General features: G+C 25.7%; 35 protein-coding genes, 2 long non-coding RNA genes and 1 other non-coding gene across 97 annotated transcripts; 17 read left to right on the plus strand and 21 right to left on the minus strand.

Annotated features, from left to right (window-relative positions):
* The first annotated feature begins 17,168 nt into the window (after window positions 1-17,168).
* On the plus strand, window positions 17,169-39,568 carry Stg-1 (stargazin related protein STG-1). Of its 2 annotated transcripts, XM_086909224.1 has the most exons (8): window positions 17,169-17,634; window positions 30,392-30,484; window positions 31,918-32,061; window positions 32,459-32,547; window positions 32,937-33,092; window positions 36,650-36,865; window positions 37,759-37,934; window positions 38,645-39,568. In XM_086909224.1, the coding sequence occupies exons 1-7, from the start codon at window positions 17,301-17,303 to the stop codon at window positions 37,921-37,923; spliced, it is 1,197 nt and encodes a 398-aa protein (XP_086765350.1). In that variant the 5' UTR covers window positions 17,169-17,300; the 3' UTR covers window positions 37,924-37,934; window positions 38,645-39,568. The 2 variants fall into 2 exon arrangements, with proteins under 2 accessions (XP_086765350.1, XP_086765351.1); XM_086909225.1 differs by lacking the exon at window positions 30,392-30,484 and having other exon boundaries at window positions 38,645-38,760.
* Window positions 39,569-42,882: 3,314 nt separating this feature from the next.
* On the plus strand, window positions 42,883-46,094 carry alpha-Man-Ib (alpha-Mannosidase class I b). Its single transcript, XM_012488000.3, has 12 exons — window positions 42,883-43,025; window positions 43,147-43,301; window positions 43,385-43,552; window positions 43,641-43,797; window positions 43,883-44,068; window positions 44,151-44,299; window positions 44,384-44,572; window positions 44,651-44,838; window positions 44,942-45,068; window positions 45,158-45,322; window positions 45,399-45,548; window positions 45,711-46,094. The coding sequence occupies exons 2-12, from the start codon at window positions 43,203-43,205 to the stop codon at window positions 45,927-45,929; spliced, it is 1,797 nt and encodes a 598-aa protein (XP_012343454.1). The 5' UTR covers window positions 42,883-43,025; window positions 43,147-43,202; the 3' UTR covers window positions 45,930-46,094.
* A 3,046-nt stretch (window positions 46,095-49,140) lies between these two features.
* Window positions 49,141-55,839, minus strand: LOC100871875 (uncharacterized). 6 transcript variants are annotated; one of them, XM_086909217.1, is made up of 4 exons: window positions 52,138-52,178; window positions 51,442-51,487; window positions 50,499-50,708; window positions 49,141-49,663 (listed from the first exon to the last, which is right to left on the minus strand). In XM_086909217.1, exons 3-4 carry the CDS (start codon window positions 50,576-50,578, stop codon window positions 49,330-49,332), a joined length of 414 nt encoding a protein of 137 aa, XP_086765343.1. In that variant the 5' UTR covers window positions 50,579-50,708; window positions 51,442-51,487; window positions 52,138-52,178; the 3' UTR covers window positions 49,141-49,329. The 6 variants fall into 6 exon arrangements, with proteins under 6 accessions (XP_086765343.1, XP_012343459.1, XP_086765344.1 ...); XM_012488005.3 differs by lacking the exons at window positions 50,499-50,708; window positions 51,442-51,487; window positions 52,138-52,178 and adding exons at window positions 55,202-55,313; window positions 55,382-55,839; XM_086909218.1 differs by lacking the exons at window positions 51,442-51,487; window positions 52,138-52,178 and adding an exon at window positions 54,874-54,921.
* A 539-nt stretch (window positions 55,840-56,378) lies between these two features.
* On the plus strand, window positions 56,379-63,082 carry LOC100872237 (putative ATP-dependent RNA helicase DDX5). Of its 3 annotated transcripts, none has more exons than XM_012487985.3 (8): window positions 56,379-56,554; window positions 57,046-57,396; window positions 57,794-58,447; window positions 58,532-58,704; window positions 58,770-58,829; window positions 62,130-62,372; window positions 62,477-62,641; window positions 62,728-63,082. In XM_012487985.3, the coding sequence occupies exons 1-8, from the start codon at window positions 56,538-56,540 to the stop codon at window positions 62,754-62,756; spliced, it is 1,692 nt and encodes a 563-aa protein (XP_012343439.1). In that variant the 5' UTR covers window positions 56,379-56,537; the 3' UTR covers window positions 62,757-63,082. The 3 variants fall into 3 exon arrangements, with proteins under 3 accessions (XP_012343439.1, XP_003690078.1, XP_012343446.1); XM_003690030.4 differs by having other exon boundaries at window positions 62,744-63,082; XM_012487992.3 differs by lacking the exon at window positions 56,379-56,554 and adding an exon at window positions 57,508-57,613 and having other exon boundaries at window positions 57,260-57,396; window positions 62,744-63,082.
* Window positions 63,083-65,743: 2,661 nt separating this feature from the next.
* LOC116414595 (uncharacterized) lies at window positions 65,744-74,518 on the minus strand. Its single transcript, XR_004225128.2, has 3 exons — window positions 74,266-74,518; window positions 68,738-69,156; window positions 65,744-66,627 (listed from the first exon to the last, which is right to left on the minus strand). It is a non-coding gene; the product is annotated as an uncharacterized LOC116414595 (long non-coding RNA).
* On the plus strand, window positions 66,320-71,512 carry LOC100866440 (uncharacterized). 2 transcript variants are annotated; one of them, XM_003690061.4, is made up of 5 exons: window positions 66,320-66,373; window positions 68,795-69,098; window positions 69,860-70,128; window positions 70,570-70,758; window positions 71,096-71,512. In XM_003690061.4, exons 1-5 carry the CDS (start codon window positions 66,320-66,322, stop codon window positions 71,132-71,134), a joined length of 855 nt encoding a protein of 284 aa, XP_003690109.4. In that variant the 3' UTR covers window positions 71,135-71,512. The 2 variants fall into 2 exon arrangements, with proteins under 2 accessions (XP_003690109.4, XP_086764754.1); XM_086908628.1 differs by lacking the exon at window positions 66,320-66,373 and adding an exon at window positions 66,557-66,646.
* Window positions 74,519-74,533: 15 nt separating the features above from the next.
* Window positions 74,534-76,411, plus strand: LOC100872474 (rRNA methyltransferase 3, mitochondrial). Of its 4 annotated transcripts, XM_086908626.1 has the most exons (7): window positions 74,534-74,601; window positions 74,701-74,742; window positions 74,874-75,101; window positions 75,217-75,455; window positions 75,561-75,716; window positions 75,793-75,837; window positions 75,928-76,411. In XM_086908626.1, the coding sequence occupies exons 2-7, from the start codon at window positions 74,723-74,725 to the stop codon at window positions 76,338-76,340; spliced, it is 1,101 nt and encodes a 366-aa protein (XP_086764752.1). In that variant the 5' UTR covers window positions 74,534-74,601; window positions 74,701-74,722; the 3' UTR covers window positions 76,341-76,411. The 4 variants fall into 4 exon arrangements, with proteins under 4 accessions (XP_086764752.1, XP_086764750.1, XP_086764751.1 ...); XM_086908624.1 differs by having other exon boundaries at window positions 75,793-76,411; XM_086908625.1 differs by lacking the exons at window positions 74,534-74,601; window positions 74,701-74,742 and having other exon boundaries at window positions 74,749-75,101.
* LOC100866552 (MAM and LDL-receptor class A domain-containing protein 1) lies at window positions 76,400-80,395 on the minus strand. 3 transcript variants are annotated; one of them, XM_012488048.3, is made up of 10 exons: window positions 79,609-80,395; window positions 79,343-79,534; window positions 78,917-79,271; window positions 78,597-78,773; window positions 78,115-78,541; window positions 77,665-78,009; window positions 77,367-77,588; window positions 76,910-77,295; window positions 76,622-76,787; window positions 76,400-76,555 (listed from the first exon to the last, which is right to left on the minus strand). In XM_012488048.3, the coding sequence occupies exons 1-10, from the start codon at window positions 80,001-80,003 to the stop codon at window positions 76,518-76,520; spliced, it is 2,703 nt and encodes a 900-aa protein (XP_012343502.1). In that variant the 5' UTR covers window positions 80,004-80,395; the 3' UTR covers window positions 76,400-76,517. The 3 variants fall into 3 exon arrangements, with proteins under 3 accessions (XP_012343502.1, XP_086764744.1, XP_086764742.1); XM_086908618.1 differs by having other exon boundaries at window positions 76,628-76,787; window positions 79,609-80,331; XM_086908616.1 differs by having other exon boundaries at window positions 76,400-76,787; window positions 79,609-80,331.
* Window positions 80,396-80,525: 130 nt separating this feature from the next.
* On the minus strand, window positions 80,526-82,466 carry LOC105735801 (serine/threonine-protein kinase Nek5). Of its 2 annotated transcripts, none has more exons than XM_012488070.3 (6): window positions 82,018-82,466; window positions 81,867-81,957; window positions 81,537-81,704; window positions 81,279-81,439; window positions 81,032-81,188; window positions 80,526-80,955 (listed from the first exon to the last, which is right to left on the minus strand). In XM_012488070.3, the coding sequence occupies exons 1-6, from the start codon at window positions 82,074-82,076 to the stop codon at window positions 80,671-80,673; spliced, it is 921 nt and encodes a 306-aa protein (XP_012343524.3). In that variant the 5' UTR covers window positions 82,077-82,466; the 3' UTR covers window positions 80,526-80,670. The 2 variants fall into 2 exon arrangements, with proteins under 2 accessions (XP_012343524.3, XP_086764753.1); XM_086908627.1 differs by having other exon boundaries at window positions 81,267-81,439.
* Window positions 82,460-87,205, minus strand: Duba (Deubiquitinating enzyme A). Of its 3 annotated transcripts, none has more exons than XM_003690031.4 (12): window positions 86,686-87,205; window positions 86,495-86,587; window positions 86,143-86,234; window positions 85,752-85,885; window positions 85,487-85,635; window positions 85,258-85,413; window positions 85,015-85,171; window positions 84,718-84,929; window positions 84,508-84,627; window positions 84,283-84,438; window positions 84,022-84,208; window positions 82,460-83,906 (listed from the first exon to the last, which is right to left on the minus strand). In XM_003690031.4, the coding sequence occupies exons 1-12, from the start codon at window positions 86,821-86,823 to the stop codon at window positions 83,761-83,763; spliced, it is 1,740 nt and encodes a 579-aa protein (XP_003690079.1). In that variant the 5' UTR covers window positions 86,824-87,205; the 3' UTR covers window positions 82,460-83,760. The 3 variants fall into 3 exon arrangements, with proteins under 3 accessions (XP_003690079.1, XP_086764745.1, XP_086764746.1); XM_086908619.1 differs by having other exon boundaries at window positions 85,487-85,629; window positions 86,686-87,199; XM_086908620.1 differs by lacking the exon at window positions 84,283-84,438 and having other exon boundaries at window positions 83,536-83,906; window positions 86,686-87,199.
* A 215-nt stretch (window positions 87,206-87,420) lies between these two features.
* D12 (YEATS domain containing 2 homolog D12) lies at window positions 87,421-92,478 on the plus strand. Of its 3 annotated transcripts, none has more exons than XM_086908613.1 (5): window positions 87,421-87,671; window positions 87,828-88,153; window positions 88,379-91,044; window positions 91,123-91,196; window positions 91,654-92,478. In XM_086908613.1, the coding sequence occupies exons 2-5, from the start codon at window positions 88,069-88,071 to the stop codon at window positions 91,769-91,771; spliced, it is 2,943 nt and encodes a 980-aa protein (XP_086764739.1). In that variant the 5' UTR covers window positions 87,421-87,671; window positions 87,828-88,068; the 3' UTR covers window positions 91,772-92,478. The 3 variants fall into 3 exon arrangements, with proteins under 3 accessions (XP_086764739.1, XP_086764741.1, XP_086764740.1); XM_086908615.1 differs by having other exon boundaries at window positions 88,379-91,040; XM_086908614.1 differs by having other exon boundaries at window positions 87,613-87,721.
* Window positions 89,582-93,943, minus strand: LOC100872712 (uncharacterized). Of its 3 annotated transcripts, none has more exons than XM_086908621.1 (4): window positions 93,216-93,862; window positions 92,495-93,149; window positions 92,176-92,402; window positions 89,582-89,869 (listed from the first exon to the last, which is right to left on the minus strand). In XM_086908621.1, exons 1-3 carry the CDS (start codon window positions 93,709-93,711, stop codon window positions 92,198-92,200), a joined length of 1,356 nt encoding a protein of 451 aa, XP_086764747.1. In that variant the 5' UTR covers window positions 93,712-93,862; the 3' UTR covers window positions 89,582-89,869; window positions 92,176-92,197. The 3 variants fall into 3 exon arrangements, with proteins under 3 accessions (XP_086764747.1, XP_003690082.1, XP_086764748.1); XM_003690034.4 differs by lacking the exon at window positions 89,582-89,869 and adding an exon at window positions 93,880-93,943 and having other exon boundaries at window positions 91,582-92,402; window positions 93,216-93,695; XM_086908622.1 differs by lacking the exon at window positions 89,582-89,869 and having other exon boundaries at window positions 91,582-92,402; window positions 93,216-93,879.
* A 1,159-nt stretch (window positions 93,944-95,102) lies between these two features.
* Ir76b (Ionotropic receptor 76b) lies at window positions 95,103-98,980 on the minus strand. Its single transcript, XM_086908629.1, has 9 exons — window positions 98,752-98,980; window positions 98,301-98,374; window positions 97,338-97,514; window positions 97,025-97,251; window positions 96,761-96,870; window positions 96,497-96,690; window positions 96,298-96,403; window positions 95,987-96,176; window positions 95,103-95,797 (listed from the first exon to the last, which is right to left on the minus strand). Exons 1-9 carry the CDS (start codon window positions 98,903-98,905, stop codon window positions 95,311-95,313), a joined length of 1,719 nt encoding a protein of 572 aa, XP_086764755.1. The 5' UTR covers window positions 98,906-98,980; the 3' UTR covers window positions 95,103-95,310.
* Window positions 98,981-99,584: 604 nt separating this feature from the next.
* Window positions 99,585-103,614, plus strand: LOC100872589 (uncharacterized). 2 transcript variants are annotated; one of them, XM_003690033.4, is made up of 6 exons: window positions 99,585-99,761; window positions 99,826-100,027; window positions 100,324-100,424; window positions 100,557-101,534; window positions 102,063-102,188; window positions 102,393-103,614. In XM_003690033.4, the coding sequence occupies exons 2-6, from the start codon at window positions 99,926-99,928 to the stop codon at window positions 102,667-102,669; spliced, it is 1,584 nt and encodes a 527-aa protein (XP_003690081.1). In that variant the 5' UTR covers window positions 99,585-99,761; window positions 99,826-99,925; the 3' UTR covers window positions 102,670-103,614. The 2 variants fall into 2 exon arrangements, with proteins under 2 accessions (XP_003690081.1, XP_031773181.1); XM_031917321.2 differs by having other exon boundaries at window positions 99,608-99,761; window positions 99,869-100,027.
* Window positions 103,615-103,617: 3 nt separating this feature from the next.
* Ids (iduronate 2-sulfatase) lies at window positions 103,618-106,204 on the plus strand. The gene is made up of 8 exons (XM_012487771.3): window positions 103,618-104,063; window positions 104,165-104,342; window positions 104,420-104,547; window positions 104,640-104,805; window positions 104,896-105,045; window positions 105,119-105,256; window positions 105,339-105,640; window positions 105,761-106,204. Exons 1-8 carry the CDS (start codon window positions 103,878-103,880, stop codon window positions 106,109-106,111), a joined length of 1,599 nt encoding a protein of 532 aa, XP_012343225.3. The 5' UTR covers window positions 103,618-103,877; the 3' UTR covers window positions 106,112-106,204.
* LOC100866673 (uncharacterized) lies at window positions 106,102-115,588 on the minus strand. Of its 3 annotated transcripts, none has more exons than XM_086908631.1 (20): window positions 115,523-115,543; window positions 114,625-114,739; window positions 114,290-114,462; window positions 112,231-114,205; window positions 111,870-112,165; window positions 111,644-111,753; window positions 111,428-111,576; window positions 111,112-111,348; window positions 110,644-110,854; window positions 110,158-110,567; window positions 109,791-110,089; window positions 109,384-109,678; window positions 109,036-109,322; window positions 108,793-108,952; window positions 108,361-108,708; window positions 107,975-108,278; window positions 107,686-107,889; window positions 107,474-107,590; window positions 107,237-107,386; window positions 106,102-106,796 (listed from the first exon to the last, which is right to left on the minus strand). In XM_086908631.1, the coding sequence occupies exons 2-20, from the start codon at window positions 114,639-114,641 to the stop codon at window positions 106,749-106,751; spliced, it is 5,790 nt and encodes a 1,929-aa protein (XP_086764757.1). In that variant the 5' UTR covers window positions 114,642-114,739; window positions 115,523-115,543; the 3' UTR covers window positions 106,102-106,748. The 3 variants fall into 3 exon arrangements, with proteins under 3 accessions (XP_086764757.1, XP_086764758.1, XP_086764759.1); XM_086908632.1 differs by lacking the exon at window positions 115,523-115,543 and adding an exon at window positions 115,269-115,512; XM_086908633.1 differs by lacking the exon at window positions 114,625-114,739 and having other exon boundaries at window positions 115,523-115,588.
* A 93-nt stretch (window positions 115,589-115,681) lies between these two features.
* LOC100864623 (uncharacterized) lies at window positions 115,682-118,797 on the minus strand. Of its 6 annotated transcripts, XM_086908638.1 has the most exons (6): window positions 118,622-118,704; window positions 118,502-118,530; window positions 117,974-118,139; window positions 117,647-117,896; window positions 116,975-117,310; window positions 115,682-116,903 (listed from the first exon to the last, which is right to left on the minus strand). In XM_086908638.1, exons 3-6 carry the CDS (start codon window positions 118,091-118,093, stop codon window positions 115,840-115,842), a joined length of 1,770 nt encoding a protein of 589 aa, XP_086764764.1. In that variant the 5' UTR covers window positions 118,094-118,139; window positions 118,502-118,530; window positions 118,622-118,704; the 3' UTR covers window positions 115,682-115,839. The 6 variants fall into 6 exon arrangements, with proteins under 6 accessions (XP_086764764.1, XP_086764763.1, XP_086764762.1 ...); XM_086908637.1 differs by lacking the exon at window positions 118,502-118,530 and having other exon boundaries at window positions 118,622-118,709; XM_086908636.1 differs by having other exon boundaries at window positions 118,502-118,709.
* A 179-nt stretch (window positions 118,798-118,976) lies between these two features.
* Window positions 118,977-120,424, minus strand: ILP-2 (insulin-like peptide 2). Of its 2 annotated transcripts, none has more exons than XM_012487830.3 (3): window positions 120,251-120,424; window positions 119,617-119,833; window positions 118,977-119,406 (listed from the first exon to the last, which is right to left on the minus strand). In XM_012487830.3, exons 2-3 carry the CDS (start codon window positions 119,831-119,833, stop codon window positions 119,231-119,233), a joined length of 393 nt encoding a protein of 130 aa, XP_012343284.1. In that variant the 5' UTR covers window positions 120,251-120,424; the 3' UTR covers window positions 118,977-119,230. The 2 variants fall into 2 exon arrangements, with proteins under 2 accessions (XP_012343284.1, XP_003690101.1); XM_003690053.4 differs by having other exon boundaries at window positions 120,031-120,270.
* Window positions 120,425-123,109: 2,685 nt separating this feature from the next.
* RpL3 (ribosomal protein L3) lies at window positions 123,110-127,908 on the minus strand. Its single transcript, XM_003690044.4, has 8 exons — window positions 127,605-127,908; window positions 127,056-127,248; window positions 125,222-125,390; window positions 124,817-124,952; window positions 124,555-124,741; window positions 124,100-124,302; window positions 123,552-123,707; window positions 123,110-123,373 (listed from the first exon to the last, which is right to left on the minus strand). Exons 1-8 carry the CDS (start codon window positions 127,605-127,607, stop codon window positions 123,173-123,175), a joined length of 1,248 nt encoding a protein of 415 aa, XP_003690092.1. The 5' UTR covers window positions 127,608-127,908; the 3' UTR covers window positions 123,110-123,172.
* LOC116414614 (small nucleolar RNA U43) lies at window positions 127,316-127,392 on the minus strand. Its single transcript, XR_004225147.1, has one exon. It is a non-coding gene; the product is annotated as a small nucleolar RNA U43 (small nucleolar RNA).
* A 582-nt stretch (window positions 127,909-128,490) lies between the features above and the next one.
* On the plus strand, window positions 128,491-129,916 carry ND-PDSW (NADH dehydrogenase (ubiquinone) PDSW subunit). The gene is made up of 4 exons (XM_003690052.3): window positions 128,491-129,172; window positions 129,243-129,378; window positions 129,466-129,605; window positions 129,685-129,916. Exons 1-4 carry the CDS (start codon window positions 129,091-129,093, stop codon window positions 129,807-129,809), a joined length of 483 nt encoding a protein of 160 aa, XP_003690100.2. The 5' UTR covers window positions 128,491-129,090; the 3' UTR covers window positions 129,810-129,916.
* On the minus strand, window positions 128,775-142,405 carry Marf1 (meiosis regulator and mRNA stability factor 1-like protein). Of its 6 annotated transcripts, none has more exons than XM_086908640.1 (27): window positions 142,360-142,404; window positions 141,584-141,909; window positions 140,981-141,304; window positions 140,752-140,895; window positions 140,373-140,654; window positions 139,393-139,559; window positions 138,503-138,597; window positions 137,786-137,981; window positions 137,394-137,553; window positions 137,121-137,316; window positions 136,966-137,051; window positions 136,751-136,876; window positions 136,520-136,672; window positions 136,009-136,407; window positions 135,586-135,761; window positions 135,324-135,496; window positions 135,045-135,256; window positions 134,820-134,970; window positions 134,567-134,742; window positions 134,102-134,485; window positions 133,801-134,004; window positions 133,456-133,726; window positions 133,014-133,381; window positions 132,852-132,935; window positions 132,396-132,762; window positions 132,059-132,295; window positions 128,775-129,875 (listed from the first exon to the last, which is right to left on the minus strand). In XM_086908640.1, the coding sequence occupies exons 3-26, from the start codon at window positions 141,263-141,265 to the stop codon at window positions 132,240-132,242; spliced, it is 4,911 nt and encodes a 1,636-aa protein (XP_086764766.1). In that variant the 5' UTR covers window positions 141,266-141,304; window positions 141,584-141,909; window positions 142,360-142,404; the 3' UTR covers window positions 128,775-129,875; window positions 132,059-132,239. The 6 variants fall into 6 exon arrangements, with proteins under 6 accessions (XP_086764766.1, XP_086764769.1, XP_086764767.1 ...); XM_086908643.1 differs by lacking the exon at window positions 128,775-129,875 and adding an exon at window positions 130,048-131,965 and having other exon boundaries at window positions 141,826-141,909; XM_086908641.1 differs by lacking the exon at window positions 128,775-129,875 and adding an exon at window positions 130,048-130,142.
* A 6-nt stretch (window positions 142,406-142,411) lies between these two features.
* On the plus strand, window positions 142,412-145,015 carry LOC100864741 (dolichyldiphosphatase 1). The gene is made up of 5 exons (XM_003690051.4): window positions 142,412-142,544; window positions 142,930-143,030; window positions 143,100-143,272; window positions 143,391-143,618; window positions 143,702-145,015. The coding sequence occupies exons 1-5, from the start codon at window positions 142,433-142,435 to the stop codon at window positions 143,829-143,831; spliced, it is 744 nt and encodes a 247-aa protein (XP_003690099.1). The 5' UTR covers window positions 142,412-142,432; the 3' UTR covers window positions 143,832-145,015.
* A 180-nt stretch (window positions 145,016-145,195) lies between these two features.
* Window positions 145,196-164,173, plus strand: l(1)G0196 (inositol hexakisphosphate and diphosphoinositol-pentakisphosphate kinase). 15 transcript variants are annotated; one of them, XM_031917163.2, is made up of 31 exons: window positions 145,197-145,352; window positions 145,795-145,891; window positions 146,207-146,314; window positions 148,598-148,798; window positions 148,860-149,000; window positions 149,085-149,175; window positions 149,249-149,403; window positions 149,506-149,798; window positions 149,887-150,081; window positions 150,158-150,244; window positions 150,316-150,504; window positions 150,733-150,818; window positions 151,868-152,005; window positions 152,968-152,997; window positions 153,763-153,997; window positions 154,067-154,275; window positions 154,345-154,571; window positions 154,635-154,771; window positions 154,864-154,978; window positions 155,062-155,301; window positions 155,382-155,498; window positions 155,582-155,739; window positions 155,881-156,029; window positions 156,296-156,343; window positions 158,819-159,175; window positions 160,090-160,311; window positions 160,436-160,709; window positions 160,858-160,949; window positions 161,280-161,391; window positions 161,473-161,838; window positions 161,910-164,173. In XM_031917163.2, exons 2-31 carry the CDS (start codon window positions 145,859-145,861, stop codon window positions 162,385-162,387), a joined length of 5,283 nt encoding a protein of 1,760 aa, XP_031773023.2. In that variant the 5' UTR covers window positions 145,197-145,352; window positions 145,795-145,858; the 3' UTR covers window positions 162,388-164,173. The 15 variants fall into 15 exon arrangements, with proteins under 15 accessions (XP_086764771.1, XP_031773023.2, XP_086764773.1 ...); XM_086908647.1 differs by having other exon boundaries at window positions 160,436-160,679; XM_086908648.1 differs by having other exon boundaries at window positions 160,132-160,311.
* Window positions 164,174-169,434: 5,261 nt separating this feature from the next.
* Window positions 169,435-171,868, plus strand: LOC100866793 (protein Fer3). 2 transcript variants are annotated; one of them, XM_012487687.3, is made up of 4 exons: window positions 169,435-169,732; window positions 170,085-170,239; window positions 170,401-170,560; window positions 170,848-171,868. In XM_012487687.3, exons 1-4 carry the CDS (start codon window positions 169,685-169,687, stop codon window positions 170,998-171,000), a joined length of 516 nt encoding a protein of 171 aa, XP_012343141.1. In that variant the 5' UTR covers window positions 169,435-169,684; the 3' UTR covers window positions 171,001-171,868. The 2 variants fall into 2 exon arrangements, with proteins under 2 accessions (XP_012343141.1, XP_012343149.1); XM_012487695.3 differs by having other exon boundaries at window positions 169,457-169,732; window positions 170,095-170,239.
* Window positions 171,869-172,104: 236 nt separating this feature from the next.
* CUTA (cutA divalent cation tolerance homolog) lies at window positions 172,105-173,373 on the plus strand. Its single transcript, XM_003690064.4, has 6 exons — window positions 172,105-172,380; window positions 172,453-172,512; window positions 172,583-172,628; window positions 172,703-172,752; window positions 172,844-172,886; window positions 172,961-173,373. Exons 1-6 carry the CDS (start codon window positions 172,217-172,219, stop codon window positions 173,033-173,035), a joined length of 438 nt encoding a protein of 145 aa, XP_003690112.1. The 5' UTR covers window positions 172,105-172,216; the 3' UTR covers window positions 173,036-173,373.
* UHRF1 (ubiquitin-like with PHD and ring finger domains 1) lies at window positions 173,074-177,366 on the minus strand. Its single transcript, XM_086908660.1, has 8 exons — window positions 176,701-177,366; window positions 175,725-176,329; window positions 175,279-175,633; window positions 175,027-175,206; window positions 174,805-174,961; window positions 174,544-174,742; window positions 174,034-174,450; window positions 173,074-173,967 (listed from the first exon to the last, which is right to left on the minus strand). Exons 1-8 carry the CDS (start codon window positions 176,782-176,784, stop codon window positions 173,748-173,750), a joined length of 2,217 nt encoding a protein of 738 aa, XP_086764786.1. The 5' UTR covers window positions 176,785-177,366; the 3' UTR covers window positions 173,074-173,747.
* Window positions 177,367-178,628: 1,262 nt separating this feature from the next.
* Window positions 178,629-181,099, minus strand: Crk (Crk proto-oncogene, adaptor protein). 3 transcript variants are annotated; one of them, XM_086908663.1, is made up of 5 exons: window positions 180,978-181,099; window positions 180,671-180,753; window positions 180,177-180,238; window positions 179,883-180,069; window positions 178,629-179,735 (listed from the first exon to the last, which is right to left on the minus strand). In XM_086908663.1, exons 1-5 carry the CDS (start codon window positions 180,980-180,982, stop codon window positions 179,263-179,265), a joined length of 810 nt encoding a protein of 269 aa, XP_086764789.1. In that variant the 5' UTR covers window positions 180,983-181,099; the 3' UTR covers window positions 178,629-179,262. The 3 variants fall into 3 exon arrangements, with proteins under 3 accessions (XP_086764789.1, XP_086764787.1, XP_086764788.1); XM_086908661.1 differs by having other exon boundaries at window positions 179,883-180,238; window positions 180,978-181,091; XM_086908662.1 differs by lacking the exon at window positions 180,978-181,099 and having other exon boundaries at window positions 180,671-180,902.
* A 606-nt stretch (window positions 181,100-181,705) lies between these two features.
* On the minus strand, window positions 181,706-185,520 carry AMPKalpha (AMP-activated protein kinase alpha subunit). Of its 2 annotated transcripts, none has more exons than XM_031917135.2 (10): window positions 185,004-185,520; window positions 184,536-184,649; window positions 184,242-184,383; window positions 183,935-184,173; window positions 183,457-183,663; window positions 183,269-183,374; window positions 182,807-183,141; window positions 182,531-182,694; window positions 182,313-182,472; window positions 181,706-182,219 (listed from the first exon to the last, which is right to left on the minus strand). In XM_031917135.2, exons 2-10 carry the CDS (start codon window positions 184,636-184,638, stop codon window positions 182,128-182,130), a joined length of 1,548 nt encoding a protein of 515 aa, XP_031772995.2. In that variant the 5' UTR covers window positions 184,639-184,649; window positions 185,004-185,520; the 3' UTR covers window positions 181,706-182,127. The 2 variants fall into 2 exon arrangements, with proteins under 2 accessions (XP_031772995.2, XP_086764793.1); XM_086908667.1 differs by having other exon boundaries at window positions 184,745-185,008.
* On the plus strand, window positions 185,187-191,096 carry colt (carnitine/acylcarnitine carrier protein colt, mitochondrial). Of its 2 annotated transcripts, XM_012487683.3 has the most exons (6): window positions 185,187-185,725; window positions 186,187-186,279; window positions 186,718-186,832; window positions 186,970-187,281; window positions 190,278-190,451; window positions 190,571-191,096. In XM_012487683.3, exons 3-6 carry the CDS (start codon window positions 186,733-186,735, stop codon window positions 190,747-190,749), a joined length of 765 nt encoding a protein of 254 aa, XP_012343137.1. In that variant the 5' UTR covers window positions 185,187-185,725; window positions 186,187-186,279; window positions 186,718-186,732; the 3' UTR covers window positions 190,750-191,096. The 2 variants fall into 2 exon arrangements, with proteins under 2 accessions (XP_012343137.1, XP_003690097.1); XM_003690049.4 differs by lacking the exon at window positions 186,187-186,279 and having other exon boundaries at window positions 185,380-185,725.
* On the minus strand, window positions 187,357-191,888 carry LOC116414537 (uncharacterized). Of its 3 annotated transcripts, none has more exons than XM_086908666.1 (6): window positions 191,759-191,888; window positions 189,557-189,688; window positions 189,338-189,475; window positions 188,445-189,265; window positions 187,803-188,355; window positions 187,357-187,714 (listed from the first exon to the last, which is right to left on the minus strand). In XM_086908666.1, exons 3-6 carry the CDS (start codon window positions 189,422-189,424, stop codon window positions 187,541-187,543), a joined length of 1,635 nt encoding a protein of 544 aa, XP_086764792.1. In that variant the 5' UTR covers window positions 189,425-189,475; window positions 189,557-189,688; window positions 191,759-191,888; the 3' UTR covers window positions 187,357-187,540. The 3 variants fall into 3 exon arrangements, with proteins under 3 accessions (XP_086764792.1, XP_031772999.2, XP_031773000.2); XM_031917139.2 differs by lacking the exon at window positions 191,759-191,888 and adding an exon at window positions 189,849-190,030; XM_031917140.2 differs by lacking the exon at window positions 191,759-191,888 and adding an exon at window positions 189,813-189,970.
* On the plus strand, window positions 191,414-193,507 carry Gmppa (GDP-mannose pyrophosphorylase A). Its single transcript, XM_003690047.4, has 5 exons — window positions 191,414-191,601; window positions 191,768-192,344; window positions 192,416-192,692; window positions 192,773-193,037; window positions 193,145-193,507. The coding sequence occupies exons 1-5, from the start codon at window positions 191,559-191,561 to the stop codon at window positions 193,243-193,245; spliced, it is 1,263 nt and encodes a 420-aa protein (XP_003690095.1). The 5' UTR covers window positions 191,414-191,558; the 3' UTR covers window positions 193,246-193,507.
* On the minus strand, window positions 193,492-198,414 carry LOC100863362 (uncharacterized). Its single transcript, XM_003690039.4, has 10 exons — window positions 198,064-198,414; window positions 197,479-197,803; window positions 197,224-197,421; window positions 196,609-197,166; window positions 196,354-196,529; window positions 196,076-196,154; window positions 195,685-196,005; window positions 195,042-195,544; window positions 194,623-194,843; window positions 193,492-194,494 (listed from the first exon to the last, which is right to left on the minus strand). The coding sequence occupies exons 2-10, from the start codon at window positions 197,683-197,685 to the stop codon at window positions 194,232-194,234; spliced, it is 2,526 nt and encodes an 841-aa protein (XP_003690087.1). The 5' UTR covers window positions 197,686-197,803; window positions 198,064-198,414; the 3' UTR covers window positions 193,492-194,231.
* Window positions 198,415-198,993: 579 nt separating this feature from the next.
* On the minus strand, window positions 198,994-206,484 carry Nrt (Neurotactin). Of its 2 annotated transcripts, XM_086908665.1 has the most exons (8): window positions 206,260-206,480; window positions 204,948-205,052; window positions 204,346-204,571; window positions 203,459-203,653; window positions 202,823-203,036; window positions 202,057-202,552; window positions 201,234-201,902; window positions 198,994-201,085 (listed from the first exon to the last, which is right to left on the minus strand). In XM_086908665.1, the coding sequence occupies exons 3-8, from the start codon at window positions 204,556-204,558 to the stop codon at window positions 200,698-200,700; spliced, it is 2,175 nt and encodes a 724-aa protein (XP_086764791.1). In that variant the 5' UTR covers window positions 204,559-204,571; window positions 204,948-205,052; window positions 206,260-206,480; the 3' UTR covers window positions 198,994-200,697. The 2 variants fall into 2 exon arrangements, with proteins under 2 accessions (XP_086764791.1, XP_003690090.3); XM_003690042.4 differs by lacking the exon at window positions 204,948-205,052 and having other exon boundaries at window positions 206,260-206,484.
* Window positions 206,485-207,233: 749 nt separating this feature from the next.
* On the plus strand, window positions 207,234-212,788 carry LOC100863247 (protein O-mannosyl-transferase Tmtc3). Its single transcript, XM_003690038.3, has 13 exons — window positions 207,234-207,960; window positions 208,494-208,630; window positions 208,940-209,021; window positions 209,242-209,341; window positions 209,428-209,543; window positions 209,614-209,786; window positions 209,922-210,177; window positions 210,260-210,408; window positions 210,494-210,806; window positions 210,889-211,179; window positions 211,280-211,462; window positions 211,537-211,821; window positions 211,897-212,788. The coding sequence occupies exons 1-13, from the start codon at window positions 207,769-207,771 to the stop codon at window positions 212,611-212,613; spliced, it is 2,994 nt and encodes a 997-aa protein (XP_003690086.1). The 5' UTR covers window positions 207,234-207,768; the 3' UTR covers window positions 212,614-212,788.
* LOC116414558 (uncharacterized) lies at window positions 208,808-209,318 on the minus strand. Its single transcript, XR_004225104.2, has 2 exons — window positions 209,071-209,318; window positions 208,808-209,004 (listed from the first exon to the last, which is right to left on the minus strand). It is a non-coding gene; the product is annotated as an uncharacterized LOC116414558 (long non-coding RNA).
* Window positions 212,789-213,860: 1,072 nt separating the features above from the next.
* On the minus strand, window positions 213,861-216,695 carry sta (stubarista 40S ribosomal protein SA). Of its 3 annotated transcripts, XM_086908669.1 has the most exons (7): window positions 216,518-216,695; window positions 215,959-216,017; window positions 215,312-215,473; window positions 215,027-215,232; window positions 214,555-214,842; window positions 214,093-214,320; window positions 213,861-214,007 (listed from the first exon to the last, which is right to left on the minus strand). In XM_086908669.1, exons 3-7 carry the CDS (start codon window positions 215,442-215,444, stop codon window positions 213,930-213,932), a joined length of 933 nt encoding a protein of 310 aa, XP_086764795.1. In that variant the 5' UTR covers window positions 215,445-215,473; window positions 215,959-216,017; window positions 216,518-216,695; the 3' UTR covers window positions 213,861-213,929. The 3 variants fall into 3 exon arrangements, with proteins under 3 accessions (XP_086764795.1, XP_003690094.1, XP_086764796.1); XM_003690046.4 differs by lacking the exon at window positions 216,518-216,695 and having other exon boundaries at window positions 215,959-216,033; XM_086908670.1 differs by lacking the exon at window positions 216,518-216,695 and having other exon boundaries at window positions 215,551-216,015.
* On the plus strand, window positions 216,520-219,506 carry asun (integrator complex subunit 13 asun). The gene is made up of 9 exons (XM_003690040.4): window positions 216,520-216,845; window positions 216,949-217,023; window positions 217,107-217,393; window positions 217,466-217,556; window positions 217,639-217,846; window positions 217,924-218,303; window positions 218,383-218,544; window positions 218,621-218,952; window positions 219,032-219,506. Exons 1-9 carry the CDS (start codon window positions 216,594-216,596, stop codon window positions 219,315-219,317), a joined length of 2,073 nt encoding a protein of 690 aa, XP_003690088.1. The 5' UTR covers window positions 216,520-216,593; the 3' UTR covers window positions 219,318-219,506.
* Window positions 219,507-234,362: the final 14,856 nt, after the last annotated feature.

Genomic DNA, 234,362 nt, shown 5'->3' on the forward strand with positions numbered 1-234,362 from the left:
CTTTGAAAATAAAAATTTCGATTATATAGATATATATGATTTGTTTTTAACTTTTTTAAAAACCGATCGATGATCTTTTGCATTTGAATTGTGTTTCAAATTTACAAGCGAAAAATTTTTTCGTTTCAAAATTTTCACTGTGAGAAAATTTTATTATTCGCATATTCTGTTCAATTTCAAATGCACGACACTGTCAGTATTCACGGCGATATTACTTAAAATTAGACTAATAATTGTTCGAATAATTAAAAGGAAACAAACGAACAATTACGCCCCCGTGACGAATATTATTCACGCGTATCGTTTGCGCATTAAACGCGAAATCGCTATATGAATGAATAAAAAGAAAGAAATTTTTAATCATCAGAAACACGGTTTTGCTCCGTTGTTCTCGTTAACTCGGTCGCTTTAACATCGCATCGAAGGAGTTAAAATACCGTATCATACGAAATTAATTTAAATTAGAAATCATAAAGAACTACTTGTGATGGCAAAACGATCCTTTTCGATTTATATTTCGTTCGTATATCTGCTTTATCGTTGTAAAGTTCTTACTAACACTGGAATTAATCCAATAAGATACAGACATTTTTAAATTGTACCAAGAAACGTAATTACGCACTTCCTTCGCATGTTGCTCTTAAATTTGCAGGGAGATCCTTATCCGTATACCAGAGCATATTTCTGAGAAGAGATTCTGGATAACATTGTCCCCGAGTGTTTTTAAGTACGTATAACAAACTTTATATAGAAAAATGTGTCGAAGTGAATTGTTTCCAATTAATTTGTAATTTTGTAATAAGGATAAATTCATATCGTTTGAATATTAATTCTTGCGAATTTATTTTTATATGGATTTCGAGTTACAAAAAAGAAAAAAAAAAATAGTTCGAGAAATTTTTTAATAATTCGAAGAGTTACGAGGATTGTGAGAGAAACCGATTAAAAATATTCTATTCGAATCCAATTAATCGTATGTATAATGAAAAAATTAATTTGAAAATTCTTAACTTCTTAAAAAAAAAAAAAAAGAAAAAAAATATTCTTGCCCTACTTGTTGAAAAGTTTCTTCGAAAAGAAAATCTTCACGCTAGATAAATGTTGCGGCAGCTGTGAAATATTCCCATTATTCCCGCTGATAGTATTCTCCCTGCAACGTTCCACGTGAACAATTTTCCACACTACGATACTTAACGCGGATATCATTCTATGGGTCTGCATATTCTGCCACGTGTTTAATATCTATATTCTATGCGACATAGTTTGCATATCATAGTTCTTTTAATATTCATAGTATGTACACGTCTAATTTAGTATAATAACCAGGTTTCTCGCTAACTTTTCTGCAAACAAGATATGATATAAATTGTAAAATTATGAAATTTGTTACGATAATTCATTCAAGAATATATGAAAAGTAATATTTAATACAAATGTCGAATATTTTAAAAATTAATCAACATTTTATGGTAATTTTTATGATGTATCGTTGAATTAAAGATAGATATAAGTAAAATCACTATTTAATAATAAGCCATCAATGAATAGCTATTTTAAAAATTGATTATCAATTTTCTATTTTTAACGTTCTTGAATGGAGAATACACAATTATTTTCTAGAATCGATATTTCGGTCAGTGAATGATTCTTTTACAAAATTTCATCGAAATATCGCGCAAATAAAGAACTTTCAAAACCGAGAAAATTTCCTTAATTCGATCGATAAATGTATATCTACTTAATTAAATGGTTGAGTTGACGAATAACGATTAACGAGCAATCATAAATTAAGCGTATTAATAAATCATTTTTAATCTTGATTACTGTAACCACATGACACCGTAATTATATAAAATGTTTCGTCATTTCAAAAATAATCAGTTATCCTAATAGCCGCCTAATCAGTTATGAAATTTCTCGTAAAAGTTAATAGAAGCAAGGTGGAATAATATCACGTTTAATAAGATAGCGTGAAATAATGCGATTAGGATGTGACCGAAACATGGAAAATATCCTATGTATAGAATATATGTACCATGCGATTCACGGTATATTAATCTGTATTGTTATGCAGAATAATCTGACGAGAAGCGGATAATACGTCGTAAAACATTCTCCTCTTATATTTTTAATCTTTAACACCAAGGCTTTCGAATATTGCTTGGGGAAACATATTTTAATACGATATCCCATATTCTTCTTTTTCCTTCATCTCTTTCTTCGAAATTTACGAACGAGTTCACGATTTCTTTCTAAATCAATTATAAATTTTTAACAATATATATATATTTTTTTTACATAAATTTTCAGACAAATGTTCGATTGAAAGTGGATCGCGCGATGATCTGTAATTATTTTATGCCGTCCAATTAATTCAACTAGATATAAAGCCGATGTAACGTTAAAAAAAATTTTTTTTTAAACAAATCGAGCAGAATGAAGGTATTTTAATCCATATTCGTTATTATACAGCGCCCCCTTTCCACCTTCGTTTCGCAGTTGAATTTCCATTTATTAAAATGCCGGATCCCTCTTGAGCGGAGCTTTGGTGATCCTTTTTAACGTCGTCGCTTCGTTTCCCCCCTTTATATCGGTTTCCGGAAGCTGGCACGAAACGCCGTGGTCACGCCAACTCCAATGTCTGAATATAAACACCGACGCTTTACAATTCATGACCCATGAACAGAATCACGACTCTTCACGACGTTTCTACGACGTCTTATCAATAAAACACTGCCTCTTCTTACGCTCTTTTCGCATAAAAAAAAAAAGAAAAAGAAAAAAGAGAAAAAATACTACACAAACGATTATTCTTTCGCAATAATTTCACGATTTCCGAGATCCTTTAAGAAGATCTTTCATAGGAAGAATTTATTTTGCATGGTGCACGTATAATAATAGAATTACATTCTTCGCTCTTAGTATTTATAAATGAAACGACAAAGCTATTTGCGAGAGCTTGAATAATCTTACAACAGGCACATGTAGCAAGTTCCTCCGTTACTTTCTTTATTTTACCAGTTTTATTCTCTGAATTGTTCATAAGTGAACGATAACCTCAAACTAAAGCAGGATAAACAGTCGAACGGCATCGTTCTAGGCACTATATAGCCTGTTACATCGTTTGTTGCCCGATATTGGCCGAGATTGCCCGAACGTTACCTAAACTTTGCCCGATGTTGCCCGAGGCTACCCGAACCTTGCTCAAACTTTATCCGAATATTGTCCGCCGCTCTGTCGATACAGTCAATTGGTAAACAGCATTGTGCGTACGATCTTTATTAAATTTTTTTTCCTTCTTAATATTTTTCTTTAGAACGGAAAAACGTCGAAAAGAAAAGCGCTTTGCTCGGTATATTCCAAAAAAACATCCAGATCTTCGTTTCCCTTTTGATTAAATTAAAAGTCAATTACGATTGTTGAATATTGCACAGATTGTTTTTGCGAAAAAAGTAGATTATTAACCGAGAGAAGTTCGCGATATATATGTCGGTGGATCGCGCAATTGCTCTCGTTAAGTTCCATAGAACTGGCAGTTGTTATATTGTTTGGCAAAAGTCCTTCAGAATCGGGCCATTCAGAAAGTTTTTCGTTTCTTCACTCCCGTGTAGAACTCGGTACGTGCAGGGGCATGATTATCAGTGCTGAGAATGTTGGCCCTTAGAAACCAGCCTCAAACTCGAGAACCTTTCGACGACCAAACGAGCTACTTGAATGCAGACGCTATATCGAGGAATACAAACCTCGGCCTCGGCTCGAAGGGAAGCTTGATTTTTGAAATATTGCAATGGACATAGGAAATTTCCCGTATAATTTTATTTTCGACTCGACTTCTCTCTGTCGAATATCAATACATTTTGATTCTATTATCATGATAATAAACATTGTAATATGATATTAATGTAACGTGATATGACATTACGGTATAGCGTTACCTAATTTTATTTTGAATTAAATGTAATTTTATTTAAAAAATGTTTTTCTTTTTTTTTTTTCCATCATTATTAAACGAGATCATAATTTTGCTTCAAAAGATATCCTTTTTCATAGATAGATATCTTTTTAAGCCAACAAATTATTCGTTCCGTTATTTCAATAAATATTAACGATACTCGTATCCATAAATCATGTTTTTCATCAAATAAAAAGCTCTGCAATTCGAGAGAAAAAAGCAATTTGCGTTTACGATATTATTTTCCCTGTGCTTTAGATTTTTCATACGAGAAAGTGTACAATTATGGAAGGCAAAAATGTATTAGACCCTAGGGTGCTCTCTCATAATACATCACCAACTGTGTACCCACTCTTGTCAAGCGACGTCATATCGCTTTAAAGGACCTGCGATAAACTACACGAGAATGTTTGGATAATCGCACGAATACATTTCATAATTGTGCAAATATTATTATTGGATCGGGGATATTTATCCAATTTTATATTTTCGTTATTACAATTAAAAGAAATGAAGCATTAAAGTGAAAATTTAATAAGTATCTCAATTTAGACACATTATATTATATGCTAAGTGTATTCTAAATTTCTCATAAACCTTCCAGTCTAACTCATTATTCAAATTTCTTCTTGAAATCTTATGATCTTTGTCAATGATGAAAAGAAATGATCCAATTATCATATTAGTTAAATCCATGTTATACATGTTATACATACACATGATACATGTACATAAATTTTTATAAATTCATACAGGTATAAATTTTTCTTTTTTCTTTTTTTTTTTTTTTTTTTTTTGATTTCAAAGTCGCTTAAATTAAGACGTGGTATCTTTTTTTTATTTCCCTTTTGTACCATCTCCGTTCTTGAAAGAAGACGTATTTTCAACCTCTATAGTTTTTCCTAGTACTGTATTGCTTATGGAGTAACAAAAAAGAAGTTACCACGAGGGTAAAATAGTAAGACGGATGATTGCGTTTCCGTACGAGCCATTTGTCTCATCCTTTCCAACACATCTTGCGACAAAATTGTCTCACTTAGGACACAGTGAAATAGCGTTACCAGACAATTTTCCTAAAAACGAAGATTAAATTCATTCCAAGAAACTTACGTTTAAAGTAAATTATACGGATTTACATTTATCGATTCTTCCGTTTTCTTTTAATTCTTTCCGTTTAATCAAATACAAATATATTTTTCAGATATATTATTTGATTATAAAAAAAATCCAATTTCAAGATCCATCGCACTTTGATTATTAACGTTATTATTAGACAGGATTCCCAACATTTCTATAATAATGTGGATATATAGATATCTTGTTAAAAGAAAATTGTTTAATTTAAATCGAAGAAAGAAATCAATATACTTCAATTTTATTACACGTTGTAAAATTATTGTAAAAAATATCATTCACTATGAGAGGGAAAAAATGAAAAACGCGTTACTAAAAATTGCGAATCTTTTTCGTGTTTTTCTAAGATTAGTAAGTAAATGTTAGAAAATATTGTTCTACAATATTAATAATGGAGATTTCGTACCAGTGGAAGATTTTTAGAATAACGTTTCGACGAGAGAAAGTTTACTCGGGTCGTTTTACTTGTCTTGCAGAGATCTCGATAAATTCCCAACCTTTCCTCTTCACTGAAAATTCCCTATGTGGGGAACACACATGATTATAAATGGCAGGGACGCCAACCCCTGAGGGGTTTGACCTCAACGCCTGTCCGGGTCGCTTGCTGAATCTTTCGACGAGCAAAAATATCACTTGAATACAAAAGCCATCCCGAAAATATGGATCCATAAAAACGTTAGCCATCGTGAAATAATGAGGTCTAGAATTTTCCAATCCTTAATAAATACAAGTAGATCACCCGAAATAAATCACGAGCTGTGTAACATAACCTATAATTTACTTCGTATACATCGAGCTCTCCCGATATATTTTATTTATATCGTGTCTTTTAATTTATTCGAATATCGATCGGGATGAAAAATACGAGAGATTATTTTTAACACGCGTCAAATTTCAGATTACGTAATTCTCGATTCAAACAAAAAGAATTCGTTGCTTATTTAATTTAATTTATACGAGATGAATCGTGTATTTATAATAAATTAAATATATTGATCGAGATGGTTTCGTTATATGTTATTTACGATATGGTTAAAAAAGTATCAAATATCGCGTTATATCTTTAAATTTGTAAGGAAAATAACTTGTCTCTTTTCATCGTAACACCGATACCGATCTGGAAGCACATTGAGAAACATCTTTAAAATTATTTGAGAGGCACGTTGTATCTCAACTGTACGATCGAGCATGAAGCAAAAGTCTGGCATCGTGCCGTACCCTGCCGATATTTTTCATTAAAAAAGAGGAAGGAAAAGTAAAACGCAAAGCACTCGGCCAAATAGAAGTAAAATAGCGGGAAAAAAATGGGGTTTTCTTGTCAATTAAATCGTGGAAATAGAAGTGCATCGATGCTAAATACAAAAAGAAAAATAGTCGTTTCATTCGTCATAAATTCATAATCATAATTTCGAGTAAGAAAATAATTAATACAACAAAATTCCATTATCCATGAACTTTCGAAAAATATGTCTCATCTTCCGTTTACAAAGTGAAATATATTCTGAAAAATGGTTCTCAAAAAAAACCCCTATAAAATATATTATAATTCAAACGAGTTTCTAAAAAGAAATCCGGAAAAACAGTCTATTTATCCATTGTTTCCTTCCCAATGAGATTTTATTAACATCAACAAATATTCAAAGTTGAAGGAAAAAAAGGGAGGGAGGGAGAAATGAAAAGATCAGGCTGAATCGCTTTTTTTAGTCTTTGTAACTGTTCAGAGGAAAAATGGCTAAGTAGGTAGCAGTGAATGGCCCCCACCTCGTGGATAGGGATGGGTCGCTTTCAGCTTCTTTTAGCAAAAATCAATTTCGCTGACGCTACTTATAATCCGATTAATTAAAACCCAGCCGTAGTAGGATAGGAAAGCTCGGGTTCTGGAACCTAAAATACGAAATATTATACGGCGTATTATAAAAATAAAAGGGAAAAAGAGCGAATTACTCTCACTCACGAGTCTCGAGTTCTGGGGGGGAGGGCGGGGGAGGGAGGAGGGGAGGAAAGGCGTTTTTAATGGATATAAAATCCATCCACCGTTAGAACTTTTTCGCACCCCGTCAAGTTTTAAAGTATGGTAGGGAAAATTGCGTTTTAATTGCGTGTTCCTAGCCGGGGAGGGGGAGGGAAGGAAGGGTTTAAATGGATGCATATTTCACGTGAAATCGATACACGGTTCTTGTGATGCACTCATGTTGAAAAAACAGATCTCGTTTCCCTTTGTGATACCCTTTTATAATTTAGCATCGTTGCGTAAAAAAAATTAGATGCGTAAATACAATCGAGAATCGAACGAAGAATGAAACGAAAGAACTTTGAAATTATTTTTTCTCTTTTCTTTTTTTTTTTTTTTTGAACTTTTAAAAATGTTTCAGATTTCAAGAATTGCAAAAATGATTTGCAAAAATTCTTAAGTTTTTTTTTTTTTTTTTTTTTTTTTTAAGAAGAAACTCGTGCGATTTATTAAAATTTTCCGCCTCTCAAGATATTCGAATGTCAAACAAAATTCGCAAATCGTCTCGAACGGGGCAAGGTTAGATTCCTTCTCCCGGCATTCCTGCACCGAAGTCAAGATTCATTCCAATACTTCGCCCAAAGTATTTCGTTTCATCCATGCGTTACTTAATCCAACTACCACTTTCCACTCGCGACTATCTCTCTACGGAAATTTACGGAATGCGACCTCCATCTTCCTCCGTCCAAGCAAACTGGCGCGGGGAAATTTAATTTCGATGTTAAAGTCAAACTGTCGCGCTTCGACGGTGGAACATTCGTTTCAGTTTATCTTCGATTCCTGTTATCTACATTTCCTCTTCTTCATTATCCTCCCTTCTTCCTCTATCAATTCTTGTCGAAAAAACTTTTTCGTTCCATTCTTATTCATGAGCTAAATACGTATATTATTCGAAGATTCAAACGCTTTAGATTCATCGTATAAAATATTTTCGTACGTTTGGTATTCGATCTTGCAGACGTGTATACGATGATACTTGAATTAATTGATAATCAATCGATTGAAATAATTTTGATTGAAAAAGGAGAACAAATGCAAAAGTTGATCGCATTAATATATTTTTATACGTAAAGTACGTATATTATGATAAATATACGTGTGTATGTGTCTTTTTAATTAACAATTGATAAAAAAAAAAAGAAAGAAAGGAAAAGAATTTAATTGTGAAAGAGTTGATCGATATTAATTGAACGAAATGATATGACGTTACAATTTTCAATCGTCGATTCGGTTTTTCAGAATTACAGAAAATTATTTCTACGATATTACGTAGATATAAGCTCAATATAATCCCTGAGTTTCTCTTTTATCAGCTTAACGAATTCATTGATTTGGGCTCTCTTCGAGCTCTCATCCATCGTTGCTGTTCAAACTTCGAAGTTTATTTCGCGCTAATTAGCGTTACAATTTTTCTCTGCAATTGATTTTTTTTAAATATATCTCTGATTTGTGTAAATAGATTCAATCTTATTCATTTCGATCACGATTTCAATTTATGCTAGAATGAAGAGAAAAAAAAATCGTTCAAGCTATTTTATAATATAATGTAACATCAATTTAACAAATATAAAAATATAATAAATATATATTTAGAATATATTTAACTTCACATTAGACTTTTTTCCTTTTGATTCTTATTAAAATTTTAAATTCATGTAACTCATATATATATATATTTCTAAATTAACTTCATTCCTTTTCGTTAAATTTTAATTAATGACCAAAACTTAATTCCAAACTTAATTGAAATCACAATCTACAATATCAAACATGTTAAACGATCTAAAAATTAATCACCATTATTCGTTACAACATTACGAAATAACTGTAATTCAAATTTATAATTAACTTACAGAAAAATTCAAAGTAACGAAAGACGTCCCAGTTAACCACTCGAACGAAAATTCTGTTAAATTGAGAAAAAAAAAGAAGAATAGCAGGTTTTCCAGTGGAGACGTTAAAACATTCTCTCGATGGCCCTGTTTCAGTAACCGTAATGAGTAATGGTGGAACCAATTGCAATTAGATCCGAATGACGTGATTGCAATGATATCGGGGGGTGCACGATTACTCGTTCCCCAACCGCATGGCTCTGCATGCAGCTTGGCGCAGTTCCGCTTCATCGTTGCTTCATTATCCGTACTTAACGAAGCTTTTCTGCAAAGCGCTACGATCGATTCGTAGCCCGCTAGTGAAAGGGAAAAAAGACGATCGGACGGGCTGAAGGGAGGGAATATTTTCCATCTGTTTCGCGATAAATAAAATATGAGAGGGATACGTGAAATTATTTCTTGTCGCGGATGCAAAATTTATTTACGTGTGAAGAAATATCCCTGCGATAAATTTTAATTAATTGAGATTTAAAAATCTATCCTCTGTGAATGGAAAAATTGAAATAGTCGTGGATACTTATAGTTTACAGATCTTTGGAAAGTGTGCCCTCTATGAATGGAAAAATTGAAATAATCGTGGATACTTATAGTTTATAGATCTTTGGAAAATGCACCCTTTTTGAGTGGAAAAATTAAAATAGTCGTAGACACTTATAATTGATAGATCTTTGGAAAGTGTGCCCTCTGTGAATGGAAAAATTGAAATAATCCTAGATATTTAGAGTTTATAGATCTTTGGATAATTTTTAAATTTGGAATTTTTAGAGAATATTTACTATTATTATATGAATACTTAATTTTGTAATTTTGTAAACCGATAATTGTAAATTTTGAAAAAAATTTGCCAATAATTTTTAAATTTTTAGAGAATATGAAAAAATGTCCCTTCTTTTTTTTTTTTTTTTAATCGTGATAAATACGGATTAATAGTTTTCATCAAAGATAATTAGAAAGTACGAAGGAAATCTTTAGTCGTGGAGGAAAGTTGATTTCTCTTTTGTGAATCTTATCAAATTCGAACTGTGCGAGTGATCCTCTCCAAGAGAACAGATCGAGAAAGATCATTTTAAAGTACGTGACGAGGGGAAAGAAGATGCATTTGCATCTCAAACGGCCGAGATTAAGAAGTTGAATCATTCCCGTGATGCATTACGGTACAGAAGCGCCTTAAAGCGTGGTCAAATGTTCTTTTGCAAAGTAGGTTGCGCGAAACTCGCGCAAGGTACACTATTTGGTATGAAAGAACTTTGAAAAAGGAACAGATAAATTCTGGCAACGAGCTCTTTAAATATATATTTCATAAAAAAAGACAAATAATAATTCTCTGTAAATCGTTTTAGTTAATTTAATCGTATCCTCTTAATAGTAATTATGATAATTTTATTTCACCGAAATTACCATTCTTATTTAAATTTCTCTTTGGATTAGGAGGAATCTTTGTATTTTTAATATTTTAGATGAAAGCATATTTTGTACGTGTACACCGTGATATTCTCTCTCTCGTTTCCTGTATACATTCCATTGTTCGAGAGAGAATTCCACGATTCTCTTTTTCACAGAAACACGTAGGAAAAATAAAACAAGAGAACGTGATGTGAAGAGCATGTTCTTTGTAAATCCTTCAATATTTTAAACGTAAAATTTTTAAACTTTGTTTCGAATTCTCTCTTCGATATTTTCTTACCTTTGTTTATTTATTTATTTATTCATTTATTTATTTATTTATTTATTGTACCTTGTCGGAACTTTATCGAAAACGAAGAATTGTAAAACAATTCTAATTGAAATGAAAAATTGTTAAAAATTATTTCTGAATACTTTAATATTCTTATATAGTCGCGACGTATTGATTTCGTTTTTTCTTTTTTTTTTTTTTTGCAATTAAGACTACAAATTCAAATAAATATTTTAATCACCTGTTGAATCGACATTTCACTAATTTCGCTATTTCACTGAGCTCGATAACAATTTTATCAAATGATTCCCATATTTCATTATGCTATTTTTATATCACAATTAAACGATATTTTATTAAAAAGATCTTTAATTAATTCCAATGATTATCCGCTAAATTATACTAAAAACGAATTAATTTATATTTCAAACACTTTTTGTAAATATAATAATTATATCCAAGAATCAATCAAGAACACTCTTTATAAATACCCATTTATCTGTTAATTTTATCAGATTCTCTTTTTAAAGACCCTTTTTAAATCCCCTTTCATTAACAATTAACATTTATAAGAAACGCATTTTATCAAAAAAACGCATTCCCTGTTCAATTATACCATCGATTTAATCGATCAATATTTTAGACTCACCTTAAAAAAAGGGAGAGGAAGAAGGAGGAGGAAGAAAGCGATTAAACAAAACGATTAAACGTCGAAGACTCGAAGCACAATCAACATTAACGAATCGACGAGTGTCAGAATCGTGACAATCGTGAAGAGAGAGACTATCCAACTCCTCCTCTCGATACCCTTCCCCTCTTCCCTTCCCCCCCCTCCCCTACAATCAAGTTCTGCAACCGAGTCTTAGCAACAACCCTTTACAACTCGCGCGAGAGTCACTCAACTATCAAGCACCCACTCGAAAAGTAGAAACTGGAAGTCACATGTTGCGGCTGGTGCAGGAAATCGTGGAGCCACCGGTTGGACCAGAACTTCTATTAACCCTCTCCCCTCCGCACCTCCACTCGCCCCACCCGCATCGCGATACCACCTATAAAACCGCAACGTGCATTCGCACCCTGCGAGAGCAGACATCCGCCCGGAGCCACACCTGCGAACTGTTACTTTCCAAGTTTTCGCAGGACCGTATAATTTTCGGAAACGAAATTACAACGGTGGCGGGCCATTAAGCCCCTCGGTTTCCACATTCCGAATTTTCGTCGTCTACGAGTTACGGGGGTTGGATTTACATCATTCTCAATTATGGGTATTAAGCGTGACGCAGGAGGAGAAGAAGGAAATTGTAGTTCGATTTAAATTCGATTTTTAATTTGATTCTCGAATTTTTTTGAATTGATGATTTCGATTGGAAGTAGTTGAGGAAGCAGTTGAGGAAGGAGAGGACAAGAAAAATTGTGGTCTGATTTGTTGTTAATTTAATTTTGGGGGAAATTGTTAGGTTAATTGTTAATTGGAGAGAAGAAAAGATTGGTTATTTATCGAGTGGTTTATATTAAATATTTGGTGAAAGTTGTGATTCGATGTTTAATTTAATTTAATTTTTGAGAGAAGGATTAATGGGTTGGGAAATCGTGTAAATCGAAACGAAATTTCACGTTGTTTTGAATTATTTTCAATTGGAAATATTAATTGAATTATTTTCGATTGGAAAATTGTGGATAAATGGATTAATCAAGTTGTCTCGAGTCGAAATTGTTTGAATATCGAATAAGATAGATAGTTAGAACTTGTTGACGAAGAAATATATATAATTCATACTGATCGAAGTGTGTTTCTAGTAACGAGAAAAAGTATGGACGAATTGTTAAGAAGTTTTAAATTAAATAAGAAAGGAGACAAGAGGGAATCGCCTGTGCGCATCTGGAACTTTGCTAAACGAGTTAGCTGTGCGAGATAAAAAAGGAAAAATAAAGAAAGGAAGAAAGAAAAAAAGAGATATAAAAATCATCTCTGTAAATCATATCTGTTGAAGAAAAGTTTGATGACTTTCTCGAGCTTCGATTTCGACGCGAAGTTCGGGAAAAGTCGACTTGCTTAGGGAATCGATATCAGCAAGCATGAAACTGGAAATATCATTACGTTACCTTAGCAACCTTTCCTTCGTTTCAAGTCAATATTTGAAGGAATATCAAGTTCGCTCGAAACTTAAAATTCCAATTGTCAATAGAGTGGAAGAAAACAAGTGCGCGAGATTCCTCCTTTTCCTCTTTTTATTTTAATTTCGCAATACTTAAATTCAATAATTGATTGCCTCGAGAAGTATCGAAATTAAATCATCTACGTACTAATTGTCTTGTAACGTCATTGAAAATTTAACTTACTTATCCTTTTATTTATTCGATAAATAACTTCAAAATTTTTTAATTCAATCCTCTCAGGCCTCATTAAACCTAATTAGCTTAAAAAGTATCCGAACAATACCAATATTACATTATAATATTACCACGAGCAACATTTCCAACGCCGAATCCGCGATACAATGTTCAACGACCTACAAATTTCAAACAAAAGGAAAGAAAGTTATATTAAAATTATAAACATTACAGAACGAACTGGCAGTCGCGTTCGAAAGCCCGAACGATACGGACGTGCACGGCCGACTAAATTTTTAAATTATCGTTATAATAAGAAAAAAAATACAATATTAAATAAATATTTAATACAAAATTGATACAAAATTAAATACAAAATAAATCGCTTCAAGAAAAAAAGAAAAAACAACAAACGACGAATTCGTTTTTTTTTCTCGCAATATTATCGAAAATTCAAGGATATATATATACATATATAATAGAAATACAATATTAAATAAACATTTAATATAAAATTAATACAAAATTAAATACAAAATAAATCGCTTCAAGAAAAAAAGAAAAAACAACAAACGACGAATTCGTTTCTTTTTCTCGCAATATTATCGAAAATTCAAGGATATGTATATACATATATAATAGAAATACAATATTAAATAAACATTTAATATAAAATTAATACAAACTTAAATACAAAATAAATCACTTTAAAAAAAGAGAGAAAAACAACATACGACGAATTCGTTTTTTCTCTCGCAATATTATCGAAAATTCAAGGATATATACATATATAATAGAAATACAATATTAAATAAACATTTAATATAAAATTAATACAAACTTAAATACAAAATAAATCACTTTAAAAAAAGAGAGAAAAACAACAAACGACGAATTCGTTTTTTCTCTCGCAATATTATCGAAAATTCAAGGATATGTATATACATATATAATAGAAATACAATATTAAATAAACATTTAATATAAAATTAATACAAAATTAAATACAAAATAAATCGCTTCAAGAAAAAAAGAAAAAACAACATACGATGAATTCGTTTTTTCTCTCGCAATATTATCGAAAATTCAAGGATGTATATATATATATATATATTTTACCTCACGGTACCATCAATGGAGGATTAAATATCTTCCATCTTGAAAGACCCAAGAGACTCGAATGGAAAGACTTTAATGAGCCCGGATAGGATAGGTTTTCAATACACATCGATTCTCCTTCTTCTTCCTCCCTTCCCCCCTTTGTTTCGATCATTTTCCAGCCGCGATCGAATCGAGAAATCTCAGCTACACCTCGATAATCCTCGCGGGATAAAAGTTGGCGGGTTAAAAGTGGCTAATGCCCGATGAAAAGTCTGGGGGAGGGGGAGACCTTCGAGAAAGCGGCGAGTCCGTGGATTAAGCTAATAGGAACCCCGTGGAATTTATACCAGCCACGGCTTAAAAGTTCAATTTCTATTCGACTTGGGTAGAGAGAGATCGAAATTCGTCGATTCAATTACGATTAAGGGATTAAGCAAGATGCGTAAGACAGCCTTTTTATCTTTTTTTTTTTCTTCTTTTTTCTCCTCCCCTCTCCCCGTCTTCATCGTTTCTCTTTTACCCTCGGTGGTCGAAAGTTAAAATATGCCTCGTCGAGGATACTCGAGCACTGCCTAGTCGACTAAGTCAAGAGGGCATGATAATCCAACGAGGCTTTGACACTTGATTATCTCGCCGCTCCTTTTTCGCATCTTTCGTCGTGAATTCTCGTGGTCGTGCTTGATACTCTCCGCCTTTTTTCTTTCGAAATATTGAGAGATAAGGTTAAATTCTGAGGTGAGTTTAGAACTTAACAATAAGCCGTTCGAAAAAGTTTTTGGTTTATTATCATTGAGCTATGTGCAGTAGGAATCAATTTTCTCGTTGATATTTTAAACATGATTCTTTTTCCCAGTGTATGCTAAGATCTTTTTTTTTTTTTTTGGATCGATTTTTTGGAATGATTGTTGAAAGAAAAATTTCAACTCTTTCGATAAGTTCTTAAAACGAGTCTTGGAATAGAGAGTTAGCTCCTCTTTTCCCACTCGTACATCTTCTCTTCTTCTATTTTACTTCGTTCAGACAACCATTCCCAAAACATTCGATCACCCAATACCTTCGGTGGCCATATACCCTTTTTTCACCCTAATCTCGAGTGTCTTCTTCCACCTATCTCGAACACCTAAACATTCGCACCAACTTCTTGTTCCCACGGCTGTAATGTACGTCCCTTTGGAACTTTAACATTTTTCTAACTTAAACCACTTTTTTATTCTTTCTTTCTCGTAAATAGTGAAATATATATATATATATCAATTTAAAAAAGTCTCGTTCGTTAATTTACGTTCTTCTTGTTTATAATTTACAATATTAGAATTGTAATTTTACGAACCACGTATAATAAATATTCTGCGATTAATAGTTATATAAAAACTGCAATTTTCAAGACGAAAATTTTTCCATCGTGTTAATTCTCGTACGAACAAAGAGAAATCAGTGATGATAAATTGAAGATTCAAATATTCCGTCCTGTTATTTCTCGCATTTCCAAGATCTGTTCAACGTAATCCAATAAACCTGGTAAAGTTTAACTTGAATTCCAAGAATTCGGTTGGATGTCGCCATCCAACGAAGATTTATGAATTTCGGTAATTCGTCTTAAATTCGGGAAATGTTTCGTTCCCCGGGTTCACACGTGCCTCATAAATCTTTTAACCTCCGACCGATCCTTTCTGTTACAGAGTTGGAGGAAAGGGACGACTACTGGCTGGGACCACTTTGACGAACTTCCAGCTACAAACTCCGAAACGCCCAAGTTTCCAGAGGTTGAAGGGCCATCCACGGTCTCAAAGACTCGCTCGAACCTATCCACAGTGTTTGTGATAAATGAAGAATACTCTCAACACTCCTCCCCGTTACGCGATACCTCGAATTCGAACGCGTAACCGTTCATCACTATGCGTGGCGCGCAACGATGAAAAACTATCGTGTCGAGCGTTCGAATCGAGCGAATGAAAAATTACCAGCCCATAGTCTCGACGTTAAAGTGTTCATTCTGAAACTTTGGAAAAAAATATCGACTCTGTTCTTTTTTTTTTTTTTCTTTTTTTCTTCTCGTGAATAAATTTTTCGAAGACAAATCAACGCTGAATTACCGACCAAGAACGAGTCGATACTTCGCTTTCTGGTATTTTTAATTAAGAGATTAGGTTACCGTTCAAATGTGGCGATCTATTTCGTTAATTCGCGAAAACGATAGAGATCGGATTCTTGCGTATCTTTTCGAACAAAGGTGAGAGAAAAATTAAGAGATAAAGAAAAATTGAAAGAAGAAAAGTTGAGAAAATAAACTATCGACGTTACTACCGATGCATTATCGACGAACGGTAATAAAGAACGAGTTTCATTGCCGACCGGTTTTCCAATATCGGCCTCTTCAACTTTCGTTCATAATTTACGAAATAAAGATATAAAGGAGAGGGTAAAGAAAAGAATAATTTGTCTCTCCGTCAAGAGGGAGGATGAACTTTTCGGTTTACGAGTTCCTTTAAATCAATGATTAATACAGATCGTGAGATAACAAGTTTTCTTAAGAGACTTCTTTTTTTCTTTTTTCTTAAGGAAATATTTAACTTGAAAAAAATAGAATAGAGTGCCGGAGAAGAATTTTTCACATCGAGTTTTTAAGACGGAATACACTGTGATTGTAATACTTGTACATATTTTAAGTTGTAAAAACGTACGACTGAAATTCTAATCTTCAAGAATGTTTTCAAGTATTTAAACTAAACTACGGTTCGAAGGATTTTTAACCAAGTTTTGAACCATTAATAAAACGTTCTAAAACTTTAATAACGAAACAAAAATAAAAGAAAAAGGAAGAAAGAAAATTTAACGAGAGAAATCATCCTGAAAATAAACGTGTCGAGTTACATTAAATTTTGATCTAGATCGTTCAATTAAAAATTCAAAATCAAAAGAAAAATTGACATTAAAAAGAAAAAGCTAAAATTACTCGAAATTAATCAATAATTAATCCTCGAAAGAAATAATCAAAATCGTCGCGTTTAATTTAAAAAAAAAAAAAAAAAAAAAGAAAAAAGAAATCCCATAATTCCATAAAAATTGGAAAAAATTAAAAAGCTAAATGTCGAATTTTCGTCGCATCTCAATCTTGATCGAAAGGAATCGTTGAGCTGGATATTTGGAAAAGTATATAAAAAAAAGAAAAAAAAGAGATTAACCAACCAGTGCTGGGATGTCCCGATGACAAAAGGGAGGCACGTGGTGATGTCTTGTTGTTGTTGGTGCTGCGACAACCTCGGCGGACCCGGTTCTTCAAGTGCTGGGGGTGTTGTTACTGGTGCATCTGGTGGTAGTGTCGTAGTCGGTGCAAATAACGGTGGTGGTGGTGGTGGTGGCCTCGGTATTGCTTCCGGTCTTTCCGCAATGCTATCGCTGGTAGTCGTCACTGTCGCCATCAGTACGGGAGAGTGGCTCCTTACGGAGGAGAAACTGCCGAAAACTTCGTCGAACGCCTCTGTCGAACCCGACAGCAAAGTTACTTACAGTGGTCTGTGGAGGGTGTGTGTCGCCATAAGTGAGTAACCTTAATACTCGTCATGCCTCTTGCAATTATAATTATTTTTTTTTCCCCTCCCTTTTCTTTTTCTATTTTATACGACTTTTTCCGTGCGGGGAAAGAAAATTTTTTCCTTTCTTTCTTTCTTTTCTTTTAATATTAATGGTTATCGGATCTTCGATTGGATCGTTGATAGAATCTTTTGAGGATTAATTATAACGTGAGTAAAGAAATTTCATCTTAACGAATTTATAGAGAATAATCAATCGATCGAATCAAAAATGAATAACTTTTTCTTCTTTAATGAATATATTCGTGAAATTTTTGATGATGATATTTTACATTTCGCCAGAGTGTACATCGTGACAGGCGTGAAAGATGACGATAAATTTTGGATGGATAGATTTTGCAAAAAATTCGTTTCAGTAGCGATAATAGTAAAGAAAACGTCGACTCAGCAGTCGCCATTAGCCACCCTGAGTCTTGGAATAGGTCAAGTAGAGGCGTGAATGAAATCTTCAGTTACCTCTCAAAAAAAAAAAAAAAAAAAAAAAAAGAAGGAGATTTTAAACGTTTTAAAGAATCACCAGCCTGCAATTTTTCAAAAAAAAAAAAAATTTCCAACAAGATAAATACCGTCTAAAAATATAGATTACAAATGATAGCTTTCATCCATTCCATCGTGACACGATAAGAAGATAACAAATGTACTTTCTCTTCCGATTGCTTCTTACTTTTCAAAGCCTTTTTGAAATCAACCTCGATGCTATGAAAGGAAATCACTTTTCAAGAATTTATCATCTCGTAACAACCTTATACTTCTTATACTTCCTCTTATACTTCTCCTCTGCATTCTATTTGGAAAAGTGGCGTAGAAATAGATAAACGACATCGAGAAACGATAAACGGAAATTGAGAGAGAGAGAGAGAGAGAGAGAGAGAGAGAGAGAGAGAGAGAGAGAAAAAAATTTTAGCGAAGCATCCTAAAACCGGAAAATTGTTTGGGACCTTCTTTGAGGTTGATAGTAGAGGTTGGTACGCCTGCGAAATCGTATTTAGGGGAATCTAATTCGGCGCCGGTTCGAGCTTTTTCCTAAGCTCTGAACCGTATCAAAGGATAAAAGCCATAGTTACATAAATGCAGTAGTCGGTTATTAAGTAAAACGAGATACAATGGGGTAGATCATAACCTATCTTCGTTTACTCGTGGATGGAACAAAATTCTCTTTTTGTCGCAAATAATTTGTTTTATCGAGGATGCATAGAGTTATAATATTTCTCCATTTTTTTTTTTTAGCTCGATCGTTGATCTCTGAAGGGATTTACGTATGCAAAAAATCAGGTCTTTTTTTTTTTTATAAAATAAAGTCTTTTTTACAAAAGAAGAAGGAAATAAAATACGATTATTGCACGATGCACTAGATTTGTTAGAATTCGATTTAAACTTCTTCACTGGAAACTAATTTTCCTCAAACAAAGAGAATTAGCTTGCTTCTTCAGAAGAAAATTGAACCATTCTTGTAACACGAAGACCTAAAGTTTCTTGTACTTGTACAAACCTTGTTAACTTCTGTGAAAGGATTTTCTATTCGAGAAGCGATAATATCTTCTCTTCTCGCGAGATCTATTCCATGGTTTAAAAAGTTTACGAAGATTTTATTGAAGATGAACGAAATATTTTCAAAAATTTATCGATCGTTGATATTGCAGACCTTTTTTTTAATTAATTAAATGAATGCTTGAATAAAATGCTTCGAAACAATAATATAACGTGTTGAACGTTGAATCAATTAACGGAATACATATTTAATCTTCGAATGTCCACAATTCCTCGACGTGAGAACCAACTTCTAGATTCTATCCCTCTTGGGAGCCACATGTATTCGAAACTTTTCTCTTCCTGTCCACAAACACTCTCGGTGCCCTATGGGCTTTAACCTTACTCCACGTGACTGTTTACTATTCAGACCTCGCGTTAATAAAATAAAATTCCAATATTTCGAAAATAAAAGTGTAAAAGCACGTGGGATTAAATTGGATTAGAATTATTATTAAAAAATAAATATAAAAATTTAGATTGAATAAAATTGTATTAGTATCATTCAGTATCATTCAGATCCACGATTTAATTATATCATTCCGTACGATTGTATTTAAAAATTTCAAAATATATTTATATTTTTCGAATTGGACGTGTAAACATGATAAAAAAGAAAAATAAACTTTTCGCGTTATCTATTGGGACAGGCATTTAATTCAAATGAATTCTCGCTCGGCGGCCATTCCATTAGCTTATTTTTCATTTTCCGGTAATAATCTTCCGAATATACGATCGATCGACACCATTTCCACAGCTATAAATACCAATAAACCCTTCTGCCAGAATATTTCTTTTCAATCCAATTATTCCACCACGAATTTGTCTTCCAACCTGTGATGTATCGAGATACCGTTTATAAAAATAATTCTTTTAAAAATAAATATGTTTCCGTTCAATCAATTCGATTCTGTGCGAAAACAAAAATTGTTTTAGTCGAAAATAATACAATTTCTAAATTTTTTTTTTTTTTTCTATCATTTTTCACACCTGACTTTTAAAATCGACTCTCCGAGAATAAATTCCGAGGATCGTCCAAAAAGTAAATTTTTCATTTCGATAATTCGAGACGTATCGTCTTCCATTTCACAATTCCAATTACTTTGCATACCTTTTGTTCGTGAACTTTTTCCGAATATTTAACCAACAGAACTTACGAGATCCCTCGAGCGATGTTACCAGCCAAAATTTAAAACGTAACTACTTTTGCGACTGACAATTGGCCGATAACTGTCTGTTTCTACTTGGATTTATCTGTCCGCGTTTATCGTCAAATATTCATCGAATTTTCAATTATATTTCTTTATCAACCAAAAAATTAGGAATCACTTTTCAAACTTCGTCGAATTTCCCATTAATTTTTCCATTCGAAATTGAAATTAAACGCCACAAATTTAAATTAAACACGAGTTGGCGAAAATTGATCTGTGTTTTTTCTTTTTTTTTTATATATTGTTGAATTCTATGAAACACGTGTTTCGGTACACTGTCATCAAATAATACATCCAACTCCTTTTTTTTTTTTATACGAATTTTTAACACGTTCCATTTAGTTTTGCACAATTTTCCTTTTAACGCGTTTTCACACGCGTAGATTTTTTTTTTTTATTTATCTACGTTGTTTCGAACGCTATATAAAAAATACCATAAAAATTATTATCAAAGAAAACTGTATCAAAGCTTTTTATTTTTAATAAAATTATAAATTAAATCCAATTAAATTGTTGTTTAAGTAAAATCGAATTGATATTCAATTTTCAAGTAAACGCGAGAAAAAAGAATCTCACGATATTCTACGAAATGTGATAATTACTTTTAATAATTAAAAAAAAAAAATCTCGACAAATTCAGAGTGCCAATTTTTTGGAATTCGAACGTGAGGTACGAAATAATTTAAACAAAAAAAAATAATCGGAAAGAGTTACAATAAGATAACGAGCGATAACGATGGAAAATTGTAACGGTAGTAAGATTAAAATAAATTCTCTTTATCAGCTGAGATAAGGAATAACGAATTTCATTGTTCCATGGCGAGCGTAAAGTATACGCCTAGTTCTCGTTCGTATTGCGAGATAGGAAAAGTAGAAATGGCAAAGGCAAACCGTTTTGCAGGTATTATGAGTTAAATGCCGTTTCCGTTGTCTTTCTTCCTACGGAGGAAAATCTCTCTCCCAGCTGGGAGGAGAGGGATAGAGATCTTGAAAAGCTTGCAATCAGTTGCCAAAGGTATATCTCTGAATACCTCCATTCCCCTGAAATACCCTTCTGGTATTTGACTACGCTTAACGAGATTGTTAAGATCTTACGGATGGCGAAATATTTTTTATCCTTATGCTGCTTATTGTTGCGGAACAACAATTGTGACAGATTTAACTGTGATCAGCTAATCTTTTTCAATTTTTTTACAAATATTTTTCAATAGAAATTGAAATATAAATCGGTGTTGCTCCTCGAAATCGATGTATTGAGGGAAATGTTAAGAGATTACGATTGTTATTAATAATTAATAAGCTAAGTCAAATATTCGTCAAATTTTGCGATATATATCGGATACAGTTAGTCAGAGAGAGAGAGAGAGATGTGTTTGAAATTCCTTTATTCAGAAAGAAAAAAATCCTCGCCCTTTTGGCAAAAAGTCAAAGAGGTTAGATTGTAATTAACACAATTCCAGAACTTTTTGCACCGTTACCGTTATGTTTATAAAAAGAAAAAGTTATTATTATTCGACGAAATGAAAAAAATCTCTCGTGAAGTTTTTCTTTAACAAGAAATCATATTTACAGAGCGAATATCGATTATATCGAATTAATTGGCCAACAAAGGGGATTAGTATATTGGAGGAAATCGTAATACAGGAATATCCGGCCGGTATCACGAGTCCATTTAGACATTAATATTCAAAGGTTCAAGCACGTAGACCTACGTGTCCGGCAATGCTTGTCAATGGGTGGTGGTACGTGTACACCGTATCCGAGTCACAATGAAACCATGAAACTTAACAGAGGATAAAAAGATTTAGAATTTTCACGCGTAAGAAACGAATCATCGCGAAATCGAAGAATTAAAAAGTTGGTACTTTTAACTCTACTTAAATCACATTTCCAGTAGTAAAATTCGTCCCACCGTTCTCACCACCATTTAATAATCACCACCAAAATCCTTCCAAAAATTTTATAAACACTCGTTCCGATTCATCCTATTCGACAACCGTACCAGAATTTCCTTTCAATTTCATCCCCAATCGACAACGAAACAAAGATCAATCAACCGCAAACACTTCTTCTCTTATCCATCCCCTTCTTTATCCACCCGACCTCGAGGATTCCTCTCCTCTCCTGGAGATAGCATTTAACTGGTAATATTCGCGAATCGTTCTGTGATTCCGGTCCAATCTCTCCCCTCCTCTCTCTCTCTCTCTCTCTCTCTCTCTCTCTCTCTCTCTCTCTCTCTCTCTCTCTCTCTCGATAGGAACGACGGTATAGGGAATGGGCGAAGGTTCGAAGGAGACGAGTACAGTGGGTCGGAAATGACTCGTTACCGAGGGTACCGGAAACCGCCTTCTCCTTCTGCCGCCGCCATCGCTCGGTCTCGAGGCGGTTCCACGCCTATTCCACGCCAGGAACGATGCCCTCTGCCTGCAGATAAGGGGAGGAAAAAAAAAAAAAAAGAATAGGAGCAAGGAAAAGAGGAGCAAAAGAAATGAAAGTACCAATGGTATAGAGCTTCGTCCAATCACCGGATAACTTATCTCGGTCGAGGAGACTGGAATTTTTGAGGGTGTGGGACGAGGGACGAAGAAATGAAAATTGTGTGTAAAACGTGACCGATTTATCGGCGGAGGGGAGTATGATTGTTATCTGTTTTGTTTTCTTTTCTTTTTTCTTTATATTTTGAAAGATTTATAAAAAAATTTTTTTTCCTTTATTTCGTTATTCCGTTTGAATTCGAGGAGTTTGAAGATTGTGGGAATATTTTGTTTCATTTTGCTTGGTTTCTTTGTTGATTATGCGTTGCTGGTTTCTATTCTTTTTTCCTTTTTTTTTTTTTCGATTTGGATCGTCTATTTCGAAGGATTATTTAAGGATTAAGGTAGAGATTATTTTGTCGTACGGTTGGTTACGTTTTTGTTTCATACGTGTGTTGGCACCTATGCCGTTTCGATCCATTCTTTCAGTTTCAAGCAGATGATGGCTGTTTGCTTTTCTTTTTTTTTTTTTTTTTTTTTTTTTCATTTTGAATCATCGCAACGATTTCTGTTTTCATTCGTGTATTTTAAAGGATTTTTCGAGCATTGTAGAGAGAAGAATATTTTGTTATATGATTGGATATTCTTTTAAAAGGTTCACAAACGAATGTTATGCAATTATTTTTCTTTTTAAAATTTAAAATTGAAAAATACTATCTATTTTTTCTTAAATAAACAAGAATTACTTGTGCAAACACCCCGAGATTATCATTGAAATTGAACGAAACATTAATGCGCTTTTGATGCTTTTACGCTATGTTTAATACTGTAAGGAAACCGAGCTTTTCTTCAGAAACCTGTAGAGAGGATTTATGATGCATCTCATCCCGTAAATTCTGTTAATCTTGGAATCTTCGTTACGCTTCGGTACACAATTTTGCAACTTGTTGCGAAAGTCAGCCAAGCCTTTTTGTTTCCATCTACTTAAATGAGTTGCCAGCGCGTTTATCATTACCTCCTTGTTAAACCGATCAAACTTTTCAGGTGGTATCCGATATTAAAATATACTTTCGTGCTTCTATCGTCCAGTATTACACTTTCAATCATTAATTATTTATAACGATTTTAACGTAAACTAAAAAAGCAATGATACGTATAAGAAAAATATAATTTGTTATTATTTATTTTTTCCTGAAAATGAAAAGTATTCATTTCGAAATTACTATATCGCTAATGAAATAAAATAATGATAAAAACAAAAGTTATTCAATTTTACACAACAATCAATTGTGCATATTCAAAATCAAGATCTTTATATAACTCGAAACTATGACAGATAGGATTAGTTGGCGACACAATCAGATCAGTCAACCCGCAAAGATTGAAGATGATTAATTGTAAGAGGCACGATCCTCTGATGGATGAGTTTGTTTCACCACCTCCAAGCTTCAAATTAACGTCCAATAACGTTCCGTCCAACGTTCCAAAAACATGACAACATTTTTAAAAAATATACACCACGCCCAACGATATATAATTTCCATTCCACGTATTCGTTTCCAACATACGATTAAAAAAAATCTCGTAGATCGAAAATCTCTCGAACGAAAAAAAAAAAAAAAAAAAAAATCCCTAGAAAAGAAAATTTTTCCCAATCGGGGAGACATATGGTCGAGCATTTTAATTAAGAAAATTCTCGTTCCTCGAATCGATGGGGGAAAAAGAGAGGGATGAAAACGAAGCTTTCTTCCTTTCTTCCTTTTCCTTTTTTCCCATGGCTACTCGATTTTCCAATGGCCGTTTAAAGAAGGAAACGGGCATAGAGCGAGCCACACGAGAGCTCCGGCACGGAGATGAAGTTTACAACGAAATAGGATCATCCAATTTACAACTGCGATGGGAGTGGGACGCGAGGAGTACGACCGGTCTCCCCGGCGTGACATTATTTAACATCAGTGCGGCTAATTGGAACAAACGGGTCGGGCTACCTGGACACGTTACGAAGACACTGCCATGCCACGATTACTCTATTAAATACCCGGGGGCATTTATCACAGGGTTGGAAAGGCAAGTTTTCACGTCGCGGTCCGTATTTTATACGCGCCCTATTGGAGAGCTGTGCTCGCGACATGCATTGCTGAGTTTCGGGATCGTATTTTCGAAAATCTCTCTTTTAAAACCGACATTTGAAAAATCGATTCGTTCACAAAGATTACTCTTTCAACGATCGTTCTTTTTTTTTTTTTTTTTTTTTTTCTTAAGGGAATCGTTCATTCGGAGAATTTTTTTTTTTTTTTTGAATCGTTTTCGAAGATTGCTTGTTTCGATGATAACAGGTTTTCGAAAAATTAGTTCCATTGTTTATTCGAATTTTTGGGATCGTGATAATTTTTTGTATATGCGAATTTTCGTTAGTCTTGCGATAGCACGTATGTGTATTGAAAAAGAGGTAATGAAAATAGGAGACGTTCATTTTGCTGTATTGCAAAATTGTTGCAACGAAACTTTTGTGAATGAACGTCAAAGTTTAATTTTTTACTTTTGGTATTATAAAATAATTTCCTCGAATTTTTAAAATTTGGCTGAAATTACGCTTTCATCTTTTATCCTTGGCAGACGCGTACGATATGGTAATAACGAGTGATTATTGTGACAATTGCACAGAGAAAATTTAAACTAATTCTTTTATTATATTGGGTAGATTCAATTTAAGAAATTTTTAAAACACTTTACCTACAATAATATGTAAATATGATTATTACTCGGATATATTTCTTTAATTTTTAACAAATGGTTCGTATTAATGATTAATATCATCAAAATTTAATTACAAATAGTCGAATCCCTCGAATAAATTCCCTATTCCGCCAAAGATAATTACTGAATATGAAGAGAAATTCCCTCCAGCTGGAAAAATAGAATTCTCTGACGAACAACTCTTCATTATCAAAACTTCTTATTATCTTCGGAATATTTTCCTAAAATTACCTCGGTAAATCACGGAACAGCACGTGTTTTATTTCCGCTCCACTACTTCACGAACTGTCTACTCAAAAATATGTTTTCCATCGCGAAAAAAAGGATTTTCAAGAGAAGGGTTTACACGTATTCCTCGCATCTAGGGGAAAAGCGAAATTTACTAAAACGTAAAATTATTATTATCCTTCGCTCTTTGTTAAAGATTGTTTAATTTTCGGATGAAATTATGCAAAATATCTCGTAGAGTGATTAAAAGAAATATTTGCACACGCACAGATTGTTTTTATTATACAACATTTATTATACCAAGCGGGAAGATATACATTTTGCAAATAAACATCGTGAAAAATAATTAAACAACAACTTATTATTTCCAAAAATAATATATTTTATCTCCATTCTCTTCGATATTTTATCTCCATTTGCCGAAAATTACAAAAATACCAACCAAGTTAAAATATAAAAAGTTTGAAAATTTTCAATCTCTCGACTAAAAACAATTCGAACCCTTCTCTAAAATTCTCTCTAAAATCTCGCCTCGTCGCGCTAGTAACAACCGAATGTAAGCAACAATCGGTTGGCAAGGCGAATCGAAACCGAAGAAATCGACGAAGAATCGCGCGTTTCCGCATAAACCAGCCAAAATGTACCCAAAATGTGGTCGATCGTACATTAACAGCAGCCGAGTTATTATTCCCCTCTGTTACACAGAGTTTTAGCTATGTCAGTGGACAAGAACGGACCTGGAATATCGATTCTCGACTGTCGAAGGGAGGCAATACGGTTAACTTCCGGCACGAACCGGAAATGACTGTTCCACGCCTACCAACCCAATCCCTCCCCCAACAACCCATCATCCGCACAAACCCATCGCGCAACTCGTAAAAGGCCTCAAAGCCTTTGCGCTCCGTTCCGGATGATTTTGAGAAACGCTTTGATTCCGCGTGGATTCCGCCATTTAACCGTTCGTTCCTAAACACCGTAATCGAATTCACAATTTCCGGTCGGTAAGCGCGATCCCTTCCCTCTGATCGGTGGATAACTCCTCTCCCCTACTCTTTTATTACGCGGGGAGATAAGCGTGCGTAACAATTTCGGTTTAACGATAACCAGGATCGAAAGTAAATACGAAATGGAAACAGGGCCGCGTTTTCACCAAGCTTAGCTTCGACGAATCGGGAATGTTTGATCATTTGCATGCATAACGTAATTATTTAGATTAGCGGTTAATCCGTAATTTGTTTCCACTTCCGAGTTAAGGAGTTATTTATCCCGTTTCCGCGACGATTAACGAATTTCTTTTTTTTTTTTTTTTTATTTGAAACTCCTTCTCTTTTTTGTCTCTTTTCGTTTATCTTTGTTTTTTGGTTAATTAAGAGGTGAGTTTTTTTTTTCTTTTTTGAGCAAGAGAAATGTAATTTGCGTATACAGGTGCAAATTGTGTTTAATTTGTATTTTGTTTTTTGGAGTAGAAATGGTTGATTCTGTTCACTGAAAAGTGAAGAAGTTGGGTAAATAAACGTTTCTTTTTTTTTTTTTTTTTCTTTTTCTTGTTTAATAAAATCAACACAAAAGCAATAAATATTTGCTCGATAATTTTTATTTAAATTGTAGATTCTACAATTTCACGAGGTTCGAAAGAATCTTTCTATTGTATTTCTGTTGAAAACAAAACTTCAATCCTCCGTTTTTAATGAAATTTCAATGTTTGGTAATTCCAATTATTATACAAGTTTTATTCTCCGTTCTATTAAATTTCTATATATTTAATCTATTATTTTGTTCAAACTTGGTGCTAAAGTTTTAATTAATAAATCGTTTGATAGATTAAATTCGTACAAAACCGTTTGATTTTATTCGTTTTATATTTCGATTTCACGGGATCGATGTTGACACAGATTTTGACGTTTTACAATTCTATCCACCATTCTCTCCATTTTACGACGACAATTCCCACGAAATGCGTAATAACAATCCACCATTCAAAATTTTCCAAATTTTTCAACAACTTTTTAATCCGACGGTGGAAAAAAGATATTTCAAAATCTTTATCCAACTAATATTTTAAAACCTTCGAAATCTAATGAAATTGTTAATGAAATTACACTCGGGCCACAAAAATTTAACAACAGCGAATTCGATCCCCTTAATTTTTCCCAAGGGAAGATAGTTTAATACCTAAAATCTAAAAGTCAAAGAGTTTAAACGAAAAGTTACATAAAAAAGAAAAATTTAAGGGAAAGAAATCGATAAAGGTGAGTAAAGAAAAATTCTCATTTATAAATTTTTCCTTTGCATATAAATCACATTCGAAATTCGATTCGATGGAATGATTCGAGCACGTTTCCAAAAAAATCCTTTCCAAAATGTGATATTAAAACGGAAACACGCGTTTTCTCCCGTTGCAAGAAGATGGAAGATCCCGTTTCATCGAGAAAGGGATAGAACGAGATGGTATCGATCTCCCGTTAAATCATATCGTATAGAAGAGAAGCATTATGACGAACGGTGGTCTAATAACATCGAACGTGTTCGAACTCGGTCGTTCACGGGTCACGGGTCACCATTCTTTACCACCTTCGTTTCAATTAAATCTCGAAGCGGAGGAGGGCGAAAAATATGCTTGGGGAGGAAAAGGAGGGAGGGGGAGAAGGGATGATTTACCAGCCCATGGCATATAAATTACATTCATGCGCCGCTTCCTCCTTTGACTTTGAATTCGTCCAACATCTCTTCTCCCGCGAATCCTCCTTTGAATCTTTCTATTTTCACATAGACTTAGACGATCCAAGAGATAATTAAGTTCCTCGTGCCTCTTTCTATTTTCTCTTCTTTTTATTATTTTTTCTTTTCTTCTTCTTCTTCTTTTTCTTTGACGATGTAAATAAATAAATAAATAAATACGATATATTCATAAATAAATTGCATCATTCGTGAACACGTTTTAATTAAAATGTACGTATGTTAATAGACGGGATTAAAATTTGTTTATTTTATCAGGTTGTCGCATACGAAATCGGGTGAATTTTTAATAAGGCTGCCGTCGGTGTTTACAGCTTTATCGAAAAATAATAATTTAATCAAAATTTGACACGAAACATCCGATACGTTCATCGTCCATTTCGATATACGTAAGATTAATCACTATTTAATTTTTGATCGATTGTTATTAATAACTTCCTTGTTTATTCTTTTTATGGTTTTAAAGATTCGTAAAATCGATCATTTCATTTTTCAACGATAATTTAATAACGTTTTAATATACATATCGAGGATTATAATTTTATTCTTTCCCTTTTTCTTAATTTTTATCAATTTGAAATTAATGTTATAATAGATATTAATGGTATATATTAATTTTGCTCGAGATAGAGATTTTTGAGAAAAGAATTTTATATGAATAAGCAATGGAAATTTAATCTAATTTAATTGGCATTTATCTTTATTTTTCTTTAAAAAGGAGAAAAATTCGATACGATCTTTATACAAATTCAACCCTGAAATAATAATATACGAATGAAAACAGGCGGATAATGGAAATGATTGAACACCACCGATCCACGTCGAATTACGGTATTCATCCAATTGGACTTAGTTAGTTTAATTACGGTGGAAATAATATCTCATCCAGTGAAAGTTTTAATGAACGCCTATTCAAAAAGATCACGTTTCCCGCGTAAATCATTTCATACACGGGATAAAGATATTACCCGTTATTGTTCTCCGGGGATATAAATGGAATAAATAAAACCAGCAATAGTAATAGCAAAATGGAAACGATTTAAAATAACAAAATAATAATAATCGTTGCAATCTGTCAAAATATTCTCTCTATCACAAGAATCACAAGAACAAACGCACAGATTGCAACATTTATCATAGGTAGATCTATCTAAATGCAAAAAGTATTGCGCATATATATATAAAACGCTCAAAATTTAATCAAACATTTTAATAATTCGTTTTAAAAACGAATTTCTTTCTATCTCTGAATATCCAATTCACTTCGTTGTAAACGAGCGATAATAAATAAAAATCGGTCTAATCGGTGCAACACATTCGCAAGGCAAATATCGAAATATCGAAAAGCTTTAAGCGAACGTATGCAAATGGCCCGAGATTTCACGCGCGGAATAAGTCTAAGTCTAATTCGCGCGTTTTCCAACAGCGTGCGATAAGAAAAAAAAAAGAAAAGAAAGAAAAACCAATGTAACATTACTAACGACCACCTGTGTTCTCGCGACAATGAAACATAAAATACGAGAGCTATAAAGCTGGAACCCGGAACACGCCGTGTGCACACCGGACATGGAACGTTGAACGCGTAACTAAAAACGGAGAGCGAATTTACCTTGCCATCGAACAATTTCCCCCTCTTCCCACCACCGCCGCCACACACACACACACACACACACACACACACACACAGAAACAAACGCGCAACCTGCGAGTCACTTTCTTTTGTTTTTTTTTCTTCTTTTTTTTTCTTTTTCTTTTTTTTTTTTTTTTTCCAGGCTCCCGTATGGAATACGAGTGCTCGAGCATCGACTATTTTCCAAACGAGGAGTACAGCCCTGATCCGAGCGACTCGACGATGGCTATACCATGTGAGTAGAACGAGCGTCATGAGACAAATGATATTGGTGGGACGTGTGCCTTTGAAAAGGGGAGGAGGGTTGATTAGGTGTCCTCCGCCTGACACTGAATTGGAGCGTGACGGGGCTTCGTAAAATATTCGGCGGGGAAACGCTTTCACGCGGGGAGGATGTGCCATCCGTGATAAACTGGATCTGACAATTTGTCCATCCAGATTTTTCCCTCCCGTTTTTCCCCCTCCTTCCTTTTTCTTTTACAACGTGCGTCGGAGTGAAGGATCGTTTAATAAAAATGTGAGATTGGACGAAAATTCATGCTCGGATCGAAGGATTATCAAATCGATCTGTTTTAATCCGTTTCGTAAAATCGTTGGAAAGATCGTCATAAGCAATATATATTCTTTCTGGAAATAAACGTAATTCAGAAAGTTGGAAATTTCGAAAACTCTGTTAAAATTAGGAAAATTTTAAATCGCTACAACTTCGAGAATGATTGTTCTTAATCGATGAATGAAAGATCGTTGGAAGCGTGGAACCTTGCTCTTTAAAACGCGTTTTCATTTATTCCGATACGACTTCCGAGATATCGTCGTGTAAAGATAAGATAATATTTAATCGTTTATCCCGAACCGATTAAATTAAAATTAGGAAAAAGTTTTAATCGCTACAACTCCGAAGACGATGATTTTTGGTCAACGAATAGAAGATCATTAAAAAGGTGGAATTTTGCCCTTTAAAACGCTTTTTTGTTTATTTCGATACGACTTCTGGTTCTCGAGATATCGTCGTGCAAAAAAATTTAAAAGAAATCATCTCCATCCTTGCCACTTATTCGCATCTCTCGCTCGCGCTTCGTTTCATTGACCTATCAAATCTAATTCTTGAACAGAGTACGCATTTCCATTCGTAATCTTCGCGGTACCTTATTAAGTGCTTCAAATCTTTATATCTTAAGATATCGAGATAAAAGAAAAAAATAACTCAAATGGCATGGTTTTCTCTATTTTCCAACTGGGTTTTCATAAATATTAAATTAAAGATAAATTCAATCCGAATACTTTTTTACTTTTTTTCTCGTTGAAAATATAATAAAAATTGCGAGGATCTTTTAAAATTTTTTAAAAATTTCCGATGACTTTCAGAAATATTGTTTTACAAATTTCTTTTTTCCTGGAACAAAAATCTGAATTTATTCGAACACGCTTCAATTCCATTCGAAAATTCTTCCTTCCTCGCCCTGAACTGAAAAATATGAGAAAAAAAAAAAAAAAAAAAAAAAAAATGTGAAAAGTATTCTCGTCTCAAATCTCTCTCATCGGTATTTTCACATTTTCACATAGGTAATGACGTAATTCCGAAAATAGAAAAAAAAAGGAAAAAGAAAAATTTCGACGCGGAACTTTTCCCATTCGTCCAACCTTTCATACTCATATTTTTTTACGCAGATGCAGTTACCAAGTCGGCAATGTTCTTCTTCGCTGCAACATCGCTGCTGGTGGTAGCCGAAGTTTGTTACTTCACGGCTCACGTTACTCACCCGAGACACAGACTTTGCGTCTTTGTCGCTGGCGTGGTCTTCATAGTTTCCGGTGAGTAATAAAGTACACCAAGCTTATATTGCACCACGATACTTTGCTCGCTCTGCCTTTCTGAAAAAGTGGTTATGAATACAGAGGGCGTGAGAGAACCCATAACGTATACGTTGGCCCGTTAACGTTATAAATAAAAATTGTTCTCCTGAAGAGAAAAAGGAGGATTTTCAAATTTGAGAGTGAAATATCGCGAAATATTTATGCTCCATTTCTTCTCGATCGCGGTTTAGATTAATTATTTTATGCCCACACTCTTTTCACGTTTTGAACAAATCAAAGATCAAAGTTTAAATAATCGCGTCACGATGAGAGACGTGCAGACTTCGTGAAATTCGTCACGAGAACTGGTGCGCGGAGATAACGGTTCAAGTTATTAAATCAGTTTCTCTTTCAGGTTTGTTAATGCTGGTGGGAATGGTGATGTACATATCTGTATTCAAAGCCGAGGTTGGTAGTAAGCTTAGGCCAAGATCGTCGTTTCAGGTCAGTTTAAAATCCGATTTTCAATTAGCATCGATAAAAAAAAAAAATAAAAAAAAAGAAACGTTGGATATTTATCTTTTCAAATAAACATTTTCCCCGATATATTTTTTTTTTTTTAATCTAAAAATCCCCGGTTAAAATTTCGATACTTTTGATATTTTGCAAAAAAAAGAAAAAGACACTCGAATCCGAAATTTCAGTTGTCGTGCCATCAATTTTCCAGTAGATGAATTTTAATTTGTCGTAAATCGTGTATCGTCTAACTATCAAATATTACATAGGCTGATGAAATTCTCGGTTTCATATTTCTTTCGGTACGTTAAAATTACTTCTCATCTGTTACACGGCCCGTGTGAATGAATATCTTGGTCGCAATCTCGCGATTTCAGGGGCCGCCCTTCACCTACAGGTACGGATTCTCATTTTTGCTGTACGTGAGTGGCTTCATCACGACCGAGGTCGCTGGCACTTACGCCATCTTCTTGTACATCTCTTGGCACCAGAAGGAATTGGTACGGAGAGACTCGAGGCGAAAAAATTACGGGGTTGGTAGTATTAGCTTCTTTTATACGACCACAGCTTGGACCGAATTAACATCCGCTTAAAAAGTTTTTCGTTACGTAAATCGGAACTATTAGTCCCGATTTGGCAGAATATCGGCCCGATTTTCGTGAAAATTGTACGCTCGTTGTGTTTGTGTTTAATTTAGAAAAACTTTTAAATTTGTTTTAACGAGAAATAAAGCCAATCGATCATTGATTTCGATAATCGATCGAGTTGAATCAAGGATCAGAATTACGCAGAATATATTTTCAAAGATTCTGAAGAAAACCTAACCTATAAAATTCGTGCTTCTTATTTTTTTTGATTACTCGCAATCTGTGCATTCTTCTCTCGATTCACGCGCACGTTTTAAAGATTCTTATTGAAAACTTTTCAAAAGAGATAAATTATTCGTTTAAAAAATTTGTTTCACGAGAAAAGAAGGCAATCGATCATTGATTTCGATAATCGATCGAGTTGAATCAGAATTACGCAGAATATATTTTCAAAGATTCTGAAGAAAACCTAACCTATAATATTCTATAATATGCTTCTTATTTTTTTGATTACTCGCAATCTGTGCATTCTTCTCTCGATTCACGCTCCAGAGATTCTTGTTGAAAACTTTTTAAGGGAGATAAATTATTCGTTTAAAAAATTCAGCTACAAAGCTCCCCCTTGGCAAGGATGAAACGAAACTTCGGATATCCACTCGGGTGGATATACGGTCGAATCTCCAGCGAATCTCATCTTTCTTTTTTTACCCTCACCTAGTTACTTTTTCTCAAAAACAGCTCAAAACAATTAACAACCGTTTAATTCACAAATCGGCTTTTGCCAGTTGCGGGTGCCCAACTCGCGAAATGTTCGCTCCCAAGTTAAATTACTCGTTTAATAACTATAACGCGCAATACAATAGAGGGCGAGACGTACAGGATAAACCCCCATCTGCACACAATTTAACGACTGCTCGTGTAAAATTTTCGCGCGGTAGAGGGGGAGAGGGGGAGGGGGCACTCGCGAATGAATTACCACGGAATGAGTTTAATTTAAATTTAACGAACGTCGCACAGACTTGGAACAATGTTATGAGTAACGACTGACAACGGTGCGTTCACGCGATTATACAAACCGGGAGTAGCGAAATAGATCCAGGAATAGATCGGGGATCTTAACCTTTCCCTTCTCGACCCGGCTCGTTTCTCGCGCGATTATCTTTCTTTCGAACAACCCTCCCTCCCTCCTCCCTCGCCCCCCTCCTCCAAAACTGTAATCGAATTACCGACCCGGTTCGGCTTAATCCGAGCTTAAATTACGTTCAATTCCCTAGTAAACAGACGCCCTCGGATGAAAAGGAAGCGAGGCAGGGGCAAGGTGGTGTTTGGTCCAAACGATAGATCTCGTCCCGAGCAATGCGTTGTGTCGAGAAATGCTTCGACACAACGAGCGACACAATCGTTGTTGTCGTGAATCGGCACCGTCCCCCGGAAACTGGGGAGGGGGACAAAGAGGGAGAAAGATTTTAAAAGCGTCGGTCCCCCCCCCCCGCCTCCTCCCTCTCAAACGTGCCTTTCAAATTTTTCCACGCGGAGGAGGGGAGAGGGGAGCTGTGAATACGTGGACGGATTAAATCGAATCGAAAAATGGAAACAAATGGCGAGAAAAACAATAAAGAGGGAGGGAGAGGAAGATGTGGAGGAAATTTAACCCTTTTCATGCGTTCAAGACAGGTTTGAATACAGGTTTGAGAAAATTGTTTGGAATTAATAATGGATAATAATAAAGAAATCGAATAATGTTTGATGATTGTTGGTGTTATTAAGTGAATTTTATATGTTACAGTATAATAATTTGAAAAAAGAAATAAAAAATCTTTTTATAAATATTATGATAAAGTATTACGATTTCTTTTTTTTTTTTTTTTTTTTTTTTTACGAGTATCATATTACAGATAAAGAAAAATTAATTGTAACGTTGGAAGAGATTTGGCGGTTGATACTCTCGGATTCTTTTCTTCCATCGGAGAACTTTTTGCATTAATGTTCTCGTGAATTATTCGTCGATCGTTAATTTTTATCGATTGCGTGTAAATTTTAACGAGTGAATAACGTGTTGATAGATAATATGTAATTCTTTCCCATCATCGTAAAAAGAATACAGTAAAAAATTAACATTCCCATACGAAGCAGTAGTCCATGAATAATCGTAATTGCGATATATAAATTGATTACTTTAAAAATCTCTTTAAACATAATTTATGATTTATATTAAATAGAACAAGATATTCATTTTACTCTTTGTAGTAAGAACAAATCATTCGATAATTTAAAAGTTCTCCACGATCGATTTTTCCTTCCAAAGATCCAAATATTAAAAGTAAATATAATTCAATCAAGAAAGTTTAGAAGATTCATTTCTAATCGAGTGAAATAAAATCTGTTTCACATTTATTCTTGCGTCACAAAACAAAATAAGAACAATTAATCAAATATTCTTTTATTTTTTCTTTCTTAACAAATATAAAAATATTGGAAAAGAATACGTTTTCACCATGAATAATTGAAATATTTTTCCTTTATTTCCAAGAAGAAGAAAAAAAGAAGAAGAAGAAAAATTTAATTGTGAGAAAGATGAATAAAATAAATGAAGGGCGAGAGGACGGAGGAGGTAAACGCGGACGGGGCGTCAAAAAAGCAAGGAAAAAAAGAAGTCTTTCGATAGAGAGAAAGGAAAAGAACAATTCGTACAACCTACAGTGTAGCCTCTGTTAACGTCGAGCTTGATTCATCCTCTCGTGTCGGTAGAAGCGCAATGCCTTCCACACGGTGGAAGTGGAATAGGTCAGCCATATACCGTCCTTCTATAGACCATCAACCTTGTCCCTTACAGACTCGACGTACGTACTATGCACGCTATTGTACCGTAGACGTATCGTTTTATCTTTTCTTTCTCTCGTGAATTTTAAATTATTCCGCTTCTTTCCTCGATTCGTTATATCTGAATTCGCATTCAAAGTCAGATCTCAAATATCTATTTCTGACGGGAGATTGATGCAGAGATTTTTTTTTTTTTTTTAATTATTCCATTTATTTATTTCTCCTTTATATTTTAAATCTGAACGAATATCATCATTTTTAAATCACTATGACCAACTGTCAAAATAATAATCAGAGATTTTTCTTTGATTTGAAATTGTAAAGGAAAGAATACGAGAAGAATACGTTGGATGGAATAACAAGGAAGTGGTTCGAATTTTCTTTTCTTTTCGAACCAACCGTAGTGAGACAATTATGCAGATCGGGGTTTAACGTATCTTTTTATGCGTTTGGCCTTAATACCGTGCTGAAACGATCAACCTTAACGTCTCTTGGTATTAAACGAATAATTTTATGCGCAGAATCTATATACATATATATATATATGCACGATATAATTTTCTCCTTCATTTTTTTCTAATCTTCTTTCCTCGACCTGGTTTCATTATGAATTATAATTATTGTGCAATGCGTTGGCTGAATTTAAAGAATTTCGTCTCCCTTTTTATCGAATTTATTTTCAGGGAGTGTATCATTTAGACAATCACCACGTGCATCACGCGAATCATCACGCGATCTTGGGCCACAGTGGTTTCCTCTGCGAGAGGCATCAGAAAAGATACTTCTTCGGAAGGGATTCGGTGGACCACGTAGATTTCGACGAATTTTTACCACCGCCGCCCAATTTGGATTACCACGATTATTCCAGACAATTTCCTAGGGATCTTACCACGCAGACGGTAAAAAACAATTCTTTTTCTTTTGGATAAAACGTAATATACATTCGGATCTTTCCCAAATCCAAATTTCTTTTTCCACTGAGTGAAGGAGGATAATGTTTCTACCTTCGAGATAGACTTTAATCTCGTTGATGAACGATATCGACTTAAATCCAAATGCAGTGTAATCATCGACATGAATTGATGATTTTGATTTTGGTGAAATGAAAAATCAAAAAATGGATCGAGTCCACGATAATTTGGATCAATTTTAGATCTATTTTGAAATTAATAGTGATTTGTGTCTCGTGTCTGTACTGCAAATTTTTGTTTCTTTGCGATATCTTTTTTTTTATCTTAGAGAGAAAAAAAAATTGGAACAAAAAGAATTCGTACACGAGATTATGTGTTAAACCATTTTAAACATTCGTGTATTTGATTAATAAAATCTCGTTCGTGTGTATTTGTTTTATATTCTTTTGAAAATAGTTATATAAAAAAAAAATATATCACACTTTTTTATATTTTTTAAAATAGTCGTATCAATACTCTTTATTTATCACTTCTCTTTTTTTCAACATCTCAAACCCATAATCTTCTTCTTATCTCTCAAAAAATTTTGAAACAATTTCAACAAATATCATATATCAAACATATTCTTTTCCACAATTTTCAAAGAAGGATGAAAATTTGTAATTTGAATTGTTGAACATTCGTTCATTTCTCTTTTTCGTACAAAATATAACGAAACAACTGTGCTTTCAACTGTAAAAAAAAAAAAAGGAGGAGAGAAGAGGGATCAAATATTAAATTTCCTTAAATCGAATTCCATTCCAACTTGGCATTTTCCTCTAACACGTTTAGGAGGATTAAACGCTAATTACGATGGGGGAAAAAAAAAATTAATTTCACAGGTCAGCACGACAGCCGATGTCCTTCAAGAGGAGGAAGAGGAATACAGTCCTAGCGTGCAACACGAGTTCGTGACTTTCGATCTTGACGAGCCTTTGCCACCCCCACCACCGATCAGAGGTGGTGAATGGACCTTCGACACGTTGAGAAAAACTACCCCCGTCTGATATACCGTCAGGTATGCCCATTCGTTTTCATACCCCCTCCCTTTTCGTCGAATTTTTCTTTTTCTTTTCTTTTCTTTTTTTTTTTTTTTTTTTTTTTTTCATCGAGAATTTAATTACACCGTCACGCGTCAATCGTTCTTTTGTACACGTTCCTTTATCCGTCGTCAAATCAAAATAACATTTCTCGCGACACTCTGTAAATAATGAAAAAAATCATGTAACATTAGATTACAAAATTACCAATTGAATCTAATTGAAACCGTTCGAAACCAATTGATCTTAGATCTTCGTATCTCAAACAATTTTCGTAGGGAATTTCAATTGTTTGGTGATCCTGTTTAAAAAATGGATAAGTATTCGAATCAGATTGATTGGGTTCCATTGTTGTTACGAGAGGGATACGAATATTATTGAAATAATATTCGTTTAATCGATTAATCGTTGCTTTCATAACACGCCGCTTATTGATCCACTTGGACACGATTAACTTAACGATTTAACTTCTTTAAACGGCCACGATAAATAATTCTTCTTCATCGATCGCGCTTTTAAAATTGGAATTGTCAGGCAACGAAATTAAAATAATAATAAAATTTTCACGAAAACGAAAACAAAAAGTTGAATCAAAGAGAATCAGAATTCGACAAACAAAATCACAAAAGATCAAGTGTATGAAACGTGCGATATATATATATACATATATATGTTATTTCGTGCGCAGATACGCGAGGCTGGTGCAAAGCGTAGAAAGCGAGGAGGAGGAGGAGGAGGACGAAGCGGAGGACGAAGCGGAAACCGAGGAGGACCACGACATAGCCGGTGATTAAACAAATCGAGTCGCTTTTTAATGAGATACCTCGGCAACCGAGAGATGCTTTCATCGTTCAAACTTCATTGGGGGGGGGAGAGGGAAGAGGAGGGAGTGAAAAAAAGAAGAAAAAAGGAAAAAGGAATAAACGACCAGTCTCGAGAAGGGAAACTCGGAGGACTCGATCGACAAGTTTATCGAATTTCGGTTTTTTAATAACTCGTCAAACTTTCACGGATGTAATTCCGCCGTCGATCCGTGTAAAGGAGAAAAAGTGAATGACGTTTTCCAATCGATGAAAATAACTGACTGAGTGACACCGTTTCCATTTCGCGTAATTCGTTTCGTCGCGCGTGCATTTACATGTACATGCCCTTTTCTATCCAATAATCTTCCTTTCCATACTTTCGCCGAGAACTACGACGAAAACTACGACGAACAATTAAAAATGAATCAAGGGCGAGGGAGGGGGAAAAAAAGGATCGAACAAACTTGATCGAATTAATCTCGATTAACGAGTTTAATTAAGATCGCGATAACATCGATCAGCTAATCGACTGCCAGTTTCGATCTCGAATCGAAACAATTTTAGAGAGAAGTATGGTGATCTTTTTTTTTAAAAACCGAACCGTCCCGACGAGAGAAAGAGAGATGAGAAACGACGAGGAATTATAGGAAAAGAGCTTAACAAGAGACAAATTGATTTAAGTATCGTTGAATTTTTGTATTTGTATGAAAATCGTTGATATCGGTGAAAATCGTTTACGCGGTGTGTAGAAATTTAGAAGCAAATGTAGATTATATCGAATATGTATATAGAATAAATGGTGAAAAATTCGAACTTTCGTCGTTTTTAAATCCGCCGATTGTTAACGCGACGATAATTTTCTAGTGGATAGGATTATTTATCGTTCCCGTTTCTTTATATATATATATATATCCGAGGAAGAGGAAATGTTTTTTAAAAAGACTGTAACACACATCTGCCATTAATTGAAAGCAATCGAGACTGCGAATCGATTAATTTATAAATTCATAAGCATTAATTATATTTGTAGTGATCGAACGTATCCAAAAATTTTACCTTTAATACTGTGGGGACCAAAAGGGAATCGAAATTTGTTTTTTCTTTTCTTTTTTTCTTTTTTTTTTTTTTTTCATTTACCTTTTGAAATTTTTTGGAATTATTATCTTCTAATCATCCGTTTGATATTTGTTATTCATCGATGTTGCTTCGAAGAACGAAGAAATATTGAAAATGTTGTAAGAATTTTCAAAGTTCAAAGTTTTTATTATTGCATTTTAATTTTACCTCTTTTTTGATATTTTCGGAATAATCTGTTTCTTGTTGTAATATTTTTTTTTTTTATATTACAATATAAGGTCTTCGTGGTGTTAAAATGAACGTAAACTTTTACCAACGATTTGATATCAATGAAAATATTGATCGAAAATATTGATTAAATCGGGATTGATTAAAACGGGAAAAAGAGATTATTGGAAATGAAAAAAAATTTTAGAAACGTGATAAACTATACTTGTGAAAGGAATTTCTTCAAATGGAGAACAAGGAATTGGAAGAATTTTAAAAATGGAATAGTGATTCGTTAATTATATCACAAACTTTGTCTCATAAATTGAAGTGGTTAAGAGATATACTGTACAGAACATATGATATTGTTACATCATTATCATGTCTAAGAATTTTTAACACGATTAAATAGATAATAAGTTTTTTATACAATAATCAATTTTTCACCAGAATTTATATACTAACTTATTGAGATTAAACAAAGAAGAAAGTTATTATTATTATTAAGATTGTCTATTAATAGATAATCAATCAAAAATAAAGAAAATTTGATTAAAAGTCTGATGAGAAATATGTATAAATCATTAATTAAGTTGTATAAATTTTTTTTTGGTTTAAAAAAAATATTAATTTTCTTTTCTTTCGTATTTCGTATTAATCGTATTAAATATATATAAATTTTGATAAATAATTTTCTTAAAAATAATCATCTTTTACAATTTATTAATTTTTCCTTGACTCTATATTTTTAAGTAACTTTTTACACATAATATTCCAGTCACATAAAAATTAAAATTAAAATTCATATCTTATATATATATATATATGTTGTTATGAAAAAGAATGAAATGATATCGTAATGTAATATATCCAATTCAAATTTACAAAAATGAATTCTTAACAAATTTAATTAATTAAAAATATATATTTAAAAAACTTTATATATTTCCAAAACTAAATCATTTAATAAATAATTTTGACTTACAGCATAAATAAATTTTTATGTAACTGGAACGTGTAACGATATTATTGCAATATAAATGCTTTAAAGTTTTTTTCTTTATTTTACAAAAATTACTTGTAAATAAATTTAATATCTACAATGCAATATATATTGTAAAATGCGTTTGCAAAAAAAACTCATTTTATATTGTACATTTGTAATGCTCAAAGTCGAATCATTAAATGCGAGATTCAAAGATTTCTTAGTAGTTTTTAAGTAAAATAAAACTGGGCAAATAACATTTGATAAAATAAAAAAAAATTGATTAACTTATTAAATATAACATTTATCCTTAATAAAGAGAAAAGAAGAAAATTCTTCAAATTATCATTGTTTATAAAATAATCCATGTTCATTAATATATACTAAAAGTTCATCGTTTATGTATTCGATGGTAATAAGCTTATCTAAACTTTACAATTTGTACAATAAAGTTTCTTCAAATTAAATCTTGAATTATTATATATTAATTAAATATTTCAATATTTCATCATATCCCATTAAATGAATCCAAATCATTTAAATTAATAAATATATTTAATGCCTCTCTCAATGAATCTTTATTAATTTGAAATTTTTATTTGAAATTTATATAAAACATAAATAAGAAGAATAAATAATCAGAATAAAAAAAAAAGAAATAGTATAAGAATTGACCATTAGTGCTATCTCTTGAATGATAGAGACATTTCTTAGAAAACAAGATAAAGTAGATTAAGAATTAAGGAACAGCACCATCTCTCGAATGTTAAAGACATTTTTCTAAAAATACTCAAGAGATGGCGTTAATAGTGAATTTTTATTCTATCTATATCCTTTTCTTATTATTTGTTATCCTTGTCTATTTAGTTTCATTTGTGATACTCTAGAGATGACATTAATTCTAATCTCTGATTTTTTTCTATTTTTGTTTTTTTTCTCATTATTTGTTCTGCTTTTTTATATTTATTTCATCTTTGAAGATAATACGGATTCTTTAAATTATTTATCCTAATTTATTTATCTCTTTTCCGTTATTTCTTTTCCTTATCTATACTTGTTTATATTCCGTGATCACGACAAGATGGGAGAGATTAATTGAATATACTTTTATCATTTCTTTTTCAAATTTAATGTTTAATATTAAAATATTATATTCTCAATTTTATAATATATTTTTAGTATGTTTAGTATGTTTAAAAATATTTAATTGAAAAATATCATAAATAATTTTAATTTTGATAATTAATTTAAATTTTCTGAGATGAGAAACTCATAAAGATATTAAAAAAAAATTAAGAAAAAAGAATTTCTTAGAAAGAAAAGAAAAGAAAATAAAAACAAAAAGATATAAAAAAATATATTATATTTTTTTACATAATATAAAAATGCAAAAAATATAATATAAATATAAATATATATATATATATGCGATAAAAAAAATACAAAAATATACACATGAAATATATTATAAATATTTATAATTATAATATATAAAAATAATATATATATATATATACTTGGATAAAATTCATATATTAAAAATTACGATAATTAAAATTCTTTTTTATTTTTATACGTGTGTACGCGTATATATAGAAATAAAAATAAGCATGTAAATAAAAATCTTTAATATATATCTCATAAAATTAATCGAATAATGAGATTTCATTGGATATTTTTTATATTATTTAAAATTTTTTTCTATTTGTAACAGTACAAATTTATTTATTTTTAACAATTAAATAATGGTTACAAATAGTATATATTTATGATACTTTAATATTTAATCGTTTGATCGTCACTCTCATATAATTATGGTGTTAATCCATAAAACATATTTATTCAATTGATGACATTACATTATAATTTAATAAAATTTAATGAAATTATAATAAAATTAATAAAATTGGTAATGCTAAATTTATAAACTCAAATTATTAACTTTCATAGTATCAGAGTTTAACATCACGATATTGATGGTTCGTGACATTCATGCGGTATGAGTTTATTTTTCTAAATTTTATTAGTAGAAACTAAGTAGCAGCATGCTCGATACGAATTTTATAAATGAAGACTTTCATAATTGATAAACAATCATCGTATTATCATTTTTTAAAGAGTTCTGGCTCTTATTATCATTGCGTTCGCCAGAACAACTTAACCTTTGATGAAATATGTTTCCGCCGAAAGACTTGGAGAAATCAGATTATATTAGTTTAAATATCCAAGAAAGTGCAACATTTACACGAGGATCATCACGTAGTCTTTGGAGGGTAAGTCTATAAAATATTTTTCTCAGCAATGTAAATGTGTCTTTTTTAAAAAATTATTCGCAATTAAAAATCTTTTTTTTCAGCAATGGAATCAGTTGTCAAGGTTTCAAAGAAATATTCTTTATTTCTTAATTATTACAATCATATTAGTTATATTTTATCTTTTACCTGGTGATAATAAAAACGGAGTTTTAGACGAAAGTGACTATAATAATATAGAAGTAGTGCAAGATACCCTTAAATATGAGAAGGTACAATTAATTAGATATAAATGAGATTTATATAAAAAAAGAAACATCTTTTTACATTATATAGTTTCTCTAAAAAATAATTTTTTAGGCGGCAGAAGATATTGTAGTAGATAGTATAAATCAAGAACATAAAGGAGGTGGGGAGGTCATTGAGGAACCTGAATTCCAACCAGAAATAAACCAGGTGGACGATGATCAAATTGGAGAACCACCTCAACCTAAACCAAATACACTTAAATTTAATGGTAACTTTGTATTAAATATTACATCTTTGTAATTTAATTATTAAACTCTTTTATTTATTAATAATATTATATTTATTTATTTTAGGACCACAGAATAATAGACAAAAAGCTATAGTTGCAGCATTCAAACATTCATGGAATGGATATAAAGAATATGCTTGGGGTTATGATAATATAAAACCAATATCAAGAAAATATTATGAATGGTTTGGCTTAGGTCTTACTATAGTTGATTCTCTTGGTACTATGTATATAATGGGTTTAAATAATGGTATTAATTTATATTTAATATATATATTATTTATACAGTTATAAAGATTTACAAAATTAATAATATTTTTTATTATTTTTAGAATTTTTAGAAGCTAAAATGTGGGTTGAAAAAAATTTAGTATTTTCTTCAAATAGAGATGTTAATTTATTTGAAGTTACAATTAGGGTATTAGGAGGTCTATTATCAGCATATCATCTTTCAGGTGATAAGATTTTCTTAAATAAAGCTGTAAGTTTCTCTCATGTTTCAAAATTATAACTAAATTAAAAATTAATTTAAAAAAAATTAATTATAAATAATTCTGAATCATAGACAGAATTAGGAGACCGTTTAATGCCAGCATTTTCTACTTCATCTGGCGTTCCTTATTCCGACGTAAATCTTGGAACTAAAACTGCACATGGTCCTAAATGGGGTCCTGATAGCAGTACAAGTGAAGTTACTTCAATTCAATTAGAATTTCGTGATTTAAGTCGTAGTACAGGAGATCCTAAATTTGAGGTATATGTGAACATATTTCAATCGTAAATATTTTATTTGTATTCTATAAAAAAAAATATGCAAATTATTATTCTTCAGGAAGCAGTAGCAAAAGTGTCGGAACATGTACATCAATTAGAAAAATATGATGGTTTAGTACCCATTTTTATTAATGCTAATACTGGACAATTTAGAGATCATTCAACAATTACACTCGGTGCACGCGGTGATAGTTATTATGAATATTTACTGAAACAATGGCTTCAAACAGGAAAGACTATTAATTAGTTAGTATTTTTACCATAGTTATTATTATTACTATGGTTTATTTAAATTTTTTTTTCTTATGATATTATTTATAAATTTATGATAATCATTTAAATTTTTTAGCTTACGAGATGATTATCTATTAGGTATTGCTGGAACTCAAAAGCATTTGGTAAAACGTACAGCAATTAATAAATATCTTTTCATAGCAGAATTAGTTGGAGCAAACAAAGAAATAACACCAAAAATGGTAAATTTTAAAATAAAAATATTTATCATAATTTAATATTATCAATAATGTATTATTAATAATTATTATATATTGTATATACTTCATAGGATCATCTTACATGTTACTTAGGAGGTACTTTAGCTTTAGGAGTACATCATGGTTTACCATCTGATCATATGAATCTTGCTAATGAAATTGTTAAGACTTGTTATCAAACATATGCAATTCAACCCACATTCCTTGCTCCAGAAATTACTTATTTTAATATTCAGGTAATTATAATAATAATAATAATAATAAAGATAAAGATAATAATTATTAAAGTATACAGATATATTATATATTTAGAATACAGATGGAGAAAAATCAATGGATATGTATGTAAAGATGAATGATGCACATAATTTACTCAGACCAGAGTTCATTGAAAGTATTTTTTATATGTGGTATTTTACTGGGAATAAGACTTATCAAGATTGGGGATGGCAAATATTTCAAGTAAATATTTCAATAATTATATTTTCCTATGAAATATATATACTTTTATTGCTTATATATATTTATTGCTTATATATATTATATTTTTAATCACATACACATATACACACACATACATACATATATATATAAAATATATATATATATATATATAATTTGTAGGCTTTTGAAAATTATACGAAAGTAGAAAAAGGATACACCAGCATTGGAAACGTGAGAATTGTTTATAATACACCACAAAAGGATATGACAGAAAGTTTTTGGTTTGCTGAAACTTTAAAATATTTGTACTTGTTGTTTGATGATACAAGACAATTAATAGATTTAGATAGATGGGTATTTAATTCTGAAGGACATCCGCTACCTATATATGAATCGTAATTAAATCTGACCAGATAATTTCATATATGGCATAATTTGTATAAATTTGCACCTTTAGAGTCTTAAACATCTTTCGAGGCCAGTGAATAGATATCTTAACATCGTATGCAAATAAGAAATTAATCGAATTAATGTACTTTAAAATAGATTTTTAGATTAATGATATTCTACAAATAGTTCTTGAACTACATTTTCATAAAAATATTTTTCATGCATTATTCTATAAAAAAAAGAAGCATTTACTAATAATTAATAATTATTTGTGCTCAATTTTTTTACTAATTTTCTAATTCAAAACTATATATTTTTAAATTCATCATTATAATCTATAATGATAAATAATTTAAAAATATAAAACGTATTTAAAAGATCATATTTCTAAACAGTGTATAAAAATTGTTGAGTACAATGTTTAAAAAAGAAATTTAAAAAAATTATTCTCTTATAGTCTGATATTAAATCCTCTTCTTTTTATCTCAAGTAGGAACACTTACAAAAATTACAAATCATCTATATTATTTATTTATAAAAAAAACTATTATAAATTGATTAAACAAGAATTTTAAAAATAATATTAATTTAAGATATCTTCAAAGATCCTAGTCAAATCAAACTTTCTTTTTTGTTAATAAATATAGAATATTTTATTTCTTATATATTTTTATATTTAATTATTTTAGTTTAATAAACTATTAGTAAATGAACATGACATTAAAAAATGAAGATTTCTAAATAACTATTTCTAAATAACATATATCAATTTTTTAAAATATTAAGAATATTCTCTTATCTTTTAAAATTTATTATAGAAATATTTCTATAATATAAAACATCCTATATAGCACATATACATATAACATAAATATATGTATATATAGTGATATACTAAACACTTTGAATTATTACTCAAAATTTTAATTCATTATTCCTCTTATAATAATTTAAATCTTATTTATTGCACATTTTTTGTATAAAATATTAACAAATATTAAATGTTTACAAAAATTTTATAGGTAATATTGAAAAAAACGAGCAATCAATAAATTAAAATACCAAAATATATATCATAGAAATATATCACAAGAATATGTAGGCGTTTTATTTATGAACAATTAATGAGATAGTAGTAAGCTATCATCATTTAATCAAAATATTAATGTAAATCTAAATCAGAATTGTTATCAAAGTAATTAATCTATAAAGATAGTAAATTTTAAATTTTACTTTAAAATATTATATGATAGAAATTTAAATTATTCACACACAACATGCATACATTTTATATAGTTTCTGAGATATAATATGTAAATTAAACTGATTTTGTTGATGATTAATTTATATATATATAGAATATTTATATAATATATGGTATTCTAAAGAAAAAACTTTTTTAAGAAAATTAAAATTTTTAATTTTAATATCTAAAAATGTAATTTATCTTAAGAAAAAACATAATAAAATTATTTTTAGACATGCATTTATTCATGCACTATAACAAATAAATTTTCAATATTAATATTATTTTAAAAAAAATTAAACATTAGATAAAATTATTAAAAATAAACATAAATTGCATTCTTGTAATATAAAAATATTTGTTTGGCAAAACTTCATTTTTTAAATTTATTGTTGAATTTTATATTTATATTTTGTACTGTTAATTATATCATATAACTTAATTTATTCTACTTTCCAACAAGTGTAATTCATAAAAATATAAATAATATTAAAAATAATGAATAATTAAGTTAGATAAATATATTACATTATTATATAGATTATTAAATTGCACTTTATGTTACTAATTTCATTATTTAAATATTTTATTATACTTGCAAAACAATTGATACGATGCTCGTACTTTAGATTTTTAAAATATTTTAATACAAAAATCGAAAAATAAACCATATGAATATTTGAAACATTTATTTAAAGAGAAATATATTTTATTTGTTGAATTTAATTTCATTATATATTATTATGATCTTCAAAAATAATTTATTTATATTTATATTATATATCAATGAGACATAATTTAACATTATGAAATACAGAATTTGAAAATTTTTAATTATTGAATTTCTTACATTACTCTATTTTTTGTCAATTATTTATAAAAATAATAAATTTATATAAATGAATTTCGTAAATTAATTGATATGGATTTTAAAATCATGGCAGTGCCTTTAATTTGTACGATATCATTTTGAAATATATTTACAAAATATATATTTTTTTTTTTACTAAAGAATTTAATAATTTTATCGTATTATTCTCAATTTTAAATGTAACAACTGCATATATCAAATTTATATATTGTAATTTTTGTACATTTTATTTCTTATATAATATTTTAAGATTTTATGCCATTTATAAATATAAAATGTTATTTTCAAAAATATTTAATCTATTCAAGTATTTTATTCTATAATGAATATGTTTTATAATTTCAGTATGTAAATAAATTTACGGCACTTAAGCAGTCTTTAAGAATAATTAACATTATGACTTTTCATTCTTAATTTTCTGATGGAATAAAATATATGTATATGTATATATATGTAGTATAATTTTTAAAAGGAAAAAATTGCTATTTAAAATTTATTTAATATTAAACTATTTTTAGTGCCTTGTTTAAATAATGTATAAACATTTAGAAACTAATCTAATATCACTATGTAAAAATAGGAATGCACGAATAAGATTATCATGCGGAATTTTTTTATAAAATTAAATTCATTGTTAATAGTAAATTATAGCCAGATAATTTTTGTTAAAAACTTATAAGAATAATATATAAAAAAATAATTTTTATAAATTAAAATGAAATTTAACAGTCTATGAAATGTTAATAATTACTATTGTTATAATTATAAAATCAATTAATTGTTATATACATTTTGAATAAGCAATATTAAGATTAATTGATTCTTTTATGTCAAAAATAATGTAAAAATTTGTAAAAGATTTAAAAATGTAATCTATATATATAATATATATATTATATATATATATATATATCTTAACTAAAAGATTTCAATTTCTTCATTTTCATATACTTCATAAATATCGCACAATACAAAAATAATTATTTTATAAAAATATCAAATTTTTCAATTATCTTATTGAAATTTGTTCGTTTTTAAAATATGTTTTTAACATATTTCATTCATTTTCATTTAGTAAATAGAAATCGGAGATAAGAATAAGATTTTTTTTTAAATACGAAGATTTAATATTCGCTTAAAAAATTAAAACTCGATTATTAAAATTCCATTTGAATTTGTATCCCATATAATTCAATGGAAATGTGTATCATTCAAATTCTCTTCACACGCACATATACTAAACGCATGCAACGAATATAAATGATTATTCGATACGCGAAGAATTCTGGCTGTTAAAGTATTACACACTCGCAGCACTGCTGCGTAAAATATATACAATCTACAACGCAAGAATCATTTTCAGATTGGGCGATTGGCTTGGTTGTCTCCGAGTCGAATCCATTTCTTTCAATTTTCGGTTGTGGCTCGGGAACCGGAAGCACTGCTTGCGTGATAGGCACTGCATTCTCAATCGTCTCGGCATCAGTATTCAATAATTTATTCGTCACCGGAGTAGTAGGTGTGGTTGGTGTGATTTTACCAGAACAGGCTTCGTCTGGTATATCGTAATCTACCAAAGGTACAGAAGTCTGGAGTGGTGGAGGTGAATCACTGGACATGATGACACTAAAACAAAATTTCTTTTAAATTTTTTTTTTGTTTCTTTTTAAACAAATATTTTATTTTTCACTTACAATAAAAAAATATTCAATATAAATTTTTTAAATAAAATTAAAATTGATTTGCATATTTTTATTTCAATCAAGTATTTATTTTGTATTTATTTTTCATAATAAAAACATAATTATTAAAAACTAAGAGTATGGCATGAAATATAAGATTTATATTTATTTATTTTATTAATTATAATCATATATTCTCTAGAAATACGCATAATTTTTTTCATGAAATAATTTTTCATGGAAAACTTTATGAGAAAATTTAAAAAAAAATTAAATTTTTCTGTAAATTGAATTTAGAATTATATATTGCTCTCTTGATCTGATCAATTGGTGCTTTGTTATTCACATTTGACACATAGTTGACCCTAGTTTCTTTACTATTCAACTTAAGTTAGTCAACTTAAGCATTATTCGTGCTTATCGCAATGCACCTAAATATTCATCATTTAATTCGAAGTATGTTGAATGCTTATATTTTCCTGACTAAATTAATCTAATTATTTTATATTTTTTGATTTGTCGTAATATAATTATTTATATAATAACTATATAAACTATATAAAAGAATTTATATAAACTATAAAAAAATATCGATAATAATCAAAATCGTAATCTTATAGTATTATTCGAATATTCATATAAAGATTTAGTGTTTGATACAAGAAAAATATGGACTACACCTAAGACATTCTTTCATTAAATATTATAAAGGGTTTCTATCTTTTTCTCTTCTTCTTCCTTTTAAATACTTGGTAGAAAGTGTAAAGAAAAAGACATACCACCTAGCTTTCATACATGGTTGCATTCTACTCTTTTCTTCTGACGTCAAAGTAGAATAAAAGGATATTTGCTTGGCCATTTTGTAAGTATCGCAGATTTCAAGTGATTAGAATCATGCCATCTCATGTGAAAATATGCCTCAAGATTCGTGTTTCGAATTGTTTATCCTTCTTCATCAATACTGCGAATAGAGCGCCACATCTCCCTTCCTGTTTTATTCCAAGTTCACACATCACTGATCACACATTACATTATCCAATTTTGTATAATTTCGATTAAATAAAATAAAAAAATTTAAGTTTTGTTTTTTTGATAATTAAACATGCAATATTTTAATAACACGATCTTAACGTATTAATAAAAATAAAGATATTAAAAATGTTTTATAATATATTAAAAATTTAAATCAGTCCTTGATTTTGAAAAATATTGAAAAATTAGCTTACAGTTAGTTTATAATCGAATATTTTTATTTTTTTTATTTTCAATTAAAAAATAAAACAAAAATCATTTTCATAAATTACATGAATTACATAATTATTATTTCGAGAAAAAACGAGCGACTTCTATTAAATAAATTCTTGCAGTTAATCAAGACTACTAATATGACAACAGTTTCTATTGATTAAATACATGCATTGTCCATTGAAATATATTTGCTCATAATAAAACGATCGAGCTTCAGTTTATGCATTTATATATAACATTATACGAAATATTATTTAATTAAGTGTAAAGTATAAAATTTAAATTCAACAATTTCATAATCAAAATTGTTAAATTATTTAATAATTGATATAATAATAAATTTTTCTTTATCAATTAAAATTTCAATAAAGAAAATTATATTCATTCACCAATAAAATAAAATAACTGGCTTATTTTATGCTTAATAGAATATATTCGCACTTGAAGATTTACATGAAAAAAGAAATACCCTACACGTCATGAAATAAAAACTCGTCATAATGAATTCACACCAGAAATACTAGAAATAATTTACATTCGAGACGAACATTTTGTTATTATATAAATTATAATTATGATATATTATATTTTATATATATATTTGTATATTATATATGTATTATATATAAAAAATTAATCAATAAAAATTAAAATCGTATCAAATTTTTTTAATTCTACTTATGATAGTTTGATAACATCGATAGTTATTTCGATATTCGAATCACCATTGTTCAGTTACTAGAACAAGAATTCTTTATAAATATAATTTCTTTGTTATTATATAAACATATCAATTCAATGATTTTAATTATAGTTAAATTAATTAATATATTAATGATAATATTCATAAAATAAATTAAAAATAAAAATTAAAAAATGAATAAAGAAAAACAATTTCATTAAAATCAATTAGCAAAACTGAATTATTTATTACTAAAAAATTCTAGTATAAACAAATTGTTCGTCTTATCTTTACAAAAATTTAACAAGTATATCACTTCACATTTTAAAATTCATTTATATATTTATTCACAATCACGAAAGTACGGAATAATTAACAATTGCATGTACTATTGTTATAACTTTTATATTATATTTTTATAAATAAATTACACTATAAATAATATTTTTTTTAAATATTAATTTTTTATATTAAAATATTTGGTATACCGCGAAACATGAGCAGTTCGTGTCTCGATCTACGTTGAACTGCTCGATCTAACTCTTAATATTTCTATCCCGCGTGTATACTTTTCACGTGGATACAGGAGCGTATCTTTCTACGAAAATCACCCTTCTTTCAAATAAAAATAATTTATTTTTAAAAATTCAAAAAAAATTACTAAATGGTTAAATATTAAAAATTAAATATATAATTATTATTTAATGATAATTTATAAAATATATAAATTTGAAAATGAATTAAATTTACATAAAAATATTTAAATATGTATTTATATTACTTTTTTTAAAATTAATTTTGTAAATTAATTTAATATAACAAAAGAAATAAATATTTTATATATATATTTAGTTAATGATTTTAAAATAGTTTTAAAATAATATGTCTATACGCTCTTATACAATAATATCTATAAAGTAAAAGGATCTTATTGGAAACAACTTAAAAAGAATGTTCGACGAATGAAAGTTTCATAAAACCACAAGCGGGATTAGTATCACTTTTCAGAAAATTACATAAGCAAAAAATTTATTATTATTAGAACTATGAATATGAAAAATAAACTATAAATTTTATGAAATTATTTATGTTCAAATCTCTAATACAGTTATATTGAAATTAGATTTTTAGTAATATGTTTACATACAAAGGCCACATAGTACTTCATTAAAGAAGACTTACTTCCACAAATTAAAACACATTACATTTCATTTAATATCTTTACATATATCTCACAGAAAATGTATAATTAAATACTTCGTTTCATTCCCTTACATTTTTATAATTGCAGTAGCATTTATTTTATCGCTATTATAAAGGACTTTTTTTTTAAAGGTTTATTTGTAATCACATATTTAAAACTTCGATCTTCAATTAAAATTAGAATTATCACAAATGTAATAAAAATTATCTTTATAAAAACAAAATTTAAGAAATTGATATTTTTTATTTGATAAGAATAGATATTTTTATTTTTAAATTAAAAAAAAGAAAAAAAAAAGAAAACTACATAAAAATAAAATTTTAAACATTATATGTGAATATTTCGTATGAGTTTTTATAATAAAAAGTGAAAAAAATACTTAATATTTTAATCAAATTCAATCGATTAACGATTGAGGAAATGAGAACTAAAGAATCAAAATTAAACAAGAGAGAACAAGGGTGAGAAAAGAATGCTTAACCTCGAAATCTGCCAAATCGGTTTATTGAACTTACTCATAGGATCCACGTTGTAGCAATAGATTTTTAAAACGCATAACTTCGTGATTAGTAAAACAATTATTGAAACAAACTATCTCGATTGCGCTTGTTTATATTCACAAATTACCGTACGAAAAATCGAAATTATATAGAATCTCAATTTCAACGAGCGACGAGCATGCAGATACACGAAAGACTGGCAAGAGACAAGCAAAGTATACACAGCAAGCGGGAAGCAGGTGAGGTAAAGACAAAACTTGCCGGGTGAACGACAATCATTTAATAAATTAAATATTAACAATTTATATAATAATTCTTCAATTCGAAATTAAATTTATATTACATAAAAATTTAATATTATTATTAATAAATATCTAAAACTTTACATGCAAAATTTTTACAAATATAATGGTTTTATAATATTTGACTATCGATAATTAAATGAAATGAAAAATGTATATTAATTTTACTTAATTACTTTATTAATATTATTAAGAAACAATTATTGGTATTATTAAATCATAAAATATATGTGATTAATCTAATTATTATATAATAGAAATATAATAGTATTATTAAACAACTATTTTGAATGCATATACAACATAACAAGACGCGCATGCGTCACAAAACAGATTCTAATCTTTCATAAATATATTTTGTTATATTTTAAAAATTTTTCTTATATTCTATTTTTATCAAATCTATATTATTTTCTATATTATATATTATATAATATATAAAATCTTTTTAAAAATATATACTAATATAATTTAATGATTGAAAATTTAATTTATTTTGATTTATTTATTATTACTACTTAAAATATAAGGGATATAAATTGATCCAGACTAATGCACCCTTCTTTTTTTGTTACGATATTCCTATTATTCAATATATTAAGAACCGGATGTATTTTTACTACCGACAAACCTTTCTCAATATACGATTATGAAGTTCCTTATTAACATTGGATAAACTTATTAGAAAAAAATTTTAAAATAGTTACTTAATATAAAAATATAATAAATTAGAACAAATTAATTTAATAAACATAGCGTTTAAACTAATTTTAAAAATAAATTTATTTAAAAAAAATAATATGTATTATATAAATTTGATCATTTCTTTATAAATTTAATTCAGCGTATAATGTTATTAATTTTTTTAATCTAGATTTTATTGAAGCATTTCTTTTTAATTTATTTCATCTTTTAATATACACATAAGCGAATCATATAAAACCGGTTTTAAAGCGAGATGGATACAGAAGAATAAAATTTTTCAAATTAATGGCTTTTGAAAAAGTCATAGATAAATTGAATCATAATAATTTATTTTTTTATTTTTATAATATATATGTAAATAAATAAATAATATAATTAATTAAAAAAATTTTCAAGACTGAATGTATAATTTAATTTTTTATTTTCATTAAAAATAGATTATAAATGTTTGTATTTAAAGTACCATTTTCAAATATGCACTTGGATATTGCTTAACACATTTATTTCGTTTACCTTCAAAGATGATAGATTAAATTACTTCTTCACCTTCGCAGAAGTCACTTGACACCACAAAGCATCAGTCATGACATTAAGAAATAAGAATAAATAAGAACAGAGTATCAAACACTAATTCATAAAAATATTTCCATACTCATTATCAATATTACGACATATATCAATAAAAAGATAAATAATAATCGAAAAGCATTTTAATTTTTCCATATTTTTTGATTCTTAATAGTGTGTTAAAATATACAAAAACAACATAGAAGACAAATAAAAAATTCATATCATTTTTTTAAATAATTTTTAATACAATTTTTAAAATATGTAGATTTACCTTTCAGATGTACAAGGAATTTCTTCCGCATAAACATCAGCACGTGTGGTTATTGTTCCGTTTCTCATCGTACCGTAGTTGTCGCATAACAAAAAAGGAAGTGGTGTTGATCCTGAAATTTAGTTGTCGTTGACGCTTCGATTATTTTTGATCACATTTTGCGTGAAGTCATCTTCTTACTTTGTCTTATTAGATCATGCATATTGTTTCGCGTTATATGTTCGATGTTCAAGGTTTTTTGCATGCAATCCTTATTACTTTTTTATTTTACGATTTTTAATTGTCACGTCATTTTTAGAAATCTTTTCACTTCGATCAATCTTTTATATTTTATATTAATCTCGCAATATTGTTATAAATTTTATTTTATTAAGTATTAAGTATTAAGTATAACGATATTAAAGATTTTTTTATATAGAAGCATATATAGATATATGCATATTATATTATATTATATTATCACATAAATCATTTTAAAAAGAAAACTTTCTAACACTTAAAAAAAAAAAATAAAAAAATTTTATACATGTGGAGATTACAAATGAAATGTTTTGCTTGCATTTTAAATATTAATACACTATAATAATGCACGATAACTTAACCTCTCCTTTCACTTCAGTGGCTCAAGAGCAACTAATAGTAACAAATGTTCTACTCTGCTGTGGAAATATGAACTACTGCCATCGATAGAGACGAATAGAAATGAAATAAACTTAAATATTATTAAAAAATGTTTTAATATCAATAAATAGAAAGATATTAATAAACAATATGTTTTTTTTACTTTAAGAAATAAATTTAATATTAAAAATTAAAAATTAAATTTATTAGAAATTTCAAATTAAATATTAAAAATTACAATAAAAAAAGAAAAATTACAGTTTTATAATTTATCATGTAAATTTTAATATTGAAAATTTTTCAAATTAATAAAATAAATAATAACTTAAAATTTTAAATAAATAATATATAACAGTTATGTTTGTATTGTATTTAATTTTAAACATTAAAAAACATTAAACATTAAAAAAGTTACAATTTATATAACATTATAATTTAATGTTAGGTTTTTCATTATTTAAAAATTTAACATTGTTTACAAAATTACAAAAATTATGATTATTAAAATAGATATTAATTGTTGCGCATGCGTGGAAAATTTTATAATGGTATCATTCTTTCTTATGATTGCGTCGTTTGTGGCATAGAAAACGCTTTCATTTACGGCTTTTGATTGGAGTTAAATTTTACAACTTACTATTTTTTTATGTTTGAGTAATTATTATTAATAGTAGAGCGTCATTAAAAGAAGGGAGAAAGTAAGAAAAAATTGAATATGGGTCGCTATAGAAGGTAAGCCATATATGTATAGATATGTGAAAATGCATGTTATCAATATGTTCAATGTTCAGTACTAATATCACATATTTGAAGTGAATATATTTAAATAGCAATTGTTCGCAGTACAGTAGAAAAAATTATATATAAAATGAGAAATAAGACTATAAAACTAAGGAGAGATTCTAAAGAGATTTATATTTTTACAGCCATTATAACCTTCTGCATATTTTTGATATAGACTTCAAAAGAATTTATATATATATACATATTACAAAATTTAAAATAATTTGAATTTTTAAAATTAATAATAAAATAAAAATGTTAGATGATATTTTAAATAAATTAATTAAATAAAATTACTATAGATTTAATATATTTTAAAAGAAGTATATATTATGTTAAAGAAATAGATAATAAAAATATTTGTATTTTTTACTTAGAAAATAATTTATATTTTAAATTTATTTTAGATATTAATAAATATTTTGTATTTTATTTTTTAGTCGTAGTCGTGATAGAGATAGGAGACGTAGATCTCGTAGCAGATCTCGTAGTAGATCACCAAGAGATAGAAGAAATTGGGGTGGTAGTGGAGGCAGAGATCGAGGTGGTGGTAGAAATAGCCGTGGGCAACCTGGAGCAAATTTAAGAAAACCTAGATGGGATTTAAGTCGATTAGAACCTTTTAAAAAAGATTTTTATGTACCACATGAAGCAGTTCAAAACCGTGATCCACGTATAGTTGAACAATACAGAAGTGAAAAAGAAATTACCCTTAAGGGAAAAAATATACCTAATCCTGTATTTACATTTGAAGAAACAGGTTTTCCAGACTATGTTCTAAAAGAAATTAAGTAAGTTCTTTTAAAATAATAATTTTGTTTAAAATAAAAATGCTCCAAATGAATAAGTATTTACAATGTACAATTATTTTACAATAGTGATATTAGAATTTGTTTCTTAAGTTTAGAACAAGTATCCAGTATGCGATGACATGTACATTGTCAAGAATACTATCACACAGAACTTAAAACTTGTTTATTCTGGAACTTTTAACTTTCATCAGATCAAGTAAGAACAGAAGTAGAGTTGTTAGGATTTTAAGATAAAAACAGAATAGCAAAACATTAAAATTGATAAAAAAATTTGATTGAAATAAATATTGAAAAATTTGATTTAAACATTTATGCAAAATGAGATCAATTTGATTTAATGGATTATAAAAGAATTGTTGTTATTTATAATTTTCAGACGACAAGGTTTTACAGAACCTACATCAATACAAGCACAGGGTTGGCCAATTGCTTTAAGTGGAAGAGATATGGTAGGAATTGCATCAACTGGTTCTGGAAAAACACTATCTTATATACTTCCTGCAATTGTTCATATTAATAGTCAACCTAAATTAGGTCGAAAAGATGGACCTATTGCTTTAGTTTTAGCTCCAACACGAGAGCTTGCACAACAAATTCAACAAGTTGCTGATGATTTTGGTCATTCCTCTGGTATTAGAAATACATGTTTATATGGTGGAGCACCAAAAGGTGCACAAGCTAGAGATCTAGATGGTGGTGTAGAGATTGTTATAGCTACACCTGGTAGATTGTTAGATTTTCTTGAATCAGGACGTACAAATTTAAAAAGATGTACCTATTTAGTATTAGATGAAGCAGATAGAATGTTAGACATGGGATTTGAGCCTCAAATTAGAAAAATCATAGAACAAATTAGGCCAGATAGACAGACATTAATGTGGTCTGCTACATGGCCTAAAGAAGTAAAAAATTTAGCTGAAGATTTTCTAAAAGATTATGCTCAAATTAATGTTGGATCTCTACAATTAGCTGCAAATCATAATATATTACAAATTATTGATGTATGTCAAGACTATGAAAAAGAAAATAAGTAAGAGATTAAGTATATATTTAAAAAACTATTTATATGTCAAAAAAATATTAAATTCTTCTATTTCTAATATTATTTTTATAGATTGAGTACCCTTTTAAAAGAAATAATGGCAGAAAGTGAAAACAAAACTATTGTATTTATTGAAACAAAACGCAGAGTAGATGAAATCACAAGAAAAATGAAGAGGGATGGTTGGCCAGCTGTTTGTATACATGGTGATAAGACACAACAAGAAAGAGATTGGGTTTTACAAGGTAAATATTAATTGTATATGACATTTCAAAATACAATCAAAACTGAGTTTTCTTTTCAATTTTAGATTTTAGATCGGGAAAAGCGCCAATTCTTGTCGCAACAGATGTTGCTGCTCGTGGACTTGGTAAGTAAATGATTGTTATGATATTTAATAAAATAGAAATAAGATCAAGTATTATTCATCATTTTCCTTTGGTATGGAAAATGAATTATTTTAAATCATATTTTTAGCAGTGATTTAATAATTATTATAATATTCTGAATATCTTGTTCTGATATAATATTAAAAGCATTATAAATAAATACATATAGTCAAAATATAATATATATTTGCTAATTAATATATATCTTTTAAATAGGTTTTCTTTTGTTACTGCAATTTGTTTCCAAACATGAAATAGTTTTATAATATTAATATACAAATGATTCTTATGTATGTAATAATCAGAACAAGATTTTATTAATGAACCACGTTATGATTAGAATCAAAATGAAAAAGATTTATCAATTTCTTAATTAGAAATAGTAATCAATATCAATAAATTATATAAATTATATTTAAATGATATTTTTCAAATTTAATAATTTGAAAATGTTAATAAGAAAATATTTTATAAAAATAACTTTACAAATTAAATTTAAATACATAATATTCTAAATGCATAATGTGGTTCATTTAGCATTTTTAATATGTGTAGTTATTTTGCTTCCTCATTTTTTGCTAAAGGTAATAATTTTTGAATATTATATGAAAGAAATAAAAAAAGAAAGAAATATACTCGGCAAGCATTTTTTATTGATTCATGAAGGTGAATAAAAGCAACCTAATTAAAAAAAAGTAAATGAATTTTAATTACAAACAAACATTTACAAAATTTATATTGAAAATGTAAAATATAATTTTCTTAAAGAATTATATAATTTTGTGGGATAATGAAAGGCACCATTTTATATTATTATATTTACATCATGATTATAATTTGAACTTAAAATTAATCTAATAAAAGTGTTTTATGCTTGCCAAAACTTATATAATGATTATAGAAGTTTAAATTATATTTTTTCCCATAAACTCGCTTTCATTGAGATTACCAGAATTTTGTAGAAGATAGTTGATAAAAGAATAAAATATGAAAAAAATAAACAAAAAAAAAACAAAAATACTGTAATACAAAATTCATATTGAACACAGGAAGATAATGAGATAAACATATACCTAACGCGGTTGGATCTTTGTTTGTATTGCAGAGGCACATTGCGCGCAGACCCACGCCGGGTAATGCAAAGCAAATTGGGGGTGCCCGCCGCCTGTTTGTTCGGTGGTGCACTAGTTTGCATTGTCTGCGCTGGCTGCGACGCGTGCCTCTATACGTCAATTACGTGAAGGGCCAGTCCGGGCCAAATCGGGATCTACTTTACCTTCTACATACTGGATATCAGTTCTACGCTACGCTGTACGCCATCTGGGCTGGCCAAGTCGTTGTTGCCAGAATAGAATCCCCTGCGCTGGCCGCTCAAGCTAATCAGACCCAACAACGGTCCAATGAGGCGGTGGCATGGTAGCTGATGCCAGAGCCTCTAAGTGTGCCCTGTAGCAACAGAATGGCGGAGGCTGTAGCTGGAGCGAGCGCAAACAGCCAGGCCCTGCCCGTACGTTGCTAGCGACACTCACCCACTGCCTAATTTTAGTATAACAGTAATTTTAAATTAATCGCTATATATATATATATATAACTGTATATATCAATAATTACAGTTTCTATATATAATAATTCAATCAATAATTAGTTTCACCCAGAAAAAGGGCAATTTGACTGTATAACATTCTTCTTTGATAAAGACTAAGATAGTTTTTGATTAAAGAAATTTCATTCAATACTGAAATATTGTACAATTATTAATTTAGGAGATGTAATTAAATATTGATCATAATTATAAAATTATAATGATTATAAATCAATTAAAAATTAATTGTATTTATTTATTATGTTATTTTATATATTTTATTTATTTTATTTATATTTAAAAGTTTCTCACAAAAATTTCAGTTAAAGTTAAATATCTTCTTTATTAAGAATTGCCCAACATTTCATTTGATCAAAAATGTCTTAGATTTTTATAAAGATGTAGTATAGTTCAAATAGCATTTTTCTAAGGGTTTTAATATGTATACTTTTTGCATATATATATGTAACAAAATGTTTTGTAAGATATGATATACTAAAACATATGAGAAATTCTTGAATTAAAACAAGTTAATTCTTTATATTTTTTGTGATCATTGTTTATCAACTTTGTAAAATATAATAACACCCACCTAAAAGTAATTTTATATTTCAAATTCTTTTTATATATATACATTTTACATAAATTTAAAAGTTGTTAATTAATGGTCACATAATATTATTAAGAACTCTCTTGTTTTTAGTTTAAGAATTTTTAATATTTTATATAGCCCATATTTTATAAAACATTCTGTACTTGTATGTATGCATATATGTACATTTCTATATACATACACATTCTTATATCCATTTAAATTTACATTTCCTTTATCCTTCTGAATCCTTCATAATAACTGTCATTACATATTCACATTATATTAACTATCACATTCAATAAAGTTTTTTGTATATCAATTCTGGTTTCATTTTATTTTGATATTTTTTTTATTAAGAATATAAATATATAATATTTATTGTAATAAAAATCAATAAATAATTTCATATATATATATAAATTAATAATATATAAAAAATTAAAAATAAAAATATACAGAAAAAGAAATAATATTTTTATTAATGAGGAACCAGAATTGTTTTTGAAAGGAAATTTATTTCAGCATTTTATACTTTTAAAACGCTCTCTAAAAACGTAATATTTTTTTTATTACTTTAGTTTTTATTTTATTTTATTATTTAAATAAAATTAGAAATAGATAATTATTTATTCTTAAAAAAATATAATAAATAAAATATTTTATAAAAGTTAGGTTCGATGTAGATAAGCTATACAATGTAGTTAGTTACAATTTCTCAGTAATAACACTGTATATTCGGCATCTTTATTTATATTTTCAATATTGCAATTGCACGTTCGTATTATGTTGTTAGAAATATAAAATGTCGAATCACACAGCATTACTACTGTGAAATCGCAACAATATCATATTGCTTGTCTATATCAGCACTTAATGTGTTTTTTTTTTTTTTTTTTTTAATTTTATTTTTTAAAACAAATATAATCAATGAATTTATAAATACTCTTTGGAGAGCGTATCTTAATCTAAAAATTTGTTCAAAATAAATGATTGATATTTAATACAATATTTTATACGTCTTGCCATACTACTATCTTAACCGATGTCTGTCTGGGAGGCGGATACTTTTGGTAACCAGCATCTAATACGTATGCTTTATTTCAGACGTTGAAGACGTCAAGTTTGTCATCAATTTTGACTATCCTTCCTGTTCGGAAGATTACGTTCATCGAATCGGTCGAACAGGGCGTCGGCAAAAAACTGGTACAGCCTATACCTTTTTTACACCTAATAATTCGAATAAGGCTAACGACCTAATCCAGGTATTAAAAGAAGCGAATCAAGTTATAAATCCAAAGCTATTAGAACTTGCCGATAGTAAAAGTGGTGGATATGGCAGGCATAGAGGTATTTGTATACTTTAATTTGATAAAATAAAATTTTTTTAACTTTTATCCTTTATTATTGCAATTTATATTTATTGATGTAATTAATTGATTTAATATTCTTAGGTGGAAGAAATAGATGGCGATCTCGAGGTGGCCGAAATGGAAAAGATCGTAGCTATTCAAGAAGTAGAAGTCGAAGTCATAGTAGAGAATACAACGGTCGTGGTAATCGTCGAAGTTATAGTCGGAGCTATTCCCGGAGTCGTAGTCCTGTTAGTAATCGTACAGGTAAATAATAATAAGTTCATATTATATTATTTACATTTTTATGATTTCAATGAAACAGATTTGCAAATTTTGTATTGTGTAAAAAGATTTGTATGTTTACAGAAGTAATCGGTAAAAGCTATTGGAGCAGCGAAAGATGATCTTCCATGAGCAGTTAATGACCAATTGCATATAATTAATGTTTTTTTTACGTCTCTTTTAAAGTACACACTTAATACACGTCATATAAATTGTAATATTGATATTCCACTAATGTAAACATGTCATATGACGTGTTACGTATAATCTTTGTGCATTACAAATAGATTATATTAGAAATATAAAATAAGTGTTTCCAACGAGCGAGTATACTTTCTTAAAATATAATAGAATGATGTGATCAATTGATAACACATATTAGAATATATTGATTTTAAATAAAGTGAAAAATTATTTAACCAACTTATCGAAATCAAAAACTCTGAATAAAACGAAGAATACAATTTGGTATTGTATCAATATTTATATATATATATATATATATATATATATTTCTGTATCCATAGATTTTTTCTTTAGTTCACATTTTAATTATATAACATAAATTTATATAAGAATTTGGAATTATTATATTCGCATATAATATGATATATATGTTTTATAAATGGCCGTTGCATATTTGATAATATAAAATAAGGAGTAAACGGTATAATTGTGTAAACGGCAATGTAACTTTAATTGATAAATGATAATAAATAACTTAAAAAAATCTAGATTAAAAAAAAAAATATCTACTGATATACTGAAATATTTGCTGATGAATAATTATAGGTAGATATATAGTGCTTATTAGCAATTAATTCATATATGTACTTGAGCATTTAAATTCGAAGAAATAATGTACAGTATTTAACAAAAACGTAATAAATGAATTTATTAATTAATTTAAAAAATTATTTACCAATTATTACCAATTAGTAATAACTCCTGTCTTTTGTGATATCTTTTTTTTATATCTATTATATTTTTCTTTTTTATTTTTTCAGACAAAAAGATACAAAAATCACATAAAATATCATACTAATTTGAATTTTCAAATACAAATTTTGTATTTATAAATTCTAAATGTTCTTTCTTCAATTAATGTTAAACAAATGTCTATTGGAGAATTTCTTCGTCATCTCAACAATGAAGTGATTAGATTTAAAATGGAAATTTGTCTATAAGATCACAAGTAAATAATGCTCACATTTTTTTTTTTTTTTTATTAAGCAAATTTATAAGAAAAAATCACCTTCACCATTTAGATAATAGAATAAAACTGCACAATATTAAAATTATTTACCACAAAAATAACATATAACACAATATTTTAAAAAACTTCATACACATGTATCTTCATAGAATTATTAATATTTACGAACTGTATAATATAAAACTGTAAAATATAAATATAAAACTGATATACGAAAATGTCAAATTTATTCAATAATGTTTTAAATAAATAATTGAGAAAAAATCAGACCGCAATCTTGAGTGAAAAGCAGCAAAGATTTATGAATGAACTGTAATACAGGTGGATGGGTCGATAGAGCAGCCCCCCGCAAGATCGCACTAGGCAAGGGCGTAGTAATCGATAGAGTGAGGATGAAAAAGGATAGAAGTCGGCTCGAAGCAGACGAAGAACAGCGGAGGCCGTGGAGGGCAGAGTCCATTCAGTAGAAGCAGCAAGGCTGCTATTGATTGCGTGGGTGGTTAGAGGAGAGATGAGTTACCCCCACTTTCAGCCATTCAGCAGCCGCACTGCTGTGACACGGGGTTAGCGGAGGGGAAGGGGCCTTGAAAGATGGGGGGAGGTAAAGCGAAGAAGGGTAGCCCGATTACTGGAATGCCGTGGGTGGCTAACAAGAGAGGGGGTTCCAACCCTGTCTTCGATTATACGCACGAATGCAGGCGCACAACCACTTTGTCCTAAAATTGACATTTAGCCCCATACTTTTCGAAAAGTTCACACTTTATGTGTTTTATGTTTATTAAATTTCATTTTCTGCTCGAAATTCGATTATTAATTCGATTATTATTCTGAACTAATAATGAATTACATCGAGAAAAATATAAAAAATATTTGCAAAATTTAATTTTTAATTAGCTGCTTTGTAACATATTTAAAAGGCTAAAGTTTAATATTCTCATAAAATTATACAAAATTTATTAATTTAAACGTTTGATATGTATATCGACGAAAATTGTCAGCAGAAGAGGCATTGTTTATGTTGATTATTCCATCCAGATAAGACTACCTGTTTTGAGACAATAATAGTTCTTTATCAAGATATGAAGGAATGAACGATGTCAATAGCGAAATATCCTCTAGTTTCTTTGTCTTCTATTTCATGTCTTGATTTTATGTCTTGTTTAATTATAATGAACTATATATTCACAGCAATATAGTAAATAATGAAAAATTTGTTTCAATAAATTATATATATAAGTTATCTATCTATATATATAACTTATCTGAAGCATCAAGTAGTTTAGACTTATAGTAGTCAGCCAAAGATTTCCACAAGCCAAATAATTCATTTTATTAATTAATTTTAAAAAAGATAAACGAATACTTTGAAAGTAACTAAATATATCTTTTATATAAATTTAAATGTATTTAAATTAAATTATTTAAGATTTTATTGTTAAAATTAAGATATCAATTTACGTATAAATTAATAATATACGTATTTTATTAGAAATTAAGAAAAGAATATTGATATTGATTTAAATAAAAGATCAAAAAATATTTGATGATGAATTTTTCAATAAATTGAATAATGCAGTGACGCAATTTCTCATTTAGGTTGAGGATACGGGCTACAACGATTTTAAGTCCCAGGGAGAAACTTGTTGCGCAGACGAACCGGAACTTATAAGCTTATTCGTAATCCACGACTCTAGCTTTAGAACAGCTCCAATATTTAAAATTTTCGAATTAAAAATGATTGAATGAAGTTTTTTTTAATTGTTTCATTACATTATCATAGTAAAATATCTTAGTTAGTAGAATATTATAATAATTATATAATAATTGTTAAGAATCTTCAATGTATTAATAGAATTGAAAAAATATAATTTAATGTAACGAAATTATTTTATTTTTCGAACATTATAATAGTATAATATATAATAACATTATAATATTGAATAATAATAAATTTATATAATTCAATAAATAATTATATAATATAATGAAGTTACTTATATAGTATACATAAGTAAAGAATAGTTAAAAAGGGATGAAAAGTAAAATAAGATGAAAAAAAATCATTATACAAAAGTAATTTCTAAAAGATCAAAAATAACCAAAAATATATCATTTATTTTCATATAATATAATTATATAATAATTTTAAATTATCAATTTTATTATATCCATTAGACAGAATATCAAGAGAATAATTTGAAAAAAATAATTTTTTCGAGAATAATTTTTTTATTTATAAATATAAAATAAAAAATTAAGAGAATTTTTAGAAACAGCTTACGAATTGATGAAAAGTTTCTTTTGGAATATGAAGAAAAGAGTAGAGAGAAGGAAAAAAGAAAAGAGAGAGGGGGCTAAACAGAGCTCGCGTAGAGGGGTTTGAAACGAATGAAGGGGTGTGTACTGGAAGAGGGGGCAGCAAAGGAAGGCGAATAGTTGCCTCGATGATACCACCTCTCTCAGTTGCTTCTCGGTTTCCGGACTGCGTGGACTGGCAGGTTAGTGAATCCAACTCTCGTTCATTCACCAGTTTCTCTTCGTTCCACTCTTGACCTCCTTCCATCCTTGGCACCCTCTCTGTTTCTCTCTCTCTCTTTCTCTCACCCTCATTCTCTACTCCGTGTGTCCGCTGACTCCATTCATGCGACTCGTTCTTTGCTCGCTCTCTCGTTCGCTGCTCCCTTTGATTTATCGAAATTCCCAGTGAAAAATGTTCTTTTTTTCGTAATTTCGTTGCTTGATTATTGATATCCTGTCAACGTGTATTAACGGTCAGTATTTCATTCTTTTCTTAATTTTTTTATTTAATTTTATTACAAATTAAAAACGGTATTTTAATCTTTGCCAAGTGTTAATAATTGTTAGGAAAAAATTTGTTAACTAAAATGATTTTTTTATATTCTCCTTTTCTTTTTAATTTATTGCAAATTTTTTCCTTTTTAATTTATTCTATATTTTATGGAATAAAAAATTACTTGGAATGAAAAATAAATTTTCATGTCATTATTGATCTTGGAATTTAAAAAAGAAAGCAATCTTTTGCATTTCAATCAGTCATATTTGATGTGTGTGTATTAAAGGAGAAACTGATGAAAAGGGAGAAATGATAGATTCGAGAAACAGCTGTTAGAGATGATAACGAAAAGCAGCTCAATAATTCTTTCTTCAAAAACATAATCAGTAATTCTTTCTTTAAAAAAAGAAAAAAGTATGTATGTAGATATTATATATTTAATATTTTTAATACAAATTGTATTTACTCTTACATACGTATTTTTTAAGAATTAAAAATATGTATAATCAAGAAAATTAAATAAAATGTTATTATTTTTTTCGTAGTTCGTTTAAATTTTTATATTTCATTATTAAATATATTGTCAATAAATATTACTTGAATTATTCAATTATTTTTATAATTTTAATTCATAATAATATCGATAATATTTGTATAATAAAAAAATATATTAATTATATAATATGTATTATCTATATAGAAAAAAAAATTTATAAAGAATTAATAAAATTGTTAAAATTAAAAAAATTATAAAAATTATCTAAGTTCTTTTTTAAATATCTTAAATTCTTGCAAATCGATTCTGAGAAATAAATTAATCAGATAACAATTTAATATTTAATAAAAGATATATTTTTACTCATTGAAATATATATTTTAATAACAACGATGCGATCAAAGAATACGATTAAAATCAAGAAATAAAAAATTATTTTGAATCAGAATAATATTGTTTAATTGAATATCCCATTATATATTGAACTGTACAAATGATCAAAGATATATATAACTGATTAGATTATATTGAAGAGAAGGGAAATATCTCACAATCTGACGATATAAAGAAATCAATTTATATTTAATTATGTCGATTATTATCGAGCAAAGTCAATTAAAAAATTCATATTTTTTAAAGATCTTAAATGTAAAAAAGAATGATAAAATAATAATATTAAATAATTGATACAAAAAAATAGAATTTATAAGCACAATATATATGAGAATAAAAATTAGAATAGATAAAAGAAATTTGATAACGTGTCAAATAAATCTTTTTCTAGATGAGTTTCTTATTTTTGATTTTTAAAGTATATGTTATTTATGAATGTAATTTTATTTATTTTGATATTGAAGTTTCTCAAATATCATTAATCGTAATTGAATTGATTGCTAAAATTGATTTAGTTGCCATTAGTAAGTTAATTATAAAACTTTCTTGGATTAATAGACAGTAGACATTCAATTACGAGTTCCTTTTTACGAAATTAAGTTTTACGAAACGTAAAATTTAATTATTTCCAATATTCATGCTAATTTTGATTAAGGACTCTTTCATTGATTTATTAATCGAGAAAACTTCTGGAAATTAATCTTTATTTCTTTGAATTTCATTAATATAATTATTGAAACAATACTTCACAATTCGATTTAAAACAGAACATGCCTTTCAAAAAATAATTCTCTGGAAAATTCATAAAGAGTATTTAAATATTTAATATGTAATATTAAATTTTTGCAAATATTTATAAAATATTGTGAAAAAAAATATTTTGAAAGTTCAATTTTAATATCGTTTTTCTTCTATCTAAATCTTAAAGTTAGAGTTATTTAAATTATAATTTCGTTACTTGTTGATTTCATAATCTTGGAAAATATATCAATATTTTTTTGTAACAATGGATGCAAATTCATAAAATACAATTCACGAGATATTGCAATAGTCATATCATTATCCTCATAAGACATCATTTACTATATCCACAATCTATTTACAATCTTTAGAAAAATTTCGACGTATCTAGCAATGATAAAATTTTCTATAATAAATAATTAATCTGCAAGGAATCACCTTCTTTCATCTCTCATCTTGAATCTTGAATATGAACTTGTATATTTTATTCTCTAGAAAATGCGTACTGTGGCCGTATGGACAGCTTTTGTGTTAGCGTACTCAAGCACCCCGTTCGTGACCGGTATACGATACATTGATCCGATCTCGGCGCAATCAGGGAACACCGGCGACATTGCCGAGAAGCGCGTTGACCTGACGGAGCCGACATGCGAAGAATTGAGGGCAATGTGGAGGTACACTAAACGACAAAGCAGAGCTGCTAAAACTACTACCGGATACTCTCTTTATCCCGATCCATTTTCGTATAACGTGTGGAAATCTTATTCCGAATACACCAAGCCCAATCTTAACTACCGCGGTAAGATTTTATGGTGGTTGTGCGTAGCCTACGTCCATGCTGTTATTACTGTTTATATCTGGAAAAAAGAATAATAGAATTTTGTAAATAAAAAAAAAAATTCAGGATATTGGATAAAGAAAATTTGAAATATAAGTATATTTTTTCATAAACAATTGTTTAAATTTAATTAAGATCAAAAAGTTTTTTTAATCGAAAAGCTGAATGAAATTTAATATGGATAGTTTTCTATACAAAAGAAATTTAAAAATTAAAAATCAGAAGTTAAAGAAAGAAGTTAAAAGAGAAAATATATTTCTTTTCTTTCATTAGATCATTACGTTTTATTTATATATAACTTATTTTTTTCTTAAATATCTATTTTTCATTTAAATTATATTCGAATGAAATCGATATCAAGTCGTGATATGACGATAATCTAGGATAATGTCTGATTTGTTTCATACTTGAACTACTATTGTGCGAAATTAATTAAAGAATCTTGTACTCATCATCAATTAAAAAAAATATATATATCTTTGAAAGAAAATAAAAAATTATAAAAATTATTTACAATTTTTAATCTATTACAAAAATCGAATTTTTATATTATTTTTATATTAAAAAAATTTTTAATAAAAAATCTCGAATTTACAATATATTTTTTTTATTTTATAAAAAGTTATTATATTTGAAACAAAATGATCTTTAATTGTCGATAATTAATAGATATTAAGATTTACTAATAGATTTTATTTATTCTATTTGATAATGATGTGCAGGAAAATTTATGGGGAAACCGCGCAACCGTGCAGGAGGTAGTGCTCCAATTTATGGAAAAATAGTACATAAAGCACCAGCAAGTAGATTAAGAAATGGAATGCGACACTCACCACGACTTTTCAATAAAATCCCGCGCTTTTTCGGAACAATGAATTCTTATCCACCATTGTCGAAAAGTCGTTTTAACCCAATAGTTGGTTCCTCGCAAGCTGGCAGTTTTCAACATTTAAAGGAATTACTTCGTGCTGAACGGGCTCGTGAATTACAGGTTAATAATAAATTATCAGATAACTCATATTAACATATTACAAATAAAACAAACTATATTCAACAAATGTTTTCTTTTTTCTAAAATTTTTTTATTTAATTAAATTAAATCCTTAAAAAAAATTAATGATATAATATTTGAAAATTCTTTCGTATCTTTTTAATGAATTTAGAAAGAATTTATCTAGATTGGGAACTCTTTTATTGTTCAAAAATGTAAAGAAAATCCTGATTGATGAGATCGGACAATTTGTAATATGTTGATTATTCATAATATTAAAATAATAAATTTTTATGGATAAAAATTAAAGATTAAAGAAAATTAAAACAGATAATTTTTAATTTTATTCATTGTTAGATAAACGTTAAAAATTTAAAAGATATTCTTTTTAATTTGGAATTTTTTACGATATTTTTTTCTTTACTTAGTTAACAATTTTAGGAACAGTATAAAGCTGAAGAATTGGCAGAAAAGACATCTACTTTCAAAGATTCTGTAGACAATGAGTATCCTTTCAATATTCTACAATCTCAGAAACAATATCTAAAATCAACATTGGGAATCCCGACGAAAATTAATTATGAATTTGGTCAAGGACGATATGCATCGAATAATGGTCAAATTTGGACAGTGAGTAACAAATGACGATGAAATCTTTGTCACGTTTTATTTATTAAAATTAATGAGAAAGTAATATTTTTGGAACAATTTCTCTAATATTCTTTTATATTGATATAATTATTTCAATCATTTAATATATTTTATTACGATTATATTAATTTCTAAATTTTATAATAATGTCATCTTATAATAAGATTACAATTTTGAGCAAATTAAAATTTAATTATATTTTTTTCCAATATTATAATAATAATATATAAATAATTTTAATAATATCATTTTTCCATTAATATTATAATAATATTTTAAATAGTAAATTCTCATAACAATGATAATCCATTTACAGAGGAATGGACCCCAGACTCGCGAATATTTGTCGCGTTAATATTTCAAAGAACTATTGATGTCTCTCACACAAACAAAGATGTACCAACATATCGGTTCTCTTGATACGATCGCATACGACAGAACGTAAATGATTCGGATTTGCTTTTTTGGCAATCTTCGACATCCCAAAATTTACGTAAGCAAACTATTTGCGTTTATACTAACAGCATATCGTCGAAAGGGCTTTTCACTTTCGTTTCTCCTCCGTCGTCCTCGAAAATTGCTCTTAAGGCTTTCACTGTCTGGCGCTCGAATTTCGAATCTCTATTCCCTGCGATGCCTCAATTTATTCGACATGTTATTTATGCCCGGATAAATATAAGTCAATAAATGGAAGGAAAGTCGTAAAGAAGAACGACTTGAGTTGGCAATGCTATAGAATGTATATTTTCTTAATTCATTTAAACTCGCACAGATTTAATTACCGTGCAAGCCGCCTATAAAATATTCCAGATATATAAATTTAATATTATATCTCTGAAAATCGCTACAGCGGCGACGTAATCGTAATTTCATATCACTAAGCGGAGAAAACACGAGCAGAATATTACTAATTTATTTTTATTTTTTCAATTATAAAATGTATTAATAATATTGTGTATATATATATATATATATATATATATATATATATATATATATATATATATAATTGTTTTTCATAGAGTAGATCTTTAAGTGAGCACAACAGAAAATAATATTATAATTTTTATAAATTAATAGTATAATAAGTTTATAAATTTTCTCTTTTTTTTTAATTTATGATAATGAAAAGATTACAAAAGATTCAATTTTTAATTTAAAAAATGAATAATTATTTACAGTATTTTCTTTTACTTTTATTAAAATTATTACTATATTTAAATTATATTATTATATTATTTAAATATTATTTAAATATTATAATAATATATTTTAAATATTTTATATAACGATATTATATATTATAATATAATACATTATTTAATATTTATATATTCGTTAAAAAATGTATAAAATATAATAATATAAAATTGCTATATTGCTAATAATAATAAGCTAATATAAAATTGAAATTAAGTTAAAATTGAAGTATATATAATTCAGAAAATTATTCAGAAAAAGTATTTAAAAATCTATTATCTTATTAATATTACATTATTAATATTAATTTAGCTTTTTTTGAAAATAATAATAAGCAATAGAATATTTATTTAAATTTGAATTGTTATTTAAATTAAAATTGATTATTACATAATCATTTATCATTAGCATTTTTTTTCATCAAAAATTTATTTTTCGGAGATGAAATCATTTAATAATCTTCGAAATAATATAATTGATATTTTTATTTGTAATGTAAAAAAATAAAATTAAACGCTCTGGTTTTCTCCGCTTTATTTAAACTTGACAATAAAATAGAAAGACTAATATTTTGAAAACATATATATATATATATATATATATATATATATATATATATACACATAATACTTATAAGTTAAGAGATAATAAAGCATAATCAACGGAACTGTACCGAAGACAATAATTATTGTTAAGAGATATTCTTGTAATTTGTACGTATAATCGACGCGAATGCGATTTCAATTTTACATGAGGAGCAGAATGTTGTAATATATTAGTAATTAATATTTGTATGTAAAAATAATATTCTTAAAAAAAAAAATGAAAACGCACCGTGAATACATATCTTTCAATATACTTTGTGATATACATCGATTATACGTACAATCGACTTTTGACTTTCGACCCTTAAGCATTCTATCGATTATCTGCAAAATTACATTGTAATGATTAAATATTTATATTACTTTTCAACAAATTTTTATTAAATGAACATATCAAGAATAACAAATTATTGCAGAAAAAAATATTTTACATAATCTGAAAAATAAAATCTTAAAAAGTTATCTTTATTATATTAATTTTCTATAAGAAATTACAAGCCAATAATAAAGACTTAAGGGTTATAATTACATAAAGACAATAAATATAAACATTTCTGGTAATCATATAATAAAAAATAAAGTAGGTTATGTGGCTTAATTCATATCTTATGCTGAAAATTGATCACTTTCAGCTCCTATAATGATACAAAAACCAAAAAAATTCAGAACAATTATATAGAACGGTTTGATACCAATTGTGGTTCTAATATTTGACTATAAATACTTTTTACTTATATACATCTATTTAAATATACATGCGTATACTGCATATAATAACAAAGAATACATATACATGCACACACATACAACATGCATATCAAAGTACATAAATATATGTTATATATGTTTGTTATATTACTATATTATGTTCACCACTTATTAATTAAGTTTCAAATTATAAATAATAATAAATTACTGACCAAATTTATTCTTTAATAGCAAATGCCTAATATCCGAAACCATAAATTGATTGAAATCTCTCTAGATACAGATTAAAAACTATTTTTATCTTAATTTTATTTTAATGTAAAAATTATGTTATTTAAGCATGTATAGTAACATATAAACATATATGCATATGAAATTGTCAAAAAAGAGAACATAATATCTTGGATGATGTTAGAAATAGTATATTTATGTAAACTAAATGAATTAATTTAAGAAACAAAGATGTATGGATCAAAGTATCAGATCTTTTCTAATGTAAATTCATAAGAATCATGTACACTAATAATTTATTTTATTTATTCTGAATTTTAATATTTGAATTTTTAATTATATTTGCTACTTGGATCCTTACATTTTTGAAATTTCAATTAATAAATTAGAGAAAATATGCTTAAAAAATATCCTGTCCTACAATTCTTTATTTTGCAACATATTTTTGTTATGTTGAAAATATAACTATGATAATATTAGCCATGGCAAATTAAATTCGTAATTTTTTACATTAATTACTTTATCCCAACATATCATAAATTCATACTTAATATAATAAAATAAATTATTTAATCACATATGTTACATATATTACTTTTTAGTTATCTTATGACTTGTTAATTTATTAATATTTATTAATATTTATTTAAAAAATATAATTTGTCTAATAAAATAATTTTGATACAAAAATCGTATTGTAAACACATCAAACAAAATTTAATATTTATATATAAGTACTTACATAAATATATGTAAATGTACAAACATGGAATTTGAATTATATAAAACTAATGAAAAGATTCATCAATGTAAAAATTTAATTAATTTATTTTTTTTAAAATAGTATAGTATAGATTTTAATAGTTGAAATTTAATGATTTTATTTTATAAATAAAAATAAAATAAATTAATATTTTAAATAATATGCGTTTATGTGTATATAAATAATTTCTTTGGAGAAACGTTATCGACAAGACAAGTGTCGACATCTATCTATAGTTTACATCTTTATTGTAAAATTTTAAGAGGGATACTTTCTATTCACGTTATTATTTTTATCTTTGAACGTTTTAAAAGAGTATGTAATTACATATATTTTTAAGTTATTTAAATAAATAATATAATTTTAAAGAATATTTTTTGAATTTTTTATTATTAAAATATATTTTTTCAATAGTTTATACAATTAATAAAAAATTATGCAGTTATTAGTATTAAAGTAAATATAAATTATTAATAAAAATATAATTAAAACACAATAATAATGTTATTTCTAAATATTATGCATAATACTATTCAATCATTTCGATATGTGAAAACATTTAACATAATTAATTTAAATATAACAAGGACGTATGCAAGATGGGTTAGTCGAAAACCAATTGCAATTGTTAATGAAGATGAACTTTATGAATGCAATGATACTACTATTAAATCAGAAATTTCTAGACAAAGAAGAATCTCTACAAGAAAATCAAAAAGAACAAAACTTTCCCACGAAACAAAAAGTAAAGAAATTGAAATAACTGAAAGAAAAAATAAATTTACGAAACTTAAAGAAAATGATAAAATTATAACGTATGTTATTTATTTTCCATTATAATCTTAGAAAAAATTGCAAAATTATGACATAAATTTTATGATATAAAATTGTAAAATAAAAGAAATTATTTTAAATTTCTAATTGTTTTAGATCTTTAATGACTAAATTAAAATCACGAAAGAAGAGAGAAAAAGATAATGAAATAATCTTAGAAGGACAAAGATTAATTGCAGATGCTTTAAAATCTGGTGCAATTCCAAGTATAATAATTTATAATGATCCAACTAATATAACAGCATTAAAACTTCCAGAAGAAGTTAAATTATACAAGGTTCCTTATAAAACAATTCAATTATGGTCTAGTTTAAGTACTTCTCCTGGATTATTAGGTATTAATATTATATATTTTAAATATATAATATTTAATATATAAATTTTATATTGTTGAATTAATATTTAAATGATTTCATTTGTATTTTTTTTTCATAACATAGGAATTTTTAAAACTCCAAATGTAAATAATAATATCCCTGTTAACAATGCTTTACCACTTACTATCATTTGTGATAATATAAGAGAGCCAGGAAATTTAGGCTCAATTATGAGAGTTGCCACAGCAGTAGGCTGTGAGAAATTAATATTAATGAAAGGTATGATTTTAGATTTATGATTAAATTATATTTTTTAAAAAATAAGATTTATTAAAAAAAAATTTAATATTTATAGGATGCGTAGATCTATGGGATCCTAAAGTACTCAGAAGTGCAGCTGGTACTCATTTTCAATTACCTATTCTTGCATTTCCAACATGGGATGAAATACCATCTCTAATTACTGAAGATTCTAATATTTTTATAACAGATAGCAATTTTGGTGATGAATTTTTATCTTATTATTCATCTGATGTACTTCAGTCAAGTTTGCAAATATTTGATATTGATCCAGAAGATTTCAAATCAAAATTTATTTTGAATAATAATAAAGAGGAAGAAACGATACCAAAAAATAAAAAAATGATGAGACAATTTATGTTAAAATTTCCTATTATACCATATTATTCTATAGATTATACAAAAAAAGAATCTGTAATTATTCTAAGTGGAGAAACTGAAGGTTTGAATTTTAATTCTTATAAATTCTTAAAAGAACGAAATATTATTCGTATCAATGTACCTTTAATAAAAGGAGTAGATAGTTTAAATGCAGGTGTGGCACTTGGTATTGTTATTTTTGAAATTAAAAGACAATTTTTCAAAAAAGTAAACAAACTTTGATGAAAGATTTCTTTAATAGATATTATATGTTTGAACAAATAAATACTTATTATTACTTGTTTTTAATTAAACTTCGTATTTATTATTTACAAAAGTTTACCTTATTTTGTAAGAAATAGAATAAAAATATAATTCTAATATAGGTAATAATTATGAATTTTTATAATTAAGAATATTTTAACTTCCATTATTAGGTTGAGCAGCAGCAGGTCGAACTGTAAAATTAAAATAACAAAATATGATACATTTGTTTATTTCATTTTTCTTAAAAAAAATCTTACTTATACAATTTTGAGGCTGAAACTTTATGTCATCGATAGCAAAACCTCCGTTGCTGGCACTTCCTTTTAAAATAAGACGATAAGGTACACGAGCATCTATCGTTACTTGTGCAGCAGTCCATACAGGTCTTGGATTATTAAATCCTTTTGCTGTTAATGACCATAACTAAAATAATAATATAATAATAATAAAATAAATGAAATATTTTATATTTTATAAATTACCGTAATATTTTATAAATTACCGTAAATTTTTAACATTTACATTATCTTAAGTTTTATACTTACTTGTTGTTTTTCATTATTTTCTTCATCATTGCTAATTTCTTTGTCAGTATTTATTTTAATAATTTGTAATGTTGTAGATTCCTCAACACCAAAGGCAGCGAACCAAAAAGTGAAACAAACAAATTCTTCATCAGGCGATGTTTGTATTATAGGAGATCGTAATCGTACGTCTGTTGATTGTTTATTTGTAGTAAAAATATCAAAAAAAACAAAATTTCCAGTTGCTCCAAAAGTTTTATCCAATAACTGAGCTGGACGATGAGTAAGAAATGCACGCTGCCAAGTGACTGTACGTTCATTTTCCAAAGAAGTAATATTTTCCCAACCGCATAATCCTTTCTCGAAGCTACAATCTTCTGATCTCACAGATGCACTAGATGGTTTCGCTAAACATTAATACATTTAATAATAATATAATTAATTCGAAATAGAATTATATATTCATTGTAAAGCTTACCGGAACAATTGCCAATATAAAAAGAAATATCATCAATGCCAATGCTACCGCTGGCACGATTTGGACCCCAAGTACCTTCGAAAATTACGTTAAAATTTTCCCTTTCGTTTATATTGATTTGAGCATAATTCCAGGTGGGTCCTTGATTATTGTATAATTGCCAGATTGGTCTAGATTCGGTTGAAGATTTTTCAATTGTTTGTATAGACACACGAAGTACTCCTTTAAATTTATATTATTTTTATAAATATTTTATAAATATTTTATAATAATTAGAAATCAACAATAAGATACAAACCTAAACTTGGTCCAGCAGAATCAATAAAAGATTCAAACATGAAATACCAAAAGGTAATACATAAAGGTTCCTCATTGCTTTTCATTTCTCGGCTAACAAGTTGTGCTGTTCCGCCTCCCGATGATCGATATCCTTCTTTTGGACGACCTAAATTAAGAAAATATTCATTTCTTCGATTCACTATGTATCCATTGCTATATGGTTTCCGTTGATTTCTTAGATTTAGCGCTTGTACAGAGAGTCTTTCCCACTCCACTCGATCAGGATCTCGAGAATTGATCCAGTCGCACTCGTCAATTTCGAAAGTACAATCTCGTGGTATAGGTACGGCAACTTGAGGTAAAGCTATAAATATATATACATATATATAAACGAATATTAGTTGAATAGCGATTATAATCCCATTATTTTAAATCAAATCTTTTTTAATAATTTTCTATAAATTTTTACTTGGACAAGATCCTTGTGCAAAAGAAATATCGTCAATAGCAATATCTCCCATTCCAGTGTTTCCTACAGACGCTTCAAAAAGAAGTTGAAAATCATCTAAAGAACTGATCGTAATTTGAGCTATAAACCACGTATTTCCAGCGTTCCCGTTCAAACTCCAAATTTCTCGAAATGGAGCATCCAAACTACGAAAATGACGCATCAATAGCTTTAAAGTACCGATTCCGGAACCAAACATGTGAAACCAGAAGTGCATACACATAGGTGCATCAGCACTTGGTGCAGGAAAACTAGTGCTAACAAGTCTAGCTTTGTCTCCTGGTCGACGTGGAAAAGAAGAATCTATATACGCATATCCTCCAGCTGTTAATCGATCTGTCGAACTATCCATTGCTGGTCCAGTCGTTGGATTTCCACTGCCTCGACTCTGTACATATATTTATATTATATATAAAAAATATTTCAGTTATTGATAAACTTACAATTGTCCAATCGAAGTCATCGTCTGCATCATTAGCCCAATCACAAAATCCACCAGCAAAATTACAAAAACCGATGCACGAAGTACCTGGCTGTAAATCTATATCATCTACAGCTATGTAACCTCTATATAAACGAGCTGGATCAGTAGAATCTACGGGAATTCCTTCAATAATCAACTAAAAACAAATACCTTGTTTCAATGTAATGATCATAGTGCTTTTAAAAGAATTGAATATTATTAATTTTATCAATACTTTGATTAATAATAAGATTTCTTTTTTCAAAGAAAAAAATGGGACGAGAAGAAATTCCTAATTACCGAATGTACATCGGGATAAGTGTATAATATCTGAGTTTGCTGCCAAACACTTAAAGTATAATACTGAGCATTCCAAATAATCCGTTCGTCAAAAATTTCCAATGGTTTACAAAATGGTATAGTTGTATTTTCTGGAACGATTTCTTCAGTTTCCTTCTTAATGGAATATTCATCCGCACCTACATGAAGTAAGACTCTTAGACCAGCAATGCTAAGACCATCCATGCTATACTTAAACATGATGCAAGTTCCAACAACTCCAGTGCTTCCTAGTTGAGGGCTATGTAACAATCCTCCTAGATTTTTCGTTTTATCATCTCTTTGTAACAATTTTGATGTTTCCAGGAAAGCATATCTAAATTATATTTGAATTAATATGCATATTAAATTATATATATATTTATATATATATATATAAACACATACCCTCCTTCCATAGTACCAGTAGTATAATCACTTGATGGACCACCCATCCAATTGGTACCCATACCTGTTCCAGCCATCCAGTCTAGTATACTATCGCCATTTTGCCATTCACAAAGTGTTTGCGCTGGAAATGATCCAAAATCGCAAAAAACTTCATCTATTGATACTGTAGGTAATGATGCTGGTGGATATCTTAAAATGAAAGATATATTTCGAAATTACACAATTTTAAGAAATCTTTTTAATACATATTTTTTATAAAATACCTTTGTGTCGATAAATTTTTTTGAGTAAATATAAATGGATAAAGTGGGTTTCGTAATAGTGGTGTCTCTGTAGTAGAAGAAACAATTGTTCGAGTATATAAAATATCTGGCCAATGTTTGGGCTCAATACGTTCTACCTCATCCAAGAGTTCACGATCACGATTTATGGAATTAAATGGAAATTGCGTTGAGTTAAAGGCATTGTTGATAACAAAAGTATCAAAAATATTCTTTGTCTCTTCGTTTTCTGCACTTTTAGTCCAATTAGGAATAAAACTTTCATTTATACCAGTGATAAGATCTATTTGTTCTCCAAGCATTGGATTCACGGGATACCATGAAGATGCACATGTCAACCAATAAATGCAATAACATATAAATAATATCAACCACATTTTGTAAGTATTATAGACAAATAATATTGAGATACTAGAAAAAATCTTAAACGATTCTCGGATTACATCGCGAAAATAATTAAAAATTTTTTACTTTATATATTGTATTATTAATTTTTTTTGTCAGATTTAATATAAAAATTTTTTATATTAAATTTATTTTAAATTTTACTTTACGAAGATATAAAATTTCGCTCTTTAAATTGCTCGCCGAGAAATTGAATCTCAATTTCAAATATTTTTTTTTAATTTTCAAAAATTAACAACACATTTATTGAATTTATATACGCAGAAGTATGATATTCCTCTAACTAAAAACGAACTGAACAGTTTTCAAAAGGTGCATGTGATGAAATGAAACGAGTATTCCGCAGTTCCGGTCTTTGCTTCCTGTCGTTACGCTTTTGATCCTAGTATAGAAAAACCGAGTTCGATAACCGTCCCTTGAACAATTCTATTAAATTGACTAATAATTATTAAATAATAATATGTAAAAATATATAGAAATATATTTAATGATGATTAAACTTTAATAAAAGATATATTTATTATATACATAAAAAATTACATATAATAATTATTCAAATATAAATAAAAAACTAAATTAAAAATATATAAATTCTAAAACTTAAAAATATAAAAATATAAATTCATATCTAAATACATATTAGATTAAGAAAGTTTTTTGCGCTTTCAAAAATTTTAAAAATATTTCAGGATTAAAATTTTCATTATCCTTGTTGACAATATTCAAAACACGTCCTAAATTTAAATATATTCGAATAATGAAAGGTATTAGATAAGGACTCAAAACTAATTGATTTGTTTTTGGACGATAAAATGATTGTTTTCTCAACATTTTTGATATGAGACTAATAACAGATAATGATGTTCCTTTAGGAAGAGGTTGTGGTTTTTCTTCACAAATCTTTTTCATAATTTCTGTTAAAGTCTAAAAATTAAAGTATATCTATAAAAACCGAAATGAAATCAAGTTATGTTGAAATATATACTAAATCGAATATTACCGTAGCGGAAAAGGGATGTTTTTTCGTAATCATTTCATAAAGAATAATACCCATACTCCATATGTCGCATTTAAAATCATAAGATTCACCTTTCAACATTTCTGGAGCCATATAACAAAATGATCCAGCGCAAGAAATAATTGATGGATTTTTTAATCTATATAATAATGGTATTATATAAAATCATTTATATTATAAAAAATTTAATGTAAATTCTATAAATTTATTTTTTTACAATAAATGATACTCTTTTAAACTCTTCGATACGCCAAAATCTCCGATCTTAATGATATCACCACGACTACCGGTCAACATGATATTTTCCGGTTTTAAATCTCTATGAAGAATCTTTTTAGAATGAATATGATGAACTCCAAGAACAATTTGAGAAAATAAATATAATACATCCTATATGAATATTTAAATTAAATATGTTATTACATTAAGTACGTTATAAAAAAGAAAAAAATAATATAAAATAATTTTATGCTTCCTAAATTCTTACTTCCTCTTTGAGTGATGTCTCGTGTGTTTTTAATAAATCCTTCAAAGTGCATCGTGTTGCATATTCCATAAGAATGTAACAGTGATTATCTTCTATCCAAGCCCCATGATAAACTATTATATTAGGATGTCTTAATGTGTACAAACATTTCACTTCTTCTAATATGCTCTAAGTACAAAATATATCTGATTAGTCATAATAAAATACAAATACAAAGAAAATTTTTCTAAATATAATAAAACATTGATAAATATATATAATTTTTTTTAAATTATTAAATTAATTATTATTATATAAATATAATCTATTTTATTTTAGAAATTTTCTTACCTTAAAAGGCAATGCATTTACATTATCAAGAATTTGTTCCTTAATTACGAATGGTTTAGAATCTTTTTTTCGTCGTACTAAATAAACGGATCTAAAAACGAGAATAATAAAAAAATGAAAAAATTAAATAAAATATAACGTAAATATATACCCAAAAGTGCCTTGTCCTAATAAAGTTTCAAATGTATAATTATTTATATGTTTTGACATTTTTAATAAAAAATTATAAGAAATAACAAAAATTGAATCGAATTATAAATTTACAGGTAAATATAACTATTGACTATCAAGCATTAATAGATTTGTTATGATACATCAATATAAATAGAACTTCGAAACTATTATTCTATTTTGAATTTTTTTTACGTTAAAAATATCTATATCCAAACAAATATTATAATTAATATATTATTAAATATTATAATATAATTATATATATTTATTTTCTATAAAAAATTATTAAAAAATGTATAATAATTTATTGATTCAATTAGTTTTAAATTTTTTTTCTAATGCGATATTATAAATTAAATGAAATTATATAAACTATAAATCTTGTGATATATAAATTAAATTTAATTATTTCAATAATATGACGTGCATAGATTGTGGGTTTATTATTATTCATAAAAAGTGTTTACAAAAACGCATTTTGTTTGCTCACAATTTATAAAGTATTATTTTAATACTATTTAAAATCTCTAAAATTCATTAGCAAACATTCTATACATATTAACGAAAGCACATATGCAAAGGTAGGGAAAATTGGGGCATTAAATTACATGTAGTAGTTTTATTCGTCTTTTTTACAAATAACGCAATAAAGATTTTTTTCCTAAAGCGTTTAGATGTATCATATCATATCACGAAAGAAAAGTATGATGACGTAGTTGATCTGATTGAATTGCATAGTTCATGATAGTAAACGTCGTATTTAAGAACACGCAGAGAATTTATTATAGATGACAAAATGACAAAAAAAATTACTTTTCAAAAATTGATTGTAAAAAATATCTTGACCACAATAAGGTGAAACACAGCTGACAAAACAATATGGCTACTCTAATTTAAAAAAATTTACACATTAGATCAATGTATGAACTCTTCAGTTTTAGAGTACTCGTGCATCGACAATTCTGAATGGAATTGAACGACGATTATGTTGACCAAACATTTACTTCCAATGAAAAAAGCAAATCACCTTATACCCTAGTGCAATGCAGAATTAGATGATACTGCAGTATGTACAGAGTATCTCATAAGATGTATTGTCAAACTCATATGTTAAACCAAAAACATCTTAACTAAAAAAAAAAAAAAAAAAAAAAAAAAAAACAATTCTTGATGCTTTTACGTGATCATTTTTCTCGATTATATTTTTATTAAAGCAGAAAAATAGATGCATCCTTAATAAACTTAACACATCTATATATTAGTTTATCAAATAAGAATATTTGATATTATTTTTTTATATTGATTTTGTGAATATTTCTACAAAATATTCAACTTACATTAGCGTATTATGTATTAAAATTCTAAATTTTATGAATATATCATGATAATATTTGATGAAATTACAATCCAATTATTTCTTTAGAAATATAATAGTATATACTTCAATGCGAATTTGATGTACACAATGATTGTAATAGAAATCAATATGACACGATTTGCAACTAGTAATTAAGTTTATTAGGCATGCATTCAACATAATTATCAATGATTCTCAATGACTAATGACCATGTGATAACACTAAGAATTGCTTCATTTTTTTTGATTTAGAACTATCTTATCTTTCGGATATATCACATCCTATGAAAAACGCTGCATACAAATGCATATACTTTTACTTCATTAATCATTTGAACTTTATCAATAAAGATTTTAAAAAAATTAACTATTACTGGAATCTAGTATATTATTAGTATCATTTGCAGAAGAGGCAGAACTCCGTGATTGTTTCAAGCTGTCCAAGTATTCTTGCTGTGATGTAGCCAAAACTTGTGAAAGTATATCACTGTCTTCCCAATCAGTTAAGCCTAATAATATAAAAACATTTTTACGAAATAAAAATTATTTGTCTTTATTAAAACATTTGAAACTAATTATTTTTTTCTATTATTATTATTTAATATATTCGTCAATTTAAATTACCAAATACTTCAGGAGGAAGACGATTGAATAACGAAATATCCGGTGAAGTATGAGCTTCTTTACTGCTACCTGGCATGGGTTCCTGAGAAATTTTAGATTCAAAATCTGAGGCAAGATGAGACATAGTAGATCCTTGAGCTGATTGGTGTTGCGGAGATCTTTTATTGTATCTTACCGAATCATTTATCTGAAATTATGAATTAAAAAACAAAACATAATATATAAATTACATTGCCTTAGTAACATTAGTACAAAACGGACTTTTGGTGAATTACGCAAATTATCTTGGCTAGTTTGAGTCGTGGTCGGAGAAGAAGTGTGGCTACGTTGTTGACCACGACCTCCATGAGAGTGAAAATGCGCGTGACTGTGTTGCGCACTCGTTACCGTACTTGTACTGCTGCTACTGGCTGATCGCTTTAATTACAAAATAATTCTTTAGTTCTATTAGTGTAAAATAACAGATAAAAATTATATGGAACTTACAGCTTTTCGCATCTCATTATCCCTTAACCATTGCAAATAACTCTCTCTTGCAACTTGTTCTTCTATGGCTTCATTTGTTGCTTCCCAATCAGTTGCTTTTATTTTATCTTCTAGCATTGTCTATACATAAAAATAATTATTCTTTTTGTTTATTGTAGACATTTAAAGTTTACAATGATTTTAAATATAAAAATCAATTATAATTTTCACCTGTTCAATATGCAATTCTTCACTTTGACGGACTGCATCTGATATAAGTTGTCGATCTGCAGCTCCAGGATTATATGATGGTAGACCAAGACCAACACCAATCGTAGCTTTATATGGATCTACTATACTATTATAATGACTACCACGTTGATAAGATAATCGTATCGGTTCATTATCACTTTCAACCATTGTATGAAAAATATTAATTGGTTCTGTATACAATTATAAAAAATGATATTATTAAATGTACAAAAAAATTCGTTTTGCTAAAGCATATATTAAGTATATATTACATACCAGTACTGTAGCAATATAATTGAATGCTACGATTATACATTTCAGACATTGCTTGCATCTCTATATGATTTCCATGTACATATTCTTGTCGTTTCCTATCTACATATGTGCTAAAATCTTCCGCTACGAAATGAGAAAAAAATTCTTGATTGGAAGCCTAGAAAATTATATCATGTAATTAATGAACCATATGTGAAATAAGATAAAATCATTTTTTTATATTGAATATAAAAATATATTTACAATATAATCCATGCAATGCTTCCGAACTACACCATGCATTTCTTGATCACCATAAACTTGATCAGCAACTGCTCTAAATAAACATGCTCCATCTTCACCCATTTTTTTAACAATAAATCCCATTTTTCGCATTCGTTTTTCAAACCACCTATCTCGCTATAAAAAAAACAATATATTTTTATCACTAAATATTTGTATAATAAAATATTTAAATATTCATATAACTAACCTCTTGCCATTCAGCCAGAGTTAAATTGTTCCCAGTTCTACCAGTATATTCATCACCACTATTATAACCATTAGCTAATTCATGTTCTATATTTGCAGCAGCTCCAACAATAGTCATTCGATTGTTAGCTATAACACCACCATCTGTAGCTATGTAAATTGTATTGTTTTACTATTTTCTTTTATCATTTTATATTTTTTATTAAAAAATATATGATAAACTTATGTACTAAGTATTGACAGAAAAAAATGATACAAATATGTACCTTGTAAGCCACTGCAAGATGCAGCAGGAGGTGTAGCTTGTCTTTCACGTTCTCTTTCTCTCTCTCTATCTCTTTCTCGACCTCTGTCTCTTTCTCTTTCACGTTTTGAACGTGAATTTCTTCCAATGCATGCACTAAAAAAATATTAATATTAATATTTAAATAAATATTTGAAAAATTCATAAATATAATAGTATATAAATTAAAAAATATATAAATGTTATGAATATAAATATAATAATATTTGAGAATAATCTTTAATAATTTATAATAAAAATAATAAATTTTTCATATATATATAATATATATAAATTTATAAATTAATAAACATTATAATTATATGAAACAGTTTTGAAATTCTAATTATTTATGATTTTTATAAAAATCATACCTGTGTGGACTTGCCCGTTGTCTATGACGTTTACCATGACTGGGACCACTTCCTTCTTCAAAATGTTTATCTTCTCGACGATCTACACTTGTCTTTAATGCCAGAACATATAAAATAAGTGTTGAATAAATAATAACATATATTTATTAAACATAAGAAATTATATATAGTTAATTACAATTATATTTATATAAATTATAATTAATTATAAATAAAGAAAAATAATCTTTCATATGAAATACGTTTTTAATAATTAATTAATTATATAATCAAAAATTAATATAAAAATTGAATTTAAAAAAGATAATTAGAAAAATATTTAAAAAAAAATACTAGCTTTTATATTTCTTACCTCATACGAGCTTCCTGTAAGAACGATAGAACCAGATCCATGATCGGTCTGAACCCCGTGTAGATCGACCGCGAAACCGTTCGCTGCACGTACCTGTCACGGTTCGCAAAAGGTCGTTTAAGGTTCGCTCTTGCAATTACTATGCAAGTATTGTGCGAGTAGCAGATGCTGCAATTAGGATATTCATTCACCTGATATGGACTATTAGGTAGTGTGATGGATCCGGAGTTATGCTCGTTTTGCACTCCGTGAACATCGACTTCGGAAGTGCTGCCTCCTTCTCGTCTATCTTTTGAGGCGTTCGTCTTCTTCTTCGACAGAATGGTCATCTTGCGTAATCGATCGTCGGTGGTCGTTAGACGCGACGCTCGTTTAACAAGATTTTAGAAAAGAACCTTGTAGGCTCACGATCACTGCGCTTTGAATCCCGTACTTCCTTCCTGATCCACAATTACTATCCACTTATTTATTATTATTCTCAACTATATCTACAAAGTATACCTCGAAGTATGTTGATTTGAATGGAAGCTTTGTCACTATGTCACTAATAAACTCTTCAGAATTTAAATCAGAATAATGTTGCGTTGCATAAGAAATGCGACATGATAGCTTTAATAACCAACTACTACATTAATTCTTGTTATTTCGAATGTTTTGTCAGACAGCCATGACTACACTTGCACACATTACCAGGTTACCCACTACCAATCTATCGCATCGTATTTTCCCTATTTTAAATCGTTAAAATCCCTACATCAAATACTTATCAGTTGTCTTAAAAAATATAAAATGTGTACTTAAATAAATATTTTAAATTTTTTTAATTTGTTATGTTATTGATTAAATATCATATATTTTTAATAATTAAATAATAGAAATCAATAAAGTAAATTTTTAGAAATGCAAAAATTTAAAAGAATATTCTTATAAAATTTGTTTTATATATCTTGACACGATAGACATGGTAAAATTTAAGAGTTTCTTTATAATATTTAGGGAAATAATAATAAAATTCATCAAATTCTTTTATTATGAAGCACACCTGTTGTTACTAAGCTAACTTTACGTATGTAAACTATTAATAACATACTTCACATATGTTGTCATACTTCCTTAAAATTTTTAACGACATTATGAGTATATAAGATAACATATGGATAGCTAAGCCATGATATATGTACGTATATATACATTTGTCACTATGATATCATACTTTTAATAATATGTGTAAGATAATTTTTGTTAAATATATATTAAATTTCGTATTTTTAAACTAATTATTATTATTAATTAAAATTTCATAGAAAATATAACCTCTATTATTTGTTTATAGAAAATAATATCGACACTTAGAAGCGCAACCCTCCATTTAAAGGGTGTTTTAAAATAAAGTACGGAGCACATGTTTATTATTTAAGTATTAATGACAAATACCATGATAAAAAATTGATGTTAGTAATAATGAAAAAACTTTTTTATTACACGTAAAATATTACCTATTTACGAAAATAGGAAAAATAGCTTTTAAACATTTTTCTATTTAATTATTATATGTCCGAAAACGAGTATGGTAAATGAGTGCCTTAAAAGATCAAGATCCCGATTACGGGCCATCTGCTGCAAGTAATGAAAAACATCAACGAATTTATGAAGAAAATGGTATATATTGAATATTTGATCAAATTTATATAATACTTCTATTTGAAAATGTTGTATCTAACCTATTTATATTCCATTTGTTTTAACATTGATTACTATTTTCTAAAAATAATATTATAAATTAAATTAATAAAGTGTATTTATTTATATTAATTAATAAATTAATTGTATTTCTTTATATTTGCATTTTACTTTGTTATTATTATTCATTTTATTTCATTTTAGCGCGAAGCAGTACTGCAAAGAAAATAAATGCTATTATCGAAAAGGAATTTTCTCAAGAAATTAACACAAAAGAAAAAGAAGTTTTAGAAATACAAGAAAGATTACACAGAGCAACAAAAATTCTTCATCTATTGCGTTATGTTATTGTTGCAGATTTTTATAATCGTAAACAATGTCAAAATTCACAAAATGGAGAAACAAAGCAAACTCAAATTCATCCTGCAATAAAAGAATTGATTGGTAAATCACCAAAGATATCTGATAAGTTAAATATTCCCATATCAACATCAAGTGAAAGTTATTTTAATACATCACAGTCAATTTCAATATCTCCATTTAATACTACTGGCAATGCTACAATAAAAATAGAAGAAATTTCTGAACATTGTCGGCTAGAGAAAAGAAGTAATGAAACAGATGAAGAATCAAGGCCAAAAAAAATTCCTCGATATATTCCACCGAAAAGTGGAATTCCAGAGTCTCAATGTCCATCAAGAGGTATTAGACACAAGATACGAAAACGTATAATTATTGGAAATATTTCAAAATGGATTCCCCCAGAATGGAGAGAAGATGCAGCTAGTCATAAATGGACAATGTACGTTAGAGGAAATAAGGAAAATCCTGATATCAATGACTTTGTTAGTAAAGTCAGATTCTTTTTACATCCTAGTTATAGACCTAATGATGTTGTGGAAGTTACATCAACGCCATTTTGTCTATCAAGACGTGGTTGGGGTGAATTTCCACTAAGAGTACAATTGCATTTTAAAAGTGCTCTCAATAAACCAATGGATATAATTCATTATTTGAAACTAGATCGTACTTATACTGGTTTACAAACTTTAGGATCTGAGACACTTGTCGATATATGGATCTATGCAGATTCCCGAGATTCTAAACGAAATACGGATAAATTTATAGATCAAAATATCAATGAAATCAAATATAATTGCAAAGTGAAATTAGAAAATGACAAAGATACTAATCCTATATTTGATTTCACTAGTAATAATATAAATGAAACATTGAAATTAACAGATAAGATCTGTGACGTATTAGTTAAAAAAGAATCTTCAGGGGATATAAAAATTAGTGAAGATTTAATTAATATGAAAAAATTACTATTTTATATAGAACTTGATCATGATTATTGTGGTTCAAAGTACTTAAATAGTTCTGAAAAAAATTTAACTATTGATCATTCATTAACATCAACTGATTTATCTTTAGATAAAACTGTCATAGTAGAATGTCAATCAAAAGAAAATAAAAAAGAAAGTATTGCAAATAATAGCATAATAGTAAATGAACTCTTAATGAATGGAGATTTAAATAATTTAAAAGTAAAAGAAGAATTAATTAACACAAGTGTACCTTCGCTAAATGAAATTAATCAAGGCACATTGAAAGTATTTCCATTGAGTTGTTCCAAAATTCACTCCAATCTTCGTCCTTTGGAAATTTCCATTCCTCCATTGTTTGAACCATCTGGAAATAAGCATGTCTTAATTCTTCAAAACAATAAAACAATTCCTGTGGATATTACAGTTCCATGTATGGATGATAATTTTCGTAATTATAATAATGATTTAACGAAATCGAAGAATTTAAATTTATCTGCTTCTCGCGGTATTAGCTTATTGAAAAAACCTTTAGGTTCAGAAACAATTCAAATAGGAAATACTAATGGAGCAAAAGTACAACAAGGATTAAAGCTCAAAGTTTCTAAAAGTATTCTTTTAAATGTAAATTCAAATGTACCAGTGTTAAAAATAGCAGATAAAAAAAATTTAAATAATATTTTCTCTAATTTCGAAAAGGATTCAGTTACTGAACAAATATTAAAAATAAAAAATGAAGAAGTAAAAGAATCAAAAGCATTACGTCAAAAAATCACTTTAGGCAAGGATAAATATAAAATTCAAAGTAAAAAAGAATTTTACGATGAGGTTTTCCAGACAATTGAGACTGTAAATATTCTAAATATTCAAGGCCTATTACGATTTATTATTAGAAGAATGCCTATGATAACTCGAGACGCTTCCGATTCTGATTATAAACGGTTACATCCTTATGCTTGTGTGAGCGAAGAAGAATTTTTTAGATACACTATAACAAAGCGAAATGCTTGTGAATGGAACCGAGCAAAGATGATACGGTGTTTTTTGAAAAAAAAACCATTTACAGAGGAAGAATTGTGGAGCATTAAAGAAATAATGATTTGGGCAAGATTGCATGGTTATACACCTCTTTCTCCGAATTTTAATATTCGGTCAATAAAACAACAGAAAAGTTTGCCTAATTCAACAATTACTAAGTATGTTTCTACATGTACAGAGCCTGATACTTTTTGTAAATGGCTTCAACTTAATCCATGTCAATCAAATGATAATTTAGTTGATTGTAATTCATATCACTCTAATGAGTTGGATATTGAGATTGATGTGGTAAATGTCACATTAGAAAATAAAAAAGAACTAAAAAAAAAAAAAGAAAATAAAGAATATACAAATACGAAAATTACAATATTGGAACTTGAAAGGAAATTAGAACCATTTTATGATTTTGTTTGTGAAACTGCTAGAGAAATTGGTATTAAGCTAATTTCTGAAGAAATTGTACCCACTGTCGTACATTGTGCGGCTAGTCGAATGATAATGCGAGTATGAATTGTTTTATTTACTTTTGCTCTATTTAAAAATTATCAAAAAATTTCCTACATATTTTTTTAATGTTTTTAGGCTGTTGAATGTCTTACAGAAGATTTAGTCAGAATGTCTTTAGCAAAAGCTTGGGAAAGATGTAGTAATAATGGGTAAATATATATTTTCTTAATCAATGCTGCTTATATATTTATATACATTATAATTTATATATTTATATATATTATAATGTAAATGCCTTACAACTTATATATATATATATTATAATATAAATATCAAATACATAAATATATAAAGAAAAGAATGATATTATAGTTTCTTGTTGATAAATTGGTGTCTATATATTCCGTTTTCGTATTTAATAAAGACATCTAATGGATGCTTATCTGTTAACTATACAAAAGAAATGTTATCATATATCATGAAGCATAATTATGTAAAAAATTAGAGCAATTTAAATTACGAATTACAAAAAAAAACTTATAAAACTGAGAACTATATTACTATCCTTTCCTATATATATATAATATGTGTATATTATTATTACTATTATTATTATTATTATTATTATTATTACGTTATTATACAGTCTTTTTTTTTTATTTTTAGATATCCAAAGATGATAGTTTTGGATGATGTACGTGGAGCTCTTTTAAATCGTGAAGAATTTGATATTTTTACAAATCACGGCTTAGGTTCAAAATACAGATTATCAATTATAGATTAATTTAAAAAAATATAAAATCTAGGAATTTTAATTATGATTGTGTGTGCATGTGTATGTACGTGCGCGCACGTGCGTGTATATGTGAAAGAATATTTAATATTAAGAAAAATAAATAAATTCTGCCATATTTGAAATATAAGCAATAAAGGTAAGCTGCAACATGCGCTCCAATAGTTCTGAAAACGCAAGCCTCGCATATGTACAAATTTATAATTTTGAATAAAATATATATGAAATTTTGTACAAATAATTTTCAATGATGCTTAAACTAGTTTTTGAATTAAGCTCTTTTGCATAGAAACGAATTAAGTTCAATCATATGTTAGCTTTTATATTTTCTTTCAAATATATATAAATATATGTGTATTTAAATTTAAAAATGAAAATATCAATAGATCTCTCACTGAGCTGCATTTGATGTCTTGTCTATCGCATAATAACATAATCATTTTCTTGCATTGTTGCTTGCATTTCTAATAAAGTAACATCTTTTAATCGAGGTGACATAGGAACATAATTAGATTCATCCATTATTCTTTGAAATTCTAAATTATTTCTTTCAATTTGTATAAAGTTTCTATGAGATGTTAAAGATAAACTATTGGGTCCAGAAACTCGAACATCTGATAACCTTAAAAATATGCATATATATGTAATAAAAAATGTAATACATTACATTAAACAATCTTACTAATAATTTCAAAAAATTGAATAAATGCAAACCTGCTTTCTTTCATAGACTCTGAAGCACATCTTTGTCGTGGAGGCAAAGGTGGAGGTTCTTCTGATGGATGATTGTAAAAAAAATGCTGTATATAGAAACTTGAAGTAGCTGCTGTATTTTTATTAGATTCATCAGATATTTCTTCATAAATTCCAGAAGTTAGAGAAATATCAGAAAATTTTCTAATATGATAGTAATTGCATGGTTCTGATTGATAGGCATTCTCAGTTAGTTTATTAAATACTTTACAATTTATTTCTTCATATCTTTCATTTAACATATTTAATTCCATTTTTTTATTTGCTATTGAATAATTTTGTGAATGTTCATCATGAGATATTGTTCTAATATCACTTTCACTTAAGCTTAAAGGCTTTCTAGTAATTTGTTTGTGTCTTGGACCACGACCCTGAGTTACCAAATCTTGCAATAATTTGGATGCTTCTAAACAAAACAAATGTAATTCACCAATTCCAGCACGAAAATTTTTTGTTGTATGAATTACACAAATGCATTTAACATCCTCTGGTCGTCCTGCTGTGACTAAATGAAACTGATTTAACTCTTCCCATTCAAAATTTTCTATTATTTCACCTGAATGAACATCTTTTATCATAATTCCCAATGTATTGGTTATCAAATCACCATATAATCCTGAATAAAACTTTAATAATTAAAATTATAAAGCATAAATTTTTATATAAATAAAAATTTAAATACCTGTCAACCCTGATGCCTTAGAATGTGAATTATCAACCATAGAGATATTATAAGATCCTGTTATAATTTTAAGTTTTCTAGGTTTTAATAGTTGTCTAATGTTTGCCATCCAACGTTGTGACTCTGTCTCTGAATTACCAGCTAAATAAAGTAATGGTTTTCTTTCTTTAATAGGAAATATACCAAAAGCAAATTGTTTAGATCTAGATTGAGTACGACAAATAATGGCATTCAATGGTATTATTATGAAATTTTCTTTATCATTTGATGATGAATTATTATCATTGCCAATGCAATAATCAAGATGTACTTTAATGCCTAGTTCAGAACTAAGCTTTTGAAAGGAACACCAATGTCTTTTCCAAACTTTCCAAGGACCCAGTGTTTTCTTTTTAACTTTATGAACTTTAGATTTACTACCACAATATTTGACATCTAAAAATCCACAGATTTCTTTCTCAGCCATTTGTTTTTTCTTTTCTAAAAGATATTTCATTATTAATATTTACAAAACATAGAAATTAGAAATTTCAAAAAAAATTTTATATAATTTGGAAATGGTTTATTATAAAAATAATAAAAAAAAAAATTAACTATATTTAAATATTAATTTTAAAATTGTATAAATTTAATAAACAAAAATGCTTGGGTAAATTCAACGTACAGTTTACTATTAGCATTGTTTACTAACTTGCTTACTTCTTAATCTTAAACTCAGTATTGCCAATAATACGAGAAATCAATCAGTTGTTAAGAAAATCAGAATTCCCTATTTTACTTTAAAAAACTTTATCTTATTTATAATTTGTTAAGACGACAATAAACGCATGTATTTATTATAATATAAACTTGTTCTATCACAGATTTCATTTATTTAAAGAATTATATTATTATTAAAAGATTATTAAAAGATTCATATTCATATTCATGAAGATAAATATTCAGAATGTTTTTTTATGGTTGGTATATTTGTAATATAAAGAATTACAAATTGAGAGACTTCCAAATGGAATCATGGAATCTTATTTTGACATTTTATATTATATAAATCTAAAAGATGGAATATAATTAACGTTTTTTTTTTTTAAGAAAAAAATTAATCTACATATAAATATACATAATTTTTTTAATGATCATGTATAAATAATATATATATTATATAATATTTAAATAAATATTATAATTGTAGTAAATAATGTATAAATATTTAAAATTATAAAAGAAATATTTAAATGAATATAGAATGATCATATTTATATCATAATGTTTATATTTGAGATATTTATATTGAATTAAACAAATATTAATATAAAATTTAAATTTTTAAAGAAAAATAAGTAAATATGCAAGCTAATAAAAGTAAAAATAAAAGATTTTTAATAAGTAAAAGAGATTATGTGAACATTATTATGTACATTAAAAAATGAATAGTAAAAATAATTTTAAAAAAATTAAAGAAAAACTTTGGAATCAATTACAAAAAATAAACTGTGTTGAATATTATAATTTAATTGTAAATTCATAAAATTTTAAATAAAAAAACTTTATAAATGAATGTACTATTGAATATGCACATATAGTAGTAATAACAGTGTTATTATTATTATTATTATTATTATTACTAAATTATTATATATTATTGCTGTATAAATAAAAAATTAAAATAAAAATAGCAAATTAAAAATTTTAAAAATCTGATTTTAATATCAGTTTTAATAAAGTTTAAATTTAAAAATAATTTTAATAATTTAAATTATAAACAATTATAAAAGAAGAAAATAAATCCATGTAATATAGGAAACTTAAACTAAAAATATAGGAAACTTGTACTATATTATTTATATCTTATACTATATTGAATATTAATGTATATATATCATACAATTATTTTATGTTTTTATTAATGTAATTTATTATGACAATACATATTATGGTGTATAAATAAACTTTTTATAAAATCAAACAAACTATAAAAAACAAACTAATAATTTTTAATTTATTTTCTTTAAATTATAATTTTTTAAACACACAATTAAAAATTTAATATATTATTATAAAACAATTTAAATATATATTCTTACATTTAATTCTATAATCAAGTTGTATATTGAAATAGAAAAGCAGAAGGAGTTCTAATAGGAATTAATTTTCGATCACCAAACGGATCAGTTATTACATAATAATTTCTTCCATTGATAAATTGTTGTTTTCCTTGTATCAAAATATTTTCATGATTTTGATAAATTGTTGGTGGACTTTTCTTTAATATAATAATACACTTTTCGTTTGAAAAATTGTTATTTAAGGGATTTTGTATTTTTTCTTTTAGAACGCAACAAGGAAGATATATTTTTTTTTTATTATTCTGTAATCGGTAAGATATACACGCGTAAATTAATTCAAATAAAAAAATAATTGTAGCAATTATATATCCACCTATGACAACTTTGTATGTCAAAAGAAGATCGGTATTTCGCAATTGTCTTTCAGTTGAACGGAGATCGACTGGACAAATTTCAGCTAATGGAAGATCTTCCTTCTTTTTAAATTGTGTAATACCGGTTTCTCTTAATCTTAATAACCTAAAATTCAATAAATCTAATATCTAAAAAGTTTTTAATATATAATAATATATATAATATAATATAGAAAATTGTGAATAGAATATTCTATGTATAATTGAATGTTTATTAAAATAAATTAAAATTAAAAATAATAAACAATTATTTTTATTTTCAAACTAAATAAATTGGATAAAAATAAAAACTTACATTTTATTGATATGTTTTTCAATAGTAGAGCCATGAGAAAAACCAAAAGCACGACTAGTTACTAAAATATTACCAGGCATTATAACATATGTACAACGTAAATTATGTTCCAAATGATCACGAGTCTTATTCACATAATCCTTGAATATTAAAGACTCTAAATAATGTGTTTCTTCTAAAAAAAGTCTCTCTGAAAGAAAGAAAAGAATTAAATGAGGAAAAATTATCCATCATATAATACTATAATTTTTCATATATATTAAATTATCTACATATATTTTATGTTATGTTATGTTATGTTTGATACATACTTGTACTAACTAATTCTAAAATAGGTCTTGATGGTTCATAATATTTGAAAACTCCTTTTCCTTGCTGTTTACTAATATTCAATAAACTTAAATCATTTTGCTGATTCTAAAAATGATTTATTATTACATATATATATTAAATTTTTTATTTATTACAAAATTCATTTTATAAAAAAATAAAAGTATTTAAAATTCTTACTTGAGAAAGGAGAAAATCAATTATGCGTCCTTTGTAAGTAATCCAACTATATTCTTTGTGAACAATGTCTTCTAGAGAACTAATAGATAGTGTAAATTGAGGTCTTGTAAGAAATGCTGTAAGGTTTGCTGTATAAAAAGATGTCAAAATCAGTATAAAAATCCACCAAGTGGCAAAAAGCATTCGTGTTGAATCTGCAATTTCACAAAATTACAATTATTTAAAATTGTAATGATAAAGAATTTAAAATTGTTAATATTTTACCTGTTATAGCAATAATGTTTGTTCCTTGTTTCAAAAGTGAACTATAAACGAACCAAAAACAAGAAGACAAATTGAAATTTTCAGAAGTCGGATCATGCCATAATTTTGCTCTGTATTAAAAAAGAATTACAATTATAAAATAATAATTTATTTTTCAATATAAAATTTTAAAAATATTAAAAAAAGTTAAATAATTTTTAATTAAATATTTGTATTTATTAATTATATAATAAAAAATTATTTAATAAAAAGATTTTTAAGAACCTTATATTAGCAAAAAGATAAATAATTGGTCCTACAAAAATTAATGATGCTAAAACTAATAGCCAAACAGTTTTCTCAAAAGGTGCTAATAGACCAGAACTTGTAGCCGATTCCTGAGGCCTCTTCATTACAGCAGTTAATTTTGTTTCATCTAGTAAAGTACTGAACGAACAATATCGTCGCATTTCCGGTAACATAGGAAGAAATGCAACAGCTATATCTACCTTCTATAAAATGAAATAGAATTTTGCAATGACTAATTAATTACCTTATCTTTTTTATTTTATTACATTAAAAATTATTAAAACAATACTTTTTCGTAAAGCAATCCAAGAATACCGCTACTTTCATTACCCAAAATATGTTCTTTTGGTGGAATAATAGTATATGTGAAATTCAATTTTGAACTAATTAAATCAAAAATATAAAATGCATATCCTTGACCAACCCACTTTCCATTTTTCTGTATAATTCCTGAGAAAGGCATATCCTATAAAAAAATGAACTCTATATATTTTTAATAAAAAAAAAACAAGAAAAAGAAAAAAACAATTTCAATATTCATAAATTCTTATTAATTTTCATTTTAAATATAATATATTAATGTAAAATATTTTAATTGTAGACTTTGTTAATAAAATTTTAATACACATACATAAATATAATTTACTTTTCAAAGTAAATTAATAAAGATTAGAAATGAATATACATAAATAATATTATAATCATTTATTCTATATATAAAATATGCTCAAATTAAATTTAAAATTTTTAAATATATTTTTATTATTCTTATTAATTCTTTGTGTCTAATTCTTATTAAATTTTACGAAATATATATAGATTTTTGTATGTAAAAAATTTACAAAAATTTAAAAAAATATACAAGATATAAATACACTTATAAGATATCTTTGAAAGATCGATTCTAGACGTTAAAACAAATATAAAAATTAGTATAGTTACATATAATATGAAAGAATCTTGGGGAATACTGATTAAGTTATATATAATTTAAGTTAAATCAAAACGATACCGCAATGTGATAGAAACTGCGGCTTCATTTTATTTCTATCTTATTTAATTTAACATAAACTTGAATTGTTTATAATTTAATAAAAAATTCAGTTTTAATCAATATTTTTGTATATCAATTTTTGAATTTATTTTGATTTGTAGAATTAATCCTTCAAAAATATCCTATGAATTTATATTATATAAATTACACAAATATATATATATATATAATTAACATTGAATTTTTTAGAAAACTTACATTCCAAGATGTTACTGTTATTTGCGATGGTATGGAATTTCCTTCTTCATTATCTTTATTAATTGCCACGTTATCTGTATATATAAAAATATTATTATTAATTAAATATTATATTTCTTTAATTACATAATATTTTATTATATATTCGTTTTTCGTATTATTATAATATAATAATATTATATAATATATAAAAGTATAATAGTAATCATAATGAATATATTATTCATATATAACTTAAATATGAAGGAATTAAAAAATCAATATATGTTTTTTGAATTATTAAATTTCATCAATTAAATCAAAAATAAAATAAGTTATAAAATGTTTTATTGAAAAATAGAAAAATAGAAAAAAATATTGAAAAATATGAAAATAATATAAAAATTAATATTAATTTATTTTATTATTAAATTATTAAATTAGAAAAAGTTAAGAAATTGGTCATACTTACTTTCACTGTGAACATAATATGTCAACTTTTGAATAAAAAGAATTATTGTTAGAAATAAAGAATGAAGAATATACATTTTTTTTATATAAATTGCAGTTACATTAATATTATTTTTATTTATAATTAAATAAAGACTATATGTTAATATGTACATTAATATAGTTCCTTTTTATAATAAAACTTGCTATCTAAGTAAATCGATATTAACATGACTAGTCATATCTTGACTAATAGCGACAATGTAATGTTTACATAGCAACTGGCAATTATTAATATCTTCCATTATAAATATGAATTTAATCTGATAAGTTTTTAAAAAATAAAAATTAATTATAAATATATAATATTATATTTGAAAATTTATAATTGAAAAATATTATATATATGTGATTGATATAATATAATCGTTTTTAATTATATGAATAATAATATAATAATATAATATAAATAATTATTAATAATTTTTATTTGAATTTGCTTTTTTAATTCTACAAATTTGCATCAATCAATTTTTTCGATTTTTCGATTTTAACATTATAAGAATTCATTGATATTATAAAGAATTAAAAATTCATGAACAATATGACGTTAAAAATAAATCATCAATTAAAAATAATTCATATTTAAATTTTTGATTGAAAATTTAAAAAATATTCATACAAAAATTTAAAATTTAATTTAAATAAAAATTTAAATTTAAAAATATTTAAAAAATCGATAAATATCTATATTAATTATCGATACATTATCGATATTATTATCGATATATTAACTTGAATTAATATGAACTAGATAGAATAAACATCGAAAGGTGCATCACAGTGATTCTCAACTATATATGAAATAAAACTTATAATAATGGTGGACGAGAAGACTATGGTGAATATGTATTTACGATGAAGTAGCTTGAGTATATTGAAATGACAACAAATGATTGATATTATTGGCAATGGTATAATATGAGGTGAAAAAAAAAGACATTTCGGTGCGAATGGGAGTGCATTTTGTTGGTAAGTAGCTCAATAAAATATCTTATTTCTAGAAATGATTGTGTATTTGGAACTTTCATTCAAGGTGCAAGAAAAATTCCCTTCTGAATTCTTGTTGGTGAATGCAGGTTATGTGAGCATCGAAACGGGTCGTTATTCATCATTTTTCTTGCAAATTGGCCAAGATGGGCCAAGGTACAGATACATGCACAGATAGACCTGCTGAAGTTAGTGTCATCAGATTTGTGTCTAGAAATCGTACCATTGAGGAAATAGCCCCCAAAAAGGTAAAAACTGGAGCCATTTAATGAGTTCAATGACCTTTAACTCAAAACAAATCTTTCAGCGATGTTATATTTGTTAACTTATTATGACATATGTTTAATTAGTTTTTTAATGACGAAAAATAATATTTAAATAAAAAATAAAACAAAAAAAATAGATGTAATTTGAAATATTTAATTTTGCCATTATTTTTAATCAATTTATCCATCAGTATTTTACTAAATTTTTGATAAAAATTATGTAAATAAAAATTATATATTTATTTATAAAATATATATTATTTAAATTATACTTTTAGGAAGTATATACTTGCAAACAACGGGGTTGTGGTAAGACATTTACCAATCAAGATGAATATAAAACACACGAAGCTCTTGAAGCTTTAAAAATTAGATTTATGTAAGTTAGCTTTGTTAAGAAAAATTTATATATAAAATTACAAAATATGCAATATTAAGAATATTTTAACTTTATTTGCAATATTATATAATAATATATATCACAGTATATAACTAATAATTAAATTTATAGCTGTCGAGAACCAGGATGTGGAGAAGAATTATCTGATCCAGGAAGCATGTGGCGTCATTATCAAGAATGGCATAATAATGAAACAAATGTATTTATATGTCCATATACAAATTGTGGATCTTTACATACAACTAGTATCAATCTTGAAGAACATATCGAAAACTGCCATAGACAACCACCAACATTACCAACTGAACCAGAAGTAATATGCTTTGAAGATCCTGAAAATGCAATAGATGAAGAAAATGTACAAAGCACGGAAGAATGTTATGAAAAAAGAGCAAGTGAAACTTTTGGAATAAAAATATGTCAATATGATGATAATGAGCGAAATTTTCTCAGAAATGATAATGTACAAAAAAATGAAGTCTCCCATGATCAGAATGTTATAAATGATAGTTCAAAAGAAGATTATTCTTCCACTAATGAATCTTTAAATGAAACTAATACATTTTCTATGAATGAAAATTTAATTCTAAATACAGAAAATTTTCTATCCAAATATGAGAATAATACAAATAAATGCTCAGAATTGCAAACTGAACATTCCCAAGAAAAAAATAGTTTAATTTATGTAAATGGTGATATTACCATTACAAAAAATACAAAAAATGAAATATGTAATATGAATTCAAGAAATCAAGAACATAGGATTGAACTAGATAATTTAGAAAGAATTGTTAGAAATGAACTTGATCGTGATATTCCGAAAACTGAAGAAAATACTATAGAAACAAATAGTAATTGCTCAGATGATGAAGAATATACTCCAAAAAAACAACGCATGTCTAGGTATAAGCAAGAAATTTACAAATGTGCTATTAATGGCTGTGGGAGAAAATACAAATACATATCCCATTATCGTCATCATCAAGATAGTCATAAAATAGCAACCAATAATAGTTCAATTAATTCAAATTCTAATAAATCAATATTAAAATTAAAACAAGGGAAAGCTTCAACAGTTAGTTTTTTCTTGTAAGTAAAAGAATAATATTTTTATTTAAAAAAAAATTATATTTAAAGAATCATAAAAAAGATATCTAAATATCCATGTTGTTTTATCCAAAATTTTCTAAGAAAAAATATAAATTTGATTAATGAAATCAACATAATAAATGAATCAATGTAATAACTATTATGATATATATATATATTGATATATATATAAAACTGTTGATGTATTATAACTTGATATGTAAATAATATAATCTGTTATTATATATCAATTATTATGAATTATTCAGACAATATTTATTAATATATGTATAATTATATGTACATAAAAAAAATAATTTTAATTCATGATAAAAATCAACTCTATCATAAAATAATCTGATATATAAAAATTTATTTTTGCAATTCGCTTTATAATAATAGATGATCTTGAATTTTATAAAATTTATTATATACAATTTAAAATTTTTATTTTTATTGTATCTTTTTATCTCAGATTATTTTACAAAAAATTAATTTTTTTATACAAATTTATTATATATTATTTAGATGCAAGATTCCCGGATGTGGAGCTCAAGTGAGCAATGTAACTGGTCTATGGAAACATTACCAGGATAATCATGCTAATTCAAAACTATCAATAATACAAGGAAATAAAAATAGTGAAATATTTCGGTAAGTTATATGTAATAGAATTGTTTAAAAATTATTTAAAAATCATAATTAATCAATTGTTTAAAAATCATAATTAATACTATAAAAGCAATCAAATAAGTATATTATTTATATTATATTATTATTAATATATATATTAATTCCAAACATTTTTGAATTTGTTATTAAAAAACTAATAGATCATTAAAACAGAACATATTTCAGTTGCAAAATTCCTGGATGTGAAACAGAATTTAGTACAACAGTAATGTTGTATAAGCACTTTACTGAAGTGCATTCAAATGGTACTGGTAATAATATTAACACAAAGACTGGGAGTAGTTTTCATTATACTGAAATATTTAAAGATGATACTACTAATTTGCAAGCAAATTTTAAGACTGATTTTAAAGCAAAGAATAATATTAATGTAAATGACTGTACTATAAGTACTGATGATCAAAGATCATTATCAGTTGTTAAGAAAGAAGCAAGAGATTGACTTCAAATAAATTGATATTATAAATGTGAGAATAAATAATTGTAGTGATGAATCAGAGTACTTTACTAGGGCCGAAAATATTCAAATTATGAAATAAATTATTGTTTTGAATTCTCTTTACAAACAGAAATATCCTATCTATATTTATTTTTTATTTTTTTGCCTAGTCAATTTTTATTGTTTTTATTATTGGCCCTTGTTAATTACTCAAATCTTTGATTTAAAGTTACAGTCACAAAGACTGAAATAGAGAGATAACTCTAAGATCAGAATTATTTCTCTATGGTTTTTAATTATTTCATTGTAAAAACCATACAACAAAAGTTTCATACTTTATAATATTATAATAAACAAATATTCAGATTTGTATTAATATTTAGAAATAACTAACAATTTTGTGATTTAATACTTATTTCAAAAAGCAATACTTGTTTAAAATATATAATGAAAGAAATTAAGAAAAATAATTTTCTTTATAAGAGAATTAATATGTTCAATGTTTTTAAATATATTTTACTATTATTTTAATAAAAAATCATAATTCTACTATTTAAAGAAAATATTAAATTAATTTTGTAATATTTCAAAAGATAATATGAAAAGCAACTTAAATTTAAAAACTTAAAATTCAATATTCAATTAATATAACAATACATAAATGCAAAATAAAAATTTCATAGATAATAATACCAACATTATGACAAATATAAGAATAAAATTTTTGAAAAACAAGAAAAAAATTCATTGCAGTAATTTGTGCATATATTAATGTGAAAACTCTTGACTTTCCATATTTTTTACTATTTTGTATTATTGTATAATTTTGATGTAATTTATGTCAGGTCATGTTATAGTTATAATAGATATTGTAGATATATAAGTATTACATAGCATTTTCATTTATATGTCTGTACATTGAAAAATAAAGTGCAATAGTAAGTAGAATCAGAAAATTCATTAAATATAGAATACATAATTACTTATATGCATAAAAAACATATAAAAATCTCATTATTTATTTTACAAATGTTATTAATATATGAAATATTTTAGTTTTTAATTTTTTTTATGCAGAACTATATTGAATAATATTACTCGTACAGTATTATTTCTTTGAGATGCTATTTTATCTGTAGTATTATTTAATCTTAATTTAAACAGAATTGCTCTTCATAGTACTATAATTATATTATTTGATATAATAAGCAATGTTTTTTATGTTACATTTTATAAATTTAATTGCTTGGTGCGCGGCCCAAAAACAAAATTTTCTTTTAATTATCGTTGACGATTTAAGAACTGCTTTAGGATGTTACGGCGATACCAGAGCATACACACCGAATATAGATCGTTTAGCAACAGAAGCTGCCATTTTTTCTCAAGCATTTGCTCAGGTTAGCATAAGATAAAAATTTAAAACATGCGAAATTTATATATATTATATTAAATAAAAAAAAATATAAATAATAAAAAGAGAATATGTAAATTTTTGTAGCAAGCATTATGTGCACCAAGTAGGAATTCATTTTTAACAAGTCGAAGACCAGATACGCTTCATCTTTATGACTTTTATAGTTACTGGCGGAAAGATATTGGTAATTTTACAACATTGCCGCAACATTTCAAGAATAATGGATTTATTACTAAATCCATAGGAAAAGTTTTTCATCCAGGTTTCTTGTTTCTCTTTTTTTAAATAAAATATTTCAATATGAATTTTTTAACATCATTCTTATTATATGTTTTACAGGAATTAGTTCAAACAATTCTGATGATAATCCTTATTCATGGTCAGAAACTCCTTTCCATCCATTCACAGAAAGATATAAAGATGCTCCAATATGTCAAATAAATATGCAAATACCAGCACAAAATCTTGTAATATTTGATATGATGAATTACTATTTAAAAAAAATTTTTTAAATTGAAAAAAATATTAATATATAATAATTTTCTTTTTCATATTTTAGATATGTCCAGTTAAAGTTTTGTCAATGCCAAATAAAACATTACCAGATATAGAAATATTAAAAGAAGCTAAATATTTTTTATCTAATCAAGCAGGAAATCCTTTTTTTTTAGCAGTTGGATTTCAAAAACCACATATACCATTCAAATATCCTAAAAAATATTTAAGTATATATAAGTATATTCAATATTATCACTGTTATAATAATTATAAGATTTTTAATTAAAGAAATCATTTTTATGAAAGATATTTTGTAGAATATCATCCTTTGCAAAAATTTAAAGTACCCCAACCATACAAATGGTCAAAAAATGTTAGTAGCATAGCTTATAATCCATGGAATGATTTAAGAAAAAGGAAAGATGTTGCTGCTTTGAATCTTAAATTTCCATGGAAAAAAATACCAAGTACAATTTAATATATGAAAATTAATTTTTATTCTTATAATATATACTGATATGATATCTTTTTAATTTTTAGAAAGCTTTGCTAAATTAATTATTCAATCATATTATGCATCTGTAACATATATTGATGATTTAATTGGTAAATTAATAAATCAATTGAAAGTTTTATCAATTCGAAAAAATACTACTATTATATTAATGTCTGATCATGGTAAGCCAAAATAATAATTAAAATTTTTATATTTCTTGAATTATTAATCAATACTTTATTTTTCTAATCAATATTTGCATAGGATGGTCATTAGGAGAGCATTCAGAATGGGCAAAATACAGTAATTATGATGTTGCTTTAAAAGTACCATTAATAATATCAATACCTGGACTTACTTATAAAAGATTAAAAGAGAAAGCAAATAATTCATTAGAAAAGAATCCATTATTTATAAATTCAATAGTTGAATTAGTTGATATTTTTCCAACAATTGCAGATTTAGCAAATATTTCAATACCTATTTGTTCAAATGAAACAATGGAAATTACTTGCAGTGAAGGAATATCTTTTGTGCCACTTATACAAGCTGCTTTAAGAAAGGAGGTACAATAAATTTAAAAGTTCAATTTCTTTATAATAATAGATAATTATTGAAACTCCTCTATATATTGAAATATATATACTTAATAATTTAATCAATAAACCATGTTTACCAAAATTTAGTCAATATTGTGGAAAGAAGCAGCATTTGGACAATATCCAAGACCAAGCATTAAACCTTCAATACATCCAAATAGCGATGAACCACGTTTAAAAGAGATTAAAGCAATGGGATACACGATAAGAACAAATAAATATCGTTATACAGCTTGGCTATCATTTAAATCTGAAACTAAATTACCAAATTGGAATGATATTATTGCAGAGGAATTATATAATCATAGTAATGATGAAGGTGAAAATCATAATATAGCAGCTCTTCAAAAATATATTAAATTAAAAAAAAAATTAAAGTTTTTATTGCAACATGGTTGGAAAAATATTTTATCAAATAAATCTATATATTATCTTTAAATTATACTTATATTTAATTAATTAATTTGTTATTATAATACCTTACATATATTTGTAATCTTAAATAAAATACCATTTCATGTTTATAGATAATTGAAAGCAATATGAAATTTACTTGTCTAATATAAATTTATCTTTAAATTAATATTATAATAAATAAATTGTACATTCTATTAATATTCTATAATAATCTAAGTTAATATAAAAGTTTTTTGTAAACACACATATAAGTATAACATATACATATACATAGATATAATATATAAAAGATTTATATACTTATAATAATATTTTTATAAATATACAATTTAAATTCAAAAAAATGTACTAAATAAAAAATAATATATCCAATACAATCATTATCCAAATACTAATTAGTATTTAATATTTAAGCTTTTTAGTAACAATGACATCATACATTATATTACAGCAATGTTGATGTAACATAATACAAATACAAAATATTAAAAATCTAGATGAAAGTATAATTGAATAGAAAACAAAATATCGAAATATTTCTATACTATAAAAAATAATATAAAATTTTTTTAAGTTTAATTAATTAAAAATATTAATCTATTTAATATTAAACTTTTAAATATTTTTAATAATATTTATTTCACATCTTTTGATTTACTTATTCTTCTTGGTTTTTATTTTTATTGTTTACTGTACTTGAAGTAACCTGAAATTATAAAGAAATTATATATGCCTCTCTCTCTCTCTCTGCTGTGTGTGTGTGTGTGTGTGTGTGTGCGTGCGTGTGTGTGTGTGTGTGTGTGTGTGTGTGTGTATGTTCAGTGTGCTACTGTTTTAATGTATTCGTGAAATAATTAGGCGATTCTAGAGACAAAAAAAAAAAAACAAAATACATACGTTATACAAAAATATTGGTTGAAGTACATATTATAAATATATCTTCGTCACGCTGCTATCTCGCTTCATCTAATACAAGTTTCAATTACTTATAACTTAATAAATAAATTTCAACCAATATTTTTATATATTAATTTTTGTATTTGTTTGGTTTCTAGAATCAATTCTACAAAAGTATTTTATGAATATATTAACACTTTATATATATTATTAATATATATTAATTACACAAATATACAAATATATTACCTCTACAACATCGTCATCAGATCTAATATCAGATGTCCTATAATCATTTGGTTGATTGATTAGATTTTGATTCATATTCTGCATTGCATAAGACATTTGGGACAAGTTGGGTACCTGAGTTCTTACTTGTAGCGGATTTATATTTGGATTCTAATATTCACAAATTCTCGATTAAAAAAATTCAATAAAGAAAAATATGTCTATTTAAATATTATCAATAAAAATTTAAAAAATTACCTGATTGATTATTTGATTTGCAGAATTTTGATAAGCTTGTCGTTCCCAATAAGTATACATATCTGCCAATACACGATTGGTCATCATTTGTTGAGTTTCTGGTGTTGCATTAGGATACTGTAAAATATAAATAATTGTAAGTCAATAAATATATAAAATATTTAAATTATTGAAATAAACAAAATCTAATATTCTACAACAAATATTCTAACATCTTTTTGAAGAAGTTCCCGAAGTTTTTCGTAATCTGTATTAATATTAAATGTCGATGGTACATTGTATTGATTTAATATTGCATTATATTGATTTAGGATTGTTGGAATTGCTGAATATGATGGCATTGGTTTTCCTTTCTTTTCTTCTTCATATTCTAACCAAGCTTGCTTTCTTTCTTCTTCATTCAATTCTTCTTCTGCCTGTATTTAAAATAAATCCGTAAAAAAAATTTATTTTAATAAATATAAATATAAATATGTATTATAATATAACATAACAAATTACTTTATTTTCCAAAAGAGAATCATGTTCATGATAATTTTCCACAAAATTTTTATATATCAAAAATATTTCTGCTAATAATCTATCTTTTGGTAGATTTAAAGTCGGTTTTTTTCCATTATTTATATTTGGTTCAAATGAATATAGTTCGCTTAAATCATGATTACTATAATGACGTTCAATTTGTTGCTCGTCAACAACTCTGCAAGAAAGCGATAGTTTTGTTACTTGCCGATTATAAATCTTTTCTTCCATTGTTCCAGCTGCTAGAAACCGATAAACATAACACGGTTTCTTCTGACCGAATCTATATGAAAAAACGTGTCTTAATAATTATAAAATTTTATTCAATTTTTTAAATAAATTAAAATAAATTTTCAAACATATACCTATATATACGAAATATACTTTGAACATCATGTGAAGGATTCCAACTTGCATCAAAAATAATAACACGATTAGCAGCGGTTAAATTAATTCCTAATCCACCTGCTCTAGTCGAGATTAAAAATAATCTTGCTCTTGTATTTGATGGTTCATTAAATATTTTGCACCATATATTTCTATTTTCTGCAGATGTTTGACCATCCAATCGAAAATAATCTAAACCCAATGACCAACTTCCAGTATGTCCATCAATATAGTCTGAATTTATACCGTTTTGTGTTGCATTATCGATTTTCTCAAGAAATTGTTCAATTAGAGTTAATGAATACAACGATTGTGAAAACACCAACCTAAAATCATTAAAAATTATTTGAAAATAATATATAAATTATTTTTTCATGATATAAGAAATATATGATATTATTTTTACATACACTTTATCTCCAATTTGTTCACATTCTTTCAAAATTCCGAAAAGAAGTATCAATTTAGAAGAAATTCTCATATCTTCAAAATGTTCAGGTTGAACAAACTGTGACCACCACTCCTCTTCTTTTTTTTCAAATTCCTCAGATTTTGGAACTATTTCAATTTCTAGATATAAAATTATAATATATATATATATATATATACATATATTATTTTCATAAATCATTTTAATATAAATAAAATCTTACCAGACTTATTATTTTTTGAATTACGTCTTGTATTTTTTCCGACAACATTGTCAATACTTTTTACCTCATCATCTTCGTCAGTAGTACTTATATTACTACTTATAGAATCTGTTTCTCTATCAGTAATAAAATCTCGTAGAGAACCCTCAGAATCACTGGAATCTAATTTCCTTTCATTCATTTTTTCTATTTTTTCTGCATTCAATTGTAAAACTATAGGATGAGTCCATATTCTTTGTAATGCTTGAAAATCGGCGAAAAGAGATCCATTGGCATTACGTATTCGCCTGAAATAAAAAATATACATTAAATTTTGATGAAGTTCAATTTCAAAATCAATTCGGGTACCTTGCAAAATTATCCAAATAATATTTATACATATTAATTTGCACTTCTGTTAAACTAACAAAAATTACATATTCTTGTTTTGGTGGTAAAAATGGTGTTAATACAGAATAATCAAATCTTTGTACACAACCCTTTAACATCTTATGCAAAACATATGCACGCTTTTTCATTATTTTAACGTCGTATTCAGTAGAATCATCGAATTGACCATTAGTTATTGGATTTGCAAATCTATTTAAAAATTCTCTCTTTGTACCTAAAAGATTTGGCTTTACAAATTGTACCATACAATGATCTGAAATACATTAGTTAATTTTTATTTTATTATTTATTATAAAGATATTTAACTAAATGGACGTTAAATTATTTATATAAATACTTATTATTCAATAAAGATTAATTATTACATTCTATTAAATTGTTTTGGAGTGGTGTTCCTGTAAGTACAATTCTCCGTAATGTTCTAATCCGTTTTATGGATTTACTAAGTGCAGTATCTTCGTTTTTTAGTAAATGGCCTTCGTCACAAACTATCATATCCGGACCAGGATCTATTAAGTATCGTAAAATTTCTTCTTTCATATTTTTTCTCATTCTATTATTTGTACCAGTGAGATTTCTAAACATTTCATAACCAATAAGAAGTATACCACCAGTTCTTTGCCAACTTTCTAATTGAATCTTCCGTTCTATATTTTTCTTTAATCTTTAAAAAATTTATTAATGAATAAATGTCATGTAATTATTTATTTATTTTACTTGTATAAAACTCACTTAGTCATTTCATAAATTTCGATATCATTTTCTATATCGTTTAACCAATATTTAAATTCATTGAGCCAATTAAGTACTGTGCTCAAAGGACAAACGATCATAATTGTTTTAACGCCAGATTTTTCATGTGTTAAAAGTGTATGCGCCAGCGCGATTACTTGAAGACTTTTTCCTAATCCCATACAATGTGCAATTATACATCCAGACCCAGGAGAACAATTTATTCTTTCCAGTGATTCAAAACATGCATCCCACATAAACTTTATTCCCTTGGCTTGATGAGGTTTCAAACGTTTCACTAGATCTTTATGAACAGTTATCAATTCTTCTTTTGTTTCAGGATTAAAATCCAATATTAGTTTATCTACTTTTTCTTCTCCAGCCAATCTTACTTCATACATTTCATTATACTATATTAAATAAAGAATAAAAAAGATCATTTTTAATTCTGATACAATCAAAAATTAATTATTTAAAAATACGCACTAATTTTTGTCTCTCAGCAATACGTTTAAGTCTTTCTTCCTCTTCTTTAGCAGCTTGTTTAGTATCATCTGTAACTTGCTTATCTTTCATTACTTTTCGAATATTTTTCCGACCTTTCTTTCCAGGTGTTCCTTGAGAGTTTATAATTTGGTCATTATCACTATCACTATCACTGGACATGTTTTTAATACGTTTTCTCTTTGGCTTAGATCTAAATAAATGTATAAATCAATATAAAAAGTTATTCATCAATATAGATATATATATATAATTTTAAATCATAAAATTTTTTAAAATATATCTCATAAAAATTGATAGTTTAATATAGAAAAACCATCAGAATAAAGCAAAAAGATATATGATAATAAATTTCATTTTCAAGAATAATATATATTGTAAAAATAATAAATAGTGTAAAACTTTTGCACAATACTATATTCTTTTTAAAATTAATTATAAAATATATACCTTTTTTCTGTAAATGAGGAATCTGTATCAGATGATTTATATGTTTTACGTTTACGCATTTTTTTTGGCTTTCCTACTGAAGTATCGCTATCTGAAGATTTATTATCTTCTGATGTGACAGAAGATTTAATATTTGTATCAGAATTTAAAAGTTGTATATCTGAATCAGAATCTATAATTTTTCTACGATTTCTTCTTTCACGTTTCATAACTTTGTTTTTGATAGCTAAATTTTCACTATATAAAAAAATATTATAATTCATATAATATTTTATTATTAATTCATATTCTAACAATTCGATTTTAAATAACTCACACATGAGTTTCTTCCATCTTTTCTGATAACTCTTCTTGTTTTTTATTCCATTTTGCCCTTGTAATATCAGAGTCTGAATCTGAAGAAAATTTCATTGTTAATAATTTATTTCGTCTCCATTTGTTTTTCTTCCATTCTTCATCATTTTCCTATCAAATTAATTAATATTTTAATATAAATAATAAATTTATTGTATTTATTCATTTTAAATATTACCTTATCATCACTCTTTTTTTCTGTTTTCTGATTTGATTTTTTTGAATCTTTTTTTAAACTTTCTGATTTTATTTCATTTTCACTATTTTCAAAAGTAATTTTTTGTTCACCTGAATTAAAATATATTAAATAAAAATATATTAAATAAATTTATATAAAAAATTAATATGCATATTAAAAAACAATTTTTAATTCTACATTTAAGAAAAACTAATCTAATATTTACCAATATCTGAATCAGAAGAATATAAAAGTATTTTCTTTGTAGCTGCATCTGCTTCCATTATTAATTCTTTGTTAGTTTGAAAACTACCATATGTTTTTGCGATTAAATTATTATTTTCCATATTAGATTTTTTACTTGTATTTTCAAATTCATCATCTTTCATATTCTTTAAATGATCTAATAAAGAATCTTCCTTTTCCTTTGTTTTACGTTTCATCATATTTTTAGGTAAAGAACTTCGTGTTATATCAATATTATTCTTATAATCTTTTTGTAATCTATCCAAATCAATTAAACTGTAAAAATAATAAATTTTACAAATTTTTAAAAATAAATGAAAAATAATTTATTCATTTTATACCTTTTAAATTCTTTACTTTCTAAATATTGTTGTGATTTCTGTAATGCGTTTTTATGTTTTTTAAGAATATTTTCCGGTAATCTTTCAATAATAACTTGAGAAAGCATTTTTAATTTTTTATCTGACCCAATATAGTTTATTTTAAATGTTTGTTCTTTAGAATCATCTTTTGTAGAATCTTTATTTTTGTTTTTAATTTGTTCTGAAATAATATCATTATCAGAGCTTAATTTTTCGCTATCGTCATTAGAATCGCATTTTTTATTTGAATTTTTTTTTATGTCATAAGGACTCGTAGAATCATCTGAATTTGACTCAAGTAAAGTATTCTTAGCACAAGCTTCTTCTTTAATAATTTCATTTTCATCTGATGAATTATTTTTACAACTGGTATTATTTGATATCTTATTTTTTCCTTTTTTTTTATCAAATTTAATTTTTTTCGTTTGAAATACATCTTTTTCTTCAAAACTATCACTTGTACTAGACTGTTTAGTAAATTTTTCAACCAATGATTCTTCATTTGTAGGTGTTTCTGAATCTGATTCTAGCATTGCTCTTTTAGCTTGTTCTTCATCATCAATTTCATCTGAAATATTACTTTCTTCTTTTTCAACAGATTTTGAAATTTTTTCAGAAGTGATTGATTTAGATTTTATATTTTTAACTTCAATTGCACACAAATTTTTACTTTTAACTTCTACATTCAATTTATCATTTCTCAAAGAATTTTCATCTTTATTATCGCTATTTTCTTCATTTTCTTTTGATTCTAAATTTTTTTCATTCTCGTATTCACCTTTTAAATCGATATCATCCATATTTTCAATTATACTTTCTTTAAATATATCATCTACAGATTCGTTTATGATGTGTTCATTCAAAGATATGTTAAATTCTTTAAACTTTTTATTTTCATCAATTATTTTCAAATTATCATCTGTAGAAGTTTTATTTCCTTTTTTATTGTTACTGCCTAAAATAGGAGATATAATATGATTACTGTTTTCACTATCATTTGATTTTTCTGAAAATTTTGCAACTATCGTATCTTCGTTTTCTCTATTTTTATCAATGTTTATTTTCATAATATTTGTTTCAGTATCAGAAAATATTTCTTCATTGTCACATTCAGAAACTATACTTGCCATATTTGAACTACTTTTTGATGTATCTGATTCTTCTTTATCCTCTGTCTTTTTTGTAACTTCAATTTCATTTAAAGAATTATCTTCGTGATCTGAATTTTGTACTTTATATTTTTTATTCCATTCTTTATAAAAATTCATTAATTCTTTTTCTTGTGCATCAAGTTCTGTTTTAAGATTATTGATCACGTTTTTTGTTTTTTTTATAACATTACTTATTGATTTCTGGTATATTAATTCTTTTTTGAAGTATTTGCATTTAACATGTTCCATTTGTAATTCATATTCCGAACAAGCTTCCTTAAATTTATTAAAAATTTTAACAACATGAAATTTTAACTCTAAACTTTGTTCTTTGCTAATTTCAAATTTTTTTTCTGACTGTATCATAGTTTCTAAATCTGATTCAATAGAAATTACACTATCTTTTTTAGCTTGAGTTAATTTTTTTGTGACATTCAAACCAGTACGGGAAATTTTTGATTTTTGGAATTCTTTACCAGAGCTAGAATCTTCTCTATGGAAATGTTGTTTTGACTTTAATGTTAAATATTTTTTTTCCTTTTTAGCATGTTTTTCATAAATCTCATCTTCTGAATCATTATCTATTTTTTCATTCTTACTGTTTCTTTTTTTTATATTATCATAATTTATTTTCTTATCTTTCACATTGTTTTTATGTTTGTTAGTTTTTGAAAGTATTTTATCTGTTTTTTGATAATCATTTTCACTTTCATCTGTAGTAATTGTATAGAATGTAGATTTTTTCCCATGTTTTGATTCATTAATATTATCTTCATCAGATGATTTATCAACTGAATTGTCACCTAAAAATTTTAAAGCAATATTTTTGAATTTTGAATATTTCTTCTAATTTCCTTCTATAAACAAATTTTTTGTATTTATCTTACATGAATTAGATTTAAGAAAAAAAGGTCGTACGTCTTCAAGAGAACTGGAATCATTGTCACATAATGACTTCATTGAATTTTGCAACTTCTTTACTTTTGCAAATCTTTGTTTCATAGATATTGAAGGATATTTTATCTCAGATGTTTGTGAATATTTCTTTCTAGTATTTTTTCTAAAATCAAATATAAATTAATAAATTATTAATATAATGTGAATAAATTATATAAATTTAACTTAATTAAATAAAATTTCTTTCAAATATTTATATCTATAATAAAATAAAATTTTTAAAAATTAGCTTATTAGATTTATTTTCTTTATTATGTATACTTACTTGAAAGAAGGAAACATAGTGATTGATAAAATAATTTTTGAAAAGACTTTGAATTAAATGTAAAACATTTTCATTTTCAAATTACAAAGTTCAGTTTAAGTTTTTACTTATATTTCTGAAAATATTTATAGTTTAAGATTTATAAATTAATAAAGAAATTTTTAAACATTATCATTATTTTTCTTTTATTATTAATTATTTTGTTAATTATTTAAATTATTTTAGTTTTTTTGTGTAAAAATATTGTCTTATAACATTGATTATAATAATATTATATATATAGCAATAATAAACAGAAAAAAAATATATTTTTTAATTATATCTAAACAACTAATTATAAAATTATGAGATTAAAATAAATTAAAAGAATAATATTGTGCAAGATCTTTTATTGATATGTTAATTATATATTCATGTAATATAAAAATATATATATAACTTATAATGTTATATATCCATCCATTGTCTCTTATGTATTAATAAATTTCTGTTTTAAATCATATCTAATCAATGAAATATTTTTAATGAACTAAATATTAATTGTTATTGTTTTATTTTTGTCAAATTATAATTTATTTTATATCAAAAATTATAATTAAATTGTAACTAATTTATTTTGCGAATGAATGCATAATAGCTATTACCTTTACATATTAATTAAGATAAAAATAAACTTAATGTTCCAATATTTGATATATTAAACTTTAATAAATACTTTATTTTTGTAGTTTTATATTTATATGTTTGTATTACATTATGCTTTACGTATTAGAATATCTATTAAATCAATAAATTTAAAAAAAATTTTTTAATATTAATTTTCTATAAAATACATCAATTGATAACAATTATTATATTTATAGTAATAAAAAAGCATAAAATTAATGAAAAAACTCACATTTAAGAATATAATAATTCACTGAGATAAATATGGTTCACCTGACTTTACTGACCTCTAGGGATAGAACCTGTAACTATGTTTAAGTATATCAAATATAAAACAATTCTACAATTTTTACATTTATCAATTATTAAGATTTTTAAAATAAATATGATCTTTTTTGCATATATCATTTTTATTATTTATATTATTTTTATTCTTAAAAATACATTAGTTAATAATAAATAAATACATAAAATTATGATAAGAAATATACACATATTTTACACATTCCATTATTGATTACATTTATTAAAAGATATTTTAAATTTGCATTAAGATTCATCAGTAGCTATTTCCATTTCTTGATCTTCTAAGATATAATTATGTAATCTGGACAAACTTTTTTCCTTTGGAATATAACATTTAGAATTCAACATTCGGTTTTCTTCAAGTGCAGGTACATCACAAAAAGGACATCTTGTTTCTTTAAATTCTTGGTCCAAACATGGATGAAAAATTAAACCACATATTGGACATGTCTTGTATGGCACCACGGTTATTTGTAAAAGAGTAATAGCACATCTAGGTAATATATGACCTTGTGAACACTTACTAATTTTCCAAGAAAGATCATTTATCATTTCACCACATAGATTGCAAGTCTCAATATTATTTAAATTGAATTGAGATATTTTTTTTAAAACATCTCTAATACGTTTGGAAAGTGGTGTTACTTTCTCATTTTCTTCTCCAGCCAAATATACTTCTAAATACATTCTTAATAAATTCATAGAAACTTTTTGTAGTTCTATCAAAGAAGATTTACTTTCAAGATGTATAAGATAATTACATGCAGTGTGAATAAAAATTAAAGGTTGAGCTTCTGATATTTCTCCAGCAATATTATTCATTCCTTGAATGATTTTCCTCTTTTCGCAAATTTCCATTATCACAGATGTCCACATTACTATTCGTAACTCATGCAAAGATAAAAATTCCAAATTAGATGGAACTTTTGGTAATATTAATGATAGATCTGACGCTTTTGTTGCTTTTATCCTAATCGCTTCTAAACAATCCCATAATTGCTCAAATTTTTCATGTTTATTTTGATTCAAAATAAATAATGGATTCCAATTTTTGTTCTTTAAACAAAACATATATATTTTAGTTGGTTCCTTTACTACTAAATGATCGTACATAGTGCTAGGACTAGTTATGTTTATAAAAATCACGGAACTTGGAGAATGTGCAAGACCTAGACATCGAACATGAACTTGTGATAATTTATTATTTACTTTTGTTTTCAATAACTGATTTTCTTTTATATCAATTGCAAACATAGAACCATTTTCTGTTGTGATCAGTGCACAGTTTGTACTTATACAAATCATTCCTAGAAATAATTAATTCTTTTATATAATATCATATTTTTTATATATTATATAATAAAATATCTTTATTTACCTGAAATCATAAAACCTTCTAATTGCAAATGTTGCATACTTCTTAATGTACCATTTTCTTTAAAGCATAACAAAAATAGATAATATCCTTTTGCAATAAGAACATTTATATTCAAATCACTTTGAGGAAATATTTTTATAGCACTAATAGCAATACGATCAGTGTAATCATAATACTTCTCAATGAACATTAATTCAAAATTTCCATCATGCTCTTCAACATTAAGTCCATAAATACGTCCATCAAAATATCCAATAATAATTAGATGTTTTTTTGTATCAATTGTAATCCAATTTAAAACATTCATTTTTACAGATTCATTTAATCTTATTATTCCTACAATTTTAGGATTAACTATTTTATTATAATCAAATACTTTTAGGATTTTATAAATAATTATATCTCCATTAAGATATGCAACAACAAAATATGCAAAATCTGCAAAAAATTTGCTCCAAGTAAAACAAGAAGCTTGTAATGCTTTTATATAAACTTTGAATGTTTCAAATGAAGCTGAGTTATTTTTATTTTCTTCTAATTCTTCATTAATTTTTTGTTCTATAATATTGTAACGTAGAGAAGATAAATCATATACAGGATACCAATCTCTACAGATTTTACATGCAATTATAACAGCACCTGCTGAAGTTAAAATAGCAATAAGACACTTGCTTGGATGTATTAAATCTTTTGGTGACCATGCTAAATCAACTATTTTTGGTACCATTTCTTTTACATTAGATAATTTTGGAGTCATACTTTCCTCAATTATAAATGAATAAAGTTCTTCACGATGCATATTCCAAATTTTGGATTCTATTCTGTTAGATATAATTTCTGTTGGAAATGTTGAAGGTGTATAAATAAAAGATCTAGAGAATTTTATAGTTGAAGAAGGAGATATTGGAGAAGGTATCAATTCCTACATAAAATAATTAAATTTATTATTAATTTTAGATGTACTATTAATTTCATTATTCATTATCAAATTAAACTTACAAATATGTGAATTCCTTTTTCAGTAAGAATAGATATATTATTATCCATAGACCATTGAACTGCGAATTTGGATATTACTGGAGGAAAAATTGTAAGGCTATAAATTTCTTCTATCTCCATTATTTGCTAAATATTTATACAAGTAAAGATTCACAAAATCTTTCACCTGTAAAAATGTTAAAAAATTTTTGATATAAAAAATTTTTGTGTATGATATAATTAATATAATTTGTTAATATGTATTTAATATGTAATTAAAAATCTCTCAGGTATATTAAAATTTAATAAATTATATTTTTATTTTTAATATTTATATAATTATAAAATTTTTTTACTATTTTTATTCAATTTATATATATATATAACCTAATTACAATATATACATAAAACATATAATTAAAATTCAATTTTTTATTAAATTAAAATTTATAATCATTCGTTTTTTATATTTTTTATTTTTTTATATAGGTACAGTAAATTATTTATACGTATATATAGTATAAAATTAAATTTTTCATAAAAACTAACCTATTGATAAATATTTTTTAAATGTACATCTTTAAAAAAGATACATTGGTAAGTATATATATATATATATATGTGCGTGTGTAAATATATCTTTAATGAATAATATTGAATTTGTCTTACATAATATATAGTTAAGTACAAATGAGATCATATTTTACAATAAATTTTAAACGTCTCGTTAGTTGAACCAGTTGCAGTTGAAACTGACAATTATTATGAATTATGAAACTTTTATCATGTACTTCTTAATAAAAAATATTATCATACTAATTAAAATCTCTTATAATTAATAATATGCATAATATATGCATATATGTAAATATATATATATATATATATATATATATATAATATATATTTAAATTATATATATTAAATTCATTTTCACATATTTTCCGATTTCTTATAACAAAGTGATTTAAATGATAAATTTATACATAATTCATATTGTAAAATAAGATATAACAATTAAAAATAGAATTATTAATTTTTTTATAACATGGAATTAAATAAATTATCAATTTACAATAATAATTTAAAAAAAAACAAAATAGAACATTTACAAAATATTCGTAATTTTGATTTTACTGACTTGTTACATTGAATGAAAAATAAAATTATTGAAAATATATTATAAATTGTTAAAAATGATATAACCAGTAAATAAGAAAAAATAATATTTTGACATTTTCTTAAGTTTATGTTTAAAATTTAAAAAAAATTCCCTCATTAACGGGCACCGCAATAGGAGCGCAACTCCTCTGTCGTGCAAGATTTTAGGCAACATTCTTCATGAATTCCTTTAGAGTTTCTTCGAAATCGTATCATTTTTTTCGCATTTTTAATAGATTTATAAGGATATAGATCGTAACCATAAAATGCCATATAATCATCCATCTCCATTTCTGGAAAAAAATTGATTTCTTAAATATTTAAGATTAAATAAATAAGAAGAATATGATATTGAATTGAAAATATTTAAATTTTTATAACTTTCCTCCATTTTGCATCAATCAATAATACCAACTATAATTCTAGTAATTTTTTTTCTGTTTTTTTTTTAATAAATAATTTTTGAAATATTTTTTAATATCAATATATTGATATTTACTTACCTTGGTTACTTTTTTTAAATCGAGAATTGTAAACACTTCCACACATTATTTGTAATGTACTCGATAAAGTTCGACCACAATATTGGTGCATTTCTGTCACTGTCTGTCCCTTTTGGCCATACTGAAACACATCCGATCGTACTACTTCTGCTACTGGCACTAGGATCACTACTACGGGTACTAAATTTACGAACACGTATAATCGATTTGCAAACATCTAAAAGCAAAGCAATTTTTTAAAAATTTTTTATATTTAGTAAAATTCAAAGACTATATGATAGAATAAAGAAATATATAAAGGAAAATAATAAGAATATGCTTTTATTCTTATTAACAATGTATAAGAAAAAGAAAATCATATTATATTATAACAGTATTAATATAGCATAGTATAATACTATTAATATAACATACAGTATTATCATAATAAGATTAATGTGATATTCAAATATTAATAAATCAAAAATGTCAAAGAATTGCGACATTTATCCGTATAAAAAGAATATTGATAGAATCTTTCAATGTATAGATGTTAATAAATTAAACTTAAAAGTGAACACTTATACGGGTGGACTCGAAATTCAAATATCTTGGTGGATCCTCAAGAGTGTCTATTTAAATCGCTTTTATTAACCTTTATCACAACTTATCAAGAATGATGCCCCATGCTGCTGTCGCGTACCAGTCGCCGAGTAACGACCTATTTTTAGATATCATTTGTGCAAATATAAATCTCGTAATATAAATCTTTTCATGTTAAAGTCCTAGAATAAAAGTTTCTTAAATATCCTATGAATTTTGATATTCTATTTTTTTTTTTTTATATATGTTTTAAAATTATGAGAAATATATTTTTTTATTTCTTTCTTTTTTATTTTTTTCAATTCTTTATTTCTTTTTTCGTTTTTATCAAAATTTATTTCATTTATATAGTAAATAAATAAAGAGATTAAAATAATATACAATTCTTACAATAATTAATATAATAATAATATATTATATACATAACACATTTTAATAGAAATTTGTAAATAAAAATCTACAGAAAATCGTGGGAAATATTAACAAAGGTTTTTATGATATTAATTATTATTATTGAGAAATAATTTATAATAATGAAATATTTATAACATATTGATATAATTTTTTTCAGTAACTAAATATTATTTTTATTTAACTATTATTTTTTTAAAAATAAACTTTATAAAACTTGAAAAAATAAAAAAAATATATAAAACTTTAAAAAAGTATAAAGAAAAAATATAAAACTTTAAAAAAAATCTTATGAATTATTACAGTTCTTCTCTTTTGATTAAGAAATAAAATTTTATTATCGTAATTTTTTTAATTAACTATTTTTTCTAAATCCAATCATAGTATGATTTTAATATTATAAAACCATAAAAAAATTAAATTTTATGAAAAATTATTTTATATAAAGATATAAATTAATTAATTTATTAATTTATTATATATGATAAGATAAAAATCAATATCGTATTATTGTATTTATACATATATAAATGTATATATAAATATTATATATTGAGATATATTCTCTTTAAAGTAAAAATATGTTATAATTGGAGCATTGTATTTGTATATAAATGAGATTAGTCATTTTATTGTAAAGTAACAGATAAACCAATGAGTTGTTTATGAAAGATTATAGCAGGTTCGCGCTGTGTACACATTTCTGTAAATAAATATTTATTCTCGTGTATTCTTTATTTAACATGAAAATGCATGATATAGATATATGATATGAAACATCATGGAAATTATACTGATATCAAAAATAAGATTCGAAAAATTACAATTCGAAAATTACAATATATGTATGCATATTTATTAGAGATATGTGAAAACATATAAAAATTGATGTTTTTGGAGTTTAATGGGATTTTTTTTAGAATCGAAATCGGATCCCCAAAAAATCACCTCAAAATTTAAAAATATTGGAAATCTAAATATTTTGAAATTATATTTATTTACAAAATTAAATTTTAATAAAAAAAAATTTTAAATTGATAGATATATTATAATTTTGCAAAAAAGAAATCATATACATATAGTTTGTCTGAATTTATTTTCAAAGATGAAGTTTTTACTTTGAATTGAATTGAATTTTCTCAAAGAAAATTATTTGTATAAATATTGGACAGAAAAAAGAATTTACAGAATTTATAGAGTTTTTAACATTTGTTTTATAATGATTATATTTATTACATTTGATTATTATTTTTATTTTAAATTCTATTCTTTATAATTTTATAATAATTCTCAAAAATTCTGAAATATTTTTAATCGATTTAATCCGATTTATTCTGAATATCAAGTTTTTAATATTTTTGTGTTCTTGCATGCCTCTAATATTTATATTATCATAGCTATGATAGAATAAATTTATTATTTATTATATTTTTGCTTCGTATTTATTCAACCCCAATAGGGATAAGAAATAAGTTATATTACTTATCTATCATATGCAATATTATTGATTCAAAATAGAATAGACAATGCTAATAAGAATTTTAATTAATAATAAGAGTTTTAAATCTATGATTAAATGTAGCAACAATCAATTATTATTGACACAAAAATTATCACAAATAAAAATACACATTTTATAGAACTTCGCTTATATCATATACTTATAGATCATAGCTTCAGATAATTATTATAAAGCAAAGGTAAAATTTATGTGATGCCATAAACGAGTAAAATAATGATAGATATTATTTTTAAAATAACTTATATTTATAAAATATAATTTAATTATTATGAAGTCTGAAATAGATATTTTATTTTTATTAATATATAATTTTAAATAATGCTCATTATAAAATGTATCTTGAAGATTTCGAAAAAATTAAATTTTAATTAAAATTTTTGATTAAATTAATATTCAATGTAATTATTTCCTTATAACTTATTTTAATTTGAAAAAAATAGTAAACATAGTACACAGATATCTAGAGAAAAATTACTTATTTATAATTATTATTTAAAAATATAAAATAAAAAATAGTTTTCGTAAGTTTATTTCTTTCTATTCTATTATGATCTATTAATTTCTTTTATCAAATTAATAGATTTTTATTAATATCCGAAACATTATTCATCAACAAATATACAAGTTTTGTAAGTATATAACTACATATTTATATATATTAAAAATTCACATATATATAGCAAAATTTATTCTATTTTCCCTGTTTTAACACTCAAAAGAACATTAATATCAATTCTTATTTTATTTGTCTCTTCCATTATTTGCTTTTTTTATTTATTTTATCTGAGACATTCTAGATTCTAGATATTCTATTATTCTAAAGATTCTCTAATTTTTATCTTATTTCTATTCTTTTTTTCATTATTTGTATTTGTTTATATTTCTTCCTGCCTTACTAAATAAAAAGCAAATCAACAATTTGAAATTCCTATATTGTGTTATTTATTTTTCTTTTCAAAAAGAAATTGAAAAGTCATGTAAGTTTAACATACAATTTTTTATTATTCATTTTATACATATCTTAATATGTATATGTTTTTATTAAGCATTTGTAGCTGATGGTGCTGAGGTAGTGGCTTGTGCCTGTTGTTCCTCACGCATACGATCTTTTTTAAGTTGACCCATAAATGAAGTCTTATCAGCAGCAGTTTGAAAGCGACCATGTCCAAATTTGGAACTTGTATCGATAAATTTAAGATTGATCTTCTCCAATGCTGACCGTTTAGTGTGAACCAATAAGGACTGTAAAAATAAGTGATTAGACTATAATTATATAAAAATAATATAAAATATATACAATTCTAATTACATCAGTCCTATCATTAAATATCATTTTAATTTCATAGAAATTATTTGGCTCTTTATCATTCATCATGAATTTAATAAGAAAATTATTGAAAAAGATCATCATAATTTTTACCTTACGTAATGTAATTACACGTTTTTTCGGACCCATACAGCAACCTTTGATCATAATGAAGTCGTTATTCACTTCACCATAATGAGGAAAACCTCCCATAGGAGTTATAGTTTTCTCGGTAAGATCGTATTCTGTAGAAGCATTGTTCTTTACGATCTAAAGAATATTGAAAAGAAAATTTTCATAAAATATTAGAAAATCCTTTTAAATATAAAAATATTAAATCAATATTTAATGTGTCACTTGTTTTGGAGATCTAAAGCATAATGAATGTTTTAGGTACTATGGACAAGTTATTTATATATGCCTCTTATGATGTAATCTTCATAGAAGAAGAAGAATAACATAGGGAAGAGGCAATTATTTTCTATAAAAGACAAAATAAATGCCCATTTGAATTTCAAACAAAATTCTTATATAACAATAATTACCGCTGTCCTGCCATTTAATGTTTATTTAATATTTCGAAATAAAATTGTTAATTGTTTCACAAGAATCGAATATCCAGCAAATTAGAATTTAAAGTATTTTATATGCAAATACCTTACCTTGCCATCTTTAGTATGAATTCCTTGTCCAATTCTATAAATTTTTTTATTCATCTCTGTACGATGATGATATCCCTTTTGACCAGCACGTGCAACAGTAAAAGACACACGGCTAGGATGCCATGCTCCAATACAAGCAACTTTTCTTAGACCTTTATGTGTTTTGCGTGGCAATTTTTTTGTATGCCAACGCGATGTAACACCTATATAAATCGAACGTATTAATAAAAATAAGCTTCACAAAATAAATATATACATATATATATATATATTGAATATACACAAACGCGCGCGCGAAAGAAATCATTTTATTATTGACTTCAGTAGGAAGGCAGCATGAAATATCTTCAAAATGATCAGATAATCTATATCATGCTTTGTCATCATTTAGTCCAAATTTTTTATGATTTTAAAAATATATTTTACATAAAAAGAAAAAAAACTATTAAATATACCTTTATATCCTTTTCCTTTTGTAACACCAATCACATCTATCATTTCATCTGGAGCAAAAACATTACTGACAGGTACTGGTTTTTCTAAATGTTCACGAGCCCATTGAACTTTCTGCTCAATCGTTCCACCATTTAATTGAATTTCCATTATATGGGCTTTTTTTTGACGTTGCCTTAGTAGTTTCATCTATGATAAACTTTATATAAATAAAAATTTTACTTTAAAAGAAAATTAGATAAATTAAATTTGTAATAGAATCACCTGCGTATGAGCGATAATTCGTACAACTTTACAATATTTAACAATCTTCTTAAAATCGTTTTCTATAGATTTACGGCCAAGATCATCTTGCCATTTTTTGGAAGCTTTTGTAAATGCCTTCTTTTTGCTTTTGTACCTGTAGAAAACCGTAATGGCTGCTTTTTGTTTTCAATTTATAAATACCTGTTTATCTGTAACGTGTTAGTCTCATCATAACGAGCGGAGACTATACACATTTTGGATCAGCCTTTTAAAAGAATTATTTTATTTTAAGGTAAGATCCAAGTATATACTCTCATCAAATTGAGCGGAGAGCTGATTCAAGATTCATTAAAATATATTTTACTTTTCTACATTATAAATACATAAAATATATTAATATTAATAGTAATTTTTTTTTCTTACCAGTTTTTATAAAATCTTCTTCGACAATCTTCAGATAAGTGTTCTGCCCATACTGTGGTAAGGGCACGCAAACCATGTGGAGTTTCAATATAACCAACTACACCAACTACAATCATAGGTGGTGTTTCTAAAATGGTAACTGCTTCTACAATTTCTTTCTTATTCACCTCTAAATAAATAAAGAAAAAAATATATATATATAAAATACAACAAAAAAAAAATCAAGAAAAATCAGTATTTATTATATAATAATATTATAGTATTTATTATAGAATTATGCCAGACATGGTTTGTCTCATTGATCATCACCCAATGGATTTCAAAGAGATTATGGAATATGTCGTGCCTCCTTGCTCTCTATATTCAGAAAGCAGAGTTATTTTTCGACATTGCGGTTTAGACCATACTGCACAATATCAAACAGCTCTTGTACCGCAACCAAAGTAAACTAACACATTTCCGTGTTTATTAAACTTTGATCATCATGTCGTTTTATATAATATTCTAAAAATGTTGGAACATCCATAAACTGGAAATTCCTAAGGTAATTTCAAGCAATATTTTCCTTTTGTTACAACTTTGTTAATGAGTTATTAACAAAAAATACTATTCAATCATAAAGTACATAGGCTAATTATGCTGCGACAGTAGACTATGTGCTATAGACTGAGCTCAAACAAATCCAAATAACATTGAATTGTTGGGAAAGTAATTTCATTTTTTCACACATTATGGAGAAAAAAAAAAAAAAAAACGAAATTACCTTTTAAATAACCCAATATATCTCGAAAAAAGTATATTAAAATAACAAATATTTTTGTATCGATAAAAAATTATATCGAATTATATTACGAATAATAAATAAATAAATATAATATTCAATAAATTTTCTTCTAGATATATTATTTGGACTTGTTTCGATCAGCGGCATAAAAACAATACTGTTGTCGACTAGGTTATGCACTTCGTAATTGACCAATGTTTTTTGTTATTATTTTTAATAACTCGTTAAAGCCGTAAAATTTTTGCAAAGAAAAATATTGTTTCAAAATTATCTTGAGAATCTCCAGTTTACGGATGTTCAAAAATTTTCGAAAAACAGTCATTTATATTTAAATCTATCTTTATAAATTTCTAAAAAAGATACTTTTATTAAATAATTATTAAAAATAAAAATTATAATATTTCTTTACTTCTTAAAACGTAAAATAATAATATTACTCAATATGATTTTTTGATCAATTAATAATTTTATCAAATTAAATAATAACAATGTTCACATAATCCTGAATAAACATATATATGATATTGAAATATATATAAGAATTGAATTTTAGATTAAAAATCATATGAACATGATTATATTTGATTAGCAATTTAATTATTAAATTATTCAAAAAATTAAATTATTTGATTAATCTTCTTTAATTTAGAACAAACATATTTTTATTAAAATAAAATTTCATTTCTTTATAAAATACATATGAAGATTTTTGAAGATTATATATATAATTATATATAATAGAATTTTGTTTATATATATATATATATATATATATATATATATATAATACATAGAAAACTGAATAAAATAAATAAAATATTGATTCGTAATTGTTAACATCTCTAATAACTTCGAATAAAAAAAAGAAATGAATTTCAATTATTTTTATCTTATCTTTATTATTATGGATATTTATTATAATATCAATAATTGCAACTCTAACATAGAATTATTTATAATTTAATAAAATTTTTCATAAATTATATAATTCTAATTTTTATATTTAAAAAAATAAAAATTATTAATTCCTATTTAAAAAATATCACTTACTTGATCCTGGACGATCGGCTTCTCTGACTACGTGAGTCATACCGGCTTTATAACCAATAAAAGCCGTTAAATGTACAGGTTTGCTTGGATCATCTTTAGGAAAAGCTTTTACTTTACCACGATGTCGTTGAGATCTTTTTTTGGGATAGAATCCCATAGATCCATGACGTGGCGCACTGAACTTCCTATGCGACTATAAAAACCATATTTCATATTAATTGAATAATATATATAAATAATTAAAAAAGAATTAATTTAGAAATATCAGACCGCCCTAGAATTTATCCTCATGGTTATTCAGTTTTAAAACCATAAACATTAAGAATGTGATCATCATAAAAAATGCAATAAAAATGAAACACGTGATTCTTACATATAAAATTATTCTTATACATAAATTTATGTAATCTATAAAATATTTTGACTAATTTTTTTATTAATTAAAAAAATATACTACCATTATTTAACAACAAAATATGTATTTTTAATGGTTAAAATAAAACATTAAATGAATCAACATTTAATAAGGACAGTAGCACGCATACTTACCATGTTACTTAAAACGATGAAAATGGAAGAATCAATTCCTGAATCTTTCTTTTATACTTAGAACAAAAATGTTTTACCAATATTTTCATTACAAAAGTAACTAGATTTAAAAATATCAAATAATTTAGTATACTTAAATATAATTTTTTTTTATATTTTCCAATATTTTCGTTTATATTTTTTCTTATAAAATAATATATTTATAAGTAATATATATAATAAAAAATAAATATATATGAAGATTTAGTTACGATTTTATTATGTAAATGTTATGTATCTCCTTTTAGTGCAAAATATATGAATTGTATAACTGAAGTAATAAATACAGCAATTTAATAATATTTATTAAAATTTTATAAAGTTATAATGGATATAATATTTTCATTAGCTTTAAGGAAATATTTGTTTTTGTATTATAAAATGAAATTTTATTGAGATATAGAATTATTTTAAATAAAATTTATAAAAAATAATAAATACAAGACACTAATTAAATTAAATTTTTTTAAAATAATATAATCAATTTAAATGAATTTAAAAAAAAACTACACGCGTTAATATTCAATATATTATGTATTTATTAAGGAAAAGATTATTTAACAATTCATGAGTAGGTTGGTAACCATGAAATGTTAATCATTCTATTCGACAAAATGCGCGAAAATCAAACAATATATTATAAACTATATTTTAACTTGTGAAATATCAATTGTTTATTGTTTACAAAACTTGCAAAATTTTTTTTTTCTCTACTCCTTTTTTCTAAATTCAGAATTCTTTTTTTTTATTTTTGTGATTTAATAATAGATTAAGATTTTGCCTTTTCAGTAAAGAATATTTCTTTGTCAATTCTCTTTCATTTTTGGGGAATAGAAATATCTTGTTATTGTGGCAACAGAATGTATATGTACAAAGAAAAATATGTATATAGAATTAGGTTGAAAAAAATTAAAAAATTTGAATTCGCGTATTGATATTAAAGTTGAATTCTTGCGATAGTATAAAAATATTGCATTTAAATTTATAATATTAATTGCATATAATATATATTATATATTAATATAATTTATTATAAAGTTTACATTTATTATTTTTTTCATTAAATTTTTAAAAATATTGTTTAAATTGAGTTTATTAAAATTTATTTATTTGAACAAAATTTAAATAAAATTTATTAAGTATTTGAGTTTTAGTTTATTTTAAATAAAAAAATTCCCTATTGCATACATAATAATATTTAAGGAATAAATTTCATTAAAAAATATAATAAGTAATTGAAGAAAATACACAATTAAAGATATTAATATAATCATTTAAAAATGTGGAAACATTATTAGATATAATTGATATATTATACAATTGATGATTACTAGATGTAGTTTTTGGTATATCTTCTTCCATGATTCTTGAATTGAGGATCATATAATTTCGAATAGAAGTCTTTAACAAATTATACAATTTTTAATTTATATTTAATTCTTTAAAAATGGATCCAGAACAAAATTTCTTTTTTCAATCTATGAAAAAATTATTTTATCTATTAGATGCACCAGTTGAATATTTTCGAGGTATTATCTAATCAGTTATTTGGTTATATTATTAGAAAAATCAATAACTAATAATTTTTTATTTTAATAGAAAAAATAGTTGTACCAAATCAAAAGAAATATCCATGGTACCATCAAAAGTTTCGTCGTGTCCCAACAATTGATGAATGTTATGAATCAGATGTAATTTGTCGTTGGGAAGCACAAAAACAATTTGAACGTGATAAGTACATTTCTTATTAAATGTTTAAATAAAAACTATATTTTTACATTATTGATTAAATATACTTATATCACTATGTAATCAAAATTAGGATGGTTGATGATGAGATCCTTAGTATCTTAAGACAACGATATGAAGATTGTGGTTGGTATTATGGGAATGATAAAGATAAATATTGTAATGACTTATATAAAACTTATCAAGATGCAAGTACTGCATGGTTTATAAAATGTATGAATATTTAAAATTTATAAAACTATTTTATTTCGTTTAATTTCAATTTTAATTTCAATGTTGTAATGACATACAGATGGAGATATTGGTATACCACTAACTGTAGTTGATGCATTCATGAAACAAAAGCATCGTATGATTTGGGAACGACGTCATGGTCCAGTTGGTAGTGGTATTACTAATAAAAGATATGATATATAAATTATTAATTCATCTCAGTTTGAGATTACAGGTGCATTTGCATCATTGTATAGATAGATAGATACTCTGTAAAAGAGATAAAATAAATTAATGTATTATATTATAAACTATTGTCTTTCATTTGTATAATAGTAATTATGAATCTTATACTTAAATTTTATATTTTATAAATATAATTTTCATATTTCATATGCTGATTTTTTTTTATCATTTTTTATAATAATAATATGTACAAAAATTTTTGATTTATTATATAATAAACTATTTTATTCCATACTTGTTTAGAAGATTCCACTGAATATTTATACTTTACAATTTCCTTTGTATTTGTTACTACAATAAAATTTTCTTATGCAATTATTACAACATTTTACGCGTTTTTACATTCTTTGCATAAGGATTAATTAAATTTTCTATTAGTCAGAATGCTTTATTAAAAACTATTTTACATAAAATTTACTATAAATAATATTCTAAATGAATATTTATGTGAAATATAAGATGCATAATATTTGAAATTCAAACAATAAAAGAGTATTTTAAAATATAAAATGGAACTTTATTGTGACTAATAGAAAATCTAAATTGACGAATTCATACAATTTAAAAAATAAAGTAAAAATTATCACTTTTTTCATATAAATATAAAATACAATAGAATTGACATTATATCTACATAATAAATACATAACATGTAACAAAGCTATGTTATTTGATATGAATAAATTAATACAAATTAGATTTAGAAAACATAATAAAAATATTAATACATATGACTGTCATGTAAGGAATTATAAATTTTATATATGATAATATGATTTGATTGATTCATGATTCTTGCATTTTTAACATGATATCAAGCAATGTAGCGAATCTGAAATATATAATCTTTCTAGAAATAATTCATACATTTAGTAATTCATAATATCTTTGATCTGACTTCTGTTTGCAAAATTGTATATATATTTTATTTTTAATATAATAAAATATTTCTTAATAATAAAGTAAAATATGAGACAAGATCATTTACATATTATTCAAAGAGAGCAATATCTTGCCATTCATTCGTATCACATATTAAATGTATTAATTATATATTTTCATAAATAATGTAACATCAATATCTTTTTTTTTGTTTTCAAAACAAAATATTTTAGAGTAATATTGTTATTACTTAAAGTAATGTTAGATATTGAAATCTGATTGATACGAAAGTATTTCTTTTTTTGTCTTATTTTAGATAAAATATTTATTGGCTGTCACTATTTAATATAATCTTTTAATAAATTTAAATAGAATTTATAAAAATTTCATTTTATATTTTTTTTATCCATCCATGAGTTTCAGTTACTTAATAGTGATTATTAACATTAAACTTAATAATTCTTTAATTAAAAACATTTTCATTTATACAAAAAAAAAAAAAATAGTATGACACTTCAAGATATCATACATTGCTTTTTAATCACCATTAGGATTCTCAAAACCCATTCATTCATAATACAATTACAAAGTATTATTGTATATGATAATAAGAAATGAACTGATAATAATAATAAAAGAAATTCTTTGACACTAGTGAGACAAATAATTGTATGAATAAAAATTAAAGTTAACGAATAAATTATAAAAATGAATTATATTCAATTTTATAATTGATAAAAAGATTATTGTTGTATAACAATTTATATGTTTTTTTAATACAATTCATTTTTCTATGAGAATAATTTACAATGATTAATAGGGTTGAGCCAATAAAGTCTCAATTATAATAAAATTCAATAAAATTAAAAAAAAGAATATTTAGCAATTATTAATGAACAAAATTTGATTTTAATTTTTGCTTTACATAAAATTTTATTGAGGTATAACTTCGTTATAACAAACAGCAGGTCTCAATGTTGGGCACTGGCCCAATCCTATAAAATTTGTACAATTATTACTCATTTTCTATTCATTCTTATGCATTAATTTTCTTTTTTTTTCCTATTCTATATCACAGTATGAAAAATGCTACATGAATTTGACACGCAATACAATCAATATAGATCTCTCGGTATAAACGCTTCACAGTTATTCACAATTTTTAAATCGAAAATTATAGGTACTTAGTATATAGATATTGCCTCTAAATATGAAAATTTAGCCTCATGCCTCTTGAAAATAAATTTTATTTTTTATTTTATATGTATCAAATCGATATATTATTATCATAAATATTTTAAATATAAATGGGAGAGCGTACCTACCATTATTTTGAAAATGGCATATAGATATTTGAACCCAGTGTTTAACAGCCTACCGAGATGCTAATACATTCTTCTTCTTATTAACTCTGTTAACACATCATATGATTGTGAAATGTGTTTAGATACCAAATTTCTTATTTTCATATTGTATTCAAACACATTCTTTATTCTCTTACTGAATTTATGATTCAATAGGTTGATTAAATTGAGCAGCTAAACGACGTTTGCTGGTAAATACTATAAAAAATATATTTTCACTATTTAATATACGCAATAATTAAAATAATAATTAATTAATAAAAACAAAAATAAATTATTAAAAAAATAAGTTACTTACATTGTTTTGTAGGAGTACTATATTTTTCTTTGTTACTATTAGTTTTTGCATTATTATTATCACTTTCATTATTTTTGAGACTCATATCTTCTATGAGATTATTGACAGTGTTTTCTTCTTTATTTATAGAATTTTCGGCAATAGCATCCGAAGACATGTTTTTTTTAGGAGTTAATGATAAAGAAGGAAGTGGCAATTCAGAAGGATGAGGAGCAACAACTAAATTATGCTTAGAAGAAAAGAAAGGTGAAGTACATGGATTTAAAGGATTCTCTGAAGCAGTTAATAAAGTTTTCATTGGCGATAGTAAATTACTACCATCGGATGTGATTTGATGCCAAGAAGGATGTAAAGTCAATGGAGGAATCTATTAACATAAGAAAACGATAATAATACAAATTATATTAATAAATAGTATTATAAAAATAATTAAGATTATATATTTGTAATACTTACCTGTACGTTAGGAGTACGTGGATATATAAATTTTGTTGGTGTCATGCAAACTAACGATTCGCATTGATTTTTGTTTAAATCTTTCTATAATTTAAAAAATAATTTATCAAAATTTATTAAATAAAAAATATATATAAAAATATTATTTATCAAAGAAAATACCTCAGGAGGAGAATCTGGTTTAGGAGGTGCAGGAAAATCACATGGTATAATTGGCGTTTGCATTAAGCTTTTGTAAAAACTTTCGCTTCCACTTTCTCGCAATGGCCAATTAAGCGATCGGTCGTCCGAACTTGATGTTTTCCAAGATTTATTAGATTCTTCAGACCATACGTTATTCTTTTCTGTTTGCTTCCAGAAATTTTGACTATCAACAGTTTGTTCTGTCCACTTTGCATGTTCTAATGTATTCGAATTATTTGAAATATTAACGTGAGAAGATGAATCACTTTCAAAGGATTCATTACTAGAATCAGTATCACAGTATGATGATGCTGATGCACATGTTGATGGTAATGCCATATCGACAACTATTTAATTCATTTGAAAATAAATTAAAACAACATTAATAAATAATGTTTTTAAAATAATTATTTATACATACCAGCAATTTTTTTATTCAAATATATAATATTTTTTTTTCGACGTGATAATTTTATTGTTACTGTACAAGGTAATGCTTGTAAAAGTGCAAATGTTGTTGGAAATCCATAATCTACAGGCTTACAAGCAGAACCTATAGTAGACAAATATGCTGTCTCGAATTGTGAAAGTTTTAACGCTCCACCATAATTCATCATTACGCGACATAAATTACATGCGAAACAATGTAATGGAGTAAGTTCTACAAATTGTTCATCATCAATTGTTATAAACTGAAATCATATATTATTATAAATTTGTTATAAAAAATATTTACTTAATAAAATCAAATTAAAAATTAGCTTACTTGAACTACATTACATAAATTTTGTTTTAGTTCGTCTATATTACACGATTTTAAGTAGTATTGAGTGTATAATTGTTGGAACTCTTTAATTGGCATTCTATGCTGTGGTTTATCAATCAATAATCGACGACATTGTAAAGTTAATTGCTGCAAGTGAGATTTATCTATCATCATAACTACAAGTTTACTTGGTAAATATACAATCTAAAAAAATTAATAAATTAAAATATTTAATATTAATTTATATCTATATATTAACAGTATATTAAATATATATATTAATATATAATATTTTTATTACCTTTACAGTATCCCCGAGTTTCTGCATAAGTTGCAATATAGAAGTACATCCAAATAATTCTGGTTTTATCGCATAACCAAATTCATGTAAAAAATTTTGTGCAATGTTTGAAACGCTAAGACAACCTCCCGATCGAGTAATTAATTTAGATATTTGTTTAGAAAGTACACGAAGACCTTCCTTCTCTGTCAATGAAATTTGTCTTTCTCCAGAACCATCATCTTCTATTTTAACTATGTCTGGTATAGCTTCAAATAATTCAATTAATTTTGTAAAACCATAATCTGATATCCGACACTGATGACCAAAGTGATGATGATATGATGGTACAAATTTATTAAATTGCATTCTACATTGAGGTGCATGTCGTAATAATTCGATAACCTAAATAAAATATAAATATATTAATATATATATATTTATAAATATATAGTTAATTTGTTATAATACTTTCGATTTTATTACCTCTATAGCAAATCGTTTTGTTCGTTTTATTTCTTCTTCAGTTTGTTCTCGTTTAGGAATAGCTATCATTTTATCTCCTCCATTAATTACAGTGACAACAATAGTATTTTTTGGTATTTCATTGAGAATATCTTCGATATCGCATACTCCATAATCCACAATATCCCAAGGCTTAGCTATAAAAAAAAACATATCATAATTAATAAAAAAAATATATTATATTTTCATAATTATATATATAAAAAATTTTTACCTATTACTCTAGCATAAACGCTTGGAAATTCTGAAAGTGCTACTTGTTTACTAGCTTTAGATTTTAAAACTCTTAGCAGATCAGATGTGAAACGACGTACTTGAGCACGATGGGATAATGTGATAACGCGATTATTTCCTTCACCCATTACCTATAGTAAATAATTAAAATTTCATCATTAAATAATTTAAATTTTAAATGAACATAATTTTTTTTTTTACATACTTGTACAGTATGAGTAAGCGCTTCTAAAAGATCAATTAGTTTTGTGAATCCATAATCAGCAACTCTACATTGTCTTCCAAAATGATGATGATATGTAGGTATAAATCGATGAAATGGTAATTGGCAGTGTGGAGCAGTTTTTAAAAGATCGACTAATTCACGACTGAAAAGTGCTAATTGATTTGCAAGCGGAGAACTTACACATTTATTCTCTAAAAAAATGCATCATCTCAACGTTAATTATTGATTAATTTAATTATTATCATTAAAACATCTTACCATCATGTTTATTTTCATGAGATTTATTTTCTGCCCAAATAAGATATTTTACGCTACCGATACCTTGTTTTAATTCAACACATGATAAACAAGATACTAGATGTTCTAAGGGTACCCCATTTTCAACTACTTGTAATTTTTCTTTAAATTCAGCCTCATAACAATTTGACAAACTAAAATTAATTTATTTATTAATAATATTTTTAAATGAAATTATGAAATGAAAAAAAAAAGACAATAAAGGAAAAAAATAATAATATACCTAGGCAACGGTAAACTGCCGTTATGCGTAGTTAATAATTGTTGTATACGTGGTTCGAGAACTTTTAAAGAAATTTTTACATTTGGAAGTGATGCTACTTTTTGTTCAGCCCATCCTTTATCAGACCATGGTTTTAACGTATGAATAGTGCAATATGGTAACTCTACTTGTTCCTCCTAAAAATGACACATGAATTTTTGTTTCATATAATTTATACATTTATACATTAAATACAATATATTTCATATTATTTCAGAACAATTTTCATCGCTTTAAATAATCGTCATGGCTTCTCAACAATAAAAAGAATGACAACTCTACTTTTATTGGAAAAGCTAAAACTCGGCTTTATATCCATCATTGTTAAATTTAATAATCATAATATACATATATATACATTATATAATATAAAATAGAATGTACCTGAGTTGTATTATTAAAACATGGTGATGGAGTATTTCTGTGATCTGGATTAAGAGAAACCATTCTACCACCAGGATCTTCCGTAATAATACAAACATCTTTCATTTTGTACAATTCGGAAACACTGATGGAAATCATGAAACGACTCTCGTACATTTCTCGAAATTTAAAAAGAGGAAGTTCGTGGCCAGGTACTTCTTGCAATAACATTACGATTTGTGCTCGCACAACTTGAGGACTTGCTCTACCACTATGAGCATATGATATAAAAATACGTTTATATCCTAATTTATGACGATGCAATTGAGAAATTGCGTATTGTGCGTCTGCTAAAGAAGGTACTTTGACACTTGCTGCAAAGTTACCATCAGATTGTGTAAAAATGGAAACATTTAAAACCTAAAATTATTATTAATTGTTAATTATTAATATTAAATATTATATCAAGCTATTATATTGCTAAAAAATCATATTTATAATAATATAATTGCAATATTAAATAATAATTTACCATCACATGTTTCATAAAAATAGAGACAAGCATATGTCTCATTTTTTTTGGATTAATACTTTGGTCTAAATTAGTTACTTGCAATTCAATAGGTGTACATGTTTCATTGTTCGTTGATATTCCATTGCGATTATTTACTGGATTGAAAAATTTCTAATACATTAAAAAAATAAATTATTAATTTAAAAATGATAATAAAAGAAAATAGAAAATAAAAGAAAATAAAAATACCTCAACTTCTTCACTTTCTGTATCACTTGGATGATAAGGTGACGTACGATTACTTTGTTGATTTATCGTTTGTATTGTATTTTCATAAGGCGAAGGTGTCCTAGTAGTACGTACAGACGCGTTTTGCTAATTTTTGAAAAAAAAAAAAAAATTAAAATTTATTTCAACTTTATTTATTTAAATTTTAATTTAAATTATTTTAAATTAATTTATACTTGTCCATTCCATTGATTTCGCTCTCGTGATTGTAAATCATACATAGGAGATGGACTTCGACGTTTAAAATTCGATTGAGGATGCGCTACATAATAAATTTTTTAATTATAAATTTAAAATTTTTTATAAAAGAAAGAAAAAATGATACACATACTGGATCCATTCAAATTTATAGGAACATTTAATGAAGGATGTTGACCAGTCCATTCTGAAGGTTGAACATAAGAAGTGTGTGTTCCTCTGATACATCTTAAAGCTTCAGAAGTTCGAGGAGCTACATCATTTACGACGCCATTATCCCGAGCCTGCGGAATATGAATTCTTCTACTAAGTACTTTTGTTTTTTCCACCTTAAATTAACACAAATGAGAAATCAAAACTATATATATTTTATAAAATTAAATTTTTTTAAAATAATATTATATACCTTATACTGTTCTTCCCACACATGACTAAATTGCTGAGAACCAGAGACTTGCCAGAATGAAGGAGATTGAGTTCTTGCAAGTTCATTATAAGTTCTATTAAAAGCTACATTATTATTATTTGGATATGCTCTTCTAACAAAAACAGGAGGTTGAACCATTCTATAAAAGATAAATATAAAAGTATCTTAATTTTTAGAATATTTATAATAATTTTCATTATAATTCTATTTAATGCTCAGATAAGATCAAAGTTTTCTAAATTTCATTGTCTGAATCAAGCAAGGAAAAAGTCTACTTGCGACTCCAAGACTCTTTCTCGGATCTTCATCATTTTATTCTATTGTATTATATGTTATATTTATATTATATTTGTAATTCAATTTATAATTACCCTACTGGTGTTGAAGCAGAAGTACAATGAGCATTCCATCCAGAATATGTTCCAATAACTGGCATGGATGACTGATAATGTGGAAATTGAAGAGCTCTTCCACCCGCTAACGAAGCACTTGCAGTATACATTTGTCTTGGAGAACTAGTAACAATTTCTGATTCACTTACAGTACCGTTTCGGTTTATAGAAATTCCTAAAAATGTAAGAATATATTGCTATACATACATTGCTTACAAATAAATATAGTATATTTATAATTATTTTTATTATGTGTTATACATTTCATTATCATTTATATACTATTTTATTATTGTATTTTATATCATATATTACTAACATATATATACATATTATTTTAGAAAAAATAGTACATAAAATAAGTATAAAATAATAAAAAAAGAATTTACATTACAGAAATATATGATGCAAATTTTTTTTTTTCCTTCAGTGTAACTTTTTAATTATATCAAATGATAAAAAATTTTTCAAGTAAATGCTATTAGATTTTATAATAATTAATATGTCGTTTCATTTAAAAAATTATTGACTTATTATTTAGAAAAAAAAGCATATTGATATTTACTAATAATTTCGAAAAAAATAATATTTGTAAAACTTTATGCTTCATTTTGTATTTTATCCTATATATATTTTATTAATTTAACAATAAAAAAAACTTTTAGGAAATGAAATGGATAAATAATATAGAATTACCTCGAATTTTTTGAAAATGAGTCCCTTTCTCCTTTAGAAATTTTACGGAAATTTTCGAACCAAAGACAACCTTCCCATTCAAACGCTTCTGAGCTCTATAAAAAAAAAGTCACATTGTTATTAAGCAAAGTCAACTAACTGTAATTATAAGAGGCCAATACACAAGATACAATCAATCCTATGAAAATGACCTTCAAAATTTTAATAAACACATTTATGATACAATTTATAATGTCGGTTAATTTTTCAAAAAATCTCTATAACTTTTATTTATAATATTCATATACTTCACTAAATGTCTTTTTCAGAGTCATAATAATCTTTCATATTGTTAGCTTACCTTATATATAAATAAAATCATCAAATCATGTCATTATTATAATATATATAAAATAACAAAATTATATAGATAAATAAAATAATAAATAATAACAATGTACCAAAAAATAACAATGTTTAACTCTTATTACTACCATACATATAAATGAAATACAGTACAAATTAAACTTATGATCTTCTTACAATACTACTAGATTCGTTACATTGCTATACACTGTTTGAATCCTACCTTATTTATGTATTTATCCCTACTAGTTTAAATACTATTTTTTTTATTAACGCGAAAAAGACCAATAAAATTTCTGCAAATAGAAACAATTCATTGGTTACATAATGGGCGGGTTATTCAAATATTATAAAAATATATCTGATATTATATATTATTTACATCATAAGTAAATTATAAATACAAATTTCTATCATATAGTTATTTTATACAAGTAATTAAACAAAATTTACGGAGATAAAAACAAAAATATATATAATACCTTTTTGCAAAAGGTTTGAAGTAAAATGTAATTGCAATATTTGATTATAAATATATATAATACCTTTCTGCAAAAGGTTTGGAAGTAAAGTGTATAATTGCAGTATTTGATTGAATTTCCATTACTTGACCACCATAATTTTCGAACATTTGTTTAAGACAACATTTAATAGATACAATATCCTGATCTTCAGGAAGGTTACTAACTAGGAGATCATAATATGCAGTAACCTGAAAGGAACATAAACTTTACAAAATATTAAAAAACATATACATATATAAAATATATAAAAATATTAATAAATGTCAAATAAATAAAAACATATAAAATGTTAATATATTTAGAACATCTTTGCAGGATTGATTCTAGAAATAAAACAAATAAAAGATAATATAAAAAAATACTAATTGAGATCATTTATTATATTATTTATTAAGTTATAAGCAATTTAAATTTGATAAAGCGAGAGAGGAATGAAATAGTATAATATAATGGTAAAATATAGTATAATAGAGATTGAGCAATTTCTCATTTCTATTTCTATTTTATTTCATTTAACACAAACTCAAAATTGTTTATAATTTAGTAAATAAATTTTAACTAACATTTTTGTATAGCAATTTTCTTAGATTTGACTTTCCAAAGATGTCTTATAAATATATTAATATATTATATAATATATATATATAAATAAATATATATACAAAGAGAAATATATACATATAAAAAGAGAAGAAGATTATTAACATGTTGACATTTTACATTTATAAAAATAACATTTTATGAATATTTTAATATATAATTTATAATAATTTATAATAATTTAATATATTTTATACATATTACAAATTTAAAAATTAACAATAACAGACATTACACATTAAATATAGATTTACATATAAAAATAAAAAGACAATTATAATTAAAAAATTTATTATAAAAATTTAGAAATTTAAATTACAAAAAATCTGTATTTTATCTTTAATAATATAAAATAATATTAGTAGAGTATCATAAGAGTATTATATAAGAAAATAAATTACCTGTACAGTTGTGGATGGCAGTGATTCCATAAGTTCTGAGAAATCATAATGCTCATTAGCACATAGTATTAATGCTTCAGATGTATTTTTCATATGTAAAAGTATCACATGAATTTTTTTTCTATAACGTAAATCACTAAGATCAGGAGCAAAATTAATATCACCAGATATTAAAATCACAGCTGCTGGACTTCCATGAATATCAGCAAATCTTCTAATAGATTGTTTAAGTTTTTCATCAGCAGCATTTTTGCATTCTCTAGCAACATGTATTAAATTAACCTGATAGACATAAAATTTATAAATACAATGTTATACTATTAAAAAAATAATATTAAATAATTTATATTTTTAATAAATATATATTAATTGGATTTACCTGAGCATTATTTAATTCTCTCATAACCCGACTATTTTCTCTTAAGACATCACAAACTACAATAAATTCTGCTTCTCTATAACCATTAAAAAATTTTTCTCTAATTACTTGTGTTACAGCCATGGCGGACCTTCCCTTTGGTACCTAAAATAATTATAAAAAATATTATAATCAAAACTATTATGTAATGTATTTCAATAATATAATAATTATATAATTTAATACTAACATGACAATTTTCTATATCCCAAAATACACCAATGGGTGGAAGATACGTTGGTAAAGATGAAAAATTAACTGGACTATCATGATGCGAGAAACAATGATATTTATAATGACTTAACAATGGAGAAACAGATGTTGCATTTTCAACTGTAATGCTATTATTGCTACTATTTAGGTCACATAATGATTGAGATATGCTACTTTCTATTAGCCTTTCATTTAGACCTTTCAATTCATCTTGATCATTCGCACAAAGTGCATAATAGTCTGTAGTATCTTGGTCTGCCATGTGGTTTAAAGAATGTCATATAACATTCCAATATAAGAGCTATGATAAAATAATACATCATGTAGTATATTTAAGACAAAAAATAAAAAAACATTTAACATATATTATATATAATATAAAATTAAAACATTAATAACAAAAAGAAAATAAAAATATAAGTAAATAAAGAAAATAAAATTTAATTATAAAATTTATAAATATTACTATCTTATTTTGTATTGTTAATAATAAATATGTATTATTATTAACAATATCATAAAATAATATATAAAAATTATATGCAGTATATAATATTTCATATACATGATCGTACATTACCTAAAATATTAAATTTATTACATAGTTTAAAAAATTTTTGTCGGCTGTATGAGGACATACAGGACGTGGTCAAACGTAATATAAACGTAATTTCTTAAATAATTCTAGAAAAACTACAAAACAATCGGTAAATTAAAACCACAAACAATACCCACATCGTACTGACTTTCGAATAAAATTAATACCACAAACAGAAAGCAAACACCGATCAAAGCAGCATGCAACTATCCAACTATCGCTACCTCTCCCGCTTCTTACGCAGTGCACAATGCATCTTGCAGGCACAAATAGTAACTTCACATTCTTAAGTTACTATATAGTTGAATCTATATAATTAAATTTCATATTTTATACATTTATTTTATATTTAATTATTAAGAAAAATTATGAAACAATAAAATAACATAAAAATATTAAAAAATTTATATTTATCACATCTATTATATGTTCTTATTATACATATAAATAAAAAATATATGTTAATAATTATATATCATCTAATATAATCAAAATGAATGGAATTTAACTTTTCATAATAAAAAAATATACTTTTTCATTATTTTTACTTTCATTAATTATCTATGTTTAGTTTTTTATTTTATTAATTGATATTTATAGATATAATGAAACACATCAAAGATAATTTATAATATAGTGTATAGATAAACGATATCGAATATGATTGGTCAAATAAATAAATCTTAAAAGAAAATAATAAAAATTATCGGATCTCATTGAACTACGTCTGCTTTGAAGTTATTTTGTCAAGTTTCTACCACTATTCTTCGAAATCCATGGTCGTTGCTGCGTGAGTTGTCCGAGCTATGATCATTTCAAAATTTCGATAACATGGCATCGTTAGACGACGACTCGTTTTATGATATTAAATCACATTCTGTTGATACTATTCAAAAACCAGAATGGATTCCTTTGTCTCTTACTTTAGTCGAATATCCTCAAGGTAAGTATTTCAAAATTTTTCAATAAAACTTTATACTTTTTCTATTATTGTTTAATTTCATAAAAATTTCTTATTATAAATATATCTATTTCTTTTTTTTAGGAAATATTGTATTTTTTATTAAATTTTTTATAAGATTTTATTTGTGTTTTTAAATCAATTTTATTTTTGGTTAAGTATTTTTATTTATATAATTTATTTTTGCATATGTTTAACTACAGTAGTTATTTTCAGTTATGTATTTAAAAAAAATATAAAATTTGCATTTTTTAAATATTATGTATTGATACATATTGATATGTTTATATCTAAAATGTAATTTGTTTTCAATTATATTAAAATTTATATTAAAATCCAATTTATTTAAATCTCTTTTGATTTACAGGTGATTTATTTGGAAAATTTTTAGCTCTAATAAGTTTACTACCATTTGCTATTATAGCTGGTTTCATAACATTAATTCTTTTTAGAAGAGATTTACACACAGTAAGTAAAAATTTTCAAATTGATTTAATGTATTCTTAATTTCAATATTTAAAAAAGATTCTTTTTTAGATTACATTTTTTAGTGGAATTATAATTAATAAAGGTATAAATTTTATATTAAAACATACAATTTGTGAAGCAAGACCAATGAGACATAATGCTATTGAATATGGTATGCCATCAATGCATGCACAATTCATGTGGTTTTTTGCTACATATATAACACTTTTTATATGTATAAGGTAATTTATTTTTATTTTTACAAAATAGAAAACAATTATATTATGATGCATGTTTTATCATATTATATCATTACATCGTATATTTTATCATTACATCATATATATCATATATTTTTAGATTGCATCATAATAATAATAGCAGCATTTCAGAAAAATTTTGGAGAATTACTATCATTATTGTTTCTATAACTATTTCTATTTTAATTACATATAGTAGAGTTTATTTATTATACCATAGTAATTCTCAGGTTGTATGGGGTACATTTATAGGTATTATGTTAGGAATAATATGGTTCATAATTACATATATGATTCTTACACCAATTTTTCCTATAATTGTCTCATGGTAAGTTAATAATAAGAAATAAGTAATAAAAAAATTTTTTAATTTTATGAAAAATAATATTATATGTGGTATTATATTTTTAGGCGAATATCAGAATATTTGTTATTACGTGACACAACATTAATTCCTAATATTCTTTGGTTTGAATACACAAATATTCGTACAGAAGCACGAGCACGTTCAAGAAAATTAGTATCAATGAAATCACAATGACGCCTAATGTCTGGCCAATGGGCTGATAACAAATAGGATATTGAATAAATATTAAAGAAAGTCATCAAATAAATAACTTCAGCCAATCAAAATGTAAAAATTGAAAATTTATTTGGCTTGAAGAAATAATCACAAACAATCACAAACAATGGCATTGAATTTTCACTAACAATATTTAAATACATAAGGTATTAGTACAAATTTTGCATATGAATTTTCATATTCATATCATAGAATATGTACATTTTATCAATTGATTTTTTTGCATAACTTATTTATGAGAATGATCAACAACATTATTTTTTGTTAATTTTTATATTTATATTTCTATATCATAAAAATAAAATATCTATATGTTCATAAAAAGAATTACATTTACTTTAAACAAAAAATAAATTTAGTGCAATAACAAAATATATAATTAAAAAAAATATATAGTTTTGTCACTAGATAAAATAAATATATAGTTTATGTTGTAATATATCAATATTTTATCACTAGATAGAATAAATTTGTACACTTCCTTATGTTGAAGTACATCAATAGCTAATAAGTAAATCATTATAAATTTAAAATTATTGTATCTTATATTTAATTAAGATTAATATTACGTTATTTTATTATGCATTTTTTGTAATAGATATATATATATATATAAGTACAATTTTTTATATAGTTTTTATGGTATGAAGTATTATATGTAGTTCCTTTTTTACTATAGTATGCTTAAATACTATACTACAGTAATTATGCTTAAGTAATAGAACTGTATATTAACTTGATATTAAAAAAATTATAAATTAAAAGATAAAAAATCAGCAATTAAACTAAAAATTTAAATTATATATGAAGTCAAAAATTTAATCAAATAACTGAAAATTTTTTAAACATTTAATTATTTTAATTGTTGATTTTTAAACAAAATAATTTTTAGAAAAATGATAAAAAGTGCTTATACATGTTAACTTTGTTTTATATTTAATATAAAAAAAATAACATTTTAGAATTGTATCATTATGTTGCTCAATTAAATCTTGTTATAACAATTATATTATAACAAATACAAAATTTGGTATTGAAAATGAATAAAAATTATAATTTTTAAATCAATGCAAAATTATTATAATGTAAATATGCAATAATATTTTATAAATGAATTTTAAATAAATGCACAATACAACAAATTGTTAATGTTTATATTGATTCTTATATTTTATAAATAAATATTTACAAGAAATACATTTTCTTAAACAAGTTGATTCGATTTTATAATAATTAATTATTTTTAAATAAAAATTTTATTTAAATATTTTATAAGATAAAATATCGATTTGTATACTTAACCAGATGGTCGATTTTTGAATGTTACGAGAGATCGAATTTAAGTTTGACAAGATGTCCGAAAATTGAAGGATAATAATGAAAATTTTTAATTAATGAACTAAAGATTGGATATTATTTATTATTTTTGCTTTCTTGTTCTTAATATAACGTTTTTGAATTGATTTAAATCTGGAATTGGTAAGTTTAATTAAAATCATCAAAGTTATATTGAAAAAGAAAAGAACAAAATAAACTGTAACATATCAATCGTAACATTATATAGAATTAATTCATATTTAACATTATTTTATGTGTTGAACATATCAACTTATTATAAATTAATTAAATTTTAATTATTGTAAAAATACAAAAATGTAATCGAGGTTACATTATATTTTTTATCATATTTTAATTGTAATGTAAGTTATAAATAAAATGTAAATTTAAATAATATTTAGATAATATAATTAATATATTAAAATCTATTTCTCTTTCAATTTGAAACTATACACATATAAATATTATAATAATTGTATACATTTGTTTAAATTCTTTTTATATGTTATATAAAAATAATTATTTGAAAATGTAGATATAATTGTTAATTTATTAATTTTACTTAATGATTTAATTATTTCAGAATATAGTGGATTTTCTAAATTCAAACTGAAACTTTTTCTCTTCTCAATGAAACCTATTCTGTCATGTCTTACACTGAATTGGAACATGGTTATCAGGTAAATAGAAATATTCTTTCTTTATTTTTATAAAATAATTAACATTTTTAGTAATTTATAACTTTTGATTTCTTATCAATAATGTAAAAATAAATCTTTTTAGAAAAAATGTTTTCTAATATATAATTATTTCTTATTAATTTTTAATTTATTTTAATGAAATTAATTTTTAATAAATGAATATAATAAAATAACTATAAAAATAAATAATAATGATCTCATTAATTAATTTAAAATAAGAATAATAAATGAATTTGTTTGTTTAAGAAAATTATTAGAAATTTAAGTTTCTAATAAGTGATAATTAATTAATAGGGTCTACGGAGTGCCAGTCGACCAATTTTCTATGTAGGGGATTTAAATACTGTACAATCAACCCTTGTGGGTCCTGTAGCTTCTTCTATATATCGTTCATCAAAAAGAGTAAGTGTTTTTATATTATTTATTAAAAAATAAATCAATTATTTTATTAAGAGTGAATTAATTAATTAATGTAATTTGTAAAAAACTTTTTATTATATAAATTTAAGTTTAAATTTACATTTGCATCATTAAAAAAGTGATTATGTAATATTAAGATTTTATAAAATTTATTTTTCATATATCTCTGCAAATAATGTGATTAAAATAGACAATAAAAAATAAGATATAAATAAGAATAAGTATTTCAAGAAAAAGAAATACATTATTATATATCACTGTTTTACTTTGAATTATATAATAAATTACTATATAATAAAGGTTAGAAAATTGTTTTATTAAAAAAAATTATTATTTTATATAGTTTCATAAAATATTTATATATATTATAATTATTTATATATATATATATATATATATCTTATCTTTTGCAATAGATTTTATATCGAATTATATTTATTAAATAATTTAAATTCAACATTAGATATAAACATATTTTATTAAATGTAATGATATATTTATTTAATCAGTTAACTGCTTTTAAATAACTTGATGATTCATGAATATGCACACTTTAGTTATTCAGTAGTCTAAAAATAAATTATATATGATACCTGTTAAATGTACTTTGTACTTCTAAAGTTACATAAATTTTGTTTTGTGTAATAATTATTATATTAATTTTATTACTCAATATCCATTAATATAAATATATAAAAAAATATTTAATTTAATGGTATAGATAATAGATTTAATAGTGTTTAATATATATAATATAATCATTGTGAATTGAATTAATTAATAACAGAAGTCAACTGATTAAATATATGTATATGATGATATGATAATGTTAATTGTTACTATTAAATACATAATTGAACTATTTAATATTAATATTAATATAATATACTAATATACTAGCATAATATACTGCAGATTTTTTAAGGCTATAAATAGAATATGTATGAATTAAATAATAAGAAAATTAAGAAAAAAAATAGTTTATAAATGTTTATAAATATATATTTTTTAGCATGATAGTAATTTTTGATATTCTTATTATTCTATATGATATATTTAATATATATTTCCATATTATATTAATTTTAATACGAATATGAACTATATTTTTATATTTGGATAATATTATTCATTCATTATTCTTTGCTATCACTATTATATTAATTATTTATAATACTTTGAGTTTATAATGGAAAATATAAATTCTTTATCATCTACAACAATTCCTGATATCTACATTTTTGATTGTGATAATGAAGCAGAACCATATTGGCAAATGATGGTAGAGTTTCTCTCAATTAATTTGTCAGTTATTTCACATTATTAAATTTAAATATTTTATATAAATTTAAAATTTTAAAAATTATAAAAAAGTAATCTTTATATTGTTTTTATTCATTCAAATATATATAAAATAATTATAATAATTTTTTATATTAATTTTGTAAGTATTCAATTAACATTGCTGAAATTCTCATCATATAAAATTTACAATTGATAAGAAAAATGTTAATATGCAAAAAGATTTTTTTATATAAATATATATTATAGTTCTATAATAAATGTATACTAGTTATACATTTCAGATATAATTCTTTTTTATTTTTAATCAAATTTTATTAATCCATTTTATTTATTTTTAGTTCACTGCATAAATGATAAAATAAAAAAATTATAACAGATAACAAGATATTTAATAACAAGATAATAGATATTTCTTTGTTTAATATTTAATAAATGTTTTTAATAAATATTTAGATAAAATATTTTTATTTAATTGTTTTGAAATTTATATTTTATTTTATGAAAAATTTATATAAATATTAAAAAATTTCTATTTGTTTTATAAAATATTATAAAAATTGAAATACAAAAAATATATAGTTTATAATAATTTGTTTTTAATTTACATAAAGTAATATTGTAATGATTGTAAAAATTATATTTATAAAATTTTATATAAAAAATAAATGAAAAAATAAAAATAATATAATGCATATCATTATATCAAAAATTTATTAATTGATATTTATTTTTATTATAATTATAAAAATAATTTTATGTTTATCTTTAATATTAAAAACATAGATTTGGATATGCAATATTGTAATAATTATCATTGAATTTTTTTTATTGTTAATTCTTTTAAATTTTTACAATATTTTTAAGAATATAAAAATTATAGGAATAAACTGAAACAATAAAAATCACATAATTATTAGTGAATAAAAAAACAAAACTATTAGTAAATAAATTTTCATTTAGGCCGAACTGTCGGACGGGTGTAGCAATGATGATGGATGCATGGGTGGAAGCGACTTGGAAGGAGAAGGAAAACAAGTTTTGGTTGGAATCTGTGCGATGGCAAAAAAATCTCAGAGTAAACCAATGAAAGAAATTTTAACAAGATTAGAAGAATTTGAATATATTAAAATAGTAGTATTTCCTGAAGAAGTTATTTTAAAGGTAATATTAGTAGAAAATAAGAAATATTTTAATTTTTATATAAAAAAATATAAATTTACAGGAGTCTGTAGAAGATTGGCCAATTGTTGATTGTTTAATAAGTTTCCATAGTAAAGGTTTTCCTCTTGATAAAGCTATAAATTATGCTAATCTTAGAAATCCTTTTATCATTAATAATTTGCCAATGCAGTATGATATTCAAGTATGTAATAAGTATATGTGATAAGTATTGACAAATATTATTAACATTAATTTTTTTATATAACATTAATTCTATATTTAATAGGATCGTAGAAGAGTTTATGCTATTTTAGAAAGTGAAGGAATTGAAATTCCCAGATATGCTGTTCTCGATAGGGACTCATCTGATCCAAAACGTATATTATATATAATTTTTATTACAGTTTTATATTGAACAAAATAAATGTACAAATAAAAAATTCATTTTAGATCATGAATTGGTGGAATCAGAAGATCATGTGGAAGTTAATGGTGTTACATTCAATAAACCATTTGTAGAAAAACCAGTATCTGCAGAGGATCATAACATTTATATCTATTACCCTACATCTGCAGGTGGTGGCAGTCAAAGATTGTTTAGAAAGGTATATAGTAAATTAAATAAAATTAAATTTTTTGTTTATTTGAAATAATTAAAAATTGAATTCATAATTAAAGAAAATAATTTTTTATATCTGTTTTTTTAGATTGGTAGTCGTAGTAGTGTATATTCACCAGAATCTAGAGTCCGTAAAACTGGTTCTTATATTTATGAAGATTTCATGCCAACTGATGGTACAGATGTTAAAGTTTATACTGTGGGTCCAGATTATGCTCATGCAGAAGCAAGAAAAAGTCCTGCTTTGGACGGTAAAGTCGAAAGAGATTCAGAGGGGAAAGAAATTCGATATCCAGTTATATTAAGTAATGCTGAAAAATTAATTAGTAGAAAAGTGTGTTTAGCTTTCAAACAAACAGTTTGTGGTTTTGATTTACTTAGGTATATTGAATTTTAATAAAATTAAATGTAATAAAATTAAAAGAAATAGTTTGATAATTTAATTATATAATATATAATTTTTATTTAGAGCAAATGGCCAGTCATTTGTGTGTGATGTAAATGGATTTAGTTTTGTAAAAAATTCTAATAAATATTATGATGATTGTGCAAAAATTTTGGGAAATATGATTTTAAGAGAATTGGCACCCACATTACACATACCATGGAGTGTTCCTTTTCAACTGGATGATCCACCTATTGTACCTACTACATTTGGAAAGATGTAATTCAATTTTATATCAATGTTTTCAAATTATTTTTCTATATTAAGATTACATTAATATTTTTATACACTATAGGATGGAATTGCGATGCGTGGTTGCTGTTATAAGACATGGAGATCGAACGCCAAAACAAAAGATGAAAGTAGAAGTTCGTCATCCGAAGTAAGTATATTTTTTAAAAATATATTACATACAATTAAAATATAATATTTCATTTATTTCATTTGATATAGATTTTTTGAGATATTTGCAAAATATGACGGTTATAAACATGGTCATATCAAATTAAAAAGACCTAAACAGTTGCAAGAAATATTGGATACTGCACGTAGTTTATTAGCTGAAATACAACATCGTGCAGCTGGACCAGAATTGGAAGAAAAACAAGGAAAATTAGAGCAATTGAAAAGTGTTTTAGAAATGTAAATATAATATATAAATATGATATATATATATCATATATATATATATATATATATCATATTTTTTTATATTTATATATATATATCATATTTAGAAAGAATATATAATAGATTAAATAAAATTAAATTTTTTATTTATTTGAAATAATTATATAATATATTAATATTATATATATATATATTTATTTATTTATTTATTTACTTATTTATTTACTTATTATTCTTTAGGTATGGTCATTTCTCAGGAATAAATCGCAAAGTGCAAATGAAATATCAGCCAAGAGGACGACCCAGAGGAAGTTCATCAGATGATGGTATTGAACATAAAATGTATTTAAGAGATATATAAAATATTTTAGAAATATATAGTTAAACTTTTCAGTACTTTCAAATATCTTTACTTTACTTTATCTATATTTTCATATCTTACATTTTTTAAGTTTGAAAAAAGTCATAAACTTCGAAAATTTTTTCTTTTTAAGATATAAATTTTTTTTGTTTATGCTAAATCATTATAAAAATGTTTAAAATATATTTAAAGAAAGTACTAAAAATTCTTTTAATAATAATCGATTATTTTACATTAAAATTTTTGTTAAAAACTTCTTAAAAAATTAAAAAATTTCTAACATATTTCAAATTTTATTTTTTAATGTTGTCAAATTATCATCATATCATAATATCATTATTAACATAATATCATAATATCATTGTAAACTAAATATCTATAAATAAAAATTTAAAATATTTATGTAAATTTAACTAGATTATTAATATATGTAATGAAATATGGAACAAGAAATTTTTTACTGTTTTTGTTTTTAGAATATTAATATAATATGTCTATTATTGCAAAAGGAAATTAAAGCAATTTTTTTATTTTTAAGCATTCTTACAATACTTTGTCATAAATAAAACATATTTATATCTCAAAATTTATTTTCCTTTGGAAGTATATAGTTTCAGAAAGGATATTTAATGAATTGATTCACTGGCATGGATTTTTATAGTATGTAGATATTTTTTCTATTAAAAAAATATTAGTTTTAATTATATTAGTGCAATTATATTAATTATATATAATCAGAAATCAATCTTTTAAAATATATCTTATAAAAAAATCAATCTTTTCTGTAATTTTCTATAAAGTTCTTTAACTGTTGTATTAAAATGATTTTTCATTCTGCTATAATGATTATATAATCATTTTATTTTTTCGGAGAATAATTATATTTCGAAAAAAAATAATTTTTAGATTTATATTTAAATGACTTTTCTTTTATTTTTAAGACGAATAAAATGTGATAAGTAGTTTTATTTATTTCAATTATGTAATATTATTATGTAATCTTATTTTTATTAGATCGACTTGGAGAACCTTCTCTTGTATTGATATTGAAATGGGGTGGAGAATTAACACCAGCTGGCCGTATTCAAGCAGAGGAATTAGGAAGAATATTTCGTTGCATGTATCCTGGTGGTCAAGGTAGACACCTTAGTGGTTCGTATCTTATATTCATATGCTTATCATGCTTATTCTTAAATTATAATGAGATTGTTTGTTCAATAAGTTTTATATATTGGCTGAATTCCGACTAATCTTATCATTTTCAACTGCTCAAAATTGAGGTATTGCAGACAATAAGAGCAAATTCAAATTTTATGAAAAAATTTTTTATTTTATCAAATTAATCTATAGTAAATACATATATACATACATTTTTTTCTTTTTTTTAATATAAAAAAAAATTTTATAGGAAACAAAAAACTTTTTTAAATGATCATAGTATTTCTATTCTTTTCGATCTCATTCATAATCCATATTGTTATTTTTCTTGAATACATTAATTAATTATTAAATAAAAATTATTAATTTCATTAGTAATTAATATGAAGAATTCTGTTTTAAGAACTGTGCTTATATATTTTGGAAAAAGATGAAGGAAATATTTTAACTTGATACACTTATTGTATCTAATATTTTAACTAGATACACTTATTGTATCTAATATTTTAACTAGATACACTTATTGTATCTAATATTTTAACTAGATACACTTATTGTATCTAATATTTAAAGAAAATAAAAAAATTACTAATAGATAAAATAATATAAAAATATATAAAAATCTTTTATTACATTCTGCAATACCTAATATAAATAAATATATAAAACAATTTAATTGAAATAGAATTTGTTATATGTATTTAAATAATTGAATATATTTAACTTATTTATTATTTATTTATTTAAGATAGAATATAAAATTTATTATTATTATTCTATTTAAAGATAGAAATACAATATATACTTTTAATATATAATATATAATATATAATATATAATATATAATTTTAAATTTTTCAATTTTTGATGATTTAATTTTAATTGAAAAATAATAAATATCTTATATTTTTACAAAAATTTTCGATTCATAGATAATATTTCAAATATTATTTCAGAGGAAGACTCAGAGATGTTACCAAATCACGGTAACTTTTTATTTTGAATCAATGCTTTTTTGTAGTTATATGTAGATTGTGCTATAGATACATGGAAATAGTAACTCTAAAGTAATAATTCAATTCATAAGTTCTTGTCAAAAAATTTTTATTATTTACAAATTGACAAAATATATGATAGCTCAAAAAGTATCAAAAAATAAAATAAAAATATGCTATTTCTATGTTAATTTAATATGAAATATGTTTCATTTTATTGCATTGAAATGCTTTATTGTTCAAAGTAGTTGCTTTTTATCTATTTTTTGCCCTTAAATGTTTATCAGATCTATCTTTTTTTTGCAATAAGTTTTATATGTTTTTTCATTCATGCAGTTACCATACCTAATATATATATATATATACACACATACACACACACTTTTTATATATACATATACATATTACAAATTTATATATATTGTTATAATTTTTATTGTAAATAATTTTAAATATGTTTTCATTTTATGAAATATTATTTTTGTAATATTATTTAAAAAAGTATTGATATTAACAAAAAATAAAACATGGACAATGTTTAACATTTGAAAAAAATCATATTTGTATATTTAATTAAAATTATTTATATGCAAATGAATTGATACATTGATTAATGATTAACGTAAAAATTAAATTTTTATGATTGTTTTAACAAAACATAAATCATCCAATAATCATACTTTATGTTTATTAAAAATGAAAGATATGTTTAATTTTTATTATATTTTTCTGAATATAATTATTAAACATATGTAGGTGATTATGCTGGAGCACAAGGTTTAGGATTGCTCAGACTTCATTCAACATTTCGACATGATTTGAAGATTTATGCAAGTGACGAAGGAAGAGTTCAAATGACTGCTGCAGCTTTTGCAAAAGGTTTACTCGCATTGGAGGGTGAATTAACACCTATATTGGTACAGATGGTAAAAAGTGCTAATACTAATGGGTTGTTGGACAATGATTGTGACAGTAGTAAATATCAGAATATGTATGTAAGACAATCTACATAAGTATTATTATAAAATTTTAAATAAATTCTAACTATATATTTTTATAGGGTAAAAACACGATTACATGAATTATTACAACAAGATCGAGAATTTACGCGTGAAGATAGAGAACAGATAAATCCTGGTAATGCATTGAGTATCAATGCAGCAATGGATTTTGTTAAAAATCCTGTTCGTTGTTGTCAACATGTTCACACTTTAATTCAGAAGCTAATGGATATTGTGCGTATTAAAAAAGATGATCCTAAAACCAAAGGTATGATTTCATATATAACCGTCATTATAAAATTATGCTTATTTATACTTATTTATTCAACATATTTAGATGCAATTCTTTATCATGGTGAAACTTGGGAATTAATGGGTCGTCGATGGGGAAAAATTGAAAAAGATTTTTGTACTAAAAATAAAAGATTTGATATATCAAAAATTCCAGATATTTATGATTGTATAAAATATGATTTACAACATAACAATCATACATTACAGTTTGAACATGCAGAAGAATTATATATTTATTCTAAATATTTGGCAGATATTGTAATACCACAGGTAAAATTTTAATATTTTTTATTTTTCAAAAAAAAGAAGAAATTTAATTTTAAGTTTTTATAGGAATATGGATTAACAGTACAAGAGAAGCTCACTATAGGTCAAGGTATTTGCACTCCACTTTTAAAAAAAATAAGAGCAGATTTGCAGAGAAATATCGAGGAATCCGGAGAAGAAACAGTCAATAGGCTTAATCCAAGGTAAAATTAAGTTTTCATAATAATGTATATATATATAATTTATAAAATATAAATAATATAAATAAAATATAATATTTTATTATATATTTTAGATACTCCCATGGTGTTTCTAGTCCTGGTCGACATGTGCGCACGCGACTTTATTTCACAAGTGAAAGCCACGTGCATTCTCTGCTCACTGTTCTACGTTATGGCGGTTTACTCGATGTATATATCTACAAAATTATTCTATATAATATATATATATAAAGATTAATATATAATATATAATTAATATGTAAATTATACAGGTTATGAAAGATGAACAATGGCGTCGAGCTATGGAGTACGTTAGCATGGTTTCTGAATTAAATTATATGTCTCAAATTGTAGTTATGTTGTATGAAGATCCAACTAAAGATCCCAGTAGTGAAGAACGTTTTCATGTTGAATTACATTTCAGTCCTGGAGTAAATTGTTGTGTGCAAAAAAATTTACCACCAGGACCAGGTTTCAGACCTCATTCACGCAATGAAAGTAGTCATAATGTAGTAAGTAAATTTTAACACTTTCATTTCATAAAAATATTTTTAGATATAGGATTAGAATATAGGATTATAAATATTTTTAGGGTGAAAGTGGTGGTTCTGCTCAAGATACCATTTCACAGTGTAGCACTCGAATAGAAGAAGAAGATGTAGAATTGGGAATTTTAGAAGATGATTTTATGAATCCACCATTGCAATCTGTATGTATAAATATCTTCAATTAGAATTACAAAGAGTATAAATGAATTACAAATGAGTATAATATTTTTTATGTGATACTTAGGAAACACCTCCACCAACAATGGAGACAGATACTGTAGATGCAATAGTAGATAGTCCAACAACTAGTAAAGCAATTGATATGATGGATTTACATCCTAATATGATGGATGAACCATTTGATAGTGGCTTTTTACAGAGCTCTGCACCAATTCCAATAAGGTATATGTATATAAATTTAATGATAATCTTTTTTTCATAAATTTTTAATGAAGTCAAATAAATATAAAATATAAATATTTTTTATATAAAATATTTATCTTCTTTTTTTTTTTAATTAAAATTATCTTTTATAATATTTAGTGCTAGAACTGTAGCTGGTCATGAAGCAGCAAGACTTGGTAGTCAATTAGCTGCAAGTCAACGTCAACGACGTGATACAGAAAGAGGAACAATAGTTGAACCACGTGCCCGCAGTTATGATCATCAAAGACAAGACAAACCCGAAAAAGGTAATATATTATTTCAATATTTTAAGACTAATGTATATATTTTATATGTAATAACAAATCTATTCTAATATTTTTTTAATTATGCATGAGAGTAATATTTAACAAAAAAAAATGTGAACGATAATGAATAGTAATAAAATTAATAACTTAGCAATATAAATATAATATTATATTGTAAAAAACGTTTTAATTCTTGAATACTTATGGTTAACATGAATACTCAGATTTTATTAGAAAATCTGGTGTTTTTTGTGCCTTTTTTATAGCTGCAGACAAGCTGCAATATCAGAGCTTGGATGCTGTCAACAAAGAAGGTATGTTAGTTTCTATTATAATTTCAGTAAGTTATAATGTATTGTTTTATCATTATAGAATTTTTACTTGAACTGTTGACATTTTATATTATCGTGGTATAATAAGAATTTACAATCTTTTTTTTTATTAATTTATTTTTATAAAAAAGGAAGATTTAATTATTTAGTTGATTATTAAAATTATTCTATGCTTTTAGAGATAGTAATTTTTGTAGTTGCTGACTATTGTACTTGCATTTTTTATTTTTTTATGAAATATAAGAATTGTTTTATAATTATTTTATTATCAATAGTTATATTTATATATATTTTATTATCAATGCACTCATTTTTCATAGATGCTTTTCAATATCATACCTAATCCTTTTATAATTTTATATATTTTAATTCTTAATATTATTTTTTATCTCGTAATATTACATATAATATTTCTGTAATTTAGTGATTTTTCTTAATTTTAATCACTTTAAAATTGATTCTAATTTTTTCTTTCGAAGTTTTATTTTATTTCTAAAAAAATAAAAAAAATCAATCAGAAAACCTTTAAAAAATAATTAAATGTAAATGCTATAAGTAAAGATTTCTTTAAATTCGTGAAAAAATATATCGACAGCTTAATCCACAATAAATTTTTATTTTATTGCAAGATCATCAATAATATTTTTTCCAATGTCTTCGTCTAATTTGTTCTTTTAATAATAAAATAAAGCTTTAAGAAAAAAAATTAAATGATCAAAATTAAGGAAAATCATTAAATTACAAAATTAATTATTATATATTTATCAATTTTTTTTTGTATTTATTTAGTTCTGTGTGTAATAGAATGTATAAGTGAAGTTTATTATTGTTCTAAGTATTATAATATTATAAAATTCTTATCAATTTAAATTTTAATTTAATGGATGTTCAATGGATAGATGTCCAATTAAAATCATATTGCATAAAGAGAGAGAATTAATGTTATTAAATAACTAATAATAAAATTAATAAAGAGATACAATATTAGATGGAAATAGGAAAATTCAGTTGAAATAACTCTTTGCTCAGCGATAGTTGTGCGCGTGGAAGCCAACTAATTTATGCAGACGACTGTTTGGATTACATACTAACAATTATTAGTGTAATTCATTCAGTCGTCATCCTAATTCCTTCATTCCTAAATCATTATTCCATTAAACTTTGCAGTTGATTAGTGCTTAGTTATTTTCTAAAATCATATCACAGCTTTTTCTTCATATCTTCGTATATATCTGTTAATGTTATACAATTATTTAATTTTAATTTTTTTTATGATTTTCAATTGTGAATTTATTATTTTTTTTTATATTGTTTACTGTTTATATTATACTTATAGAAATCTGATATAAACATTACAGAAAGTAAAAAAAAAAAATAGAAATATTGATCTTATATGAATATAGTATTTATATAATATATATGAATATAAAATACGAAGAGAAATTTCATATAAATTTCTTTTAAAAGAAAAAATTTTATTTTAATCTTAATTTTTTTTGTATATAAAAACAATAAAAATAGTTTTTTTTATTTAATATGATAATCTTTTATTAAAATTTTATTTTTTACATATTATCAAAATACTAGTTTATTATTAGAAATATTTAGAATTATTATTTAGAAATATTTAGAATATTTAGAAATTCTAAGCACAAATTCGATTTATTTGAAAAAATTGGACTATAAATGTTATGAATGAAATAATAAATAAATGGAACAATTCTCATTAAATTTTTTATTTTTAATCATCATCATCATCGTATAAAATCATAATAATATTAAATTATTAATAAAATTCATAAATTTTAATTGTTGTCTAGTTGGCTTACTGGTTGCATGGCTATCGTGTGCCATGGGTGTGTAACACTAACCAAATTTATGCCTTTTAAGCGCAAATAAGTTGAACTATATGTCGTTCTGTTCCAGTGTACTTTTTTCAGTTATTTTATTCCTCCGTTGGTAACGAATCTTTTCATTAAAAACGTCGTCTGCAACATCGAATTCTAACAATATAATTAATCATCTTTGATTCTAAGTTTACAAATTATTATTACAAAAAGAAATATTTAAAAAATTGTTGAATGTTTAAAGTATTCTTTATTGTTTTTTTATAAAACATTCAATTATTTTAAAAATTATTTTTAAAATCTATTATTATTCTTAAAATTACTATCTATTTTTAAGAATCTTAAATATTTCAATGAATTTTTTTATTAGCAATAATAAAATCTCAACAAGTTTTTATTACTGACGACGTGACCAAAGGTTCTTGCCAATATTATTTTGATTTCGATGGTGATGGGTTTATTATTTAATCATCTGTTTCTTTTCTTTTCTTTTCTTTCCTTCCTTTGTACCTAATCCTGCTGTTACATTGTCATCATTCGTTCATTTTAATTGCACCGTTCTCTCTTTTATATCATCATTGAAATTATGCATGCAATATATATAATACAGAGAAGCATGTAACAGAGCAATGGCATTTAGAAAGATCTGGCCAGGTTTCGTTAAACGTGCCAGCGCAAAAATTGCTGAGTCTACCGCATTCCTTCAGTTCACCGGAGTTTCCAGTTCCTTCGATAGAAACATCCATTCTGAACTCAACACCTTTGGTGACTTTGCATACATCTCCTCTGATTTCACCGAACAGCCGGACTTCCAACGTGACAAATATCATGTTTTCGGTCCCTACGATTCGTTCTTCGTATCTCGATGCCAATGTTAAACAGCCCGATGATTTTAATTCATGTTCCCAAAGTAAGAAATATGGACGTTCTCATTCAGAGATGATTCTTCCTGGGATTGAGCGTAGCGGTGAGTTAATCGATTCTTCGAAACCGCCACCAAATAATCCGTGGCTAAAATATTTTTTCTCGTTATCTTTGCATGAAAGAACCCCGAAAATATTGACATCTACGGGGCAAATTAAAGTAGAAAAACGTTCTCATTTGTTATTACTTTATATATCCAAGTGTTTTTGTTATAACTGTAATATTTCAAAACTGATCCTGAAGAGTGAAGATCTTCCATTTGTTGAGCATTTTAACTTTGATATTTATTTCGTACGCTCGCTCTCGTATAAGTTTTTCAATTGTTATTTAAATCTGCAGGAGGATGCAGATTCCAATTGTATTCCTTGTAATATCTCTTTTGATAATAATTATAGGAATTTTAAAGAAATCCCCCAATTAAATCATCCTAATTTATCCTTTGTTTGTTTGAAAGATAAATTTTCTATATTTCTCAAAAGACAATCTTTTTATTTAGAGTTAAGATTTGATTATTTTTCCGTGCATTATTTAAAAAGCAATGATCACAGTGAATCAATACCATTCAAAAAAAAAGAGAAGTGGAGATTTAACAAAAATGTAACGCAACGAACATTCAATGGTGGTAGTGTAATAGTTAAGAATATACATATCGCAATTAAAAAGTTACCCTGTCTTAATTTGAGATATGATGTTTTTTCTTATATCGATGCAATTTATTCAAATAAGTATGGTGAAGGATTCAATTGTTCAAAAATATATAAATGTTGGTCTTATCCTAATTTGAATGGCACAGAGACCTGATACCAGATCATAATAGTATGCTTTATCATATATTCCCAATGCACGATAATAATGTTCACAACGACCACGATATTCCTTGCAAGTATAACCATTATTCCAAGAATCCATGTAAACCATTTTCCCGACTCCAGCCTCAACGATCCTTCTCATCTCCAGACACACGACCTTCGATCATTCAACCTGACCCTACCTGCACAGCAAGGCGCCACCGTCACAGTATCTCCGGACAGATGAGTTATTTCAAGCTGTTGGGCTACAATGTCAATAAGAAGTTGACTGGATCAGCGAACAGTTTATTCAGCACAGCTGTTATTAGTGGATCTTCTAGTGCTCCAAATCTTAAGGATATGGTGCCTCCTCATGCTTCTGCTGTTGCGGGTGAGTCCTAACTTTTTCTTTTTTTCGAACTTTATTTGATTTTAAAATTAGTATTTTTATTGGTATACACTATTAAAATATATAATAATATTTTTATTGATAAAATTAATTTTATATCCATTAGCAATAGAAGGTTTCGGTGGTGTACCACCAATAAGACCTTTGGAAACTCTTCATAATGCATTGTCATTGCGTCAATTGGATTCCTTCCTGGAGATGATGACTAGTGCTCCTTTGTTTCGAACTCCTGCTTCTTCGCCTCCAAAATATTCTTCTCCTGGTGGATCAACGCATGAGTCAGTTAATCAAAATCTCAATATTGGAGGAATCAATCGCGAGTACCACTCTTCCGACTTGGAAGCTGTCAGGTACCGTAAGAAATTAAGTAAACCATCATTGTGAGTATTAAGTTTTTTTCTTTTCTTTTTTCTTGTTCATCACCATATTAATAAAAAATGACTTTTTCTAAAATTTAATTTTTTTTTTATTTTTTTTTTTTTCCAATTACATATATTATAAAGATAGAATGATTGATTTTCTTCTTAGGTATATTGCGCCAACCCCAATACAATATAAATCTTCTAATGATGGAGAATCTTGTGATATAAGAAATCAGTTATCACCAACCAGTCCTAATAGTAAGTGTTGTATATTTATATAAAATGATTCTGTAAAAGTTTCAAAAATAATAGTTCTGATTGTAATAATATAAAAATTTAATATTCTCTGTCAAAAATATGTTCTTTGATGTTGCTATAATTTTATATATTGTAATATATATATTTATAATATATATGTATTTTATATATTTTATTTAATTTTCAATTTAATAATAAATTACTTTATTAATAAGTTTATTAATAAATAAACTTTTTTAATTTAATGTATTTGTAAATTAATTTGTAAATGTATTTAATATTAAATATTATAAATATTATAAATATTAAATTTATTATTAAATGATTTAGGTACTGGATGGAGTAGTGAACCACAATCATTTCTCTCTTCTGAACCTTCATCTCCTGCACCGACTTCAACAGGAGAGTGCAGTATGTCTATAAGTCTAATCAGTAATGATGGGTAAAATTTAATTATTAATAAATTTAATTCATTAAAAAAATGAGTAATACATGAAAAATAAATTTATTTTTATGTTTATAGAGCACAATCATTTAATACAGGTCATAAATATCCTACAACTCCATGTCTTGATGTGGATTTCAATGAATTTTGTATAAATATAGATCAAGAACATAGAGAAAGTCGTGGTAGTGTATCATATACTGATTATTATAGCAATGAAGATGGACAAATACGGAACTGTGGTTTTGGAGCAGGTTTCACTAGTAATTTAGAAAAAATCATGCGTAATGAAAATCTTCCTATTGATAATATGGATGATGATGAGGATCATACAATAACTTTAAAACAAACTGAAGAACAAAAGAAACAAGATGTTAAACAAATATTTGAACAGAAAGAAAATTTAAATACAAAATCTAGTAGTAGTTATAAAAAAATTGGAAGGTAAATATTTTATTAAAAATGATATTTTTTTATGATTTTATAAAATTATTTTATCTTGCATTTTCTTTTAGATTTCTCGTTGAAAGCATGGAAATATCAGACGAAGATGTCAGAATTAAAGAAACAGATAATGTAGACAAGATAAAATCATCTATGTTTCAAACTGATTCTTTTAATGCAGAAAAAATACAAAAGAACAAAAATAGTAATGAATCTCTATATGAACAGAAAAAGCCTCATTCTTTCAACAGTTGTAAAAGAAAAAATTTTTCTCGATCTCAAAGTGTTTCTATGCCAAAAGCTTCAACACAAAAATCTGAGACAAATTATAGTTACAAGTGTACATCAAAATTAAGCTCTCTTTCAAACATGTCAGATAAGGATTTGGAAAATTGGAAACAAAACATGATGGAATCAAAGGATCCTTTTTCAATAGAAATGAAAAATGAAGAACCAATTCTGACACTGGCTAGTAGTATAACAAGTAGCTCTAGTGTGACAATAGGCTTTAATGTTCAAGATGAAAAAAAAGAAAAATTTGACCCCTGAAAATATCTCTTTTAAAAAGTTAGAATTTATTTGTCAAATCAGTTTCTATAATAAGAAAAATAAGTTATTATATATAATATCGTTAAAACATAAACATAATTAAATATTGTAAACGAATCAAACGAATCAAAATTTATATTGATCTAAGTATTAACTAAATATGTAAATGAAAGGGAAAAATATTTTGCATTTTTTAACAAAATTGTCTTTAATGTACTTTACTTTTATAATATCTTTTGTTAAGATTATTTCTAATAATTAAAACGTATAATATGATGACATTGCAGACAAAAAAATTTTTTTCAATATAGGAGTATTCAATATTATTTAAAAAGAAAAAATATATTCAAAATTGCTTATTAAGAGAAAATATTAAACTTAAAACAATGTTATATATAATATTATTTTCTCCTGTTCAATAGTGTACTTATAAAGATTTTATGTATACTAAATTATTTTTAAATTTCATGATATTTCATGTATTAGTATAATAATACTATTGTAGAATATATATATATATATGCAATGTTAAAATGTAAAACAAGTTATAATTTAGAAGAAAAATGTTTTTTTATTAAAAAACTGTCTCAAAAAGTTTATTTGAAATTTATTGAAATTTTAATTTTTTATATGTTAGAAGATTTTTTATTAATCAAATATGAAATAAAAATTACATAAGCTTTTTATGACTTGACAAATTTAAAATATATCTAATTTGTTAAATTGATACGAAAAAAAAAAGATTTAAAAGTTTTTTCATAGATATTATATTCATAGAAATATTTTTTTTCAATATTTAAAAATATTATATAAATAATTACATATATTTTTCATTAAATTATTTTTTTAACTGCAAAAATAATTACTATAGTAATATGAATATATTATTTAAATTTTAATATTAATTTTTTTTAATTTTATGGAGATGTAAAACGAACATTATTATTAGAAAATTCATATGAATGTATAAAATCATGGATTATAATATTAACTCAAATTACAATAATTAAAACAATAATTGTTCTAATAAAATATAAAATATTCATTTTAAAAATTGATGTAAATATTTTATAGATTATGTAATAAATAGAGAAAATATTTTGTGATGAATAATTTTAGAATGCTTCTTGTTAAAAAATTATAGAAAAGCTATATAAATATATGTGGTTTTATATTAATCTAAATGTACAAGGTGCTATTTGAATCAAACTTATTATGTTCCTGACTGTTTTTATCATTATTTTATTTTATCAATAAAACCATTATATGTAGATGTATGATTATAAAGTGTATCTGTTTAACTTTATATAAATTTTCTTTTTTCTGAAAAAATTAAAAATTTTTTTTTGTATATTTTATATATTCTGAGACAGCATTTTTGTTTTACAAATATTTGCATGAATTAATTTTAAATTTATATTAATTGATATGAAAAAATTTTTATAATAATTTTAATTTTAATAATTTCATTCAGAAATATTTTAATGATGCAAGATGCAGAAAAGCTGTCATTTTAAAATGCTTTAAGTATTTTTCGTTCAACATTCATATAACATAAAAAATATTATTTAAAATAATAAAGCATTTATTATGATATAAAACATATAAATTAATTTTAAGTACTTTAATAATATCTAATAAAATTAGTATGTTTTAAATATTTTTATTAATATTTTATTGTGATATCAATGTAAGAATATAATTGTTAGTACTTATTGATATTGAAAATTGTAAAACATAAATGTGTACAAAATACCAAATTCCAATAAAAAAAATAGAAATAAAATTTGATATTCTTCATGATAATTATCATTTACAAATTCCTTTAATTAATAAAATAATTTATATCTTATATTATAACATTCTCATTTATATCAATTTTTTTAAATCCCTTATAAAATATCCTATTAACGATATCAGATTAATAACATATCAAATTAAAATTTATAGTTATTTATCTGTTCAATAACCAAAAATTTATTTATTTATTTAATCGATTATTTATTCATTTCTTATATTAAATTTTATAATATAAATATTACGAATTAAAGACTTATATGTACCAAATTTTATTGAAATTTAACGAATTTTACCTTTTATCAGAAATTCTTTGTATATTGAATAGATACTTACATACATATTTTTGAGATTCTACATAGATCATCCTTATAAATATGAATAATAAAAACATAAAAATTTTTAAACAATTTTTTAATTAATAATATGAATATATTTTTATATAAAGATTGCAAAAATATTTATAATAATTTTTATGTAATATGTTACAATGAGTAAAAACATAATATGATAAAAAATATTAAATCATAAAAATTGAATATTGTAACAGCTAAAAAAATAAAATTTAATATTCATGGATGATAAAAAATTCTAATTATGAATCTAATTCATTTTAGTTAATAAAAAATATATATATATATATATATATATTTATATAATATAATATATTATATATTTATATATATATTTATATAAAAATTATTATATTTGAAAATTTATTTGTTTCACGATTTATTATAAAAATATCTATATAAATAAATTTATTTTCAACATTAATAAGAAGAATGATCACAATACAAATTACTAATTGAAGAAAAATATATATTCAAAAATAATTACCTAAAGTGAATTAATAAAAAACTTTATTAACTAAAGTAAATTATGATTGGTTAAAAAAAAAGTCGTATGCGCGAATTCTTTAAGATTTCAAAGAAGTGCGTCTATTGTCCTTGTTAAATAATTTCATAAAATTTTATTATAATTTTTAATTATCGTATTTTTTATAATCTTAATTTATAATTTTATAATTCATTATGCTTCTCAAGTCTTTTTATAACAAAAATTCATTCAATATGTGTTTATTTATGTATTTCAATTTTTTATATTTATATTTTTCATCATTTTATATTTAAAATTCTTTTAAGATTTTATATAAATTAATTAAAATTAAAATATTTTCAAAATATTTTCTATATCTATTGATTTTATATTTTATATTTTTAATCATATATTATGTATTATTTACTTTATTATTTCTTAAGTTTAATTATACGAACTTATTTATGAATTTGATATTAGATAAAATTTTATAATTTTATATAATTAAAATATTATTTTCATATTATTTATAAATAATTAATTACAATAATATATAATTAATTTTTAAATTCATTGCTATTTTTATTGTTATTTCATTGATATTTTTATTTTACTAAATAAATGAAAAAATTTTATTTAAATTTTATTTTGATAAACAAAAAATAAATCTGAAATAAATTTAATCCATAAATGACATATTATTCAAAAAGATAGAAATCTCTGTAACGAAATTGCATAATTATCATCAATAGCGTGACCCTATTGTGGAAAGCGCATCCATTGTTAGAAACGCATCAAAATTAGATCATATGAACACGTGCACCATGAAATGAATCCAAATTTGATTTCTGACACTCTTCACATCATTTTGCTTATTTGTCAATTTAATTTTTCTAAAATATTAAAATATATTTTCTTATTTTCTAAAATATAAAAAAAAAATAGAACATTTTATATTATATAAATTGATAGATATAAAATATTATAAAATAATATAAAATAATATAAAATCAAATAATATATTATATCCATTAATAATATGATATTATGAAATATTAAAAAATAAATTGTGATTATATGTTAATTTATAAATAATTTATAAATAATATATATTATTTCATTATTTATAAATATTTAATATATGTGCAGAAATATATAGTATGTCTCGAAAATATATAGTTATTATATGATTATTATAAAAATATATAGAGATTTCTGAAATAATTTAATAGTAGTAAAAGTAATATTTTCCTTTGCAAAAACTTATGATTTTATTAATGATCCATCAAAAAATATTTAGTTATTCACGAAATATCGTAGTCAAACCAAGATGAATTAACATTACATAAAAGTACGAATAAATTCAAGCAATATGTGTCGAGGAAATTTCTAACATATAATATATATATAACATATATTTTTTTATCGAAAAAGAATTATGAAAAGAGAATTACATTGTATTTAGAAATAATAAATAAACTAAATAATTATTATTATAGGACGAATAAATCGAAATGAACATTAAATTAATATAAAAAGACGAATATAAAACTTTACTAATAAATGAACGATAAACAATAGAACGGAGAAAAACAGGAAGAGGAATTGACACAAAAAGACACAATAAAAAAAATTGATAAAAGAGAGGAGAAATTGATAAAGAAGAAAAAGAGAACAAAAAAAAATGGAGAAACGATAAAAGAGAAAGAAAAATAATAAGAAAAATGAGGATGAAGAGAATAGTAAAAGAAGAAAAGAATGATAAAGAAGACAAAAATTCTATACAAATAAGATTTATGTTCTTGAAACGAATAATTAATTAATTTATTTATTATTTCTGAATGAAAGATAATTCGATGTAATTTTTTTTTTAAAAATATTTGTTATATTTAATAGATTTTTTTATGTATATTGTTTGGATTTGTTCGTATTGCGGCACATACCTATTAATATTAATATTAGTTAGTAGTAATAGTAATATTAGTTGTCTTAACTAGTCTACAATGCTTCGTGATTATTGATGATATGAATATTTTTTGTTAATAATTCATTAAGAAAGCCGTAACGAAAGTTTTTGGAAAGAAAAAATCTTACATGAAATTATCTCACCAATTTCCAGTTAATTGATATTCATATTTTCAGAAAATTCTATATAATTATATTTGAAATAGATTTAAGATATAACATAAATATTTTTTACAATTAAATTAATTTAAAGTATTAACATTAATTGTTGAATATTTACTTATTATAATTTTTTTAAAATGATTTTACAAAATGATTACAATAAATAAAATTTTTTAAAAATTCACTTTATTATTTTTAGAATTTATTGTTATTATATTATATTGTTATATAACTATGTTATATATAACAGTATTCTTTTTTTAGTATGTTTTATTTTGTTCTAATTGATATGTTTTATAATGAGAAGTATTATATTATATTCTTTATTCTAGAAAAGCTTCCAAGTTTTGCTATGAAGCATTTCAGCGCCGACGCTCAAAGCATTGATCCAAAGCGTCAGCTTGCAGTTATGGATATAGTACATATTACCAGATTCGAATTAAAGATCCACCCTCACAATCAATATGTACAAACTTATAACATATATCATTCTCAATTTATTGTATCATATTTTTTAAAAAACATTCTTCAAATACATATTACATTTACTGTATTAACAAATATAATAAAATAAGAAATATTATTCAATTATAATGCATTTAATATATTAGTTAATTTATATAAATTTGATAAAAATCTTTTTTCTTTTCTATGAAATAATTTTCTATTTTCTATTTTTCTAGTATTAAAAAATTCTTTATATATATATATATATATATTTCATTCGTTTTTAAATTATATTAAAAAAATTATAGAAAATAAGGTAAATAAATTAATAAATATATTTAATAATAATTTTAATATAATAATATTTGTATAATATAAATAAATAAGTGATATCTAAAATTTTCATTTCAATAAAAAATAAAATTTTATTTTCAATAAGAAAAGAAAAAAGAATTTAACTAAATTATATTTTAAAATGATATATAAAATAAAACAAAAAGATGATAAACATACAACAATAATACTGTGGCAGAGAAAAAATAACACCAAAAAGAGATCCTAATAAGAAATCTGCTTACTTGTGATCGAATATTAATAACTTCATGCACCCCAGAACTCTTGAAGCAAACACAATGAGATTTGACACGGAGAGAGCATGCTGGATGTTTATACGCGTTCAAAGGGAGAATTTAGTGTCAAGTGAATCGACTAATATCTATTTAATTAATTCGGGGGAACGCACTCCCTCGGTTAACAATATGTTACCCTTCTGAGAAGATTTTGTCATGGTCTTTTGAGTGATCCTGTTAGAAACTTAATTTATGAAACAATTTATCTCCAAATAGACATAAAGAAATCATAATAATTTGCGAAAAATTTTATTTGTAATAACTTTAAAAATGATCATAGAAGAAATAATCATAAAAAAAATTTATATCTTAATAAAATGATATATATGAATAAATTGGTGATATATATGATAATTGACTTTAGAAAAAATTAATTTATTTGTTAATAAAACTTTTCTTGTTTATAAAATTATATATTATTGAAACATTTTTGTACTATTTGAAATGAAATTATGCATTATTTATGCATTATGTATTATATCGTTTAATAGATTATTTTTCAGCAAATATCAATTCTCAATGCTTATTTAAAATACATATTAAATTTATATTTAATATATTTAAAAAAAAGTAGATGATTACATTTCATTTAACATATGCTGTAACACTTGAAGGGAAATCAAATATATGTTATACACAATATATTTATTCACTATTAAAACTAATTAAACAATTCTTTTCGCTTAAAGGTATATAAGAAGTAAATCTACATAAATATAGATTATATAACAAAAAATATAAGATATATAATATTAAAAATTTTATCATAAAAATTAAGAAAAACAATATAGATTTAAATATAGATATAGATTAAAATATAGATTTGTAATTAAAAACATTTTAATAATAATAAAATAATAAATATTTTCCTCTAATTTCATCATTTTTATAAATATTAATCTCTTTTTTAATAAATTGTAATCATATATATAAAATATTGAATGTAAATAAAATCTTTTTAATCTTGTAGTTATAATGAAAAAATGAAAAATAGAAACTAAAAAAACTCAGAAAAATATAGATTAAAAAAAAAATATAAAATGTAGTTTGTCCATCTTTAACATATCATTCATATCACGGTCGATAATCCTGATATTGTTTAACCCTCAACTTCTATGAAACAAGGCAAATCATGAAGGTTACTTGAAAGCTCCACCCCTTTATAACTATCTATCCAATGATCGTGTTTGACCCAAACTGATTAAGGGTGAAATGCTCCAATAAGGATAGAGATCACGGCGCAAGCGTTCAAGAATGGTGAATAACAGTGGTTTTAGAGGGTTGCTTTGAAAAAGGGGCGGGTTCGAAATTTACCGAAATCTCGGAGTTCAATTCATAGACGAGGATATCTTCGGAATCAGATTGAAGGTGACAGTTGTGCCAGTGACAAACATTTTATTTTCCTTCATTGTTTTTTTTTTAACTAAAAACGAGACGAAGTGTTCTTCCTGCGTTCGCCGCTGGACAGAATCCGGGATATGAACTATACCGAATCGTTGTGGGAGATTAATGGAAACCAAACACCAGTGAGTATAAATAATTAAAATTGATTTAATTTTTCAATATTCATATAAACATGAAACATGAATATATATGAAAATATGCTTAATACATTTGTATCAATACATTTTTCAATATAATATTTTTCAGAATAATATTTAATAATTAAGCAAAATCATGATATTTGTATTGTATGATTGAAAAATTTGACTTTTTCTTAATATTTTTTAATTTGATACTATATTTTATTCTTTAAATCTTTAATTTTAATTGTATAATAAACGATAATATTTAACATAATTAATTAATGATCTCTTTCTTTTATATTAATAAAAAAAACAGCCTGCAAATAAATATAAACATAAGTAAATGAAATAGGTGATTACAGCGGATATGTCGCAATACGTCAGCGGCGAACTTGGAAGCTACCCGATGTGGGACAGTTCTGTTTTATACCAAACACCACCTCCTTCACACTCTCACGTAAACGAACATGGATTATATAGACAACCTTGTGCATTATTACATCAAAGGTAATTATTTTTATATATTATATTGTTATAAATATTTTTTTTAATATATTTTTAATTTGCACGATAATAAATTGAGAAAATGATTTTAAATTCTGGAAAATTTCAAATTTTAAAAAAACAAAAATATTTTATCAATTATGTATTAATTAAAATAATTTTAGTCGCTATACATCTAATGGTAGATCTCCGAATCTTCCATCATCTACTACAAAGAAACCAAGACGTCGTGTAGCAACTGTTTCACAAAGAAGAGCAGCCAATATCCGTGAAAGGCGAAGAATGTTTAATTTGAATGAAGCCTTTGATAAATTACGTAGAAAAGTGAGTTTATATGTATAAATTATATATGTATATATTAATATGTTTATATTTCTAAAAATTCATATATTTAATTTTATATATATATTTGATTTTTAGAAATTAATAATTTAAATTTAAATTTTATATTTTATACTAGTTTTTGATTTCCATAATATAATTAATATAATATATATATATATAAAATAGTTATATTAAATTAGTTATAAAACAAACTTTCATATTTTAATGATTTATCTTTTATTATTATTCATTATGTTTCTTATCATTTTTTGGCAATTATTCTTCAGGTACCAACTTTCGCTTATGAAAAACGGCTCTCGAGAATCGAAACTCTGCGTCTGGCTATCACGTATATTGCATTCATGGGAGAATTACTTGGAATCGAATCGAGTAGTCCAAAACCAGAATATATTCCGAGGGAATATTATTTGCCGAATTAAAACTGAAAAATAAAAATGTTCAAATGAAAACGAAAACGAAAATAGAAAACTTTTAAAAATTAATTATTCATATGTAAATTGTTTTACGATGTTAATATTTTGATTTTTTTTAAAAATGAAAATTAATGTGCAAATACATAAAAAAACATGATAAATGATTAATTAAAATATTAAAAAATTTAAATATTTAAAATTAAATATTTTAAAAAATTTGATACACAAATGAATATATTTCTTGAAAAATAAATTAACAAAAAAAAATTGAATACATTCAAATGATATTTAACTTTTCTTTTTTTCTTATATCTATAAAAAAAAGTTAATGACCTTCAAAATTTGACTTTAACACTCATTCACACATATACATATTTTTTTTTAATGTAATATTTTAATGTAAATGCAATTTTTTTATTTTATAAGAACATTTCAAAATATATTCATTTAAAAATCGAAATCAATTTTTTATCAGCTTCTTTATTTTTGAAAGATCATAAATAATTAATTTCATATAATTTAATTCGAATAATTTTATTAAATATTTAAATATTTAGCGATAATTATTAATAAATATTTTAAATTAATAAATATATAAACTTTACTTATTTCTTGTATAAAAAATATCAAGTGCAAAATATATTTTAGAATGTAATACATGTTTAAAATTAAAATTAACGTATATAAATATTATAATCAAATGATAAATAAATTAATATAAGCGTAGTTAAGTATCCTGTTGAAAAAGCATTAATTAACACTTAATGTTTATGTGATTCTACAAAATAAGATAAAAATGTCTTCCATAATTTATATAAATCTGCTTATTATATATTATCATTATATCTAAATATAAAATGTACAAACACTATCATTTATGTATTACTTTCTTTAAAAAAAAAAAACAAACTTATAAATTCATTGCTTGTCAAAATAAATTAGTAAATAGTAACTAAAACAAATATTATAAATATATAGTACTTGAAAAAAATTTTCAAAAAGATTATTATAACGAAAAAATTATTGAAAATAATTTACTAAATAATATAAATTATTATTTACTTTTAAATAAAAAAATTCTATAATAATTTAATCGATACAAATTTTTGAAAAACGATTGCTCGATATCGAATCGAGCTTTTCGAGATTCGAGAATACATTTTAAATAGTTCTTCTGAAGCAATATTCACATCAGTGAAAAAAGTTTTTTGCAATTGAATAAATGTCGCTTATGCGGTGCAAATCAATTTTCGGATTAATTACATTCTTTTGTTTAACTAGAAATATTACTGCTAATACTTATAAAAACATGAGTAGTCTTGCTGGAATTCATTCTGTTACATATGTCACAGTTCCAACACAAGATATTGCTAAAAAATTGGCTCAGTAAGAATTGATATAATCTATCGAAAAAAAAATCTATTTCTATAAAATAATTATGATTATCTATATTTACAGTGGTTTGGTTAAAAATAAATTAGCCGCATGCGTCAATATTATACCAGGACTTACATCAATGTAATATATAATATTAAGACAAATTGGAATATTTTTATTTCATTTAAAAATGTTATTATTTATATTTCAGATATGAATGGAAAAATGAAATAAACGAAGATAGCGAACTTTTACTGGTAAAATATAAAGAATATAATAATAATAATATAAATCAAATTTACTAGTATAAATTTTGCATTTTTTATTTCAGATGATAAAAACCAGAACTGATACAGTAGATACTTTAACAAAATATGTAAAGTAAGTACATATTATTATATTTAGTATCGTATAATATATATTAAAATAAATCAAATTATTTAAAAATTAATTTTAAATTCAATTTGAATAGAGAGAACCATCCATATGAAGTTTGTGAAGTCATTTCATTACCTGTAAGTAGTCAATTTTTTAATTACATTTAAATTACATTTTACATATACAATTACAATAAAATAAAAATTTGTAGATCCAAAATGGAAATGAAAAATATCTCCAATGGATAAGTGAGATTGTTCCCCCTATTAATCAAAGAAAAAAATAAAATTAGACTTTCTTTTCAAAATGAAAAATTCTAACATATAATGTATTATGATAAAAATATTTATTTATTTTGCTATAAAATGACATGATTGTTTTATAAACTTTTCATTACTATGAAAAGTTATATTACGCCTTTAAGAAAAAACAATAAAATTCATTCAAATACAAATTAGAATTATTACAATTGATTTGAACACATTAATAAGCGTGTATACATATATAAACAAATAATCAAACGTTTATAATGTAGTCAGTTGTATAAATCTTATGTTACATATAAATGTAGAACTTGAAATTGTATAAGTCCAAAAATTAATATAAAAATAAGTACTATAATAATTAATTGGGTATATATATTTTTTTATTTTTTATATGTATGTTTTTTCTTTGAATTCATTTTTATTATTATATAATTAGTACTATCAGTCAATTTATTAAAATAAATATATAATAATAATAAAAATGTTATTAATAGTGGACTATGGCAACAAATTTTTTGTATCATTAATAGTTACCACAATGTTTTGAAGTTACCAGAATTTCAAAATATCCACCCTGTAAATGTATATTGTAGTAAATTTGTCATTATCTAACGTAATTCATCACTAAAACTATAATATACAGTATAAATTATATCTAGAAATATTATTTAATAGAGTCTAAGCATGTATGTGAATTCATATTTGAATATAATATTTTTTTACAAGTTAATGTTATCTACCGCCCTCATATCCCGGATAAAGTAATAATAGAGTCGATGATAAAAATTGATTAATTTCCATTTTATAATTTTTGTCTAATAAATGACGACATGATGGACAACAATTTACACCTGATGAAAAACTACGTTTTAAACAATTAACACATATATTATGTGTACATGGAATTGTAACAGGATTATAAACAAGTTCCAAACAACACGGACATGTAAACCTGCAATTTAAAAATTATAAAAATTTTAAAATATAATATTTATTAAAATATTATATAAAAATATACCTTTCTGAAACTTTTTGCAAAAATATAGTTTTACCATCCGGTAAAGCTTTACGACATTCCTCCCATAATTTTGCATTTGTTTTATCTTGATTAATATGTTTCAATACTTCAGTTTCCAATTCATAAATTTCGCACTTTTGCTTTTTCTTTGGTGGTTCTTTGTTTTTTGAAAAATTAGATTTTTCTTCTTCAGCAAATATATTTCGTTTCTTATTTGTTTTATTATTTTTTGCCATTGCTTCAAGATATCCATCTGGATACATTGGTTTTAAACCTAGAGCTTCTATTCGTGCTTTACCTTCATTAGTCCATGGTGCAGGTGCAGGATCATCTCTTCTTAATAAATATCTCCATACACGAAAACCACTTTTACCTGTATCAGGGTAATATTTTACTACCTTGTATATACCATCATACCTATAATAAAAATTTTTATGAAAACTATTTTTATTAAAAAAGTAAGTATTATTATATATATAAAAATATAAATATTAATTATAATTATTATACCTATTGCCTTCTTCTGGTGCATATTTGCTATGCTTAGCAAGTTTAAAGTTTCTCACAACTCTTACAGGTATACCACCTCTCCAATCTTCAGCTGTAGCACCAACTGTTGCATTAAGTTTTGCATTGCAATTTACAGCTAATGCTTTATTCATTCTAGTTAATGTTTGGTCACAACTTTGTTCTGCTGTTCTTTTATTTCCTTAATAATACATAATATAATGTATTAATTTGAATATATTTATTTATAATCAAATATCCTACCTGATAGATCTCTCCCTCCAGAACCAGTATAAATAAATTCATCGCCATTATCAATATCATCCTCATATCCTCCAGATAATACAATAGAGTATGCACAATCTGTTTCTCTTCCATGAATTCCAGCTATATGTGGTCTATGTACTCCAACTTCAGATACCTATTATTAATTTTTAATTTATAAAAATATATAAAAATTAAAGATTTAATTAAAAATTTGGTTACCTGTACTCTATACATCCAACACATTCCAACTTCTACTCCTGGAATAGGCCCACGATGATTAGGTGGAACTATACTACATTCTTTTGTTCTTCCTACACAAGCCATTCCTTTACCCCAATCTCTTTTACTATTACTATTTTCATTGGTTTTCTTTTTCGTTTGTTTGAGTTTATCACCTGCCTTTAAAAAATAAAGATTTATAAAATTATATATAAATGTTATAAAATAAAATTTTATCATATAATAATTAACCTTCACAATTTCATTTTCATCGTTTTTACATTCTGGACAATACCAATAATCTTCTTCAGGTATAGAAGATAATGGAGGATTTAAACATCTTAAATGATATGCAGAGTTACATTCATCACATAAAAGAAGATTATGTTCATCTTCTTTTCCAGCACAAATTCTGCAACCACATTCTCTGCATTTTTTACGAGGATTGTCTAAACATGCATTACAAATAGCTTGAACACGTCTTCGTTTACCATTACTAATCATATGTTGTTCATCTTCAGGAGTTCTGTCTTTAAGAAGTTTTGGTTCTTCTATAGCAAAAATCTCTCCTTTAGGATTCACTTTATGATTCTCAAGCAACTGATCCCTTTTCAAATAAATATTCAAATATATATTTTAATCATACATTATATTTACTTTAAAAAAATTAAATATTAAAATTATTTAATAAAATTCACCTTCCAATATGCAATGTTCCAATAAGTTCCTGTACTCTTCTCTTTTTATCTATTTTCGAAACTGTAAAATCATACCATAATCCAGTTTCTTTAGGATTATCAACATTATGATTAATCATTACATTTTGACCTATTTTTAAGCTATTAAATTGTAAAAGATGCTTTGCACGTGGTCGTACTGATGATTCAGGTACATTAAAAGGTGGAGCTTTTTCATCAAATTCCCATTGTAAATTATAAATGACTTTATCTTCTTTTTTAAAGATTTTTAATATTATTGCCTCAAACCAAGCCCCATAAGTTTGGTCAAGACAATCTACTGCATCTCCAACTTTATAATATAAACTTTCTGCTTCAACCAATTCTTCTTCTTTATTAGAATTATCTATAATTTCTTTTTCATAATTAGAATTAGATATAGTAACACTATTACTTGAGGTAGCTTTATTTTCTATGTCATTAATTTGTACTTTCACCATTAACTGAATTACATCATTCAAATTAACATTATAATCATATAATTTGTAACCATTTTCCAATTGTTTTCCACGAAAAAATAATCGTTGTAAATCAGCTTTTATATGTAATTCTTTTTCAATTTCATGCTAAAATAATAACAATCTTTAATTATGTAAAGATTTCAATATTTCTAGTAACATTACTTTAATCAAATATTTTACAAAATATTTATTTATGAATATAAAAATAAGAAAGAATAACATTTTAAAATAAATAAAAGTATTTATTTTAATTTTTATGTATAACCATATATTATTAAAATATTAAGCGAAATTTTTAATAAGATAATAGAATATTTTATAAAATTATATGTTTTTTACCCCAAAATCTAAATATTAAGGATTAATATCAAATATATAATATAATAAATATTAGAAATAAAATTATATAAACTTATATGTAAAAAAATTGTTTTCTTGTTTAAAAATATATCTATATATTTTTCTACTTTATATACCTTAAAATCTTCTACTTCCGTCAATTTGGAGATAGTCAATATCGCCTCCTGTTTACCATCCATTGTTCTCACTTTAACGTACATTTTGATATATTTATTTATTCAAAAAAACTCAAAAAATTTGTGATCTTATATTTGACGCATCGATCTACGACTGCAAAATTAAAAATATAATTTATTTCATTAACATTAACAAGAATATAAGTAAACTGAACCAATAATCACTGTCACTCAACAGTGATCTCACCACTTGTTGGCATTTAGTAAAATGAGAAATTTGGCGGGAATAAATTGTGGAGACATATGGCGGAAGAAAAATGGAATAAGAAAGAAACTCTATTTAGATATCATGCACATATTTTTCTTTTCATTAGTGATTTTTTTTTGAGCCTAGAAATAAAATCATAAAATCCATTTTTAAAAATTTATTATTTACAATTTTTAGAAATGTCAATGTATTAAAAAATATATTATTTTATATTTTATTTTTTTTGAATTTATTTAAATTTAGAATAAATTTAGATTAAATAATATTAAATGATGAAAAATATATTGAAAGTTTATTATTTTATTAGAATATCATCGAAAATATTTTTTAATATAAATAATATTAAAAATTATTTGTAATAGAAATAAATTACGGCAATAATAAAAAAAAAATTATTTAATATATTTTTTGTACTTATAAAAATGCTTATTTTAAATATTTATATATAATATTCTTATTTTTTAAACATATACATTTAAAAAATTAAAATTATATTAATATATATAATTATATAAAAAAATGTTACAAAAATTCATAAGTAAAAATCTGCATAATTTTAATACTTACTTTCTTAGTAATTATGTGAACAATTATATTTTTATGATTCTGACTCCATATTGACAAAATTAATATATATATTTTCTTTTCATTAAATTGTTAAAAATTTAAAATTCACTTTTTATATATATATTTTAATAAATTGTACATTGATGAGAAACTAATATTTTAATAAATTGTACACTAAAAAAAAAAATTTTTTTCAAGATTAATAATTTCTAATTATATATAGGAACTAATAAATTCGTCATTTTTAATTCAAGAATTAATTTTCTAAATGTAAAATCTTAAAAATTGCTTATACAATTTACATATAATTGCAATTCCACAAGAAATTTTTTTTCCAATTCATAATTAAAAACATACATATTAATATTAAATCTATATGTAAATAAAATTTTTAAATTTGAATTCAATTTTTATAGAAAATATAATATAATCAAATGTTGAGAATTGTATACAAATTATATAATTTATATATTATTTGAATAATAATTTTCATTATTGAAGATTGAAGATGAAAATATCTTTTTGGAAATATGAAAGAAAAATAATTGTAGATTATTTAAAAACTTTGGAAATAAAGAAAATTACAATTCTATCCTGAAATATTTATACATAACATACATACAACTTATGATTAATATATATCATTGTGAATAAAACTATTATCAGTTTTCTTCATATAAAAATATTATATAAAAAGAGAAAAAGATTGTGTAAAGTTTACGATAAAATTACATATTATACAAATATAAAATATAATAATATGTAAATATATATATTAAAATGTATTTATACATACATAACTATATCTATACTAGTTTTTAAGATCGAAAAAAATTTTTTTAAAAAAATCCTTGAAATTGTTATTCTTATAAACATCACGAATATTTCATTTATATAATTATATATTAATAATATATATGTATAATAATATTAATAATATATAATTTACAATAACTCGTACATGCCTATGACTGATATAATTATGATAAAACTAATATATATATATATTATATTAAATTTATATATATATATATATATATATATATATATATATATATATATATAGCATAAAGCGGAACTTTAAAATAGCTACTATTTTTACAAAACTAATTATTTTTGCAGTTTTTATAATTACATATTAACAAGTAATTTTTGTAACTTACAATCATGAAAATATTATACCATTCACTCATAAACATAAATTCACAGTTTCTGCTCTCTTAAAAAAATTACTCAGCAATCGAAACTTATACAATTACATAGTAATATATAATTTATGTAATTTATGTAAATTGTGTAAATTACAATTATAATATAATTAACAGTTCCATCATTTAATATATCTAGTAGAAAATGTTGTTCCATCTGTGGCACAACCTATGGCTAAGCAGTACAATATGTATCGGTACAAAAATTAAAACCAGAAAATTTGTATAACTTCTGACAAAATCAATATTAATTAGTAATCATTTACAATTATTTGATACTTTATGACTAGAAAAGTAAAACAATTTATAAAAATATTCATTTAAATTTTGTGCAATATTATATAATTAACACTTAATATATAAAATTGTATTACAAAATACTTGAAATTTCAAATTATATAAAAAATTTAAAAATGAGATGATTTTATGTACCAATACACAGAATACTTGCTAATATGAACTTAAACTGCCAATATAAAACTATCCAAATTAACTTCTTTATTCAATGGAAGACTTCCGTTAAATTTCCTGATTGTCTTCTCCAGTCTCATTATCTACAAATTCAACATGTGTGAATGGAAAATGGCCAACCTTGCCATGCAATTCACCTTCCCATTGACCATTTATATTAGTCTTTGTAACTTTTATCACATCTCCAACTTCTAATTTTAGAGCAGTTTTATCATATGCATTTGGTACTCTTGCTTGTTTTACTTTTGCAAAAGCAGGTAATGTTCTCTGAATATTTGATCTACGAGTGGTCCCTTGTCCACTTTCTGGATAAGACATTTGGGAAGCAGAAATTTGAACTGAATTAGAATTTATAGTTGAACTTCCTCCACTTTCTGGACGTGAATTATTTTCAATCACAGAGTGATTGTCTTCTTCATACTTTTGAACATATGGAACTGGAACTGAACCAGTTTGACCAAGAGCATTTCTAGCAGTCCACCATTGTTCTTCATCTTTTGATATAATTGTAAGAATTTCTCCTAAAAGAAATTTTTATATTTATATAATTTAATTGAATTATTAATAATATACTAATACAAAAATATCATATATAAATTTAAATTCAAAGTAAAAAAAAAAATTTAAATATTATTTAATAATAGTATTTAAATATTTCAAATACCAACCTTTTCTAAAAGGTAAATCATCAGGATCATTACCCTCAAAATCATACTTTGCTACTACCCTCTGTGTTCTTTTAGGTGCAGGCCTGATCAGTGGTGTTGTGTCCAAATAATGTAATTTGTAAAAAGCCAAAAGGTTGGGAATATCAGGAAATGTTTGATCTCCAATCCGATAACGTATTTGGTCACCCTGTTGAATTTTATTTATAATATAATGGCTAACCTTGCTGTCTTCTCGTACACATAGAACAAAATCTCCTTGTATCGATGTGCTGTCACGTACTAAGAATACGCCACCTTCTTTCTCACCCATGAGTAAATCCGAGGCATCTTGTCGTGACATTGCACCAAAATACCAACTAAAAGAATATAATTCTATAAAATTTAATATTAATCTTATAAAAAAAATATAAATTTAAAATTTTGCACAGAATATTATAAATTTATAAAATTTGAAATTATATATATATATATATATATATATATATATATATATGTATGTATAATATATGTATAATTTGATTAAACATATATATATATATATTTTATATATAATCAAAATATTAAAAAATATATATATTGCTTTAAATAACATTTGTTACTTTAAATTTATTATTTTAAACACATCAAATCATTTAATATAATTTCTAAAACTTAACAACTTAACAACTTTTCTTCAAAATTAGTAAAATTAAATTTTAAAGATTAATTGTTAACACAACAATATTTATTAGAGTAAGAATTAATCTTATGACGCAAAATAACATGATCAAAAATGTCTCTTTATTTACCTGGACTTGTCATATTGATCGAAAGTAGCAGCCATTGTTTTAGCAAGTAATCGACTAATCGGCAGCGTTGCCAGAAGAATTCCCTACCGTAGGGAAAAGGTGACGTCATGTAAAGTTATATACATTATGCGACTTGAGCACACCATGCGAGAATTAGTGGTACTAATATTTTCACATTCTACACGCCTAATGTTATAAATCCAAATTACAAATATAAATCCAAAAAAGTCCCTAAGTTCCCTCTAACAATTCTAACCTATTTTCTGTTATTTTAAATATCATTAAGTTCTCTATCTATGATTCTTACTCCATTTTTCTTCTAACAATCAGCGTTGCCAAAAGAATTCTTTATTCAAGAGAAAAATTGTTATCCTAGAATTATATTAATTTGAACACAGCATATGAAAATTATTAATTCTATTACGTATACTACCTATCTACATATAACTACTACTAATACTACTATGTGCGGAATACTATATATAGAACAAATATTTTATTTATAACTTTATTTATAATTTTCAATCACTATATATATCTATTTTTTGAATATATTGGATTCATTGAAATTCAAGCAATTAGATTTCTATTTTTTTCAATTTCTTATTAGCGACAAATATTTATGTATTTAATTAAGTATATATCCTAATCTGTCTTTCAGTATTACTTTTTCATATCATTGAATTCTTTTTTCTTTAATCATTTTTTTCTCACTGACAATTCAATTATCAATAATAAACAATAACAATATTGACAAATCCTATTAATCCGTTATCTCCTAGGGATTGTGCATAATCAATAGTCAAAACAATTTATTTATATGTACTCAATAGTAGTTCAATTCTTAGAATATACTTTTTTTAAAATGAAAGTTAATACATTCCACTTAAATTTATGATATATTTATTCTTTTTTAAGAAAGTATCATCACTTTTCCCGCGTAATAATTACTAATTATTTCATTTCCTGTTATATTTTCTTAACGGAAATATCTTTTGGTGAAATAATTGAAAGGAAATAGATGTCGCAACAAACTCTGTTTTCAATGTTTTATTCTTTTCTTTATAACAGAGAAACTAAAATTTTCTATTTAAATTATATATTCTCTTCAATATTTATCAGTATAAATACAGAAACATTAACATATTTTTTAATAATTTTTAATAAAATAAATTTTAATTTTATTTATATTTTTTTTATTATTAATAAAAGTATTGTTTTTATTTTTTTGTAAAATACTAAAATGATCAGGTTTAAAAAAATATAACTTGATCTTCTATAGATTTATTACATTCTTCTCTTCTTTTACTCATTTTTTTTATGAAATTGATATCATTTTCGTTCTAAATGTTCCCTTTATCCTAAACTGCATTGATACGCGTTATAATATACAATGAAAAATAAAATATGATAATAATATAATTCTGTAAAATGATAACTCATGTTATGCAGCAAAGTTATCGAGCTAATTGCGTGATTAATGCTGCACACATTTCAAAGAATTCCATTGTATGATGACCTGTTGTTTGAGGTGGTGGAATTGTAGGATCTAAAGAATAATTATATTATATTTATGTTGAAATAAAATTATATTAATAAATTACTTAATAAATAAATAGCAATATCAACTTTAATTCTTTACCTCGTCCAATATCTTCTTCTTCATTTGACAAGGATTTAAAATCTAATAAGTAACTTTTATAATCAACTTGATAAAGTTGTAATGACATCTTACTATATCTATCTGTTAATTTATTTTTTTGACGAACTCTAACACTGTAAGCATTTATAATTTTCCATTCCTATAAAGATAAACAATTAATTTTTTATTCCAAAAATTAATTAAAAACAAAATCTTACAAAATTAAGAGCTTTCATTGCCCGATAAACTTCATTCATGATATCATTTGGTTTAGATTGCGAACGAATTCCTAAATGCCATTTAGCCCGTTTTATTGGTGTACCACGAGCACCTTGTGTTGAGGATGATGTGCTTCCTTGAGAACTTTGTCTTTCTCGTAATGCTAAGATACAATATAAATTCATTAAATGTTATAAAGTAAAACAAAAAAGTAAATAAATTTTCAAATTATATATTTATAAATTTTTTATAAATTTTTAAGTTTATCTTCTTACGCGCTATTCTTTCTGGATGTGGTCTCAGAGGACTACTATTGGTATCATTGGGACTGAAAGCAACAGGAGGTGGACTAGAAGCTACATAGAAATCTTTTAATTCTGCTTTAGCAGCTTCATCTGCAATTCTTTTATTGTCTATTATCAAGTGATAAGCAATTGCCAGTTGATCATGAGGATCTCCACCTAATAATGCAGAATGAACTTCAGCTTCTTTTACATTAAATTTTTCGCAAACTTCATTTACTGCGTCTATATCGATTACAGAAGAATCTTGTTCAACAGGCGACGGAAATAAATATGAAGGTAAATCCTTTTGAAACCATTCATGTTTCCTAATTTAAAAATATTTATAGCTATTTTTAATTCTATTGTAAAAGATTTAAAAAAAAATTTTAAAGAAACTCTCAAAGAAAATATATAATACATAAAATAAAATATATAAATAAAAATTTAATATACTTGATATCTTCAATAGTTGCTCTTTTCATAGGATCCACTTGCAACATATGACATAAAAGACTTACAACACTTTTATTCAGGTACTCTGGAATAGGGAAAACTCCAGCTAAAATAAATATAAAATATTTTTATATGAATTATTAAAATTAAAGATTGTAATTAAAGGTATGTATATTGTTCTTACTTACATTTAATTTTACGGAAAAGCGTTGGTACATGTTCATCATCAAATGGTAAAGTACCACAAAGTAAAGCATAAAGTATTATTCCACAAGACCAAATATCAACTTCAGGGCCAGCATATAATTTACCCGAAATTACTTCTGGTGCTGCATAGTTAGGAGAACCACAAGAAGTACGTAAGAATTCTCCATCCATCATCATATTTGATAAACCTTTAATGAAATCATTATAATTAAATTATAATATATAAAAATAAAAATAAAAATAATCATAAGTCTTATTTGAAATATTGTATAATATTAATATATAAATATTTATAAAAGTTTAGTTTTTATAATTTTTTTAAAAATTATTTTAAAAATATTTTATTAAAAATAAAATATTAAAAAGTATTCATTTTTTGAATTATAGATATCTTGCATTTAATAAATTAAATAAAAGTTTTATTTAAAGCATAATAAAATATTAACTATATTCAAGTACCAAAATCTGCTATTTTTACATGTAGATTGTGATCTAACAAAAGATTTTCTGGTTTTAAATCACGATGAACTATCATATGTCTGTGACAATAATCAACACCAGAAATAATCTGTTGAAAAAATCTTCGTGCCTCATATTCCTTTAATTTGCCATGTTTCACAATATAGTCAAATAATTCTCCACCTGATACATATTCCATTATCATAAATATATCTGTGGGTGTACTTATAACTTGATATCTAAATCACAAAAAATATTTATATCCTTTGGTATTTAATATCTCACAGTGTATATTATTATTACGTACAATTTAATAATATGAGGATGTCTGAAAAGTTTAAGATTTTGTATTTCTCTTCTAATCTTTCCAACCACATCTAAACTTTTGATTTTCTGACGATTCAAAATTTTCACAGCAACTTTATGTTTTGTTAATACATGTTCTCCAACTATGAAAAAAATAAGTTAATAATCTTTCATAAATTACATAATAATTTATATTTTTTAATATTATATACATAATTATAAAATATATAAATATTTTCATATTATCAAATTAATATAATAAAAGTTTATTTAAAAAATAATAATTTATACATACTTTTTACTTTACCAAATGTTCCAACACCTAGAGTTTGTCCAAGAGTATAATGGCCTATCTTAACAATTGGTTGTGGTTGATTAGATGGAATTTTTTCAGACATTATTACAAATTCTACAATATGTAATAAATATTATTGATTAAAACAAAAATAAAATAATTATTAAACAAATTTAAATATCAGTTTTAAAAACTTTAAAATAACATACGAAAAGTTATAACTACAAAGTATCTAATTCATGTAGAAAAATGTCAATAATTGATCATTTTTGACACTTTACTACAATTACTTATTTATATTCCACAAATATAATAAATTTTTTAAAACTCAAAACAAGGTCAAATAGAATGTAAACGGAATTATTAAAGTTATAATTATATCATCATAGAAAGCAATTATATTGAAAAATGTCAAAATAAAATTATTCATTAAATAAACGAGAAACAAATAATTAACAATTCGATCACCTGATATTATTTACATATTCTGATACTTATTATTTTGAAGATACCACTACATAGACGTATAACATAATATGTTAAATCATTTATCACAAAATTCAAAGATTAGAAAACTACTGATAAATTTCATGTTAATATTTTTGATTCATAGAGAAATCAAAACCTTAGATCGTTAAAATATTTTATATTAGTACATATATATATATATAGCGCTATCATGAATTGAACTGGCGGCTTATATAAAATTTGTTTTTGAATTGTATTATATGAAATTTGTAAAGAGAAATTATATTATAAAATTTTTTATTTTACTTTTAAATTTTTTAATTATATCAAAAAGTTGTTTTGATTTAATTTGTTTTTAAATTCTAATTTTTTTTTCATTCATTAACAATTTTTCGAAAATAAAAGTTTATTTAAAATAAAATTAAATATATAAAAAGTATATAATCATCAAATGATTATTATTTTTATAATACTATTTCTTAATCTTAGTAGCCAATCTATTAAAATAATGGAAATTATATTCTTCTTTTAGGAAGATTGAAGATCGAAGTGTATTCGCGTTACAATTAAAATTGATTTTTTTGTTTTATCTTCAAGTAAAATTTGTTAATTATACTATTATTCAAATGTCAGAAAAAGAAAGTCTTATCAAATATTTTCTCAGTGGAGGTTTTGGTGGAATATGTACTGTTATAGTGGGTCATCCTTTAGACACGATAAAAGTAAGGTTATATTAATTGTAAAAATTAAAAACATAAAAAATATAAAATTAACAAGAATTAACTTTTTATAAATATATAATTAATATATACAATTCATAATATATTTTTATTTATATAAATTCTGTTATAAATTAATTAAGTAATTATATATATAATAAGTAATTATATATTAATAATTATAAAATAAAAAAATATTTCTAAATAAAGCAATACAAATTTTATGATTTATAAAAAAATTTATCTTCATTATTGAAGTGCAGCAAAATTTATTAAATAAAATTTTTAACTAAAATATAAAATTTTTCAAATATTTTTATTATTTATTAATATTTTTTATTATGCTTAAAAATTGGAACAAAATATATCTTTGCAGCTTTTCTAAATTATAAAAAATAAATAGAAATTTGGGGTAGAATAGATATTTTAAAGTAAAATATAAAAGATAATCCCCCATTTTTCAGCTGCACCTAATCTAATTGTAGGATTATTAAGTCCTACTTAGGATTGAACTGTCTTTTTCTGAAGAGGAGTGGCCCTAATAATGGATATGTTAGGTAAAAGAAAGATTGTGTGTGCTGATAATATTAAAGATATTATATAGAATTTTTTATTTAAATAGTTTATTTTCCATTATAGGGTTTCCATCATTTTTGTATTTTTTAAAATCTTTATATTAATGGATTAGTTATATATAAATATTATGATCTATTATTAAAATTGTTTTTTATTTTTATATATCATAAATTAAAATCTGTAATAAATATTATATTATAATAATGAAAAATTAAAATAAGAAAATAATTTATATATTTATAATAAGAATACTTAATAAGAATTAATACTTTTTATATTTCTTGTTCATTTTACTATAAATTTTTTATTTCTTCAATTTATTGTTATTATAATAAATTATTGCAATAATAAATTTTTGTTAATAATAGTTAATAATAATTTATATTAAAATAAATGCTTTAAAAAAGATATTTTAACAGGTTCGTCTTCAAACTATGCCTATACCAGGCCCAAATGGAGTGCTATTATATAATGGAACTATAGATTGTGCTAGAAAAACAATTGCAAAAGAAGGAATACGTGGATTATATAAGGGTTGGTACATAATATATTATTATACATATTATACATAATATACTTATTACACAATATGTATTATTTATACATATTTTTTATTGATTCTTATTTTTTATTAAAAAATATAAGATTATCTTGAATATTTTTTTTTTTAGGTATGGGTGCACCTTTATGTGGTGTAGCTCCAATATTTGCTATAAGTTTTTATGGATTTGGATTGGGCAAACAATTAGTACAAAGATCTAATAATGAGGAATTAACTCCTTTGCAACTCTTTTATGCTGGTGCATTTAGTGGTATCTTTACAACTATTATAATGGCTCCTGGTGAAAGAATAAAATGTCTCTTACAAACACAACAAGGTATAAAATCTAAATATAGTGGTCCTATTGATTGTATGAAGCAACTTTATAAGGAAGGAGGGATTAAAAGTATTTATAAAGGTACCTGTGCTACTCTTTTAAGAGGTAGGTAATATTACTTATTTTTTTCTATTTTATTTTTAAATGATTTAAATATAAAGATTACGAAAATAGAAACTGTTAATTGCAATTCTTTTTTATTCTGAATTTCTATTATTATATCTAGCTATACATATATTATATATAGAACTAAAAATGATATATTAAAAAGCAATCTTATAAAAATTGTTTAAAAACAAATTAAACTTCTAATTTTGTTTTTTTTATACACATATATTCATTGTAAATTAAAAAAATATATTAGCTAACTAATAATATTATCTTCATAATTATATTTTCCAATTGAAGATTTTTTTAAATGTTTTTTTTTGAAGGTTCTACATTGCAAACCACCTTTACGTAATGCATGAAAAACTCCCCAATTTTTCAACTTCTTAGGAGTTGAACATCTTGGTGCTGTTTCTCTTAATCTATTTACCTATTTTAAAATAAATTATAATGATATTTCTTTTTTATATCTAATTTTCATTTAAGAATGAAACAAAAAGTAGTTTTTTTGTACTCACCAAATGAGGATTCCATGTAAACATTAGACAATTGCAATCCCATGGATTGCTATCTAATCTTACAATTGCAAAATCTAATTGCTGTTTGCTTGGAATCCGAAGCATTTTAAAAAAATCTATAGGTAGTGAAGTTAGTTTGTTTTGTGAAAGAATAATTTCCCTAAGTTGTTTCTGTTGTTCTACTCCAAATAAACCAGGTGGAATAAATTCTAATTCATTATTTGATAGATCTATGCGTTTAACATTTTGTAAACCATAAAATGCATCCATAGATATTTTACGAATATGACAATTACTTAAATTAAGATCTTTTAACTTGATTAAATCTATAAATGCGTCAAATTCGATACTTGAAATATTTCCTTGTATTTTTAATTGTAACAGCTCGGGCATTCCTTGAAATATAAAACGTTCCAAAACTAGTATTTTTAAATTATACAAGTATAATGTTTGAAGATGACATAATCCCAAAAATGAGTTTTTTTGTAGATATAATTTCGAATCTTCTCCTCCCAGATAGAGATTTAATGTTGTATTCATGATTTCAAAAGTACTGAAATCAGAAGATATTTGTATTAATTTTACACCTTATTATTAACTATTATTTTATTTTAAGAAAAGAAAAAAAATATATTAAAATACCTTGGAAATATAGAATCCAAAGGATTTTCTCGAAAGTCTGCAATTTTCAACATTGGAAAAGGAGGAAAAGATAACTCTGACAAAAAAGTTAGATTATTTCTTCTTAAATCAAGATTTTCAAGCATTAATAAACCAGCTAAGTCTACACTTTTAAGGGTTAACAATTGATTGTTTGCAAGTGATAATACTTTTAAATTTGGAGTACCATAAAAACAAAATTCTGGAATGAATTTTAAACTATTTTTCTCTAATGAAAGATGAATAAGACTATTTAAACCATCAAACATATGCCATGATATGTCTTTTAAATCACAATCATAAATTCTTAAATGTGTTAAAGCTCCTAAACCAGTAAAAAGCCCAACAGTTTCTTTATAACCTTCCATTTCTTGTTTGTATACATCATATGGAAGTATTTCCTTGTCATCACTTTCTCCATTGTTTTGTTGACTTAAAAATATCAATCTATGTCCTATACTTTGACTGATATTATTTAATAATTGTTTATTTTCATTCTTGTTATTAGTATTCATTGGTTTAATTACAAGATTAGCTTTGTTTCTTTTTGTTGCACTCAAACTTGTCAATTTTACTCGTTCTAAATTTAAGTAAAGAAGATTTAATCCTAATGGATATAATGAATCAAGAGACAAAATAATTCCTCCCTGTTTTTCTTGTTCCACAGTCAAATTCTTTTTTAGAGATTCATTATAATCTATGCCTTGAATATCTAAAGATATTAAATCTGTAAAACGTTGAAATGTTGTAGATTGTAAACGAATCTCAAAGTTACCCATGCCAGATTGAAGAATTGTAAACACCTAGAACAAAAATTTCAATTATATATATATATCATTTTCGAATAAAATTATATTCAAATTCATAATACCAACCTGAATATCTGATGGAAGCTTATCCAAAAGTTCTTCATATTCTTCGGCAATAACGCAAATTGCTACTTTTAAAAATTCGGGAATCATAGAATGATCAATATTTAATCCAAGTTCAAACTTAGCATCGTTACTTAAGTTCTATTAAGAATAAAATAATATTACATTTCAAAAAGAAAAATATAAGTATATTTTACTATAAATATAACTATATAATTATACCTGATCTTGATTTGTTTTTATCCATCGATGTAAAGGTAAATCAACAAATTTTTGTACTTCACATGAACAACCTGGTGGACATTTTGCTTCCCAAATATCGCCAATATCGATTATTTGTCCAAAGCACTCATTCTAAACATATATTTTTTTATTAGTTTATTATTGAATTAAATTTGTATATAAAGTTACTTTTAAAAATCTCTATTATAAAGAATATATAATATGAGATATGAGAAAAATAATCTTTTTATCTTACACTTCTTCAGTTCAAATAAAGAAAAAAATTATGTACCAGCAAAGTGAAGACAAGTATTAGAATAACCATCATAATCAATTAATTAAAATTTGAGAATTGAAGAAAAGCAGATTAAAACCAATAATGGTATGATGGTTTGAAGGAAACTGAATTTTGTTAATTGTTATCTGTCTGCCTTGATGTGCCATATCAAACAGGATGTCTCCTATCTAGCAACCTACACATACTATTTTTGCTTTATAATTATAAATAATGTTCCCACATGATGCTTTAATTATATATATATTCAGGTGGAATTTGATTTTCCTATTAATTTCATAAATATTTTTTATGATACATTATTTTTATGAAATATTATATGTAAATTTTATTTGTATTTTTAAGTTCTTATTCTTATCCTTATAAAACATTCAATACAGATAATATTTATATTTAGCTAACAATTTTTTTAAATCTAATTATCAGATGTTCCTGCCAGTGGAATGTATTTTATGACATATGAATGTTTGAAAAAGTGGATGTCTTCTGAAGAAGGTAAATTAGGAATATTTCAAACAATCATGGCTGGTGGTTTTGCTGGTATTACAAATTGGATTGTTGGAATGCCACCTGATGTATTAAAAAGTCGTTTACAAAGTGGTATATATTGTATTTTTTTCTTTCTATTCTAATTTACTATTAATTTTTAAATTTTCAAATAATACAAACTAGTTAAAAGAAATTATTGAAAAAATTAATTAAAATTTTATATTATTTAGCTCCAGATAATACTTTTAAAAACGGAATTCGAGATGTTTTTATAATTTTAATGAAAGAAGAAGGACCAAAGGCATTATACAAAGGATGTGTGCCTGTGATGCTTCGTGCATTTCCAGCAAATGCAGCATGTTTTCTTGGATTTGAAATTGCTATGAATTTCTTGAATTGGGTACTGTGATATGTATAACTTTGTATATAATGAGTTTTTAAGGAAGACAGGTAGTGATTCTATTGTCAATTAAATATTAAATTAGTATATTTGTAAAATATTTTATATTTCTAAATCAAAGATAATAATACATTTTTATATATTATTCATGTATCATAGAATGTATAATGAATTTGCAATGATGTTATCTATTTTTTCATAATTATTTTGCTATTATATAAATTATTTTTTAGATATGGTTCATACTTTATATAATATGTAATAATCTTTATATCATCTTTTTATATTGTTGAATTTCTATTTTATAATTTATAATATATTTTTTATAAAAATAAATAAATAATTGATTTAAAGTATTACTATTAATTGTAAAACTTTTTTCGATTTATTTTTTTAAAAAACTTTAAAGAAAAATTAAAAAAAAAATTAAAATGAATATTTATTTTATAATAATTTTCAATGAACATAATAATCATTACATGTAAAGATATACAATATAATATTTAAAAATCTGTAAAAATTATTTTAATTTTTAAATATATATTTTAATTATTTCTTATTTTTTTAAAGTAAAATTATTAATAATAATAAAATAATTATTAATATTATTTGATGATCATAAAAATTTTAACTTATTTAAAACTTAAGTTTATAAATATATTATCAGAAAGTTATAACGCTTATCTTATTCTATTTATTGAACTGAAATTTGCAAATTGAAAATTTTGAAGTGTTCCTAAATCTATCAATACAAGTTTTTATCATTATAGTAAAAGAATTATCTTAAGTTATTGTAAAAGTTTATATAATTTATAAAAATGATATTGAAATCAGTTATATTAATTGGTGGTCCATCAAAAGGTTTGTATTTTATGTAATATAAATATTGCGATATAATTATTATTGTCTATATAAAAATATAACCTCAAATATAATTTTATAAATTCTTAATAATATTAAAAGTTAATTTATAATAAGTAGAAATAATTCACTAATAATATCTCAAAATCAAAAATACCTTTTGCAGGTACTAGATTTAGGCCTCTTTCGTTAGATATACCAAAACCATTATTTCCAGTTGCTGGATTACCAGTAATACAGCATCATATAGAAGCATGTTCTAAAGTGGACAATCTTAGTGAAATATTGATAATTGGATCATATCTTGCAAGTGATTTATCTCAATTTATTGAGGAAATGATAAGTACCTACAAAATAACTATTAGATATCTTCAAGAATTTACACCATTGGGAACAGCTGGAGGTTTATATCATTTTCGTGATCAAATACGTTCTGGTGGGCCAACATATTTTTTTGTAATGAATGGTGATGTATGTGCTGATTTTTCTTTGCAAGAAATAGTAGAATATCATAAAGAAAAACAAGCATTATTCACTATCATGGCTACTGAAGCAACAAGACAACAATCTTTGAATTATGGTTGCATGGTTCTTGATAAGGAAGGAAAAGTTGCTCATTATGTAGAAAAACCATCAACATTTGTTTCAACTTTAATTAATTGTGGAATCTATCTTGCTTCATTAGATATCTTTCAAACTATGGCTGATGCCTTTTATGCAGGACAAAATCAAGAGAATTTTATGTAAGATATTTTAGAAATATTATTAAAAAATTATATAACATAAAAAATTTTGATTGTACATTATTTAATAGCCAATTCAATGGTAATGGTAAAGATCCAGCCCATATATCTCTTGAACAAGACATATTAATGCGCTTAGCTGGAACTGGTCGTTTATTTGCTTTACCTGTTTTAAAATGGTGGTCACAAGTTAAAACTGCAGGTTCTGCTATATATGCCAATCGTCATTATTTAGCTTTATATAAAGCAAAACATCCAAATCGTCTTGCTTCTGCAGTTAATGGACCTTGTCAGATTATTGGTGATATTTATATTCATCCTTCTGCTTCTGTTCATCCAACTGCAGTGGTAAAAAAGTTTTATTATATATTTTTTGTTCTTATAAAAATAATTAAATATAATTTTGTAAGACAATAATTGATTTATAGTTAGGCCCAAATGTAAGCATAGGTCCAAATGCTATCATTGCTCGAGGTGTTAGGATAAGGGAATCAATTATATTAGCTAATGCACATATTCAACCACATTCCATTGTTTTACACAGTATAGTAGGAAAGAGCAGTTATATAGGAGAATGGGCAAGAATAGAAGGAACGCCTTGTGATCCTAATCCTGATAAACCATTTGCAAAAATGGAAAATTTACCTCTCTTTAATACTAATGGAAAACTGAATCCTTCTATAACAATACTTGGTAAATAATTTATTAATTGATAATTCATTAAACAATTATTTAAACAAAGGAAAAAATATCATGTATATATATATTTCTACTATATATTTTATATATTTATATTTCAGGCACTAGTGTACGTTTGGCAGCAGAGAAAATTGTATTAAATTCTATTGTCTTACCACACAAAGAACTAACTAGAAATTTTAAAAATGAAATTATTCTTTAAGATATATTTTAAATTATACAATATAATCAAAAGTAATATATTTCTATTAACTAATTTATATATACAATTCTTTTATCATATAGTTTTTATAAATTTGTCAATTTAAAATAGTAACTTAAGCACAAAAGTTATTTAAGAAACTGGTATTGATATAAATATTTTTTTAATAATTTTACTATTTTTAATTATTGGTTTATATATTAATATATATATGTGAATATTATGTGTAAAAAGAAAAAAAATATATGTGTTTTCTTACTTATATATTTATTTCTCTGTTTGCGTTTTTATAACTTACATTTGTAAATTTAACTATTAATATATTAATAATTAATGATAAATATTTTTTACTTGGAAATATATTTATCAAAATATTAAGTATTAAAATAATTTAAAAAATATTTTGTAATATTATATATATTATATAATTTAAGTATAGTAATTCTTTCTTAAATAATATATCATATAATTTTTTATAATTTTATAATTGGCAGTTTTATTCCCATTTAATAGGAAGGCCTCAAAATCAAAGGAATGCACAATTCAATATGTATGCTTCTGAAATTTATTGGCATTTAAATGTAATTTAAAGAAAAATTTAATTTTTATAATTTTGATTTTTTTCTTATAAAAATTATTATCATTTTATCATTTGTATGATTTTATTGATAAAAATAAGATCAAATATATATAATATACACATATGATTATTTGATACGTTTTGAATTTGTACATAATATCATCATCATTTACAAGAAACAAATATAATTAAGTAAGATTTATGTTTAACTCTATTATATATACAAATATTATCATTTAGTTAACATTTAAACTCAGAAGTATTGACATAAGAAAATTAAAAAATACGCACGTATATAACAAATGATTTTATAAAAATAGATCATATACACAGTCTTTTCTTGCTTTAAACTTTTGATTGGCTATTATACAATTCTTAAAGTATTATATCAATAAAAACATAAGCTTCAAAGCTTTGTTTCATGTTTAACCCTGTTTCTGAATAATTGACTTGGTCGAAGTAAACCTTGAGAATTATTTAAATAAGAATTTCCAGACATGATAACGGCTGCTGTAGAATCTGAATTTAAAAATTCATTTTTATTATCTTCAAAAGTAAATCGTTGCTGTTGTTGTGTTTCACTATGATTATTAGATCCATGATTGTTTTTCATACGATAATGTACTTCAGAATCTGTCTCTTCTTCATTATCTGCACTATCTACATCTCCTAAAAAAATATTAAACACATTTTTTTATAAAATTTAAAGTAAAATTAATTTAAAGTAATAAATTATTTTTATATAATATTTAAAACAATAATTTATCCAAATTATAATAAATTTAAATAAAACTCACCATCTGAACTATTAGTAGAAGGTAAGTAAAAACGCGAAGCTGAAATTTTATTATTTCCTATTCGTCGTTCACGTTCTCTGGCAGTGTTATTTGGATGATGATATTTAAATTCACGAGGTAGAGTATAGCTCCGAGGCAATGATATTTGACTACCTTCCATGTCACTAAGTTCTCCTTCTACTTCCCCTTCACCTTTAGAACTTTCTTCTCCGCCATTTTGACTTAAACAATGATGATAATAATAATAATAATAATATAATAATAAAATTATTATTATAATACAATAATGTACAATAACATATAAATAGATATAGATAAATATATATTTATGTATATATTTTTTAAGTTTATCTATTGATTTTTTAATAATTTTTTTAATTTCAAAAAATGAAGTTCATTAAATTTTAAATCTTAAATACCGAGGATTAATATGAGAAGAAGGTGTCCAATGTGAATAGTGATGAGGAAGACATCTGGGTGCAAGTAAAATTTCTGGAGTATCCGCTCTTTCTCTTTGTGTCGTTCTCCAGGAATTTGAAGGATGAATATTTGGATAATAAGAAGAAGATGGTGGCGGAGGTAAAAGACAATGCATTTTCACAGGTGGCCATGAAGATAAGGTTACTCCTCCATTTTGATCACCTACTGATGGTTCAGATGTAAATAAAGGAGAGCTAGGAGAAGTATGTAACTTTGTATTAGGAGGTGGTTGCTGAGTTGATGCAGGTGATGATGAGAATGACGATGCCGAAGCCGAAGGTGGAGGAAATAATTTTCCTTCTTTTATTTCTTCTTGTATAGCTCTTAATTCGCGTAATTGCTGTTGTTTTTTCTCTTGAAGTTTTTCTCTTATTAAATTTACATTTAAAGAACCAGCAGTTCCAGCATCTGTTCCAATTTTTTGTTCATTCATATGACCATTCTATCTCAAAATAATGAATATTAATGTAAAGGAAGAAAATACAAATATATAAAATTAAAATGAAAATTGATTTTATGTTTTATTAATTTATTAATTTTTTGTTTCTTTTTTTCTTTTATAATAAAATAATTCAATATTACCTGCATTACATTAGAATTCACGGATTTTTTCCAAAATGGTATTAATTGACGTGAATTGCTATTTATACCATGCCATTGTTTTGACTCATCCAGTGTATTTATAGGAGCTGTAACAGTTCCAGATTGAGATTGCGGTGGTGGAGGTACGAATGTTGTTGGTTTTTTCTTTTTACGATTTGGATTTACTACAGTTGGATTAGCAAAACGACAATTGAATACTCCTGGTATCCCACCATTACTCAATTTAACTCTTCTCACTCCAACATTCATACTTAATTTTTTATTCTCTGTATATTCAATTTGTTTTTCTTCTAAATTATCCTATAGATATGATTTTAATAAAAATATTTGTTATATATTTTTTAAAATTTCATTTTAATTTTTACCATACTTGGTTTGATAAAGCTGTGAGATTTGATGCCGTCATTCTACCGCCAGCTTCGTACCTTAATCTTCGTACATGAAAAAATCTAAAATATCATTTTAAATTACTATTAATATTTAAATATATTAATATTAAATATTAATATTTATTATTATTATTAACAATTGCAATTAAATTATTGCCATAATATTGATTTATATATATTATATATGTATTATATATTATATACATATATATATATATATATTTATTAAATCAATTAAAAAAATAGAATTTGCAATTACCTATAATAAAGACCCATGAAAAACATACCACCAAAAAATAAAGCTAATAATGTAAGTACTAAAGTTACAGAATTTGGATGATGTTGATGTGGAAGAAAATCAGTTCTATTGATACCAACTATCCATACACCAATGAGTAAACTGTTCTCCAAAAACATTACTGTGTAAAATATTATCTATATAAATACATAAAATATATTAAATTGAATTCATTTTAAAAATAATAGTACTAAAAAAAGAATATCAATAACTCACCATTTTTTGACGATGATTTGTTTCATGCAAATTTACATATGCAAATATATAAACAAATGCAAGAAGTGAAGCTAAAGATGTTTTTCTTAAAATAGGTAAATGTTCACCACCATGAAAAAGACCATCTGGAGTAAGTAACAACCACATTAACATTGACAACCAATGGAGAGCCATGACAATTAATAACCATTGTCCACCATACAATGAGGCATAAGCTACTAATACTCCTACTCTAGCGCTTACAGTTCCTAGACGCCATGCTAGTTGTGCCAGCACACCTAGCCATGTCAATACCAAACGTTCTAAATTACGAAGACGTGCTGCACCTTTGCTAAAACTAGCCACTGCCCAACATACACTCCACAAAGATAGACCAGCAGATACTGCAGTCAACTTTGCTAACTTATCATTGTCTCTGCTTTCATTTTCTTTTGTTTTTTCAACTTCATTATTTGAATCATTATTAACTCCAATTGATAGCAGATATAATTGCAGAAGTAACATTGGTGCAGCTTCACAAAATGCATGAATAAGACGTAATACACAAAGTTCTCTTACCTAATAAAATAAAAAGTTATATTTGATAGATATATAAGTTATTTTCTTATTTCTCACCTCATGTTTAACATAAGTAAGATTAACTGGAATAAATAATTTGAAGTATCTCCATAATACTCCAACTTGAGTTGAATGAAGTAATAAAACACACCATATTGTCCAATTTCCATTTTCTTTTTTTCCATTACAATCTGTTATAGTATTACCAGTTAATTTACCTCTGGCACCCCATAAATACCATCGTACACTAATAATCTAAAATTAAATTATTATTGTATTAAATTGAAATTTTTTATTATTTAATTTACTTACCTGAGAAATAATTAATGAAGTTGCTATAAGCATAACACTTAAAGGAAAAAGAATTGGAGGAGCTATAGAATGTTGAGCAAGAGCATATACCATTGCAAAATCAAAAACAACGTCACAAAAATATGATGCAAGAGAGATTATATTGAATAATACATCACACAATGGTAGAAATTCGTGTTGATGTTGTGTCTGTAGATGCTGGGCCATAATGGGCTTTTGTTATCCATTTGGATTATCCAGCACCTTTTCTTTTCATCAACCTATGCCACACATTCCACAATATAGCAATTGCCTCATATAATGGAGAAAAAAAATTATATTCTAGCTGAAATATAAATTATAATTTAGTATAATAAATTATAATCATATTATTAAAGAATAAAGATAATTTTTTTAATTTAAAAAAAAATAGTTCTAAAATATATAAAAATTATAAAAAAATGTTATTTTAAATATTTATTAATAAAATGTATCAATTACTTAATAATAAGTAAAAATAAAAATTTTGATTTAAAAAAATTGTTATTCTAAAAATATAAAAAGAAAAAAAAATTATGAAGCGTAGGAGGAAGCGAATTTGCTTACCACATTCCTCAGATGTCACCGAATGAGTAATCACAAAAGTAACATTCTCATCTAGATGCTGGCTTTGCAAGAGCTTGGACCAATGTTATATGTGTGTGTTATATGTGTGGAATGTAAAGAATTTATCTATATACTTTGCGGACGCTTTCAAAAATAAAATCTTTCTTCATTAGTTATTTATAATTTGAATTACTTTTGGATTATATTGATATATTTTTCATCAATTCATGTTTATAAAGAGCAGTTTATTCAATATTAAATAAATTTAATTCGATTTATCAATTGGTTCAAAAGATAGCTTTGAAATACTATAATGTAATACTTATCGTTGCTCCACTGACTTTAAAACGCAAGATTGTCGACCAAGTAGTCAGGAATTCCAAACAGTGGTTCTCTTTCTAGAATTCTGCATAAAAACTTTCCACAATTAATCAATCTTTCGCATTCTTTGTTAGTGGTTCTCATAATTTTATATATGATTTGATATATTTTATAATTTTATATTTGATTTGAATTTTGCACATACATGTAAAATATAACAAAAATTATTAAGAAAAAGTTATGTGCTTAAAATTTTATTAATTAAGGTTTAATAATTTAAAATTCACAATACTTTTAAATGGAATATTATGCGAATATTCAGAAATATAGATTAATATTAATATATTTATTTTCATTTTTTTATTTTCCGAGAAATATAACAATTTCTCTTTTTTATGTGATGAAGAATGCATATATGTAACTTTAAAAATTGATAATTTATTCATATATTTATTATTTATTTTTATATTGTTTACTGTAAATATGTATTTATATATGTATTCTTTTTTAATATATTATATATTAAAATTTATAATAAGATAAAGTATATCTTTCTTATAAATTAAATCTTCTGCTAATCTAAAGATTAATTAAAATTATATGCATAAAAAATGTTTTGAAATTGTATTTTTTCTCAATTGCATACATACTTTTTATACTTTTTTTATGTATATATTAGCAAATTTTATAAAATTGTCCTAAGGCCACTTTTCCTAAGGTCATTAAAGTTTTAGTTTGGTCAAAGATTCTATTTTTTCTTCAATAAAACTATCAAATAAATGAAAATAATGAAGTTATTTGTTTTTAAATATATCAATAAATAATGCTCATGTATTTTATAATTCTTTTAATTACGAAGATTAAAAAACAAATGATACTTTATTTTGTTTCAAATATATCACACAAACATTTGGACGCACAGCAAACCAAAAATCATGTTAAACATAATAAATTTAAGAATATTAAAAAATTTGTAAGATGAATTTTTATAATCGATGTTATTTAAATCAATAAAGAAATATTCGAATTATTTTTATTAAAAAATATTTTCATTAAGGTAAACATAATAAATTCCTATTAAAATATTGAGACTAAAGGAATATATATTATGTGCCTTAGTGCAATTTGATATTATGAAAATGTGAATTCTATAAGTACATATCAATACCGACATATTTTAAAAAAACTTCTTGTACATCTCATTCAATTACAATATGTTAAAAATTTTGTATACAAAACTGTTACGCTATAATTATTTTCAATTAAAACTAACATAAAAAGACATTCATATAGAAATGATATGCCGATTTGTAAAATCAGTCTTACAGAGTTTAAAAATCAGATATATATATATATATATATATACACACACACACATATATATATATATCTTTTAATATTTATTACGCAGAGGTAGGAATATTTTGAATATATTAAAATAAAAAAGAAAACAGCAACAGTAATATATATACAAAGAAGAAAGTGCCGAATACTATCAACGATATATGAATTTTTATACGTATAAATATTTGGCAGCTTGTTAAAAAATAATAATACATTAAGAAATATATCAAAGCAAAATAATAGAAAGTGTTTTATAATATCTAAAAATTTGAATAATTTATGATTAAGTTTGTATTTAAAAAATATTATCAAAGAATATTTCTTGTATGGTTGTTTAATTAATAATTATAAAAATATTATTAATAAATAATTATCGCTATCATATTTCTCATTTAAAATTAAATTCAAATTCATAATTTTTAAGTCAAAAAATCATTTCATATTTATCTAATTTATACAATAAGTAATACTAATTTTTTTAAAGATAATACGATTTATGTAACTAAGAAATAAAATATATTATAAACTTAGCTATTCTCTAAAAAAAGAAAAAAAAATTAAAAAAAAAATCTATTTTTAATAGTTTCTGTTTTTAAAAACAGCCTTTTGAATAATTATCATTTATTTTGTTTCTAAATGAGAAAAATAAGTAACGTGCACTTTTCTATGATTTATCTTAATTAAAATTATTATGATATGGCTGAATATTTTAAATATTATTAATAAATTGTGAATTGAATATCCTAATGGTTTTTTTTTGTTTTTTATAAAATATTATTACATGAAAATTATGATAGGAAAATTAATAAAAGATAACAATTTAAAATTCAATTATTTTTGCTTTTAAAATTGATAAGAATAATGTAGATTGTAAAAGCTAATAAAACAAGATTGTCTTCATAAAAGTTATTTAAATATGCTAAAAATCTTGGAATGTCCATCAAATATAATTCAAAAAAAAAAAAAAATTCAATCGACTCGACCATAAGATGGAACTATATTTTTTTCTATCCAAAAATCGCAATTAGGATAGTCACGCTCAGGAAGCGTATCTTGACCAACAATCAAAACTCGTTTTACACCATTAGAATTTGTCTGAGCTACTTCGCCGTGCCAAACATAATGATTAAAAAGTTGTTGCATAGCAGATACATGTCTTTTTTCAGCAGGAGTACGAGCAGCATACGATCCAAGTATTGCTGCAGCATCACTATCAGGATCTGCAAACTGACCTCGCGGTTGCGTTGCCACATAGAATGGAATATTGGTTTTCATTCTGGCGACTGTTAACAATGGACATACAACACGAATGTCCGAAATCATGCTTAATAAACCTTTTAATGTTGCATTATAACGTCTGAAAAAAATTAAATTTTTTATTATTTTTAATCTCTGTAATTTTAATTTTAATTAATAATGAAATTTTTAACAGAAATATAAATGGAAATCGAAATAAAAATTTTTTTTACAAATATATAATAATGAATTTAATAAAAGAATCTAACCTGAGAGCTTCATCTGCTAAACCAGTTGTGCCCAGTAAAGATTCCTTTACAATTTTCTCTACTTGCGTGGAATTGAGAGTAATATTAGAAATAAGATATTTAAGAGGAGCTCCAGCATGGGCAGTGGTGCCCATTACTATTTTCACTGAAAATTCATCTCTTGCCCAAATTTGACCTACAGGTTCTTGAAGAATAGCACGATCAAGTACAAGCCATTCGTGTCTTCTATCTCTAATTGTTGCTTCTCTTGCTTCAGGTAAGCCAATGTTTCCTAAATGCCAAGTCTCAGGAACTGAATCCATAATCTCTTCGGCACTTTTGCTTCGTAAACAGGCGGCATCATTACATCTTGTAGAATTTAAAAATAACTCATTAAGTGTTTCTGAAAATTCCAATTCTCTTCCAGGAAATATTGCACTACCGCTAGAGATCCATACTCTCTGAAAAAGATCTCTTGTTCGTCGAATACCAACTAAAGTTGTTACAAGAGTTGCTCCAGCTCGATGACCCCATAAAGTTACAGATGATTTATTTCCGCCAAAATTTTCGATATTAAGATGAACCCATTGAAGAGCTGCTATAATATCAGATAAACCATAATTTCCGGATGTGAGAGGATGCGATGTCCTTGAAAGTGGTTCTGTCGCTAAAAACCCGAAAATGCCCAATCTGAAATATGAAAAAAAAAATCATTATAAATTATAATATATATATATTCTATAATATAATTACTATACATACTATACATACTATATATACATATAAATTATAATTTATATAGCAATATGAATAAGAAAAATTAAAATAAAGAATGAAAACTAACCGGAAGTTAGGTCTAACAAACACCATATCACGAACACGAGCAAGTTTTGCAGAAGGTTGCATTACACCTGGAGAACCACCGCTAAGAGTTTCAGCACCAATCATAACGACTACCGGTAATGGTAAATCGTATCTAATTTCAGGTGTAAAGACATCCAAATACAAACAATTCTCAGTTCCGATAATACGTCCTGAAATTTCTCGTTGCAAACAAACTTTTGAAGAATTATGTGCTTGATATGTATTTTTCCAACAATATTCTATTTTTCTTAGAGATTCTGCGGGTTGCCAACGACGATTTTCTAATGGTGGAACTGCATACGGAATTCCACGAAATGCGAATGCTCCGTCTTCCGATATACCTTGTACAAATCCACAAGAAGTTATTGCTTCAACGAAGCTCCCATCTTTTACTAATTGTGAAGCACTTTTTCTTGGTCCAATGCAAGCGATACAGATGATAATCACGACTGATACCAGGATGCATAATGTGGCCACTATTGTTATACATATATTGAATGAATTAAATTATTTATATTATTAAAATTTTAAGATTTATATTGTTTTACATTTTAAAAAAATTTTACATATTTAAAAATTTAATAAGCATTGTTATTATACATTATTACAATTTATAACTGATAATATAACATTTCTTTTTATTGATTTATTCGAAAATTTAAATGATAATAAGATAATATTAATAAGATTTTAGAATTTTAAATTGAAATTATTATTGACTGTATTATTATGAAAAAATTATATACCTAACACAAATAAATTTCGCCTTGCAGCGGATATACAAGCAACAAGAAAATGTTGTTTAGGAGATTCAATTCCGTCTGGAGCATCTCCATCGAGTCGAACGGTTTCCATACCGTCTTCATTTCCAATAGGATTCTTTTCTGTTACAGTATCATCAAGTGTTTCAATACTCGCTAATCCAGCAGTTCCAGTAGTTCCTAATTCCACTTCACTTTCCTAAAATAATATTATTTTTTATAATTTTCAAGTATAAAAGAAAATAATTCAAAGTAAAATGAAATAAAAAAATTTATGTTTAAATTTATATTTAAAAAGTATAATGTAAAGATAATTCTTTATATTAATTTTTCATACCTTTCATACCTAATATTAATGATTTATAAAAAAATTTCTTATAGAATATAAGTTATGAAAAAAAATGTTTATATTCTATTATATTAAATTATTTATATTTCTAATTAATAATTAAATTGTAAAAAAAATAAAACGATTTTAAAATATAAAAATGATGAAAAGATTTACTCTTAATACAAAAACGACAAAATTCTACTTCATAAAGAGAATATGTGCTTGATTTAATATATTTTTAGATTATATTTTAATTTTAAAGTTTAAAATTAACCATTATTAATAATTACTTTATTTTTTTTTCTAGGAAAAACGGAAACCAAAGGTAACTTTATCGCGTCAAGAATTCCTCTTCGTCCTTCTTTTTCTTTGACATCTTTATTTGGCATATTTGTTTTTTCCAATGATACATTTTGATCACTTTCTTTTACAGTTTTATCAGTTGCATCGCCTTCGCCAGTTTCAACTGAATTACTATCATCCTCCTAATAATATAAATCAAATTTATTAATTTAGAATATCTTTATTTATTTATTATAAAAATATTTTTCAAAAAGTAGACATAAAAAAATAAATATATTTTCTGTAACATTAATATTTAATTCAATAATAAATATCACTTCTAATTATCGTAACGATATTTATTATTTAAAAGGCATATGATCAATAATGCCAGGTGTGCTGTTTATCTGACGTCATTCATTGGTTTAATGTTAGAAAAAAATCATTACGGGGCTATGAGCACCCTTCATAAACACACGCATATTACTTTAAGAACTTTGTACTTATTGTAAACAAATGTTAATCAAAAAAAAATTATATTACTATTCATTATTTATATGTTTAAATTAATATCTTAATATAATAAGAAATAATTTTAATTATTAAATAATGCAAGCGTTCTATTATTTAAATTTCTGTTTATGTGATTAAATTAAAAAAAAACATTCGTTTTACTTTTTTATATCTTCTATAAGATTACAAAATGAATATTATTCAATCAATATTATTCAGCAACACAGTTTAAGGAAATAAGATGCAAGTATTAGTAATTTATAAATGTACATTAGATATTTTATATTAAAAAGATAAAATCAATTAAGAAAATAATTATTTTTGATATTATACTATATACTATTAAAAAACAAAAAAAAGTTTTTAAAGTAATTTCAATTACTTTACAAAGTTCCTTGCTCTTTGTACGATAGAAGCCAGGCATTTTAATACCACCAATTGGAATTTTCTTTTTAGGTTTCTGATCTTCGGATTCCATTTCTGGAACGGTCGATGCCACAGTATGTTTCGTGTTTTCAGCATTCAACATTTTCTCTCTTTCTTCTTCTGCAATTTCTTTTTTATCCATGCTCTTTTCCTGATCTTCTTGATTCATCCTTTATCTTATTCTAAAAAATGAATTAAATCCAATATCAATAAAATTTGGTACTTAAAAAATATTTGTATATAAAAATGTTATCAATATCGAGAAAGATAATTTTTTTTTGTAATATATTCTTTTAAATGAATTATGTTAATATTATTTATTAATTATTCATTTATTTTTTTAATACTATTAATATTATTTTCTATTCATAATTTATTTTTATTTTTTTAAAAATTGAATCAATATAAATTCTATTAATAACATACATTTTAAACAAGAAAAAGAAAAAAAAATTTAATTTCAATTAAAATTAAAATAATTTTAAAAAATGTAATTTCCGATGATTAATTGTATATAATATTTAGAAAGAATATATATGAGGAAACCATAATGCATACCACCCTGTATATATACGTATAAGAGTTGCAGCTGGCGTCGGGACGCCCAGACATAAACCGATCGATTGGATGGCATTGCTCTCTGAACCTATTGCTTCAAGAAGTCTAGCAATACATAGTTTTGCTTTTATTTTTTTGATAACAGAAATTTTTAATTTTTTAATTAAATTGTATGATTTTTATATTATTAAAATTATTATTATATTATTAAATTATTAATGAATTATATATTCTTTAATTATTATATATTATCAATATAGAAATTCCATTAAACAAGTAAATATATTTTATTATATATATAAGATAATATAGATAAATATAGATAAGATTTAAATTTATAAATAAAATATTTAATTTTTGAAAGAATAGAATTAAATATATTTTATAATACCTATATTAGTAAATATTAATAATATTAATACAATTTTAATAATTTAATAATAAAATTTTAATAATTTGTATTATCATTTATTTTTACAAAATTATAAATATATTTGGCATCAAAAAATAATAAATATATTTATTATAATTATTTCAGTTATCAGTTAAATAAAAGTAAAGCAAGATTAAAAAAGAAAGTATTAATTTTAAAAATTAAAAAAAGAACAATACTTATTTAATTCTTTGAATACGAATTTTGCAATAAGAATAATTTATTTTTTCTTTAAATTATTATACATCTATCATTGATTTTAATAATAAACATATAAATTCATAAGAAAATATAATGTAGAGATTAATGTACTAGATAATAATATTAAAACTGTAGATTCACAGAAAAATTCAATTGAATTTTACTGGTCAAAATGTAAAACGATTTTTTTTTGTTCGCATTTATTCTCCCCTATGTTGCAGCCCCTTTATATTGTGTTCCACTGTCGCGCAGTTCCAAAAGAAATAGGTTGAACTTTCTCTTCCGTGGATACAAAAAATTCATATACAGTTACCTTAGAATATTTATTTCTTTTTATTTTAATATGTAAATATATTTCTAGAATATATCTTCTATAAGATTATTTTTAATAAAAATTAAATTTTTATTCAATTATTTCTTTATTTATAATATGTATAATATATATAAAAAATATTAAAAAATATTTTATATTTTACAAATATTTTTAACATTTCAATATTTTTGTTACAGATATATTTCATTTATATAATATAAGTAGAAAAACTATTTGTAGAGACTTTTTTTCTTTCTTTACACCGTTTTCATGAACTCTTATTATATTCACGATTCAGTTCAATGTATCTTTCACTGTACGAATCGTGCAAATGGCAAATAAGAAAAAAAGTTGTAAATACTTACGCTTTTCGAAAGATTGAGAAAGGACGCTACTTAATTTTGTAGAAATATTTCTTCTTTCCTATGTTGAAAAGTTATTGGATGATGAGCCACTGTGAAAATTAATTACGTTAATCTCGCGAATAGTAATCACTTCATTGATTGAAAAAATTTATCAATAAATTATTTTAAATAGCATAAATATCACCACAAACGGAGCTCAAGGCATGCTTACTTCGACTGTCGTCCAACGAGTCGTCTATGATGCTTCTCCCACCATAGTTTGAACATAATACAGTGATTCTATTGGTCAATTCCAACTATGCGCGGTCGCTTTGTTTTAAATGTTTAAATGATATATTTTTTGCACTTCTATTTATTGCAATATTATTATTGTATAATTTAAACTGAACTATTGTCAAAAAATAAAAAATTGAAATAAAGATAATTATTTCATTCTATTCTATATAAAATACAATAAAATAAAATATATAAATTAATATTCGAAATTTCGGTTTAAATTTAATAGCGTATAAATTATAAAATAAAATTTTTATATTTTCATAATATTACAATATATTTGTAACAAAGTCACAAGAATATAAATATAAATGCGATATATGATATACAAATTAATTTATCTTTATGAATAGATTATGAAATTATAAAAAATTGTTTTTTTAAAGAAATTTCATTTTAAATTTTTACACAATAAATATTTAAAAAATGGCGTTTATATTTTATCACTAACCAATGATAGAGCAGTGTAACATAAACAGAAATCTATAGATTTAAACAAAAAAATTTGAAAAAAAATAAAAAAAAATTAATTCACAAATTATAAAGATTAATGTATTATTCATGATACTTATCTTAAGCTTTGCTAGAAGTGTTAATAAAGATACTAATTATTATACTTCTAAAATAAAATATTTTGAATTACATATTGGTAAAGTTGTGTATATTTCGCGCTTAATCCTACACTGCGCATGCGTGTTCTTTCCAAAGTAAATCCGCGTCGTCGCTGTCGTAATATCGTACTTGCGTTACTCGTTTCACGATACGTAGCGTGCATTACTGTACAATCGTATACACATCTATCGTTTGACAGTTGATTTTAACACGCGCAGTAACATCAATTCTGATTTATTCGATATCCATTTAGTTTTTCCTAAAGCAATATATACCTATTCGTTGTTGACATGTCGTTCATTGAATTCCGGGAATCGGTCTGTAAGAAAGCGCGCTTATATTCGGCGACATTGGATACGTAGGTGTCATAATGTGTTCGAAGAGGAGCGTATCAATGTCTACGTGCCTAGAGATGAATTTCCTGCATCACTTCTGGACATCGCGGGGTTAAAATCTCGGCTCGACAGACAAAATAGCTAGATAGATAGTTAGCATAAATAGTTAAAAAAAAAAAAAAAGCAGAAGGATTAAGTGTTGGTGAAACAAGCATAAGAGCTTGTTTAGTAGAATTTCTAAATTGAAAATCGCGAGAAAAAACGGCCGATCAATGTCTTATTTGTGATGGGAGTGCCTGCGCGGGGAGCACTCGCGGCGATTGTCGCCATAAGCGCATTCGCTGTCTATTTAAATAGCCTTAATTGCGGCTTCGTTTTTGATGATATTTCAGCGATAAAGGATAATCGTGATCTCAGGCCTCATACACCTTTAAAAAATGTTTTTTACAATGATTTCTGGGGTACTCCTATGCACAAGGTAATACGATATGTAATGTAATGGGCGCTTTCGATTTCCCCTTCCCTTTCACTCTTGTCTACCTTCTTGTGTATTGATCCGTTCAACTCTTCTCTTCCTTTTCCTTCCCTTTCGATTTGATTCGATTCAATTTAGTTTTAAGTAAATCTTATTTAACTTTAATCTCTTTAAGTTTCTTTCATTTTTTCCCAACAAATCAATATTTTTGATCCGAAAAATTTTTTTTATTACTTATCAATCATTTTAATGAAGATTGATATATTATTTAATTTTATTAAATATTTCTAATGATTCTAAAATTAAATCATTTTACAAATAATTATAATTTATAGAAGAAATTAATTAATTTATGAAATTTTGTAAATTTTTATTCATATATTCATATAATTTAGTAAATTTTTATTCATTTTTTTGAAAAAGAATGTATAAAATGTATTTTAAATCATACTAAAATGTCTTATTATTATTATAATATTAACTTATGAGTTTTTAATTTAATTTTGTGAATATCAAAACAATTGTATTTTAAATAGGAGCAATCGCACAAATCATATAGGCCTTTGTGTGTTCTCACATTTCGATGGAATTACCTAATTCATCAATTGGATCCTATGGGATATCACCTGCTTAATGTTATTCTACATATTGGAGTATGCTTATTATATTTCAGGTGTGTTTTTTCTTTTTTTAAAAAAATAAGTTTTTTTTTTAGCTATATATTATATTCTAATATATATATATAATATAAAATATATTCAGTAATACTTCATATATGTGAAAAAAAATGTTGAAAAAAAATTATTCAAACATTAAATAAACATATACATAATACAATATTAAATAAATATTTAAAATTTAGAAATATTTATATTTTATATAAATATTATATTTAATATTTAAAAATATCATTGAAATTGTTTTTATATAATAAAATAGTTCAAAATAAAAATAAAATAATATGTATTAATTGATATTACAGGACTTGTTTGATGTTTCTATCCGATTCTGCAACTTTTGTGTCTTCTCTTCTGTTTGCGGTTCATCCTATACATACAGAAGCAGTAAGTTGTTTAGACTGCTCTCCATATCGATCGAATCGATCGACGTTACCTTGAAATTATACGAGAATATTATTTGGTAATTATTTCTAGTCCTTGTTCTCCTCTTCGGCGACAATGTATCAATGTATCCAGATTCAAATGGTCGACGTCGAGCGATCGATCGCGTCGTAGTTCCTAGTTCGTGTTTAGATGCATTGTCAGTGGATAATCGTGTATTAAGGTTACAGGAGTGGTCGGAAGAGCAGAAACATTGTCCTCCTTATTTTACTTAGCGGCTTTAATCACATATACTAAATGCTGTAGAAGTAGAAGATCTACAGGTATTTAATTCTTTTTATTTTTTTTAACATTTATTACTGTAAATTATTAATATTATTTATTAAAATAATATTACATTTATTTTTAGGATGGAAATCTTTGATATTGTCTATGTTTTTTGTTTTCACTGCCATGTTATGCAAAGAACAAGGAATAACAGCTACTGCAGTTTGTGTATTTTATGAAATTTTTGTTGTACAAAAGGTAAATTAATATATGGATATTATAATTTAAAAATTTTTTTTTAAATTTATATATTTTATTATTTGTTTAGATAAGAGCAGTGGATATTTTCCTAACATTAAAAGCAGCTTTTGGTGGGAAAAAGATATCACTTACTTGGTCCAGTGAAGGTACAAAACGATTGACGGTTCTTACGCTCGTTACGTTTAGTTTACTTATTCTTCGACTACATGTAATGGGCTCAAAGTTACCTGTATTTACCAGGTATCTGTAAATAATTAATTGTAATTATAAATATGTTATATACGTTTACTTAAAAATTATTGAAATCAAAAAATCTTGTTTTTTGTAGATATAAATGAATTTCTATAATGAAAATAATTCTTTCTAATATTTCAGATTTGACAATCCCGCGTCAGTGGCTCCAACGCCAATAAGACAGCTTACCTATAATTACCTCGCAGCAGTTAATTTAAGACTGCTATTTCTTCCAAGCGATTTATGCTGTGATTGGACTATGGGAACGATACCGTTGATAGAAAGTTTTTCGGATCCTCGCAATCTTGCTACTATAGCAACTCATACAACCATACTAGGATTACTGATAACAGCAATTTTAACACCTAATAGACAAACTTCCATTATTCTTATAATGGTTAGTATTAAATTAATTTTGTATTTTTTTCTTAAATTAAGATATAATTTTTAAAAAACTGATTATGAAATTTTTTGTATAGAGTTTGGCTATGATGGTACTTCCATTTTTACCTGCCTCAAATCTTTTCTTCCCAGTGGGATTTGTCATTGCTGAAAGAGTATTGTATGCTCCATCTATGGGATTTTGTATGCTTATTGGATATGGATGGAGCATTTTATGCGATAAAAAGTAAATTATAAATAGAAAAAATTTTTTATAAATATTCAAAATTTTTTTGAACTATATTTTTAATTTATACTTTTCATATTTATAGATTTAAGAAATTAACACTATTTTTATTAATAACTCTTTTGGCTGCACACACAACAAAAACCTTTATGAGAAATTACGATTGGTTAGATGAATATTCCATATTTATGTCGGGATTAAAAGTAAATGATCGCAATGCCAAATTATTTAACAATGTTGGGCATGCTTTGGAAAGTCAAGGAAAATTCAAGGAAGCATTGAATTTCTTTAATATGGCTGTGCAAGTTCAAGGCGATGATATTGGTGCGCATATTAATGTGGGTAGAACTTATAATCATCTGAAGATGTTCAAAGAAGCTGAAGATGCATACCTAAAAGTAAATGCATAATTAAAATAATATAATCATAAAAATTATTTAATAATAATATTCATAAAGTTCAAATGATAAAACTTTTTAGGCAAAATCTTTATTACCAAAAGCAAAACCTGGAGAATCTTATCAAGCGCGAATAGCTCCAAATCACTTGAATGTTTTTGTAAATTTAGCAAACCTAATAGCGAAGAATGCAACTAGGTTAGAAGAAGCTGATCTGCTTTATAGACAAGCCATTAGTATGCGCGCAGATTATACGCAAGCGTATATTAACCGAGGCGATGTTTTAATTAAACTTAATCGTACGAAAGAAGCCCAAGAAGTTTATGAACGAGCTCTTTTCTACGATAGCAACAATCCAGACATTTATTATAACGTAAATATAAAAAATAAAATTATTAAATATTAATAATATTTATTAAAAGATTATTATTATGTTAATTATTAATTATGATAATTTTATTTTATTTTTAAAGCTTGGAGTCGTATTTCTTGAACAAGGGAAAGCATCTCAAGCTCTAGCATATCTTGACAAAGCTCTTGAATTTGATCCAGAACATGAACAAGCATTACTAAATTCAGCCATTTTACTTCAAGAATTAGGGCGCGCCGAACTACGAAAAGTAGCCAGAGAAAGACTTTTAAAACTCTTACGAAAAGTATTTTCCTTCACATTTTTCATACATAATGTCAAAATATTCCTTCCCATTATTTTAATGATGTTTATTTTTAGGATTCCAATAATGAAAGAGTTCATTTTAATCTTGGAATGTTAGCTATGGATGACCACGATAGCGGAAGTGCAGAAAGATGGTTTCGCAATGCTGTTGCACTCAAAGAAGATTTTCGTTCCGCTTTATTTAATTTGGCTCTTTTATTAGCAGATGAACAACGTCCTCTTGAAGCTGCTCCATTTTTAAATCAACTGGTTAGATTTCATCCGGACCACGTTAAAGGATTAATCCTTTTAGGTGATATTTACATAAATAATATAAAAGATTTGGATGCTGCTGAAAATGTAAGTTTATAATTACAAATAATAAATATTTTTAAATATTTCAACACTAATATAAAAATTTTTAAATGGTTACAGTGTTACCGTAGAATTCTACAGTTGGATCCAACAAATATTCAAGGTCTTCACAATTTATGTGTTGTAATGGTTGAACGTGGTAAATTGGGCTTAGCTGCTCAATGTTTAGAACGTGCAGCAGCTCTAGCACCTCACCAGGATTATGTACATAGACATCTGGCTATTGTTAAGGCTCGTATTAGTAGATTATCTCCGGAACAACGTGATACAGAAGTGTTTGATGATTCTTTCTGGCAAAGTGGTCCCAAAGAAAGAAACTTTAACATGGGAGATATTTCCAACAATAATGGTATTGGAAGTACTAGTGGTACAAGTGGTCTCAGTAATATGGAAAATAGCCAGTTTTTAGGCAAAACGGATTCTGTTTTTTCAAATCATCATAATCATATTGGTCATAAAAGGAGTAATACGGACTCAACAAATCATATGATGCATCTGAAAAGTTCATCAAAATCTGCAAGAGTTACACTGACTGAAATGAAGCCAGAAGTGAAGAATACGCACATCGATCATGATAAATCAAGTGCTAATTTGAATAATCAGCAAGAATATTCCTCTGGAAATTTTTTTAGTAAAAACATGAACTCAGATGCAACGGAATTGACAATCGATCGAGAACGTGCGATTAATTCGGAAAAATTTGATAGGACTGCACCAGCATTTTCAACAGGCGGAAAGCATGGAACTATACGTCGAAAAGATACCGCACTTTCATAGTACTGATATTTGAAAATTACGCCGAATATTGTATAAAGTTATATTCTATATATAACGAAAAAATATGGTGGTACAGTCGTATAGAGCTAATGTGTGAATATAAAATAAATACAGAGTATTGTTTTATATGCTGTACGAATAGAATGTTTTGTAAAATATATTTAAAAAATGTGCATTTCTTTGGTTTTATTTTTTCGTTTATGCGAATAGAATTTATCATTGTCCGAAAATCATAATTATCTTTATAATATTTCATTGCTTTCGAAAATACTTTTTATTATTTTTTTTTTAAATTTTGAACGTGTATTAAAATTCACGTCTAATATTCATTAAGAATTTGAAAATTTTAAATTTGATTATGTATACATACGCATAATTAATTATAAATATATTATATTTTATAAAAAAATTTTTATTAGAAATCATATCATTGCTTTTGGGATTATATTATATTATTCATTTTCTGATAATATAAAATCAAAATTTTTGAAATAAAAAAAATTTATAATAGGAGAATATAATTAGAAAAGAATATGGCATATGAAATTTTTTTCGAATTTTTGAAATGTCATCAAAACATAAATCAAAATTTTTAAAACAATAAAAATTAGAAGTAGATATCTCTAAGTGAATGAAATTTGTAAATATAAAGATATATAGAAATAAGATCATTAAATCAGCGCCATCTTCAGAGCAAACGAAACACATAAAGATAAAAAAAAAAAAAAAAAAAAAATAGAAAAATAGATATAATGCAAGAATTGATTGTTACTGCCATCTCTTAAGTAACAGGTAAATTTTTTCGATGGTAGGATAAAATAAGGAAAAATTAAAGATATCAGTTCTTAAATACTTTTAAAAAAGATATTTCCTACTCAAAAAATAGCAATAATAATTAATAATAATAATTAATTAATAATCATATTATCGCTCTTCTTTTCTCACTATTTATTTTTCTTATTTATGTTTGTTTCATTTGTAATATTTTGAAAAGAGGTTGATTTTTTAATTGTCATCTTATCTCCGTCTTTTTTTCATTAATTACAACATATAATAACTTAAATATATACATAAATATAATTTTTATTATATATTTATATATTTTGCTCTTGAAAATTAATCATTACATTGTAATTTATTTTATTTTATTTTTGATATAATGTATATGTACTATATGTAAATAATTTATATTTAATATTAATTTAAATATCTTTTTAAAATAGAGTAATAAGATTATGATAAATCTATTTTTAGATTTTTAATTACTTTATTAAATTGATCATACAAAATGCATGAAATCATCAAAGAAAATGAAATTACCATTTTTCTGTTGTGGCACCTCCCCAACTTTGTCCTGCTGCAGATTGTGTTGTAGCAGACCATTCTTCTGAAGTCTAAAGTGAAAAGAAAATAAATAATAACTTGATTTAATATCAAACTTTAAATTTATAATTAAATTTATAGTTAAAAAATATTAACCTGAGCAGCCCAATCTCCACTAGTTTGGAATGCTTGTGCAGCACCTGCTGTAGGAATAGTAGCAGCAGTTGGTGTCGCTACATCGTCAGCCCAATTCTCAGGAGCAACTGCTCCTGCTGTATCAACTTCATTGACCCAACCAGGTTCAGCAGCAGCTGCAACTTCAACTGCTCCAGCAAAATCTTTAGCTGGTGCTATTTCCTTAGCTGCTTGTTCTTCTTTCTCAGCCTTAAAACAACATTTTAGAACTTTATTTATTAATATAAATTAGATTAAAATATAAGCAAATTATAAAAATATATTCAGCAAAGATTAAGCCATATAAATAAGGTCAACAAATATATTTCAGAATGTTAATTTTTCATCATTTATAAATTATGAATGAAATGAAATGAAAGAAAATTTTTTCCATATTGAAATTGTATTAATAGTACGAATAACTTAATATTGATTATACATTACCTCCTCTGGATCCCTATAGAAGAATAAATCTACAACAACATCCCATTTAGTTTCACGAGCAATAGAGCCTCTTAATCTCAATACTTCTCTTGCCAATAACCACCACATCAAACCAACACAGTGAAGACTTTTTGTGTTACAGGGAATTGCAATGTCAACAAAACGAAGAGGCGAATCAGTATTACAAAAAGCAATTACTGGAATATTTACATAACTGGCCTCAGTAATTGGTTGATGATCAGTAGATGGATCAGTAACAATCAAAAGTCGTGGTTCACGAAAAGCTGACTAAAATAATTAATTAAAATTAATGTATAACAATTTAATTATATGAATATGAAATTTTTAAATAAGAAAAAAAAGAGATTAAATAAAAATAAGTTAATATAAATTATGAAAAATTAATATTTATCATCTATACAAAAATAATTAATTTATATACAAATATTATTTATATTAAACATATACCAACCTGAATTTGATTAGTGAATGCACCAGGAGTAAAACGTCCTGCAATAGGTGTAGCTCCAGTATGCTGTGCAAATTTCAAAACAGCTCTTTGTCCAGTTTGTCGGCAACTAATGACAAAGACTTCACTGGGATGTTCAATAGCAACAATGGCACGTGCTGCCAATAATAATTTCTCCCATGTATGACGCAAGTTAATAATACTGACGCCTGCATTTAAAAATAATAGCAGAAAATAATAAATCATATTAACAATGAAATGTAATTTATTGTATCAAATAAAACTTACCATCACTTTTCTTTTTGTATACATATTGTTCCATTTGAAAATTAACATTTTCTGCACCTAAGTGAGTATAGGCAGCCAACATTTTTGTAACATCATCCTCTTTAAGAGATAATACATCTAAACCTCCTGACATCTTAACGTTGAGATTGACTTACGAATAACCTACAAATAAAATATGAATAAAATATAAATATTGACAAATAATTAATTTCAACTTCATGATTTTAATTATTACTTGCTTTATTCACTTATTATATGTTGATATCTTTGTCTGATATCTTTTTTATAAATATCATAACTGAATAATTTCAAAAAACAAAAATTGATAACTTGAAAGGATGATTTTTATTTCAAAACACAAAATGAATAATATTTAATATATTGAGTCAACATAATAAGTCATATAAATTTTAACAAAATAAAAATTTTGTGTCAAAAAATATTGCTATTATTAAAAACTTGTTAAAAGAATGCCACGTGTTACAATGTAACTATTATATGAATTTAATGTAACTATTTAGTATTATTATATAAATTGTTATATAAAATTGAATTCTTATATAATTATTGTTCATTAATTAATAGTTTTTTTTATTATACAAAATAATATATGTTATAAATAAAGAAAAATATCTCAATAAACTCACGTTATCAATGCCACTAGGAGACTTCCAACCGGAAAAGAAGGAAGCTTCCAAACTCCATGCTGCTTTAATTCAGTTTCATTACGAGGGAAAAATATTACAAAAAATATATAAAAATTATAAACAAAATTGATTATTTTAAAACAGTTATATCTAAAAATGTAAATCCAATTCAATTTTTTAGAAAATATACAATTTAAGATTATGTTGAAAATAAACTAGTTTCACCGGGAAATTTAAATATTAATGAAACAAAATATAAATTTCACAAATAAAATTTATGAAATTATTATTAAAATTTATTGAAATATATTTTTTTTTTCAATTTATATAATGTTTGATTTTAAAAATATATAATTAATTTATATTCTTTAAAAACTATTATATTACATTTATATTTATAAAAAAATAAAATAATTTTTTAAATTAAATAGATTATAAAATATATAATATTTTGATATAATATCATAATTTTATTGATTATTATGTATAATTGTTATATAATATTTTTATGATAATAAAAATATAATTTTAACATCTTTAAAATATTTTGTACCCTAACCTATAACATGGGATATTCCCGAATCATTATCCTCCTTTCTACAAATATATAATTAACAAACTATAATATATTTTATATGAAAAAAAACAATTTCCTAAAATGGTATAAAAGAATGTATCCGGCAAATCATAAAACTATTTTTGTTTTGGATCATACGCCATATTTTGGTATATCTACTGAAGCTCCTCTAGAATTTGATTTTTTAAAGAGTCGCAGTCAAAACTTAATTCCTTTAGCACCTGTTTGTAAATCTTTATGGACCACCAGTGTAGAAGCTTCATTAGAATATTGTCGAATAGTATGGGATCTCTTTCCAACTGGAAAATTGGTATATTATTTTAAATTATTATTATTAATTAAGATGTTTATACCATTATCATGTATATATATCATAAATAAAGTAATTTTTTAAATTATTTTATTTTTTACAGATAAGATTTGTTGTGACTGATCGTGCAGCATATGTATTAAACTCATGGAGTCCATCGCAACAAAATTTAAATCATGTTAATTACATTAGATTGTCTTTATATAATATTAAAAAAGTAATATTTATCAGTAATATTAATCAAAATTTTTATGATTTCAGATAATGAATGGCACAGCCATTTTAGGAGTACCAACAAAGACTCCAAAACCTGGAGATGATTATTCAGTAATACATGGTTTAAGAGTAGCTATTGAAACGCTTAATGAATGTTCAGAAATTCAACATGAAAAGAGAACATCATTAAATGAAAATGCTAGTAAGCTTGTTAACAGAGGTCGAGTAATATGTATTACTAGTGCTCGAGATAATAGTAATATGAAAAATTTGGAAAATATATTTTTAAATGAATTGACTCAAGAAAATAAAAATGCTTTAGCTTCAGATCAGTTAGTATTTAAATTTATATTTTATAACATCAAATATATTAATTTTAACATGTCTGCTTTTTTTATTTTCAGTTTAATACCTGTAGATTATTGTCATTTAGTTATATTAAATATTTTTCCTAATAATATTGAATCACAAGTTACTAGCCAGGGACCAAGAGAGGTACTTTTACTCATACTTTGTTCTACGTATATAAATTCGAAATTTTGTGAAAAATATATTTTTATAAAAAATGTGGTTTCAGGTTTCACCATTATTAACAGTAGAAGTACATTCAATTAAGGCACCTGCTTTACATTCAAAATTGTCTCACTTAATTTTATCTCATTATGATCTGGCTAGTACAACAGTAACTGGTATACCAATGAAAGAAGAACAAAATGCTAGTTCTTCTGCAAATTACGATGTTGAAATATTTCATTCTTCAGCCGCACATTCTACAATTTTAAAAGGTTTTATTTTAATTAATTTTAAGATATAAATTATCCAATATTTAATATACAGATATAATTATATAAATATTTCGTAGGAAATCCTCAAGATTCGGCTTTAATTAAGACATTTAGGAGATTTGAAGAAGGATCAGAATATGAAACTGTTACTCTAAAATGGTGTACACCACGAGGATGTAGTGCAGCTGAAATGCAAAATTGCACAGCTATGCATCGAATCACACCTGTTGATGTAAATAGTCGACCTTCATCTTGTTTGATTAACTTCTTACTGAATGGTAGATCTGTTATGCTTGAAATGGCAAGAAAAAGTGGAGGAAAAACTATTTCTCATTTACTTGCTGCACACGGTGGAGAAATTTTTATACATACACTATCTACTGCTAGGAGCGTATTAGAGGATCCACCTTCTATTAGCGAAGGTTGTGGTGGTCGCGTCACTGATTATAGGATAACTGTAAATATATATTTAAAATTTTTTTTGAGATTTTTGACATTTTTCATAATATTTTTTTTATAATTGATGATTATCATAGGATTTTGGAAGACTAATGCGGAATAATGTTCTGGTGCCTTTAAAAAGAAGTACAAATTGTAATAGCGAAGGTCCAGCAGAAAAGATGAGATTTAGATTAGAACGACATACAAAATATTGGCCAATTACTATTTCTAGCACACTAATGTTTAATTTAAAACAGGTATATATTTCAAATTTTAATTGATAAATTTTTGTTTAATTTTGATATTTAATAATGATATATTCATATAATTTAGTTAATAGATCCATTACCAGATTTGATGGTAAAGGAAGAACTTACTGCAGATGAAGTTTTACAATGCAAACAAGTGATCTTTAGTTTGTTGCAATTGGAAGCAAAACATGAAGCATTACCATTACCAAGTATAGGAGGTGGTCGCGGTGGAAAAGGTGGAGTACGAAGAGAAGAACATTATAGATTATTATGGGGAGAATTAGAAACATTTCTAAAACATCATGCAAATAATTCTGCTGCGCATTCTGAAGTTTTAACTTGCCTTCTTGAAGTACGAAGTAAAGACGATAAAGATAAAGTTGAATTGGACCAAGCATTACGTGAATTAGATGGGTAGGAATAATTTTTTATAATACTTTAGCATGAAACAATATTAATTAAAACTATATATTTTTTTTGTCGTTTAATACAGATTTGGAAAAGAAGATGGAACTGCTCGAGCTAGTGTAATAAGAGCAACAACCGATTCACCGATGTCCCCACCGCCAAGTACATCGATATCTCTCGGTAAACAACTTCACAAAAGTGGTATTTACGCTCCTAAAAGTTTATTGGACATTTGGCTGCAACGAAGTGCACCTAAGGAGAAGAAACCTGATTTTCATGGAAGAGTAAATAGTGATGGTCTTAAAGCAAAATTATATCCCAATTTAAAAGAGACTGGACGAGAACCACGTGAGCCCATTTTGGAAGGCTAAATATTTCAATATTTAAATATTGAAAATTTGTTAAAATAAAAAAATTATCTATTAATAAATCGTTCTCTTCTAGACATAAATCATAACTGTAATAATTATTATTTGTTACTTTTCATTATTTATATAATGGACATTCTACTATAATATTATCAACAAAAAAAAATTTATAATTATAATTATAAACTATAATTGATCTTTTATTATATCCAAAATTTTTTCCCATCATCATTGGGTATGTACTATTTTTCTGATATGTACGTATATTTTTAGAATATGAACAAAAAAAGAATATTTATTTCAGTTTGAAAAGATAGAGAGTTTGAAAAATCATTTTATAAAATTATATAAAAATAAAGTTACAATAAAGTTAAAGGATAAACGTCACAACCGCATCCAACGGAAAGAGACATTTGGAGGACAGATGCTCATTCTCTCAAAGATATGAGCAGCAGCGCGAAAGTGTATCAGTGGTACAACGAAAGTGATCTGGTTCTCATCCCCGCATCCTTCGTTCCTCGATGTTTTACAGCTGCAGACACGTCTGCTGGGCGTCTGAGACGCGAATACGTTAACCTCCATCGAAACTATAGCTCTCTATCGTCTCTCTCTCTTCTCTCTCTCTCTCTCTCTCTCTCTCTCTCTTTCTTTCTCTCTCTCCTGACTGGAATTCCGCCGCTAATCGATGGAAGGAAGGAGGAAGGTATGCTTGCACATAATGTAATGCGAGCATGAGAGGAGAAAAAGAGTGACAGAGACAGAATCGACGGACGAGGTGAAGCACACAGAGGGAAAGAGAGATGGAGGGGAATCGGAGAGTACAAGTGCGTGACGTAATGGTTCATTCATCCTGAGACAGACGATATCCCGGTCAATGGTGTATATACATATATAAATATATATACGTATATATACATATATACACATAAGTACACGCATTTCTATGTATCCATCTTGATGGATATAAGTGTGGATATATGTGTTACACGTACACATGTAAGGTGTCTGTGTATGTGTCACGTGAAATGCAGTCGTACACGTGCTATTCTGCTTGTTCGTCTCACTTTGGTTTTCTCATTTCTCGCTTTGACGAATTATAACTGTATTCTTTGGCTTTCCTTTGCTTCATCATGTTTCGGATAAATCAGTCGCAAGTATTACATCATGCGCATCAATTGACTTTAGCGTATCGTATTATATACTGATATAAATTTTTTTCTTATTGGCGTTGACTGTTACGATCCATCTTACGCAACTGTTACGGAACCGATTGCAAGAATGTTAAATAATCGGGATAATACGTGAAACGATTAACGCAACCCTCGTGTCTAATGGAACAATAGGAATGACAAGATAGGAAAGAGTGTATTGTATAATCCGCTACTAATTACTACGATGAATAATAGTTACGAATTAATACGAATTTATTAATTACAAAGAACATAGATCGATACAATAAAACCGCAGCAATATACAAATATTGTAAAATCTTGATAACATTCACGAAGAATTTTAATTTTTTTTTTTTTTTTTTTTTTTTTTTTCTATCAATCAAACATGAAATTTCATTCTAAATGTGTTTTCTATGATAGTGCTGCCTCAAATAGACGATTAAACGATAATTATTTGAAATTATTATTGTAAAAATTATGTTTGATATTCTCATTGGGATATTCGCGCCGCGACGCAACCGGAAAAATAAATTAGATAGAATTATTGATCCACAGCTGTGTGCAGGTGGTAGCGCGAAGAAGAATCCGCCGTTTATAATTTACCTCGCCTATCTACCCCAAATATCGATCCTGACAAAGGGTCATTGAACGAACTGGTGAAAAGAGAAACATCCCGCATAGTCTGGCTAATAATCGTCAATGTCATTCGCTAATTATCGCCGCTAACATTGTGAAACATCAAAGAAAAAGCAAGCATGGAAATTCGAAGGGAAAAAGCATCGATTGTTGTGCATTGTTGTACAATCGATTAGGTTCAACTTTTTCGATCGGACAATTTGTTCCTCCAGAATTGGCACAATTAAAAAAATAACTTAAACGAATCTTTTTGAAATTACACTGGTTGCATCTTTTAACTCTTTTATTTAGCTGATGATTACAATTTTTTTTAAAAGATATAGCCAGACAATTAAGTGTAATTAATACTTAGAATTACCAAGATTTTTAAATTATCAGATTTCAAATATTTTATTTTTGCGATAATTAAGAATGTACAAGGATATTCTTTCTAATTTTTTAAATTAACAATAACCTTCATGATACTTATTTATAATAAATTTGTGAACGAGTTGATTTTACTATAGAAAAAAAAAAACACGTTATGAGCAACGATATTTATTAATTGCAAATATCAATCATTATTTTAACAAACTAGAAAATCAAACGAGAAAAACATAAATTTCTATTTTAACTTTCAAAATTAAAAACAACGATCCGAAAAATATTACGAATAGTATTAAGTTTCATTCACAGCATTATCTATGAGACGATTCAAAATATTCATTCGTTAAGAAAATATCCATAAATTTATCATAATCATAAATGATTTTTTCTTTGTTTCTATAGATATTCTTCTATCTTTTGGCAAGTAGGATACGATCTGGAGGATACTGGAGTTCTACCGGAAGACGCATCGATAATGCATAGCGTTATCGATTCTTGGTACACATTGGCAAGTTGGTGGAGTAAATATCGATCCGTGGCGGAGAAGCGACGTGCCCCGTTTTCCGTGCCTCTATAATTCATCGTCACTCCGTTTCCTGGTCTTTGTGCTTCCTGGTCGAAGCTTCTTTGGATTGATATCGAGATTCGTGTCTTTGGAATGTCATCGGTCGTGAATCCTTATCTCGAAGTGTATCAATCATTGTCACGTTGGTCGTGAATGAATCTATTAGAAATTAAAGCTTCATACTTGATGCAAATTGTACGACACAACGTCATTGCGATTTCGCCATGCGCTGATGCCCGCGATCTGGCACTTTTGTATTTTTAACAGAAGGATTTTTCACGTCATTAATAGAGACGTAGAATTATCGAATTTTATAGCATTGCACGGTGATGAAATTGTACCGTATCTCTCAACTTTATCTACTTCTCGAAAATTTAATATTTCATATGCGTCCAAGATACTTAAAACTATATTTAAGATCAAAATATCGAACAATTTTTATTATTGGATTTTTATTAAAACAATTTGAATAAAATTTAAATATAATTCAAAATTCGATGAACGACTGGTGTTAATCCTAATCGTAAAAATTTCAAAAAGTTCTTTTCTATACGAAAGGAAAAGACTTTTAAAAAAAAGTTACTATTAAATATCCAATTGTAAAGAGTGTAAATTACAGTGCTATATTCCGATGCTAAGAAAAAAAAAAAAACTTTATTGTAACAGACGAGCGATGATGTAAACGTTGAAAAAGAATAGGCATTTATAGTAAAACTTTCTTAGTTAGGGATTATTGGGATTGTCGGTAGAGACCAGCTGATCGATTTCAAAGGAAACGCTACAGACTTGAACCAGTTTCACGAACTGACCCTAACAACACGTATCTGGTTGATGCATACGGAACATCGTTCAAGGTTTGAATTTGACAGGCCAATATCTATATAATTGAATTCTGTTCTGACGAGTGTCATCGAATGAGTGTCACATTTAAATAAAAAAGAAACGAATTTATTGTATTTATTCTAAAGATTAATAATAAAACTAATATGATAATAATAATAATAATAATAAATACATAGATACAATCCCAAAGTGGATCGCATGGACAATCACAAGATTGGCAATTAAAAATAAATCTAAAATTTGAAATTATATATTTTTTTAACATTTCTCCCTGCAACTCGAACTTGGCGACATTAACCCGACATTAAAAAATATAAAAAGATATCGAGAGGGGTGCAAAAAAAATTAAAAAAAAATCGCATAAAATAAAATTTCCAATTCAATGATCGATCATTCCAAAAGAAGATTCCATACCTGTAATAAGCGACAAATTTAATACTCCCACTTAACATAATCCTACGAAACTCTATCCTCTTGATCGTTTCGAGGATGAAAGTAGAGATCGCGACGAAATCGCGGGGATAAAATCGACTGGTTTTAAGGCAAAAGTTTCTCTCCTCGCTACGTCTAGGAAACGTATTTCAGACCTGTAATATTCCTTCGGGTCCTTGTTGGTAGAAAGGCCGGGTCGGACAGGGAGAGAGGAAGGGAGAGGGACGTGGAGGGTAGGGCGAGAAGGCAGGAGGGTGGCGAGGGAAAAATAATCTCCCAGCGGGATTTTCGACCCTTGCCGCGTTTCGCATCAGGGATAGGAAGAGACCCTGGTGATCGTTAGCACGGAAGGGGACTTTGAAAAACGTCTCTTCGTGAGAGAGGCAGCTGCTGCTGCTGCTGCTGCCGCCGCCGTCGCCGCTGCTGCCGAGCCGAGGCGGGCATTGAAAAGGGAGCGACAAAGGGACAGGCCTGACCCTCGGGGAGCGTAGCGGGAAAACGAGTCCTGCATGCTTTCCTCTGTCTCAATGGAATACGTTAAGACGTAGTTTGAAAAATTCAGAGAGTAGAATCTCTTCGTGGAAGAAGGAAGAAGGGCTTTTTATTTTTCGCGTGTCTTTTTTGAAAGACGTGTTTTCCAAAGAATTTTTTTTCCTCCACGAGAAAAGTCGAGTGGAATCATTGAACAATTCCCATTTCTTGCGGAAATGCGGTGTGAATTAATTAATCCATCGTACGTACATATCGTCATTTTGCAACGTTGGAACTCATATCGTTTTGGATTTAAATCAACTAGATCGATTGATAGGTTAAATTATATAGGAAATAATTTAAATTAATCTAATCAATCCAATTGTAACGAGAGGTTTACTCAAATATAAAGACTCGAGAGTGTCACATTTCCATTTTCATACGTAAAAAGGTCTAACAAATTGCGTTAATAATAAGCGTATCGTGATATCATCAGTATTTCTCTCTATTGGACTAGCATTGTATTATTCAAGATGTTATTAAGCTGAACTTTACAGCTGCTTCCAAGCTGTCTGCAAAATGAAGGATCTTTGATCCGGATGTAACATATATATATAATATAACAGCATTAGGAAAATTTTGTTTTACATTTGTTTTACATCCAGAGTTAATTCACTTTAATATATCCTTCTCCTTTGTAACGATCATCAGAATCACGCGATGACTAATTTTTTGTTTCCCTATGATCGTTATGAATTTTGAATCGTTGGTTATTCGGTTGCCTGTTCCTCCAGTTTCAAACGTTGTTAGTTGTACTTTAATCGATACGATTATAGTACATTCACGAGAAATTGAGAAATGCTCGTTAAGAAGATACATGAATACATCGAATGCAAGAAAAAGATCCAGATATTTCAGATTCCAAGAACAACAGATTCCGAGTATACAACAATGTATACTTACATCGGATCGTATCGTCTCCCTCCCTCTCCCTCTCGACGCTGAACGTACACTTTCTCCCATCATTTTATCACTTTCCTATCTGCTGCCATAGGTGAACTACAGACGCGGAAACATGGTGATGGATCACGGCGACAACAGCAGCGCGATTACAGCAGACGAGAGCCGACGAGATATATTCGATTCATAGACAGGGAAGAGATAAAGAGAAGATGATCGAGCGATGGAGGAGGAGAGAAACGAAAAGAGAGGAGGGAATGTGTGCCAGTGAGAAAGAGGAGACGATACCTACCTACCTACCTACCTACCTCCCAGGGTAGGGATGGTAGGAGGGAATCGAAAGTAGAAGGAAGAGCACGAAGAGAGAGAGAGGAGAGTGGTAGTTAGGGCGGCGGCAGAGGGGGTGGCGGAGGAGGGTGTCCCTCAAATCGCCCCCGCCATGGTAACGTCGTCGTAGCACGTGCTTGCTACGTCACAGGCCGTGTTTACAGAGAGATACCTATAGCCGTACTCGTGACCTTGTGTTTTGTATATATCATCCTCCCTCCTGACGGCCGCGGGATACCCCTGCCTCCTCCCCCCTCCCCCCGCGGACCCGGGAATACCCCCATCCGGGTATCGTCTCTCCTCTCGAGCTCTGGGTACACGAGAGAGCTCCTCAAACTCCCCATGAGGCAACCAGTTGTTCCGTCTGTGACGTAACGGGGTATCACACGACCTGTCAGTGCTTTGTTGCCTCCTGTCCCGCTTCCACCCCCTTCGCGGGGCCGCTGCCGCCTCGCTCTCTCTCTCTCTCCCTCCCTCTCCTTCTCTCGCCCGGCCGTTCCGCGCCGTTTTCTTTCTCCTTCTGCCTCACGCCCTTTCTCTCTTCCCACGTCCACGTACTCCGTCCACCCAACGGTATGTAATACGGTTCACATTCTCGCCTCTGTCTAGCCGCTACGCTTTTCCCCGTGTCTCTCTTCGGCTTCGTGTACAGGGTGTCTCTGCGATTCTGATTGATTTTCAACAGGGTGGTGAGGGAGAGAGTGGGGGAAAAAACACGTTGAATTTTTGGAGATGAGAGAAACTCTGTCGAGTTTCCGGCAAGGGAGGCATTTTTGAAAATTGTGGTAAAAAATTTTTTTCCACACAACGTGGTAAAAGTAAATCGGACGAAAATGAAAATGGGGCACCGTTTTTTTTTTTCAATAAGATAGAATCGAACGTGTTTGATCAAGTAGGAATGAGTGGATATATATATATATATATATATATATATATATATATATACATATATATATATACATATATATACATATGTATGTTACGTTCACGAATTTTTAAACTCGATTTTCTCGGAAGGCGAGGCTTGAGTAAAGAAAAATTCTATTCCTTTTTTTCTTATTCTTCGACGTGAAACAATCCTCTGATCAAATTCACATTTATTTATTAAAATTCCATTTTTTCGAAAACGAAAAAATTCCAGTCCTCTTTTCCCATTTACATACGAAATAACATTCCTATTCACTTGTGAAACACCCAGTATACACTTGTCTCTCTCTCTCTCTCTCTTTCTCTCTTCTCCTTCTCTGTTCTATAACTAGTGGTTCGGAATTCCCTTTCCCGTATACCCTCGGTCTCCTTCATCGCGATGCCCTATACCGCGTGGGTAACTCTTTGCACACCTCTCTCTCTCTCTCTTTCTTATCAACCGTATGTACAGACTGCCGTATGTACATATTCGTGCGTGTGTATGCAGAGTTATACGAGATTGTGTGCAAAGCTTGCGATGCTCGAAAGAGAGTGAAAGTGAGAGAGAGAGACTGTTGGGAGAGAGGATGGTTTAAATGGGTGAATACATCGCCTCGAAGGTCGTGCCAGAACTTACTGGGTCACTGGAACGACGGTGATGACCCCGTGCTCCTTTCCTCCGGTTTCATTCTGGTTTGATGCATGAAGAATCGTCTTGCGACGGGCTGCATTGATGCGTCGCGTTTCCGGTGTAGCGAGGCTTCCGTGGTACGCGGTACAAAGGGATCGTAGAGATTGAGGATGATGGCCCGTGCGCTTCGCAATCATCTTTGAATAAGTGAATCGACGAGAATCGAGGGGGAAAAAAGGGGGTTTTCGAAAGATTCGAAAAATATAAGAAAAGTAAGCGTGGTTTTTGTTATCGTTTTGCTTTGTTTTAGGATTAAAAAAATTTGATTCTGATTGTGATTTTAATGGTTGTTGTTGCTTTCTCCTTTTTCTTATTTTCTTTTTCAATCTTTATGCTGTTTTTCGTTTCCTTTGGAACGAGTGAGACGAGAAATTTTATTGTCAAACTTGATTCGGTTCTTACTCCCAGAAGAACAGTGTTTCAGTATATTGTAAATATATATTATTGCGTATATTATAAGTAACATCTTAGATAACTTAAGCAGTTTAGTTAGTTTAAATTTAAAAAAAAAACTATTAAGGAACTTAAACTTTGGTTGAAAAATCTCTTTGCTTAACAAAGTATTTGAAAAAAATATGAGAATTAATTTCTTTTTTAAATGAATATAAATTCTTATATATATCCTTTTCTTGTACTTGTATTTCTCACTTTTCATTAATTTCATTATTTGGTAGATTTATTATATATCATAGTATTCCTTGTAATTTTTTACAAACTTATTTAATCTGGATTACTAAATAAGTTATCGAGACGAAATAATTTTTCTATTAGCTCAAAATATATACCTTGTTCTTCCATATATTCAATTCGTTTCATTAATCGAAAAATATTCTATTTTTTTCACTCGTTTGATCATCAGGATCCGAAAGAAAATTCGTGGCTCCAAGTTACACTGTTCCTGGCAACGAACCATGAGGCAAGGTTGCTTCTGTCCTTAATTTTAGAAGCATCGAAAAGGAACGTTTCGAGATGGCCGTCGCGACAAAAATAATAACGCATACCACACGAAAATAAGAACTTCCTTACCGCATAAGTATTTAAATTTTATTTCTATTCCATCGTTTCAAGTTCGAGTTTATTATTCATTAGTCGCAACCTTCATCCCATGAATATACATACGTATATTTTATACGTACTCGATATTAAATACATTGCAATTCTGTAAAAAATAAGAATATTATTTATCGCCTTTTTTTTATGTGTGATATTATATTGCGTGTATAAAAAGTTTATGAATGGAAACGAGGAACGAATGCTTGGGGACTTGGAGAAAGTCGAATAGAGATTGGAGAATTTTCACTTTCACTTTGGCCAACCAGCATGGATTCATGCTCTTCCAGGTCTGTAAATCGAGTGTTCTATTCTCGTTTCGTTTTATCCTTCGTGTAATAAAAATATCGAGCGTTGTTATTGCAATCTATTATCGGTACTATGTTCAAAATTCTTTAAAGTTACATAATAATTGATAGTTTATGCGTTCAGTTTTCATTCAGGTTATTGATTATTATATTATAATTTCATCGATTGTTTATTTTATCAAATACAAATAACACGCTAATTATTTATGACGGACATTTGTAATATGTCATATATCGAGAGATATAAATAAATAAAAAAAAAAAACGAAAGAACAATAAAATAACGATTCCCAATTAAATTAATTGTTGTTGTTGAATAAGTTTAAAAGCTAAAGATAATTTTATATTATACCGGAATAAAACGAGAATTTGTTAGATCGACGATATTTCGACAATAATTTATTTATCTAAAAAATCGTATTATTTTACGTATTTTGCCGGTGCATCATCATTTGCGCCGGTAATTACTCGCCAGATTTAAACTTTATTAGAATTATCCCTCCCCGATAATCAAACAAAATTTTGATTCGATCACAGCGGGTTAACCGAGGCCCATCAATTATTTTCACTTAACGATCCATAAGCTATTCCAACTAACAATCACACGTAATGAATTTTCAAGTAGGAATCGACTGATTATTTAGTGCGTCTAGTCTGCGTCGATACCCGAGGGGCCAAGTATCATCGTGGTCGTCAACGCGATCATTATCACCATCGTCGCATAACGATCGTCATTGACACCGAGTGATATCGTCATGGGAGCCAATTAACGACACTCCCAATATATATATATATATATACGCGTATATTTTCCAACGTTTCATCGAAATAACGATCGCGTTTCTTTTCTAATCAACCGTGTATAATTATCTCGTGTATAATAAATTCGACTCGTTTCCCAATTGTAACCCATTGGCTTCCAATCTTCTCAGTGATCATCCACGCTTCTCACCGAGGCAAGAAACTTAATTGCTCCTTTTAGGTCCGATTAATTTCGAATCAATTACCCGTTTGTTTGCGCACCGTTCGTTGCGGCGAGCGGTTAATGGACGTGTAATTACACCGGTGTATCGTGTATTACGTAGCCATTAACGCCAGAATCTAATAAAATCCCTTGAAATTCCTTCTTTTCCGATAAAGAGAATTTGTTAGATCGATATTTCGTTAATCATATTCTCGAAATTTCATACTCGAATTATCGTAATTATTGTAACGTATTGTATTCTCGTATAAATCGATTTCTATCTTGATAAATTATCGTATAAATTCGATTATTATTATGCTCTCTGTTTCTTTCGCTTTTAAAAGAGATTCAAACGTGTACTATACACTTGAGAGTAAAATTTGCGAAAAATAAGTGTTGAAACTAAACTCGTGAAAAAGTTTTATGCATTTGTTTTAACGATCCATGCGTTATCTTTTATAATTAATAGATAGAACAAAATTGAACAAATGGTTATTATACTATTAACTAGATAAATGACGTTTCGTCATATTTAAATTTACTATATATAATATTTCTACAAGCAATTATTACCATTATTCCGTTCTATGGGAAATTAATAAAAACTAAAAACTTGTTTGGAGCCGTGAAAAATAGGAAATGAAAAAGTATCATATCCGCATGGTTTATATTCACGGTTAAATAAAGAAGAAAGATTATTTTTCTTTTTATGTCACGTTCACCTTTATAACGGAGTAAACATAGTAACGGGGAGAAAACACGGACGGTGGACTTTTTTTTTTTTTTTTTTTTTTTTTATTTTATATAAAGAGAAAGGATAAGGGGAGAAGTCGATGTTTTTTTCCTTCACAATTGAACCGGAAAATCGAAGTGATCGATCCCCCTTTTTGCGACGACCAGCTTTTGTTCATTTTCGCGTGCACGCAAGTTGTCGAGCTAATTAACCGCTTCTTCGAGATGAATTTCACGCAAAGATGCTATTCGATCACGAGTTATTTAAATTAATACGAACTCTTTGCGAAATTGGATCGTTTAATACGATTTTCTCCGTCGTATAAATCCCTTCTTCTTCTTCTTCTTCTTTCAAACTTCGTTATTTATCGAAAATAATTATTTTCACAAGCCGTATGAAATTTTTTTCACCCGATATCTCGATTATCAATCTCGTCGAAATCGAACTGTTGGAATAAATTTGCAAGCGTGCGAAACGTGTCTCTCGTGAAATGGAAACGGTTGTGGCTGGTTTCTCGTAGGTGGTACGAAAAACACGAAAACTGAAGAAACGTTTTCAAATAATTTATTTAACCTCGTACTTCGTAATGACATCACGTTACTTTACAATTAATCCAAGAATTACACGTTACTCTAATTTTAAAAGGAAACAAAAAAATTGTTGTGTCGTGATCGGTCGCAGAAGCGCTCTATACAAAGTAGTCGAAATTCTTCGGGCAACGAGGTGTCGGGGGTTTCGGTGGCGAAAGGGTTGAAATTCGAAAATTATCTCGCGCGGCCCTTTTGACGGAAAAACAGTAACCTCCTTCTTTTCCTCTCGAAAAGAGATGCCAAAAATTGGTAGTGATCGCGAATGTAATGAACGATCGCTCGAGATCAATATGCTTTTCTTTTCTTCTTCTTCTTCTTCTTCTTCTTCTTCTTCTTCGATTCTCGTTTCTCGATTCTCGCGAAAAATGAAATTTAAAGCGTGTATCAAAGTTATAGACATTGTATACAGATATGCAATCGATGCGGAGATACCAAAGATGGCAAGGTTTCGAAAGATATTTCTGTAATACGAAAATAAAAAGTACATTAATTAAAACAACGGAACGCGATAATTAAGTACGTACGTACGATATTTCGATTATTTATAGGATTGGTTGACAAGTGTGTGTGTGTGTGTGTGTGTTGAGATTTAATCCCTTATAGAAATAGTGGCACATATTTTTCACTTTTTTTTCTCTTTAATTTACAATATATGTAATTCCAAAAGATACAAAGATACAATCGTATGTGTACATCAATTAATTCTCTCCGATTCGTTTAATCCGTTCGTTTAATTAATAAAGAAAGAAAAAATAATTTATATACTTTCTTAAGACCTCGAGGACGAGAGAGAGACAAAAGATTAATATTATCTTCTTCTTGCCTTCTGTGTAGAAAACAGAAAATATAATCTTCTTATACAGGCAGTTAATACGACTTAATATCTCGTTTATTACTTATAGAAATTTTTCATCAAATTTCTGTAACGACATTCAGACTTCCCTGTTGAAATCCAAATATCTTGTAACGCAGATACATATCTATAGGCAATGTCTGCAAGTTTACACGCTTTCAACCCGATTATTATTCGGATATTCCACGCATCATCTCCGTTCATTACGATCGCTTAATTAGTAACATTAAATGGCAGTTTGTTAAGGTGATCGGATCGATCACCGGATTTTGAACGTTTTTTTTTTTTTTTTTTTTTTTTTTTTTTTTTGAAACCTGAGATATCGTGACGACATCGATCGATCACCAGAGATCACCATGTTTCGTTTTCGTTTGAAAGATATTCAATTTTCGTGTCACGAATTCCTTTGAAAACGAGACAACATTTGTTATTGCATCGATTTTCTTCATTCCTCGAGGTCCACCGAGGCGGATAATCATCTTTGAAAATACTCGAATAAAATCGTCTTTCACGATTAAATATGTTTATCACTCGTCTAGAAAAAGATCTTCGATTTCTTTTTTCCTTAAAACTAATTGAACTTAAAAATATAAATTTTTACGTTAATATAACCACTTAATTATTATTATTATTTTTTCTTTTTAAACAAATTGCCATTCTTTTTCAGAGGAGTATTATATAAGAAGTGTAAAGAAATCAAAAAAAATTAAAATTATCTTAAAATCATCTTTTTTTGGAAGAATGATAGACATATTTGGGCTAACGTAAAAATAAACATTTGGCATAAACGTTTGACAATACGATTCAAAAAAAAAAAAAAAAAAAAAAAAAGAAAAATCTATTAAATATTCCCAATTCAATTTATCGAAACGAATGCAAAGTATAAAGATCGAATTGCTCGAAAATGGATATTTGTCTCTCGCGAAAAATGTCTTGCTGTTCCTTTCGAGAACCCCTCGAGAAATGAATACGTGAGAACACGGATGGAGGAGCCAGGTTCTTTTGTTTCATTTGCGAAATTATATATTTTTTTTTTTTTCTTCTCGTGAATCGTGGCCGAAGAAGATCCGAGATGAAAGCGAGATCAACAGGCGTTCGAGAATCCCTCTTCGAAGGATCTCATCCCTTTTTTTCATTCATTTCGCAGAATTTTTTTTCCTTTCATCGATTATTATTACGCATATCTATCTTTGGGGGCAGGTCAACTTTCGCCAAATCTCGCGTCGTTCGTTCGCTCGTTGAACGAAATTCTGCCGCATGTTTCCAATCGCACGCAATGGAGAAGATCGGATCGTTCTCCATAACGATCTATCAAAGGAGAGAGAAAGAGAAGATTTTGTAACTTCCATAATTCGCTAATTCAAAAAAAAAAAAAAAAGAAAAAAATCATCCTCCAGTCGAATGACGATCGAAAATTTTGCAATTTATCAACGAATTTTTTTTCGTTTGTTCGATCGATTTTAAAATCCTGGCTTGTACAGAATAGATATCTATCCATTTTCTATCTCCATCGAGGGATAAGTAAGATTTGTCCAAATACTTTATCCAATCTTTAGTCGTTCGTTCGTACGTTCGTTGAGGTGGCGCGGTTTCGCAAGTCATTTGAAAATTTTTTCTTTGAAAAAAAAAAAAAAAAAAAAAAAAAACAAAAAAAAAACAAAAAGAAAAAAAAAGATCTACGTGGCGTAAAAAAAGAAGAGATGGATAAATCGATAGATCGCGAGGAGAGCGAGAATGAGAGAAAGAAGAAAAAAAAAAGTTTACATAACACACGCGATACATACGTGAGAAATAGAATGCGTGGAAGGAACGACACAGCTGGTTGTTGTTGCGTAGGACGTGAAAACTTCGTTGCGAGATCATCGCTTCTTTCCTATCTCGATGGATATTTTCGGTCCACGGAAATCAAGACCGAATCTTTCATTTCCGCGATTTTCTCCCGATATATTTCGCGTTCTCTCGTCTTGACCGTGAAAAAGATAAAAAGATAAAAAAAGAAAATAAAGAGAGAAGAGACAGAAAGATAGATGAATGAGAGAGAGAGAGAGAGAGAGAGAGAGAGAGAGAGAGAAAACAACACTGAACAAGAAGAAATCAGTATGGAATGTCTCTATATATAATTACATGCGAGAATAATAATTTAGCAGGCGTATAGAAAAAGAAAGAAAAAAACAAACAACTCCGCTACATTGTATTCCGTTTACGTTTATAAGACAATAAAAACTATACTCGTCGTCATTCGTAATAGTAGTAATAGCAGCAATAATATAATAATGATCGTAATTATAATAATAATAATAATAATAATAATCATAACTGTCATCATCATCATCATCATCATCATCATCGTCTTACTATTATGATCAATCATCGTAGCTCACAAATATGTATACCAATCTCATGTTCATAATCATCATCGATTTAATTACTACAATTACTTCCTAATTATATCGCAAGAAAAAAAAAAAGACAAAAAATATACGTTCACACATATTTCTGTACTCTTTTACACTTCCTTTCTTTTTCTCGTTTGAAAACGTGCGAGATTTCTCGAATTCTCTCTTACATACATACGCGTATATATATATATATATATATATGAATATATAAATATATAAATATATAGAAATACGTGAATATATTTCATATATATCATTATATATTATATATATTTTATATATCTTCTTTCCTTGCCAACGAAACGATTGATACGGAATAAATTAGGCGCTAAATAAATAGAACAGTTCACTACGGTTTTTTTCTCGTTAGTAGGTAGGTTCATCCATACTCGCTGCATTCTCTATTTTTTTTTTTCTTCTTCTTCTTCTTCAATCTTCGTCCTTGACTCTCCTGTTTCTCATTTTATCTCTCGTAGTATACGCAGAATATACGACTTTGCCAGCCGAGATATTAATTTGTAAAATAATGCTCGCGATTCTGTAAAATGGTTCCTCCTGTGTCACTGCTAACGATGGACACACACACGTCATCGATGTGACTATTTTCCTGTTCGCGTTTATCCGTTGTTATTTGCTTCGTTACACGTAGAATATAGAATTTGTATTTTATTTGCATTCCTTTCTCCAAAGGAACGATCCACTTCGAAATAATAATAATAAGAGATAGCAATAATAATAGTAATAATAATAATAATAATCATTATCGATAGTACAATAGAAAT

The sequence above is a fragment of the Apis florea genome, unplaced genomic scaffold, assembly GCF_048593485.1.
Source record: "Apis florea isolate Af1SG1 unplaced genomic scaffold, ASM4859348v1 contig_3081_pilon, whole genome shotgun sequence".
Taxonomy (NCBI): domain Eukaryota; kingdom Metazoa; phylum Arthropoda; class Insecta; order Hymenoptera; family Apidae; genus Apis; species Apis florea.

Excerpts from the sequence above, each read along its gene's own strand:
- LOC105735801 (XM_086908627.1), bottom strand. The coding sequence starts at position 82,076 with ATGTCAAAACATATAAATAATTATACATTTGAAACTTTATTAGGACAA. Across the intron at positions 81,958-82,017 it reads TTAGGACAAGGCACTTTTGG|ATCCGTTTATTTAGTACGAC; the intron begins GTATATATTTAC and ends TCTCGTTTTTAG. Across the intron at positions 81,705-81,866 it reads TAAATGCATTGCCTTTTAAG|AGCATATTAGAAGAAGTGAA; the intron begins GTAAGAAAATTT and ends TTTTGTACTTAG.
- Stg-1 (XM_086909224.1), top strand. The coding sequence starts at position 17,301 with ATGACAAAAGGGAGGCACGTGGTGATGTCTTGTTGTTGTTGGTGCTGC. Across the intron at positions 33,093-36,649 it reads CGAGGCGAAAAAATTACGGG|GGAGTGTATCATTTAGACAA; the intron begins GTTGGTAGTATT and ends ATTTATTTTCAG. Across the intron at positions 36,866-37,758 it reads GGGATCTTACCACGCAGACG|GTCAGCACGACAGCCGATGT; the intron begins GTAAAAAACAAT and ends TTAATTTCACAG.
- Gmppa (XM_003690047.4), top strand. The coding sequence starts at position 191,559 with ATGATATTGAAATCAGTTATATTAATTGGTGGTCCATCAAAAG. Across the intron at positions 191,602-191,767 it reads AATTGGTGGTCCATCAAAAG|GTACTAGATTTAGGCCTCTT; the intron begins GTTTGTATTTTA and ends TACCTTTTGCAG. Across the intron at positions 192,345-192,415 it reads CAAAATCAAGAGAATTTTAT|CCAATTCAATGGTAATGGTA; the intron begins GTAAGATATTTT and ends ATTATTTAATAG.
- ILP-2 (XM_012487830.3), bottom strand. The coding sequence starts at position 119,833 with ATGTTTGCAAATCGATTATACGTGTTCGTAAATTTAGTACCCGTAGTA. Across the intron at positions 119,407-119,616 it reads ATTTAAAAAAAGTAACCAAG|AAATGGAGATGGATGATTAT; the intron begins GTAAGTAAATAT and ends ATTTTTTTCCAG.
- Crk (XM_086908661.1), bottom strand. The coding sequence starts at position 180,705 with ATGGCTGCTACTTTCGATCAATATGACAAGTCCAG. Across the intron at positions 180,239-180,670 it reads GATCAATATGACAAGTCCAG|TTGGTATTTTGGTGCAATGT; the intron begins GTAAATAAAGAG and ends ATATTCTTTTAG. Across the intron at positions 179,736-179,882 it reads TGATTTACCTTTTAGAAAAG|GAGAAATTCTTACAATTATA; the intron begins GTTGGTATTTGA and ends AATTTCTTTTAG.
- LOC100872589 (XM_003690033.4), top strand. The coding sequence starts at position 99,926 with ATGGGCCAAGGTACAGATACATGCACAGATAGACCTGCTGAAGTTAGT. Across the intron at positions 100,425-100,556 it reads GCTTTAAAAATTAGATTTAT|CTGTCGAGAACCAGGATGTG; the intron begins GTAAGTTAGCTT and ends TTAAATTTATAG. Across the intron at positions 101,535-102,062 it reads TCAACAGTTAGTTTTTTCTT|ATGCAAGATTCCCGGATGTG; the intron begins GTAAGTAAAAGA and ends TATATTATTTAG.
- RpL3 (XM_003690044.4), bottom strand. Across the intron at positions 124,953-125,221 it reads AGAAGATTTTATAAAAACTG|GTACAAAAGCAAAAAGAAGG; the intron begins GTAAGAAAAAAA and ends GGTTTTCTACAG. Across the intron at positions 123,374-123,551 it reads GTGTAATTACATTACGTAAG|TCCTTATTGGTTCACACTAA; the intron begins GTAAAAATTATG and ends TTATTTTTACAG.
- LOC100866793 (XM_012487687.3), top strand. The coding sequence starts at position 169,685 with ATGAACTATACCGAATCGTTGTGGGAGATTAATGGAAACCAAACACCA. Across the intron at positions 169,733-170,084 it reads TTAATGGAAACCAAACACCA|GTGATTACAGCGGATATGTC; the intron begins GTGAGTATAAAT and ends TAAATGAAATAG. Across the intron at positions 170,561-170,847 it reads TTGATAAATTACGTAGAAAA|GTACCAACTTTCGCTTATGA; the intron begins GTGAGTTTATAT and ends ATTATTCTTCAG.
- colt (XM_003690049.4), top strand. The coding sequence starts at position 185,630 with ATGTCAGAAAAAGAAAGTCTTATCAAATATTTTCTCAGTGGAGGTTTT. Across the intron at positions 185,726-186,717 it reads ATCCTTTAGACACGATAAAA|GTTCGTCTTCAAACTATGCC; the intron begins GTAAGGTTATAT and ends ATATTTTAACAG. Across the intron at positions 187,282-190,277 it reads CTGTGCTACTCTTTTAAGAG|ATGTTCCTGCCAGTGGAATG; the intron begins GTAGGTAATATT and ends TCTAATTATCAG.
- Ids (XM_012487771.3), top strand. The coding sequence starts at position 103,878 with ATGTTTTTTATGTTACATTTTATAAATTTAATTGCTTGGTGCGCGGCC. Across the intron at positions 104,064-104,164 it reads TTTCTCAAGCATTTGCTCAG|CAAGCATTATGTGCACCAAG; the intron begins GTTAGCATAAGA and ends AAATTTTTGTAG. Across the intron at positions 105,641-105,760 it reads AAGCTGCTTTAAGAAAGGAG|TCAATATTGTGGAAAGAAGC; the intron begins GTACAATAAATT and ends ACCAAAATTTAG.
- AMPKalpha (XM_031917135.2), bottom strand. The coding sequence starts at position 184,638 with ATGTCTGAAAAAATTCCATCTAATCAACCACAACCAATTGTTAAGATA. Across the intron at positions 183,664-183,934 it reads TGTAAAAATAGCAGATTTTG|GTTTATCAAATATGATGATG; the intron begins GTACTTGAATAT and ends ATTTCATTAAAG. Across the intron at positions 182,473-182,530 it reads CAATGAAAGCTCTTAATTTT|GAATGGAAAATTATAAATGC; the intron begins GTAAGATTTTGT and ends TTATCTTTATAG.
- LOC100864741 (XM_003690051.4), top strand. The coding sequence starts at position 142,433 with ATGGCATCGTTAGACGACGACTCGTTTTATGATATTAAATCACATTCT. Across the intron at positions 143,031-143,099 it reads TTAGAAGAGATTTACACACA|ATTACATTTTTTAGTGGAAT; the intron begins GTAAGTAAAAAT and ends ATTCTTTTTTAG. Across the intron at positions 143,619-143,701 it reads TTTCCTATAATTGTCTCATG|GCGAATATCAGAATATTTGT; the intron begins GTAAGTTAATAA and ends TTATATTTTTAG.
- LOC100863362 (XM_003690039.4), bottom strand. The coding sequence starts at position 197,685 with ATGGCCCAGCATCTACAGACACAACATCAACACGAATTTCTACCATTG. Across the intron at positions 196,155-196,353 it reads TTCATGGGTCTTTATTATAG|ATTTTTTCATGTACGAAGAT; the intron begins GTAATTGCAAAT and ends ATGATATTTTAG. Across the intron at positions 194,495-194,622 it reads TTCTACTAATAGTTCAGATG|GAGATGTAGATAGTGCAGAT; the intron begins GTGAGTTTTATT and ends ATATTTTTTTAG.
- LOC100871875 (XM_012488005.3), bottom strand. The coding sequence starts at position 55,445 with ATGCAAAAAACCTTGAACATCGAACATATAACGCGAAACAATATGCAT. Across the intron at positions 55,314-55,381 it reads GCATGATCTAATAAGACAAA|GATCAACACCACTTCCTTTT; the intron begins GTAAGAAGATGA and ends ACTAAATTTCAG. Across the intron at positions 49,664-55,201 it reads ATTCCTTGTACATCTGAAAG|TGTCATCATGTCCAGTGATT; the intron begins GTAAATCTACAT and ends ATTTTGTTTTAG.
- CUTA (XM_003690064.4), top strand. The coding sequence starts at position 172,217 with ATGTCGCTTATGCGGTGCAAATCAATTTTCGGATTAATTACATTCTTT. Across the intron at positions 172,381-172,452 it reads ATTGCTAAAAAATTGGCTCA|TGGTTTGGTTAAAAATAAAT; the intron begins GTAAGAATTGAT and ends CTATATTTACAG. Across the intron at positions 172,753-172,843 it reads ACTTTAACAAAATATGTAAA|AGAGAACCATCCATATGAAG; the intron begins GTAAGTACATAT and ends CAATTTGAATAG.
- LOC116414537 (XM_031917139.2), bottom strand. The coding sequence starts at position 189,884 with ATGATGGTTATTCTAATACTTGTCTTCACTTTGCTG. Across the intron at positions 189,266-189,337 it reads AGCTTCCATCAGATATTCAG|GTGTTTACAATTCTTCAATC; the intron begins GTTGGTATTATG and ends TTTTTGTTCTAG. Across the intron at positions 188,356-188,444 it reads TTGGATTCTATATTTCCAAG|TACTTTTGAAATCATGAATA; the intron begins GTATTTTAATAT and ends TTCTGATTTCAG.
- LOC100872474 (XM_003690032.4), top strand. The coding sequence starts at position 74,788 with ATGTTATTTCTAAATATTATGCATAATACTATTCAATCATTTCGATAT. Across the intron at positions 75,102-75,216 it reads GAAAATGATAAAATTATAAC|ATCTTTAATGACTAAATTAA; the intron begins GTATGTTATTTA and ends TAATTGTTTTAG. Across the intron at positions 75,456-75,560 it reads TACTTCTCCTGGATTATTAG|GAATTTTTAAAACTCCAAAT; the intron begins GTATTAATATTA and ends TTCATAACATAG.
- Marf1 (XM_086908640.1), bottom strand. The coding sequence starts at position 141,265 with ATGGCAGACCAAGATACTACAGACTATTATGCACTTTGTGCGAATGAT. Across the intron at positions 140,896-140,980 it reads GGGATATAGAAAATTGTCAT|GTACCAAAGGGAAGGTCCGC; the intron begins GTTAGTATTAAA and ends TAATTATTTTAG. Across the intron at positions 136,877-136,965 it reads GAAATCAATGGAATGGACAA|CAAAACGCGTCTGTACGTAC; the intron begins GTATAAATTAAT and ends TTCAAAAATTAG.
- LOC100872712 (XM_086908621.1), bottom strand. The coding sequence starts at position 93,711 with ATGAAATATCTTTTAGAAAAGAAAAAACAAATGGCTGAGAAAGAAATC. Across the intron at positions 93,150-93,215 it reads TAAGGCATCAGGGTTGACAG|GATTATATGGTGATTTGATA; the intron begins GTATTTAAATTT and ends AGTTTTATTCAG. Across the intron at positions 92,403-92,494 it reads GAGTCTATGAAAGAAAGCAG|GTTATCAGATGTTCGAGTTT; the intron begins GTTTGCATTTAT and ends CATATTTTTAAG.
- alpha-Man-Ib (XM_012488000.3), top strand. The coding sequence starts at position 43,203 with ATGTTTCCGCCGAAAGACTTGGAGAAATCAGATTATATTAGTTTAAAT. Across the intron at positions 44,839-44,941 it reads ACAGGAAAGACTATTAATTA|CTTACGAGATGATTATCTAT; the intron begins GTTAGTATTTTT and ends TAAATTTTTTAG. Across the intron at positions 45,069-45,157 it reads AAGAAATAACACCAAAAATG|GATCATCTTACATGTTACTT; the intron begins GTAAATTTTAAA and ends TATACTTCATAG.
- LOC100864623 (XM_086908635.1), bottom strand. The coding sequence starts at position 118,093 with ATGGAGATAGAAGAAATTTATAGCCTTACAATTTTTCCTCCAGTAATA. Across the intron at positions 117,897-117,973 it reads AAAAAGGAATTCACATATTT|GAATTGATACCTTCTCCAAT; the intron begins GTAAGTTTAATT and ends TATTTTATGTAG. Across the intron at positions 116,904-116,974 it reads AGAAGGTTTTATGATTTCAG|GAATGATTTGTATAAGTACA; the intron begins GTAAATAAAGAT and ends AATTATTTCTAG.
- D12 (XM_086908613.1), top strand. The coding sequence starts at position 88,069 with ATGAGTGCCTTAAAAGATCAAGATCCCGATTACGGGCCATCTGCTGCA. Across the intron at positions 91,045-91,122 it reads CTAGTCGAATGATAATGCGA|GCTGTTGAATGTCTTACAGA; the intron begins GTATGAATTGTT and ends TAATGTTTTTAG. Across the intron at positions 91,197-91,653 it reads GAAAGATGTAGTAATAATGG|ATATCCAAAGATGATAGTTT; the intron begins GTAAATATATAT and ends TTTTATTTTTAG.
- sta (XM_086908669.1), bottom strand. The coding sequence starts at position 215,444 with ATGTCAGGAGGTTTAGATGTATTATCTCTTAAAGAGGATGATGTTACA. Across the intron at positions 214,321-214,554 it reads TCTATAGGGATCCAGAGGAG|GCTGAGAAAGAAGAACAAGC; the intron begins GTAATGTATAAT and ends TGTTGTTTTAAG. Across the intron at positions 214,008-214,092 it reads GTGGAGATTGGGCTGCTCAG|ACTTCAGAAGAATGGTCTGC; the intron begins GTTAATATTTTT and ends TTTTCACTTTAG.
- UHRF1 (XM_086908660.1), bottom strand. The coding sequence starts at position 176,784 with ATGTACGTTAAAGTGAGAACAATGGATGGTAAACAGGAGGCGATATTG. Across the intron at positions 175,634-175,724 it reads GGAACATTGCATATTGGAAG|GGATCAGTTGCTTGAGAATC; the intron begins GTGAATTTTATT and ends TTATTTGAAAAG. Across the intron at positions 174,451-174,543 it reads GCACCAGAAGAAGGCAATAG|GTATGATGGTATATACAAGG; the intron begins GTATAATAATTA and ends TTTTTATTATAG.
- LOC100866440 (XM_003690061.4), top strand. The coding sequence starts at position 66,320 with ATGATACCACCTCTCTCAGTTGCTTCTCGGTTTCCGGACTGCGTGGAC. Across the intron at positions 66,374-68,794 it reads CGGACTGCGTGGACTGGCAG|AAAATGCGTACTGTGGCCGT; the intron begins GTTAGTGAATCC and ends TTTATTCTCTAG. Across the intron at positions 69,099-69,859 it reads GCCCAATCTTAACTACCGCG|GAAAATTTATGGGGAAACCG; the intron begins GTAAGATTTTAT and ends AATGATGTGCAG.
- Ir76b (XM_086908629.1), bottom strand. The coding sequence starts at position 98,905 with ATGTACATATTAACATATAGTCTTTATTTAATTATAAATAAAAATAAT. Across the intron at positions 98,375-98,751 it reads ATATTATGTTCACAGTGAAA|ATAACGTGGCAATTAATAAA; the intron begins GTAAGTATGACC and ends TTATATATACAG. Across the intron at positions 97,515-98,300 it reads TAACAGTAACATCTTGGAAT|GATATGCCTTTCTCAGGAAT; the intron begins GTAAGTTTTCTA and ends ATTTTTTTATAG.
- LOC100872237 (XM_003690030.4), top strand. Across the intron at positions 57,397-57,793 it reads TATGTTCTAAAAGAAATTAA|ACGACAAGGTTTTACAGAAC; the intron begins GTAAGTTCTTTT and ends TATAATTTTCAG. Across the intron at positions 58,448-58,531 it reads GACTATGAAAAAGAAAATAA|ATTGAGTACCCTTTTAAAAG; the intron begins GTAAGAGATTAA and ends TTATTTTTATAG.
- ND-PDSW (XM_003690052.3), top strand. The coding sequence starts at position 129,091 with ATGGATCCAGAACAAAATTTCTTTTTTCAATCTATGAAAAAATTATTT. Across the intron at positions 129,173-129,242 it reads ACCAGTTGAATATTTTCGAG|AAAAAATAGTTGTACCAAAT; the intron begins GTATTATCTAAT and ends TTATTTTAATAG. Across the intron at positions 129,606-129,684 it reads TACTGCATGGTTTATAAAAT|ATGGAGATATTGGTATACCA; the intron begins GTATGAATATTT and ends AATGACATACAG.
- LOC100866552 (XM_086908616.1), bottom strand. The coding sequence starts at position 80,003 with ATGTGGTTGATATTATTTATATGTTATTGCATTTATTGGTTGACATGT. Across the intron at positions 79,535-79,608 it reads AAAAATTTATCGACACAAAG|ATATCCACCAGCATCATTAC; the intron begins GTATTTTATAAA and ends TTTCATTTTAAG. Across the intron at positions 78,542-78,596 it reads ATGACTTCGATTGGACAATT|AGTCGAGGCAGTGGAAATCC; the intron begins GTAAGTTTATCA and ends ATATATGTACAG.
- LOC100866673 (XM_086908631.1), bottom strand. Across the intron at positions 114,206-114,289 it reads TTTTCTTAAATCTAATTCAT|GTGACAATTCAGTTGATAAA; the intron begins GTAAGATAAATA and ends TAAAATTTTTAG. Across the intron at positions 106,797-107,236 it reads CTGATGACGATGTTGTAGAG|GTTACTTCAAGTACAGTAAA; the intron begins GTAATATATTTG and ends TTATAATTTCAG.
- Duba (XM_003690031.4), bottom strand. The coding sequence starts at position 86,823 with ATGACCATTCTGTCGAAGAAGAAGACGAACGCCTCAAAAGATAGACGA. Across the intron at positions 84,439-84,507 it reads ATAATGAGATGCGAAAAGCT|CGATCAGCCAGTAGCAGCAG; the intron begins GTAAGTTCCATA and ends TTGTAATTAAAG. Across the intron at positions 84,209-84,282 it reads ATTTGCGTAATTCACCAAAA|ATAAATGATTCGGTAAGATA; the intron begins GTCCGTTTTGTA and ends TCATAATTTCAG.
- LOC100863247 (XM_003690038.3), top strand. The coding sequence starts at position 207,769 with ATGGGAGTGCCTGCGCGGGGAGCACTCGCGGCGATTGTCGCCATAAGC. Across the intron at positions 209,787-209,921 it reads AAGTTACCTGTATTTACCAG|ATTTGACAATCCCGCGTCAG; the intron begins GTATCTGTAAAT and ends CTAATATTTCAG. Across the intron at positions 210,178-210,259 it reads CTTCCATTATTCTTATAATG|AGTTTGGCTATGATGGTACT; the intron begins GTTAGTATTAAA and ends TTTTTTGTATAG.
- asun (XM_003690040.4), top strand. The coding sequence starts at position 216,594 with ATGAAAAAAAACAATTTCCTAAAATGGTATAAAAGAATGTATCCGGCA. Across the intron at positions 216,846-216,948 it reads TCTTTCCAACTGGAAAATTG|ATAAGATTTGTTGTGACTGA; the intron begins GTATATTATTTT and ends TATTTTTTACAG. Across the intron at positions 217,847-217,923 it reads ACATTCTACAATTTTAAAAG|GAAATCCTCAAGATTCGGCT; the intron begins GTTTTATTTTAA and ends AATATTTCGTAG.
- Nrt (XM_003690042.4), bottom strand. The coding sequence starts at position 204,558 with ATGAATCAAGAAGATCAGGAAAAGAGCATGGATAAAAAAGAAATTGCA. Across the intron at positions 202,553-202,822 it reads GCGAAATTTATTTGTGTTAG|TGGCCACATTATGCATCCTG; the intron begins GTATATAATTTT and ends GTATAACAATAG. Across the intron at positions 201,086-201,233 it reads TTAGCAGATGAAGCTCTCAG|ACGTTATAATGCAACATTAA; the intron begins GTTAGATTCTTT and ends AATTTTTTTCAG.